At 47.7% G+C, this 273,597-nt stretch overlaps 81 protein-coding genes and 9 non-coding genes across 90 annotated transcripts in view; 36 read left to right on the top strand and 54 right to left on the bottom strand.

Annotated features, from left to right (window-relative positions):
- Positions 1 to 641: 641 nt before the first annotated feature.
- On the bottom strand, positions 642 to 3,772 carry AO090012000704 (sugar porter family MFS transporter; the record flags this gene model as incomplete). The annotated part of the gene is made up of 7 exons (XM_023236594.1): positions 642 to 699; positions 2,034 to 2,100; positions 2,156 to 2,698; positions 2,751 to 2,786; positions 2,846 to 2,970; positions 3,022 to 3,526; positions 3,577 to 3,772. 7 exons carry the CDS (start codon positions 3,770 to 3,772, stop codon positions 642 to 644), a joined length of 1,530 nt encoding a protein of 509 aa, XP_023091504.1.
- Positions 3,773 to 6,406: 2,634 nt separating this feature from the next.
- AO090012000705 (uncharacterized protein) lies at positions 6,407 to 7,229 on the bottom strand (the record flags this gene model as incomplete). Its single annotated transcript, XM_023236595.1, has 2 exons — positions 6,407 to 7,092; positions 7,145 to 7,229. The coding sequence occupies 2 exons, from the start codon at positions 7,227 to 7,229 to the stop codon at positions 6,407 to 6,409; spliced, it is 771 nt and encodes a 256-aa protein (XP_023091505.1).
- A 1,632-nt stretch (positions 7,230 to 8,861) lies between these two features.
- Positions 8,862 to 8,949, bottom strand: AO090012t00021. The gene has a single exon. It is a non-coding gene; the product is annotated as a tRNA-Asp (tRNA).
- Positions 8,950 to 10,150: 1,201 nt separating this feature from the next.
- On the top strand, positions 10,151 to 11,798 carry cp6 (putative carboxypeptidase S1; the record flags this gene model as incomplete). Its single annotated transcript, XM_001727625.3, has 5 exons — positions 10,151 to 10,407; positions 10,464 to 10,794; positions 10,846 to 11,362; positions 11,411 to 11,677; positions 11,734 to 11,798. 5 exons carry the CDS (start codon positions 10,151 to 10,153, stop codon positions 11,796 to 11,798), a joined length of 1,437 nt encoding a protein of 478 aa, XP_001727677.1.
- Positions 11,799 to 12,837: 1,039 nt separating this feature from the next.
- On the top strand, positions 12,838 to 12,938 carry AO090012t00022. Its single transcript has one exon. It is a non-coding gene; the product is annotated as a tRNA-Ser (tRNA).
- A 742-nt stretch (positions 12,939 to 13,680) lies between these two features.
- On the bottom strand, positions 13,681 to 13,781 carry AO090012t00023. The gene has a single exon. It is a non-coding gene; the product is annotated as a tRNA-Ser (tRNA).
- A 2,339-nt stretch (positions 13,782 to 16,120) lies between these two features.
- AO090012t00024 lies at positions 16,121 to 16,224 on the bottom strand. The gene has a single exon. It is a non-coding gene; the product is annotated as a tRNA-Ser (tRNA).
- A 2,341-nt stretch (positions 16,225 to 18,565) lies between these two features.
- AO090012000708 (uncharacterized protein) lies at positions 18,566 to 19,086 on the top strand (the record flags this gene model as incomplete). Its single annotated transcript, XM_001727626.3, has 2 exons — positions 18,566 to 18,635; positions 18,692 to 19,086. The coding sequence occupies 2 exons, from the start codon at positions 18,566 to 18,568 to the stop codon at positions 19,084 to 19,086; spliced, it is 465 nt and encodes a 154-aa protein (XP_001727678.1).
- Positions 19,087 to 24,317: 5,231 nt separating this feature from the next.
- Positions 24,318 to 26,153, bottom strand: AO090012000710 (uncharacterized protein; the record flags this gene model as incomplete). The annotated part of the gene is made up of 1 exon (XM_001727627.3): positions 24,318 to 26,153. The coding sequence occupies one exon, from the start codon at positions 26,151 to 26,153 to the stop codon at positions 24,318 to 24,320; it is 1,836 nt and encodes a 611-aa protein (XP_001727679.1).
- A 1,055-nt stretch (positions 26,154 to 27,208) lies between these two features.
- AO090012000711 (phosphoketolase family protein) lies at positions 27,209 to 29,641 on the bottom strand (the record flags this gene model as incomplete). Its single annotated transcript, XM_001727628.3, has 1 exon — positions 27,209 to 29,641. One exon carries the CDS (start codon positions 29,639 to 29,641, stop codon positions 27,209 to 27,211), a length of 2,433 nt encoding a protein of 810 aa, XP_001727680.1.
- Positions 29,642 to 30,960: 1,319 nt separating this feature from the next.
- AO090012000712 (TatD family hydrolase) lies at positions 30,961 to 31,979 on the top strand (the record flags this gene model as incomplete). The annotated part of the gene is made up of 2 exons (XM_001727629.3): positions 30,961 to 30,993; positions 31,062 to 31,979. 2 exons carry the CDS (start codon positions 30,961 to 30,963, stop codon positions 31,977 to 31,979), a joined length of 951 nt encoding a protein of 316 aa, XP_001727681.3.
- Positions 31,980 to 32,518: 539 nt separating this feature from the next.
- On the bottom strand, positions 32,519 to 33,710 carry AO090012000713 (uncharacterized protein; the record flags this gene model as incomplete). Its single annotated transcript, XM_023236597.1, has 3 exons — positions 32,519 to 32,926; positions 32,981 to 33,616; positions 33,666 to 33,710. 3 exons carry the CDS (start codon positions 33,708 to 33,710, stop codon positions 32,519 to 32,521), a joined length of 1,089 nt encoding a protein of 362 aa, XP_023091506.1.
- Positions 33,711 to 35,058: 1,348 nt separating this feature from the next.
- AO090012000714 (putative zinc metalloproteinase) lies at positions 35,059 to 36,096 on the top strand (the record flags this gene model as incomplete). Its single annotated transcript, XM_001727631.3, has 1 exon — positions 35,059 to 36,096. The coding sequence occupies one exon, from the start codon at positions 35,059 to 35,061 to the stop codon at positions 36,094 to 36,096; it is 1,038 nt and encodes a 345-aa protein (XP_001727683.1).
- A 157-nt stretch (positions 36,097 to 36,253) lies between these two features.
- Positions 36,254 to 37,654, bottom strand: kat1 (putative 3-ketoacyl-CoA ketothiolase (Kat1); the record flags this gene model as incomplete). The annotated part of the gene is made up of 4 exons (XM_001727632.3): positions 36,254 to 36,681; positions 36,732 to 37,305; positions 37,357 to 37,537; positions 37,587 to 37,654. The coding sequence occupies 4 exons, from the start codon at positions 37,652 to 37,654 to the stop codon at positions 36,254 to 36,256; spliced, it is 1,251 nt and encodes a 416-aa protein (XP_001727684.1).
- Positions 37,655 to 38,248: 594 nt separating this feature from the next.
- AO090012000716 (uncharacterized protein) lies at positions 38,249 to 39,362 on the bottom strand (the record flags this gene model as incomplete). The annotated part of the gene is made up of 2 exons (XM_001727633.3): positions 38,249 to 39,198; positions 39,341 to 39,362. The coding sequence occupies 2 exons, from the start codon at positions 39,360 to 39,362 to the stop codon at positions 38,249 to 38,251; spliced, it is 972 nt and encodes a 323-aa protein (XP_001727685.1).
- A 286-nt stretch (positions 39,363 to 39,648) lies between these two features.
- AO090012000717 (DASH complex subunit ASK1) lies at positions 39,649 to 41,025 on the top strand (the record flags this gene model as incomplete). Its single annotated transcript, XM_001727634.3, has 3 exons — positions 39,649 to 39,739; positions 39,794 to 40,837; positions 40,889 to 41,025. The coding sequence occupies 3 exons, from the start codon at positions 39,649 to 39,651 to the stop codon at positions 41,023 to 41,025; spliced, it is 1,272 nt and encodes a 423-aa protein (XP_001727686.1).
- A 563-nt stretch (positions 41,026 to 41,588) lies between these two features.
- On the bottom strand, positions 41,589 to 45,155 carry AO090012000718 (putative Rho GTPase activator Rga; the record flags this gene model as incomplete). Its single annotated transcript, XM_023236598.1, has 5 exons — positions 41,589 to 42,085; positions 42,138 to 42,233; positions 42,285 to 44,345; positions 44,400 to 44,896; positions 45,061 to 45,155. The coding sequence occupies 5 exons, from the start codon at positions 45,153 to 45,155 to the stop codon at positions 41,589 to 41,591; spliced, it is 3,246 nt and encodes a 1,081-aa protein (XP_023091507.1).
- Positions 45,156 to 46,572: 1,417 nt separating this feature from the next.
- Positions 46,573 to 51,582, bottom strand: AO090012000719 (ABC transporter ATP-binding protein; the record flags this gene model as incomplete). The annotated part of the gene is made up of 3 exons (XM_023236599.1): positions 46,573 to 50,607; positions 51,270 to 51,401; positions 51,469 to 51,582. 3 exons carry the CDS (start codon positions 51,580 to 51,582, stop codon positions 46,573 to 46,575), a joined length of 4,281 nt encoding a protein of 1,426 aa, XP_023091508.1.
- A 2,791-nt stretch (positions 51,583 to 54,373) lies between these two features.
- Positions 54,374 to 55,357, top strand: AO090012000721 (palmitoyl-protein thioesterase family protein; the record flags this gene model as incomplete). Its single annotated transcript, XM_001727637.3, has 1 exon — positions 54,374 to 55,357. One exon carries the CDS (start codon positions 54,374 to 54,376, stop codon positions 55,355 to 55,357), a length of 984 nt encoding a protein of 327 aa, XP_001727689.1.
- Positions 55,358 to 56,223: 866 nt separating this feature from the next.
- On the bottom strand, positions 56,224 to 59,773 carry AO090012000722 (uncharacterized protein; the record flags this gene model as incomplete). Its single annotated transcript, XM_023236600.1, has 2 exons — positions 56,224 to 59,452; positions 59,559 to 59,773. The coding sequence occupies 2 exons, from the start codon at positions 59,771 to 59,773 to the stop codon at positions 56,224 to 56,226; spliced, it is 3,444 nt and encodes a 1,147-aa protein (XP_023091509.1).
- A 474-nt stretch (positions 59,774 to 60,247) lies between these two features.
- AO090012000723 (uncharacterized protein) lies at positions 60,248 to 61,609 on the bottom strand (the record flags this gene model as incomplete). The annotated part of the gene is made up of 6 exons (XM_023236601.1): positions 60,248 to 60,261; positions 60,350 to 60,371; positions 60,483 to 60,509; positions 60,569 to 60,599; positions 60,977 to 61,024; positions 61,344 to 61,609. 6 exons carry the CDS (start codon positions 61,607 to 61,609, stop codon positions 60,248 to 60,250), a joined length of 408 nt encoding a protein of 135 aa, XP_023091510.1.
- Positions 61,610 to 63,169: 1,560 nt separating this feature from the next.
- AO090012000725 (alkaline phosphatase) lies at positions 63,170 to 65,273 on the top strand (the record flags this gene model as incomplete). The annotated part of the gene is made up of 3 exons (XM_001727640.3): positions 63,170 to 63,282; positions 63,373 to 63,575; positions 63,631 to 65,273. The coding sequence occupies 3 exons, from the start codon at positions 63,170 to 63,172 to the stop codon at positions 65,271 to 65,273; spliced, it is 1,959 nt and encodes a 652-aa protein (XP_001727692.1).
- Positions 65,274 to 67,931: 2,658 nt separating this feature from the next.
- Positions 67,932 to 69,306, top strand: AO090012000726 (Pal1 family protein; the record flags this gene model as incomplete). Its single annotated transcript, XM_001727641.3, has 3 exons — positions 67,932 to 67,985; positions 68,052 to 68,469; positions 68,531 to 69,306. 3 exons carry the CDS (start codon positions 67,932 to 67,934, stop codon positions 69,304 to 69,306), a joined length of 1,248 nt encoding a protein of 415 aa, XP_001727693.3.
- A 772-nt stretch (positions 69,307 to 70,078) lies between these two features.
- AO090012000727 (MCM DNA helicase complex subunit MCM2) lies at positions 70,079 to 73,044 on the bottom strand (the record flags this gene model as incomplete). The annotated part of the gene is made up of 5 exons (XM_001727642.1): positions 70,079 to 70,178; positions 70,240 to 70,409; positions 70,470 to 72,760; positions 72,814 to 72,929; positions 73,040 to 73,044. The coding sequence occupies 5 exons, from the start codon at positions 73,042 to 73,044 to the stop codon at positions 70,079 to 70,081; spliced, it is 2,682 nt and encodes an 893-aa protein (XP_001727694.1).
- Positions 73,045 to 73,764: 720 nt separating this feature from the next.
- AO090012000728 (putative metaphase-anaphase transition protein (Mlo2)) lies at positions 73,765 to 75,478 on the top strand (the record flags this gene model as incomplete). The annotated part of the gene is made up of 3 exons (XM_001727643.3): positions 73,765 to 73,874; positions 73,968 to 74,022; positions 74,075 to 75,478. The coding sequence occupies 3 exons, from the start codon at positions 73,765 to 73,767 to the stop codon at positions 75,476 to 75,478; spliced, it is 1,569 nt and encodes a 522-aa protein (XP_001727695.3).
- Positions 75,479 to 75,897: 419 nt separating this feature from the next.
- ssn3 (cyclin-dependent serine/threonine protein kinase SSN3) lies at positions 75,898 to 77,193 on the bottom strand (the record flags this gene model as incomplete). Its single annotated transcript, XM_023236602.1, has 1 exon — positions 75,898 to 77,193. One exon carries the CDS (start codon positions 77,191 to 77,193, stop codon positions 75,898 to 75,900), a length of 1,296 nt encoding a protein of 431 aa, XP_023091511.1.
- Positions 77,194 to 78,336: 1,143 nt separating this feature from the next.
- On the bottom strand, positions 78,337 to 79,371 carry AO090012000731 (alpha/beta hydrolase; the record flags this gene model as incomplete). The annotated part of the gene is made up of 3 exons (XM_001727645.3): positions 78,337 to 78,870; positions 78,929 to 79,212; positions 79,269 to 79,371. The coding sequence occupies 3 exons, from the start codon at positions 79,369 to 79,371 to the stop codon at positions 78,337 to 78,339; spliced, it is 921 nt and encodes a 306-aa protein (XP_001727697.1).
- An 881-nt stretch (positions 79,372 to 80,252) lies between these two features.
- Positions 80,253 to 81,784, top strand: AO090012000732 (putative MFS glucose transporter; the record flags this gene model as incomplete). Its single annotated transcript, XM_001727646.3, has 2 exons — positions 80,253 to 80,351; positions 80,417 to 81,784. 2 exons carry the CDS (start codon positions 80,253 to 80,255, stop codon positions 81,782 to 81,784), a joined length of 1,467 nt encoding a protein of 488 aa, XP_001727698.1.
- A 2,192-nt stretch (positions 81,785 to 83,976) lies between these two features.
- AO090012000733 (putative phosphatidylserine decarboxylase Psd2) lies at positions 83,977 to 87,657 on the top strand (the record flags this gene model as incomplete). Its single annotated transcript, XM_023236603.1, has 7 exons — positions 83,977 to 84,120; positions 84,215 to 84,259; positions 84,332 to 84,547; positions 84,589 to 85,027; positions 85,080 to 86,615; positions 86,673 to 87,424; positions 87,496 to 87,657. 7 exons carry the CDS (start codon positions 83,977 to 83,979, stop codon positions 87,655 to 87,657), a joined length of 3,294 nt encoding a protein of 1,097 aa, XP_023091512.1.
- Positions 87,658 to 91,740: 4,083 nt separating this feature from the next.
- AO090012000735 (uncharacterized protein) lies at positions 91,741 to 92,280 on the bottom strand (the record flags this gene model as incomplete). The annotated part of the gene is made up of 2 exons (XM_023236604.1): positions 91,741 to 92,037; positions 92,245 to 92,280. 2 exons carry the CDS (start codon positions 92,278 to 92,280, stop codon positions 91,741 to 91,743), a joined length of 333 nt encoding a protein of 110 aa, XP_023091513.1.
- A 4,334-nt stretch (positions 92,281 to 96,614) lies between these two features.
- AO090012000736 (uncharacterized protein) lies at positions 96,615 to 97,028 on the top strand (the record flags this gene model as incomplete). The annotated part of the gene is made up of 2 exons (XM_023236605.1): positions 96,615 to 96,728; positions 96,789 to 97,028. The coding sequence occupies 2 exons, from the start codon at positions 96,615 to 96,617 to the stop codon at positions 97,026 to 97,028; spliced, it is 354 nt and encodes a 117-aa protein (XP_023091514.1).
- A 370-nt stretch (positions 97,029 to 97,398) lies between these two features.
- AO090012000737 (uncharacterized protein) lies at positions 97,399 to 99,725 on the bottom strand (the record flags this gene model as incomplete). Its single annotated transcript, XM_023236606.1, has 4 exons — positions 97,399 to 97,628; positions 98,983 to 99,156; positions 99,277 to 99,651; positions 99,698 to 99,725. 4 exons carry the CDS (start codon positions 99,723 to 99,725, stop codon positions 97,399 to 97,401), a joined length of 807 nt encoding a protein of 268 aa, XP_023091515.1.
- A 1,240-nt stretch (positions 99,726 to 100,965) lies between these two features.
- AO090012000738 (uncharacterized protein) lies at positions 100,966 to 101,723 on the top strand (the record flags this gene model as incomplete). The annotated part of the gene is made up of 3 exons (XM_023236607.1): positions 100,966 to 101,209; positions 101,281 to 101,593; positions 101,720 to 101,723. 3 exons carry the CDS (start codon positions 100,966 to 100,968, stop codon positions 101,721 to 101,723), a joined length of 561 nt encoding a protein of 186 aa, XP_023091516.1.
- Positions 101,724 to 101,820: 97 nt separating this feature from the next.
- Positions 101,821 to 102,914, top strand: AO090012000739 (uncharacterized protein; the record flags this gene model as incomplete). Its single annotated transcript, XM_023236608.1, has 4 exons — positions 101,821 to 101,922; positions 101,974 to 102,379; positions 102,435 to 102,789; positions 102,851 to 102,914. The coding sequence occupies 4 exons, from the start codon at positions 101,821 to 101,823 to the stop codon at positions 102,912 to 102,914; spliced, it is 927 nt and encodes a 308-aa protein (XP_023091517.1).
- Positions 102,915 to 103,758: 844 nt separating this feature from the next.
- AO090012000741 (uncharacterized protein) lies at positions 103,759 to 104,277 on the bottom strand (the record flags this gene model as incomplete). The annotated part of the gene is made up of 1 exon (XM_001727653.3): positions 103,759 to 104,277. One exon carries the CDS (start codon positions 104,275 to 104,277, stop codon positions 103,759 to 103,761), a length of 519 nt encoding a protein of 172 aa, XP_001727705.3.
- Positions 104,278 to 104,971: 694 nt separating this feature from the next.
- On the bottom strand, positions 104,972 to 105,597 carry AO090012000742 (uncharacterized protein; the record flags this gene model as incomplete). Its single annotated transcript, XM_001727654.3, has 3 exons — positions 104,972 to 105,074; positions 105,123 to 105,385; positions 105,439 to 105,597. The coding sequence occupies 3 exons, from the start codon at positions 105,595 to 105,597 to the stop codon at positions 104,972 to 104,974; spliced, it is 525 nt and encodes a 174-aa protein (XP_001727706.1).
- A 2,649-nt stretch (positions 105,598 to 108,246) lies between these two features.
- Positions 108,247 to 109,047, bottom strand: AO090012000744 (uncharacterized protein; the record flags this gene model as incomplete). The annotated part of the gene is made up of 2 exons (XM_023236609.1): positions 108,247 to 108,292; positions 108,608 to 109,047. The coding sequence occupies 2 exons, from the start codon at positions 109,045 to 109,047 to the stop codon at positions 108,247 to 108,249; spliced, it is 486 nt and encodes a 161-aa protein (XP_023091518.1).
- Positions 109,048 to 110,330: 1,283 nt separating this feature from the next.
- AO090012000745 (beta galactosidase jelly roll domain-containing protein) lies at positions 110,331 to 111,060 on the bottom strand (the record flags this gene model as incomplete). The annotated part of the gene is made up of 2 exons (XM_003190009.2): positions 110,331 to 110,551; positions 110,634 to 111,060. 2 exons carry the CDS (start codon positions 111,058 to 111,060, stop codon positions 110,331 to 110,333), a joined length of 648 nt encoding a protein of 215 aa, XP_003190057.2.
- A 614-nt stretch (positions 111,061 to 111,674) lies between these two features.
- Positions 111,675 to 113,791, bottom strand: AO090012000746 (uncharacterized protein; the record flags this gene model as incomplete). Its single annotated transcript, XM_023236610.1, has 3 exons — positions 111,675 to 111,713; positions 113,186 to 113,572; positions 113,639 to 113,791. 3 exons carry the CDS (start codon positions 113,789 to 113,791, stop codon positions 111,675 to 111,677), a joined length of 579 nt encoding a protein of 192 aa, XP_023091519.1.
- Positions 113,792 to 115,727: 1,936 nt separating this feature from the next.
- AO090012000747 (uncharacterized protein) lies at positions 115,728 to 116,975 on the top strand (the record flags this gene model as incomplete). Its single annotated transcript, XM_023236611.1, has 3 exons — positions 115,728 to 115,771; positions 116,461 to 116,796; positions 116,849 to 116,975. The coding sequence occupies 3 exons, from the start codon at positions 115,728 to 115,730 to the stop codon at positions 116,973 to 116,975; spliced, it is 507 nt and encodes a 168-aa protein (XP_023091520.1).
- A 57-nt stretch (positions 116,976 to 117,032) lies between these two features.
- On the top strand, positions 117,033 to 117,481 carry AO090012000748 (uncharacterized protein; the record flags this gene model as incomplete). Its single annotated transcript, XM_001727659.1, has 2 exons — positions 117,033 to 117,256; positions 117,310 to 117,481. The coding sequence occupies 2 exons, from the start codon at positions 117,033 to 117,035 to the stop codon at positions 117,479 to 117,481; spliced, it is 396 nt and encodes a 131-aa protein (XP_001727711.1).
- A 1,517-nt stretch (positions 117,482 to 118,998) lies between these two features.
- On the top strand, positions 118,999 to 120,368 carry AO090012000749 (uncharacterized protein; the record flags this gene model as incomplete). Its single annotated transcript, XM_001727660.1, has 7 exons — positions 118,999 to 119,115; positions 119,181 to 119,317; positions 119,380 to 119,459; positions 119,519 to 119,665; positions 119,726 to 119,786; positions 119,852 to 120,045; positions 120,109 to 120,368. The coding sequence occupies 7 exons, from the start codon at positions 118,999 to 119,001 to the stop codon at positions 120,366 to 120,368; spliced, it is 996 nt and encodes a 331-aa protein (XP_001727712.1).
- A 2,755-nt stretch (positions 120,369 to 123,123) lies between these two features.
- On the bottom strand, positions 123,124 to 124,302 carry AO090012000751 (uncharacterized protein; the record flags this gene model as incomplete). Its single annotated transcript, XM_023236612.1, has 2 exons — positions 123,124 to 123,173; positions 123,429 to 124,302. The coding sequence occupies 2 exons, from the start codon at positions 124,300 to 124,302 to the stop codon at positions 123,124 to 123,126; spliced, it is 924 nt and encodes a 307-aa protein (XP_023091521.1).
- Positions 124,303 to 125,286: 984 nt separating this feature from the next.
- On the bottom strand, positions 125,287 to 127,066 carry AO090012000752 (alpha-keto acid decarboxylase family protein; the record flags this gene model as incomplete). The annotated part of the gene is made up of 2 exons (XM_001727662.1): positions 125,287 to 126,821; positions 126,868 to 127,066. The coding sequence occupies 2 exons, from the start codon at positions 127,064 to 127,066 to the stop codon at positions 125,287 to 125,289; spliced, it is 1,734 nt and encodes a 577-aa protein (XP_001727714.1).
- Positions 127,067 to 127,474: 408 nt separating this feature from the next.
- Positions 127,475 to 128,687, top strand: AO090012000753 (TauD/TfdA dioxygenase family protein; the record flags this gene model as incomplete). Its single annotated transcript, XM_023236613.1, has 4 exons — positions 127,475 to 127,555; positions 127,635 to 128,303; positions 128,348 to 128,388; positions 128,429 to 128,687. The coding sequence occupies 4 exons, from the start codon at positions 127,475 to 127,477 to the stop codon at positions 128,685 to 128,687; spliced, it is 1,050 nt and encodes a 349-aa protein (XP_023091522.1).
- Positions 128,688 to 128,750: 63 nt separating this feature from the next.
- AO090012000754 (uncharacterized protein) lies at positions 128,751 to 130,769 on the bottom strand (the record flags this gene model as incomplete). Its single annotated transcript, XM_023236614.1, has 2 exons — positions 128,751 to 129,201; positions 129,247 to 130,769. The coding sequence occupies 2 exons, from the start codon at positions 130,767 to 130,769 to the stop codon at positions 128,751 to 128,753; spliced, it is 1,974 nt and encodes a 657-aa protein (XP_023091523.1).
- A 10,773-nt stretch (positions 130,770 to 141,542) lies between these two features.
- On the top strand, positions 141,543 to 142,826 carry AO090012000757 (uncharacterized protein; the record flags this gene model as incomplete). Its single annotated transcript, XM_001727665.3, has 1 exon — positions 141,543 to 142,826. The coding sequence occupies one exon, from the start codon at positions 141,543 to 141,545 to the stop codon at positions 142,824 to 142,826; it is 1,284 nt and encodes a 427-aa protein (XP_001727717.3).
- A 209-nt stretch (positions 142,827 to 143,035) lies between these two features.
- AO090012000758 (MFS transporter) lies at positions 143,036 to 145,309 on the bottom strand (the record flags this gene model as incomplete). The annotated part of the gene is made up of 2 exons (XM_023236615.1): positions 143,036 to 143,237; positions 143,718 to 145,309. The coding sequence occupies 2 exons, from the start codon at positions 145,307 to 145,309 to the stop codon at positions 143,036 to 143,038; spliced, it is 1,794 nt and encodes a 597-aa protein (XP_023091524.1).
- Positions 145,310 to 146,246: 937 nt separating this feature from the next.
- Positions 146,247 to 146,340, bottom strand: AO090012t00025. The gene has a single exon. It is a non-coding gene; the product is annotated as a tRNA-Glu (tRNA).
- An 859-nt stretch (positions 146,341 to 147,199) lies between these two features.
- Positions 147,200 to 147,293, top strand: AO090012t00026. Its single transcript has one exon. It is a non-coding gene; the product is annotated as a tRNA-Glu (tRNA).
- A 372-nt stretch (positions 147,294 to 147,665) lies between these two features.
- AO090012000759 (uncharacterized protein) lies at positions 147,666 to 148,104 on the bottom strand (the record flags this gene model as incomplete). The annotated part of the gene is made up of 3 exons (XM_023236616.1): positions 147,666 to 147,832; positions 147,908 to 148,027; positions 148,080 to 148,104. 3 exons carry the CDS (start codon positions 148,102 to 148,104, stop codon positions 147,666 to 147,668), a joined length of 312 nt encoding a protein of 103 aa, XP_023091525.1.
- Positions 148,105 to 148,401: 297 nt separating this feature from the next.
- AO090012000760 (uncharacterized protein) lies at positions 148,402 to 149,955 on the bottom strand (the record flags this gene model as incomplete). Its single annotated transcript, XM_023236617.1, has 9 exons — positions 148,402 to 148,508; positions 148,572 to 148,625; positions 148,684 to 148,738; positions 148,789 to 148,958; positions 149,016 to 149,053; positions 149,110 to 149,182; positions 149,402 to 149,496; positions 149,564 to 149,657; positions 149,733 to 149,955. The coding sequence occupies 9 exons, from the start codon at positions 149,953 to 149,955 to the stop codon at positions 148,402 to 148,404; spliced, it is 909 nt and encodes a 302-aa protein (XP_023091526.1).
- Positions 149,956 to 151,019: 1,064 nt separating this feature from the next.
- On the bottom strand, positions 151,020 to 152,732 carry AO090012000761 (uncharacterized protein; the record flags this gene model as incomplete). Its single annotated transcript, XM_001727669.1, has 1 exon — positions 151,020 to 152,732. The coding sequence occupies one exon, from the start codon at positions 152,730 to 152,732 to the stop codon at positions 151,020 to 151,022; it is 1,713 nt and encodes a 570-aa protein (XP_001727721.1).
- A 1,003-nt stretch (positions 152,733 to 153,735) lies between these two features.
- AO090012000762 (uncharacterized protein) lies at positions 153,736 to 154,254 on the bottom strand (the record flags this gene model as incomplete). Its single annotated transcript, XM_023236618.1, is given in 3 exon segments — positions 153,736 to 154,005; positions 154,078 to 154,170; positions 154,183 to 154,254. 3 exon segments carry the CDS (start codon positions 154,252 to 154,254, stop codon positions 153,736 to 153,738), a joined length of 435 nt encoding a protein of 144 aa, XP_023091527.1.
- A 1,332-nt stretch (positions 154,255 to 155,586) lies between these two features.
- Positions 155,587 to 157,221, bottom strand: AO090012000763 (putative APSES transcription factor; the record flags this gene model as incomplete). Its single annotated transcript, XM_001727671.3, has 1 exon — positions 155,587 to 157,221. One exon carries the CDS (start codon positions 157,219 to 157,221, stop codon positions 155,587 to 155,589), a length of 1,635 nt encoding a protein of 544 aa, XP_001727723.3.
- Positions 157,222 to 158,274: 1,053 nt separating this feature from the next.
- AO090012000764 (glutamate--cysteine ligase) lies at positions 158,275 to 162,363 on the top strand (the record flags this gene model as incomplete). The annotated part of the gene is made up of 7 exons (XM_023236619.1): positions 158,275 to 158,326; positions 160,091 to 160,155; positions 160,220 to 160,285; positions 160,347 to 160,489; positions 160,546 to 160,671; positions 160,723 to 161,308; positions 161,359 to 162,363. 7 exons carry the CDS (start codon positions 158,275 to 158,277, stop codon positions 162,361 to 162,363), a joined length of 2,043 nt encoding a protein of 680 aa, XP_023091528.1.
- Positions 162,364 to 162,457: 94 nt separating this feature from the next.
- AO090012000765 (uncharacterized protein) lies at positions 162,458 to 163,159 on the bottom strand (the record flags this gene model as incomplete). Its single annotated transcript, XM_023236620.1, has 2 exons — positions 162,458 to 162,470; positions 162,639 to 163,159. 2 exons carry the CDS (start codon positions 163,157 to 163,159, stop codon positions 162,458 to 162,460), a joined length of 534 nt encoding a protein of 177 aa, XP_023091529.1.
- Positions 163,160 to 164,558: 1,399 nt separating this feature from the next.
- Positions 164,559 to 166,417, top strand: AO090012000766 (uncharacterized protein; the record flags this gene model as incomplete). Its single annotated transcript, XM_023236621.1, has 4 exons — positions 164,559 to 164,825; positions 164,892 to 165,078; positions 165,126 to 165,746; positions 165,861 to 166,417. 4 exons carry the CDS (start codon positions 164,559 to 164,561, stop codon positions 166,415 to 166,417), a joined length of 1,632 nt encoding a protein of 543 aa, XP_023091530.1.
- Positions 166,418 to 182,600: 16,183 nt separating this feature from the next.
- On the top strand, positions 182,601 to 184,182 carry nsdD (GATA-type sexual development transcription factor NsdD; the record flags this gene model as incomplete). The annotated part of the gene is made up of 3 exons (XM_001727675.3): positions 182,601 to 183,422; positions 183,503 to 183,832; positions 183,973 to 184,182. The coding sequence occupies 3 exons, from the start codon at positions 182,601 to 182,603 to the stop codon at positions 184,180 to 184,182; spliced, it is 1,362 nt and encodes a 453-aa protein (XP_001727727.3).
- A 9,475-nt stretch (positions 184,183 to 193,657) lies between these two features.
- AO090012000770 (aspartate aminotransferase family protein) lies at positions 193,658 to 194,977 on the bottom strand (the record flags this gene model as incomplete). Its single annotated transcript, XM_001727676.3, has 1 exon — positions 193,658 to 194,977. The coding sequence occupies one exon, from the start codon at positions 194,975 to 194,977 to the stop codon at positions 193,658 to 193,660; it is 1,320 nt and encodes a 439-aa protein (XP_001727728.3).
- A 1,824-nt stretch (positions 194,978 to 196,801) lies between these two features.
- On the top strand, positions 196,802 to 198,941 carry AO090012000771 (phosphatidate cytidylyltransferase; the record flags this gene model as incomplete). Its single annotated transcript, XM_023236622.1, has 2 exons — positions 196,802 to 197,059; positions 197,778 to 198,941. The coding sequence occupies 2 exons, from the start codon at positions 196,802 to 196,804 to the stop codon at positions 198,939 to 198,941; spliced, it is 1,422 nt and encodes a 473-aa protein (XP_023091531.1).
- Positions 198,942 to 200,737: 1,796 nt separating this feature from the next.
- AO090012000772 (putative vacuolar segregation protein (Pep7)) lies at positions 200,738 to 203,048 on the bottom strand (the record flags this gene model as incomplete). Its single annotated transcript, XM_001727678.1, has 6 exons — positions 200,738 to 201,371; positions 201,427 to 201,646; positions 201,696 to 202,070; positions 202,121 to 202,614; positions 202,666 to 202,688; positions 202,773 to 203,048. 6 exons carry the CDS (start codon positions 203,046 to 203,048, stop codon positions 200,738 to 200,740), a joined length of 2,022 nt encoding a protein of 673 aa, XP_001727730.1.
- Positions 203,049 to 203,560: 512 nt separating this feature from the next.
- On the bottom strand, positions 203,561 to 207,612 carry AO090012000773 (ion-transporting P-type ATPase SPF1; the record flags this gene model as incomplete). The annotated part of the gene is made up of 4 exons (XM_023236623.1): positions 203,561 to 204,020; positions 204,072 to 204,208; positions 204,262 to 207,559; positions 207,611 to 207,612. Coding segments are annotated over 4 exons (3,897 nt in total).
- A 458-nt stretch (positions 207,613 to 208,070) lies between these two features.
- Positions 208,071 to 209,440, bottom strand: AO090012000774 (putative integral membrane protein; the record flags this gene model as incomplete). Its single annotated transcript, XM_001727680.3, has 5 exons — positions 208,071 to 208,453; positions 208,516 to 208,580; positions 208,649 to 209,040; positions 209,108 to 209,212; positions 209,288 to 209,440. 5 exons carry the CDS (start codon positions 209,438 to 209,440, stop codon positions 208,071 to 208,073), a joined length of 1,098 nt encoding a protein of 365 aa, XP_001727732.1.
- Positions 209,441 to 213,378: 3,938 nt separating this feature from the next.
- AO090012000776 (GLTP domain-containing protein) lies at positions 213,379 to 214,228 on the bottom strand (the record flags this gene model as incomplete). Its single annotated transcript, XM_001727681.3, has 4 exons — positions 213,379 to 213,697; positions 213,819 to 213,937; positions 213,991 to 214,049; positions 214,105 to 214,228. 4 exons carry the CDS (start codon positions 214,226 to 214,228, stop codon positions 213,379 to 213,381), a joined length of 621 nt encoding a protein of 206 aa, XP_001727733.1.
- A 469-nt stretch (positions 214,229 to 214,697) lies between these two features.
- AO090012000777 (uncharacterized protein) lies at positions 214,698 to 217,938 on the top strand (the record flags this gene model as incomplete). Its single annotated transcript, XM_023236624.1, has 3 exons — positions 214,698 to 214,740; positions 214,841 to 217,326; positions 217,378 to 217,938. The coding sequence occupies 3 exons, from the start codon at positions 214,698 to 214,700 to the stop codon at positions 217,936 to 217,938; spliced, it is 3,090 nt and encodes a 1,029-aa protein (XP_023091533.1).
- Positions 217,939 to 218,140: 202 nt separating this feature from the next.
- On the bottom strand, positions 218,141 to 219,457 carry AO090012000778 (putative mitochondrial inner membrane protease subunit Imp2; the record flags this gene model as incomplete). The annotated part of the gene is made up of 3 exons (XM_023236625.1): positions 218,141 to 218,513; positions 218,589 to 218,826; positions 219,436 to 219,457. The coding sequence occupies 3 exons, from the start codon at positions 219,455 to 219,457 to the stop codon at positions 218,141 to 218,143; spliced, it is 633 nt and encodes a 210-aa protein (XP_023091534.1).
- Positions 219,458 to 221,485: 2,028 nt separating this feature from the next.
- AO090012000779 (F-box protein) lies at positions 221,486 to 222,885 on the top strand (the record flags this gene model as incomplete). The annotated part of the gene is made up of 3 exons (XM_023236626.1): positions 221,486 to 221,631; positions 221,694 to 222,206; positions 222,303 to 222,885. 3 exons carry the CDS (start codon positions 221,486 to 221,488, stop codon positions 222,883 to 222,885), a joined length of 1,242 nt encoding a protein of 413 aa, XP_023091535.1.
- A 5,038-nt stretch (positions 222,886 to 227,923) lies between these two features.
- Positions 227,924 to 230,426, bottom strand: AO090012000782 (SulP family inorganic anion transporter; the record flags this gene model as incomplete). The annotated part of the gene is made up of 4 exons (XM_001727685.3): positions 227,924 to 228,619; positions 228,681 to 229,203; positions 229,255 to 229,884; positions 229,963 to 230,426. 4 exons carry the CDS (start codon positions 230,424 to 230,426, stop codon positions 227,924 to 227,926), a joined length of 2,313 nt encoding a protein of 770 aa, XP_001727737.1.
- Positions 230,427 to 231,159: 733 nt separating this feature from the next.
- On the top strand, positions 231,160 to 232,290 carry AO090012000783 (translation initiation factor eIF2 subunit alpha; the record flags this gene model as incomplete). Its single annotated transcript, XM_023236627.1, has 4 exons — positions 231,160 to 231,237; positions 231,314 to 231,480; positions 231,533 to 231,757; positions 231,813 to 232,290. The coding sequence occupies 4 exons, from the start codon at positions 231,160 to 231,162 to the stop codon at positions 232,288 to 232,290; spliced, it is 948 nt and encodes a 315-aa protein (XP_023091536.1).
- Positions 232,291 to 233,059: 769 nt separating this feature from the next.
- On the top strand, positions 233,060 to 235,205 carry yvc1 (putative potassium ion channel Yvc1; the record flags this gene model as incomplete). Its single annotated transcript, XM_023236628.1, has 5 exons — positions 233,060 to 233,135; positions 233,202 to 233,529; positions 233,591 to 234,576; positions 234,649 to 234,718; positions 234,764 to 235,205. 5 exons carry the CDS (start codon positions 233,060 to 233,062, stop codon positions 235,203 to 235,205), a joined length of 1,902 nt encoding a protein of 633 aa, XP_023091537.1.
- A 254-nt stretch (positions 235,206 to 235,459) lies between these two features.
- AO090012t00027 lies at positions 235,460 to 235,543 on the bottom strand. Its single transcript has one exon. It is a non-coding gene; the product is annotated as a tRNA-Lys (tRNA).
- An 803-nt stretch (positions 235,544 to 236,346) lies between these two features.
- On the top strand, positions 236,347 to 236,430 carry AO090012t00028. The gene has a single exon. It is a non-coding gene; the product is annotated as a tRNA-Lys (tRNA).
- Positions 236,431 to 238,511: 2,081 nt separating this feature from the next.
- AO090012000786 (macro domain-containing protein) lies at positions 238,512 to 239,150 on the bottom strand (the record flags this gene model as incomplete). Its single annotated transcript, XM_001727688.3, has 1 exon — positions 238,512 to 239,150. The coding sequence occupies one exon, from the start codon at positions 239,148 to 239,150 to the stop codon at positions 238,512 to 238,514; it is 639 nt and encodes a 212-aa protein (XP_001727740.3).
- Positions 239,151 to 241,651: 2,501 nt separating this feature from the next.
- Positions 241,652 to 241,722, bottom strand: AO090012t00029. The gene has a single exon. It is a non-coding gene; the product is annotated as a tRNA-Gly (tRNA).
- A 2,435-nt stretch (positions 241,723 to 244,157) lies between these two features.
- AO090012000787 (slipin family protein) lies at positions 244,158 to 245,424 on the top strand (the record flags this gene model as incomplete). Its single annotated transcript, XM_001727689.3, has 4 exons — positions 244,158 to 244,344; positions 244,462 to 244,579; positions 244,639 to 245,131; positions 245,188 to 245,424. The coding sequence occupies 4 exons, from the start codon at positions 244,158 to 244,160 to the stop codon at positions 245,422 to 245,424; spliced, it is 1,035 nt and encodes a 344-aa protein (XP_001727741.1).
- Positions 245,425 to 246,021: 597 nt separating this feature from the next.
- On the top strand, positions 246,022 to 247,053 carry AO090012000788 (uncharacterized protein; the record flags this gene model as incomplete). Its single annotated transcript, XM_001727690.1, has 1 exon — positions 246,022 to 247,053. The coding sequence occupies one exon, from the start codon at positions 246,022 to 246,024 to the stop codon at positions 247,051 to 247,053; it is 1,032 nt and encodes a 343-aa protein (XP_001727742.1).
- A 1,217-nt stretch (positions 247,054 to 248,270) lies between these two features.
- Positions 248,271 to 249,683, top strand: AO090012000789 (glycosyltransferase domain-containing protein; the record flags this gene model as incomplete). The annotated part of the gene is made up of 1 exon (XM_001727691.3): positions 248,271 to 249,683. The coding sequence occupies one exon, from the start codon at positions 248,271 to 248,273 to the stop codon at positions 249,681 to 249,683; it is 1,413 nt and encodes a 470-aa protein (XP_001727743.3).
- A 522-nt stretch (positions 249,684 to 250,205) lies between these two features.
- Positions 250,206 to 250,601, bottom strand: AO090012000790 (uncharacterized protein; the record flags this gene model as incomplete). The annotated part of the gene is made up of 1 exon (XM_023236629.1): positions 250,206 to 250,601. The coding sequence occupies one exon, from the start codon at positions 250,599 to 250,601 to the stop codon at positions 250,206 to 250,208; it is 396 nt and encodes a 131-aa protein (XP_023091538.1).
- A 65-nt stretch (positions 250,602 to 250,666) lies between these two features.
- On the bottom strand, positions 250,667 to 251,169 carry AO090012000791 (uncharacterized protein; the record flags this gene model as incomplete). The annotated part of the gene is made up of 3 exons (XM_023236630.1): positions 250,667 to 250,689; positions 250,810 to 251,104; positions 251,164 to 251,169. 3 exons carry the CDS (start codon positions 251,167 to 251,169, stop codon positions 250,667 to 250,669), a joined length of 324 nt encoding a protein of 107 aa, XP_023091539.1.
- A 1,747-nt stretch (positions 251,170 to 252,916) lies between these two features.
- AO090012000792 (Zn(II)2Cys6 transcription factor) lies at positions 252,917 to 254,095 on the bottom strand (the record flags this gene model as incomplete). The annotated part of the gene is made up of 4 exons (XM_023236631.1): positions 252,917 to 252,928; positions 253,077 to 253,791; positions 253,843 to 253,943; positions 254,024 to 254,095. The coding sequence occupies 4 exons, from the start codon at positions 254,093 to 254,095 to the stop codon at positions 252,917 to 252,919; spliced, it is 900 nt and encodes a 299-aa protein (XP_023091540.1).
- A 458-nt stretch (positions 254,096 to 254,553) lies between these two features.
- Positions 254,554 to 255,594, bottom strand: AO090012000793 (intradiol ring-cleavage dioxygenase; the record flags this gene model as incomplete). The annotated part of the gene is made up of 2 exons (XM_001727695.1): positions 254,554 to 254,897; positions 254,967 to 255,594. 2 exons carry the CDS (start codon positions 255,592 to 255,594, stop codon positions 254,554 to 254,556), a joined length of 972 nt encoding a protein of 323 aa, XP_001727747.1.
- A 1,721-nt stretch (positions 255,595 to 257,315) lies between these two features.
- On the top strand, positions 257,316 to 258,729 carry AO090012000794 (intradiol ring-cleavage dioxygenase; the record flags this gene model as incomplete). The annotated part of the gene is made up of 5 exons (XM_001727696.1): positions 257,316 to 257,565; positions 257,635 to 257,790; positions 257,841 to 257,983; positions 258,057 to 258,222; positions 258,296 to 258,729. 5 exons carry the CDS (start codon positions 257,316 to 257,318, stop codon positions 258,727 to 258,729), a joined length of 1,149 nt encoding a protein of 382 aa, XP_001727748.1.
- A 68-nt stretch (positions 258,730 to 258,797) lies between these two features.
- Positions 258,798 to 259,489, bottom strand: AO090012000795 (uncharacterized protein; the record flags this gene model as incomplete). The annotated part of the gene is made up of 2 exons (XM_023236632.1): positions 258,798 to 258,872; positions 259,055 to 259,489. 2 exons carry the CDS (start codon positions 259,487 to 259,489, stop codon positions 258,798 to 258,800), a joined length of 510 nt encoding a protein of 169 aa, XP_023091541.1.
- Positions 259,490 to 259,858: 369 nt separating this feature from the next.
- nop58 (RNA-processing protein NOP58) lies at positions 259,859 to 261,768 on the bottom strand (the record flags this gene model as incomplete). The annotated part of the gene is made up of 3 exons (XM_001727698.3): positions 259,859 to 261,309; positions 261,371 to 261,531; positions 261,644 to 261,768. The coding sequence occupies 3 exons, from the start codon at positions 261,766 to 261,768 to the stop codon at positions 259,859 to 259,861; spliced, it is 1,737 nt and encodes a 578-aa protein (XP_001727750.1).
- Positions 261,769 to 262,112: 344 nt separating this feature from the next.
- AO090012000797 (H(+)-transporting V0 sector ATPase subunit d) lies at positions 262,113 to 263,373 on the top strand (the record flags this gene model as incomplete). The annotated part of the gene is made up of 4 exons (XM_001727699.3): positions 262,113 to 262,144; positions 262,206 to 262,294; positions 262,359 to 263,233; positions 263,290 to 263,373. The coding sequence occupies 4 exons, from the start codon at positions 262,113 to 262,115 to the stop codon at positions 263,371 to 263,373; spliced, it is 1,080 nt and encodes a 359-aa protein (XP_001727751.1).
- An 87-nt stretch (positions 263,374 to 263,460) lies between these two features.
- On the bottom strand, positions 263,461 to 265,734 carry AO090012000798 (ribose phosphate diphosphokinase subunit PRS5; the record flags this gene model as incomplete). The annotated part of the gene is made up of 5 exons (XM_023236634.1): positions 263,461 to 263,506; positions 264,336 to 264,382; positions 264,432 to 264,755; positions 264,808 to 265,161; positions 265,405 to 265,734. The coding sequence occupies 5 exons, from the start codon at positions 265,732 to 265,734 to the stop codon at positions 263,461 to 263,463; spliced, it is 1,101 nt and encodes a 366-aa protein (XP_023091542.1).
- A 1,038-nt stretch (positions 265,735 to 266,772) lies between these two features.
- Positions 266,773 to 268,836, bottom strand: AO090012000799 (ubiquitin-like protein HUB1; the record flags this gene model as incomplete). Its single annotated transcript, XM_023236635.1, has 4 exons — positions 266,773 to 266,794; positions 266,892 to 267,030; positions 267,087 to 267,653; positions 268,749 to 268,836. 4 exons carry the CDS (start codon positions 268,834 to 268,836, stop codon positions 266,773 to 266,775), a joined length of 816 nt encoding a protein of 271 aa, XP_023091543.1.
- A 2,253-nt stretch (positions 268,837 to 271,089) lies between these two features.
- AO090012000800 (putative Rho-like small GTPase) lies at positions 271,090 to 271,962 on the top strand (the record flags this gene model as incomplete). Its single annotated transcript, XM_023236636.1, has 4 exons — positions 271,090 to 271,178; positions 271,354 to 271,540; positions 271,600 to 271,719; positions 271,801 to 271,962. The coding sequence occupies 4 exons, from the start codon at positions 271,090 to 271,092 to the stop codon at positions 271,960 to 271,962; spliced, it is 558 nt and encodes a 185-aa protein (XP_023091544.1).
- Positions 271,963 to 272,730: 768 nt separating this feature from the next.
- The window catches only part of rps0 (40S ribosomal protein uS2), a gene marked incomplete at both ends in the record, with an annotated part of 968 nt that continues 101 nt past the window's right edge, over positions 272,731 to 273,597 (bottom strand). The window contains 2 exons of the mRNA XM_001727703.3: positions 272,731 to 273,460; positions 273,529 to 273,597. The exon at positions 273,529 to 273,597 is cut by the window's right edge and continues 101 nt beyond it. Of these exons, the coding sequence (XP_001727755.1) occupies positions 272,731 to 273,460; positions 273,529 to 273,597 (799 nt within the window). The remainder of the gene's footprint in view (positions 273,461 to 273,528) is intronic.

Genomic DNA, 273,597 nt, shown 5'->3' on the forward strand with positions numbered 1-273,597 from the left:
AAAAGCAATATACCATGAGATACATATTGACTCAGTACCGCTGTCTTGCTATGCTGCTTCCACAGCTTCTCCTTCCACTAGCTTCCGTCCATATACAACAACCCTACAAGTCAGTTTAGCCCTATCCTCGCATCTTCCTGATTGCAGCTACACGTACATTTCCTGATACGCATGGATCGACGGATCTCTCAGAGTACCTCTCATCCTCTCAAGATACACTTCCACTTCATCACGTATCCACTAACCAATTAGCATACTGACTCAATCGCAAGTAGTCCAGGACTCATATACACCCAAAATTGTCGTAAACAACATCATCGCATAACCCCCAATAGCCTCCTCAGCATAGACACGGTTCAGCTTCCCCAGAAGCTTGAAATGGGGATCTTTCGGCCATGGCCCAATAGGACACTTATATCGACATTCCACGACATCGACAAACCCAGCTTTCTTGATTCGATCCTTTGCTTCGTCTACAATCCGGAAGGTTTTCCCTTATGCATCGCCAGCCTTGAGGAAGTGCTGCGCCCATTCGTTATGCATAGACCCATTCGTAGTTCCGTCGTCAGATTTACCTTGGACGGATTGTTCGAGTTGTTCAATATATTCGCCTGGTTTAATGTGTCTAGTTTCGTTAGCAATTATCCTTCTACGTAAATGACGGCGAATCGCATCGTACTTGTAGGCCTTTCTGTAGAACTCATCCCAGTCAGACACACAGCCACAAAGACCACGTACATGCACGAAGTCGAAAGTATCGTTCTTATATAGCCAAGGGTCACAGCAGTCATCTACCTCAAACTGCACATTTGGTGGGGTAAACGATGGCTGGATGGGCGATAAGTCTGTTCCGATCACTTTGGCTGAAGGGTGCATGTCACCGAATTCGATCGCCCATAGACCTGTTCCCGTCCCAACGTCCAGGACATTCTTTTTCTATCAGCGCCTCCTTTCACTCATGCACATGGGTGGAGGCAGCTCACTTGAGGTTTATCGGCGATAGGAGCAAGGTATAATCTACCGCTTAGAAGCAGGCGGTAAACCTCATGTCTATGAAGATTAGCCCGTGTATGTGTAAGCTGCGAAAAGAATATACCCGATTTGCATGCTCTCCTGGGCTTTATCATCATTTGGACCCCTGGCTATGTCAGCATTCGGTTACAGGATCACAAACCAGTCACTAGTCGTACCAATAAGCACCTGCATGATAGGCGTGGTAACGGCGGCCATTCTCGTAGTAGTAATTGGTGATACTACTGCGGAGCGAGGTGAGTTCACTGATATAATTAGCTTTTACTGTTTTCGCCATTTATTTGGTGGACGCACGACTGGGAATCTTCTAATCCTGATTCGCTGGGGCCCGTGTCCTAAGTGAAATTACCAGTGAGATGTAACTAATAACAGGTATTGCTTCGTAGGGCGCTCACAACAGTGATAAAGTTTTCATCTTCAGTATCGACTTCCAAAGGAACGTGGTGGTTGGCCATGAGGACTTGTGTGCAGGCAATGGTTTAACGACGAAAGTACCAGGTGGGAAGTGAAGGAACCGAAGGGAAAAAGCAGGACAAGATTCTATAACGTTGGAGCACACTGATCGTGGGAAAAACCGTTAGTAGTGGGTTAGAGTTGACCGTGGATACAACGGAGAGTAGCATCCAATGACACATGCTGGAGTTTATCAGTCCACGCAGTAAGGGTTTAGTTTAGCAGTTTTTAGTCGTGATAAGGAACGGTTGATATTGATTCTGGTACCTTTTCCCTCCTTCTCTTTCCTTTCGTGGTGTGAAATACTGATTTATAGACAGGGATCGGAGGGACTTCGATCAACGCGTTCACTAGCAGGTTGACCCACAGCTATAAGCCAAAAGTACGACTTCGTCGTACATGATATTTTATCATTACGAACAAGGGTGCCATTACGACTCATATCACAAGTAGGTAAAAGCTCCATTCGTGTAAGTTATATCAATCACGACCAGCCATATTTCCTCTGCACATACATATCCCAGGCTCTCCATCCAGAACCTACTCACTGTTTATTCTGAACCTGTTCATCTAGTGGTCTCTCTTTATGATATAATCCAACCCTCGAGTTGAACACTGCAGAGCATCGTTAGCAGGGAATCCGAGAGACTGGCGTCAAGGAGACACTGACCTTCTTCCATTTCCTCCAAGGATTTACCTGTTGTTTCTTTGATGAACAGCCAGGCATATACCACGAGGATCCAGTTGAAGATGCAAAACATCAAAAACATGCCCCAACCCATACTATCGAGGGCATGTGGCGTTGCTTGTGAAAACACAAAATTGAACAACCATTGAGTTGCGGTACCGACCGCAATACCGACCTCACGGATCCTAGTAGGGAAGATCTCGCTCATATATAGCCAAGGTACCGGACCCCAGGACATATTATAACACATGGCCTCGAAGTATACCATCAGGATAGATGCAATGCCAGCAGAGCTGATGGTGGTGGCATCTGGGTCTGGGGGAAATAACTTCGCCAGGATCCCCACGATCAGCATCAGTGAGCCCATGAGGAAGGCGCCGATGATAAGTGACCACCGTCGGCCAATGCGCTCGACGAGAAACAAAAGGAAGAACCAGCAGGAGATTACTTTTGCAACTCCGAAGAAACCGCTTATAAATAAACTATTGTCGCCAGCGCCGACCGCCTGGAAAATTTGAGGAGCATCTGTACGTGGTTAGCTAACTATGCAAGCTTCTGGAGTTACAATGGTGCTAACAGTATGCCAGGGAAGTATTTCCCGTTATCTGAACTCCTGTTTATTGTTAGTGTCCGTAGTTGATCGTGTATTAACATGGTGACCAAAATACGTACCTATCTGAATGGTGACCGCAATACACATTCGATGTAGGTTTCCCGGCACTCGCAGTATTTCTTTCCATGTCACGCCCTCTGTCGCCAGGTTTTCAGCTTCTATACCGTCTAAGATTTCTGCCATCCTGCGCGGGATTAGTACCATAATTCTGTTCATCCTTCAAATAATGACTCACTCTGCCCGGACTTCTTCAGTCTCCTCCCCTCCTCGAATCCACACCAATGATCGCATAGCCTCATCGTGCCGTCCCTTCTTGGCCAGCCAACGCACACTTTCCTTCAAAAATAGCATCCCAAGTCCTAGGACCCCACCTGGCACTAACTGCAACCCGATGGGAATCTGCCACTGGCTGTCACTAGTCTCTGGGATATGTTTCTCCACTGCATAGTCAATCCAATACGAGAAGAACACTCCTAGGACAAAGAAACCCTGGAAGAAACTTCCCAGCTTACCACGGATGGACTTAGGAGCCATCTCCGAGGTATACATGGGGACAATGACGGTCGCCATTCCGACACCGATACCACTTATCACGCGTGCGACGTAAAATGCAGCGACTGAATGCGTGGGAATAACTTGAATGATGGCTCCAATACAGAATATGAAAGAGGCAAGAGCGATAGACCATCGACGGCCATATTTGGCTGTGAAGGGCCAGACGAAGAAGCAGGCGAAAAAGGCTTTGTGATCATCAGTTGAGGTTGACATAATCGAAATTGAGCATACTCACCACCGGCCTGTAAAAGACTGTTGGAATTGGAATTGATCGTCGACTTTTGCTTCTCGGTGTACCTAAACGAGTTCTGAAACGATTTAAGGGTGAGGACACCCCCGATAATTCCAGTGTCATAAGCGAAGAGAAACGAGCCAGTACAAGCGAGGGCGACTGTATAGTAGGCCCTTACGAAGCCTAGATTCTTCCCCATATTGACAGAAGCCGTGAACGAGAGCTCCGTATCACTGCGAAGGAGCACAACAACTGATTAAGACAGACAGCTGACCAAGACGCAAGAGGTCTTTATATTTTCTGCGGGGCACATAGAAATGCGCCATAAGCTCCATAGACTCTGAAAGGCCGACCCATGTATAAAGCCTTGCGATGGCGGGTTTGATGATTGCGGTATATCAACTAAAATAACACCATTGAGGGCGGGACGAGATTAAATCTTGATAGGGCCTTACTGGTCATGGGAAGCCTTATCCTTGGGCTCCTGGGTCAATCAAGGCGAGCCATGAAGATGCCAAGCGGCGTTGGTTGCGGAGTCAGGGCTCTATCCGATCTTGTGATTGGGATGTTGGACGCCAATGCGCAAGGGCTGCCGGCTTATTTGCTCGCCTCTCGGCTCCAGCTTATTAGCCTGATTAGCGCTTCTAACCTTAACAGGCGGAGTATTGCTACCTATCAAATATCTCTCTCGCCGACGACTCCGTGAATGTGTCCCACCCATCGCTTCAAAGCTTTGTTCGTTATCTTGCGATCATCTATGATCTCTCCCGTGAAATAACCATGTGGGTGTTAAATATAGCTGCCGTTGCACCTTGAAGAAAAGCCCTTTTCACCGCTGGCTGGACGCCTAAAGTTGAGTGTATCTCCGAAAACGGAACTCAGCGGTGTCGATCGCAATGCCACACATCACAGCAAGCATACCACAGTCTCGGCAGATCAGCAGTGATCTCGGATGTCGGGGTTCGATACGATGTTGACCTTGCTTACACGACCTCACGACCAGAATTTCATTTCTGGCTTCCTATCAAGCCATCAGAACGGATTCTGACCAACAAGAGTACACTATGGCAGTCGACGTGCCATCAACAATGCCTTTTTGTTACTAATTGACTGCTCACACTCTTAAGTTTCGATTCCAACTGAACAGTAAATGCCCGTTTGATCTCATGGTACCGAAGATGCTTTTTACGCCAAAGGCCTGCCAAAACCGTTGCTATCTTCTCACAGCGTTCGGAAAACCCCGGTTCGACAATCTTACATCAAGACCAAATTCGGTGTGAAGATATATGCTCAAAGCACAAAACAACAAACACAAGACCATGGATGCAAAGAAGACCATAGAAGCAACTACTTAATTTGTCAAACTCGTATCCTGAAACCCAGTGACACCCAGACGAGGACCTGCCTGGTTCCCTCTTTAAGCCACATACACACTCCCAGACTTCTGATTTGCCATCGACTCATTTGTATACGACAGTTGATAGGGGTCATATCTATCTCGGCCAAAGACTCGCATTCCACCTTGATACCGGGCCATATCTTAACCTAAGTTCATCGGCATATCTGTTGGTTCACTATATGTTAGCATCCGCAGAGGACGTGGAGAGGATATTACAAACCCCTGTATCTGACACATGAGGATCTATGACGCATTCCAGTCCCGAACAGCAGGTTCCTATAGTGCCTGCGATGGACACACAAAGAGCTCCGCGTTGAAGACAAGAGTCGGAGCTGTTTGAAGATTTTGGGAGAGTCTTTGCACTGGCAATCAAGGCTAATATAGGGAGTATGAGTATTGATCTCATCGTGACGAAATGCTTGGTGGTTGTCTTAAGTGATCGTGGAATAGGTAGTATAGGCAGATGCATCAAATGTAAGAATAATATTTGAAGAATTGAATAGCCCTTGTTCTTTAGGGAAAACAACCAGCTTTTATAGTTTGTTTCAAACACTGCCTCGTTACACTGTTGAATGTGGCATGCCCCCCTTGCATTTGCTTGGGTTCATCGGCAAGGGGATACGAGCGTCCGTCGGAGTCTGAACGGGATCAAGATGCCAATAGGTCATTATAGCATTATCTTACTAGCACAGAAATCAAGTGAAGAACATATGACAACTTCTTAGAATTCCACCTAGGATTCATATCAATATCGTTATGGCCATGTGCACTATGCTAACAATAAATTCCGAAATATCCCCTCGTCCTACCTGTAAGTCTCGCCTAAGTATCTGCACAACTGGGATGACACAATTCCCAATTTAATACTCTATCATCGACCATCCGCAGATCCGATTCAAGGACACCTGTATCCTGTATGACAATCGGGAAACATCAAACGTCAACGAACACACAAGATTGTTCTTCCTCCATCCCAGGTGATACGCTTTCGAATTGCCATTTTAAATCCTTTGTGTGTAGCGTTGATCACAGAGTTATTTTCATCCAGGAGGTAAGCAGAGGGCGCAAAAACCAAAGCCTCCCCTGTTCGCAAACATGCGATCTCACGAAGCCCATCAAGACTTTCTTCGGTGCTGTTGTTGTTGCTCTGGTCACCAATAGTGATGTGCTTCCTAATTGTTCTATACCACTCGGGGCTTGTAAAGCGATGGATAATTGTCATAGAGCAAAGGTCAATCAGCCGTGGCGAGATGGTTGGCTCCTGCGTGGAGATGACGGTTCGGACCCCAAGGTGGCGTTGTTGGCGGATGATGTTAAGGAATGTCTCGGTCAAGTCCTTGGCCGCTGGTGTTTCGCTCATGTACTAGAATCTCATTTTAAGCATATTGACAGGGGCAGTTATGGAGTCTCCTCACTGATCATCAACTGAGCCAATTAGGTATTTCTTACCTTATGAGCCTCGTCTGCCACGATCATCTTACCCCGTGAGGAATGGGCATGTAGGAAGAGTTCAATAGCAATACGAAAGAGAAGACAGGTGGTAGCCTGATCCATGAATGGGCAAGATAAATCCAAGATAGTGATGCCGCCATCAATGAAGTAGTCACCATTGTGCTCCCCCTTGAGGTCCAGATAGGAATCAAGCAGATCCAGTCTCTGATGTAGGAAGGGTGTCTGCATACGATTTAAGTTAAGGTCTTCTAGACGTTTTCTGAAATCGAGATAATCAAAGGTTCCTCCTTTGTTTTCAATTGCCATTTCACGGAGCACTCTGATTACCTGGCTCATGTATAAGGGCATCTGATCACCATTTCCCACACACATGAGAGATAACAGTGTGCTGATATTCAAGTGATGTGGCTTGAGCCTGAATGGCTGAACCTCAACATTTGGTATCTGGGAGTACATTTTCTTGAGATTGTAGAAATTCGAGGGAGGCACCAGAACTCTAACGCGGATGAAGAGTCCTTGTTTCGACCATTCCGGCAAGACCGAAGACAGGAATGCAGCTTCGCACGGCTGGGCGCCAACATTCGAGCTGTACTCATTGAAATTGAGCACCAACGTGGAGAGTGGCTGTTTCAGGGCTCCTAAAGTAGGCAAGGGCAAGGAGCAATTCTCTGGCATACAGGTTAGCCTTGTGAAAAGATGCCCCCCGAAAGTCAATGTTACCGATGATGCAGCTAGTGGTATGAGACTTCCCACTGCCTTGGACCCCACATATGAAGGCCGAGAATGGCACATTTGTGTTTAGCATAACTCTAGGATCCGGGGGTAATGCTGATTGTTGACCCCTTAACCCACCCATAAGAGCAAATTGGGATGGCATAGCTCTTGCAGTAGAGGATATCAAGACTGCATTCTGGGCACTGGTGCAGTCCTGCTGTTCGGGAGTGCAATTACCTTGATCGTTAGGACTCAGAAAGCACATCTGATTTGCCAGAGTAGGCACGGCCGAAGTGGTGAAACTGGAGGGCCTTCCATTTGGACTATTCATCGAAAGGTGATCCTGGAAGTCTGTTCTACTTGTTATAAACATTCAGCGGGAAAGAGCAAGAAATAACGACGACCAGACCTTGTAAGATTGCATGACCATTCTGGTGTTCCTTGTTCATGATGTAGTTGATTCTTCCTTTGTCTGGGTTCACTTTTCTGTCACATTTTGTAACCTGATATCCATTAGAGCCATATTCTTACAGTAAGTTGATTTAGTGAGAATAAAGGGATCATGTTCGGTACTTACATCAGTTGTGTTTTCGTTCTGATTGCAGTCTGTCTTTGACGGCCCAGACTGTGTCTCTACGTCCTTTCCACTACGTTGCTGCAGAGAGAAAGCATAGCTAAATGGGCATGAACGTCAGCGCCCGAATAATGGAGCTGGTGACTTACTCGACCACCACATTGTTTATATGGTTCTCCTGGTCCGGATGCTTGGCTAGAAATCTAGATTTGATCGCTTCGTTGTCGACCTGGCCTGTCTTCGAATACATATCCCTAACAGCTTGACGTATATCAGCTTTTAGGTTCGGGGGAGGCCTGTTGATCCCTGATTTTTTCTTCGACATTTCGGGTTCTCAAGTTCTCAAGTTCTCAAGTTCTCAAGTTCTCAAGTGCGACGGAGTCTCCTGCTACAACGGAACAGAAGAGATAGATGGGAACAAAGCGCGTCGCAAGAATCGCTCCTGCTGTAAGAGAGTGAATGGGGGTCACGTGTGGTAGCCATATACACAGGCTACTTGGACACCAGACAAGGCTGACACGTTTCACTGCCTATAAGGCTAGATATAACCAACATGACTCGCAATATGCAAGTTTACGCAAGGCTTCGTCTTATCACTGCAGAGAAAAATTATTCTGGAGCCCAACTACCAAAGGCCGAGCCTATTATCATGCATCTAGAGATTGGTGGGCTTGATGGACATTCCATTATAATTCGCATAGTGAGAATTGCGACAGCTTGTACCAAAGCGTGGCTCGATAACTGTCTGTCAAGTTGTCTGTAGCTATACATATATCGGTCGCGTCTGAAGATTTGTCAACTAGATATCTTCTCCTAATGCGTTGGTCTGAAAACATACTTTCATGCCACTCCTGAGTCATTACAGCTAGTATATATTTTCCATCTAAGAGATCTTTTTAAAGACTGCTGTTGTGGGCCAATGGTGTGAAGCTATTTATGATACATCTGGTTGAAAGAAAAATATTTAGGAACCCCTCTGCGGGGTTGGCACGGCATTCTCGACTTTAGCATTGCTTTGGCTGGTTATTTACAGTTCATCCAGAAATCCCACACGGTAAATATCAGTCTCTCAGTATTAAAAAAAATAGGGTAGAAGAAGAACCAGAATTGGTGATAGCGCTGCACGCGATAGAACAGAAATCAAAAAATCTCTCCCTCGGGGAATCGAACCCCGGTCTCCCGCGCTTGTTCCTTTTAGGATGACAAGCGGAAATCATGACCACTAGACCAAGGAAGATGAGGTTGATCGAGTTACCGCTCGACCACTTGGCTCAATGGTTATTGAACGTTTTTATGTTTTGATTATTATAGCCTCACTATTCTCTTGCAAAAAAGACCCTCGCGATGACTAACTGTTTCGGCTTGTCATTTTCAGAGAAACAGTCACAAGTTCTACCCTTCGTTCTCATGAACAATAGTATTGGTGTCTTGGAGAATTATACTACTATTAGATAAGTTCCTGCTGCAGGTTTTCTTATTGGGTAACAGCGCCACCGGACATTGCCGTGTAGGCCCGTTTTTACACAATGAAGTGCAAGGATAATAATAAGCCAACTATGGGATTGTCAGATGTTCCTGACAGTTAGGATTCTTTTCACAAGGTATCGCGTGACACTAATGGTATAGGTACAGATTACTGTGTTGCGAGTGATACTCGAGAAGCGTGTCGAAAAACTTGTGAGCATCGCATGACGAAGACTTACAGCACCAGTATCCCACCTGAGTGTTTTCATACCTAATTTAAGTCGGGATATTTGGGGGTGAGCCGCGAAGATACATGCATTTATCGAACAGTAAGGCACTTAAGAATGGTGTTCAGCAGCAATGTTGACCCCAATGCCGCGGGTAAACGAGTAGCACATCAACTGATTTATCTGCGCGCCCTGTCGATATCGTCATACATTAGATGAATTGCAGAAGGCCCCAAATTAAAGAGGAACGATTAAGGTCGGACCCCCGACGGCTTGACTGGAGATCTACAGGGGACTAAGTCAATTAAAGGGGACATGGGTTGTCCATTCGGATGAGGACTTTCAGGAACTCCACCATAATCGGCAGCGAAATTACCCCTTTGGGAAATATCCCCAGGAACAAGCCGCCCGTTGATCGTTAAAGAACAGTTTATGTTGGCTGCTCTAAGGCCACGATGTAACATAATCATGCATCCTTTTCTATCCAACTGGAATGAAGCTTTCCGCCAAGGATTGATCTTCGCCCAGTAGGCAACTCTCAACGGAGCTTTAGCCCGTTGATAGTGATGTCTCATTCCCCTCTTCAGTCGCGAGCGGGCATTGAAGCATCTGAGTGTCGCCTCCCATGTATATAAACCAGACATTCCCAGGCCTAAAATTCTCCTTCCGGTGTGACGAGAGAAACTAACTACCAACCTCCTCGTTGTTTATTAGTTTGCCCCAAGCCCTCTTATCCTGCCTGTGAGGATGTGGTTTTCAAGCACCGCGTGGTTGTTACCATTGGCACTTGCAGGAAGCGTCCAGGCGCTGCCCAAAGGTGCCAAAATAGGAACAACAGCGTCCCACGTTAGGAAAGGCGGAGTGACTTACAACGTCTTTGAACATGCTGCTACTGGTGCTAGGTTGGAATATGTCAACAACTCCGGTATTTGTGAGACTACGAAAGGCGTGAATCAGTACAGTGGCTACTTAAGTGTAGGAGAGAACCAGAACATGTTCTTTTGGTATGGGTCCTCCTTATCCATGTCCCAGTTATGGAAACATCTGACCGGATGGTCAGGTTCTTCGAGAGTCGCAACAACCCGCAACAGGCGCCGCTCTCTGCCTGGTTCAACGGCGGCCCCGGCTGCTCTTCCATGATCGGATTGTTCCAGGAGCATGGACCCTGCCACTTCGTCAACGGCGAGGATACTCCATCCTTGAACGAACATAGCTGGAACAACTTTGCCAATATGCTATACATTGACCAGCCTATCGGTGTAGGCTTTTCGTATGGAGATAACCCTGTTAATAGCACGTGGACTGCTGCTCCATATGTTTGGAAGTTTCTCCAGGCTTTCTATGAGCATTTCCCACAGTACGAAAGCCGCGACTTTGGCATTTTCACCGAGGTGAGAGATTCAATCAAAGCGTGTGGGCACTGGAATTACTGACTGAGCAAGTCATACGGCGGTCACTATGGCCCCGGTTTCGCTTCGTATATCCTGGACCAGAATAATGCTATTGAAGCAGGTAGTCAGAAAGGTGAAAAAGTCAATTTGGTTGCTCTGGGAATCAATAATGGCATGTTCGACTCGACGCTGCAAGAGAAGGCTTACATTACATTCGCATACAACAACACCTACAGACAACTCATCGATGAGTCATTGAAAGACAAGCTTCTGGAGGCTTACGAGTCTGAATGTCTCCCAGCTGTTCAGAAATGCCAGCAGACTCAAACAAATGAGGACTGCCAGAATGCTGGCTCAGTGTGCGGAGAGAGCGTCGAGAATCCAATCATGCAAGCTGGTGGTGACTTTGATGTGTATGATGTGCGAGAGCCATCCAACGACCCCAATCCACCAGAGACATACTCCAAGTACATCGCAAGACCCGACATAATGAAAGCAATCGGTGCGAGGTCGGACTACCAAGAATGCGCGGATGCTCCCGGTCAGAAATTCGGTGCTACCGGAGATGGTCAGTATCTTGATATTCGTTTCCAGCTCACGGATCTAACTTGAGTAGAATATCGTTCAACCCTCCCAGACTTGTCTGAGGTCATCAAGGCAGGAGTCAACGTTCTTGTATGGGCAGGCACAGCAGACTATATCTGCAACGTCGATGGAAGCATTGCTGTGGCCAACGCAGTTGATTTCTCGGGACACGACGAATTTCAGGGCAAGGCCCTCGAGGCCTATAAGGTAAATGGAAAGGAGGTTGGACAGTTCAAGTCTGTCGACAACTTTCATCTCCTGACGGTATACGACGCTGGGCACGAAGTTCCCTATTACCGTAAGTGCATAATGTTTATCTTTTCCGTGGCCCGACATAATTGCTAATTAACACAGAGCCGGAGACCGCCCTTCAGGCCTTTACCCAGATCCTGCAGAAGAAGCCGCTTTCCTCTACTTAAAGCCTGTGAAATGAGGAATTAGCTTTATGGAGAGCATTATGAACCAGTACCAGCAGCGTTGGATGAATTCGGACTTAGTTGGGACCACCAGATAAAAATGTGACGCTATGCGGCAGTTGGTCCTTAGTCTCAAGTGCCCAAGCCGGTCATATACTCATGTTATTCAATTGTAAATAGGGATGCAGGTAACAGATCTTGTTGCCCAAAGACTTGAACATAATTTATATCTTCTATCAATGGTCTATGTTTGTATATGTTGTCGCAGAGCGTGGATGTCTAAGCCTACGCGGTATAATTCACTCATAATTACCTGCGGCACCAGCATAAGCCTTGCTTTATAGAATGACTTTCTACCTTACCAATATGCCGCAGTAATCTACCATTGGATAGCATTTGGTCAGCGCTTGTCCGCAACAGTTTATTATTGTGTTATGCAAAAAGAGAGGATTTTATCTCTTGACACCAAGAGCTTCAAACAATTACCGGGACGCACTTGAGCTGCCCAAGTGCCACTCTGAGTCTTACAATATTTATGCTTGAGTATGCACAACAGATAAAGCTTCCAAGGCGCCTCATAGTCGCTTATGATTCATTAGTTATGGCACTGCAGGTACTATCAGAAACTCATTATATTCAGTGATGATCCGTTCTCCTCAGTCATACCTATCCCCAGCATGATAGAATTTGACATGCTTTTTAGGCACGATACGAGCAGATATTGGATTTGCTATTTGCTGTGAAGATAGACATCATTGCTTGATGAATAGTATACAACATGTCACCCTGCTTCTACTGCTTAAATATACATCTCCGATTCGCACTTACCCAATGCTGTCGGTTGTAGTGGCTATGGCTCCGTCTGCACTACCTGGACAATATCATTCTATCCACGACTATACTTCACGCAGCTGCAACCATTAACAAGTTATAATAGCAAAGTCGACGTAGTCCTGCTTATTCACCCGTCTTCTATAGGTATGATTTTAAATTAGTAACATTCTGTCTATATATCACAAGTTTTGCACACTTATAGTAATATGGCACTTTGGCGGAGTGGTTAACGCGATGGCCTGCTATGCCCTCGGTATATCAGCCCAGCCATTCCCTTCGGGGGCGTGAGTTCGAATCTCACAGGTGTCGAATTTTTCCCTTTTTTCTTTCTATCATTTTTTCCCTTCAGGTTACATGGTTGCTATAGGCAGTACATATCAAGCCTTCTTTTCGCTGACATACATCCTCATGGAGAGTTTTAGTGCCTTATTCTCTCGTTGGGCTTTAAGGACAGATGTGCAGCGGTGTCCGGGATGCAGCCAACACCCCCTTTATGCGCATTTGGGAGGGTGGGGGTAATCTTCCCTCGAAACTGGTCCTTTCTTTCTTCACGATTGGCTTTTTAAACTCTTTACAACAAAAATTAAGCTCGATATCATCGCCATCACGATATTGTTGGAAGAAGCCAACATTAGGTCATGGTGTTGCCAGTATCTTCACAATCCTTGGTTCTATCAGCAGTGTCAATTATGTTCTTGTGGTAGTTCAGCCAGATGGAGATCCTATCACGATACACTTTTGGAACAAGAACATTCATGAACAATGTAACTTTCTCACGGGCAAGTATAAATAAATCTACACGGAGTAGAGATGTGCATGAAATGAGGCTCGGATCATGCATCCTGGGTCTCATTGACCCTTTTGGATATGGACTAACAATTTGTGGACTTTCTGGCTATGCACTGGAAATTCCAAGATGCGCATACCAAGGAGCACACAGTTGACTGGATATTCAAGACAGTCAACAAGCACAATTTGGAATGGGTACGGAAGTAGGGCAGGTAGAAAGTAATAAGATTAGGTAAGGAAGAAATAAAAAATGAGAAAAAACCGACACCTGTGAGATTCGAACTCACGCCCCCGAAGGGAATGGCTGGGCTGATATACCGAGGGCATAGCAGGCCATCGCGTTAACCACTCCGCCAAAGTGCCTCGAGCTGTTCTATTGGCGCTCATCTTTGAAACAGCTCGCCGGTAGAACAGAACAATGAATTTCATATTACTCGACTCCCTACGGAGTACATTCTCTATAAATACAACCCCACTATCCTCTGAAAACGAAAGTCAAGCCCCAAAATTTCCTTTATCAAGAAAAGCAAACCGCGTGTAAAGAGCCCTAGCATTGTCATATAAAAAATAGTAAGAGTCTATACTCGAGCCCAGCTCAAAGCTTGTTAGGTATCACCCCGGATTCACTATCGCGTCCGGCGTCAGTGTGCCAAGGATTGTCTCCGCCTAGAGAGAATATTTACCTAAACAGCTCTGGCCAAGTTGAAACACTCACAGAACAGCAGATGGCTCTCATTGGCAGTATTGGCAATACAAAACAACGGAGCCGTCTCCATGATCGCACATTCAAAGTCTTCCCAAGGGAAGATCGGTTGGATATTATTGAGTTCCACCGGACAGACGTGTATATCGACCACCGGACAGGCGAAGAACACAACATTTTGGTGGCTAGCGCGTCCGAGGCACTTTATATCAGTAAAAGTACACCGGAGAGGGGGATCAAGAATGAAAACAAGATCACATCTATGAATCGTGGAAGCGCCAGAGACGATGGGAACAGAAATTCATCTGCGGCCCCATGTCTGAGCGGTTCACCTCCGGATATTATCTCTTTCTCAGACTAACACTAAAACAACTCTCGAACAAGAAATACATAAAGGAAGAGAATCTTAAAAAGGTATCCTCGAATAGCCCTTAAAGCACCAGTCATATGCTAACATAGCCAGTTACATCCCATTACCCATCCGGTACTGTTCATAGGTCCGAAGGAGGGCGGGCGTAAGTGTCGCCTTCAAAGCTTTGCCGATGCCTATAGATATCTCGGGCATGCGGAGGACATTTTGCATCCCGGACATCCTCGTGAACCTGGCTTAAATTTGGAGATACAGTCGCAACCATCTATTAGCGAAGCAGCTGTTTCGTGTGTCGAAAGTTTGTCAGGGTATACGGTACAAAAGGTCAACTCTCTTTTATACCACCTTGCGCCCGATCATAGCCTCCGATGACCTGGTCTAAGAGGATGTACATCGTGCTACAAAAAACTGGGGGCCTGTGTTAGTGCTATATGCGAGCATTTGGTCACTGCCATGGATAAGGTAGGTTATAGACTAGCCCTTGTATTGGAATAAATTCTCTATCACTTCCTTTCTCTTTAGCTTGAGTCTACCATTCCGGTTCGAATCGGGTTCGACTACGATGAGCCCTTCAAAAGTACGCCTCCACATTGGGCCATAAAACTACTGCTCGAGAAAAAGGGCGATAGCTTTTACCTCTGTCGCTCTGCCTGAGGGGTTCAGTCAAGCATGGATTGGTCCCAGACACACCCTTGCTCCAAGGTTGGACGATGGGTTATGACATGCTAAAGGTGCAGCGAGTCACGAAAACGGAAAAGGAATGATGAAAGACAGTCCGAAATCAGGTACACACGAAATCTCTACCGGAAGTCTAAGCTCATTTTTGAAAAATTTAGGCTGGCCCCGGTGCTATATATCGAAGACGTCGAGGTCCTCTTCACGCAGGATTCAGATACTTCGAGGCCACGTTTCTGGAGACCTCGCCGCTTCTCCCCAATATTGATACTTTATAGTACTATTTTGCATCCCGACTATCATGGAAAAGACGCTATAACTCTGATATATGGGAAATACACAGATATTGGATCAATTATCAATGCGATTATTATAAAGGCACTACAAGTATATTTCTCTGCCTTGGTAGTACAGCCTTTCGAGTTTATTTCGTTTAATAATTCTTCCTTATTTCCTAGATTTCTAAAATTAAAGTGCTTTCTCAATTCTCTGAACAGTTAAAGATTTTATGAGACATCCCCAAATCAGAAATAGAACCTAGAATCTGTCGAGGAAATACTCGATCCTATCTTGGTTATCGTCCCAAGACATGCAGTGTTACTCCAGATCCTGGCAGGGAGTGATGAGTTGGTACAGAACAAAGTCCCTTACAAGGGCCACAGGAATTTCCAGAGAATCAATATCGGGTACCTTTGTAAAAAGCTGTTCCCTGGTCTGACCTCAAAAGCCCTTCAGACGGCACACGAATTTTTGTGAGAAAGTGAGGGGTCTTGCGAAGAATACCATTCATATGACACTGAAGCGATGGCAGAAATAGTGAAGGTTCTTGTGAAATTGGTGTAAGAACAACAGTGTCCCAAAAAGGGAGGCAAATTAAAAAAAGTTTTAGCATTTACCTGCTTATGTCACTCAAAACAGTGTGTAACTTAAGTAAGTGTCAAGCTAAAAAAAGAACGACACCTGTGAGATTCGAACTCACGCCCCCGAAGGGAATGGCTGGACCGATACACCAGAGAGGGTATAGCAGGCCATCGCGTTAACCACTCCGCCAAAGTGCCTTATTACTTAAAATGGATTATTATTGTAGTTAATAAAGGTGCGCAAAGTCTTACACATTTTCGTTGAAACACTTAACTGCCAACTGCTTTTAACCACAATTTGACCGGCTGAGCCTACCAGGACCCATGAGAAGTCGAGGTAAGAAGAGCCATGAGGATGTTGTGGCCAATCTGGTCCGTGGAGCTAAGGAGGGCAGTTTTCGTCATGTTCTCTATACTATATCCTTGTCTTGCACTGTTGCTAAAGTTTAGCTGCTATTTTGGTTTTGAGATGAATCATTTCGACTGAAAAACCAACTGATTCGACTACACTCAAGATGCCTTTGTAGCTGAGGGTCTATTATAGGTCTATTTCTGGTTGACACAACTTTTGCCCATTGATGGATTATTGTGGCCACATTACGGATGTAGCCCTGAGACTCCATTTTTCTCTCGCTCGATCAACATATACAAGCATTGTATGCACTTAAAATTAGTACCCTCATTGACTTAATCCAACGTTTATACTTTTCCATGGAATGCATTGGAGACTTTATCCGCGGCCCTTTCCGCTAGCTCGTCATCTATCTACAACCCATCTTCAACTAAGTAACCGGACTTCCCTTTCTGTATCTTGCAAGAACCATACATTAGAACCTGCTTTAGACTGTTCCTCTATTTCTGCTACAAGATCTGGTGTTTCTTGGACTTGCTACTGCTATCTTGTCAAATTCTTCTTGATAATATAGGACATCTAATATCTGTGAAAATCCGAACTAAGCCTTATTATGAATCTACATTTATTTACTAAGCAGTAATGCCAAGTTTAGCAATACATGAGGGAGAGTTCTCTAGGCGAGCGCGCGCAAGTCCTGGATGGTTTCTCAACTACACGTTGACAGTCAGCCCACATAACATGCGTTTAATGAGTAGAATGTAATAGCAGTCTAGGCTATGGATGCAGGGTCATGGTCTAGTACCAAGAGAGTACAGTTATAGGTATCTTCCTACCATCAAAAAACAAGTTGACTGTGGCAGTTGATTGATAAGCTACACTCGACGGGTAATTCATTCCATATCTCATTGGTGGTTCTGGTGACTGGTTTGGATGGATACTTTCTCAGTTCTCTGTTTCTTCGAGAGAATTAGGTTGGTGGTAGGAATATTTCTGATAGTAGACGCCTATTACATACATCCAACATGCCTCACTATTCAACTAGCAGACAGTACATTATTGCTCTTCCTGCCCTAGAATCGAGATAAAACTGTTTGAACGATTCTCTAAAACAAAAAGAATATTCTGTTTTTCACCGCACCACACTTGCATATTCACTATGTTATTCACCGATCACGTATTCACTGACCCTTCTGGTCCTGTCTCTCGCTTCTGACCCGCAGAGCCTTCCTAAGATGCACTAATTCACTCCGGACTCCCTCGCCCAGCCCATAATAAAGAATGTGGAGCTGAAGTCCGTCTGCCAGCACATCAAAGTAAAACATCACAGAAACTATATGCTAAAGTCACTTGGCAAGACTTATACTCGGCCACCATAATTGCTAGATTTGGCTCGTTCTTCATGCGAAAACCCTGTCCTATGTCAGGAGTTGATGGACACTTTCGAACGGGCCAAGGCTATAACACGAGGTGGCAATGTGGTGGCTATATGCACATGTCCAAACCCGAGTGCGCCCCGATTTCCATTTTGTGTGTCTCGAAGCCTAGTGGTGTGTATTTTGGTAGGCTGACTATTCAAGACTTTATTAGAAATGATTGGAGTTCGGACACAGTTACAATTGACTCAGTTGTTACTGTCCAAAACACGACAAATTATCTCTTCAGCTAACCGACCCTTGGTGGCGCTAATACGACGGCTGCATAAATCACACGATCCATCGCTCTTGTGAGTGTGTTTTCTATGTCCGATCGAGAAGAAGCTATATTTAGACTACTACTTCCGAAAGCTGAGCGACATGGCTTTTACCATGCGAAACGATTATTGAAGGCTCGACTCCTGGGCAGGGCCTACGGAGTATACGAGTGAGACATTTCGATTCCGAGATGCCCGAGGCAGATATATGGGGTAATGATCGACCGTTATTGATGTGCCAAGTCCAGAAAGAATCCACATCGTCTCCTCGTCAATAAATATCCTGAGACATAACCAATTAACCCTTTGCCCCCAACGTCTGATGTCATGAGAGCAGTCCCCAGCTCTACGCGAGGGTTGCCCCCGATTTTGTTGCCTTAATTTGGGGATGCGGCCCCAGAAGTATAAGTACACTTAAACTTCCCTTCTAAAATTGATTAACTCAAACTCTACCACGAAGAGAAGATCCATTGACTCCCAGCCTCCCAGCCAAAATGAAGATCTCTGCTGCTATTTCTACTGCCCTCCTGGCCGTTAGTGCCGCTGCGTTCGACAAGAACCAACGTCAGTGATATCGTTCCATCTCACTTCCCCAACAGGATAACTAAGATAGATTATAGCCTGGGGCAAGCGCGACTACAACTGTGTCAACGTCTTCCAAGGCATCCCCGACAACTCGACCGTCGCTCCCGGCGCTGAGATCAACATCAAGTTCAACCGCAACTCCAAGAACTGCGAGTCTCTGACCCAGTATAAGGGAGCGGGTTATTCTATCTATCTCTACAACAACCCTGTTAGAAACCTTGACACTATCCATTTCGACAAAGAACTTTTCATCAAGAAGGATATCCCTGAGCAGGACGGTGCTGTCACGATCACCATCCCGTCTCAGGAGCAGCTCGGCACCGTTGCGGACGACAGCGTTTGGTATCTCCGTCTCTCTACTAGCTTGAACGATGCTCCCCAGATGCCTACTCTTTTCAATGCTGCTGGACCCTTCGCTATTCGTGCTTAAATGTCCATGGTAGTCGTTTGTTTAATCGCGATGGACTATTGACATGGATGGAAGGCTATCTTGACATATACCCTTGTATCAGCGTATCTCTCACCGTGAACACTTGACCTTCCATATCATCTTTCATTACCTGGAGATGTACATGTTAATATCCTACGTTTTGGGACCAGGCCGTTGAACCTTTATTCTAATATTTGTCCATAGCTTAATTGAGTGTATACTTAATTTAGATGACAGGGCTTCTTTGACCATGTGACGTCTTTGTACTTTCCGTAGATCATAAATATGGATTATTTTCCCGACGGACCCGAGAAAATACCCCCAGAGGATAACACGTACACTGCCAAGTGTGAGGACGAATAAACTTGAACAGGAGAATATCACCCAAGCGCTGCGATTTCTCGATATTCCCAGTACATTCATTGGTATGTCATACTTGTTAGCTCGACCCTCCGACAGTCACACCACTCAAGTCCTCAAGATTTCACAACAAAAAGGTTCCAGGCTATTCTTCCGCCCGCATCTGGATCTTCTGACTTCTTCCCAATATAACTGTACTCAAATCGCCCACTGGTATCGCAATCGGAAAGTCCACTGCCTCCAGCATTTGCGCTATGAAGATATGCCAGACTGGCACGACCAAAGCGAGACTGAATGCACCCGCCGCCTGCGTATACAGTATATTAGATAAAAAATAGCATTATAGATTGGAGAAGGGGGAATGAACACACCATCTGAAGTCGAGCAGCAAGAGCAACTTCCCCCAGCGCTAACTGGAAGTAGGTGGCTGCGAATAAAGCAAAGGTGATAACGAGGAGGAAAAGAGCGGTAAAAAGGCAGATGTTGGTTCGGATGGAACATATTGTGTATACAAATGTGAGAATCGTCAAGGCAATGTAGTAAAACCCTAAGGGTATAACTGGTTAGTGACCGATACTACAGCCTCTATGAAAGTTGCGCGATTGTACATACCAACGGTAGCGTTATAAGATGGAGTTTGCATTCCCTCTAGTGCGTTGCCGGTCGATGAGTAGTGAAGCCCTGTTGCAAATAGGGGCATGAGACCTGTCCCTTGTACTATCCAGAACGTGCCTTGATAATGTTAATTGTGGGCATCCGCATGACTGGAAATCTGCGATACGTACCGTAGGTAAAGAATAAGGCGCATGAAAATGTGTTCCCGATAACCCATTCCCCAATACCGCCGAGAATTTGTATCATCCCCCCAAAGAAAATAAACACGGGTCTGTGCCGCTGTGAGCATCTGAAGGAAGTGGTCTAATAGACTATAATGTACTCACAGTATCGCGGCACCACTCTCGCCACTTCCCCTGATGCCCATCGTTATAAAGGCATTTGGGGTGGCAGATACCAGAAACCCGATAAGCGATATTGGAGTAGGATTACCTACTTGCTTACGCAAGTCACCTTTCACCGAGGGATGCTTGGGGCTCAAGTAAAGCTTTTCAAATACATCACGGGAGACAGGAAGAAAGACACTCTCGGCTGTTCGAATTGGCCGAAGAGTGTCGATGTCATGTTTCTCACTGATATCACCACTGGACATAATTAGGGATGTGAAACGGGCGATGACTTGACCTTGGAAATTGCTGTGGTTTAAGCAATGTTGAGTCCACAGTAAACCTATATATACCTGGCTTATCCCTAAGCTTACCCCATATTTCTTGCTTTAAGCTACATCATCCTAAGACCCCTGTATGGTCAATGCCGACCTGCATGCCGGTCTAGTCAATACGGATCCGCTTTATGCGGGTATCGCGGAGAGAAATGCGGGGATAGCTCAATTTTGAGCTGTATTCGAGGTATTTGAATGGGCGAGAGCTTAATTAGAGTTATCGATAGTTGAGCCTTCCCCACGTTCAGCATATACGCTGCAGCAGGGGTTATAGATCCTGCCATGTGTTCTTGAACCAGGGGGCGACGGATTGCATTTTGCGAAGCCAAGAAGTCTATTTTATCCTTCCATGAATGTATGAGTAATTGCTTGCTGTTAGAATAGAACCAGTTTCTTGTCTTAGCAAACAGCACATTCGAGATCGGCCCCAAGTGGCGAAAGAAAGAGCGGAATCGAATCGGAATATTCAGAAGGATACATTTGATGGTGGCGAGTTCCCTCAGTCTTTCAGGGATCTACTATCAAGTGGAGCACCAATAGTTGCATGTTGATTCTCAATACCCAGAAAGGATTTCCATATGGCCGAGAGCTTAATTGTCGGTAGTTCAAGTGCACGGTTCTCTACCACCTCTTCCCTCATGAGCCTAGATGCTCGATTAAGCCCCTCCGTCCCCGCAACATGCTATGTGAGAAACTCAATTTGAGTCCTCAATCATGTAATTCCCGAATGTCCCACCCGCTCGCATCTCGTAACTCGGGTTCGGTTAATGCGGGACCAAGCCGAGGAAGGACGTCACAACTTAGAATCCTTCAAGATCCCGCCAAACCCTAATCTAAGATACATACTGTCACCTTCGAACGTTTCTACTACACAAACGTTTAAATGTATTCAATACTCACTATTAGGATATTTGCTGCAATGGGGACAAGGAGCCCCGTAGCCATCAGCAGGATTCAGAGCCATCCTATAGCAGGATTCTCAGTGATAATCGGTCTATCCAGCAACAAGCAGTACACAGATCGACAATAAGACAATCTATACAGATTATACTAACCATTAAACATGGTTATTTGATCTGAAGCTTAATCTTGTTCTTATTTGTGCAGGTCCCAAGTCTTATAATCACTTCCGCTCTAGTTTCCGCCGTACCGGGTTCACAGCGGAATGAGAGCGGAATATAACGGGTCTGCGGTTCGATTTGCGGGTCGGATATAAACTTCGACGAGTGAAGTATGTATACCCCGCTAATTGCTAGCCATCTAGTATTACCAGAAAACGACACATCCCCGTCCCTGGTGGTATTGGCCCTATTATAGTTCCAGTATCTCGACAGTACGCCGACTGGTAATGGACTGGAAATTAGTGTGGGGGATGTTTCGCGCGGAGTCGAGGCGAAGATGAATATTGTCGGAGATTAGCAGTCTCTTGGGCGGGTACAAACTCACATCCAGCCCGTAGCCTAGACTCTTTTCCAACCAGGCTGTTGGACATGCGCATGGACATCTGGAGCGTTTGTGCGTCCCAGGTGGGAACATAGGATAATCTGGGGGGCCCGCTTTCCCCGAAGCTCTAAATAATATACCAGACTTGCTGGGCCGCAATTTAACAACCGAGGAGCCGAGGGTATGCAGTATTGCGATCTTTATGCAGAATATGTGCTATTTCCTTCCCATGGGCAAAATATGTCATTCTAACTCACGTCTAGCCTAGTGTCAGCGTCCATAGTCCTAATCTCAGCCTATAACGGATCCGCTTTTAACTGACGATGGCAGAGTATTAGGACTCGGGACATATATGGTAATGGTAATGGACTTTTATCACAAGACTGCTGCCATTATGCCTCTCCCTGCCCCTACCAGGGAGATTCGTGGTCGTACTTGAAGTCTACCAGAAACAAAAGAGATAGACGTTAGAAAGCGACAGTATCGGTTGCATGCTAGAATGACAATTTTGTGACTTAGTCTATGGTGAAGACATCAGTGAGATGGTGAGCATGGCTGTAGACTGTAGTTGCTGGATGAGTATGGGAATGCTGAATGAGTAGGAAGCAAACGAAAGCAAGAAAAAGAGGTCCGACCAAGACTACAACGAAGACAGCAAGGTCATGATTGCACAGTGTGCGAAACATCGCCAAACATCTTTTAGGTTTGTACTTCGTTAAAACATACGCACACTTCAACGATAACGCAATGAAAACAGGATAATGTAGTTCATATTCAAGTGCTGCTTTTTCAACATGGCATATGAGTTTCTACACATACCCTGTCTTTCTACACAACACACCGCTTAATACCGTAGTCCAACTAAGGATATATCATTGTAAGGCAGAGGGTAGCACAATTAACATATAAACAGGGCGAGAGAGTTTAGCATCTTGAAAGCCGGTCGATGACAGAAGTCAAAGATAACTATATATCATGAATCAATGAGATACGCAAGACATGAATAAAGTCTTAAAAAATACCGACCGTAGATATCAATAATATATGGAGAATAGTAGAAATAACACCAGGGGAAGAGGATTCATAAGATATCCATCCGCTCCAGATGACAGGAAGCTAATGTGGAAAGCAAGACTAAGTTTCTAGCTATAAATAAGCTCAATAAGATCAGCAGTAATACAAGCTGTCCAAGACTAACCAAGGGAACTCATCTAACGGTTCAAGATTCATTTACCTCGAATATAGTGCAGCTATTTAAAGCTCTATTGAAGGTTTTGACCATACGTCAGTTCCTCATTATGCTTCGTATAAGCCTAAATTAAGCTTTTCGGACAGATCTTGCCAACGGAAGTTTACGATGATAGTAGTGAATTTCTCCCTATTCATAATCGAAAAAATCCCAGAGAATAACTCTCTACACCACCATCATGCATGGGCACAGCACCCCGAACATACATGCAGGCTAGGATACGGTAGAGATAACCCAAATCGGTAATTCCGACCTCGGGATGCCGAGAAAGGAGAACATACCGCGCGATCATGTTCGGGAATAAACGTGGCGTGTTAGAATCTTCCCAGTGGGTATTGGATCGTATCCGCTTTCTACACGGTTTTGATCTCTGCTTTTTCTCCGCCTTTACTCCGTATGTTGAGTTTGACCACTCGGGTATTTCTGAGGGGGAACGTGAATTCGTGGATTAGCGGTCAGAAATTAACCGTCAGCTGGAGGTTGGTCTGAGAGGGCCGAGATTTTATTAGCCTGTGAAGAATCTTCTCTTAGCTTGGTGCTGGGTTGTTTTTCTTTTTTCTTTGCACCTTTCGGTGGTGTTAATGAAAATCTATGCATATACTAATTTTCGGGTAAGGCAGGAATCCTGAACCCTGTGCCCTATTTTTGAGAGTCTCATCTACGCGGGTGATCGACACATAATTAATGACGATCCATTCAGTTTGAAGAATGTGTGCATGTTTGCTTGGGGAAAGTAATATGCATATCCATTAATGGTGGCAGATCTATTAAGTACTAGTAAATTCAAAGCAACTTGTCATACCTGTCGTGAAGGAAAATCTATAACATGGGGATATATCGTGTACTCTAAATGGAAGAAAAGAAAAACAATTTTATGCGAAGGAAGCTGACCCGTAGCAAGTATCAAGTGACGTGCTCCTTTTCCTCCTCCTTTGGGATTCTCACCCAGACAACAGTTACCAGCGCAGCTAGTAACTGGCATGCCAATGCAAACCACCAAATGGCCCGAAGTCCTGTCAGGCCTACGTCCCCATCTGGACCCTGGTCGACTTTTGCCCCGATCGCGTCGGCAATACTTGTAATGATCGCAGAGGAGAGGTTTTGATTTGTGACCAATAGACTGGCTGCACTTCCTTGATAGGATCGAGGAACATTGCTCGTGATGAAGATGGAGGCAGCGGCGAAAGCCATATCCGGTCCGAACGTTACGAGGGCTATGCCGGGAAAAGACAAGGCCCAGTAGATCGTATTTGGAGTTTGCGGAAGGAAGAATGCCGGTCCGAGGGTGAATGCAAACATGGAGACGATATAGATGTAATGACCGGGAACTAGATGCAGGATGCGACTGACGATGAAAGTCGCGATGATGCCGACAACCGCATTCGGGATGTGGTACAGTGCCACCGCAATAGGTGTCGCATGCTGGATTCTCAACCAAAACTGAATTGCATAGAACTGCCATGCCCCGAAAAATGAACCGAATCCTAGAAAGTAGGCCACCATGAGAGGTGTAAAGCCTTTCGTCCGCCATAGCCGACTGGGAATCAATGGCCGTGCCACGTATCGTTCCGCGACGAACAGACAAATAAGAAAAGCGATGCCTAGCGCCACTAACACGCACGTATATACCGACCATTTGGTAACTGAGCCTTGGGTCAAACCAAATAGGAGACAGACACAGCCCGCAATGGCAAACAGGGCTCCAATATAATCGAACTGACGTAGAGTGGGTGCTTCTGTGCCTTCCACGTCGGCAACTGGACGAAGAGGAGGAATCGAGAAGAAGGCAGCGACAGCGCACAAGCCAGTGATAATGGCATTCACACCGAATATCCAGGGAAGGTTTCCGTGGAGAAGACCACCTTCAATGGCCCCCAAGCTGAATCCTAACGGAGCCGTGGCGCTGATAGCAGCAAAGACGCGATTCTTGCGGATGCCAGGGCTATAGAGGCGCCCAAGAACGCTCATTGAGCCAGAAACCAGAACACCAATAGCAAGTCCCTGCATTGCTCTTACAACGAAAAATAAAACCTCTCGTGACGGATCAAGAGAAAAAGCACCAACAACGTTCCAGATAGTAAGCCATGCAAATGCGCCCACGATGGCTCGACGAGGTGGAGTCAAGTCCAATAGAGAGCCTGACACAACAACAGACACCCCGTTTGAGCAAGCGTAGGCCCCTACGAGCCATGGGAGCGAGGTACTTCCAATTCCCAGAGCTTTCTTCAGCTCCAGTTGAACGACCAACATGTTTCCAAGCAAGAACGAAAAGAGCATTAGACCTGCCGAGCAGACAAGGACGAGTACAATTTCTGCTGTAAAGCTTGGTATTTCGGGAGGACGTCCTTGCGATGGCTTTGGGGGTGGCGATGCCGATTCATCTGCCATATCACGGCCAGGGATGGCGGATGGTCTCCGGTTATGCAACCCATCAATGGCTGCTGCTCGACCTCTCTTCTCGCCCAATTCATACTCATCTCCACTCTCAGCCGCCTGGGTAATCGTCGTTGGTAGCTTTTTCAGCAGATCCTCGTTATTGACAGGCTTGGGTCCCAGGAGAGGATCTGGCGTCTGCGCGCCCGTGGCAGGAGTCGAGGCCGTTCTGTTATGAAATGAGAACGAGGATCTAGTAGACAGCGGAGCGGAATCGAAGCCATCGTTGTGAATGGTGGGGACCGTTGGGACATTTACATCGTCAACCGTGGTCGAGTTAGGTTCTTGATGTTGCCCTGGTTGCATCTTAACAGCTACACCTCCGCGAGGTGGATGTCTAGGGTGACTCGGTTTGCCTTTTATTCTTTTTTCCAAGTAATGTCCGGTAGAAAAGAAATTAACTAGCGATCTAAATAACAAGGACTGAGACAATCAGCTTTCCCTTGTGCAGTATAAGAATTTTCCGACAAGCTACAAAGTATCGCCACTGTAGCTGAGCGATGATGGGCTATATATGTTTTATCGGAAACCAGAATCCAGGGCATATGATAAAGCACCACAAGGTGTCGTGGCAAAGGTATAGGAGGATCCACAACTTGATAAGATTTTGAAGATTTTTGCACGGCGCGGTGGATCATCGGCCCTGATCCACCGCGCCCTTACTGAGGGCTTGCGCGTATAGCATTTGCCCGACTTCGAGGGTAGGTGGGTCGGTCGATCCATTCAAAATCATGGCGTGGATCACGTCAACTGTGAATTCCGAAGACTTGTCCAAACACACCGTTTGGCCTAGACTATGGAATTTGACAACGCAGCTGAGCGGTCAGATACGGAGGATGTTAATAGAGATCTTGACTCGTAGCTGGGTGGGCATTGCCGGAATAGGCAGTAACCCTATCGCTTAGTCGACTTTGATATCATCCGGCGGGGCCTTGGGCACCATCAGCCCTGGCTAAATCGAATTTTGCCATTCAAATTATCCGATGACATTATACTGTTTCTAACTTCCAGAAGACTATTCATCACTGGCCTTTTTGTATAGCCCTCGACCTACTTGTCAAACTTCGAATATGAAACATGATTTGGAATTTGAGTGGTTGGGTTTGCTGCATAACAGACGATCATCGACATCCTACATATGCAACCACTGACGATCATCTGCCCCTTAAATACACACTGCACATGAAAGCAAGTTATCCGACATGGTTTCATTCTTGCTTCATGAACGCGTACGCTGCTCACCAAAACAACGGTTCAGCAGGGTTCAAAAGTACCACTGGCCATCCCCGTCATCCGCTTCTCCTTATTATTTGAATATCCTTGATATTCTAAGGTTTCGCCTCCGCTCTTTCATGTCATTTTCATGCCTTCTTAGGGTATTTCCAGTTTCGGATATATTCCGCATCTAAACCATTGTCATATGCCTCTTGCTTAGCGGCTAGTTGCTGATTGATCAACTTTTCTCGGACATGGGACGCCGTGTTGCCGAGAGATCCTACACGGTCGATGGCATCGATAGCAAGACTGTATCGGTCGGTTTGATTCCTAACGGCTAGCTCGAACGGAGTATCGATATTCCCCTTTTCTCTGTACCCCCTCACATGCAAGTTATGTTGTCCGGGGCGCTTGTAGGTCAGACGGTGGATAAGCCAAGGGTACGAATGGAAGTTGAAGATGATCGGCTTATCGTCGGTAAACACAGCCTTCCATTGTCGGTCGGGCATGCCATGTGGATGGTCTTTCTCGTTGATGAGTCGGAATAAGTCGACGACGTTGACAAATCTGACCTTGAGTTGGGGAAGATGTTCGTTTAACAACGCCGTTGCGGCGAGAGCCTCGTGGGTGGGCACATCACCACATGCAGCCATCACAACATCGGGCTCTTGACCTTGATCATTACTAGCCCAGTCCCATATTCCGAGACCTTTGGTGCAATGTTCAATGGCTTCATCCATACTGAGAAATTGGATGTGTTCTTGCTTGTCAGCAACGACCACGTTGACGTAGTTGACGCTACGGAAACAGTGGTCCATGACTGAGAGGAGCGTGTTCCCGTCAGGTGGCAGATAGATTCGAACCACCTCCGGGCTCTTGTTTGCAACAACATCCAAGAAACCAGGATCCTGATGGGTGAAGCCATTGTGGTCTTGTCTCCAGACGGTCGCGGTCAGAAGAATATTGAGAGAGGCAACCTTTGCACGCCATTCCACTTCTAAGCACTTTTCAATCCACTTGCAGTGCTGATTAACCATCGAATCGATGACGTGGATGAAAGGCTCGTAGCTGTTTAGTATACCATGGCGACCGGAAAGCACGTAGCCTTCCAGCCAGCCTTCGCAGGTATGTTCACTAAGCATCTCCATTACCCGACCTTCAAAGGCTAGGTTTCCTCCATCTTTATCCTCTTCGAAGTAGTCACCCAGCCAAACCTTCTTGCCGGCTTTGTAGATCTCTGCAAGCTTGTTTGACTCTGTTTCGTCCGGACCAAATACACGGAAGGTGGTCATGTTTTCTTTGACCACATCCCTCAAGAACTTCGACATATTTGTCATGCTCCCGCGTACAGAGACGCCGGGGTCAATATCCTTGAGAGCATAGTCCCGGAAGTCCGGCAGCTGGAGAGGCCTGCGAAGAATACCGCCATTGCCGACGGGGTTGGCACTCATACGAGAATTGCCTGAGGGCGCGAGCGCTTTTAACTCTTCAACGAGCTTGCCATTTTTGTCGAAGAGCTCCTCCGGCTTGTAACTCTTCATCCACGTCTCAAGTAGCTTCAGATGGGCAGGGTTCGTCAGGACATCAGTGATCGGGATCTGATGAGAACGCCAAAAGCCCTCGAGCAGCTTTCCGTCAATCTCTCTTGGAGCAGACCAACCTTTAGGACTCCGAAGAACGATCATGGGCCAGCGGGGTCGGAATGGTTTGTTTGACTCCCTTGCCTGCTTTTGAATCTTTTTGATCTCCACAATACAGTGTTCCAATGTAGCTGCCATCGCTTGATGCATGCTTTCTCGATCATTGCCTTCCACGAAATATGGCGTCCACCCATAACCAACGAACAACGCTTTCAGCTCTTCGTGGCTGATGCGAGCAAGGACGGTCGGGTTATTGATCTTGTATCCATTCAGGTGGAGGACAGGGAGAACGGCTCCGTCGGTACAAGGGTTGAGGAATTTAGTGCTATGCCAACTAGTCGCAAGTGGTCCGGTTTCCGACTCTCCATCCCCGACCATCGTCAATGTAATAAGGTTGGGATGGTCAAAGACACTTCCAAATGCATGAGAAATCGAATATCCCAATTCACCACCCTCGTGAATAGATCCCGGCGTCTCCGGGGTCGCATGCGAACCAATGCCTCCTGGAAATGAGAATTGCTTAAAGAACCTCTGCAAGCCCTTCTCATCTTCGGACTTGTCCGGATACACTTCGGAGTAGACGCCCTCTAGATATGACTGCGAGAGAACAGCCGGGGCGCCATGACCAGGACCGGAAACGAAGAGGACATCCAAATCATACTTTTTGATAAGACGGTTCATATGAAGCCAGGTAAAGGACTGACCGGCATCCGAACCCCAGTGGCCGAGTAGGCGAGCTTTGAGGTGTTCGACCTTTAGGGGCTCTTTAAGCAGGACATTGTCTCGCATATAGAGCATACCCAAGCATAGATACATACTTGCTCGGAAGTATGCGTCCATTTTGCGGACCTCATCTGCATCCAGGGGCTGCCCCTTGATGGTGGAGCGAGTAGCTCCATAGGCGCTGATATTGTCATCAGATTCGCTGCTGGGCGCCATTCTCAAGTATGACAAAGTTACTAGACTGGAATGTGCGTTGACGATTGGATTAAATTAGGCAATAGTAATATATCATAAGCTACTAATCGACTTCGAGGGCTGGAGAAGTCAATCCTCCAAAGGTGCTCCTAGTATGAACTCCGAATTAGATCTGGATTGATAGCTCATCTATTTAAATCATGACAGGTAAGAAATTAGCTGATGAGGGTACCCTGACGTAGCCTCCTACCTTTTGTTGCGTGGTTTCGGAAGCTCGAGGATATGGGGCGGAGTCGATGACGTCCAGCTTACCATCCGGAAAGCTTCCAGACCCAATCCAGAACCATGGACAACAAATAAACCTGCTTTTCACATAGAGCCTTAATATAGAGTAGGGCTTTTTTATTTTACTGTCAAGCTCTAAAAGAGCTGATAAAGCATCTGGAGATATACTAATAGATATCCGACAGTCAGCCCGGGTAACTGTACCCGAGATCCATTATCCGCAACAGTCTCAAGCGATCACCGTCTTTAAATATCAATCGATCTCCCCTAGTGAAAACAAGTGTTCGCCTTAAAGATATACATCACCCGAAGATCTAGCCGCCGCCTACCATGCCCTAACCAAAATGTCCGGTCGAAAGAGACAAATGACGTTCTATGCATACTACGCTAGGGGGCTGCCCTTTGCTTCCCGACACGATATACGGCTTCATCTGTGAACGCATCCCATTTCAAATTCGCACCTCAACTGAACTGTCGCTCATATATGTCGGTGCTGGATTCTCATACGAATTTTTAAACGACAGCAACAATTTCACAATTGCCATTTGGCCTGGAAATTGCATTGCTAGAGTCCTGGCTTGAGCGGCGAGTGAATTGGGATGGCGAACACCTCAAACATTATTTGTGCTCATATACTAAAATACTGTTCTGATCAACTACAATTCTACAATCACGCGAGCGGATCTTTAAGAATAATACATGTTTCTACTATGCGTATGATTTCCGCCATTTCTACCTGCATGGGTGGAACTCGGGTACATGTACCCGAGTCAGAAAAAATTATCTCGTCGCTGGAAGGGAAGAGTATATATGGCATGTACAGACCGAATCAGGGCGATAATCATTTATTTCTCTAATATGGCTTCAGACAATTCTCTCAATATCAGCCAACTTATCAATTGATGCGTCACCTGTGGTCGCGCACCATCTATCGTAGTTCAACACCTTGGGCAACAACCTTGGCGTTTTCCCAGCCGAAAGTGCTCAATTGTCAGGCAAGAGCTTTTAATTCAGCGAAGCAGAAAACAGACTCCAGGCCCTCGATCAACGATAAAATGACCCAGTCGACATCATTGCGCTACGCAGATGTGAGTATCTCACTCCTACTCTCAACAAGAATCACCAAAAGCTGAGCTCTTGCTTACCGCCCAAACAGGTCGCCGTGACATACACCGCAGACCAATTCCAGGGCATCTATCGAGGCAAACAGTACCATGAGCCAGACTTCGCAGAAGTTCTTAAACGTGCTAAAGAACATGGCTGCGAAAAGATCATGCTCACTACTATGACTCTCCCAGGAGCTCATGAGAACTTGAAAGTCGTGAAACAGTTTCCGGACATGTGTACCATGACATTAGGAGTGCATCCATATCATGCAGGCGAGATATACGCCGAAAATAATGGAAGCGAGTATCTTCAAAACCTTCGCAAGCTTGGAGAAACCCTTCGGGCCGAGAATCCGTCGCCACTGGTAGCCTTCGGAGAGATCGGACTTGACTATGAGTATCTGGACCGTGCCGACAAAGAGATACAGCAACGTGCGTTCCGCGATCAGCTAGATATGGCTGTTGAAATGCAATTACCTCTTTTTCTGCATGTGCGTGAGTCTTGTGCTGATTTCATTTCGATCATCCGACCTTACTTGTCTAAGTTGCCGCGAGGCGGGTTGGTGCATTCTTTCGCTGGGTCAAAGGAGGAGATGTTGCAGTTAGTTGAGTTAGGCTTTGACATCAGCGTCAATGGTGTTTGTTTCCGTACTGAAGAACAACTGGAGATGGTTCGCCACATTCCCTTGGACAAACTGCAGCTTGAAACCGATGCTCCGTGGTGTGAGATCCAGAGCAATGACGAGAAAATCGCCCCATATCTCACCAATGCAAAGCCTCTACCTCCGTCTCGCAAGCACAACAAGTTCATTCTGGGACAGATGATAAAGACGAGAAATGAGAGCTGTACGATTGAACGTGTTGCCCTGGTTGTGGCAGGCTTGAAAGGCATCTCACTAGAGGAGGTCTCTCGGGCGGCGTGGAATAACAGTGTTAGGATGTTCGGTTTAGGAGTACAGGGTCGGTAATTGAGAGGTCTTTTCTCTTACACATCATTATAGAGTATCGAGTACATAGAGATATACGCCCATAGAAACATGAGATTCACTTTCGAGCAGACGCCGTGCCTTTACATGTTCATTCCGTTCTGAGCAAGAGACGCTATGGAGTCCAAGTAAGTCCTGGAGCAGGCTTGAAGAAGAGTGTGCCCGTCCAGGCTTTCCTCTTGCGGGTGAATTGGCCCGAGGCACCCAGGCTCCCACGAGGATCATATAAACCCCCCCTCTTTCCCCCTCCTTTCGTTCGATCCCTCACACAACCTCCTCTCTATATCTTCCTCTCTGACCTCAAGACAAACACTCCGTATGTCTGATCGCCGACGATTTTGCACCTAACTTCCCATATAGCTTCCACGACAGGCGACACATAGGAAGTTATATTCATCGCTCACGAGTGCAACGAGAAAGGTGGAACTGAACAAGCACCAAGTATTGATACTATATCATCGAGTACGTTTGTATCACCAAAAGGTCTAGATTGCTTCTATATGCAAGCACTCTCCCTGACCTTATTGCAACATCTCCCCAAGAGTCTCGTCGTACTCAATGCTCAACTCTGGTGTCTTCGCCGCAACAACAACGCAATTACCTAACAGCCTCAGGCGGAAGCCTGCCTCGCAGTAGATGAAATAATACAACCATTTCCGACGGAATGCTTCTACATTCTCATCGGATGCATCAGGCTGTGCTGTCCGGAACGCTGTCTCGATAATCTCCCAATTCCGAAGGAAGTTGTCTCTCCAAGCTAAAAGCGTCTTGCCATAATGTGGTCCAATGTTCATAACTGAGGTAACTTCCAACTCACCATTTGATCCATTGTGTATCGCGCCCAGGAGAGCATGGATGGTCGGGAGGTAACCCCCGGGGAAGATGTATCGGTCGATAAAGGTCGGTACACTGGATTTGGACTGGCGCATCTAAGGTGGTGCGTTAGAGCCACGAAGATATGCACTCGGAACAAAGCGACTAACCTTGTGCGTCATGGTAATTCCATCGATGACCATAACACCATGGCCGGGATGAAGTAGAGAGCTGATGACGCGGAAATACTCATCTAGGTATTCTGCACCGACGTGCTCGAACATCCCGATCGAAATTACGCGATCATAGTACCCTCCATTAGTTTCAGGTCCAGTTGCAGATCGGTAATCTTGAAGAAGGATTCGAACACGTTCCTCCAGTCCGGCTTCTTTGACCCTTTTCTCTGCAATTCTCTTCTGGTTATCGGATAAGGTCAGTGCTGTCACTCGACATCCTGTAGTTTGAGCAGCAGTGATGGCTACATCTCCCCATCCGCAACCAATTTCGAGAACGTGTTGGTCGACTGATATCTGAGCTTTCTGTAGTAGGCGCTGGACCTTTCGCTTTTGTGCTGACTCTAAGGCCTCATCGGGATCCCCGCTCCAATGGGCACAGGAATAGTTCATGTCTGGAAAAAGAAAGTTTGCAAACAGCTCGTCAGAATCATCGTAATGGGAGGAAATGTAGCGCCGGGCATTTTGAGGGTCATTCGAGGGCTGCAGGAGCATTGTCACCCGGGGAAGAAGTTGCATGAAGAAGTTGCCGGTGCCCAGTTGAGATTTGTTTTGAATATAGATCTGCTTTATCTTAGTATCCGAACGATGGGGGATAGGAATCTTGAGAGGTATAGCATACATCGAGTAGCCCACTGAGATCATCACAATCTACCTCCTGAAACATATATGCTTCCGCGAATCCCTAGATAACACTCAGCAAAATCCGGCTACATATTGTTTTAGATCACCCACGAGGTCAAAACATGCGCAGATCCTTCTCCACGCATTAGAATTATTCACTACAACAGTAACAGCTGGTTCTTGGCCATCTCCGAATTCATTAATTTGATGTGGATCCTTGTACTTGGATATGAGCCTGAGGTGTCCACTGGAAATGTTCCCAAGTGCGAAGAGAACTAATTGCTGAGCGCAGTCGCCCACAAAATGGGATATTTCGAACATGCCTAGTCACTTGATAGCCAGCGTAGAAAATATTGACCGTGATCACTGTCAAGAGAGGATTGTTACGTACTTATAATTCCTTGCTTTCTCGGCGCTAAATTCTCACCGCATAAGAGCGAGTGGATTTTGTGATATCATATGCATGTGTGCCTCAATGCTACCCTAGGCTCTCCTTGTGCCTTTAGCTACAGTACTTTACTCAAGGGCATTATTGAAAACGGAAATGTAGAGGAAACGACTACCCCGAGAGCATAACTTCAGCCATTCATTTGTACATTTCTTTGCACGCCTGCAAGAGCGCCGGGTCTCGAGTTTTTTACTGGGTAAGCAAAATAACCAAGAAGGCGAGGAGGAAGGGAGGAAGAAATATGCTACAGTAGCAGCTGGATTGGTTTGATATTTCAACATTCACTTATTACTCACTCGAGCAATCTATAAAACAGAGATATTTCATAGAATTTCAATCATAAAGCAGGTAGGGCAAGAAATGCCAGAGTGGTTACCGAACGGCTATAAATAACCGCATTATGAACTAGGATGACAGTCCTAATAAGGGAAGGCTGCGAAACTACGTATGTATTATTGAAGGTCTAAGAGGGCTTTACTCTCATGGAACCTCACGAGGGTTCTGCCGCAGTCTATCTTAAACATAAGACAGTTAGAGAGAAGTCCCGCGTTAGTTTATAGATAGAACCTATGATGTATGAAATTTCTCTTTATTTTTATTCGATTTATGACTATTTTTTGTGGAATTTATTATGATAAGATTCGCTATACAGAAGACACCAGGGCTCAGGGCTGAAATTACCTTTTCCGGTATAGCGGACAAGCTCCTCCGGGATCTGCACTAGTCCCAAACCGGCAGGCTTCGATAAGAATCCGCGGAATTAATAATCCCAGCACTGCTGACTCAGAGCCTGTATAACTCGTATATATACTCACCATTTCCATATAAAGCAATGCGCCGATAAGCCCCAAGCAGTGAGCACAAGAACAACTCCCTCTACACACGCCACGATCAATATCCTACCAACCGAACAGAGGCCATAACAACATCCACACAACCCAAAATGGCAGACACAGACGACCTCACCCTAACAATCCACCACCAAAGCAAACCCCACACCCTCACGCTCCCCTCAACCTCCACACTCGAAGACCTTTCCAACACAATCGCCACAACCCTCCACATCCCCCCCGAAACACAAAAGCTCCTTATATCCCCCAAACCGGGCATGCAAAAGGCCCCATTCCCACCAACCCCGCTAAGGACACTCCTCCCGCTCGACTCCCCGAAATTCAAAATAACCCTCCTCGGCACCCCCACAAAAGCCATCGAGACCTTGCACGCGCAATCTGAAGAAACTGCACGCCGCGCCGCAGCGCGCGCATCGGCCTTCGCAGCAGCCGCGAAGCATAAACCGGCCCGGACGGCTGGTAGTGGTGGCGTACATACGCTCTCTGATTCGAGTAGTTCGTATACGTTCCACCGACTCTTGCCGTTGTCGTATTTGCCGAGGCCCGAACGGTCGTTGGAGTTTCTGAAGCGGTTGCGTGATGATCCGGGGATCAAGGCTGCGATGGCGAAGCATAAGTTCTCTGTGCCGGTGTTGACGGAGATGAATCCTGCGGAGCATACGACGATGGAATCACGGACGCTAGGTCTGAATCGGAATAAGGGGGAGGTGATTGAATTGCGGTTGCGCACGGATGCGTATGATGGGTATCGCGATTATCGGACTATACGGAAGACGTTGTGTCATGAGTTGGCGCATTGTGTGCATAGTGACCATGACCGGGCGTTTTGGGACTTGACGGCGCAGATTGAGAAGGAGGTGGAGAGGGCTGATTGGAAACATGGGGGAAATAGACTGACTGGGCAGGACTTTTATGTGCCGGAGGATTGGGAGGCGGAGAAGGATATGGAGATCGTTGATGAGTGTGGGTGGACGGGGGGCGAGTTTGTACTGGGTGGGTTGAGGGAGGATGAGGTCGGGATGCGGGCTGGGGCGCACGGTGTAGAGGGAAGGAGAGAGATGTTGGCGAGGGCTGCGGAGGAGAGGATGAGGAAGAAGAGAGACGATGAGGGTAGAGAGGGCAATAAATGATGCGGTTTGGCTTGGATCTGTGTATATATTTATTTATAATGTTTTGTTTATGAACTAATGATAATGAAGACATGACTGCATTAGAGCTATTTCCTATATTTGTTTTATATACCTTAGACCAGATACAGGATGGTTAGATCAGAAGTATGTAACTTGTTTACACCTGTTCGTTGACGAACAATCCCGCCATGCCCTGTCCGGTACCAATGCACATACTCGTGACCAGCACCTTCTTCTTCGTCCGTCTTGCCTCGCTCAGAATTGTGCAGATCTGGCGAGCACCCGTGGCGCCCAAGGGATGGCCGAGTGCAATGGCACCGCCGCGGGGGTTGACCTTGGCATGGTCCAAGCCAAGGTTCTGCAAACAGTAGACGGCCATGGAAGCGAAGGCCTCGTTGATCTCGTAGATATCGATGTCATCCTTGTTCAAGTTGAACTTGGAGAGGAGCTTGGGGATGGCAGCGGTAGGGCCGATACCCATGATGCGAGGGGGAACGCCAGCAACGGTGGCACCACAGAACTTAGCCAGGATAGGCTGGTTAAGTTCGATAGCCCTAGAGCGACGCATGAGGAGGACAGCGGCAGCTTCATCATATTAGCATCTAATCATAGCATCGAGCATGAATGGAACTCACCGCCGTCAGTCACCTGGCTGGAGTTGCCACCAGTGCTCCGGTTACCGAACTTGGGGAAAGCCGGTCGGATCTTGCCGAGAGACTCGGCCGTCGTTCCATAACGGATACCTTCATCCTTGGTCAAAGTAACCTGCTTGACCTCGCCGGTCTTGGGGTCCTTCACCTTGGTGGTGATGGGGACGATCTCATCATCGAACCACCCAGCCTTCTGGGCCTCCTCAGCGCGGCGGTACGACTCGGCGGCATACTTGTCCTGAACCTCACGGCTGATGTTGAAGTCCGAGCCGACGTTCTCGGATGTCTGACCCATGGGCTGCAGGCAGTCGGCAGACTCCTGGTTCTTCAGGACTTCCTCGCTGAAAGGTTGGACTGCATCACCGCCGGCCGACATCAACTCAGCACCAAGGGCGATACCGACATCGATCTGACCCAATGTAATCTGGTTGGCGATGTCCTGAACAGCCTTGAGACCGGAGGAACAGAATCGGTTGACGGACGATGCGCCGGATGTGTTGGGGATGCCGGCCGCAAGGGAGGCGGCACGGAGGAGATAGGGGGCCTTGCCGTCGTTGACCTTTATGTTGTCAGTATGAATCCTCTCCTTGGCCGAGATAGGAAAACGTACATTACCCAAGCAGACATCCTCGACCAAAGCAGGGTCAATCTTAGACTTGTCGATAACCTCCTTCAACAAGGAGTATACGATGTAATCCAACTGTGTGTCCTTGAATCCACCCTTAACGGCCTTGGCCAGAGGAGTACGCAGAGCGAGCGTAATGACTACATCGTCTGGGTTCTTCTGGGTGCTGCGCATGTCAGTATACTTCTCCCATGTGATGCGGACGGCAACCCTACATGGCGGCAAGGCCAGTGTTTCCTCCCTTGAGGTGGCTGAGAATAGAGTTCAAACGATCTGTGGCCATGGTGTATTCTGTATGTCTATTCAGACCGCGTTAGCCAGTCCACAGTTTGAGATTCGATGCAGAAACAGTAATAGAAGCAACACGCGACAGCTATATCATTATGTAGCAGCGGTATGTACCTATGCGGGGAAGGGCAGTGGTCTAAACCGCTACTTGTGAGAGGGTATTGGAATAACACATCATCACTTACCAAGTTATTATTAACTCTGGTGAGAGAAAGTAGAGGAATGGCAGAGGGACAAGAGAGTTGTAATATAGAAGAAAGGAGGAGAGCGAGGGTGACCTTTTCCAGCAGCAACCGAGAAAGAGCCTCGGCTCATTCTGCTTTCCCCATATTAACCAAACTAGGATCGATCCGACCATTAAATCATTAATAATCGCCAAGCATCTTGGATTGGTTTTAAACTGCAGCTAAACTAAAGCGCTGTATAGAAGCTTGGACTAAATTTAAATTCTACAAACCCATGTGAAATCGTAACATAATCAGCAAAAAATCCAACGAACTCCGAGACACCTGTCCCGTCCATAACGCGCGCCATCCTCCAAGCAAACCCGTTCAATACCTAAATTATTCTATACAGATGCCCCACATGCTTACAAGCGATTTTGCAAATCCTCATTGCTGACTACGCTGCCGATCTCCGACCAACTGGCTGGGGTGGCGACACCTTGCGTCGACCGTCCATGATCACTCAGCGTGTCATCTGACCATTCATCCGCAGCAGACTCATAAATCTGACTGAAGCTACCAGCCGTTGACGGTGTTGACGGCCGTTCGTGGTGTTCGGCGCCAGTAGAATCTAAGTCCGACAGGTCGGAAAAGGGTGATCTCAAATCGCGACCAGTATCGTTCGTCGAAGAACCCGGATGGGCAAAAAGTACTTCAGAATAACCCTCGGTATGGCTCGACGACCGTGAAAGCGGCCGCTCGACCTCCTCGGTACGATTCAGTGTAGACGTTGAGAAGTCCATACCTGATGTCTCGGAAGTAGGAGTGTAGTCAATAAGCGTCGCAGAAGCTGCAGCCGCACCTGCAGCAGCTGGTATCGCCACTTGCAGGTTCTGCTTCGTAAGAGCAGCGCCAGTGGTCTGCGTCTCGGCCACAGGGGTCTGAGAACCAGTATTTTTACCGCGTTGAATAGCCTGTGATGGTGTCACTTCCACCGCGGAAGAGTTACCCAGCCCTCCAGACGGTTCTGGACTCAAGGTCCGAAGCAAACGGCCATCGTCATCAACAAGCGCATCGAACGATCCTGCGGGGGCACTTTCCCTTCTTTTCCGGTGTTCTTCAAGCACGGAACGTCGTCGTTGAAGCTCTTCCCTTGCTATCCGCCTACGCTCTTCGGCTTCTGGGCCCAGCTCTTCAGTCATAGATGTGTCTTGCCTCGTAGGTGAGGCGGAGGTTCGAGGGTGGATCTCATCGCCGAGATTATGCAATGCGACGGCAATCTTTCGCCGCGAGGTGTTGACCCATTGTCGAAACTGGGGTGATTCATAGACTGCAATACCCGCAGCGACGAGGGCTGAAACAGTGATAATAATTCCTACCAACATGAGGGAGCGTTAGCTACTCAGCTCCTACCAAGGAGACCCATATCAACCATCTACTGATAAGCACACCGCCCGGCTGAGCGGGCCAACGAGCTCGTAGAACATAGAGAAAGAGAGAAAGAGATGTAGACTTACCTTTCGCAACCGGTGTTGGCATCTTGACCTCCCGTGCGCAATTTGTGTCGTTCTCCTCCTCTAACCGACCATGTCAGGCAGCCAAGTAAAAGGAAGGGGATGTGAGCGTCATCAAATGCACGGCGCCCCGCGGGCCGCCACGTGACGTCAACACAGCCCTTATCCGTAAGCCCTACCGTCCGCTTTGGGCATTCCGTTGTTTTTCCCTTCCGCGTCGGACATCCAACATTGTTCTTGGTCTGGATGGAGTATCTGTTTACCACCGCCATTGCTGTTGCTATACATGTAAACCATTATCTACAGTGAACATGTCTCGGCCATCATCTATGTCCCAGCGTCCCTTGACGCTCACCGAGGAACTGGAAAAGCTCGAACAATCTATCACCCTGACCCTGCAAGGTAAACAACGATAAGACCCAGTTCAACGAAGATCATTCACCAATACTTTTCCAGAAATCGACCACAATTTCAGTCAGGCCCATCGAATCGTTACAACCAGCATTCTACCCCTCGTCGAGAAATACGCAGAACATTCCCACGATGTCTGGGAAGGCGCCAAATTCTGGAAACAATTCTTCGAGGCAAGCGCAAATGTCTCTCTATCGGGCTACGAGGAACGACCCAACGAAGACACATTGCAAGAACAGAGTGTAACAGAAGACGACTCAACCGCCGACATCACACCAAGCAACCTTACCGACACTGGCACATACGAAACACCCTCGTCCGAACATCTAGATATCAACCACCGCCCGGACGACCTGGAATTGACGTCGCTGAGCCTGTCCTCGCATAGTACGCCCCGGCCGCCCGTCTTTGATCGACCGGATGACAACGATACGACTGTAACGTCGTCTATCGCCCGGCCATCGCCGTACGAGGCTCTGAAGAGAGAAATCGAGGAGAATGACGCGCCCTTTGAAGGCGAGGATGACGATCTTCCCACTACCCCCGGGAGACCTTTCCGCCCGCAGGGATATTCATTTAACCCACGCGACGAGCTAATGTCTTCATCGCCATTTGTTCCTCCGGTGTCTCATGAAAAGTTTTCTACGTCGGGCAAGAGCCCTGCCGATCCGGTCTTGCATCGTCTCCAGGATAAGACGTATCGAGTCCAAGCCACCCCGCTCGGAAAGGATTATGGAGCAGGCCGCTCCAAATTCACTATTACACCGAAACTCTCCACATCCAAACATGGTTATGATGACTCTCCAATCTCCAGTCCTGAACCCGAAGCACCTCAGCTCCATGCGGAGATTTTCTCTTCACCTCTCAAAACCCCCGGTACCAACCGGAAGCGACGTACAAGTAGCCATCTGCGTGCCACACCAAAGCCCGGGATTAGTGTGCTGACACCGGTAAAGAGTGGTGGCACAGGCCGACCGGTGTGGGACAGTGATGATGACTTTGACAATGACGAGGACGAGGGTCTGGGGCCAAGCCCGCCAAAAACAATGCAGTTCCATATTCCCCAGAGCAGGTTAATGAAGACTCCAGGTTAGTCCGCTTAGCCCGGTATAATTGCACAGGTTGACTGATGATCTACAGCAAAAGAAGCATCCAGACGGATCGTCGAGGATTTGTTATTTACCGCCGGGGCAAATGACACAACAGACGATATTGCGGCCGAGCAGAGTCCCAGCATCATCCAAAGGGTCCAGCGCATAGAGGATGAAACGTTTTGAATTGGTGAGGATGGGCGGTCTATAGTTTTAGCAGTTATGTAAAACACATACGCATGATCAAACATCTACGCGGTATCAGTTGGAAAGTGCCGGGATAACAATACATCCCATTGCTAGGCGCTAGATTAATACATCACACACACAAGGTAGAAGCCGCATTACACAAAAGTCTGACGTCGACACAGGCACTGCAAAAGCCGGGCATTCCAGACATCCACACATAAAACATCTCCGACAGCAACTAAGGACTAGCTTCGAACCTGCGGAATGAACGGGATAAAAGGGAAATAGAGAATTACATAGGCATGCTGCAAACACATGAAGGGTATTGAGCGTGAGGCGCTGATCATGAGGGGTTCGGGAAGGGATGACATGTCAGGAGTGGTGACAGAAATCGCCATATATGTACATAGGTCGAGCTGGTGAGTGTTGGGGTATTCTAATGGCAGAAGAGAAATCGAGAAACATTGTCCAAAAATGAAGAAAGGAAATAAAAACGAAAAGCCTCGAAGCCTGATGCCAGACCAAGCTTTGAACGGACTTGCAAGAAGAGGGATATTCTATCATTGCAGACCCATGAACACCTCTTGACAATTATCCACCAAAAACTTCAACACATCATTCTTCTTTTGCACATCCGTCATCTCACGGGCCAAACTCTGCGGTCTCATGATGGTTGGAGCAAAGACAACTGCGATATTCTGGCTCGTCATCAAATTCTCCTTCTCACGCTCAACTACACGCTTCAAGTGAAACATGAGGAATTCGAGCACATCGCGGTGGACTCTGGGCAGTTCCAAAAGACACTTCTGCAGGGTTTCGATCCGCTCAGTAGGGGAAGCGATTTCGCCGGTTTCAATAATCATTTCGTACACATCAAATGTAATCAAAGGATTCGGTAGCTTTCGGAAGTATTGCTTTAAGGCCGATGTCACCGCATGAATATCAAGGTCAGGATCCGAGATGTCATAATCCTGCGGTTGTCGCTCAAACCCGTCTCGGATAGCCTGGATCGCCGAGCTGGCACCTGACTTGCGGTAAATCCCTTCCATGTCCATGCCTAAAGTGACGGTTAGCTTACCCGATGACAAAAGCCAGTGATAAGAACCTACCTCGTAATTCAACCTCTTGAATGCAACGAGTGATAATAGCGGGAATGATGCTCTTTTCGTGCTCCATCCGCTGCTCCAAGTCGGTACCAAAGAGGCCTAAAATTCCTTAGTTAACGCGCATCAGGCAAAATAATCAATGAAACATACCTGTTGGGGCAACTTCGGCCAAAGCTGGAACACTGTCAGTCGTTGGCATCCTTGTACCAGCCTGCTTATTCCGCTGGTTTCCAAAGAACCCAAATCCTTGGCGGCTGGGGTCCTGCGTCTGGGACCGTGGCAGACCAGGAACGCCTTCTGTGGCGCTCTCACTTGTACCAAATGCGCGATTGAGGCCCTTGGTGACACCCTTGGCGACGTTCTGACCTCCCTTCTTCCAGTTGAACTTGCGAGGCTGTCCCTTCCGAATGCTGACAACTTGGGGCCCGGGAACAATGGTGGCTGGCTCGGCCTCTTCGGACATGTTGGCCGTCGACATCGACGGGGCCAAGTCATTACTGCCAGCCTTCAGCGCGTCGATAGAAGACAGCGACTTCTCTTTTCCATGTGAATAAATGCCGAGACCATTCGCACCTCGGTTGCCCTCTGACGAATTAGCTTTGTAGAGCTCCTGGATTTGGTGCACTAGCTGGTTGTTCAATTCAGCCAACTGGGCATTCTTCGAGGACAGCTGCTCGAACTCCTGGAAGCTCTTGTCCTTCATACGGTTGAAGTTTGCAAGTTCTTCGGCAGTCTCGTTGCGTTTCTGAACCAGTTCCTCGATCTGAGGTGTGAAGGAGTCCTTCAATTTCTGGATAGACTCGACAAACTCCCGCAATACCTGATTCGTGAGCTTACCAAGGTCCAAAGTGCCGCCTCCGCCGCGCTTCTCAGCTTCGAGATGATCGGTCAGCACCGAAAGCTCTCGCATGACAATCTCCTTCCGAGCGTCCAGCACAACCATGGTAGAGCGCTTCTCATTAAGCTCCGTGTTGGCTTGCTTCACATCGGCAGTGGCGTTCAGCATAGCCTCCATTTCAACAATCTTTTGGTCCCGCTCAAGGACCCGCTGGCGCTCTTTGCGCAGCTCACTCCGCAACCATGCCACTTCTTCAGGTCCGCCACTCTCTGGGGATACGGCGGTGGGGCTTCCAAGGTCCTGGTACGGAGCACTCCCATTGACCGGCGACTTGGGCCATTTGGCATCCTTGGACAAGCGAGAACCTTTATCACTGAAGCTGCGACCATGACGCACCGAGTTTGAGACACGACGCAAGAACGATTCGCTGTTCTGTGCCGAGAGAGGGTCGTCAGATGACATCAGTCGGGCCATATCCTCATCCATAGAAAAGTCGCCCCCACCACTGTACCGTAAGACAGATGGAGACCCCGCTTGGTCTACCTGGCGCTGTAAGTCAGGCTGATGGAAGGTGTTGATTGAGTTCGGGCGCGGTGGCTTCGAATGCTCCAAGCTGGTATCATTGCGTGAAGTCCGCGGGGATTCACCTAGTTTGGGCGAGCCCCTAGTTCGGTCAAGCCACGGTTCACCTGGGGCAATTGATTGTGGGCGAGGGGACACGCCGGGCTCCTTTCTGGTAAGATGTAGCTTGCTTTCCAATGAATCCCCGCGTTTGGGAGGATGTTGCATGCTACCAGAGGATAGGAACGACCGCGCAGAGTCCAAGGACCCGCTATTCTCGTGCAGGCGACGAAGCTCATGCGATGGCCGAATGGGTGGGGCTACAGAATTATCTGCCGTTGATATATTCCGGTGAGGAGTAACTAACGACCTCGTACTCTCAGGGCTTGAGTTGGAAAACGTGCTGGTCTCCTTATGACCAGAGGGCAAGTCGGACCGGGAACTCTGAATAGAGCCTGACCTTGCACGTCTCGGCAGTTCTGGCGGCGCTCTGGAATCATCACTGGTTGTTGGACGAGAGTAGGCGCTTGTATCATCTTGCCGCCAGCGGGCGGAGTCAACGTCAACACGCTCGCGGCCCTTCTCTTGATACGCGATATGCGGTGATGAGCTACCCGAGGGCACCGACTCCGTTCCCTCTCTAGGGGACCGATGCAGAGAACCGGGAGATTTAGAATGCTGAGGCGACCGCTGTTCTTCAGAAGGATCAAATGCGAGGGGAATAAGGAATTCTCCGCCATCGTTTTCGGGCTCGCGTGGCACCATCGAGTGGCGGTTACTACGATAAGTGCTCGAAGGAAGAATCAAGTTGTCTAATGCAGATTCCAGTTAATAAGTGTCTCGCAGCTTTGTAAAGGGAATGTTACCTTGATCGGCAGCCGCACGGGTTCTAGAGGAGCCCGGCAGCCTTCCCGCGTCCAGCGCAGGCGCTGCACCTCGCGATGACCCCTCTGTGACTGGTTCTGCATAAGTATCCGGTAGTAAGTCATCTGCGAGTCGTGCGTGATCGGCTTCCTCTGGGGGTAGCGAAGGCAGCGATTTGTCGAGTTTCACACCGGGCGCTGGCTTCTTCGTAGGCGCAGCTGCACGGTTTCTCTTTCTGCGGCGTTGCATCAAAGACTCATGACAGTCCATGCAGAAGATACCCTGTGATGTCCGTGCATAGCGCAGATTTTCGATCTTCCGTTTACAATTTCGACATCGGAAACACTGCGCGCAAAATGCTTGTTCTCCGGTCAAGATGGCCAGGTCTTCAATTTTGTTCCCGCAAGAACTGCAGCTGTACGTGCAATTACTACATATTAGCGAGCCGTCACCGAGTAGGAGGAGGTGAGCGTCTGAGTCGAGGAGTGTGCCACAGGTGCTGCAGCAAAAACATTCAATATGCCATCGATTGCCCGCTGCTAACTGTCAGTTTCTGATCCGATACGGCCACCCGAGTGCGAACTTACCCAGCTCGAATGCCTTTCCCTCTTCCAAAATCTAGTGGAAGCACCCAAGTTAGTATACATCACATTATCTCAATACCGACTGGCCTCGCATACCTCTCCACAGCCCTTACAAGGAAATGGCGTGTCATCCTGTTCCATAGGAGACTCTGGGTACACTGCAGGAGACTCCATCCTCTTCCGCTATGTGATGCTCGATTAAGGGGGAGAGAAGTATATTATGGACCGCGAAAGGTTCACCAAGGTACCAAAATTGTCAATGACGACGACGCTCGGGGTGCGCCCGCGGTGTTGCTATCAAATGCTTTGGCGACACAGGGGTGAGGTAGTAAGACCAGGTTTTGCATCCGACAGCAAAAAGAACCACAATCCCAAGCGAAAGTAAAACTGTCACGTAGCGACGTACGATAGGAAAATGCTGGAACTCGAAGGAGGGGAGGGCGGTAGGTAGCAGTTTGTCGGTGGGAGGAAATAAGACACGACGGGTTGTTGGGTGGACGGCAATTTCCACTAGAGAAAGTAATAAAAAGCTCTCGAGCCTATGGTAAGCAAAGGAGACGACGTCAGTATCAGGACAAGATCGACAAGGTCCATCGCGGACGAAACTGAGGGGTGGGTGGTCAAAAGGTGGTGCTGAGGACGAAGTACCCCAGATCGCAGGACCAGGGGTAGGGGAGAAGAGGGGGGTAATTGGACAGGGCTGGACTACCCATGCAGGAGAAGGACGCTGTAGATCTCAACGACAGAAAACCTGAGCTATCCCAATGGGACAAGAAGCAAGATATACACCAACCCGGTCCAGAACTCAGACAAGGAAACAACAGGGGGGAAAGAAACGAAAGAAATAAACTGTGGTGATTGCGAAACCAAGAAAAGTGAGAGAGAGGAAAATGAAACACACTTAACGGTGAACGACTGTTTCAGATAAACTTCGGCGACAGAACGCGGAAAAACGAACCCCTCGGGAGCCAACTCAGCTGTTGGCGCAACACTCAGGAACAGGGGGAAGGCCACTTGCAATGTGCCAATTAGGTCATTAGATATTAATGGTGAAGGATAAAACAGAGGAAGAAAGGAAATGAAAGGGAAAACAGGCAATCCCAATGGGGAAGAAGCGTGGAAATGAACAGGGAAGAGGGAACGGGAAGTGAGAGAGGAAAGACGGTCTGGATTCTGTCGCGTTCGAGCCCCAAAAGAAGTCACGCCCCTTCCCCATACCCTACAAGCTTTCTCTCTCTTGCGCGTGCTTTCACCTACTTCGATGAATGAACCATGACAAAGAGACCAATTGACCAAATGCAATTCTCTCAGACAATTATAATGCTGATTTCTATGGCGGTATATACCCTATTCTATTGATCCTTAACGCCGAGACCCGCAATGGTATTATTAAAATACTAGACAAATGGCCGTTCCAAGGATCCAACCCAGAATGCATTGTACGAATGCGAAGAAAGATATGAAAATTTTGCCCACCTTCTATGGTGCGAATACCTTCGTTCCCTCAACTGCAATTGTATTCCAAAAATAGTAATTTTGATGTATTCTTTTTTTTTTTTTTTTTTTTCGACTCTCAAATTTGAGGGCAACCTCACGTCTCCAATGACTGGTGGATCACACTCGTTCGGTATGTCTCACTCCGCTGGATCAACTCCTGATGCGTGCCCTGCTCCACACACCGACCCTCTTCAATCAAGAAGATCTGGTCAGCCCGATGAATCGTGTTGAGCCGGTGAGCAATTGCGACGATCGTGGTCCGTCCAGCCAGTGTAGCCAGCGCCTCCTGAATCCGCTTCTCAGACTCAACATCCAGTGCACTTGTGGACTCATCCAACAATAGCATGCGCGGCTTCCGCACCAATGCTCGTGCAATAGAAAGTCGTTGACGCTGACCGCCGGAAAATTGTTTCCCGTCCTGGCTGCACATAGTCTGATATCCTTCGGGCAGCCCCATAATCACATCATGAATGTTGGCCATGCGGCAGGCGTCCTCGATCTCCTCCTGGGTTGGTTCATGGCCGGGGCAAGCCCCGAGCCCGATGTTGAAGGCCACCGTACCTTCAAAAAGCACGTTCTCTTGAGGCACCAGAGCAATGTCGTCACGGAATTCCGTCCCCAACTGGCGCGTGACATCCACGCCGTCAATGATGACTGAACCAGATGAAGGCCGGTAGAATCGCTCCAACATGGAGAAAGTCGTGGACTTTCCAGATCCACTGGGACCGACCAATGCGCAAAACTGTCCTGGTTTGATATCAATATCGAGCCCCCTCAAGATGGGCCGTTCTGGCCGATTCGGATAGGTGAAATGAACCCCCCGAAGTTGAGCCCCGATGGCAGTGTCAGATGTCCGCTTGCGTTGACTACGGGGAGAGTCCACGGCTTCAACATCCTGCATTGCCGTCTTCTCTTCGAGGAGACTACTAGAGGGTTTGAAGCTATCAGATGATCCGGGGGTGAGTTCCTCCTCTGCAGAGCGAGTATTGAGTAGCTCGACAATGTTGGATGATGCAACTCGAGCCTTGGAAATGTCCGGTGCTAAGGCAAACATTTGGCCACAAGACTGGGTGCTAAAGAGCAACGCCGGTAGAACGATGAAGAACTGAGTTTGGGAATAGAGGCCGGCGGCGATCTGCTTCGAACCCCACCAGTACGCGAGCGCATATACCAGGTTACTAATACTGAATGCTAATGCCAGCCAAACATTACCATGAACGATTGCTTTCATAGTGCTCCGGTAAGGCTGTATTAATGCCCGGCCAAACACTTCATACGACTGCTTTTCCAGGGAGAATGCAGACACCGCACGGATATTATCAATGGCTTCCACAGTGATTGCCGTGGCTTTAGCAAAAGCCTTTTGGTGCCGTTCAGCGAACTTGGCCTGGACCCGGAGCTTCATCATACCGGCAACTAAAAGCACGGGAATAGTTGGGAACAAGACGATCGTGATTTTCCAAGCGATAGCAAAGGAGATCACCAGACCAGCCACCAGGTTCACAGCGGTGGCCAAAAGAAGACCGATTGTCGAGCCGGTGATTCCACTGAGAGCAGAAGCGTCACCAGTGATATATGTGATCAGTGTTCCCGGTGTGCGATCATCCATGCCATGCCATTGCATCGTCTGGCCTAGGAGAGACCGCAGTGAAAGTACACGGATGCGATATAGAATCTTATCAGCCGCCCAGCCGAAAACAGCGCCACCAACCACATTAGCGGTTAGTTCAACAAGGGCAAGGATGAAGAAAAGCAGACCGTAAAGGTTACCGCTATGGCTAATGGCGTCCGCACCATTGCAAGGGTTCAAACTTCCTACAGTATGACCGAAAACGATTGCTTCCGCGGAGTAGGAACCACCGATAATGGTAGACATGACTAGTCCAATTAAGATGAAGGGCAAGCTCGGTCGCATGAGAGAGAAGGTGAACTTGGTAGTAAACCATCCTGATCGCTTCTTTTTCTTGTCTTTCTCGGTGCCATCTTTGGACCCAGGCGGCGTCTCAGCTACGACTGTTTCCTCCGTAACGTCCGATCCGCCGGTACCGACAAGGCCACCTCCCTTCTCGTCAATGGCCTGAACGCTTCCTGAAGTGGAGTAATTTCCGCGGGGGGCATCGCTGATTGCATCTTCCGAAATCACAACATCTTCAGCACTCAGCTTCCCGAGGTTCTGAAGACGCACCATCTCCGCATAGACGCCACCATGTGCGACAAGTTCCGAGTGGGAACCTTCTTCGGTAACCCGGCCACTCTGAACCACCACAATCTTATGAGCATCCTTGGCAGTGGCTAGCCGGTGAGCGATGGACACAGTGGTAACATGTTGGGATACTTTAGCCAACGCCGCCTGGATCAGTTGCTCACTGGTAGAATCAAGCGCGGCCGTCGCTTCGTCCAGAATTAGCAGAGACGGCTCTCGCACTAAAGCGCGAGCCAGTGCAATCCGTTGTTTCTGACCTCCACTCAGCTGATTCCCCGCCGTCCCGACACTGGTCGAGAGTCCATGAGGCAGGCCTTCAATAAAGTTCAACGCGTTGGATGTAGCAGCAGCCTTTTTCACTAAATCAACGATCTCGGCTACGCGACTGTCGCAAGCAGACAGGGCATCTTTCTCGGTCACTCCGCCTCTAACTTTCTCCGCGAGTTCCGGTAGGCTCGCATCCATAATGAAAGGCGCCAGTTCTTGGTGTCTAGCATGTGCCGAAGAGACAAGGCCGTACGCAATGTTTTCGAGGATCGAGCGGTCCAGTAAAGACGGCTCTTGTTGAACGAAACCGATATTTCCACGCAAATAGCGGACATTAATATCTTGGAATTTCGTCCCACCAATGGCCACATACCCGGATTTCGGATCATAAAATCTCTCCAAAAGAGAGACAACCGTTGACTTTCCACCACCAGAGGGTCCAACGATAGCTGTATGCTTTTTGGGTGGGATAATAAAGTTCATGCCCTGCAGTACAGGAACGTCCGGACGAGATGGGTACGTGAAGTGGACATCGTGAAACTCGATATTCTCCTCGCCGAAAGCCGCCGACTTATCACCCTCGTCCGATGTTCCATCAATAGCAGACTTCCGGTTGATGACTGCCTGGAGTCTTTGCGAAGCACCAGCTGCGGAAGCAAACACATGGATAAAGGGGGCAACCTGACTCAGAATAAAAGAAGCATCGATCAGGACAAAAATTACTGTATACACAGCACCCACAGATACGCCTGAGTTTTCATTGGCCACGGAATGGGAGATCATCTGGGCACCTTCCCAAAAAGCCAGGGCGTTGGCGGAGTAAGCAACGAAGTAAAGGAAACCAAGCTGCGCAGCATGCGTGCAGGCCTTCTTCAAGGCATCCATGTGAGTCGCTGACAGATACGAGGCGAATCGCGACTCCAGGCGATCGTTAGCATTGAATGCATGGACTAACGTCAAGTGTGACAAGCTGGATGAAGCGATGGATGTCGCTGAGCCAATGTTTTCGGTTATACGGCCGGCAAACTTCTTGATATAGTGGCCTCCAACCAATGACATGACCATGAAGCAAGGAACCACTGAAATCAGCATTCCCGCGATTTTTGGCACTTTGATGAACGCCACGATATAGGCGGCCACAAAGTATGAAATGGTCGTGATAACCAAACCTACCTTCTCCGAGGTCCCCGACTGGATGACCTCAACATCGCTGACCAGGCGAGAGATGATGTCACCGGAGGGGAGAGTCTCAATGAAGTTTGCCTCCTGCTTGACTATACTCTCGAAATACCTCCTACGATAACGGCGCGCGAGCCGTTCGCTTACTGTGCACCAGCATGACGTGTGAATGTAGATGAAACAAAAATTCGCGATAGTGATGTATATCACATACAACACCTTCTGGGTCACACTATCCGAAAGCTCGGTCGTGGCGTCCGTTGAGGCCGAGCAAGTGACAGTATTGAGGTCGTTGATCAAATCACCAAAGACAATACCGAGCAATGGGAAAGGAACCCCACCAGCAATGGCAAATATCGTACCGCAGATTATAAGGAACACATCTGTTATGGTGTAGTCGAGCGAAAAGAGCAGCTGGATGTATGCAAAGGACTTCCCAAGATCCTCCTTGGTCGGTGTATGTCTTTTCACAGCTTGCATCTGGTACAGAAGCTATATCAGCATACGCCGGGTTTCCCAGAAGGCCACCCTGCAGGAGATAGCCAAAATAACCGGGGACAGCAACATACGAAGCCATTGTTGGTACCATTCAGACTCTTCTGTCCACTATCGACATTCTCAGTCTGTGACATGGTGATATGCGTTTAGGTAGTCCCCGCAAGTGGGAAATATAGGAATGTGACGGCGGCAGTCTTTGCTGCGGGGTATCAAGATATGCAAGGTCCTATCAATCCCTCTCGTGCCCAGCGCAAATTCAATGAGATGGGCACCAGCTTGACTCGTTATTTTTCCGAGAAATGTCGACAGAGTCGTCCTAGAATTTTGTGGCCGAGAAGCACTCAAAAACCCAAACGACAAATCAAGTGAAAGACTCAATGTAAAGTGCGCTTCGTCTCTCGAGCTAGAACTCGAAACTTCCCACAATTGATCAACCAGTAATGGCGGGAGAGTGAACTGGCTCACTCAGACAAACACCCCCAATAAGCATCCCTCCGGGGAAAGACGATGCTCAAGAACAGTGGTCAGGCACCGCGTACAAGCAACACCAGGGAGCGAACAGGAAGGGTCAAAGAAGTAACAGAGGAGGAGAAACCAAGAAGGGGGGAGAAAAAAGAATTTAGCTAGGACACCATGACACATACCCATGCCCACAATGGACACACTAGAGGCGAGGGGAAATTTAGCATTACAATGGCTCCGGTTGCGGCGCCCAGGTTCAAAACTGGGCTAACCATGGATTGACGCCATGGACAACAGCGGGAGACCAAGAGGTTCTGCTCTTCAGAAAGCGGAGTAGCCAAAGAGCGAAACGGATGGGAGAGCCAGAGGTTACGAACTTACGAGAGGCATGATCTCCACTTGGCAGGGGAGCGAAGAGGGGCGGCCTCTTGGGTTAGTCTCTCTCAGTGGATATCCGATAGATTGATAAATTTTTTCTTCTTTTTTTTCTGCCATTTTGTTTTTTCCCGCCCAGCAAATGTGGGAAATGATCGACCACTCCAAGTGGGTTTTCAGGCAGTGTGAATTTTCTGATGCAGAAGCACGGCACGAACCGACTATTGGGCGTCTGTCCAGACCAGTGGGGCGAGTCCATTAGTTCCTGAAGCTGCGTAGCCGAGGGTATCGTCCTCGAGGAGGCATTCTTCTGGTTAGAGAAGGAGAGGCAGAATGGTACGGAGTACAGAAAAAAAGAATTTCTATGCAAATAAAGATAAAAAATCGGTTGTGGGGGTCCGAATCAAGTAAGCGCATCATTATAACAAAAGGTTTGATACTTGGTGTTAGCAGTGGGGATCCATTACAGTTCAACATAATACCCATTATGCAATGGAATCGGACAGATGCAGAAAGGCCTGTCGTGGGGTTTTAATTACTGAATAAACTGATATGTTTGTTGCCAATCAGAAAGATGGGGGTCTGGGCGTGGGAGATTTTTCGGTTCGGAAATTCTCATCTGATAACTCTGTCGAAGAATCACCTGCAGTCTCTTCACCAATCACGGCCCGCGGTCGTCGCCCTTACTAGAGCCGAGGAAAAAGGACCCGGTCGCAGGTTCAAGTCGTCGCGTTCTTCGCCTTCCACTATCTTCTCTCTTTTTCGCCAAGTTTGTCCACTTTCAAACCCATTCCTTATGCGCCAATAGTCGACTATTCGAACTAATTTGCGTTTCACAGCCTCTTAGAATCAATAACGTAGCCCCAGTAGCCAAACAAGATAATTGCGTTATTGCTTGATCGACTAGCCCCATTCAAGACCCAATTCTGGCCTAAAAGTGACGAATTCGAGACTCAAGGAGTTTTCAAGTTTGCTCATGATGTGTTTTTTTTTTTTTTTTTTTTTTCGCCCATCAGCACCCACCTTTTGGTTTCGGGAGATTGGGATATACTCCCGGGACTCGTCACACAAGGAGCTTTTTTATTGATTTTATCTAATCTGATCGATCGATAACAAAACCTGCCGCCCCCTAAGAGTTTCAGATGAGTTCCTTGGCATTCCTCGACGTAGGACGTGGAAGTTCCCCCCTTCACTAACCCCCCAAAAAAATCAAATTAAGAGGACAAATTAAGTTAGCATATATACATAGATCTACACAATACGACTTCCAGCCTAACATACCCAGATACTCACGAGGTAGCAACTAATTACTAGAATACAAGGGAAAAAAAGAATATAAGAGGAGACAATGATTCCAACAAAGGAAGAGAAGTTAAATACTCGAATACCAAGGTCAATAGAAGTGTCGCCATGCTAACCAACTTTTGTTCTCCTATTCCCGTGGTAGACACCATTGGCTTACGTTAACCAAACGTCTTCAAACACCAAAAAGGGGCATCCCAAAGGCTGGATCTAATCTGATCGGCATCTAATCAGATTCGCGGAATTTACTTCATTGGATACCGCCGATGATCGGCCTTGTCCGACTCTTCCGGCGTCACCTGTCGCTCTATGATATACATCTTCCATCATTATAGATGGATGACCCAATTATCTGGAATGTTTCGGATGTGGCAATTTTTTTAGAGAAATAGCCTCATCCATGGCCGAGTTGCCTAACCATATTAAGAGCATGCTGTAGCAGATGGTAGTTTTGGTCGGCTTCTGATAGCTTGTTCGTTTAACCTGTAAAGATAACTCCAATATGATTACTTTTGATTATACCAGTTTACAAGCAAACTTGGGCCAAGACCTATCCCTTCACTATATAACATAGCCTGAGGTTCCTGGTGGCGTCCTACAGGTGGATGCTTCTTCAATGGCGCTTACACCGTGTAACTGGACCCAGACTTGTGTCATTTTCAGCGAGTCCCCTTTTTGTTTGGATTCGTTTGACAAGGGCTCTCACAGAAAGGGTTTGAAGGGGATGAGGTTGAGAGTTGATCTGAATAGTGTCCTTTTTAGGAAAGTAAATGTGGATAGCGAGAAAAGCTTGCAAGTATGCTTAACTGATAGGAGATCAGGGGTGATATCGAGGTTAACGGATACAACGCATTTTGCATGATTAAGGACTCAATGAGTTATGGTAGAAGCTTTTACTGATTGAGTGACTAATTCTAAGTTTGAGTTAGGCACAATGATGTCCTTGGAGAGGAGAGGCATCACCAGTAAGTTAGCTTAAGTATACGTTACAATGGAACATGCTGCTTCAAAACCTATTGGGTATGAAGCCATGCGTTAGCTGATTTGATATAGCTAATCTATAGATCACCCTAGTATGAATGCTGCCAGGAGCACTCACTGATATTATATCACTGTATGTTCATGGTACGCTGAGAGAATCTGCTGATTTCAAACTGCCAAACCCCATTTTGTTAAATACACTTAAAGGCGGTATACTAGCTATTACCTTTTATATAATTAAAGTCTTACTGACTTGGATAGTCAACATAATGGGAAGACTGAGGCCACGGGGTTACCGGAGTTTATAGACTGTTGATGATAGTTATATTTTGCTCTACCACCAGGCTTATCAGTAGTAGCTCTGCCCTAATACTCATAGAGGAAATTGGTTTAGATTTCTCAATAAAAACCCCATATTATATTGTACTGAGAATAGATTAGTGTTATCTGAACTTGCAGTTCTAGTGATGGTGTCGATCTATAGCATACATTGCATTGCATGATCACATGTTCGGGGCTCGTGACCCCGGCTTAAACGTACAAACAACTGCAGCCTGTTTATCTATACCAACTCTCCCTCAACCTCACACCTCAGCAAACCACATCCATCAAGAATAAAACCACAACAATGCGCACCCTCGCGCTTCTAGCTATCCCTTTCCTTTCAAGTGCCATCCCCCTCCACCAGCCTAAAACCACCGAATCCGCACCCCTTCCACTGGTTATCTGGCATGGCCTCGGCGACGACTTCCAACGCGAAGGCCTCCTCTCCGTCGCCTCCCTCGCCGAGAAAACCAACCCAGGAACCTATGTTCACCTTATCCATCTCTCAGACACTGCCTCCGGTGATCGTCAAGCCACCTTCCTCGGCAACGTCAGTGAGCAAATCGACACCGTCTGCGCCCAACTCGCCTCCGACCGCATCCTCAGCACAGCCCCAGCAATCAACGCCCTCGGATTCTCCCAAGGCGGCCAGTTCCTCCGTGGCTACATCGAACGCTGCAACGTGCCGCCCGTCCACAACCTTGTTACCTTCGGCAGCCAGCATAACGGCATTGCCGAATTCCAAGAATGCGGCTGGGGCGACTGGATCTGCCGCGGTGCCGAGGCGCTCCTCCGGGCAGGACGTTGGTCGCCCTTCGTGCAGGGCCGGTTCGTTCCTGCACAGTATTTCCGCGATCCGACCGAACTGGACGAGTACCTGGCCAGTAGCAATTTTCTTGCCGATGTGAATAATGAGCGTGAAGAGAAGAATGAGACATACCGGGAGAATCTGGGGTGCTTGAATAAGTTTGCGATGTATATGTTTGAAGAGGATCAGATGGTGCATCCGAAGGAAAGTGCGTGGTTTGGGGAGCTGGATGGGGAGACAGGGGATGTTATCGGCGTGAGGGAGAGGGATATCTATAGGGAGGATTGGATTGGGTTAAAGAAGTTGGATGAGGAGGGGAGACTGGTTTTCAGGTCTGTTCCGGGGAAACATATGCAGTTGAGTGAAGAGGTTCTGGTTAATGTCTTTGGGGAGTTTTTTGGTCCGGTGGAGGTTGATGTTGATGTTGAGGGTGAGGGTGAGGTGCGGGGAAAGGCTTTGGTTAAGCAAATTGGGTATTGATATGTTTCTGGTTGTTTTTGATTTGGGCTTTTCAGTGGTTTCTTATATACCCCTTTGTATAATTGGAATTGGGTCCGTTGGATTAGGGTTGTTGGAAGAGTATTTTTAGGATATAGCGCATTCGTAAACTTTGGATAATACTAGTAGATGCAGAACTGTTGATGGAACTGGAGCCAATAAGATCATTGTATTGCCAATAAAGAACTACTAGTGTACTTACATTGCAAGCAATGCGAGGTTAGCAGCAGCCTATCTGTGTATATATCAAGTTAGCGCTGTAATGTATATAACCAAAACTCCCCGTTAGCAGTACTCCATAGTGACCAGGCCAGTCTACACGTATCAAGGATACTCATTGGTGTCTTCCATCTATATACACAATTTTTCTTATCTAAGTAGCGTATCTTTTGGTTCCGAGGATATCTGGTAAGCTATTGCGGCTACTATATACAAATATCACAATGTCATGGAACGATAAACCGCATATATTCACAGAAGCTAACTCAAACCACAGAAAGCACGCGAAACCTTTTGATGCAGACAAAAAAAGCATAGCTCGAGTGGGTAACCATAGGAAAGTCTATCAGATCATACGCCATTATCGAGGGAGATAAGTGAGATGGCAAAAGAAGGACAAGATTCGGACAAAAGGAAACCGAAAATGTAATGCAGAACAGAAAAGAAGATGTAATGACGGGGGAAAAAAATTATAAGACAAAACTGAATATGTGCAGGTCAACAGAATGGTAGATAAGCAGCTGCTTTGCAACCATAACAAATGAAAGGTTAAATGAATGAAAGGTAAGAAGCGGGCATTCGAAAAGTGAAGTACACTAATATGACCGACATCTATAGGTGTATTACCATCAGTAGGGAGGGCGCCCAAGTCCTCCACTCACGCCTCGTCGCCCTGTATTGCTTCGGGCCTTCCGTCTGCTGCCCCTTGTCTCCGCGTCCGCTGGCGACAGGAACCCGTCCAGTAGCTTTTGCACGTCAAGGCGAGCACTATCAATTTTCTCTGCATTCGGCTCAACACCGTCAGTGGCAGCCGCTGCCAGACCCGTGCTCGAACGACTTTTATCCCTACTGAGAGATCGACCAGGCGACGTACTAGGTGTCCCTGCCTTTCCGTTCGTGACAGAAGGTCGGCGAGGTCCGGGAGCAGTTGAAGGACGACTAGCCGAAACGGATCGCTGCCGACCATCCGTAAGACCTCCTTGAATAGATATAGACGGAGGGATAGGCGGTACAGGCGGAATATCATTAGTATCTGCCATGAAAGAGAGAGCCGAGGCCTTGGGGGTTTCTTCCCCATCGAGGGAGATCCGTCCACCTCTGGTAGACTGGGGCTTGACCGAGGCACCATCGTCAAATTCGGACAGCGAATAGCCACTGACCATACTGTCACTACTGGAAGAGATAACACTTCGATTCGAGCCGTCAAGTCGACCCCTGAGCGGGCTCATTCGCCGGGCCTTGCCTTCTTCATTGACAGAGAGGACCCGTCTCAATTCATTCACGTGGACCGGAGATTCTCTACTAGTGCTGATGAGTTGTGAGCCTGATGAGTTGGGCACGCTCGTTCTTTGGGCATTCTGCAGACCAGCTGCAGATGCGTAAGCACTTTGTGGCACGGATGCGTTTGAACTTGCTGACGGAGAACTAGTACCGTTCTGATGGACATGATTGCGCATGACTAAGGTTCCGGTCCGCGATCTGCTCAGGGATTTGGCCTCGGCTCTTTCATTTTCAGCAGCTGCCAAGCAGGCTTCTCTTGACCATGGAGAAAGCATCTGCTCCCTGACCGCAGGAGGAAGAACGTTAGCCTTCGGTGTAGCTGCGGACGCCGACACGTGCGGCAGTACAGGAGCTGTGATGCTTCGCGGGGGAGATCCGACAGACCCCGGTGAGCTCGGAGGGCTGTGAGTAAGTAAAGTAATGAAAGAACCATAGGATGCTTCGATTCGTTGGATGAGTTCTTCACCGCCGTCAAACGGAATCAGGAGGCTTACGTCCTGAGCACCGCGGCCACTGGCCTGGACATTGCTGTTGTGGATAATCTTGTCGAGATTGACGGGTGGCAAGCGGATAGTCTCAAGCCAAACGCCGAGCTGTTGTCTTTTCTGAACTTCACTCTGGATTCCGTTGCCAATTCTAGAGGTGTCCAAGTCGAACTTTTCAGATAATGCCCACAGGTAGCCATAGACCAAACTTCCAATATTCACCAGCGCAGGGAAAGACTGGCCATCACCGGTGGTCATATTGTCCTGAAGTTTCAGCACCATAGGGAGTCCGAATCTCACAGCGTTCACTCCAAGATGCTTCACCAGGCTGACTAGGAGTAGATGAAGCAGCGTAATCTCGGAAACAGACGTCGGATGATCAGTCGCAAGGTCAAAGATAGTTAGATGGAGTAAGCGAAGGAAATTGGACTGCGCAATCAGAATCACCTTTTCCCTCTGGTTTCCGCTCATGCTGGCAGTGCGCTTTCCAGGCCTTTCCGTGGGGTCTGACAAGTCATTCTTGGCCGGTTGACTGGCCGGCCTGCCGGTTCTCTCCTTAACCTTAAGATCATCGGTAGATGTTTCCAGGTTCAGCCAAGTCAAAAAGGCATCGACATATGCATAACGAACATCCCTGTCAGGTTCACTCAAAAGCCACTGCGTACCTTCCCATACATATAGGCCCACCTGATGTCTGGATTCTGTGGTTACTGTGAATCCTGGCCGCTTCGTGTTAGCAACGAGGAGAATGTTCTTGATGGCCCTGAGAGCTGTGATCTTTGCGTTAGGCAGGGAGAATGCTATTAGGCCATCCTCCCCAGAAGATATCATAGCACTGGCGCCTCCCAGAACATCAGACTGTGTTGGAGACGAGGTTATTGCCTGCTCGTTGCCTCTTGAAGGTCTGAAGCGAGTCAAGATCGTCCTGACCATGTCAACAACCTGCTCGCCATAGTAAATGTGCGTTGTGAGATTGCCAATACAATCCTGCAGGAGTGAGAGCACCTCTGTCCTTTTCACTGAAAGCTCTAAGGCGTTCGAATGCCCGTTTTGCTTCTCGTCTGGTGTCGATTTTCCAGCCCTCGAGGGTGATATCAAGAACGACATATGACGTAATAGGCCCAGTAAGACATCAATAACGCTAAGTCCAATCATATTCACAGGGGATTTTAACAGCCGATCAATCAGATAGGTGATAGCGAACGATTCGTCCAGAGACTCTTCTGTGGGTGGAATGTCGTGCAGAATATCCATAGCGGCCACCAAAATAATGAAGCGAACTTGAACAGGACACCATTTGGCGATCAATTCAATCAACGACGTGGCCCAGCTGTCCTTGTGGTTATGACCTAGGCCGTTACCAGTTACCCGACTTTTGCGCAAGATGAAGTCCAGCACAACCTGAGTCGTGACACGAATCTGGCCGCGGCTGCTCCCGTTGACGACAATCTGTTCCAAGCACCGCAAAGCGAGCAATCTCATATCCATCTCCGCTTTTCGGTCCATATCAGCGGTGTTTTGAGCCGCCAATGACGCATCTCCCTCCACCGCGTCGACCGTTTCCACGGTGGCCGTGCTAACCCGGCGTCGGTGCGCGGTCTCTGATTCGTTCTTGTCCGCTTCGAGGAGCTTCAGTTCGAGAGAACCAACTAGATTATCTTCCGGGCTGTAGAGGTTTTCCAGAATGACCGGGAGGATGACGCGTATTGAATCTCCGCCATCCGCAGCCAAACCCGCTTCGGAACTGACCACACCTTTGATCGCCCTCAATCCCGCCGTCTTCCATCGAACCGTAAGCGGAGGACCCGCGGCGAGCTTCGATTGCGTAGAAGGGTCGCCCTCCGCAAAACCCGCATACGACCGTACCACTTCCCGGTACTGTGTAGCAAAATCCTGCTCGGCAGATAGTGCCGCCATATCTTGATGTCGGCAGAAGGTCTCGAAGGTCTCAATGGAATCCTCGACCATGGAGATATCCTGCGAGCGTACGACCGTTTCGAGGACTGTCATGACCGACCGTGCGTAGATCGGCAAGTCGCGGGGCACTTTCTCGATGAGCGCGCTCAAGATCTGAAGCGTAACCTGCACATTCCTACAGCGCAACGACAATGTCAGCCGGTCTTCCACCGCAAATTCCCCAAGACTATGTGCCAATCTCATCCATGACCTCTCGCTTGTCGTCCCCGTTGTAAACTCACCCTATCTTGCGGCGCCACACATCCCGAGCGGCTCTTTTCTCCAGAAAGGCGCCGACCTTTGTCAGCTTGCTGCGGCGGGTGCTCACATAGTAGAGCAGATAAGAGAGTTCACTCGAGTTCGGCTTGACCACCTGCACACCTTTCTGGTACTGTGGATAGCATTTCAATACCAGAACCTGATGTTTCGGTCTGCATTTCTGGCGTACACCCTCCATCGGCTAGGGTGCCCGGGGGAGGCTATTCAATGTCCGTGTTTGGGGTTTCAGCGGTAGAGGACGTCAGGCGCGATTCCGGAAAGCGCCAGGGGTAGTGGCTGGGAGATACAGAATCTAGTGGGTCAAAAAAAGAGTCTGGAACCGGACATGGAGTCGAGGTAATTGAATGGTTTAGTGTACGCGTCACAGCCACAGTGACGGTAGAAAACGAAGTCCAGGGCAAGATAGTCAAGTCACCAAGGGGTGGGGTCTGTCCATCGGATATATTAGGTAGTAGTCGCCAGCTATGTCGGGGCGGGTCGTCTGTACCAGGAACGAATGGTAAGTAAGGAGTGATACTGCGGTATTACGGCAGTTCAAGCGTACTCATGGAATACGCAGCAGATGGATTACACAGAAGGGTATGTGCGTGTGGAAAGGGAAGAAAGAAAGGACGAAAAGAAGAAAGAAGGATGGGAGTTTGTAATGACGGAGTTAAGAAAAGGAATCTGTCGGGAAAATCAGTCTGTTTCTCTCTGGCCCCGTGAGACTTGGCGATCGTCGTCCATTTAAGGAGTTTATTATTACCAGACCTACTGATGGATGGTATTTCTGGCATCTATTTGATTTTCTTTCTCTTTCTTTATTTTCTAAGAATTTTTATATTCAATCATAATACTTGTCTTTCTTTTAATGAGGAAAGAAACAAAAAAATGAAGTAATGACCAACGTCATAACTAAATGAGCTCGTATTTACCTAGAACCAGACAAGTGTACACAACAACATTCAATACTGAATTTCTGAGAACATCTTACATCCCAAGGATAATCCCCTCCCAAATCCATACTACCGCCATGGGTCACAAGGCGCACTCCTTTTATGCATGCATTCCCATGGTAGATAGATACGTACATGCACAACAATCACCCGTCGAATATTCGAAGATGCTCCCCGCACCTAGGGAAGATACCGACCGAGAATCAAGCTACATTCCGAGCCATGCAGCTTAGGCATGGCGAGAACCCAAAAAGAACGCAATGCCACCTCGCAGGGCACAAATAGCCGACATTGACGAACTATTCAAGGAAAAGCGGGCGTACCTCGGTCACACATGACGCGCCGCGCCATCACGAAGCCAGCGGCATCAGTGCGTCCGGACCTCGATCGAAGCAACTTCGCGGGGAAGAAGCAAAAAGGGTTTGAGAAAACCCAATTCTTTTTACCCTCCGATGTAGATCCCCTGAGACTTCTCCGCCGCCCGCAACGATTTCCTTTTTAGGTTGTAGCCGAGCAGACCTATCGTAGAGTATCGAGAGAAGATGCCCGCGGCTCTTCTTCACAATCGTGTCTTAAAACCGAGCTCAGGTCTTTGATTTATTACTATTCCCCGCTTCTTCCTGTTTCTCTTGTTCTTCCTTATCTTGTTCCCCCTCCTGTTCGGTGGTTGCGCCGCCTTCTTCGTTGCTAATGCCGGTCCCCGCCAGCCCTTCGATAACTTGGGGGCGAATGATATCGCGGCGGAATGTGTCTTCTTGGAGGAGTCGTAGCGCGCGGAGGGTGGCACCAGGATGGGTTAGGAATTGAGCGTACTCGGGAGTTTTCCAGTAGGAGTAGAGGTATGCAAGGTACGCGGCGAAGGCCTGCGCGTCAGGATCCGCAGTGTCCTTGGTCGCGTCGCCTTCATCGCCAGCGTTGGAGATTCCCAGCAGATGGGGGTATGTGACTGCGAGGTGCGAGAGATAGTATGGGTTGGCCAGCGAGGAGACGAACTCGAGCTCGAGAGTAAAACGTGGGTTTGTGAGAGTCGGCGGTGGGGGTTGTTCAGGATGACCGGTAGGTGGTTGTGGCTGGTCCATGGCGTGGGATCAATGAGTTTATCGGAACGCTGAGCGGAGGTAATTATAAAGGCAGTTGCAACGACTGTGAGCGATGGATTTGTTTATCGTAGAGAAATAGTGAAGGGTAACGGGAAAGGTATGGTCGGTAAGGTCGAAATAGTTTGTTGCTGTAGGAGAGTTGGAGATCAGACGTGATGACAGTGCTGTAGGCTAAGCTGTGAAGGGAAATGGCCGCGGTGCGACAAATAAATATTGTTTCATCTTCACTCCATCTATTCAACAGAGGCCCACTACTTTCTCCCCACTGTCCAGATTTGTGTGAAACCTAAGCTCGGATAGCAGAGTACAATACAATAATTATATTATTATAAGACATGACTAAATACTCTTAGATGGAGAGTATCAATATTCTCCACATAAGTTTATAATATAACTACAACCTAATACCTGTTACAGATTCCGATCGGATCTCTCTTCCTGTAGATGTAAATGTACTCCGTATTCTTTATTTCATCACCTCTACTAATCGCGAAAATAATGTGGAAAGAAACCAACGTACATTATATGCCCACCTCTATCTAAATCTAGTGACTTTAAGTTATAGATGCCCCTGCACGTGGGCACGTGAGAGTGAGTGTGGTCTATGAATATATATCAGGGAATATATGCAACGAGTCAACGAACGAGGACCGAGTTTATAAGTTGGTGCCTGTCATTCGACCCCTAGACAAGGACAGTCGCTGTCTACTATCTCTAGACTAAACATTGTGAGATGTATGAGCGCCAGAATCAAGCCTGCCCTCGTCGAGGAACATGCCATATAGGTAAACCTTACTCCGGTGCCTGAGTCAAGCCTTGGCCATGCCCCTCTGATTCTTAACGCAGCCCTAGGGCAACCAATACAATTTCTTTACTAAATCCATTTAGAGAGTGAAGCTCGTATCTCTGCAATGGTTTCTCGCTTCGATGGAGTCCTGATATTAGATATTTAGTAATCCAATCCACTCGTTGTCCAACTACCTCTTCCAACCATGGTCCACGGAAGCGTGAACGATGAATGACACCATTCTATGGCCCCCTCATCCGACCATAATCAAAGGAAACCATTCCATTATTTTCCCCAGAAACAGCCCACGTGCCCAGCCAGAACCTTGGCATGGTACACCTTGCCAAGCCACTCTTGGCTTGGCGGAAGACAAGGGCCGTCGTCCAAGCTTCCCATTGAACGCCCAGCTTCTGCACGTGTAGAAGATGGTGGATTCCGATTTGTCTACAGGACCCTAGCCAACGGTTCCTTGGTAGAATTCGCCAAGCACAAGGTACAAGGATTAGCAGTTTTCGAATGAGATTATCTCCCACGTAGTTTTAGCCCGCATCATTCCACCCAGTCAGAGATGCATGAAATGTACACAGGAGATGAGATAGCCATGCGAGGGTGGTATCTGGCCGTCGCATTCCCTTGGCATTCCACCTTTTAAAAAGGCGCGTTTCGCCCGCCTGGGAATTGATATTCCCTTGTCCTTCAACTGCAGGCCTCATTTTCTACTGCTGCCTTGAGGTCACATCATCTGCATCACGATGAGGTTCCTCTCAATTGCAGGTGCGGCGCTCTTCGCTTCCAGCGCTGTTGCCCAAACTTACCAGCGCTTGGGTGGCTGTCCAACCTTGGGCTGCGTGTTCCCTCCTGACCAGTATGTCATTGGTTTTCTGATTGTCGTGACTTCAAGTTGGTGTGGTCAGCGGTTGTAGAACACTGGAGCTAATTGTTGTACTCCTGCTAGGGCGGATTTCCTCCCCGGACAGTACTTCGATATCCGCCTAGAAGTCCACTCGCCCGTCAACGGCTCTGAAGCTCGCCAGGGCCAGCCTGATCCGGACTTCAAGTTCACTATCGCGAAGAAAGGTGAAGAGGGCGTTGCCGCGGCAGAATATTTTGAGATCGATGAGCCGCAACTCGAGAGATGGAACTTTACCTGGTATGAAGGTATGTTCGGAACCGCCCCGATGGATAATAATATGGCATCGGCTAAGTGGTGTAGACCTGTTCGCGAAGGATGCCCAGAAACCCTCTCTCGTCAATGTCACTGCCAAGGCATACAGAAGGGTCGCTCTCCACGAGCCTGGTGAGTACGAGGCGACGTTGACCTATTACGGTCAAGAAAAGACGGTTGCCAACTGGCTGGTGCGCGACCTCCCGGAGAAGCGACGGGCGAAGAATGTCGTTCTCTTCATCGGAGACGGCATGACAACTAATATGATCACGGCGGCTCGTTTAATCGCTCATCGTAGCATTAATGGCAAGTACTTGACCAAATTGCAATTGGACAAGTTCCCGGTCTTGGGCCATCAAATGACCCACTCGATGGACTCCTTCATCACGGACTCCGCCAACTCCGCCACGGCACTCTATACGGGCCACAAGACCACAGTGAACGCTTTGAACGTCTATGTGGACTCGTCGAAAGATCCTTTCGATGACCCCAAATTCGAGACCATCTCCGAGATATTCCGCCGCCGGTACCCCGATGCCGGTATTGGAATCGTCTCGACCGCTTTCCTGGCTGACGCCACCCCTGCTGCCTTGGCTGCCCATACTCGGGACCGTGGCGAGTATGACCACGTTATTAGCGCCTACTATGAAGGGTTGACCAAGTATGAGTGGACGGACTGGGACGGTCCGGACGTCCTCCTCGGTGCCGGTGCGGAGAACTTCGTTACCAGCGAAGACGCGCCTCGGGATTACTACAAACTGTTCTCCGAGAAGGAATACAGTATTAGCTGGAACAAGACCGCTCTGCAAGCTGCCCCGAATGACACCAAGGCCCTAGGAGTTTTCTCCACGTCCAACCTGGCCACTTGGCTCGATCGCAACGTCTACCAGGAGAACCTTCGCAACCAGAGCAACTATCCGGATGGCTCAAAGCGCGACGCAGAGGACCTTCCGGGACTGAAGGAGATGACCCTTAAGGCGATCGACGTATTGAACGCCCGGCACGAGGATGATGGCTGGTTCCTCATGTCGGAGGCCGCCAGCATCGACAAGCAGATGCACACCTTGGATTACGACCGGTCTCTGGGCGAACTGCTAGAGCTGGACGATACCGTGCGCGCCACGATCGAGAAGCTCAAAGCCCTTGGACAGCTGGAAGACACCCTTATCATTGTTACCGCTGACCACGGCCACGGATTCGACGTCACCGGCTCGGTTGACACCGAATACTTGAACGCACAGGAAGATGGTCGCGACAAGCGACGGGCTATCGGAACCTATCAGAATTCGGGACTCTCGCAGTACACCGTGCGCGGCCCTAACGCCTTGCGGTACTCGGAAGGGGTCCATTTCCCGGCCCGCTGGGATCCGCGCTACACTCTGCATGCCGGCGTGGTGGCGTTCCCCGACCACCAAGAGAATTATGAAGTGCACAAAGAGGGACCGCGGAAGCCCGCGGTGAAGCGCAGTGGATCCGACGGCTACTTTGCCAACTACAAGGACGCAGTGACTGGGTTCCTGATCAACGGCACTCTGCCCGTCGATGCGGACCAGGGCGTGCACTCGTTGACGGATGTACCGGTGTTTGCGCAGGGCCCTTGCCAGGAGCTGTTTGGTGGCGTGTACAGCTCGGTAGACATCTTCTTTAACATGGCCGAGTGTCTCGGGTTAGCCGACCATGGAAAGAATTAAGCCCCGGCCATCATTTATTTTTCTTTGCTGTTTCCGGAGGGTGGTGTTAATTGATTGTTGACTGTAGGACAGCGGATCATGTACAGTAAAACTCTAATGAGAGATCTCAGATGAATGAAATAAACCTTGAACTTCTTTAAGCCCCTACGAAGAATGTTGACGTATGTCCCAGGTTTTTCCCCGACGTCATCCTTTTCGACGCGGCGTGCCGGGGATGCTGTACTCCGTACTCCCTGCAGAGTGCAGTCGGAGGCTGGGCCGTTCTACTGGACTTTGGTTCAGAAAACCAACGAAGAGGAAAAAGAAAGGCAAGTCGCAAGATTCCGTCATCAAGCATCCAACGAGCAGCATTCCAGCGTTATCTTGTCTGTCTGCCAGGGCGTTCCGATGTAAGGGTCCCAGTGGATAATTGCCAAGAAAAAGGATAACGTAGGACACTGACTAACAGCGTCGATCATTGAGGGACGAAAAGCCAAATTGACCGCCGATCTGTTGCAGAGTGAAGGTGTTTGTGTGTTCTGAGGTGTCACTGATGCACAGTACCAGATCGGGACGGAATAGTATAGAGAAGAACCGATTGCATTGAATTGAAAATGGATTCTTTCCTTGTTGTCCACATTCTTTGCGGGAATGTTATTTTGAGTATGCGTGTGTGGAAGGGTTAAAGTTGGTGGTGGTTATGGTGGTGGCGTATTTTCTCAAAATAGAATGAGCTTCAACGTCCCGTGATATCGCTCTCAATACGAAGTACGGAATTGGTTGGTTTGTTCTGTATCTTAAATCAAGGAAATAAAATGATCAATAGGAGAATTCCCTTGACTATGTTTTTATTTTTCCCCCCTCCCTTACCAGAAATGCAGAATCCTCATGTACAGTACCTGCACCTGTACTTGTTCCTGTGCCTAATGCCTAAGATAGTCTAGATGATTTCTGGGGTAGCCTGGCAGCAAGTCATTTCCGCCTTTAGAGCCCGGTATTGAACATGGCGGGTAAAGATTCAGGGGTACCGAACGGAACCGATACATTGAATGAGTGGTGATGGGGACCAGTCCGTCAATCAGGAAGCGAGGTTTCTGTCTACCGATGGTAAATTACAAGGGAACCTCGGGAAGAAGAGGACGGTCCGTCCAGGCTACAGTAGTAGGGACCTCTACTAAAGTAGTGTACTGTTGTGACTCAAGCTAGCCATGCATCCCCACGGGATTGACCCGATTATCTTGTTCATATGACTGATTTTTTGGGTGCTTTGGGAGAAAGGATAATCAAAATCTATATATTAGTACCCATGTACATAGTAACCCCAATTCGGCAGTTGGAGTGGATATCGATCTGTATTTTATTATTATAATAGTACCAGTGGTGGTGTTGATGTCCTACTGTTTGTTGGTGTTGATTTATCAGTAGAATGTTTGATAGCCAGATGGTTATCTCTAAGGAAGTGCATACTAATCTTTCTGAATGACAATAGGAATCCAAATTAAAAGTCAAAATTAAAATACAAAAAAAGACTTGCAGCGACCGTGAGAAATCTATTGTCACTTTCTTTCTCTGTACTCTCTTCTCCAATGATGGAGAATAAATCTCCATGAATCCACCTCGTTCTTTCCCTCCCACCCCCCCTTTTTTTATTAATTCCCTCCGACGATCCCTTCCAACTGGACAGGTCCCAAGGGGCGCGCCGCCGCTTCGTTTCCCGTCAGTCAACCATCACTTTTACTTTACTCTACACAACTCTCTTTCCACTCCTTCCTTTCTACTACTAACTAGGTACTAGTCAGTTCCCGTTTCTCTCTTTCTTCCCCTTCGCACGTTTCCTTTCCTTTCCTTCTTTCTTTCCCGCCACACACGCACACAAACGCCTCCTTAGTTTGGAAAAAGACAAATGAAAAGAGACAAGGGGATTTCGCCATCCACGCAAGCTAAAATACTAGCCCCAACGGTCTAATCTGTCCCCATAACTGCATCTCCGAAATCTCCTGCAATAAAAATCCCCCTCCAATCGTCACCGGCCCCCTGACCGACTTCCGAGGCATCGCTGTTTCACAAACCACCAGCTGGGATTTTTTATTATTTTCTTGTTTGCTAGCTCGGCGCTTGCGATCGATTATCGCATTGTTAGAGCTCTCATTTATTTCCCGTGATCGTGTTTTATTGCTTCCCCTGTCATCCCCAATCGTCGCTTTTCACTCGCCCATCCTCGTGGACGCATTGCGTGTTCCGCCAACATGAATGCCTCTCAGCAACCTCCCACGCTCTCGTATGCTTATCCACCCGCCATGGCGCTGGGTCCGCAAGGTTCGTCATCTTCCTTTGTCTGGCTGGGCTCAATCGCAGAACGTTTCACATCGTTGCGGGGCCTGACTCCCTTATCAGTGTTGCTTCATTCCGTCGTCATTTTAGACCGTGTCTGGCCTGCGAGAGCTCAAGATGAACTAACATGGATTTTCTATTTCTTATACAGTCTCCCCGGTCCGTCAGCCGTCACCACAAGTTCCAGGGGTGAATTTGGGCTCCAACAACCCCTTTAGAAACCGTGCTCTCTCACCCTCCAACTCCATTGCCTCAGGTAGTCGCCCAGAACGACCAACCTCGACGAATCCTTTTCTCGACGATTACGGACCCCTGTCGCCACAGTCGGCGCCCACTGGCACTGGAAGCATGGTGTCCCCCATCGATCGGTCCGATATGACGAACAATACGCGCGATCTCTTTGTACGTCTTCTAATGACGGATGTCACCTTACTCGATCTGATCTAACTGTATGTCTCTCTGTCATAGGAAAACCTCTCGCTCAACTCCAACCCAGCTCCTCAACCCACGGGCTACCGACCCGCTCCGTCTCGCCCCGATCGGCCTTTCCAGAATGGTGGTATTTCGAGCAGTCACCGCCCAACTACGTCGAGGGAACGTCCGGAGCGCCGGGAGAAAGATTCGCTAGACATCTTCGCTGACCCGCCGAGTGCAGGCCTGCCGAGGCCCCGGGATCGCGACCGCCGCCCTCGTCGGAACTCGGAGTCGTCCATTATGGAGCGTCCCAAGCTGCTCGACCCGGAAGACGAGCGGCGCCGGCGGGAGAGGAGGCGGCGGGAACGGGAAGCTCGTCATCGGGACGGCAAGCCTCGTTCTTCGAAAAAGAACAACTACCAACTCGACATTATTGACAAGCTCGATGTGACTAGTATCTACGGCACAGGAAGTGAGTGGTCCCACCTGACATCGTATTTGATTTCTCAAACATCCGACTAATTCGTGGACAGTGTTCCATCACGATGGACCGTTTGATGCGTGCAACCCCAACCGTAACCGCAAGGGCCAACGCACAGCCCCCATGCAAGCCTTCCCTGCGGATTCTGCCAACATGGCCTTGGGAGGCTCTGGTCCCGTCAATCAGGACATTAATCTGGACCTGTTCCACGGAAGGTCAGAGCAAGGCTATAACGATTATGGCGTAATCGAGACTCGTAAAACGGAAGGGGTGAACTTCGATCCTACATCGCGGATCGAGCCAGTGCATGGCGAACAGAGTATGGGATTAGGAACCAGCACCTTCTTGGATGGGGCTCCTGCCAGCAAAGCCGCCATCCAACGCCGTGAGAGCGAGAATGATCAACAGATCAGACAAGGGGCGGGGGGTCTGCAACGGAAAAAGAGTTTGGCGCAGCGACTCCGCGGGGTGGGTAGCCGCCCGTCCAACGGCCGTGTGGTATCACCTGAAGCATCCTATATGGCACCCGCGGGCTCCAGCCATATCGGGACGATCAAGGCCAACGAGAAGAATCCATTTTTCCAGGATTACGATGATGCTTGGGAGAAGAAAGGTGCTCGGATCGCCGAGGAATCACAAGGACTGGGACGAGCTCGTTCTACGAGTAGTCCGAAGCAAAGTTCCGGTCTGGAAAGGAGACACACAGAGGACCGATCATATGGATATGACGAGGGCCGTAATGCCAACGGGGGTGGTGGTGGCGGCTTTCTCAATCGGATGAAGAGCTTGCGCAAGCCCCGTCCCGAGAGACGAATCAGTGACGACTGAAGATCTTGACATGTCCTTATATCATCTTTATTCTGTACTCCTTGCATTGGGACCACACGATTGGTCGTTGAAGAAGATACAGATGGAAGAACACTGAACCGCATAACTTCACGGCCCACCAGGTCAGTTTCCAAAGGCAGATAGCAATGTGGCTTGGTCTAGTACCTTAGGAAACCTTTCGTCGCTTGACAGCTGGGTATCATGACTAGAAGATGCCCTGTGGATCTGGTGGGAAACTCATTCCCGCAGGAGGGGTGGCAGGGACATGCGAAAATAGGATAGCCTGGGGCTGTCTATGGTGGGTGGTACATGGATTCTCTTATTTATTCACTTGGCAGCGTGGACGAAAATGGACGGCGTTGGTTGATGGTTACTCTGGGGCTGGGAACGGATGCCTTGGGTCTGGTTTTCTGTAGTTTCTATGTGGTTTCTTCCTTTTTTATTCAGCAGTTTCTCAAATCACATACTGTATGCTTGGACTCGGTATCAACAATAGTCACTTCGCAAATCCACGAAACACAACACTGTAAGAGCCAGAACTCCACGTCCCGGATATAAAATATTTCAACATAAGATCCATAAGAAAAGATTCATCCAAAAGAAATTCACCCGTATTAGATTCAGATCAAATCAATCCATAATCCACACACATTAATGCACCTCTTTCATATCTCTATTGAAAAGAAACGAACAAAAAAAATGATATCATAGCAACCCGAATAAACCCCGTTAATTAACGTAAACCCCGCACAATCCATAAATCACATGAGATCTAGTAAGCCCGAGGCGCAGTGGCCTTAGGAACATACGGATTCGGCGCAGCAATACCCGCTTTCCGTCTTGACTGAGGCTTAGGTCTAGATAATATGTACCTGTTTTACAATTGTCAATACCGAGTTACTTGCAACGGGGGAAAAAGGGAAAAGAACGTACTTGGCAAAAGCGCGAGAGAGGGCCTTCTTGCAGGAAACCTTCTGACTGCCGATGAAGGAATCGACTGTCACTGCTATTGCGCGGTCGATGTCTTGACTGGAACAGTATTCTGAGAGACGCATTTTGCAGAAGGATTCTGCGATACGCATGATCGCTTCCAAGTGACGGACCTGTGGATGTTTTTATTAGTTGTTTTGTTTGATGGGTGTGAATTACTTGTGGGAGCTTACGGTAATGGGGTATGCGCCTGTTGCGAGGGATTCACGACGCATGTCTGCGAAAAGACGGGCGATCTTGTCTTGGTCGATTTGGTAGAGTTTCGGGTGGCAGCGTTCACGGGCATAGAGGATGTATTTGCGAAGGAGTTCCTGGGGGATTTCGCCCTCCTTTTCTTCTTCGATTTTGCGGTTGGCAGCTTCGCGGGCGGCGATTTCTTCCGGAGTGAATGGGAGGCGGTTACCCTCCCTGTCCAGGCGATAGCCTTCTTCGTCGATGCGGTTGCCGTCGCTATCGATCAGGTTACCTTCTTCGTCTCGCAGGGGGCGGGCTGGGTTGGCGCGATGGTGGGATTCGACGACGAAGTTGGCGAGGCGTTCATCTTCAGCAGGATCCACGAGGTCGCGGACAACGCAGAGGATGTCGAAACGGGAGAGAATGGGTTCGGTGAGCTCGACGTTGGCGTTAAAAGGTGCAGTGCTGTTATAGCGGCCCCCAATGGGGTTGGCTGCTGCAACAACGGCGCAGCGCGCTTGCAGTGTGGTGACGATACCGGCTTTGGAGATGGAGATGGTTTGTTGTTCCATGGCTTCGTGGATGGAGGTACGGTCTTGGTCGTTCATCTTGTCGAACTCATCAATCAGACATGTACCACGGTCTGCGAGTACGAGGGCACCACCTTCCAGAGTCCATTCGCTGGTCAGCGGGTCGCGGCGCACGCTGGCTGTCAAACCGACGGCACTGGCACCTTGACCCGTTGCAAAAACGGCACGGTGGGCGGTCTTCTCGACATATTTGAGGACTTGGGATTTGGCAGTACCTGGGTCACCAAGAAGTAAGACGTTGATGTCTCCACGGATCGACATCTTGCCCTGGGCTTGCTTGCTGACACCGCCAAAGAGGGAGAGGGCAATGGCTGTCTTCACGTCTTGATGACCGTAGATACTGGGAGCAATGGAACGGATAATCTTGTCCACGATTTCTGGGTCTCGCGAGAGCGCGCGGATCTCACGCTCATCTTCTTCAGTCAAGTGGAAACCAGCCAGCTGGTCGTGAGACTTGATAACATGGTTTGCTTCGATAATAGTGGCGAACACAGGGAATCCGTTCTTGTTATTGAGCTGGGCATCATAGCTGTTGCGGTAGATACCGGTCACTTCGACTTCGTCACCAGGCTTGGCGGAATCAATGAGATCTGCAAGAAGGATGACTTCACGCTGGCGTGGAAGTCGTCCGGCAGGGACGGAGCCAGGCGATTCTTGAAGAGTCATTTTCTGGTAATTGCGGTAGACGGTCTTCTCTGAGTTGACGGTGAACGGTCCCTTGGATTGGCAGTTCTGGCAGTATGAAATCTTCACTTCCTGACTGGCTTCCTGCTGGAACGGGCCCAAGGTGATATTACATTTGCCGCAAACGAACATGATATACTTCAATTGCGGGAATACACCACTGCGGCGCGTGACGACACCAGTGACACGCACTAGGGAGTTGAGATGAGACTGGCGCAGCTGACGTAGAGTGCTAACGGTAGGAAGATCGATGATGCGAACATGAATCTCATTATGGATGTCGTGGTATTGAGGGTAATGGAACAATGTCACATCAAGAGCGACCTGGTCGAAAACTTTAAGAACCTCGGTGGGCTCATTGGCCACGAAGTATGCCAATACAGCCCTGGTGCTGGACAAGTGGTCATAGGAGACTTCGAGAGAGGCCGAGTTAACCTCACCAAGAGTCTTGATCTTGTTTCCGTACACCGAAGCACCGGAGTCGTCAGTGAACTCGGTCAAGAACGCCTTGAATTCTCGGTAGATGGAGCGCAGGACTTGAGGCTGTAACACCCAGTCTGTGACATTGGGTGCCTTGATATCCATCATCTCTTCCAATGAGAGCTCTTCCATATCACCTTCACCCATGTCGATATCTTCTCGGTCCTCGTCGTAGTGATGTCTCCGCCGGCGAGGCTGGCGGGTAAGATCTATGTTTTGGTCATCATCGTCTTGCAGAAAAGCTCGAGGCATGCGACTGCGCCGTGCCAATTCCCGATCTCTCCTGTTCAAGCGAGCTTCCAGTTGGCGACGTGTGCCTATGTCTAGCTCTTCTTGTTCTTCGTCATCGATGTCGGCTCCTTGATAACGATCGTTTTCCCTGCTCGTGTAGTCATTTTCGAAGCTATCACCGAACAGGTCAATACCCTCTCCCTCCTCTGCCATTTCGTCAAGGTCATCGATATCTTCCAGAAGCTCTGCTTCTTCATCGCGTTCGTCATCTTCATAAGGAAGCATAGGAGGAGAAGAGGGGGGGGCTACAAAGTCAGTGAGGACATGGAACACATTCTTTCTTCATGCTTTGACTTACGACTAGAGGGGGGAGCGATTGAAGATGTTTCATCATCAGGCTCTCTGTCTCTCTTGCGACGGTTCAAATTTCCTAGTCCGCGATTTGCGGCGGTGTAACTGGGGCGAAGTGGTGAACTGTACAGATTTTAGCCTTGTTCAAAAAGCTGAACAGAAGGGAGAAAAAGAGAAAAAAAAATTCGGCATGGACAATATGCGCCACATGCAGGATATGACTTGGTACATACCTCATTGTGTGTGTATATTAGTGTGAGGGATGGTAATCTGAAAGAATGACAAAAGTGAACCAAACCCACAAATGTTCCTGAGTGAGGGTCTTTTTCGTCTGAGGAGCACAGGGAGGGATTCAATCAATCGGTTGCTGGGGCGGTGATGCGTGCGGATATCGAGAGACGCGTCAAAGCGCGACCTGACGCGTATCAATTAAACCCGTTTTAGGAAAGTTTATGACTTGGTGCCTGATTATACCCCAGAAGCCCAGGCATGGTGTGGTGGCGCTAGTATACAAGCTCTAGAGGCTGGAGCAAGTCTCTACTCCGGAGTATGCACTATCCCCTTATTAGGGTCTCGCTCAGTGCTTGAGAGCTTAGACATTTATCTTTCATCGTCCGATGTGGTTATCGCGGTGGTGGAGACAGCTATGGAATAGACATATGACCCCGCGATGCGCTCAGCAACCAATGTTTCTATGTTTCAAAAGTAGTGACCTCAATGTATACTCTCATCATTACTCTAAAAGAATAAACATTTAATATGTCGTTATGACATAAAATGTGAAGCAGATGAATCATGTTTGGTTCCTAACTAACTGCAAACAAAACAAACACTTAAAGTAATCTCGCGCCGCGCGGTGTCTTAGCGCAAACGAGAGCTAGGCGCAGAACAGCTTTCAACCTACCATCACCGTTTGATTAGTATACTTATAACTAAATCAGCGGCTTCCTTAATCAATATGGATAACTCTGAGACCGTACCATCTAACGCCGACCAGGCGAAGAACGCACACAATGTCAACAACCGGCGCGAGAGCTTCAGCTCACAGAACTCGCAGACTGCGAAAGAGTAAGTACCCGGTCTATCTCAAAGTTGACGTGGAGGCGCACACCCATGCGATGAGTGATCCAAAATAAAACAGTATCTAACGGTACGCTCTAGGTTCATTGAAAGTCAGATGCAACTCGAAGCCGATGCACGCGAAATCCTACCTTATGTGAGCATAGATTCCCTGCGATAGACAACGACATAAGAAACTGACCTTCTAGTCATTCGACTCCTGCACGAAAGCCTTAGGGCCACTGCGGCAGACTTTATACGCTTGTTTAACCTGCAATCCTCCTCCCAAGACCGCCGATGAGCCGCACGCCGCGGCAGGAGTATGCTATTCCTGTTCCATCGCCTGCCATGGCGAACACACGCTCGTTGAACTATTTAACAAAAGAAACTTTGTCTGTGATTGTGGTACAACTCGTGTGCCATCGTCCGCTCCATGCACGCTACGCAATGACCCCAAGACCGGTACGAAGGGCGTCCATTCTGAAGAACCGCATCCCGAGAACAAGTACAACCAAAATTTCCAGAACAAGTTTTGCGGCTGTAGTGAAGACTATAACGCGGAGGAAGAGAAGGGAACAATGTTTCAGTGTCTTGGACTGGGAACTGCTGAATCGGGCGGGTGTGGAGAAGATTGGTGGCATCCAGAGTGTCTCATCGGGCTGCCGCGGGATTGGTATAAGGACTTCAAGAAAGAGGCGGGTGGGAATGGTCAAATTGAGGATGATGAAGAGACGCCACTTCCTCCGGGATTCCCTGGGGAAGACGATTTCGAGACGTTTCTCTGTTACAAGTGCGTTGACTCGAATCCTTGGTTGAAACGGTATGCGGGAACGGTGGGTTTCCTTCCCCCTGTATACAAGGAAGGTGGATTGCCCAAGACGACCAAAACTGCACCTGAGACTACAGCTACAGATGTCAAAGAAGAAGAACCCACTAACCCCAAGAAACGGAAAATGGAGGATGAGGAAGAGGGCGAGCCCACTGCGAAGCGGATCAAGGAAGATTCTGAGAATACCCCTTCGGACTCGAAGCCAGAGCCTAACTCAGCACCAAAGGAGGAACCTACACAGCCCCCGCCACTGAAGAACAAGCATGACTCCCTCACCGACCCTGTTCCTTCCGGCGCATTCTCCTTATTCTTGAAAGAAGACTTCCGCGACCACTTTTGCCGCTGTCGCGACTGTTACCCCAATCTCGCTCCGCACATCCAGTTGCGTGAAGAAGAAGAAACCTACGAGCCCCCGCTCTCTGAGGATGGGGAAGCCAACGGCGGTGGCAGTACTGGTACCGGTAGCCTCCTTGACCGCGGTGAAGCTGCGTTGAGCAATATCGACCGTGTGCGAGCCATCGAAGGCGCAATGGTATACAATCACCTGCGCGACAAAGTTAAGGAGTTTCTGAAGCCATTTGCGGAGACGGGTAAGGCTGTGGGCGCGGAGGATATTAAATCTTACTTTGAGAAATTGCGTGGCGATGAACAGCACATCCGAGATGCTGCTGGCCAGGCGTCTGCACTCTCTGGTAAGGATGATAGTAATGATAATGAAGGGGGTGGCGGACGGAGAGAACAGAACGGTACGTGTAAAAGACACTTTCTTGGGAATGATCGCTAACTATGGATCAGGCTACTAAGTCATTCGTTTGGCGTAATTACTTCTGATCTGAAAACCTTTCGATTCCTTCTCATCTTTGTTTGACATATGACACTAGGTTTGGAGCGGGTGGGTAACAGGGATTTCTGGCGCAAATGTGGGAATGCATTTTGATTGTTTATTTTACTACATCATACGTAAATCCTCGGTATATCCGTTTATAATTGAGATGACGCTAAACGGCTAGTATCTTACCAAATGCTCCATATTTACCTTCTTATATACTGTAGATATGCTAAATTTACCATGCCATCTCTGCATCACAGCCAAACCAACGCCAATGCAAAATGTCAGAAATGAAGTATATGCAAACCCATAAGCCCCCAACTACTCCCGCTCCAAATTATAGATAGGCTCTCAAAGTATCGACAAGGATCAGGTTATTCTTTGAGCCGTTTCGAGGCGCGTCCCATTAAACTATCATCCGGTAATCCGCTCCGCTTAGTACCAGGTAGACTTCCAGACCGGATATCATTATCATCCTGGGTGACACGACGGTGCGGATATTTCCCCTCAAAGCCCTCGAAGCAGTTGGCGGAGATAGGACCCCCATTCTTAAAATATGGATGCTCCAGTGCCTCCTGCGCAGTTATCCTCTTGGTGGGATCATACTCGAGCAGTCTCGATAAGAGATCGTATCCGTCGGCACCAGGGGTCCCGGCACCGGACGAGGTGGCATATCCGCCATTTTTCAAACAGCTTTGATACCAGCCTTCCAAGTTCGAAGACCGGGGGAAATGGCCTGGAGCACGTGACATGGCTAGGGATTGGAGTTGGGAGTATTCGGGCATCGACACTATACCCGGCCAGATGTCTTTGGTGGGGAGACCCATAATTTCGATGATTTTCATCATCTGATTACGCTGAAAGGGCACTGTTTTCTTACTGTCCATCTTGGCTTCCTCTCCTTTGAAAATGGGGCGAAGGGATAAAAGTTCCGCAAAAATGCATCCGACGGCCCAGAGATCGACGGCCGGGGTGTAGTGACGACTACCCATCAGTAATTCCGGAGCACGGTACCAAATCGTGACGACGACTTTATCGCCCGAGAAGAGAGAGTTGAGGGGTTTATAGAAGAGACGAGCCAGACCCAAATCCCCAATACGGATGGCGCCACTCGACGTAACTAGGATGTTGGCTGGCTTCAGATCTCGATGCAATACCCAACTGGTATGGAGATAGAGTAGGCCGTTGAGAAGTTGAAACAAAATCGACCTGACCATTGGGGCCGGAATAGCATGTCTGTGTGGTTGCGTATGATGATGGATGATCTGAAGTAGATCATGTTCTGTATATTCGAAGACCATGAAAATGGCCTTGTCTTCGAGAATAATCTCTTCTAGCTGTACGACATTGGCATGATCCAGTTCGGAACACAGGGCCATCTCCCGGATGGCAGACTGTGAGAGGCCGGTGTATTGGATGATCTCTCCCTCTTTATCCGGTTTAAACCTGCGACTGGTCAGCGATCCGAGACTAACGAAATAACGGACGGATCCTGCCCACTTTTTGATTGCGAATTCACCCTTCTGACCATTTTTGCCAAGGGCTTTGTAGACTCGTCCGTAAGTGCCGCTGCTAATGAATCCCACGATGTGGTATTTGTCGCGGACACGGACCTTGCTGGTATATCCAGTTCCAGACGGCTTCCTTGGATCTAGGTGCTCTTTTAACATTATAATAGCGTTAGCTTCCAACAGTCATTTCTCGCAATGTTTAAATCAACAGTCCAAATACTATAACATAGTACCGATAATAATTTCCAGGGAAAACAAAGAGTCGTCAAGAGGGGAAACGGGATTTGGAACTCTTTCAATCCAATGCCAGTCAGGGAAAGCCATTACCACGTGGATAAAACCCGCCGATAGAGTTGAAAAACGGGAAGTTCCTTCCAAACATGATGAAAGAAAAATGCAAAGAAGATCTTGGTAGACAACTGATCGCCTTCTTTGTGAAGGTGTTATATAGAAGAGGTACTATAGGTGTTCATACGATTGCAAACAGGAATATCCTTCACTCAATCAGGGCACATCGCGACATGGCAACCCTAAAAAGAAAATCGATTGAACAAAGAGAATGAAAAGGTATCAAGTTATAAAATAATGAGGATTATAATAGAAGATAATAATAACTGGTATTACCATCAACAGCGGCCTGCAGGTTCTTTTTCAGAGACAGACTCTGGCTGACGGTGGCCGCAGTGGGCCTGGACGAAGCAGTTAACGGGCCGGATGATGAGGGTGGGTTTGTCAGACTCATGGAGAGAGAGAGGCAAGAGGCGAATGTGGAGATGGCCGAGGGTTAGCTTCAATGAATCAGGAGACAGACCCATGGAACCCAGTGAGTGGTGTGGTGCGAACAGTGCACGAAGATAAAAAGGAGGTACGGGGGGTCAGCTCCACCGCTAGACCATTGAGACCTGCAGGATGCAGTAATAATGGCGATAGGGAGAAAAATGGTATGGAGATCTGAGAAGCTGAAGACGATCGCTGATTTGTATTTGTTTGCATCTGGATTTATGCTCTAAATGATGAGTCAGCGATAATAATAAATTGACCAATCATATGGTTCTTCCCTTACCATAACCCTACTAACTCTGTATATACACCTATCAAAATAATTCAAGTGATAACGCGTGATAAGGGCAATGTATCTTGGCTCTACATACGCACAGTCTCATAGGCTATTTGTTCATTCAATCCATTCAATCATGCAATGTATCTTGGCTCTACATACGCACAGTCTCATAGGCTATTTGTTCATTCAATCCATTCAATCATGCAATGTATCAGTCACTTACAGCTCTATATCTTCACTATTTACAGCAATCCTACTGCCCGGGCAAGGAACTTCAACCCTGGTAAGACATACTGAACAAACTTCAGATCGTCTTCCTCCAAGGTCAAGTCAAACACATGATCCTCACCATCTGCTAGCAATAGATCTGTAACGACCCCCAACCTCTTCAGTTCTTCATGAGCCCGTTCACTAAAACGATGGTGCGTCACTTTATCAGCTGTTCCATGAATAAACATGGTTTGTGGAAACAAGGTCGAGAACCGAACAGTACCGTCAATAGTACTCTTGTCTTCATTCTTGACTAGTTCGTCCAACAAGGTTCCCTGTTTCATATGAGTAGCAAACCAGGCATCCCTCGGAGGAAGAGTACCATCCCCCAAGAAGCGCGGCGATGCGGAAACTTGGTGCCCCTCATAAATCTTGTCAATGTACTCCTGTGACCAAGAGGGTGATTGTTCAAATTCGGGAATAGGTAGTCGCCACGTCGGATCAGAAAAGTATTTGAGGCCATAGAAGTCAAGAACCGCTTTGACTGGGACTTCCGGTGCAGACCCCTATTACTCGGTTAGACAGTGTTGCCCTGCCTCTGCATGTCTCATAGATCGGACGCACCATCAATAGAGCTAATGTCCCGCCTGCAGAGTGTCCCATAGCAACAATTCGATTCCGGTCTACTTCCACTGACTCATTTTGCAACAACCCGGGCAGCTCGTTGGCTGCCCATACCAAACAGTCTCTAGAATCCGCGATCGGCCCATTGAAGACAGAGATTTGTGGACATAGTCTGTAGTTTGGTACTAATACCACAAACCCTAGATCTGTTAGAGTAGAGATCTCTGATTTCGGAACGACGTCTTTGGACCATTTGACAAAACCACCCGCATGGTAGATAATTGCTGTATAACCAAAGTCAATGAAGAATATCTCATCACCTACGGAGGGATATACCAACCAATAGGACTGCTACGCTTGGAGGATATTTCTGACCAGTACACATCGGTAAGAATATCTTCGCCTTCATCTCCTTTCTTGTATATATATTCGCCAGCTTTCATAGTGTTAGTCGATACGATAGAAGGATAACTAGTAACGCTGATGTCTAAAAGCACTGGAAGATAGCATGGTTAGTTTTGTCTTACTTATAGGATACTAGAGAGAAGGAATTCGAATGATGCTGCCTGGTATTATCTTCTTTAGTCCCAGAACGGTAAAGTAGGGATCGTATTTCGGTCTTTTGTGGCGTCACGTTGTAGTCTCGTATACATCCTCAGATCCACTACGCCCGACTGCAGGTTCCTATTGCGTAAATTAGCAAGTTATTAGTCGAGGCGCATTCGTATAACATATCCCTTACGGGATTTGGTAATTAATTCGGAGCAGGTGCTCTGGACTGTTCCAAGGATGGCTAAAACACGGCCTGGACAATGAGACAACTCTCTAAAGAGTTCAGATTTAGTATATATACTAGCCAGGACCGACTTTCCAAATATTATGTAAATTAAAGTGTCGCTGTGAAGTGCTACCTATAATGCTTAGTATGTGTATGTCTGGATGCAACGGGCTAATATTACACATCAAGAAGTCCACTCAATAAGCCACTGGTGCAAATTAACTGAATACACATGTATCTATATCCGGAGCAATAAAAACTAACGATAATAATGGCAAGGGTCACTTATAACAAACTCATACTGGACAAAAAGTATGGAGAAACAATAGATTAAAAAGGTCCCGTTCTATATTTAATCCTCCCGCGACGGAGTTTCCTTATCCCGATAGATACGATAAGGATCCAGGTAACGTCATTCCATCCCGTGAGATAAAGAGGACTCCACCTCAACAACTAATCATCAAATCTCCAATCAATATCAATGAACCCATAACAACTTAAAAAGCTCTCGGAAAAGTAAAAAGAGCTTCTATCAGCATATACACCATGGTCCTCGGTGGATCAAGCGGGTCAAAGGTCACTCCGTACCTGATCTACCTTGTGTTTATCACAACTTTGGGGCCACTTCAATTCGGATATCATTTGGTATTACACGGAGCTTGGTCTATGCTGGAGGCTTCAATACATCGGCTGACAATATATTATGATAGGCTGAGCTCAATGCCCCCCAGGCCGTGATAACTTGCGAGCGGAAAAGCATCCATTCGACAACAACACGGGGTCTCCCGCAATGCATACCTATGAACCCATCCCAATTCGGCCTGGTCTCCTCTATATACACCCTTGGGGGCTTGCTAGGGGCTCTCCTGGCAGGTCCAGTTTCCACCAAGCATGGCCGCTTGTTCACACTGCGAGCGACCACCATCTTCTTCATCCTAGGCCCTATAGCAGAAACATTTGCGCCCAGTATACCCGTATTGAGTATGGGTAGGCTTTTATCTGGTGTTGGTGCGGGCGCTTCTATCGTCGTGGGTCCGATATATATCTCTGAGATTGCTCCTCCTAGTGCTAAGGGTCTTTTCGGCGCTTTTACGCAAATCATGACTAATGTCGGTATTCTGTTGACACAGTCCCTTGGTTACTTCTTGAGTAAAGGAAGTATGTGGAGAGTTATACTTGCAATTGCTGGCGCGATCGGATGCCTTGAGCTTCTGGGCCTCTTCTTAGTCCCAGAAAGCCCCATCTGGCTTGCAGATCACCAGAAAGGGAATGTGGCTAGACAGGTGCTACAACGTATACGGGGCAGGGATGCAGACATCGAGCCAGAGGTTGAAGGCTGGAGAACATCTGCAGCGCCTGAACACAGCTCTGGGGAAGAGCAGTCCCTACTATCACCCCCATCTGGAAATATGCCACCCAAGCAACCTCCGGTTACCATGATGCGAGCTATTACTGATTCTTTTTACCGCCCTGCCATCATTGCAGTGGTCGGAGTCATGGTTTCCCAGCAGTTCACTGGTGTCAACAGCATCATCATGTACAGCGTTTCCCTCTTACAGACCATCCTTCCCACCACTGCAGCCCTGTTGTCGGTGATCATCTCGGCTATCAATCTTGTAATCACTCTGGCCTGCTCACCACTACCTGATAAGATTGGTAGACGCTCCTGCCTGCTTCTAAGTATCAGCGGCATGGGTCTTAATTCCGTCCTACTGGCGCTAGCCATCTACTTCAACCTGAAAGCCTTATCCGCCATAGCAGTTCTACTTTTCGTTGCTTCTTTCGCCGCCGGTCTAGGCCCAGTCCCCTTCATTTTAGCCTCTGAACTCGTTGGCCCGGAGGCTGTCGGCGCCGCACAGAGCTGGGCGCTGGGAGCGAACTGGATTGCCACGTTCATCGTGGCACAATTTTTTCCGATGTTAAACGATTTGTTGGGCGGACGAGGCAAGATCTACTGGATCTTTGCAGCGATGGCCTGTCTCCTCGGAAGTTTCATCTACTGGTGGGTGCCGGAGACCAAGGGGAAGGCTAACGCCGACGAAGTTTGGGGAAGGACCAACCAGCGCAGACAGGACTAATTTTTCTGGCCTCTTTGATTTTTTTTTTTCTGGGCCTTACTCTGCTGCCAACATTCAGATTATCAATTAGTAGTCAATCTGTGACTATCCTCTCCGAGGGATAGCTTGCAAAGGTGTGACCTCCACAGAGGAATCTATCGTGTGACAGTATCAAAGACAATAGAATAGCAATAATTGGTGCTCTCTACCTAGGAGCATTCGGTGAGAGTGAAAGAGTCATACTTGCCTCGGCTTGTTCATCCCAGTCGATCAGTCAGGTTTAGCTCGGCAGTAAAAGCAATACCGGTCTACTTCCATCTTCAAACTGTACCGCGGAAACAAAGAGTAAAGGAGGGGTCATGATACCTCTAAATAATGTATAAGTCGTTGACAATGCTCTTTATCACCACCCGTTGAAGACGTCCTTTGATGTCTTGATCATCACAAGCAGGTTGATCATCTGCGATCGACGTCACTTCGCACCGCACACTGCATGACAAGTGCGGGGCAGAGGGGCCAACAGGCCCAAAAATTTAGTGATTTTGAAGCAATGTTGTTACACCCTTTTACCCCTCAATCCATGATAAGGGAAAAAGAGATGCTGAGAGAGGGTCACTGCCACGCTAGACTGGATTGGTCCGTATATGCAGGTTTATGCACGCACAGGGGGGCTTCGTTCTTCTTGGCTATGCACTATGGATTAGTAGGGTGTATTCAACCACGTAGATAGATTGGCGTGTCCGGTGCAGGATATGTAGAAGACAATGAGGTTCGGGCTTTCGGAAATGAGGAAAGAATGTTGGACAGATGAAAAACGGTACTGCTGTTGCAAGGGGGCGCTGTTTGAGATATTTTAAGTGCCTGTCATGTAATTTTGCAACGGTGAGACATTTATCTAGGGTAAAATCCAAGAGGAACCTAGGGAAGAGTAAAGCCACAACGAAGATTACGTGAGAGGAAGAGTTAATTTAATCTCCCGCGGTATTTGTTGGGAATCAAACCTAAAGTATAGTTGACCAACTCTACTGATGGGAAAATGTGTCCAGGGAGGTAAGGGGTGTATGCCCATGGGTCCTTGGGATAGATTTCTTTTATTGTGATATTCATTGTTTCTCCATTGGACACTCCCGTATTGTGATCCATTTTCTTTTTTAAGAAACTCAAGACCGGATGCACATTACCTCAGCTTTTGGCCTGTCAAAGATTGGATGAATGTTACGGAGTATACATCAGGTTAGCTGTACCGAATGCAGTAAGAGTACGGTAACGCTTTAGCCACATTAGGCAGCCACATTTATTTGTACTCAAGTAGAACATCAAACTCATTCAATTCAACCGAGTGGAGACAATGAAAAGGGGTGGATCACAGTTGAGAACCAGTAAGTGACGTCGTTGGGGATGGCTAGTGCCAAGTCTGCTAACCGAAGGTTCCGTAGGAATCCATCTGATTGATTACTGCTTAGATTTATTTAGAAGCTCTGTGGTTTGGTTGGAGACTTACAGGACCCCCAGAATTATGCAGTGATGATGAACTTGCTTTGGTGGTTATTTACTAGTAGTAGATATGCACACCATATAAATGTTGGACAGTATCCCTAGATCATGAAATAAATAAGCTTACAGCAACTCAAAATACCGAAGAGAGGGAAAAAAAAAAAAAAGAAAAAAAATTAATCTAGGTCGCAGACCCAGTAATTTAAATCCCTCCCCTCAAAAAACCCAAACGCGAAAACTCCTGGTTTATTGGAATTATCACAGACCTCATAGTGAGCTGTGGACGACGGACTGCCCTTTAGCTCGCCCACTTCTCTCGCCCATCTACCCACTCCCTCGCTCTTTTCCCCCCGTAACACTGTCTCGAAACAAGCAATTGTTCTTTGTGCCTTTGATTCTCCGGTTCTCAAACTGTGGTACTCCTGTCTTGGTCTTATTGATTGTTTTCTTGGTTCGTCCCGGCTAGATCTTCGATCGACCCAGAAACTTGACACTACCCGCGACGTCTCCGGACTTGGAGCGACGTCTGCCTACTACTTTGCCTACTGATCAACCATATACAACTCATACCCTCTCAAAATATTCTCAATTATATTACTTAATTGATTGGCTTCGTATATCCTGTCCTTGTTTCCGTTTAACTCGTCAGCTTCTGCTGTTGACGCGACGTGTCCCGTCTCCATCTCCGTCTCACTACTTTCCCCCACTCGACGGCCATCATGGTGCGGTTACCGTTGCCACAACGGCTCAGTACTCATTTAACTTCACGGAGTAATACTCCTACTCCCGGACAAAGCAGAAGTACCAGTCCCATGAGGATACCAGACGCCAAGCCGCTGGTCCTGAAGGTGGTTGTGTTACGGGTGAGTGCGACCTACCCCTGGATACCGGCAGGGTTATACTATCTTCGTGCATTTCGGTTTGCGAGGACTAGCATGCTGAGCGTTCGATAAATAGGGGAGATGTCTTGCAGCCAAAGATCGAAACGGGACGAGCGATCCGGTAAGTGGTTCCCTGGCATTTCAATCGTTCAAAACCCCCCGGAATTGTAACTAACCATGGCTCGATTACTAGTACTTAGTTGTCACACTTGGAGATGCGCGACAATCGACACCAATGGTCCCGAAGACCCTGAACCCAGAATGGAACGTGACCTTTGAAATGCCGATCGTCGGTGTGCCATTACTCGAGTGTATCTGTTGGGATCACGATCGGTTCGGGAAAGATTATATGGGCGAGTTCGACATTCCTCTGGAAGAAATATTCGCCGAGGGCCAGATACATCAGCAGGTGAGTGTTGGCTAGACCGACCGGAGTCCTCGGACGTTCAGGCTGATGAGGCGCACAAGCCTAAATGGTATACCCTTACGTCGAAACGCAAATCGGGAAAGAAGAAGGACAACGACATCTCAGGGGAGATTCTACTTCAATTTTCAGTTGTCGATACTGCAAATCCAACAGCCCCTCCGAGCGAGACCTACCAGAAGTTCAAGACGCTGATCGGCTGTGGGGAGGAAGACGATGATTATCCGCAGATCCCGGCGACCATATCGGACGAAGCCGAAAGAGATGAAGACATATCTGATGAGGTTGATGACTTGGGAAGACCCGATGTTAACGAGAAGCGCCGGAGAAGGTTACGTCTCGCGCGACTCCGGCGGAAGTCGCTGGCAGCGAGGGCGTATCAGTTCTCTGGTGCGGGCAATGGGGTACAAGGCATCGTGTTCATGGAGATTGTCAAGGTGACCGATCTCCCACCGGAACGCAATGGTATGATAACATCGGTCTTTAGATAAAGTATCCCGGCTAACCTATTCTACAGTGACGCGAACTTCCTTTGATATGGACCCGTTCGTTGTGACCTCACTAGGAAGAAAGACACTTCGGACTCCGGTTGTGCGCCATAATCTCAATCCAATATATCACGAGAAAATGGTCTTCCAAGTTATGAAGCATGAGCAGTCTTATACCATCAGTTTTACAGTCATGGACCGAGACAAGTTCTCCGGGAACGACTTCGTTGCCTCGGCTAGCTTCCCACTTCAAACATTGATCCAGTCTGCTCCCGAGTCAGACCCGGAGACCGGGCTCTATAAGTTCTTGGACCCCATGCTTGATCCTACAGGGTCTACCGAGTCTCTCTCCAACAATAAGGCCGGGATCAAGATCGGGGTTAGCCCATCCCCATCGACTAGCAGCCTATCAAAATTGTCAAGACCAGGCTTGGTGCGGTCGAGAAGCTCTACAGCTTCCTTGTCGAACCAAGCCGCGCAGGAGCAGTCGACACTACCCCCACCATCAGCCCCGAAATCGATCCCGACATCAGTTCCTTCATCACTCCCAGAGGAGGGTAGCAGTAGCTATTTGTCAACAACGCCGACATCAGTTCAGAACGAGGGCAGCGTGATTGCTCCTCTTGAAGGAGAGGGTCTGGAAACATATCGGATCCCGCTGCTGATGAAGCACAAAGAAAGATGGGAGGACAAGCATTCTCCAGAGCTATTCATCAAGGCCAAATACATGCCCTACCGTGCACTCCGGCAGCAGTTTTGGAGACTAATGCTCAAGCAATATGACGCTGACGACAGCGGCCGCATTGACAAAGTCGAGCTAACTACGATGCTTGATACCCTTGGTTCCACATTGAAGGAATCAACCATTGACAGCTTCTTCGAGCGATTCAGTGCGGAGAATGAGGCCAGCGAGACGATGGATTTGACTTTCGATCAAGCTGTAATCTGCTTGGAAGATACCCTGCAGGCACTGCAGAAAGATTCTAGGACAGCCGGCAGGAGACTCACTCCAACACCATCCACAGGCAGTCAAGACAGCGAGGAGCCATCCAGCGACGACAATGATCTCACCCTCGAATCAAGCACAGGCATGCCCGTCAACGCTGACCCTCAGAGAACAGCCATACCTACACTATCCAGTGAAGAGCAGTCAATCACGAATGAGGAAGACCTTCAGCCTGATGACTTGGGTGATGAACGTGGCGAAGAGCATGTCATTGAACTTCGCGAATGTCCCCTTTGTCATCAACCACGGCTCGCAAAACGCTCAGATGCCGATATCATCACACACATCGCTACTTGTGCTAGTCGAGACTGGAGACAAGTCGACAACCTCGTGATGGGTGGCTTCGTGACCTCAAGTCAAGCGCAGCGCAAATGGTACTCTAAAGTGATTACGAAAATCTCATATGGAGGCTACAAGCTAGGTGCCAACTCCGCGAATATTCTTGTTCAAGATCGAATTACGGGACAAATCAATGAGGAGCGGATGAGCGTCTATGTTCGTCTTGGTATCCGGTTGCTGTATAAGGGGCTGAAGAGCCGAGAGATGGAGAAAAAGAGAAGTATGCTCACTCCAATTCACTATCGGGAGTTTTGGATTAAGCTAACCATTCTTGCAGTTCGCAAAATTCTCAAGTCGCTAAGTATCAAACAAGGCAAGAAATATGATGACCCCGCTTCCGCAAGTCAAATTCAAGACTTCATCAGCTTCCACCAACTCGACTTGTCCGAGGTTCTTCTTCCCCTAGAGAAGTTTAAGACTTTTAATGAGTTTTTCTATCGCGAACTGAAGCCAGGCGCTCGACCTTGCTCGGCTCCGGACGAACCACGGATTGTTGTGTCCCCAGCTGATTGCCGATCAGTTGTTTTCGACCGTCTTGACGAAGCAACCAGCGTCTGGGTCAAGGGAAGGGAGTTCAGCATTGAGAGACTTCTGGGTGATGCTTACCCAGAGGACGTTCACCGCTACAAGAACGGGGGCTTAGGAGTGTTCCGTCTTGCACCCCAGGATTATCACCGTTTCCATATTCCTGTGGATGGCGTCATGGGAACGCCCAAAACCATCGAAGGTGAATACTACACAGTGAACCCGATGGCTATCCGCTCCGCACTAGATGTCTATGGAGAGAATGTTAGAGTCCTTGTCCCCATCGATTCGGTTGCGCATGGCCGTGTCATGGTGGTCTGTGTTGGAGCAATGATGGTCGGAAGTACAGTAATAACCCGTCAGGCTGGGGAGAAAGTCACTCGTGGTGAAGAACTGGGATACTTCAAATTCGGTGGAAGTACCCTTCTACTTCTCTTCGAGGACGGAATGGTGAACTTTGACAGCGACCTGGTAGACAACTCGAAGGGCCCTCTCGAGACTCTGGTAAGAGTTCCTTCATTTACCCCTTACTGGTTCTGGACCGTCTTTGCTAATATCACCCGCCTCTGCTTTAGATTCGAGTGGGAATGTCTGTGGGTCACCATCCTGATGTTCCTCAATATGAGCCTGACCTGCCGAAGAAGGCAGAAAACGTCACTGTAGAGGAGATGCAGGCTGCCAAGCGCCGAATCGAAGGAAGCTTGGCTCCACCAACCGATGCGTCTGAGTTTGCATGAGTCTTGTCCATTAAGTGAGAAGCGTTCATTTAAGGCGTTCCGGTGTGGCTTCAAGGGTCTGGTATAATTCGTTCTGAGCAACTATCTAGCACAGTTGTCTGCATTGCCACTAACAAGTATTGATGGATTATGAGGGTCGGTTATCGATAGGTGTGTACATGTTAGATATTTCTGAATATATATATTTCCATGTCAAATTATTTTCATTTTCGGGTCAATGTTCCATCTATTTGGTCTTTTGCTGGAAAGTAATTTAATGCCAGAGACTTGTAGATCAAGAGTTAGTCTGAAATATACTAGTAATAGACTCAACGATGTCAATCCCAAAAAGGCTTAGCGCGAGTCCCCCACGCGCCACGACCAAAACAACCGCGTGCTTGCGGCGGACTTTGGAAGAGCCAAACCCCCCGTCAAGAGCTTAAGCACCGCCGCGCAAGGAGCGCTTTGCGAAACTCACCAACCTAGGAATCTTATAGCTCCGTCCTTGGATGCCTCGACTGGTCGCTGTCAATTGCTACTTCAAGTTTACGGTGTGCTAGAAGGGCGCCTCCGACGTCGACCGACACACGTCCCTCACCCCCGTTTTTGTTAAATGTGCCGCCGGCTCGGTTTCCTGCGACCGCGCAACCATTCTACCTCGGATCATCCATGAGCAATACAGAAGGAGAGACAGTCAGCACGACTTTGTCAATCGCTTGAGTGCAAGTCTGTGTTACGCATTGAAGGGGGTCCAGAACGAAGCGATATCCGACACCGGCGACCGATTAATTCACAAGAGAGTGAACTTATCTCTAATTTCAACACAACAATCATTTCTCTCTCCTTGAAGCAAGCAAGGTCGCGCTACAGCCACCAAACACTCATTGTCTTCATTCTGTATCTACGCCGCCACCCGCTTCCCCGCCTTTCCTTGGTCCTGACATGACCGTCACGGTTCTGGAAACTCCTAGGATTAAGACGAAGCGTCGCGCACCTCTGAAGTCTATTGATATGGCAACGTCCCAGGCGCAGGCGCGTCCTGCGTCTTCTGCCGCGCCTGGCAGAAAGGGGACAAGGTCGAGTGCGCGATTGAGTTTGAGCAGCGTGGAGAAGAGTGAGGAGAAAACAGCGTCTAGCAAGAGAAAGCGTGAGTGCTCTTATTCGCCTTGAAGATTTATGCTATAAATGGTTTATGGGAGTATGCGGTTGTGTGCGTTGCATAGCTTATGTGCTAATGTCGTTCTGTCACTGTAGAAGACGTTTTCGATGAAGAAGATGAGGGGTTCCAATTTACTCGCATTAAGACTAAGAAATCAAAACCGACGGTGGAGTCTATCCCGGAGATCCCTCAACCAGAGGCGCCCGCCCCTAATCCGTCACCGAGGAGGGGCCGGCCGCCCAAGAAGCGCCCGGTTGAGAAGTCGGAGAGTGCGGTAGCGTCGAAGAAGTCATCGGAGAGTTCGACCAGGCAGACGAGGGCGACTGCGAAACCTACTTTACCTGAGCCAGAAACACAACCGGCGAGCGCCCCGCGCACAACGCGCACAACACGCAGACAGGATAATGGTGAAACAGCGCCGGTGGAAAAGAAGCGGAGGAAAGGCAGACCGAGTAAATCCCATGATGACCAACGGAATGGATTCGTTTCACCGGAACCGCAACAGGCTGGAACATCGAAGATTACATTACCTATGGCGGACACACCGGTCATACAGCGGAACAAGGAATTGAGGGGTGCAGCGAAGTCAGGGAAAGGAAACAGACGGAGTAGCTTGGGGATGCGGGGACGAAGGGCCAGCTCGCTAATTGACTCCGGGGCGTCTAATGGTGGGTAACCTATTCTGCGAGGGCTCGGGATGGTGCTGACGGCTTTAACAGCGTTGCCTCATGATCAAGTTGACACTGCAGAATTCTACAAACACATTGCAAGTGACTTACCGGAACCGAGGAGGATGAGGCAGCTCTTGATCTGGTGCGCGACTCGAGCTATGAGCGATAAACGAGGGCGCTCGGAGGATGCGAGTGCTCGTCTAGCGGGTGCGTCACGCCGAATTAGAAGTTTGGTCCTAAGCTAACGATACTGTAGCGCGTGTAATCCAGGAGGAATTGCTCAAGGACTTCTCTACCAATTCCCAGCTCTCGAATTGGTTCGAGCGAGAAGATGTGAATCCACCGGCTGTCGTGGTTAAGAAGCCGAATCCGAAGAATATTCAAAACGCAGATAAGATTAAGGAATTGGAGGAGCAAATACAAAGGTAAATAATCCTGAGGCATAGCGTCTCGAGGCGTGCTGACATTGCAAAGGCTACAACGAGAGAGGCATGCTCTCAACGCACTTCTTCGACCACCTTCCATTCCGCAGATCAAACTATCGAAACAGCAGGATACCGCACCGGAGGGCCAACAAGAACCCCCGCAATCCGACTCCGAACAGAAATCTCGGACAGAGTCTGAACCGATTGACTTATCTCTATTAGACCCTTCACAGCAGAGGATCTATGAATCGATAGACCCCGACTCCGCAAAACAGAAATCAGATACCGAGACTCAGGCGGCGTCATCATCAGAACTCGGCTTACCACCAATAACACCATCGGCTATATCCGCAAGGCTTTCCCGGCTAACCCATAGTCTAGCACCGACCCTCGACTCATTGGCGGCCGGCATCCACGATATCGAACTATACCGAACCATGTCAGACACCGTATCGTCGCGAGTACTGCGCATCTGCGCCGAGCGACTGGAAGAGCGGGATGCAGGAAACGCAATGCGTCGACTTGCAGCAGAGGAGGGCGAGGGCGAGAGCAAGGACCTCACCCTGCGGCCACGACCGAGAGAAGACCTTGGTCTGATTCTCGGAGCATTAAGCCGGCTAGAGAGGTGATGGGGACATATGGATGTTCAATGGGGTTGTGTGAACGTCTCCTTTCTTTGTTATCTATTTCATTTGTATCCGGCCCGGGTTACAGTGGCCGGAGTTGTTGGGTTCATTCATTGGCGGCATACAAGCAATGGAGTTGGGGTGTTCTGGACGATGCTTGACGTGGGTATGGTGGCTATGGCTATGGCTATGATCGGACAGCAATTCACTTTGACACATTACAAGGGACTAGAATTCATTTTCCTTTGAGGATCTCTCATCTACTCAGGATGCCACTGTAAACATGCTTAACATCAAGCCCATTCGGTGTCCTTCGTATAATTGTAGATGAGCTGCCTTGTAGTATACTATTAACGCCAGGACAACAAGACTCATCCAGACACCGGTATTCTCATCTGCTAGCCCGGCATGGCATCAACGCCCACCTCCCGAGCTCCAACATCAAACAATGCCCCCTCAGATCATGGAGTGACCTCGCCCGTACTCGGATTCTAGAGATGGACTTCTTAGGCATCGCTGCTCCTATATCCGGCAAGTCGGCTATGTGCAGATATATTGGTACAGGCTTACCAAGAGCCAGGGTACTTAGCTAGACCCATACCCGGTGCTACAGGTATGTATATATATTCCTTTGACCACAGGCTCAGAAATGCTGCAGACCCCAACTACAGGATATTTCCTATATACCCACCCGAAACCACTAGATAATATATTCTACTCGGTTACATATATCCATGAATATAATTAAAGCAAAGTCCCCCAAACTATCTAACAATCATATAGTGATGATAATAGTTAGTCAATGTTTATCAGTAGCGGGCTGTATGATACTAAAATAAAGACGAATGTAACAACCAAGGCGAGATGGCCGAGCGGTCTAAGGCGGTTAGTACCACTACTATAATTCTCGTCATCACGAACGTATCACTAATAATCTCTCAGCTGGAGTAAGGTTCCAGTCTCGAAAGGGGCGTGGGTTCAAATCCCACTCTCGTCAACATCTTTTTGCTTTTTTGATTATTTTGACTCTTCCCACGGAAGTGGTAGGGGTACCCGGGTCGTTGTGGGGAAAGAGCCAAAGATCGATCTCGCATAGCTTATTCGGGTATTAATTAAGGTCTCAATCGCGCGCCGGATAACAATCACATTATACCCAGCCCCTTTGCGTAACAACAAATGTATAGTCCGTTTTATCATGTCCCAATCCCCGCACAGCTTGTTGCTTAACCCGGAAGTTCTCTCGCCGCTTCCCCGTATAATTCCTGGGGCTGCGCGTTACGGGGCATATCTTTCGTATCACTGGTTTGTACGGGATACTCGGCGACTAGGGGAGTATTCGACTCTGCCTTCTTCCTTCGAAGGAGGAAGAACCATCCCAGCAATGCTATGAGCATAACACCGGCCGCAGACCCAACCCCAATGCCCGCGGCCGCACCTGCACTTATGCTACTCGACGAGCTGGGCTCCGAGGTACCGGAGGGTGACGGTGTTGCGTCTGAGTCCGCTGGGTCGGTCGCGGTCTATAACGCATTGTATACGCATGTTAGCTAGCACGGCCCCAACGCAGGGATTGGGAATCACACCGCATACCGGACTAGTATGGCTGATACCCATGGCAAACAGATGGAGATTAGTCGCCTGATTAACATCCGTAAAGTCGATAGTATTGGCCGCGAAATCGGTCACGGTGACCCTTCGTTTCGTCGAAGTATCATACTGCGACATACAAGGAAACCAAGGACCGTGGGGGTTTTTGCTCGCATTGTCAACGCAGCTAAATGCATAGACTCTAAATGAGGGAGTCAGGAGTCATCAGCGGGATAATTCTTCGCGCACGGATCGAACTCCAATGGCATGAAAAGATCAACCGTACGTGGGACAGCAAACCGTCGTTATTGGCATCGCCGACCCGGTCGACAGACAAGCAGAGGTGTAACCCGTCGGGCATTGCGTCCCTGCATACGCTTGCGAGGGATCCCAGGTTGAGGGGAGGCAATTGGTGGTCTGGGATGGGCCTCCTAGTACCGTGCGCTGATCATTCTCGGCGTGGAAGTTCCAGCTCCAGAAGTCGCCTTTTCTGTTGCAGCCGTATACTGATGGTGTCCATGCTGGGTCGAGGGTGGGGCGGGGAGTTATTGTGGATGTTGACATTGTGAATTAGCTCTGACGGGTGAGGACATGTTTGTCAAGGGGGAGAATGGGTCGATGCAAGCCTTATGTGGTGGTTCCTCCCCCCGATTCCTATCCCTAGCTCGTGTGTACTGTCTTGGCTGCATGCCATGTCACGGGGATAAACTTATCCGACCAGTTGTCTTTTCCTGTGATGTAAATCTTTGAGAAGCGAGGCTTCATAGGTGAACTTGGTAGTTTAGGCTCTTTGTTTGGCCTTTTAAAATGTTATAGTCAGTGTGGCGAGTCATTAAGGCCAGACTGGAATAAAGCTGATATGTTTGATACATTCTTGTGCGCGGGTGTGTTGAGGAGGTGCCGAGCCGCTAGTATTTAATGACATTAGTATTTAATGACATTAGTATTTAATGACATTATAGCAGCCAGTCATGCCATGAGCGTCCCCCATGAGCTACTACTAGTGTCCCGCTCTGAAGAGTTCGTTCCCTTAAGGTTCCTTAGAGCCAATCCCCCATCCCGAAGGCACGGATCCATTCTGCCGACTTTGCTTATCTACATTGTTCCATCAATTAGAGGCTATTCACTTTCATAGCATAGACAGCAACTTATAATGAGCCCTTGGTAACGCTTCCAAATTTTAATCGAAACAGTCCCCCTCTTGAGCATATAAGAAGACTAGAGCCCCATATTCAACAAGCAATCGACATGTGCATACTTCCACCCCTCCAGTCTAATCTCATTTCCTAAGTGCAAGCTCTCTAACAACCTCCGCCATCGCACTCGCCTGTTGAACCCCAGCATCACCACCTATAACATCCAGCTGACTCGCAATCCACACCCGCTGAGCAGCATCCACCCCCTCCACAATACCCGCTACATATAACGGCCACGTAACCTGAGAAGCAGACATCAACCTCGCATATTTCCCCTGAGGATACGCCTCAATCGGATATAGTCTTTCAGCAGACCCCATGCACTTATACCCCAGATGGTACAGCATAGATGCGCATATATCATTGGCAAGATTGCGGATCTTCACGTGTGTCGTGGATATATCCCCAGCTAGACTGTCCAGAGATATGCATGCCGTATTGGCTTGATTGGTGGTGGTAAGGAGATGGTAGAAGCGGAGACGAAGGTGACATGTGCATATTTGTAAAGTGCGATAGCGGGCCCAGTCATTCGCGGCCCAGAATGATGAGTAGGTGTGTGCTATTGGGGTCCATTGGTTCCAGTCGGATGGGACTACCATAGTTTTGTATATCCAGTCTTTGGGGAGGGAATTTGGCCATTGGGAAAGATGGTGGGTGGTTGTGTTTATTGAATTGAGGATATTGGTGATGGTTGTTGGGGAGGTATGTCCTGAGTTCAGGTTGATGGTGAATTCTGAGATATGCGAGTGCAGAATTGCTAGCTTGCAGAGGTGAACCTGCAGTTGGGACCTTGGAGAGACGAATGGGGTCTGAAGTAGTGCGTCGTGTAGGGTGAGAAGTTCTGGTATCGTGAAGGGGACTTCTTGGACAGGGTGGGTTATGTCGGTGATAAGGCAGGTGGACATCTTTGAATATATTAGACCTAGCGGGTTACAGGGTAAGCAGGCCTTACGTATCGGGTGAGAAGTGCTATATATAAGCCTTTGCTTGTTTCGTCCTGGAACGAGACAAGGTCTTGGGACTTCACAAAGGCAATAGCGCCTCCGAGATGTGGATTGAATATGGATTGGTTGGGGCAAGGGTTAGTCAAATCCTTGGTATGGTTAGCGATCTTTGCATGGGGGAAGGTTGCTCTTCTCCAACAGTTAAAAGGATAGGCTTCCAATGCAATAGACACTGTACCTCGTACATACTAAGCACCAGCATGGTGAGAATGACTTCATTTCGCCTACTTGTGTTGTTACGATCGATTATCTGACGGGTAAGCTGGAGAGCCCTGTGGTAACTGTTTATGGCGTGCTCTTGTGCATGTCGACTGTTATCCTTCCGCACGATGAACGAAAGTATGAGAGCTGATAGAGCCGGCAGAAGTGGCGAGGAAGGCATGAGTGATGGACTGAGTTGGGGAATATAAGTTAAGCAACCACCGTACACGCTGGCGGCCTGTGGGAGTCGGATAAGGTCCACATAAAGACGATGTAAATGGGTTCGATCAAGTGCCACACTCGGAGAGTGTAACAGGGTAGTAAATTGTGCCGTCATCCAAATGCTTCCCCAGAATTCATCATTTAAGGCAGTATTTTGGCTATTGCGTTTAGCCACGAGCGTGTCTACGTTAGATCCTGACGTTGCACCCTGTTTCTCACGCATGTTGTTGGCATCCGAGTCACGATAACCCTCACAATGACGTTTGGCTTTTGTGCATCGCAGACAAATTGGTTTTGTCTCATCGCACTGAACAGCGATTAGCCAGTTTGAAGGTCATGTCAAGATGAAAATAACCTCCATACTTTGACTTTGCGAGAGCGACAGGTATAACACCCACGACTTGGGTGTCCTGGGTAAACCATGGTTCTTCTCTCGCAAGACGCTTACTTCTGTAAGTACCTCCGCCGTGGGACCTTGCTTCCAGGAGCAATAAGGAAAAGTAAAACAGCTTTTCGATATATGATTATCTTCCCGATGTTTACCCCCTCATATTTGGATATTCACCAAGTTGAATGGAGCTCGAAGGACACTAATTCGACATGTCGATCATCCTGTCGGTATAGGGCATCGGCACGCACTGCCCCGCTTGGCAGTTGACCCCCGCCTTGGAATTCGATCTCATATGGTGCTATTGGGCGGTTTGATCTGATGACGGCTTGGCAACCGGATATTTTGCCTATAATCGAAGAGCATTGATTGTTCAGAAGAGAACATCATTTCCGCCACTGGAGTGAAGAACTGGCCAAGGATAGGTGTAATCGTCAGCCACGCATCTTTCGAGAACCATTAGTAATGCATCAAGCGGGGCCACAGATTCCTCAACCGCTCCAGAAGAAGTAGTATTGCCATTTGGCATGAATTGTTCATTTCATATGGATCGGCCTGTGTGTGGTTAAGACCAGTTGTTGTCAACAGACAGGATACCACTCACAGTCATATTATACAAGTCATGCTCGTTCTATTTCACTAGGCAGAAAAATAAAGATATGAAGGCCTGAGGACTTTCGCATTATAGACAAAGTTGTGAAATGGGAAGGCTCGGCATTAAATAATCGAAACCACTGGTATATATGCATGAGACTAAGTCATTGATCAGCCAAATTGCTACCCAGATAGGTATCTCTTTTGTCTCCGGGATGACCGACACAATAAAAGAGACGATGGCGCATATGTTGGCTTGGCCGGACAGCTGGCACTGGCAAGACTCGTAATCCTTAGAGCCCGGCTGTGCTAAGTTGTGAGTAAACACGAGTAGTATCGGCCTGAGCCTTTATTGAAAACGATGATGGGTCATCGCTACGCCCAGGCTTGGACTTGATGCCAGCATGAGCGACACAATTGGAAGCCTCGTGATAGAGACATTGGCAAAAGTGGCTCTTAGAGAGTCAACGCTCGAAAGCAGGCTTTCGAATCATGTAAGAATGTCCAAACAAAGCTCATTAAAGTTGAGCTCACCTCTCGCAAGCTTCGCTTAGAAAATAAACATTTGGAGAACAGCTTAAGCTAGTATGATGGTGGCCTTTAAACCTTACCCCGGATTATCCAATGGCAGTCAATACGAATGCTCGCAAGATCCCTGTCAGTTTTCAAGGGGACTATTGGAGGAAATAAAGCTCGCAGTGGGTCTTGGGCTGAGGAGTTGAAGCCAAGCTGCAGATCTGCCTGTCAACACCCGTTATTGGCCAGCTTAGACACCTAGATTGATCTTTAAAGATTGGAGACAAAGTAGAACGATGTATACTCTATGGGATATATGATATATATAGCGCGTGAAAACCTCAAAAAACCCATAGAATCAGACACTCCAACATTCAAAACTAGACACAATGATTGTAAGGCCTTCAGCAATCCATTTACTTCTGGTGTCCACCATTTCTATGGTGGCATGCCTTGAGCATATCAATCCGAGTCCAGACGAGGCAACTGTATTCTCCTTGATTGTATGTCTTCCTATATTCCTTTGAAGCATGGGGCGAAAGCGAAGACTGACAACTACCCAGTATGGATATCCACTGGTTTCATATGCCACATTTGCCCTCCGAACGTTGGCCAGGCTGAATTCAACCAGTAGCTTCTATCATTTGCGAGAGCTGACGACGCCTGAAACCACAGCCGAGGTGCGACCCAATGTTGACACGCTGTATTCGGCCTCTGTCATTGATCTGTCACATCACGATGTTATTGTGGATGTTCCAGTTGTTGATGAGCGGTTCTGGGTATTTCCTTTCTACGACGTGTGAGTTGAAGTCTTCAACAAGCACCTTCTGGAGCTAACTTCCCACGAGGTATGGCAACAACTATGCAAACCTTGGGAACGTCTTCAATAGTTCTGCCGGCAAGTACCTATTGCGTTATTCGCCGAGTAGTAACGAGACAGTTGGGGTACAGCTTTGCGACGAGACGCAATCTGAGGAGTACGAGGACTGTAGAGGTCTAAGAGGATGGATTAATGCACCTACTCCCTATGGTGCTATCCTTGCACGACTTGTCGTCAAGAACAACGGAACAGACCTCGACAAGATACATGCTATTCAAGACCAGATCCACATTTATACTGTACCGAGAAAGCGTACTCAGAAAATCCCGCCATTAACGGTCCCTATGCTGAATTCATCTCTTTCCTCGGACCCGGCCACCAGAATCATGCAGATGACAGCACGTTTCGCACCGCACAACCCGCCACGAAACATTTCCGACTTTGCTCGAGTGAACAGTAACCTCAAAGCGGCCGGAATCCATGACGGCACTTACAGACCCCAAGTTCGAAACCTCACCGCAGCCGCCGTCACCGCAGCCGCTACTGTTTCGAAAGCCTTTGCTCTTCCTGCTAACCATATTGACTTCGACAACGGTTGGCAATCTGTCTCTGATACTGCACAGGGCGACTTCAACACAAACTATGAAATGCGGGCATTTGTGACTAACTGGGCATACCTTATCGTGGATAACATCGTGGCTTTGTATCCAATGTATGACCCCACGGCAAATAGTTCGGTTCACGACTTGGGCGCCAACGAGGCATACGTCTTCACCTTCAACAGGAAGCCTGCACTCGCGGAAAATGGCTTCTGGAGTCTGACATTATACAACGCGGACAAGTTTCTCATTAAAAACTCACTGAATCGGTCCTCTCTTGGTGATCGATCGAACCTTACCTACGCCGATGGCATTCCTGTGTATGGGGACGATCACCGGGACGGGCCTTTCCAGCTTCTCATCCAGCCAGCCGATATCGAACCCCCTGCCAATTGGACATCCAAGTGAGTTAGCTGATAAGTCCATTTCACTGTATAGTAACTGACGCTTTATAGTTGGTTACCGGGACCATCTGGTGGTGGGCAAATTGACATAAACCGTAAGTCCCGCATTCTTTCAGCTTTGCAACCTTGATATTAATGTAGCCGATAGTTCGCTTCTACGGACCGGGCGAAGGACTGCAGGACGATTCCTGGGAATACCCAGTAGTGGAGAAGCAGCAGGCAATCTCCGGTACCGGTGCTTAGAAATAGTACTAGGGCTATCGTCCTTGCATTTGGAGATTTTTCTCTCGATATGAATGTTGATACGAGAACTGGAAGTTATGAGATATTGAGGAAAATTCAGGATCCGTTTGGAAGAATGCGAGTATATCATACAAACTGCTGCTTAGTTTGGTACTGCTAGCTATAAGAATGAACCATTTATGGACATCATAGTGCTGAGCTCGTCGTAGAGTCATCGTTTCACGGGATGTTCGGTTTATTCCATCTACCCTGAGTTGACGCTCAAACTACGGAAGAATGCCCATGGTGAAGAACTACAGACGAGAGTCATGGCTCATTCGCTAATATTGTGCTGAATACCATTCGAAACTTATTGATATCGATGTTGCTACGAGTCTTCAGCCGACTTTGTCTCTATGCATATCCTAAATTCCAAAAATTCTCAATATTCTTCTCCGTATCCTCATCCACATAGGCTGGAGGCTCCGCAAACGTGACATTCTCACCATGTAATTCCGCAATCTTGCCCGTCAACGACTCATCGGCTACGAGTTGTGCCACTGCATTTGTTGCAGTAGACATCGGCGTTAAAATCATTGACTTAAATAAATCATTACTTGGTGCAATATTCGTTGCTATTATCCATTAGTTAGACCAATCATCTATTCCTCTGGCGTGTAGAGGACGCGCAGAGTATTCCAAATCAACTTACCAATCACAGCAGGAGCCAATGCATTGATCCGGATCTTTTCAGCTACCAACGGGCGAGCCAGAGATCGTACGAGGTTGACCACACCAGCTTTCGTGGTTGCATACATCGGCGCCATGGGGAATGGATAGAGGCCTGCATTTGAGGCAGTACAGACGATCAATCCGTTTGAAGAAGCTGCTGGATCTTTTGTCGCATTTTTGTACATGTAGTGGATGGCAAGATGGACAGCTGTTGAGATGGGCAAATTACCATTACTGTTCCACCCACAGTTCTCAATTGAGGAAGAAAACTTACTGTATATGGCTCCCACCAAGTTCACACTCAAGGTAGCGAGGTTTGGCTTGGGTGGTCCTTCGTTGCCATCATGCTTTGCGGGCAATAAGCTTCCCTTCTCTGTAATCCCCGCATTGGCGAAGACAATATCGATTCTGCCTTGCTCTGCATATATTTTCTCGAATACAGCAGCTTGGCTTTCCCAAGAAGACACGTCGCATTCCTCGAATGAGATGCTAGCTGATGGATGCTCGGCTTGAAGTTCTTGAAGAGTCTCAGAACCGGTTTTTGGGTTGATATCGAGGATGGTGATGTGAGTCTCAGGCTGTGAGATAAAGTGCCGGGTAATGCCCAGTCCAATACCTGAGGCCCCTCCTGATCGAAGAATTAATGATGCTATTCCTCTGATTGTTTCTTGAGAGGGGTCGTCCGAGGATCTTACCGGTGATAACAATGCTTCTCGGTGACATGTTGTGATGGGTAGAGTTCAGTGAATGAGGCTAATCTTGGATTCGGTGGCTATATCCTCTGGCATCTCTCATATTTCACATCGGCGACAATCTCTGGTACTGATTCCAAACCCCTCCTTGACAGTTCTCCACATCGCTGCTGGGGTATTCCCGAGATCGGCGGTCTCGATGCTTTCGAGATCACGGGGATGAGTGTGCCCCGGATCCTGCATGCAGGACGAGCCGATGGCGCGGAATTAATGGCATCATGGAGTGTGAAATGTGGAAACTGGCACGTAAGGTGGCATGAATCTCTGTAGAGCCACCATCCTTGTGTTGAAGATATTCTAGACAGTTGTTCCGTAAGGCATTTCTGTGCCACCCTGGGGATGATCTGACACTGTCCTTCCTTAGATAGAAGAACTTGCAAGCAAAGAACGGGCTTTCTCCGATATTTTCAATTGGGTTTAAAGGATTGTCGGTTAAATGGCTGAAGGCGTACCGGGAAAGTCTGTACTTTTCCGGACCCATGGTAGCCCCTCGGTAGTTGGGATTTGAAGGTCAAGTGCCGGGGGTAACTAATGCTAGACGATCTTTGCTCCACAGTTTCTCGCCACGTTGGGGTTTTTGCTCTTCAGGTTTGATTGTGCACGTTGTTTGAATCGCCGAGTATTCAGCCCCATCTGACGATATGTGGAGAACCTGCTCTCTGAGTAGTCACTGTCGAGTTGATAATCCATTGGATGTAGTTTTGCCTGGTCCATATCATGAGTCAAGCTTGTAAATAGACTTCACTGGTATATTGGACACGAAGACACCCACCTGATCGAGTCGGTGAACCCCCGTGGGGAACCCCAGATTGAAGCTCGGGAATTCCCCATGACGGGGCTGTCAAACCCCATATTACCGACAAGCAGCACTGACTCTGGCAAATAAAAGCTGCTCAATTGTACATTCAGCGAGACTGGGGGAGAAGAGGATGGGAGGGCGCCGCATGTGTGTTAATGAGGGGTGCGTAGAGGTTATAAACAGGGGGTCAACCTCCTAGCAAGGATCATCGACACCGTGCCCCAGCTGATCAGTAATCTATTCAGATTGGTGACTAGGCTTAGTATCTCGACTAGTACTATTTCATCCTCTCGCATGAAACCAATAATTAATTCTGCTGCTACTGCTTTCTTCTCACCATTTTGTTCTCAGTGCGAGGCATCCAGTTTACCGCGCACAATTCAAGTATTTAAGGCTGTCTGAAGCTCTCAAGATGCCGCTTGGTATACTAGATGATGATAAACTGGAACATATCCCAGGAACAGCACCGTTACATGGCCTTCATGAGACCGATACTTACTCCGGCATCAATCCCAGTCTTCTGAAACACGATTCCACAGGGCAGATCGTGCTTGTTCCTCAACCGTCCGACTCGCCCAATGACCCTTACAATTGGCCCCGGGTCAAGAAAGAGCTTTTTACAATCGCCTATGGATGGGGCTGTGGCTGCGTTGGGGGTAAGACGCGACGAGATGCGTTCCTCGTCCTGGTGATAGACAAAGCTAATTCTTCATCTTCTACACAATAGCTGTCGGTCCACTCCTCGGTGGCGCATTCGTCCCACTCGCTGCAGAATTTGGGGTCTCGTTATCGACGTTTGTTTCCGCCGTCCAGGGCGGCCTGATTTCGGCTATCGCTGTTGGAAGCTTGATATTCAATTCCTTGGCTGTGAAATACGGGAAGCGTCCGGTCTATCTTGGAACAACTGTTGGCCTGATGGTGTCATGTTTTTGGGCGGCCGAAGCCAAAAGCTTTGAATCATTTGTCGCCTCAAGAGTCCTTTGTGGGCTCTGCATGGCGCCTATGGAGGCTTTGGTTCCGGCCTCCATTGCGGATATCTGGTAAGCCCAGCAGTTTTGATCACTTATCTTTTAACTAACCGATCAGGTTCGTGCATGAACGCGGATTTCGTACGGCTATTTTCAACCTCGGCGTCCTCGGTGGAATTAACTTGGCGGTCCCGATAGGTAAGTTTGCTTTGAGAATTTTTGATCAATACATTTGTTGATCTTCCTAAATAGCGGCTGCAATCATTGAGTATGGATCATATAGAATTGCATTACATGCGATGGGTGGCGCATTTGCTCTGACATTGATAATGGTCTTCTTCTGGATGCCGGAGTCCGCGTATGCGAGAGAAGCACTGAACATCGATAGTGGAGAAACAAAGGTGCGTGATCGTTTGACGGCCTTTCTATATCCTCGTGCTAAAGTTTGACAGGCTGCCGGTGATGAAAAAACAGACCTGGAGCAGCTCGAAACCGCTCCAAGCACTGGAATCACAGCAGCTGAGGCGCGTCACTCCTGGGCCAAAGAGCTGCTGCCGTACAGCGGTTATGTTAACGATGTCTCAATCTGGAATACTATCATCCGGCCATTCTATCTTTTGGCTTCACCACCGGTTCTTTGGGCTGTGCTTCTTTTCACCAACTGTATAGCATGGCTCGTGGGCATTTCCCTCACCCTATCCCAGATTTTCTCCGCGCCACCGTACAACTTCTCCGTGATGGGTGTTGGAGCAACGAACTTGTCGTCCTTTGTCGCATCTGTCCTTGGGACTTTTAGTGCAGGACCCCTGATTGACGGCCTGGTGACCCGAATGTCCAAAATGAACGGGGGCATATTCGGTATGATCTTATCTACCACTCTCTTCATAATCCTTCCTTACTAATATCTACGCAGAACCCGAGTTCCGCCTACCGATCATGGTTACGTACCTTTTGTTCACCTCAACGGGTTTCTTTGCCTGGGGCCAATCTTCCTATGCACAGGACCCGTGGCCTGTGCCGGTGATTGTGTGTCTGGGAATGATTAATTTTGGTGTTCAGCTCGGCACCACCGGTGTTGTCACCTACATTGTCGACTGTCACCGTGAGAAGGCCGGTGAGGCCTTTGCGACGATGAACTTTCTCAAGAATCTCTTCGCATTTGGACTGTCGTTCTACCTCAATGGGTGGATTGATAGCCAGGGTGTTCGTAACTGCTTCTTCACTATTGGAGGAATCACAATGGCTGCAGGACTAACTACTATCCCAATGTAAGTGCCGCCTTGCGCTGATAATAAGTTGATGATATTTACTAATATGTATTTGCGTTAGGTATATCTTTGGAAAGCGAGCTCGGAGCTGGGTACATCGACATGGAATTGCTGATCGACTGTAAGGACCAGGCTGCCTTTGGCTGTGAAGGTGTCTTAAGTTATTGTAGATCTTATGCATGAGTCATTCATTGTCTGCTATAGGGTGCTGTGATACTTGAATAGATTCCTCTCAAGAATCTCATCCTTTATCTTTTCCAATTCCTTTCATATCTCAGTTGCTGTAGAATAATGGACAACTCAGCCACTCCTACCGCTGCTTCTCAAGCCGGACAACAATATCTCCAGGTAGTACCGCATTCATTGTCAGCCAGGCTGATGTGTAAATACCGAGGGAAAGCTTAGATCAACAAAGACAGTAGTAGACTTGGCTAGTCACTTTACTGAATGCATTATTCCCGGGTCATCTTCATATGTCAACCTGTAGCATAGGGCTCTCAGGCTACACCATCCCACCACCAAGACCCTACTTCCTGATGGAGATTATGACACTTCGACCGAATCCATATCCCCAAGATTACCATACATTGTCCTATCACACACCCACTCACCAAAGTGCGTCATCTAACAGAATACAATCTCTCAAAGAATAAGGCTACCTTCACTCAAGATATGTGCTATAGAAACCAACCAAATAAAAGTCAAACCACCTTTAGTCAACATGAACAGCATCCATCAACATACAGAACCCATGCTTCTGCCCCGTGGCACCATACTTGGCCAAATCAAGATCTAGATTCTCGCCGACATCCCGGAACCCACACTTCTTGTAGAGTGTATACCCAGCCCGCGAAGCCTCCAACCAAGCCGGTAGCTGGAGACTCTTTGCCTCTTGCACCCCAGCCATTAGTAGCTTGGTTCCGATCCCACAGCCCTGATACTCTGGATGGACCACTAAGATCTGTAGAACTATATTATATCTGTCAGACATACCCACCCACTCCTCCCACAAGACAACAACAACGCCACCAAACCCCAAAAAGCCAAAAGAAGAAAGGAAAGAAATAGAAACTCACTAGCGACCCCCCTCCCCCCAATCCACCTCTCCCTCTTCTCCACCACCAACTGCCGATACTCCAAGCACGCCCTTGGACAAATCGACCTCGGCGGCGGCGTAGCACGCTTCTTAACCGCCTCCTGCTCCGCCTTTACATGGGCCTCTGCATCGCGATAGATAATCCACCACGACCACCCGACAACCCGGCCCGACTCGTCATCAACGGCCTTCGTAAATCGGGCGTTGGGGTTTTCCCGGATAGCTTTCTCTAGGTCCTGAGCTAGGCCTACGGTGTTTTCTTCACGGGGGCCGTACATGACCTCCAGGAGGAGGTCGTTGGGGAAGGCTTTGCTGTGGATTTCGTCGAGGGTGGGGGCGTCGGTGGGGAGGGCGGGGTGGAGGGATACTGATATGCTCTTGGTTGGGGGCATGGTGTTTATGGGTTCTTTTCGGATACGAGGTATGATGGTTGGATTGGGTTTACGAATATTGCGAGGGGTTATTTTGAGGGAATATTCTGTTTGAATGCTTGAATCTGCTTGAGTCTATCAACATGGTTGAATGTTGGGAGGAGGAATCGGTTAGAGATGGGACAGCGCTATGCCTATTTAGGCAGGATTAATATCAGTAGTTTATAGTATGAACTTATTCAAGGGTTGTTGGAAGTTGATGTCTTTGACTTGCTAAATTGCAGTGTTGGATCGTGACGTTGATAGGCTGCAAACTGGAAAGTAAGCATGTTCTCGAGATCCACTCTGTTGCATCATTTAAAACGGTGTTGCCTTGTGCAGACGTCAATAACAGGCTCGAAATCATCTCAAATGACTGAGTTGACTGGTCTGTTCCCGTAGCGTGAAAGTGATAGCTGAAGTAAGTTCCATAAAGCCCTTTCAGATGTATAGTCCAAAGTCAAAGGAAACAATGCACGGAGTCTCATTACATATAAATTAGTTATTAGACATTAGAGAAGGCCAACATCGTATATAGATAGGAAAATCATCATAACGCTGCCACCTTCGTACAAAGTATCCCAGCTCCTCGAAAGCGAGACTGAGCCGTCAATATCATACCGTACTCATACCGCCATAATCTAGTGAAAATGTCCGTGAGCCACTTCAAATAACCTCACACAGTCCGGTCGAGGTCTATATCCTGACCCTTGGAGTCGCTTTTCCGCGCCTTATGGGTTGCACGACACGCCCATGCAAAAAACCCAACATGGATGATGCTAGTCCACCAGTTAGTGAGAGAATCGAAAACTGGCGAGTTAACCTACAGAGCAAGAAAAGCCATGGCCGTGCCGAAATGCTCGACATTAGCCACGAGCTTTCCATCACAATCAGGTCTACCATTGATGCCACAGCCGTAGCCGTCTCCGGTATAATATGGCTCGTGGAGTGTCAAATATATTATCAGAGTGCTAACCAGTGCAGCCCAAGCGCAAAGGTCAAAAGTAAGGTAGATGGCTGGATGGATCGGGACGGGAAGGGATAATTCAATAGATGCTATTATCAGCGACCAAACAAAGGTGTATTCGGTCTGTAGAAAAGCATTAGCAACCTGTTTGCATGAAATAATTGTCAGGTACTGACCGCCCCGGTGACTGGACTGACCACCTCATGGCCCAAGTCAGCCACCATCACCGTGTCGCTTCCAAACATTGACTGGGACCATCCGAACGCTATCAGCGCAGCGAGGGAGCTGATGGCCGCAACGAATCGCAGGCAAATCGAAGTGCGTGGTGTGTGCATCTTGTATGAGGAGGTTATGGTTGCTATTCAAGGGCTAGTTTTGTCAACAAGCAGGGTCATCGTAAGCAATATGTTATTGCAGGGTATTGTTTTATGGTCACTTACCCTGCTTAAATAGACTCGATATTTAGTTTGGTGTTCATTAGGCGCCCAAGCCCTTACGGATAGCATCAGCCAAGACTAAGATACGAGGCGGAGCCAGTCGTTCATGGTACAGATCATGCAGATCACCACACATGTGGGGAATACCAACGTATGCACAGCCTCTAACCTACTATATGTTGGCTTAGGAGAGCACAGCAAAATAACCGATTGGGTAAATGTTGCATCTTGGCCTTTGGAACTGCGCCTCCGTTTAATATCTCACATGTGCTTGATAACGTATATTGCGTACCTGAATCAATACGCATGCATGGCTTGGTGCATAAAGAAGCTAAAATCAGCCTGTGCAAAGCTCTACTATGATCTTAAGATACCAGGCTACTACTCATGTTAATAAGACCGTAGCAGAAGTTAGTATCACACTTTTTATCTGCTGTGCGTTTTTAAATATTCTGCGCTACTCAATACTATTACATCATTTTAGCCCATACGATCATAGGGTAAGGAAAATAGGGTTCCTATATGCTTAGTTATACACGAGCTACATTGACGAATTTAGTGTATAGGTAACCGTTAATAGATTGTTACTCTATATTTCGATACTCATCAATTCATTTTTCTAATGTATTAGGTTCAGAGTTCCTCATTTTTGTATTTATATTCAAACCTCCATCCTTCTATGCGCTGGAAGACGAGTAGCTGTCTCAAAACACATCTAATCCTCCCAGGCAATTGTGGCCCCAAGTTGATTCCTGAGGTGTCGATACAATTTGGGTAGTAGTAGTTGTGACTGACTTTGGCTTTATCACTAGAGGTGCACAATAGGTGAAGAGAAACATACGCGTTCTAGACCGGTTCATGTGTTGACTTGGGTATAACGATCTATATATGGATTTACCTGAGCTCATAATCGTAGCAAAACTATTACGTATATCTACGGGAATCTCCGTCGTAGTACCAATTTAGTCATCCAAGTAACAAACATTGATATATAGGTAGAGACCGCTAGTCACCAAAGTCGTTGTAGAGTGCATTGCACTCTTTATTTAGTCCCGAAGACGACTTTCAGCTCCTGAATAATCTGCACCTATTCTACTAGTAAAGCAAAAGAGATCCAACGCACCAAAAATAACATCAATTGGTTATGAAATGGCAGAGCACAAAATAACAATAAATTATTCATCTCTTCCAGTTGTTGCCACTTTCTTTGACTCAACTAGCTCATATCTCCTTAACTTCAACTTCACTTGGAACCGTACAGTAACAGCAGTTATGTCTCAGACACGTAAACACACAGATAGCCATCACAAACAATGTAAGCAGATAACAGAAGATCAAAAAAAATCATCATTTCAGCAGCATTCAAATCCCAGCATCCGTATCCCGTTTGAGTCAACGACATCCCTGGGCTTTTCCAAAACACCACTTGGGGATGCGGCGTGGAAGAATATCATCTCCCGCTTCAACTGGAACATCAGTGGTGGTAGGCATAGGAATAGCCTGCACAGTAGTGGCGGCAAGGACAGCAAGGAGGACGGAAATGAGCTTCATTTTGAATCGTAGAATATGGGTTTTGACAAGATATGGCGGTGGCTGGATAAGGAGGAGCTTCCTGGCCTGGGCTGTTGGAGGCAGCGAAGCAAGACGATTTTGTAGGAGGGCTTAGGGCTTGCTTGGTGGAAGAGATGTTGAACCTGAATAATGTTGTAACTTTGACAAATTTTTGAGCTTTTTTCTGGAGTGGAGAGAAGTAGATAGAAAGTTTGCAGAACTATTTCCAGAGCAGAGAAGAACATCGTCCAGGGAAAGGACATGGCGCTTAATATATGCGTATCCTATCCATTCTTACCTCAGCTACCCAATCTTGAATCCGGAAAGTTCCCTCATGATCTCTTAGGAAATTCACTAAGATTCCCTAACGGTTGGCTGTATGTCTCCCAGTATCCCCAAAGAAGTAGAGCGAACAGTGAATGACAATATGTGCTATGCTCTTATTGCTCGCTATGAGAGGAGCTAGTTGCCACCTGCCGAAGCCTCCTCTTTGTAAATGTCATGTGCATTCTAAATCGTGTCTGCCTGCCTCTGCTTGTGGAAGATGGGCTTGAGGCTTGATCCTATCAAAGAAAACGAAATCGTGCTGCGTAAGTATTTCAGAAAGCTATAGCTGGTAGTGTCGGGGGGCCACCAGGGGGTTGCCCAGGTATCTCCGCAAGTACATGAAGAGGCGACTCAGATCACGCCCGTCAATTTGTTTTGTTAGTGAGCTATTACCGTAGCAATATTTGACGTATACTACTGGCTACCATTCCATTACTTTTTCATAGAGAAGAAACCTATGATAGTACGTGTTCATGGCTAATATAGTTGACAAGCTTCGATATAAGCTCCGAACCTGCATGTACCAGACATGAACCCAGCAACCCCATACAAAACAATATTTCGATCCATCAACAGCATCCAAGGCGATACCAAATAAACATTTCGATAACCGTCCAAAGGATAAATGCATATGTTCAATCAATGTCCGGATGCATTCTGTCCTTGTATCTATGACAACTGATCACACCACTGCTCTCGACTTTCACCTTTCCAACTATAGCCTTTCAGTTAAAAATCAATCTCAACCAGGGTATGGAGAATACTCACGCAACTCGAATTTCGCATCAGCTTGACCTGTCTCTCCTTTCTTCTTGTCACATTTACACGTGAGTGTAAACGACACCCCTTTATCTGGGGCCTTCCCCTTGTCTGCTGTTTTCCCTTCCACTGGCTCCCCTCTCTTTATGAGTCCCCCCTCCACTACTTTGCAATCCGAGCAATGGCCCTTCTCAATGCCATTGCCACTAGGTCCATTAGCTGTCCGTCATGACACAAGAAACGACAATACAACATCGAATGATATACGTACTTCTTCGTCCAAGTAAACAGTCCATTCTGCTCGTCCCAACCGAGACACTTGTCTATGGGAAGTCTTGAAACCCCAACGCCCGGGTTTTCATTAGGGTTGGGAGCGTCCTGCTGCTGAGTTTCGCCGGGTTTGTGTTTGTGAAGTTTGCCAACATCTCGTTGTGGACACTGGGCCACAATGTGCCATCTGGTGCGATCCCATTGCTTTAGAGTGGTTGCCTCGACTTTGGAACACACATGAAGCTCCCTTCTTGGGTGTATGACTGAGTTCCCGATTTTTGATGATATACGGCGTAGGCCACCTTTGAAGCCATCGCCTCCTGTGGAGCTCTCGCCTCCGGGATCAGCAATAGCAAACACCGAGAGGATTAAAGAGATGATAATCCAAGCGCGATACATTTTGTTGGAGGAGCTGAGAATACTAGTAGAAAAGATGGGCATATAGAGGAAAGGTAGGAAGAAAGACGGTGGCAAGCAGAATCCGAGAAAAGTTGCTTTAGGAAAGACCTCTCTTGGGCTCCAGATAGGGGGTTTATATAGAACGAGGGATCCGTAAGTAATTTAGTCTCTGGTAGTGTTGACTCGGCTTTGAATCAAGTAGAGAGTTAAAACTAGTCCCTGAGTCATTCAACATAGATATCCTGCCGGAAAAGAGGTTCTTGTTTCCTTTGTCGAAGCGGCTTGGGGCGCAGGGCGACTGTTTCGGGAGAACTATTAAGCTTTTGTGCGTCTGTATAAAGTTACTACAATTATTCAGGGGGTAGTTGAAGAGATGAAGAATTATCTGAAAGCGCGAATCTCTTTTCACTTTGGATTAGTTTACCTAAAGAAGATATATCTTGATAATGGTACTACACGAGGCCTGAAGGCGTGTCACACACGCACTTAGTGATGATTGCCCGACTAACGTAAGCCCTTTGAACGCAACGTCCGACCTCAGTAATATAATCATTCATATCAAAAGTTAGAGTCTAGAACTCCTGGTCATACCTAAGAGTGGAGACAAACCTTTTGCGATGATGGAGATCCAGGATATGATTTGTGTAGTGACTATAGGGTTGTATCGCTGATCTTAAGACGATCGGCTGGTAATATTGCACTTTTTGACAAAGTTCCTACGAAGCTTATTTATCCCCTCATTTCTCAATACTCAACTGGATACCTTGGATTTGGCCCAAAGATTAGACAACTGTATATTGTCTACTCCGTTTCTATGAAGGGTCAGATTGTGCTAGAATTAACCGCATCCGAAGCCGGTTTAATGAGTGGGGTGACTTAAATCTCGTGCCAGGGATCGAATTATCAGCTGTATTGGAGACTAAAGCCTTCTGTTCACTTTGGAGTAGTCACAGGGAGACTGCTCCTACCTAGCATGATTCATTGCTAGCAATGAAAGTATATGCTGTTCACTGCAAATCTCCTGTCAAAAGGGGGAGGGGGAGGGGGGAGGAAAAGCAGTAGCTAGATTCTAGCCCTTCACCAACAACTATGAATTATACAAAATTTTTCTAGTATATTGCTACACCAGACAAGTCGCTTTGTTGGTTTCAAAGTGAGAACTTGGCTCTCTGACACAATATGCGGGCCCAGATTCCGGAGAAACAATTTTGTCTTCACTGGGCCGAACATTAGGGTCAAGTTTATATGAGCCGAGAAGGCTTTGACAACAAAAGCTTCAGCGCTATGACACTCTTGAGAAAGCAACACACACCGACCCAACCCGTTCAGTATGCCCCCCTTCTCTTCACATATCCTGGCCACTCCACCGCGGTTGGTTTCCGATACCCTGACCAAATAGGCCGCGACGCCACAAGTTGTAAGCCCTCTGGCCCAAGCACCGCTCCACCGTCCAGGCCCCACAGTGTAACTGCTATATGGTTGTTCCCGTTGTAGTTGAGAATTCCCTCGGGCACAGGGAAATCTGTTTGCGGGCCGAGATTATTGACTGAGTGAGATTAGCAAGTACAACATAGGTATACGTATACTATAGGACATAACAGAGGAGTAGAAAATATTGTGCCACGTACCAAACTTCCCAAATTGAAAGCCATTAACATAGAGCTGGCAGCGATAATTGCGCGTATGTACGACGTTCGTTGAGCCATTAAATGCGAATACAAACCGTAATGGAATGTCGTACCCTTTAGGCAGATTCAGGGGAAAGGATGTAGTGAAGAACCCGACCCCTGACTTCTCAATCCCTTTCGTAAACGGACTTCGTGTTTCCCATGTATCGCTCGGAGGTTGGGGTAGATGATAGCCCTGTCGTTCGGCGAACATAGCTCCTTCGTTGAGAGGACCACGGATGAGATCGTGATACTGCTCGCCACCAAGGTTTCCCGTCATCTTCCAGCGGAGGTCGGATTGATGCTCATGGCCAGAAAGGGAGTAGTCCAAGATGCCGCGAGGGAACTTAATAGCGTCTGTGCCTGGGGCCTCCTCGTCGTACCCCATGTGGTCAATCAAAATACTGATGGTGTAAGGCTTTCCCATAGAGAGGCCCGCGTTGTTAGTAGTGGGAACAAGTGAGATGTTCTGCGCATAAAATGAACTATCGCTGCTCCCTGCCCAAGAATCGAGATAGTTATCATTCAACCAGATGGAATACCCGAAGCCCGCCCCGCCCGAGATATTTAGGAAAAGGGAGCTCTCCTATCCGTTAGCAATAAAGTGCCCTCGGTAAAGGAGAGACCCAGTGTGGTAGCCGTAGTCAAGTGCATAAAGTGAGGTTGGAGTAGTGAGGTTCCGAGGGTTGTTGCTCCAGGATTGATTGAGAACTGTCCATGCCTTGTCATCGTACAAGGGATCTATCTCCGGAAGGGAATCGAGATATCTCCATTCGAGGTCGTATAGAGACGGAACGGAAATTGTGGGTGGATGATACGGAACGCTCCCTTGAAGCTTTCCTCTGGATGAAAGTATAGTGCTGAGTGATTGATTATTGAACACTATACCGTGTACTTCTTGTGGTGTGGATATGACTTCAACAGTGGTTGTCGCGTTAACGTCTCCACTCAAAACTAGGTGGTTGTTCTGAATTGATGCACTCCGAACGAGGTACCCTGCTTTCACAATGATGAGATCCTTTGATGGTGAACTATAGTTGCCTATAGGTTCCGCAGCTGGTACTTCCATTACCCAGTAATCGTAGGCATCATTACGCCATAGAAGGTGAAGCTCGAGATCTCCAATTTGGATCACCCTAGGCGTAGCGGTTACTCTCCATTGAATGACCCATGCAGCCTGTTGTTGTTCGATTATGATACCAGAAGTTGGACCGTCGAGAATGACTGGTTCGGATAAGGCCCGCGAGAAGGCAACTTCATGCACTTCATTCTCTCCCCCATATAGAACGAGTACCCGGGTTGAGCCAAGAGCGCGTGCCCAAGTCAATACTTCTGCAGAGGAATAGATCATGTTGATGCCACCAACATCATAATCTGTCACATGTAACTTGGAATCACGTCCGTTTAATGACAATGTTGTATTATGTAGCTGTGGGAGAGTGACGTTGCCGATACTGGTCGACACGATCATTCTGTATCTTGCATTGCCCGTGAACGTGAAATCCGCATGTCTAACGACGTAGAAGTTCGTTTTGGTGCCATTTCCAACCAGTGGAGTGACAGCGATTCGCGGGTTGTCTGTGTACGACCCATTCTGGCCAGTCCCCAGAGTCGCCGTTAGATAGGCCGGCGATACTTTGAAGAAGTTGGCTTGCAGTTTCTGTTCGCTGTACTTTTCGCGTGTGAGAGTTCGGTCCTCGGCGATGGAGGCACCGTAGTCATACGAGGTATAACCGCCGTGGTATCCTAGATTTCCCCAATTGGTACCACCATACGTCTGGTGAGAATCAGTATGACTTCGTTAGAAATACAGGGTTGCGAAATCTCACCATGTAGATGTTGAAGATCTTGACACCAAAGCTGTAGTTGTTCTTGTATACCACGCGAGAGGCTTCTTGATTGACCAGCATTGCACACCCTTCCTCCGTGACTCCTCCCCTGATTACAGTTAGATCAGTGATTCTACCGAGAACCATGTTTTAGGGGTACATAAGTATGTACGCTGTAGGACTTACCACCCCCCACCTGACCCTCCTTGAAACTCCATAATTGTAAACGGTGTCGTGGGACTCTGATCTTCATGCAGGATGTTCCAGTCGTAAGGAAATCTGTACGTTGGCCAAACATCGGGATGTGCACCTTAATGTAATTAGCTTCTCACTTGTTCCAAGAAGTCAACCTAGCAGGAGCATGCACATACAATCATACCGCATTGGGTAAGCATCGATTCCATAGATATCCACCTCACCCAGTCCAGTTCCTGGTGCAAAGTATCCTTCTACTTCATTGTCGTTCATTGCCATGGGTACTTCCACCCCGGCAGCACGCAACTCCTCCGCCATCAACGCCATAACTTCTCGATTCATCTGCGATGGAAATTCCTCCTCTGTCAGTCCTGGCCAGGTAGTATACTCATTCTCCGGCTGGACCATGATAACCGGGCCCCCTCTCGTGATCTGTGCATCGGCAATGATTTTTCCAACTGTCGACATATAGTTCTTGATAGCACCCACATAATCTGGACTCATTGATCGAATGGCCCCTTTGATACGTAGGACCCATCCAGGAATGCCCCCAGCAGAAGTTTCAGCATTGATATATGGACCGGGTCGCGCGATGAGATAGATCCCAGCTTCAGATGCAGCAACAAAGAACTCATCAAGATTCCAGATATCGGTGTCATTGTTAATACCGTTGTCGCCGACCATAACATTTCCAGGGTTGCCTTCCAAAAGGCCCCAGTCGGTGTAGAAGGAGACGCCATTGAAACCCATGCTTTTGATCTTTTGGAAGACATCGAGCCATAATCCGGGAACAGGAAGGCGGAAAGGGTGGAATTCGCCCGAAAAGATCATGATGCGTTCATCGTTAATCATGAGAGAGTGTTGATCCCAGGTAGCCTGTCAGCAGTCATTAGATGCTGTACCTGAATCGTCTAGTGTGGTTTATTGCTCAAGTCTCCGTACCCTAGTTTGAGGGGGCTCCGACCTCTCATTATGGTTAGAATTAACTGCATTTAACTCCCCCTTTAGGGATCCGTCGGCAAATCCACATATCACTACTAGATTAATGAGCAAGAGTAGTGAGCAGGAACGCAGGAAGCGCAACTGTAACCACATTTCTGTTTCTAAGGCGTGAGTAAGAACATCTAAAGTATAAAGTGATGACACATAAGGTTCTAATGATGAATGAGATCGCCCAGTCCTCAGAAGAATGGATAGTAAACCGGCGCAAAGATATTAAGACACCAGGAAGAGGATTGTAGTTTGTCTTTCAGACGCGCAAAATTCACTGATAACACCATTATAAAGAGTTTCTAGCCCTTATGGTACATGCGGCTAAATGAAGGATGAGGGACAAATTACACGGGCCCTGCTTGCCTTGCTTCAAACAATAAACAAGCATAATTGGGGTTCCCGCTCGAAGTCGCTTGGAGACTGGTGGAGAAACTTGTACCAGCGCATGATATATCTTGGTTCTAGACTTTACTAACTATGCATTATGATCTAAAGAGACACTAATTCAGGCTGAATCCTGGTACATGCGGGGTTAAGTATCCCACTGACGATCTCGGAGAAATCTCCGAGATCGTGGGGTAGGCCTGGAATCTCTCTTATTTTGACTCAGCCTGAGCTCGAGAGTTCTTGAGGACAGGGACAGTATTACTAGTATACTCGTCCTATTTCAAGTTCAAGTTACCATGAACCCCCATAGAAAGATCACTAGGGTTGTGGCAAGAAGCGATTTATGAAGACTAAGACAAGAGAGCTAGAACATGAAAAATGTGATGGAGCTGTGACCATGAGCAACTAAGTCGCAGGATTATATCTGAGCCCATATACCCGGCAGTTTTCGAGAACGGTCTCGAGAGTATTGCGCTAGGTGGAGATGCGGAAGACTTCGAAGGCATTTATATCACATGAACGTGCCTAAACCGTTACCCAAGATCGCGGCTACAGGGCCTCGAATGGTTCCTCTAACTAAAGACTGCCAGGTGGGCGAGAAATTACTTCAGATCAGGGTTGCGCTTCAGTCAGGAGCTTATAGCAGTTGTTATAGAGACAATGACCTGGTTCTTTGGGTCTTTCACAGCACCGTAACAATCCACACGGGCAAGACTAACTATATATAGCTTTCTTACTCCGGTGATGGGCTAAAAGGACTGTGAAACAGAACTTAACAAAAAGTTGGGTTGCTTCCAAGATGCTGGAACGACCTTTCTCGACAGCAACAGTAATAGCTAGTCAACGAGTAGGGCACAACGTTGTTTTCCGAGTACTTTTCCCATTGAGAGGTCCACCGAGCTTGTACACCTAAGACTGGGATTGTGCAAGTACTGCGGTGAGATTGAATAACTATAGCATCAATAGTTGGGGCTACTGGTTAGAGTAGAGGAAATGTTCCGTGGGCAGAATGATATTTCCGTGGATATTGTTGTACCCGTCAGGTGACACACTCTCATTACCTTTCCATGTCTTCGGTTCTTTTGTACAGCTATCGCCATAGCACAGCACTTTACACTCGGAACGGCATAGTATGGTCAATGTGGTATACGTGAGGTACCCTCGAAATTCTATGTTTACCCCTTAGCCTCTTTGCGATGAAAGAAGACGAATATACCTCAATTAATTGTGGAGAATCAAATTAATTGGAGTTTAATCCCATATATTGCTTGAATGTGCTACCATAATGCATCTTGTGATATTGTGATAGGTGCGAAGTTAATTCATAGGATAAATGAACACCGCATGCATGTCGATTACTAACCGATAGACCAGGTATACCATAGAAGTTATTAACCAACGAAAAAGGTCGAATGTAAGCTGGCCTGTCTTTTCAAATAAGGTTATGCAGTCATATGCTAGCGATACGAGAATTCATGTAATATGTATAGAACTGCAACTCATGTTACTGAAAACTCCATTTAAGCTCATGCCACAGTTCTGGACCACTCACCCTCCACCGGGGACCTCGTTTTCATATTCTCGTCTTGGCGACCCCCGAGTCTAGTTCTAGTTGTCCTCTTGTTTATGATGTACCTTGTTCGTATTCCGGATGGTTCAATATACGCCATGCTGGCGGCCACGTCCTTTTTTCATGTAAGACGATGTTGTCTTCTGATCTTTTGTCCTGATACTAGCATTCTTGACGAACCTCCCCATGAGCTGTAACTATAGTGGACCTTTCTAGACCACGAAGAAGCATAGATACAGATAGGCTGAGTATGCTAATCGGCCATCATGCGCAGTCTACAGACATCCATTGATTAACGGTTCGGTTTCATGTTTGGTCTGCACAGTATCAGCAGTGTTTCTCGCTGTTTATATATCTCGTGTCTCTCACGAATAAACAATTCGTTTTACCCAAGCAAACTCAGCTTTTATTTTAAGGTAACCCGAGCTTTTCCTTCCATCTCCATTCTAGTAGTTGTAATTGAACAACAAGAACCACCGCTATCATGGGTGGGACACCTCAAATTCCAGTCGGAGACACTCTTATCTGGCGAGCCTATGGTCAATTCATCAAATGATTGTTGCTCAGTCCCAGCGATCCCAAAGAAGGCTTGGACTATGTTTATGTGTGTCCTCCCACCGAGCATGGGCTCCGTGCGGGACGTCCCATTCCGGACGCAGTGACCAACTCGAACGTTTATTCCGTTGCCGACTCCTTACAGAGGGTTGATTCTCCTCTGTTTACGATTCACACGGACCTAAGTTACTTCGAGTCCCTTGATAAGTATGCAATGGTAGCCACCTAAGCTTAAAGAGTGACATACTGAACATAACAGTTATCTGAAGGCCGTGACAGTCAAGACTATCACCCAGGAACAGAAGGCTGAGATCAGACAAGCGATCAAAGAGCAGATAGAAGCCGAGGAACAGAGAAATATCGCAAAGGCTTCCGCTCTAGTAGCCTGGAAGAATGATCCCGACGCTCAGGCCAACCATAGAACTTTTCAAGATTGGGCTATTGACAATGCTGATTCTTACTTGGAGCTGGAAGAGCAGGTTATCCTGACTTCAGGCCAAGTAGATCTTCAGAGTAAGTACTATGGAGCATTGGCAGGAACGCTCCGGGAGAAGCTGGAAAACTTGGCAGCGGATACGAAGTACAGTAACCCAGGGTAGGCCACATACATGCATTTTTTGTTATTCCATAGACTAACCCGCTTTCAGGTATAATATGCCATGCTTCATTCGCGACTACGCCATTGACGAGGCGGCCATCGATGCAGATCGCAGGGTGGAAGACATAGATGGGCGGTATCTTGTTTATCAGCCCCTTTACACCATTGACGGATAGGAATCGTCCTGCGACTCTTGGATCAAAGGAACTGTTGGAGACGGTACGATTGTCAAAATGGACCTTACCTCAACCAGATACGATGGCTGGAAAGAGCTTGGACATTCCAAAAACATCTCTAGGCGGGCAAACAAGTTCTTTTTCTTCTTCAGCAAGTCAAGCAGTACTAGTACCGCTGAAACACACCTTAACTTTAACGGGAGTGAGTGGAAACAGCAGACAAAGATCACGTCGTATATGGTTGGGCCTGCACAGGTGTTCAACATCACACCTGGCTTATGGTAAGCTATTCTGTTCGGTCTATTCATTATAGCCCAAATATGACTTTTCCTAGGGATGACAGTGGTGTCCGGAGGACATTTCCTAACCTACTTAAGGGTGAAAATGACACTTCACTTGGTCTAGTCCGCGTCTCCAAGATTCTCGTCGGTTACGAAGTGTCGCTGAAGATTCGTTTCGCTGAATCTCTTAAGACTCAGGTAAGAAACATGGTGAGCCAGGCCTAATCGGAATCAAATGGCGGACTTCGGATTTTTGGATTCCAATTTGGCCCTGACCAAGCGTCTGGTACATCTTTTACGAGAGATGTGAACTCCGTCAAATACAACGAAACTACTAATGAGATTTCACTTCCTGCAAGCCCTCGAGGTTGCCCGGTGATTCTGGGAATTCTCGGTCGGAAATTGGGGTTTGAACTACAACAGTCTTTAGGTATGTGTACATGAACCTCGAGCTCTGTGTGTCGGTCTATCTCTGAATCTGCTGATCTCATTTTCTTTCCACGTTTAATTTAGTGCGTGGACAGGATGCCTTGTCGGGTGGATGTACTGGATGGGTTTGTTGCACTTTGTATCTCTGGAATCGCTGCAGAATTCAACCTCTGCAGCAGACCTTAATTTTCTCGAGTATGTTAGCCGATGTCCAACAAGCCTAGTTGTGTTTTTGGGTCCCAGTTAACAAATATCCGAGGTAACGCAGAATGTCATGTGGATGTAGCCTTTTTTCTCTCTCTCGCCTGACGTATATCGCCAATCTTTTCTGTCGAGTCGTACTCAGTCTTCAAATATATCATTTCCCGAGGGTTGAACGTAGAGACAATTTGTATATCTTGCTTGAATTGCATGATCCACAACAGATTTTGCTGAGGTCCACTTGTCGATCCTCTCCTTAACTGTCAAGTAACCCAAAAGATTACAAGATAAGCTAGATATCTTAGAATAATTATAAATCGCATGACGCGAGCTCCAAGGGAAGATTGGCCTGCCGACAATAGGGGTAGGGTTGGGAAGTAGCGCGTTTTGTAAGCGCCGTGTGGACGGACCGAGAACTGAAGCTCATCTTCACGGTAAGTGTTAAACTTTTCCTAAGATTCAACGACGAATGCTTGATTTGTCGGGGTGGATGTCATGCGGCGAATTTATTCATGCTTGGGTTTGAAATTTCCACCAATCTGATTTCACGAACGGTGTTGAAGGGGAAATTTAGGGACGGAGTTTGGTCGGCAAGAAGGAATGAAGTTGTCCCCACAAGGCTCAAACATCTCCGGAGTTCTGGAAAGCCCCTGTCTCGGAGCTTTCAGGAGCTGAGAATATCCGTCGCTTCCTTTGGATTTGCCAAGCTGAGAAGGAATCTCCTGCTTTGGTATTTCCTGAAATTGCGATAAACCTCATGTTTAGTAGGTCTGGACCTGCTCTCTTCCGAATTTATTGTGTTAATACTGGCGCTAATTAAGAGGAAGTGGTTGAGGAGAAATTGGAGAGGGAGTTGGGCCCACTAGCCCTAAAGAAGCTTCTTTAACAGCCGGACAAATTACTTAAACGTCCTTAGCCATTTCACATATAGTTATCTAGGTTCTGAGGAAACCCCACCGGTGTCTCCACTAGGAGGTCCTGATCGATATCAATCGTTAGCCATGATGGAACATGCACGAGACATGCTTACCTATAAAGATGGGTATCGTCGCGCTCCCTAGCTCCTCTATCAACAGCAAACCTAAATTTGCCGATCTTTTCACGTAACAACCATGGTGAAATCACTTTTGGTGTCTGGTCTCTTTGCCGCAACGGCTCTGGCCGCGAGCCGCATGACAGCTCCTGCTGGTGCGATCGTCGTTGCCAAGTCTGGGGGTGACTATGATACGGTAAGCATGTTGGAAAGTCAGATCAAACATCTTCAGACATGTTCTAACGAAACGTCATTGGACAGTTTAGCGCCGCCGTTAATGCCCTGAGCACTACCGAGACCGCGACGCAGACTATCTTCATTGAGGAAGGTACCTACGACGAACAGGTGTACATCCCGTCGTTGGCTGGAAAGCTGATCATCTACGGTCAGACAGAGGAGTATGCTCTATAATTCTGTACTGAACAGCATAGGACCTTGTCAACTAACAATGTGTTTCTAGTGACACCACCTACACGGGCAACCTCGTCAACATCACCCATAACATTAAGTTGGCTGACGTCGCCAATGATGACGAGACTGGTGAGACTCGCCCTACACTCTAGCCTATATTCTTCCCGTTGTACTCACAGTAAGAATAGCAACCGTTCGTAACCACTCCCCCAACTCGTCCATCTACAACCTCAACATCATCAACACCTGCGGCCAAGTCTGCCACCAGGCCTTGGCCGTGAGCGCCTACGGCAATGGCCAGGGATACTACGGATGCCAGTTCACCGGGTACCAGGGTAAGCAACAGAACAGATAGAGAAATACGAGCTCTACAGTACTGACCAGCTATCAAATAGATACTCTTCTTGCCCAAAGCGGAAACCAGGTCTACGCCCACAATCTCATCGAGGGTGCCGTGTATGTCTCCCTGTATTCTTTCGTACCATCGCAAGGAGATAATTAACACCCAATTTTCAATCCAGTGACTTCATCTTCGGCCAGCACGCCCGTGCCTGGTTCCAAGATTGCGACATCCGTGTCCTGAAGGGCCCCAGCTCCGGCTACATCACCGCCAACGGTCGCTCCTCTGAAACCGACACGTCCTACTACGTAATTCACAAATCCTCCGTCGCAGCCGCCGATGGCAATGATGTCCCGTCTGGTACCTACTATCTCGGTACGTCGTACTCTTATCGGAGCTGTACTCACCTGTCATGTTTAATAACAATCTGTGTTACAGGTCGCCCATGGTCCCAGTACGCCCGCGTCCTCTTCCAGGAGACCTCCATGACTGATGTAATTAACTCTGCTGGCTGGTCTGTATGGTCGACTACCCAGGCTAACACTGAGAATGTTACCTTTGCCGAATATGGCAACACTGGTGCTGGAGCAGAGGGTACGCGTGCTAGTTTCTCTGAGAAGCTGAGTGAGCCCGTTGCTATCTCGACCATTTTGGGCTCGGATTGGGCACAGTGGGTTGATACTAGCTATATCAACTAAGTATCTTGGTACTTATGGAGGAGGATATGATATCAGGATAATTTTGGCTATGCTTACTATGGCCGATCTTATATAGTAAGTAGTGTTTGATTTTGATATGTAGATAATAATTTTCGATCAAATGGCTTGCTGTGACCTTTTTCCTGAAATCAGGCGCGTCAACCAGCTGATCCATGTCACTAGTAAAGGGGCATGAAATATTGATACTGTTATAGCTCTAGTTTTTCTTTCAATTAATTTAATAGAGTTAGACTTGACTTGGACTATGGATGTGAGAAGGTTCTCCACAAAGCTTACAGACAAATAAGCCCTGAGTCGTACTTGCCTTTCTAATCTCGGAGCGCCACAATTCCTGGATGGAGTGATTTGACTTCTGTACAGAGATTTTCTATGATTGTGGTCGTATATATGCCAAGTTTGTAGCTTCACGTATATTGATTTGCTTTGAATGGACATATATCTGGGTCTCAGCGAAATCAGCTGGGTAGATCAAACACACTGTCCACCTTTGGAAGTGTAAAGCGAAGTATTTACGTGAACAAGAACCGCTAAAAAAAATCGCAGGTATCACCATGGCTTACAGAAGAGCTATTGAATACATAGATCAGCCGTACAACGACTGTACTCTAACAGTATGCCTCAGGCACTAATAATCAACATACCTGTCCCTGCCCCAGCCCCGCTGATATACGTGTCTCGCCCCAAACGTTACTTCAGCCAGAGTCTAGACATTCCTCACTCCAATGTCTTCAGCTGAGAAGAGTGGGCCCATGCGGTACTTACGGGGTAAGATTTGGCAGAAAACAACGCTAGATGAGTCCAGACAGCAGCCCTAGTACTAATGTGGCATGTTGGATTCCGGCAGCTTCGATGGCTTACGATTATAAAATGATTATGAATACTTTGCTGTTAGAGCATTTTCCCGAAATGGAAGCTTTAAGCTACTCGTAATTTTGTAGAAATGCAAGGAGTCAGCTTTGGCTTGCTCTCGACGATGTAACGCCAGGATAGGCGGATTTGTCAATGGCGGTGTTCGTATACTCAAACTAATACCCATACAACAATGGTTAGGACATGGTTGATTCGGTTCCTGTACCTAAATTAAGAGATGATACATATGGACTATGAATAAATTTGTAAGTTGGGAATGAGTAAATCCAAAATGAGTAGAAAGAAACGAGATTCCATTCATGGCACTACGTACAAGTGAATCTTCAGCTCCGTGAGATTTTAGCTCCATTTCGGTTAACTCCGCTATTCTTCAGCAAGTCTACTGTACTAGATGCCCCACACGACTCAGCAGTATCCAAGGTATAAAAGCGACACTAACCTCCATAACAGAAACAAATTTACTCGTCCTGTTAGAAAACCACACTTGTATACCAAAATGAAGTCTACCCTATTCAAGGTAAATCCCACCTCATAATCCCTTCCATGCCTGAACTTACCAGATCATCAACAGTCCTTGGCCGTCCTCCCCGTCCTCTCCATAGGAGCAATAGCGAGTCCGCTTGTCTCCTATGCCGGCTATGTTTATGAGAGTTGCACCGGCCCCAGCATCACAGCTACCAATATCGCGGCAACCTATTGCGCAAATGTGGAAGATATTCCGATCAAGTCTTTCACTGCGTATGTGTTTTCTGGGGTCTGCGATGATGCCAAGTCTCCTGTGTTGAATGTCTACACTGGGTCGAATTGCGAGTCTGGGTTGTTTGATACTGTGAGCGTGAATAGTGAGAAGCAGTGTTTTGAGGCGGATACTACGATTGTAAGCTTGGGGGTTGAGTGTGTTTGATAGAGATATGAATGGAGTTCTACTTGTGATGTTGGTGGTAAGGGTACTGGGGTTTGCCTACTTGAGTATGGATTCCTATTGGAAATCAACGTGGACCGCCAGAGGAATGGTATGAGTTATTCATCGTCAGTTGTACAGGAGGACACAATAACAGTAGGACATGTTATGTATGTAAAACAACACATATAAAGTACATCGAACCAATAAGTTCAACCAGCGGTATCTCAAACTCTCTTCCCATTCATCATCAATCTGATATAAAGTCGCAAAATATATGAAACCGAAGTGCCCATTCACATCGCACCATCTCCGATTAAAGCTTCCATGCAGAACAATAAAACTATTTAGCTCTTCCACTGTCCAGCATTCTCCACGCCTTTCGCAACCCTATTCGCTCCGTCTTCAACTCCTGTTCCAATACTCCCCAGTCCATCACCCAACGGCTTCCCGGCACTTCCTGTAGCGCCCGTGATAGTATCGCCGATTCCACGAGTAGCGGCACCTGTGACGCCGCCAACGGTGCGAGAGACGCCTCCGACTGTGTTACCGAGAGTCGAGGTTACGAATTTGGCGGCGCCTGTGACGCCGCTGTCTTGAGAGGAGGAGAAAGTGTTGTTTGGCATTATGCAGGTGTTTCTTGATTTGAGGTTTTTTCTTTGGTCTAGGTGTGGTGTGGTGTTTAAGGCTCGAATAAGTAAGAGGTTGTAATATAGATATGGATATGAGTATGAGTGTTTGTTTGTTTGAATATGGCTCTGGAGACATGGATTCGGGCGCGATTGATCCTTCTTATCTTATCTTGGATCTCGGATGATGTCATCGCCATGGGCCCTGACGTTGGTGGCGGGCTTTCTATTATTCATGTGCAACATGAGTAAACGTCTAAGGAGACGAGTTACGAAGGACATCCACTTAACCATATGCAGTCTGTGAACCCAGATTGGAGATCCGGATTAAGTATCAGGATAGTGGGGTGCCCATGTCCCTGTCTTGCCAGCGGTACCAACCCACTGATTACTTCCATACTTCAAATGAACTTCAAAGAGGAACTTATATGAGTACAATAAACCCAATAGTACCTCGTATCTACCATTAACTCCAATTCACAACACATAACCCAACAACCCACATCAACATATACCACCACCGATCCGGCAGAACCCGGACACCGTCATTCGGCACCCATGCAAGAGTCTGGTTGCCCGACTGAATATTCAACACCTTGGTGGAATTGATGCTATCAAGTTGTCCCGAAAAGGTCACACTGAATTCAATGTGCAATTCATCCTCAGTACCTCTATAATTCTTATAATCAGACGATGTGTTACCCGAACCCACAAATCGAAGATCCAGGGTAGTGTTCGTCACAGATCCATTCAAACTCGTGGTAGAGGGCCAGCCCATGCTTATCCCGTATGATGAACAAGTACGCCCAGGAAGACGAATCAACCCCTCGCCCCCATCAATCGCCGGTTCCGGGTTAGAAGCAGTAGTAGCATTGAAACTCACGGCGGTTGACTTCGCTGAATCCATAGAAACATTCATGATCATCACATCCGAGGCACCAGACGTATGAGCCGTCAAGTCAATCCAACCTCTAGTCGTAGCGATGCGAACGAGATCCGGCTCCATAGGACAAACACTATCCTCTGTCCATTTAATCGGATTATAAGACGTGTGGATCTCATTAACCGGCTTGTCGGATTCCCACGCCTTGAACCCAACGATAAAGGGGTTCAAGGGCCCGGTAGGATAGGGCGGTTGTGGTCCAACCCAGGCGTATCCTAGGATCCGAAGCTCCCCGTTTGCGTCACGACATCGTGATCCGCCGGTGATGTTGTAGGATATATATCCTTCGCCCTGGAAATAACTGCCGTCGTATATTGTTGGGCTGGCGTCGGCGGATCTACTGCCTTGGGATGTCCAGTTCCAGGCGTTGTTGGGGACAATGTATGTTGTTGTTAGGAGGTTGTTTGTGGTTCCGCATCCGGATGAACCTGAACTGCTGCCGCTTCCATCACTGCTGTCGCTGTCGTTGTTGCTGTCATTATCGCCTCCTCCGCCTCGTCTGGCTAGGGACCCGCTCCCGAAGATAGAGAAGAGAAGCAGGAGCTGGGTGAGAAGGGGTTTTGACACCATTAAGACGGGGTTATGCGAGATATACTGCAGGGTAGACTAGACATTACGAAGCGAAAGGAAAAGGAAAAGGTCCATCGCGAGAGGGATGGATCGAAGCGTAGATCGCTAATTTATAAAAGACAAGTGTATAGACTGCCAAGTGCCCGACCTCGTATTGCTTGGGTCATGCTCTACAAGACCACATTATCCATTGGCGGATGGTTTTCCTGCAAGAAATGAGGGTTTGGACTAAGCATATTAAGCGACCTTGGCAGACCAGAGCTGGCTGAGAGAGGTGATGATAAGCCACTTTTCACACGGGATAAGTGGATAAGTTAGGACGTCTTAAAATAGCCTCATGGGCTTCGGTCTTGTGACATAAACTTTGATTTCAGCTCATTTATCTTGTCTTGTATCTTTGATCTACACATATTCAGCCTCACCTTTCCGATGGTTTGTGGTAGTGAGCACCAGTTGAAGACTTCTTAAACGGTTTGTTTAGCTTTAAACTCATGAGTTCAAACAGGGCTATCTATCTTCGATTGTACTGTACATAGGTGCGGTAGGTCACTGTAGTGTCGTGTCTAAGGGAAGTATACCATTCAATCGCTCTAGGCAAACGATTTCAGCTTACCGAATGAGGAATTCAAGAGCAAACTATATAACAGAAAAGATGCAGGAGACGTTGTCATTCTAAGCCTACAGATGTAGCAAAATAACACTGGGTTTCGGCCTCATCGCTTGGATTGTGCTTTCAACAGCACTTTCTGCATATACGCCGACTTATGAAATAGGGCAGTTATTACGCTAATAACATTATATCTCCCTTCACTGTGTTAGAGCTGCTGATCTAAAGTATACTAGCTTTATCCGCATTTTAGACGTTAAGATGAGGATGAGGAGGACCACCCAATATAGAACGCCCTATCGCCAACAAAACCCTCACAAGACCAAAACAAGAACCACAAATGCAACAATTCATCTATAAATATATTAGCCCTAAAATCAAAGCCTACTCTGCGCATTCTCCCTCAAAACCTGATTATTTAACAAACCCATCAATACATCCGGCGCATCAAGCCTCTCCATAAAAACTTCCACCATCCGCAACCCCTTCCCATTAGCCAGCTGTGAATCATTCAATACGCGATCCAAATCCGCCCAGGTCCGGACTTCCCATGTCAATGCCTTATACTCGCCCTCCTGGTCTGCGCCGAAGAACTCTGCGGCTTTGAGGTACCGCCATGGAGCAATATCATTATATGCCTGGCTGCGGCCGTGGATACACCTTTCGATGGTGTATCCGTCGTTGTTGATTAGAAAGATTATGACATTGAGCTTTTGATGGATGATGGTACCAAGCTCTTGGACGGTCATTTGGAAGCTGCCGTCGCCGATGAATAGGATCGTGCGAGGGTTAGATACACTGTGGTATTTGTTGGAGATGACTAGATCGCGCTGTGCGTGGCTTGCTCCTAGTGCGGCTGGAAGCATGTATCCGATTGATAGCCAGGTGGCTGGTTTGAAGAGACGGGTTTGTGGGGGTAGTATGAAGTCGTTGACGCCGTAGCCTGGTGTTCCGGTCTCACCGAGGATAATGTCTCCAGTTCGCAAAAAGGGTGAGAATCGCTTCCAGAAGCCCCCGGTCTGTGTGACTAGATCGGTAGGGGACACTTCGGGGAGTGTCCTGAGTGATGGGTGGACAAGGTCATGTTTATGTGTCGGTATTTTGGATATATCGAGTTGTTGGGTGAGCTGCTCAATGAAATATCCGACTGGAAGGTCGCGAAAGACATCTTTGTTAACCTGGATCGAGTTGGGACTAAGCAGAACAGATTTCTCGTCCGCTGGTTTTAACAAGTAATTGTAGGAGTTGGTGTTGCTGAAGTGTGGTCCGAAAACCAGAACTAAATCGCAGGAGTCGACGAAAGCTTTGTAGGCAAGCGTACAAACTCCGTAGACGTTGGGTAATGTTTCATCGACTAGGCCCTTGCCAAACCCAGATGTAAATGTTGGCCAGCTTATCGTCCTGACTAGGTGATTTACTCTGCCGTGCATGCCGAACGATCTTGTCTCTCCGTCGACCAGAATCATCGGCTTCTTGCTGCTGTAGATTCGTTTGAGGACAGCACTAAGGGCTGCTTCCTCCACCTGTGGCTGGCGCACGGCGGGCGGAATTTGGATCTTCGACGACAAGCCCGCTACAGGAACAAGCACGGGCACCATGTCAACAGGAATAGCGATACGAACAGGTCGACTGTGCAACAGACATTGCAGCAGAATCCTATCAATCTCGGAAGGTGCCGTGCGATGATCGTTCAGGCTGACCTGCGCTACAGTGACATGTTCCTGTATAGCGTCAAATCGCTGATAATCACCATCATTGAATGTGTGATGGATCAATGCGCGCGACTCTTGCGAGGCGCGCATGGGTGTTCCAACAATATGCACAACTGGGGCTCTCTCTGCGTAGGCTCCTGCAATAGCATTAATGGCTGACAGCTCGCCAACGCCAAACGTGGTCACCACCGCGCCAATTTCTAAGCAGTCAGCCTCTGTCTACGCAGGAAGAGACTAGGGAGGTACCTTTGATCCGAGAGTAGCCATCCGCAGCATAGCCTGCATTTAGCTCGTTGCAGTTTCCCACCCATTTGAGTCCGGATGGCACGATATGATCTAGAAGTGTCAAGTTGTAGTCACCGGGTACGCCGAAGATAGAGTCTACACCCAATTGGCGCAGACGCTTGAACAGATATTGGGCGAGGGGTAGAGTTTCCCCTTCCATGGTTTATTTGTCAGAGTGAACTAGACTGTTACGTTACTTGCGTTGCTCTCTTCAGTACTGTACACATCTTCTCTTTTATATATGACAGAAGGAATTTCAATGGTCCTATACATCGATCGTAATCTAAGATTAGATACACCTTGCCGATATCCGAAAAGATGCATTTCGGCATTCGGCGATAGGAAAGGGGATGCCCGCAACCTCATGTCGACGGGGTGCCTAACGCCGAAAGCCGATGCTTCGGAGGCCTTGTCGGATGGCATGGCATCATTTGATGTACTTGAGATAGAAGTGTAGACATTGTTGATGAGAGTCATATGTTGATCTCCAGTACATAAATAAGAAAGCAAGTACGATGAAGAGGAACAATCCAAACAGCAACAAGCACTGTGAACATACACCTGCAACATGACTGTCCAAACGACCACCATGCAGCCAACAAAGCGCCAGCACAGCTCAGGCTCTCTTGACAGCTTTCATCCAATCATGGTAACTCCTGTGATTGGTAACGAGTTTGCCAAAGGAACCTGCAATATTGTTGACGATATCCTACACGCCCCCAATGCAGAGCAGCGTGTTCGTGACTTGGCCATTATGGGTGGGTATCACCAAGAATCTATCACTCAAGACCATGCTGACACTAGCAGTCGCCGAACGCGGTGTTGTTTTCTTCCGTGCCCAAGATAATCTTACAAACGATTTACAAAAAGAGCTGATCCTACGCATGGGCGAGTTGACCGGTCGCCCGTCCACTCATGGCCTGCACATTCATCCCGTCACCAATGATGCACGCGAATTCGGTGACCCAGATCCTCAAATCAGCACTATCAACTCCGAAGGCCGTAAAACCCTCTATAAGGGATCCGACTACACCAAGATGGCGGCAGTCTGGCACAGCGACATCTCGTTTGAGAAAGCTCCCGCGGATTTTTCGAGTCTCCGACTGGTGCAGTTGCCCAAAACTGGGGGTGACACGCTTTGGGCCTCTGGTTATGAGATCTATGATCGCATCAGTAAGCCATACCGGGCGTTCCTGGAGACTTTGTCAGCCACACATGCAGGTGTCGGCTTTATGAGGTTGGCTCAGACGGGCAAGTTCCATTTGTATGAAAAGGAACGTGGAGCCCCCGTCAATGTTGGTGGGGACCTAACGGCTGTTCATCCGGTCGTAAGGACAAACCCGATTACAGGATGGAAATCGATTTTCCCTATCGGTAAGGCACAATCTCCGTGTTGTGTATGCGGATGCTGATAGAGTACCTAGGCTCTTTTCCTACGCAGATCGATGGGTTGACTCGCAGAGAGAGCGCCAGCATGCTGCAGTGGTTTCATGATATGATTACTCACGGACATGACCTTCAGGTCCGTTTCAAATGGAACAGCCCTAATGACATTGGTAGGTGTCTATGTACCCTATATTTTACACTGTGAACTGACTGGTCTAGCGATCTGGGACAATCGCAGCGTCTTTCATACCGCGACGGGCGACCATGAAGGATTCGGCCCACGAAGTGGTAACCGGGCTGTGGGAGTGGGCGAGGTTCCGTACTTTGATCCCAGTAGCAAATCGCGCAGAGAGGATTTGGGAATTGAAGGTGACCTTGCTCCCTGTCATTGGTAGCCTTCAAGGTGTTCTTGTTTTCTGAGCTGTTCATGTTATTTATTATATCCAAATTCGCTATTGCTACGAACCTAAGCTATCCCAACCAAAGCCAAACACATCCAATGTAGGAAAATTAAGATTCTCGCCAGTCCAGAAGTCTTCTAAGGACATATCTGCGAATGGATTTTGTGCATTAAAAGAATCCTCTTGCTCTTGAGCCTCTAAAATGGCTGCACTTTGTAGACCGAGTGTACTCGCCATGGGATCCTTGGAATTTTCAAGGTTGGCGAAATGAGATCCCGATGATCCTTCTACGCCTGCTGCTGGCTGGTTAGATATACACAAGTTATGGGACGATGCGTCATCGACAAAGGCCATAGCTCGGTTGATCATATTCTCCAAGTCGTCGCGGTATTTCCTAAAGCTGGATTTCCGCTCAGCCATGGCAAATATGGCGGATGAGCACGCACGGAGATCATTTGCCACACTCATCCTCCATAGTTGTGGAGATCGGAACAAGCAAAAGCTACAGCTATGATTAACTTAATAAAAATTGGATAGAGAAGACATTACGCACCACATTGTGAGTCCGGCAATATAAACCGAATTTGCTAAGAGGAAAGAGTACCCCGATAGGCCGTTTTGTTGCGAACGCTTGAACAATTGGCACATTTGCCCCGATGCGTGCAGGCAAGTTCTGATGAGGTCATCTTCTGGGTCGAGAATACTCAGAAATGGCTGCAGCAGCGCGCGAACACAATTATACCAATGCATTTGGATAAAGTCATTGTCTTCTGGCTGTAAGGCAGGCAAGCCTCTCTTGTACTCCTCCAGCGAGGCCAACAATGGGGATATTTCCGGAATTAAATCAGGCATGTTTCTGTCCACGCGGTAAATTTTGGTATGAAGGCGGGACATGATCCGTTGCAAGTGCACTGTCGCAATAAACCGTCTGATGGTCGGTATATTTGTCCCATGCGCAATATCCGAAGATAAGTCACCCATGGCGTGCTCTACCCCAAAATACCTGCTAGTCGGGTCATCAATATCAACGGGGATCTGTACATCGATTTCGTCCTCTGCTATACTGAATGGCCGTCCGAGGGACCATGATACATGTCGCTCGATCACGTATACACTCCAAAATAGCCTTCGGCGCAACTGCGCCTCCAATGGTTCCAGTGTCCTGTAGTGCGATTCGCGGTGCATACCCAGGTCGATGCATATCCGCATCGCCATACCGATGTTGTACCACACGCTTGAGCTAGAGCTCGATCGTAGCTCATATATGACCATCAACACCCGCCCTTCGATACCCATAATAGACAGCGAGTCTCGCAGCGTACTATCAAATTGCATTGCAGTAGCAAAATATGCGCTCGCCGTCGTCGACTCGTACTGTTCAGTGAGCTGCTGTAGCATCGCTGCTCCAATAGCATACACCATAAATAGTTTGAACATTCCGTATTGTTCTAGCTGACCGGTGCCGGGCGCATCGTATCGTCTAGAGTGTAGCTGAAGAATCTCCGCACAGTTGATAAATGGTTGTCGCGTGTGCATGTTAATGAAGTATGCATCAAGGAGCTGCCTCCCGAGCGTATCGTCAGGTGCCGCAGCCTTGCCCTGCTCAGCCGTGGGAGCCGGCGATAGTGGTTCATGATGTTCGGTACCATGAATCGGAATCGATCTATCGGTCCAGGCGCCATCCTTAACAATAGTACTCAAGCTCTCCGTAAGAGTCACGCCAGATGAAGGCCCAAAGTATGCAGTCGCCCTGCTCTTCTCTCTAGGTTCTCTCTCGGTCTGTTCTCCAAGTGCAGACGGCGTACGCTCTGGCGATTCAATAGGCTGCTCCCTGATGTTGGATGGTAAACCTTCAGTTATGGCAGAAAGATGCGCTTCCAAAGCTTCAATTCGCTGCGCCAATGCGCCCTTGGACATCGCATGATGCCAAGATGGAGACGTCTCCAAGCGTATACAAGGTTCATTTGCCGCGTTGCAGTTGGCGCAGGTGGGGAATCCTACACAGCGTTGTTTTCGTCGATGGCAGCGACGACAGGATTTTGGAACTCTTTTCCGGATTCTCGTCGTCTGTTCCATTTGGTATGGCTAGTCGACAGGTGTGAACTTTAGGAGAAGGGAATGTCGAGATGACTTATTTTCCCCGCATTTTGAGGTTAAGTGACGCTAATTTAGTGTTCCTCGTCGCGGTGCCGACCGATCGATTTCTATGCAAGAGCAAACTTCTTGATGATACTTTATATAATAGTTTTGTCCATGAACGATCCCATGTTGGTTGTTCATCCCAGAGGCTCTCAAAGTTCGTTTCACTGCTATTTGATTGTACTCAGACTAGAGAGTTTCGTTCTGGGAAACTGTAACAAAAGAAACTCGTGATATATCATCAGCAACGTGACAAATGGCGTGATCAATGGAATGAACTTCACCGCCTGTACCGCTTTCTAGTTCGATAATGATATGAGGGTATTCAACATTCTATTCTGTGTATATCACCTTGGAAGATATTTCTTCAAATTTCCATGCCGTCAAGTTATATTGACGAAGGTATTGAGATAAAGCCGATAAACAAGTATCGTGCTATGTAATATCGGTAGATCCCAAGGCAATGGCGATTACAAATCTAGTCATCTTGTTTAGTTAAGCTATCTCGGTTGTTGTCCGTGATCTACGTGGTATACTTGACCAAGTATGTACTGCCAGTGTACTTCCTCTTCGAGTCGCTTATAAATATCACTAGTTAGGGCTTTAGTAGATCATAAAGCAATCTACTGGTAAGCTACTTAAAAGCTGCGCAACTTGACTTTTCCATAGCATAGTATCGCTCAGAATTCCTTCCATAATTCCCTATACTTTCCTGGGTAAGAAGAATATATCGTCAAACCAAATGCTAATCAGCCTTTCTGACAGTCGCTTAGCTGGACCCAGACGGATCTCGGAAAATCGGGGAGCTGAAATTCGGCGTTGAGAAGGCGACTTTAACTATTGAGGAGAGTGCTCGAGGGGTCCTGGGTGTGGTTGATGCTTCGACTCGAGAGACACACAGTGGGAAACTGGTGATTCAATGTGGGTTTTGTACATTAAGCTTTAATGAAGCGGTGGTGTAATGGGGTATCGTAGGGCTCTAGACATTGGACTTTCTCGAGCCCAGATTACACACAAAGGCTTGAGTCTATTTAGATACATCATTGAAGTACCTTGTACCTCACCCAGTACTGACCCAACTGAAACCATATTTATTATTGATCTTCGTGAAAGAAGATTCCGAGGGGAATATGGAGCCGATGATAGGATCTTATTCATTTACCCTTCGACCAGGGCGGAAATTAGTCACTTTAACTAAGTTCCGCGTGGGTTATGTCAACGCCCTTGTGTACATCTACTGTCAATATCCTTGTAAACAGGAAATTAAGTACTGACTGATTGATACATTATCTCTTAAATTAGAACCGTCAAACATCGCATAAGAAAAGTCTTTAGAGGGGCCGCCCATGATTGAGTGTAGATTTCATTCATCCAATGATCATCTTGAGACGGCGGATAGAGAAGGGCAAAAACTGAACGCATTTATTGCTTTTTTCTTTGCAATATTTGAAAGAATATCATGAAACCCGTAGCATTGTTCTATGGGATGGTATCAGTTAATATAACCACCTTGGCAAACCTTACATACTATAGTCTAGAGCAAGCAGGGACCTCGGGGTAGAGCCCGATAAACCATTGCCCGGCGCCCCAGCCCGTCTAGACAAAGAAAGCAGCCACACTTGTATCACGCTGTTTAAGGCTGAAGCAAATCAGGGGAAATGACTAGAGACGGTTAGTAGTGGGACAAGTAAAACTTCTTGGGGATATAAACAGCATAGCCCGGGGGGAGATTATTGCCAGTTAAATCGCGGCGATCTTCATCTTTCTAATTTGCTACCAGGTTTTCTACTTAGTTCAGTGAATATGGCCCGACTTCTGGTTATCGTCCTGTTCTATTTAGCAGCTCTAGTTGCTGGTCAACACATACACACACATGAGAAAAGAGGCAGGCCCATGTTCTGGTCCAAGGAAGAATTGCACAGCCTGTGCCAGAACGTGGCAGTATCAGAGCAACGGCCACGACAGGGAAAACTACAGACCTTTCTAAGGGCAAGCTGCAAGACCAAGAAACAAGCTTCTGCATCGGAGCCCTTGGTAACCTCGATCATTAACCTAGACCAATGTCTTGGCTGGGACGAGCGGCAGTAGAACTTTACCTCAAAAGCAGGGTATGTATATAACTAGGCTATGGCTTGTTATGCTTTTCTTTGGATATGAGTAATAACTATATGAAAATAGTGGAATGGGGATTGAGAAAGGCGAATGCCATAGCTGTCGCTACTACGACTACAGGCAGCTCTTTGACCCTATTACGCGCAGCTTCCAGTGCTGGTGCGCGAACGTGGGAGGGGGTCAGGGAGTGGGGGCAATGCTGGAATCTCCGGACAATCTTACACCTTCTGTTCTTGCAAATTTTGACATGGGTAAATATATCTCCGTGGCAGATATGAGACTACTTTCTAATTAGAACATGGCAGATGGTGTGTTAGGAGCTGTCAATGGTATATTGAAATGCCATGATAGACAAGGCCAGATTGTTAGTTAGCTGGCTTTCCTAGCAGTTATCTATCTGTATAAATAGGGCTTGCTTTAGTAAAAGTTTTTGATGAGACTTTGTCGAATTTGGATCTATTGTATCAACTGCTCGTGATACCAGTTAATACAGAATCCATCATATGCACCAATGTGCCACTCGTCTAATACCTTACCCAATCCAATACCACCTGGGCTAGGGAAGGTCACCCAAGGCTGTATCCGAGGGTGACTTCTTACTCCAAGACTACATTAAGCTAACCATACGAACGATAGCTCAGGGGCTTCTTAGTCAAACATCCCAGGGTGCAGAAACCCCTAATAATCCATGATTCTCAAGCTTTGCCCTCAGCGTTCTAGAATCGAACACATCTCGTAAGTCTCACTTTTTGACTCAGTTCAAGGCCTAATGACTTGGAATGTTCCACGACACGTGTCTGTCTCAGACAGTAAGGTTCTATTTCGGTTACCAAAGACCGCTGTTTAAGATGCTGACTGAGGTCGCGAAGAAGGCTCGAATTTGTTTCAAGCCACAGCGCCATGCTTTTGCCGCTTCATTTCCTCGTGCAACTTGTTATGTTATATGGTTTATTGCTTGACACAACTCAGGGGTAGAGTTCCTCCCAAAGCATCCCCCAATGTAGTCCAGACTCCTTATCTACACCAGTAATATCAAACTCAATATTTATCTCCGTTGCGGAGCTACGCATAGGTATTACTTGTTGTATAGATTTATGTATGATATCATTATGCATAAAGCCCAAGCCAATCCCGACCCGAGATATTTTATTACGGGCGAAAATGTATGCAAAAACCGAAAAGAACCGAGAGGAGGGGCGTTCGCATGCTTGAAAGCTATCATTAGCGAAAGGTGATAGAGGCAGATAACGCGACTTTTGTGGAAAACCCTGAGTGAAAAGAGATAGAAGACCTATACATATTATTTAGATATCTCTGGCTTGGAGGAAGGTAGATTACACGTCGCCGATTGGTGGATAGTTGATTCATGATATCACGTTATGTCGGCGGGGTTCTTTGGAACACTCAAGAAAAGAAAAGCGAAAAGAAAAAAATTATTTGTTCATTTACTATCATGGGTATCAAGGGTATCAAGCGGTGTGCTAGGTTGCTGGTATGAACAGGCAGCTATTGCTTCATCGTATGCTGGGTACCTTGAAGACAAGTAGTATACGGAGCCACGGATGCTATAGCATCTATCTGCAGGTAGATATCGGCACACCGCTCAAGAGATAAACATTAAGGAATGACTACGACTCCTGTGTTATAGACACATCATGTGGCAAATGTTGTGATAACCACAGGTACTGCGTAACATGCAATAAGGCCGCCATCATTAGCCTCCGCCATTGTATAGTTGGAAAATCTTTGTGGATTTGCTCCATGAAATGATGAAAGAATTGCATTTCTAGGTAATATAGTTCGGCAACTAGCCAGTTCATACGTCGATTAGCACAGTCATTCATGGATATGACCTTCTCGGCGCAGCCCTAGTGAGTGCCGGAGTCCACCAGAGCATTGACCATTGACCAGATGACGCATATTCACAAGGCTCAAACATCTACCGATTTACACCTATCTCGGGCCGTAATCAAAAGTCTTCGGCCTCTGGAGGCTTAGAACCCGAAAAAATCGGCGTGATAAATCTGCATCATGCACGGCGTGATTCCGTGATTCTGCAGGGAAATTAGCAGACGCTAGATCGCAAGCACTGACCATGTACGTGAGAGAATTAAGGGGAAGTAATTAACCGTTGGGCAGCAATACATTATCAAGTTTTTACTGAAACAATAAGCTGGTGAATGGGTCTAGTGCTTGATTTCTCGATTTAACGCGTAGTGCTATATATCCACAGAGGCAAACTACCCCCCAAGTTTGAGGATGTATGACGCTTGTCTCCTAGGTAATGACTGTTTCAGTATACTGCACAGACCAGACTAGTTGGCTCTGTTCTTTTCCACGTGGGACACGGACAGGCTGTTGCTCTAGCTAGTACTGTACTCTGTCGGGAGTTGGTAATCTAGCTTCCAACTATAGATCATAGCGCGTCGGATTTTTCAAGGATATTTTTCCTGGCGCTAGTGATCGCCAACAGGGAATAAAAGCAGAGTCCCGATAAATTGATGGAGTCTGTGCACCAATTTTAATATTTTTCGTAACCATCGGGGATTTTATGTAAATGCAAGTGGTTGGGGATGTAACATGTCACTAGCGCTTTAGTGTGATTGAGATCGTGATAGTGACTCTAACGCATTGGTCGGTCTGGAGCAGTCTATTGAATTTTTATTATGTTTTCATCTTAGAATTATGTACATAGAAACTTCGTCAGGTACAGCGGAAAACGCACTGGTTGATAATGCGGCGGATGGAGTAAAGTAGGGTTAGCTTATCGGGGGTGCCGGGAAAAAAAATTTCGTCCAGTCCTCCCTCAGATTCTTCCCATGTGAATTATTCTATGGCGACGCATCGACCGGCCAGCCGGTGATCTGTGCTTCTTTTCCGATGCTTTCTTTTTCCAGCACAGGTAATTTGTCAATTTATTCCCAGCTTGTTTTTTCTAGAGCCGAGATATCTTTGCAGACCACCTGACCCAAAGCTACTGGGGCGGGAAAAGATCTAGAAGGTCGACGGGAGTATAAAACTTTGGAATTGTCGGTGCGTGGGCGGATGAGTGGATCTAGGGACCGTTAGTTACTAGGCTAGCTCTAGTCTGGCTCGCTTACCGCAAGGTGGCCACCGTCCTGGAGGGTTAGATATCAGTTACCTACTACTAAACGGTAACTGGGTTTCCTGGTTCTAGTCCCTGCTTACCCAGGTCGGTGGTACCACTACCAGGGCTGTGAGTAATTATCTAGGAGGTAGTGCTTATTATCCGATTAGTCGCTGGTGGCGATCAGTAACAATGTGGGTTTGGAGTTGTTGAGTCATAGATAGATATTTTTGACTCGGTTTGGGACTGTCACTTGTGGGATGGTCTAATCATTCAATCATATTTCGCGAAGAATGCTTATTACTATTATTATGAGAATGGAATTGTCAGGAGTGCTCCAGGCTATTATAACCGGTTAATTTTTTCATGGTGAGCCGATGGACCGGTTACATCGACAACATCATACACTACACATAAAAGCATATGAAGATGAGTGTGGATGTAAACGTCGACTTTAATGTGGAAAACCATAGACATCATTCCATGATAGCCGACAATAGCATAGCATAAAAAGATCACCAGCTCGACGAAAGTGAAATAAGCTCGGCTCCACTCGTTCCAGAAATAGCATCCCAGCCGCCCGATTACTAAGTGTCTATTCATGGAGTGTTTATTTTGGCGGTAGTAAAAGTAGTAGTAATGATTTTCCTCAAGATATCGCTTGACATTTACCAATCCTATTATCTGCTCATCCCCACAGTACCCCATGATGGGAAGAAATATTCCCGTAGGATATCCAAGCTCACATACATGCCGTCCCGGCTCGGTATCACCTCCCCCGCCAATAACGGGATTTCAGTGTTACGATTCAATCCCCTAGTTCAGGCCAGATTGAGTAACGGTCCCTGCATTGATATGGAATGCACAGTCACCCCGGCATCTGGGCTTGAGTCGGACTACTAGTGAAGAATGTGCCAGGTTACACTGCATCGACCGAGATGCTGCTTTAGCAAGGATAAGAACGACAAGAATATCAATGGAGAAAACAGGGAATAGGATAGGTAGATCGACGTCTGTGTTATGCGGGACTTGACAGTGATTAGCAGGGTGGTGAGAATAAAAGAAACAAATCAAGGTAGACTGCATGCATGCCTGCCGTGGCTTAGATACCTAGAACACCCAACACAGATGTCCAATGCAAATTCTCCGTCGGAAGACGTTATCTAACACCTTTCCACGTAATATGCTATCTCAGGTGAGTCTTTGACATCATGAGAGAGCTATGATAGATCCACAGCTGTATGAGAATGTTGTGCTACAGAAGTAGTGGTGAGCTTGGGATTGGCAGTGCAATGTCCGGGGCGTCTAGTACGATATTTCCGGTCATTGTACATAGCGTATAGCTTTACTAGGCTATGATCATGGTACTGCGATATGAGGAGTGAGCTGGTGTTATTGGCCCGCTAATATTAACAACAAATAACTATGGAATATGGTGGGTCTCGCTTCTGTCAATCATGAAAATCATACGGATGTATGAAACGAATCAATCGAAGCATGGCTGTGCGATGATGAAGCCGAGTGGGCCATGATAGCTCAAACACCATGTAAGGAGATGTTGCCTGAAACCGTGAGCTCCATGCTGACAGGAAAAAACTTGATGCCCATTCAGACTTCGTTTTTTATCGCAGGATCCAGAATAGTAGAGGCCGAGGCTGAAACGGTTTCAGTCATCATGTCAGACAGAACCCGCCACGTGAATAGGAAAAAGATAATTTTTCCATTAGACGACCACTAAGTCAATATTTTTAACATCTGTAATACTCCGTATATCATAGAACAGTAAATGGTTGGGCAGAAATCAACGGTGGAAGCCTCCGGAAGACCCAATCCGGCGCGCCGCTGAGCATCACAGACCTAACGGTGCCCCGTGCATATCCAAAGAGCTGATCAGCGGCAAATCCATTAGTCCCGGTTTAGAAGCTGATCAACAGGGACAGCGCCATCTGCACAGGGGTGGCCAGCCATCGCTGATAGGGGGAGAGAAGGATTCGTAACCGGCTTTCGGCCATTAACTTGCATCTTGCATTTGATATCCAATCAATTCAATCCTAACCTCACCTCTAGAATTCTCCCCCACTCTGCCCCTCCTCTACCTTTTTGTCCCTTATCTCTCACTGTTACCTATCATTCTCCCGGTCTTACTATTTTGCTACTCTAAAAGAGAATAAAAATCCCTACCGCCACGTGACGATGACGATGGAGCCTTAGGGAGCTTCGTAAGACCGAACTGCCACCTGGACTATCACCTCTCTGTCCCCACCACCTTAACTTGAAAATCTCCTATTGATGATCGCGATGGTGTGATAGGAGAAAAAAAAGAGAGAAAAGAAATTCAATCATGCTGTGCATATCAAGCTAAACAAGCTTCGTCATCGGCGCACACGCGGTCGGCGTTCTCAGGAGGTATCGGCTTCGAAATCCAACATCGGGTAGCCGAACAGAAAAAAAAAAAAAAAAAAAAAAAAACACGAGATACCAGTGTCTCTTCTTATTCGCACAGCCTTATTGCCTTCCGAACAAGAACTCCGTGTCCAGACCGACCGAACCTTCCGTGGGTCACTTTTCCTTATCCTTGGGTTTCTCGTTAGCGGTCCGGTTCGGGCGCTAAAAGAGCCACTGCTAAAGTCTTGCTATCTCTTGATAAACTTGTTCCTGCGGATCCACTTCCGGTTTTTGCCTCTTCAGATAGACCAGAAGAAAAAAAAAAATAGTGAGAGAAAAGGAGGGTCTGACTAGCATGGTGTTCAGTCCTCTTCTTCCACTAACAATAATGGATCCAGTGATCTTCTCTGCTCTAAAGGTTCCAGAAGGATGATCGAGACTGTTCGACCGGTGGGGACAATTTTCTAAATATTTTCAACCGCACAAGAACAACCCCAAAAATATAGGACAAAGCATGAGAAAAGGGTGGGAAAAGGGGACAAAAAAGGAACAGAAACAAGAAGAAATCCAGAACAATGAAAGAGTGTCAATTGTATTCTCCTATAAAACTGACAGTCTCCATCTAAGACCAAATGTGACTCCCCTTTGGCCACTTGTGGTACCGTCGTGGACCCCGTGGAACCAGTGCTGTCGACCGTGGTCACAGCCAAGATAGTCGCAAAAAAAAGCTACTCTAACTATGCCTAAGCGTTGTTCTAGTCCATCGAAGTTGGGTGTCACACTTAGTCTTGTTTCTCTGTTGGTAATTTTTATTTACTCATGGTTTATTCTGTTACTCTAACGAAATCCCCTGAGGGTTGACGCCATTAAAAGAGGGGCTAGACAATTGGATCCTTTTAAACTCCGGGATATGAGCTTTTCTTTTGTTTTTGATTTTCCTATCTGGCAACTCTAATCGGTGATTCATTTATTGGATATCAAATCTTCCCCCAGCCGGTGATTTATCATCGTGGCGAAGATACTGCAGCGATTTGATACAAAACTCCACTTCCCTCCAGCATCCCTCTCACATCCCCTAACGTCAGGACCCCAGGTATCAAGAATCTACTACAAATTTTTAATACTTTTAATATTCTTTCCTTGAAAGGCTTTGCAACACAGAGTCAACGACGGATCGCTCACTATCCAATATCTTCAACGCTCCGTCATTGTGAATATTGTCAATCGACATTCCCTGTTTCGACTCTCAGCCACTGCTCTATATCTAAAGATCTCCTATTCGTGTCTTTGGATCAGTGTGGCAAAAGAAGGAGACCGGATATATCTCCTTCTTCCTCCTTATACCTTCCAAGTGGTTTACTGTTCATAGCCCTACCTAGAATTGGAGTCATGTCCCCGTGACGTACTATCATTCCTTGTGGCGGGACCTCTACCCCTTCTTTCCTATCGATCCGACTGTTCCCTCCCGATAGTCGTGTCCAAAGTACCGCTACGTACAGGTGATCCTGTCCGTGCTTAAGAGCTTTTGCTCTCACAAAATTCCACAAAGGTAGGCTCTTGGCAAAGGCTTCTTGTTAGCCATCCAGTACTGATCTAACTCTTTCGGTAGGCTACACCCTCCTCTCACTCAACCAAAACTCTAGTCGCTGGCTCGACAGAGAACAAGAGACAAGGAAAGCAAAGATTTAATAATTCACGAGGCGATTTCGAACAATCAAGAATAGAACGCCGAGAGAGCGAAGGTAACACGAAGACCCAAAGAATTTGCTTTGACCCTGTTTGGCGAGTCACGTAAAGAACCCAAAATGGCCGGTGGTTATTTCGATTTACCCGTCGCCTCCTCGAGGCGTTCGAGCGTCACTGAAGTACCTGAGGGGCCAGGTAGATCCTCTGCAGGGCCGCGTGTATCCTCCCTCCCCTCGCCCAATAATGAAGCGCCTCAGGACCGATCAATGGACTTGCGCGGAGCTCAGGGCAGGCATCGGAATGCCGGCATTCTCAAGAACACCAATCGCGTCAAGTTCACTGTTAGCGAGTATGGCCTGGGCGAGGTCCCCTCCGGATCGACGTCAGAGAGCCTGTTTGATGGAAGGGGCTCATCATTGCCGCAAAAGCCCTTACCCACCGCCAGCATTCCATCGACGGAGAAAGCATCCGCCGAGCCCCAATCGTTTCCCTTGGTTGATATCAATGATAGCTCACCAACGGGTGTCACCGGCCGAACGATCCACTCTCGGGCTAGCTCCCCAGGATTCATTGGGGACAATGAGGTCAGCTATGAGAAGGGGAGGGCCATCTACTCCGCACAAGAGAGAGCTCAGAGGCTCGCATCCCTCCTTGGTCGCTCCTCAAAGTCTCCGAAGCCAAGTCCTCGTTCAAGTCTGCCGTCATCAATAGCGTCCACACCTACAGAAGTGGCGCTACCCTCCGAGGATGGTGACGAGATACCTATGATCAGTCTTCCCGAGAAGCAATACGACTTCTTCTCCGACGATGAAGACAACCTCATAGATAAGCGACAATCTACACGCACTGCAGAAGCTCATCAGCTAGTGCGACAAATGACTCGAAAGGACTTTAACTTTTTCTCGCGCATTCGCGCTCCCTCTCCCGGCCTCCGCTCTGGTCAGATCACTCCTCTTGAGGAGAGGGATCCTGACGCCTATGTCGAACGGCCATCTCACTATCGTGGCGGTATTCTCTCCACCCTTCTGAAGCTCTATGATCAACCTTCTCAGCAAAACTATTCTCGAGGCCGGTATGGTCACTCACGTCAAAGCAGTTCGTCAGGCCTTAGCGGGCGAGGCTTGTCCCCGGACCCTGGTTGGAAGCCCCAGCGGCCAAGGAAGTGGTACGAGAAATCTCCGAACCAATCCAGCATATCTCTGTCTGGGTCGACTGCCAAGAACTCCTCTAGCTCTCCCATTGCCATGCTCAAGCGGTCCCGGAGCATTGGTGCTATACCCGGCATGCCTAAGAGGATGGGGAAGCCACAACTGGAGGATGAGATCCGCGTCACCGTTCATATCGCCGAGCTCCTCTCCCGCCAACGTTATCTACTCCTGCTTTGCCGTGCATTGATGAAATACGGTGCACCTACACACAGGCTGGAAGAGTATATGAGGATGTCTGCGCGCGTTCTGGAGATCGACGGTCAATTCTTGTATATGCCGGGCTGTATGATTATTTCCTTTGACGATGCGTCTACCCACACTACCGAAGTCAAGCTGGTCCGCTCTCACCAGGGTGTTGACCTGAGTCGACTGTCCGACGTACATCAAATCTACAAGGAGGTGATTCACGACGTCATAGGCGTCGAGGAAGCTACGCAGCGGCTCGAGGAGATCATGAAGAGACCGGACAAGTACCCGGTTTGGCTCCTGATTTTGATTCACGGTTTCGCCAGCGCCAGCGTCGGGCCCTTTGCCTTTAATGCCCGCCCCATTGACATGCCCATCGCTTTCGTGTTGGGATGTCTCCTGGGTATTCTACAACTGGTCCTGTCTCCTCGGTCCTATCTCTACTCAAATGTTTTCGAGATCTCGGCAGCGGTCTTGACGTCATTCCTAGCCAGGGCTTTCGGAAGCATTCGCTACAACGGTGAACGTCTCTTCTGCTTCTCAGCTTTGGCGCAATCGTCGATTGCCCTCATCCTGCCCGGATACATGGTACTGTGCGCTAGCCTGGAGCTACAATCACGCAGTATCGTCGCGGGCTCCGTCCGCATGGTTTACGCCATCATCTACTCCCTGTTCCTTGGATTCGGTATCACAATTGGCACCGCTGTATATGGCCTCTTGGATAGCGACGCATCCTCCGATTACACATGCCCCGCCAGTCCGATCACCAACGAATACCTCCAACATTTCCCCTTCGTCATTCCTTTCACCATCTGCCTTGCCCTTGTCAACCACGCCAAGTTGAAGCAAATCCCGGTGATGATCGTCATTGCTTTCGCGGGGTATGTCACCAACTATTTCGGCTCCAAGCGATTCTATTCAAGCACACAAGTGTCCAATGCGTTGGGCGCCTTCGTGATCGGCGTCATGGGAAACCTCTACAGCCGACTGCGCCACGGATTCGCAGCGGCCGCAATGCTACCTGCTATCTTTGTTCTAGTCCCATCCGGTCTTGCAGCCAGCGGATCCCTGATCTCCGGGATCGCATCGGCAGAGCAAATCACCAGCAAAATCACACCCTACTCTGTCGTTGCCAACGGCACACAGGGATTCGTGGATGCAGCAAAGAACATGACCACAACAACAAGCAACGATCAATTCCACGGAGTCGTCTTCGACATCGGATACGGCATGGTCCAGGTCGCAATCGGCTTCACCGTCGGTCTTTTCCTCGCTGCATTGGTCGTGTATCCGCTTGGAAAGAAACGCAGCGGACTGTTCAGCTTTTAAAACACCATGCACACATAACATACATACATACATACATAAATACCCATTCGCTCACATTTCCTTCTGTCGTTTGTCTATTTTGAACCTCTCACCAATCGATATGGATTGCATCATCGTCACGCAGCAAGCGAGTTAGTCCTGTTATTAAGCGTGTGTCCTGTATCTCTTCTCTATTCCTTTTGTTCTTCTGCTTTGTTCATATATCGGCGTCACATACTATCTCTTGCATTTCCTTCTCTGGTCAGTTTTACTTCACATTGAGCCTTCTCTTGCATCTGGGATGTCACGATATGATTTGAATTGGACGGATTTAGCGAGCAATGCACCGGATATTCAGCAACTGGGATTGTTTCTTTTCTTTGTATGTCTTTTGGTCGATTATATCTGGTTTTGGGTTTTGTTTTTGGGGGGCTATGGTAAATATAAAAAAGGGTCGGCGTGGATGACTTGGAATGACTTTGGCTTTTTTCTGGGATATGTTTATGTTTATAGTAGTGATATCATTTGAGAATATAGTTATGGATTTCTGGGGCTTGAGGGTCGCAGATTCTTTTCGGATTTTATGGAGTTTTTTCTCATCATATCGTAGATTACATTTCTGGATTTTCACCTGGGTACTGAATTGAAGGTTGCCTTATCATATTAGCATTAACGTATCTAGCTGTATTAAAATATCAATTAAGAACTGGTCCTACTTGAACCATACTTCAACTACCACAAGGACACACTGTACCCAGCAGTAGCCACTTAGTTCCTTTTTTATTCAGAAATCCACGGAATACCGTAGCTATCTGATACAGCAAGAATAGTATAACGCAATAAGGTATCTATATAACCTATTCCAATCCCAATCCCTAAAACTTAACCAAAACTACAAATCACCTCCCTAACCTCTCCTCCCTCCACCTCGGCCCAAACCTCACAACAACCCCCAAAAGCGGCGCCGTGGCCAACATCACAAACGCAATGAACGTAAAACACCATCCCCTCCCCATAGCATTCAACATAGGATCAATGAGCGCCGTAGCACCCGCGCCCAGCAAACAGCGGACGAAATTATTCGACGCTGTCGCGGCGCTCGCATTCCCGGGGTACAGATCCACAAGCAACGTACTTACTGTATTGAATGCGCCGGTCAAGCCTAGTCCCATTACGAATAGGATGGTGGTGGGAGCCGCTAGATGGACACCGAAGTGGAGGACCCATCCGAAGGCGATTACAGTTAGACTGCCGATTGCTAGTAATGGGAAGGCGAGTTGGAGACGGGCTTTTTCGATGGGGAAGTCTTTTAGGTCCCTGGAGGTGGAGTTGTGGAGGGGGATGTTGAGTTGTTTTGCGAGGCGGCGGTAGTTGGAGTCGAGGATTTTGCCGGAGATGATGGAGGCGAGTGTGGCGCCGAGGCCGAAGGGGATGTAGCAGAGGCCGATTTGGAGGTCGTTGAGGTTGTATAGGTCCTGGTAGATTGAGGGGATGGAGGCGCTGACGTCGTAGAAGCCGGCGAAGAGGATGGCGTTGGAGAGCAGGATTAGGCTTGTGTCTTTTTGGAAGACGATCGAGAGGGTTCTTAGTGGGTTTGGGAATGTGATTTTATTTCTTTCTTCTGTGGTGTTGGTTGCTTCCTCTTGTTCTTCTTCTGTTCTTCTGGATCTGGTTTGATACCAGTTGATTAATGATAGGTTCCAGGTTGGAGGCGGGAGAGACCCGTTGCCGACTACTTTCCGGGCCGTTTCAGGGAAGAAGAGTAAGAACTGGATGGTGAAGGTGCCGGCGAATATAGTCAGAAACCAGAATATAGCTCGCCATCCTAGATACTGCGCCAGGAGGCCTCCGATGACCGGACCCACGGACGGGCCCAGTAGCGTGCCGGCAGTTACGAAGCCCATATATGAGCCCCGCTCCGCGGCAGTTGCGATATCCGACACCACCCCCGAACCGAGCGCAATGGTAGTGCTGATTCCGGCGCTTTGTAGACAGCGGAGAACGAACAGTGCGGCGTAGTTGTTTTGTAGTGCAAGTCCAATGTTGGCTGCTATGTACAGGATGAAACATCCGATGTAGGCTGGCCGTCGGCCTGCTTTGTCTGCAAAGTCACCCACGAACATGGGCGATAGCCCTTGGAAAATCTTCTTATCGTAAGTTTTCTTATTCATGGACAGACGGGGAAATGGTACTCGTACCATGTAGCTCATGAGAGTCAGATTTATCAAGCCACCTGAGACATGTAGATCATTGGCTAGGGTGTTTAAGGCCGGATAGTAAATCTGTGAAGACACCGGGGAAAAGAAACCAGCCCAGGATGTACAAAAGACGATATATCTCTTCTGCGCTTTCGAAAATGCAGAGTACACGACATCGCTGGCCCTGGTCGATGTGTGGGCTAGGACGGCATTGCCCGAGCTCTTACCCTGGGCTTTTTCCTCAAAGCTACCCGGGTTAGATATTGTTTCTTGGAGGCCTTCTGCATCGTGACAAGCCGAGGCCATTTTCCAAGTATGAAGGCATTCAGAACAACCGAAAACAATACAACTCGCGGGGCCTAGGGCAGAAATGCATGTGGTCTGTGCTCTTGTTGGTCACCTGACTATATCGAATGATTGAGCTCATGCATAATTTGGTCTTTCTTTTGGTAGAATGCCTTGGTCGATGCAAGTATTGACGATAGAGGCCATTTGTAGGTATGTCAATTTCTTATCAATTGGATGTGGTCCCCCGTCAGACAGGGTTCGCCCTTAGCAAAGTCTTTGCTGTGCAGCCCTATTTACGGACATGCGTAGCCCTATAAGAAACTGATGAAGAGCAAGTCAAGAAGTCAGTCCTCCGATATTGTTTAGAAAAGCTGAATAACATTTGGCAGCTGATCACGAGCGAAAGCAATATTCGAGAGGGGTGACCCTGCTTCAATCTTTGTGTCAACACGAAGGCAGGAAATAGCCCTAGAAGGGCTCGGGCACTGACATAGGGAATAGGATGGCACATAAGTATAACCATGATCCAAACGATCGATTGGGAGGATCAGGTTCCTTGCCTATGATCTATTTATCCTCGGATGGACAATATGGCCTCGCATCATTCTATTGAAGATTGAATGTATCGCCACTGTATACCAAAAGTCGATATGTTGAGTGAACCAACTAAACATCCGGCCACATAAATTATGCAGATCTTATCAGACCAAAAAATAAAAGAAAGAAAGAAAGAGGAAAAAGGGAAAAAAAAAAAAAAAAAAAGCTTATGCATCCCTAATAAATGTCAAGGCGGCTGCAATAAAGGTGGCCTTCAGTCCCTCACAGTCTGACGGCCTCGAATGGCGACGAGATGAGGAGAAGACCTCGAAATAATATTAGATTGATGAGTGCCAAAAGATAAAGAGTTACATTGCGTATGTCAGAAGTTCACGACAAAGAGCCAAAAAGAAACTGACTCCGATACGGGGAATCGAACCCCGAGCTGCCGCGGAACTTGCTTTCATGTTTAAGCTGAAAGGCGGCGATGTTAGCCGTTACACCATATCGGATTTGATGAAAATATTTATATGTTTTTGCATATACAAGCTTGTGGGCATTTAATATGTTAATCCTTGAGCCCTATTCATTGGCATCCGCGACTGGGTGTTGCATTTTTCTTGCAATTTCTTTGGGCATAATCGCGGCGATGCAATGCTTCTGTTAGACAAAGGTCATTGGGCCTGATAGTGGGGGAAACACCTAGGACTTGAAGGGTGTGTTGTGCTACGGAGCTATTAGTTTCGTGGCTATATAAATATCTGCGCAGCAGTACTGAGAGGGACACCACTGGGGTTATAATCCAACACACCCACAATACCTTGACAGTTAGGTGACGCCACCTGATTATCATACCCACAAGCCATCACCGAAAAGGGTTATGTCTAGGACAGCAGGTTGTCATAGCAGGGATACTAGTCATCATAGCTGTAACCCGCAGCCCGAAGTTATGTACAAGCGGGTGGGAGCATATCTAGGGAAGTCAAACGTTACAACTAGATTTGAACATGACATTTATACGTCGTAGCTCCATATAGCTGAGAGTCAGACCCGAAATATGTTTCTTATATCCTAAATTGCACGATAAAGTGTATAAGTTATTCCGACACCTTGGGGATGAGTATGTGGTAGGCATAGGGTTTACCGAATCCCTATAGCAGACCGAAGCTCGCTCACCGCTGTGACATGAGTTGACTATATTGGATAACATGTGGAATCTTACTGCCTGCGAAATTCTTTCGATTAAGTTCCAAGGTATCCCATGATGACCATTCTATCACCATTTTTAAGCGTTATAGAGTGCATGGTTACTACGGACCATTAGTATAGTTTGGTTATAATGTAAAAATTCAGGCCTTATTGTCAATAACATCCGATATGGTGTAACGGCTAACATCGCCGCCTTTCAGCTTAAACATGAAAGCAAGTTCCGCGGCAGCTCGGGGTTCGATTCCCCGTATCGGAGTCAAATTTCTTTTTTGTGCTTTGGTTCGATTTCCCTGGAGTTCTTTTTCACGTCCTCAGATTGGGAATTCCTATCTAATGCTTGGGGGTTTGAGTTTAGGATAATATAGTTCGTAGTGTAGGGGATTGAAGAATATTGCTGGCCATTATGGTGATAATGATGATGATGATTAATTTTTTTCCGGAGAGTGCTTTTGTATCTCCTATCAGCTATTTAGTTCTTCTATTTCCAGTCTCATTTGGGCTTCATGAGTTGCATCGTCATCACTTTCATTCTTTTATTATCGTAATGCTTAAGAAAGATATAACTAGCGTTTCCCATACTCGAGATCATGGTTGATTAATGGGTATCGTCCCGTATTAAGTCAGGCCATCATTTCGCTTGAACTGTTTCCCTCACTACATTCTTATCTCCAAAGTCCGTACCAACAACATGTTGTGCGGATCCCTGTTCTTCATCTTGGCCGATAGTGGCGTCCTTATCATGCTCGATAGGAGCATAACGCCTAACAACCAACCAGGTCGGGAATACCGCGAGACCTATATTAGTGTTCGGGTTAGTCTTTCCTATCCCTAGATACAAAGAACAAGGCAAGAAAATGGGAAGCAACATACCAAGCAAAATAGTATTTACAGCAAGGGGAACTCGCCCGCCATACCAATTCCTCGTGTTGATGCCGTATGAAACGGCCTGAGCGAAACTTTCCTGCCCACGGAGGATGCCAGAGTACCGGGCTGGGTGGTATTATTAGTGGTCGGTTTTATGTTGGTATTGGTGTTCACGTACCCAGTTCTGAGATGTTGTCGGTCATTGTGGAGACCAAGTAGTAGAGCCAGTTCTGGAGTGCTTGCTGGGAGAATTCTAATGTTAAAGGGGTTAGCGAGATTTCCGGCAGAAGACAAATCTATTATGAAGGGGATACCAACCCCAGAGAAGGATAACGAAGAGTCCCTCGGTGAAGCCCTTGTCGGACCAGTCGAGGGAGGGTGGGTTCGTAGTGTACTTCTCCTGTATTACCCAGGCGTAGACCCAGGTGGCGATGTGTACGAGGACGACGTAGAAGAAGCTGGAGCCCTAGTTAGTATACCCCGTGCTGCTGAATGATGCTTTATGGTGGACCGTCATACCTGTATGTGACCCGCTTCTTGATTGAGATCCCTCTATAGTCAAGGAACCGACTTATCATTCCCGAGGATAACAGTCTTGCGAAGTTGCCTGGCCGATGTTAGACACAGATTGAACTTGAAACATCTAATACCCAGATTGTGAAAGACATACTGACAAAGCCGATCAAAGCACGGGCTCTGACGCCGAAGTAATAGGTTGTGAAGTCTATGCAAAAACTGTTAGTGTTTCCACGTGTAGATATGGATGACATGCAAAACCATACTTCCACTGTACTGGTTAAAGTATGCCGCCCAGAAGATCGGCAACAGCAGAAGAACCTGAATCTGCGTTAGCCAAACCATCGACGAAAGTGAGGACAGCGACTGACTTCTCTCCGACAAGAAAGCTTCCAAAGCTCCCGCATCTCCGCACGCCATGAGTCCTGCAGAACAATCCTCACTTTGCTCCCATCGCTACGCTGGACCTTCTCAGGTGGCGAGAGAAACCACGCCAGGGGAACGGCGAGGCACTGTAATGCGACGAAGATGAGATAGGTCTCTGTATAAGCCATTAGCAATCATCACCGCAGGGAAAGATAGATTCGGCTAGACTTACGCGAGCCAACTTTTCCTTTGCTCTTCGCTTCAGCAGAACTGTAACTGAGTGAGCAGAATATCTCAACAAAATCTTTATCTTCCAAGACACTTACTGGTTGAGCCCGAGGACAATTGCGCCGCCCAGCAAAGGTCCACCAGTACGAAACCAAAGCCAGATACTTTCCGCTGTCAACGATATTGCCCACTGAGTAAGACTAACACACCTAGATTGACTCACTTCATATATCTGCCCCGCTTTGTTGGCTCTGGATATCCCAGTGCCACCGCACCCTCAGAAGCCCAGAAAAGACCCGCCCTGGTTTTTGCGTAAGAGAATGGATAGCTGTCGACCGGACATCTCATACTTACGATAAACCACATGCTACCGATCCCAGAAGCACAAACCAAACGTTGCCCTAGACTCGTAATTAGCGCTCCGCCACGAACACACTAGAGTCTGGAACGTTTGTACATAGCGGTTATTTGTATATAATGCGGCCCTGTACCATTTCTCGTTTAGTTCAAATCTAACAATTATCCAAGCAAAACATATGAGCTTATACATACGAGTAAATCGGATACCCAACTGCACCCAAAAGTAGGGTCCAATTCAATCCAATGCGGTTCGCAATCGGACCGCCGAAGAGACACAGAAAACCCACTAGAAGACCCCGCAGAGATCAGCACCGCCAACCAATACAACACCCGATTATAACGCATCAAAGGGTTAGCATACTCAGACCAAAAACCAACGCATTGGCAGCGTTTATCAAAAATGGCGACTGTGCGCCACCGGCACCCAAGGAATTCATTGCATTCCACAAGCCGGGCGCGAAAAAGCCCACGCCACCGATAATAAAGGCATTGAAAAGCGTTGAATGATACCATGTTCGCTTCTCTTTATTTTCCACCGTCATATCGGTGGATGAACCCGAATGCGATGATGGTTGTTCGGCCATGGCGTTGGATAGTCTCGTTAATTGCCCGTCCAACTGAAGAGAAGGACGTTCGGCGCCATGATAGATATAGCATGCTTTATGCTTCCCCCCTCTCCATTCAAATTTCTCGTTCAGGAAATCCTCATATTGAAAGAAAATTGCGTGCTCTTGTAAATATCACGATAGCGTGCCATTAACATGTTACTATGACACTTGGTGTACAGACCCAAGACTGCAACGTACGGCAGAGGGGCCAATCAATGACTGGTTGTGGAGAAGAGCTTGGATGCCAATCGGCCTGGGCCGCCGCTTAAAACATTGCTGGCTCATGCAAGTCATGCAGACCCATGCAGCCTTAAAAGGACGGTGTCTGTTTGAATCCTCTCCTTTTACTATACAACTCAATGCGTGCCATTGACATCCATGACATACTGGCCTGTCAGCCGCTGTCACTAAAATACACGAGACGCTACAATTTCTACGGGAGCTGGACCGGTCTTTTCTCCATAAGCTGTACTGATACCGCTCAGCATTGAGAACCAATAAAATTAACGCTTGTACATACATGGCCAGATGATGTACACTGAAGGAATGAAACATGGAATCGCCCTGGGCTCAAGATGATCGACTCAGTCCGACCAAGAGAAATCTGTTGCAGTAACAGGAGCAGCCAGGTCACGAAATCCACTACATAACGTAGAACTGATTCCCCATTTTCATCAGCGCATTCGGCAGTTGTAAAGAGTGGACAAGAACGTAAACAGAGGTCGGAGAGTAAAGAAACTTAAGAAAGGAAGAAGGTAAATAAAAAAAGAACCTCATCATCCAAGGCTGATGCTGCGGAAGGCCGCCTATGTGTGTCCAAACACATAGGAAAAGCAACATTAGAGACAATTTCGACTATCACATGAGAGTATCCATTTTGAACAGGAGAGAAGCTCTGGGCCGCTGTTCAAGTACAACAAAAGAGTAAAGTAGGGTGTTAAAAAAGAAAGCCAAGAAAAAAAAAAAAAAATAGCGCAAAAAGTAATCATCCAAGTGTGCACATCCGTTACGTCTCAGTCACATTATGTACGATGTTCGCGTTACATGATCGGGGTCTTGCGCTTTTCGGCGCTAGATAGCACAAGCATCGGGGTCTTGCGCCTTTCTGGACCCTGCGCTGCTGTCTTCTGGCCAGCGACGACAGCAGCCACCGAAGGTGTTCCCGCGGGCGAAGAAACCGGATCCGTGCGAACATCTGCCAATTTTCCGCCGAAGAAGCCACCATCCTCGCTGATCGGAGTGGTCGTGTACGGGCTATCCTGCGACCGCCGTTCCCGAGAAGATCTCTCCTTCCTCTCAGATCCAATGGCGCCATTGGCTGCGGCACGAAGGCTTCCCAGACTGGGTTTGCTCGAGAGACTGCCACTGCGAACGGTAGCATCGTCACCGTCGGAGAATGTGAATTCCTTCTCACTCGCCGGGGTGTTGGTGCCACCGCTACTATGGCATCCGAAGCTGCGGCTATCTCCGCGTCGTTCGAGGCCTGCACGCACAAGGTTGTGAACGGCGCGACGGCGCTGACGGGTTGCGAAGTTCTTGCTTCCTTCATGGTTTGATGTAGGCTTGGCGACAAGTTCCTCCAACGAGGGTGGGCCCCGGGGTTGCCGGATCGGGTGCTCTCCGGCGCGATTCTGGCCAGGCCCAAAAGTTCCAGTTGCCGGTGTCTGAGAAAGGGCAGCGGTTTTGGGAGCGGCAGGAGCTATGTTTGAGTTTGCCTTGGCCGTGTCAATGGAAAATCTAGCAGGGTTGAAGGACGAGCTCTTCTTGTGACCTCTGCGAAATGCATTGGCGGAGGGGGGAGGCAAAGGAGCAGTTTCCTGTGGAGGAGAAGGGCTGGCACTTGGAGGAGAGGCCGGCTGGGATAATTGTTTCGTCTCTGGGGGAGGAGAAACTTCAGCTCGGAACGCTGGCACCTGCATGGCAGGAGATTGCGTCTCCTCTTCCTGGTAAGGCGAAGAACTTTCTTGCTGGCAGGAATTGTCGTAAATGTAATTCTGTTGACCAGTGAGGGGGTTGTAGACGGAGAACAGCCCTGGTTGACCCGGCACTGGCTGCACAACTGGCTGCACACCTTGCTGGAGCTGTTGCTGATAGAGGCCCATGCCTGGAACAGCGAGAGAAGGATACTCCTGCTGCTGGTTCATCGGCATTCCTAGGCTAAGACCCTGGAACTGCTGGGCCGCTGCGGTGACGCTAATCAGTTGTTGCTGTAGGCGCTGTTGTTGGGCCGCCAGGAAAAGATTTGTGGACATCAATTCCGCGTACAGACTCTCGTCGATTGGCATATCGCCGGCGATGTCGATAGCCGGAGGTGCGAGCACCTGCTCCGGCAGAGTGTACACGGGGCGACCGGTGTTCATGTCCAGGCCCTGATTGAGGGCCATTGAGTGTCGAGGGAAGCCAGTTCCCATGGCAGTTTGTGGAACACGTTCAGCAGTGCGGTTTGAAAGATTTCCATATCGATCACCCTCCACGCCCAGGTGCTGTTGACGGGCGGAAGCCGAGGGGACAGTGGCGGATTTTGGAGCCGTCCTCAAACCTGCCAGAAGATGCGAACGGCTAGTGCGCGGAGTGGGAATGGGGGCCGATGGCTGCGATTCATCGATGGTAGAGATGTGTGGAGGTGGCACACTCAATCGCTTCACATTAGGGCCCTTTCTCCGAGACCCGAAACCGGAACTCGGGGCCCCAAGCGAGCTTCCGTTATTGAAAGACGGATTGTAAGTCATCTGAGCAAGACCGCCAGTGTCCATACTCGTAACTAGTATAAAGGAAGAAAGTCACAAGGGTAGTATGTGCAACGAGTAAGAATCAAAGAGCCGTAGTGAACCGACAGCACTAGGTAGTCGATCAAACGGAAGCCTGCGTATTAAATTATTACAAGGAGGCGATGGTAAGAATGAAACCCTCGAGGATCGTTCTGACACCAGAAATCGTGTCTATTATGCAAAGCGTTGAGACTGCGGTCGCGAATCCTAGACTTGGCCGGTGTCAGCAAGATCGTGAAGGCGACCGAGATAAGATCGACATACCTGAGAAATGTGCGATGGGAATAAATGGAGTTGCAAAAAAGAGAGCTCGAAAAAGACAAAGAATGATTAATAACCAGGTGTACAAGGAACGATCGACCTGGAGGTCAGGGCAGAGTTGCAGCTGCCAAAAGGAGATCCGATGGTGGAAGTGATGGACGACAGACGCGACCGGACGTCAGGAACCGAGGCAAGAAAGTCGAGAGAGACAAGGGAAATGAAGGTCTCTGTAATTAAAGACGATGATAAAAATGGGTGGGAGATGCTCTGCAGCTCCCAACTGAAAGGATGCTTGAACACGAAAAATGGAAGAGGAGAGACTCTCGACGATTGACCGTTGAAGAGAACAAACAACGGAAAACGAGAACAGAGCCGCTCAAGTGATGAAGTAAGGGATCGTCGAATGAACTTTTAATTTATTCTCTCTCTTTCTTGCTCTCAGACTCTCTTTTTATTTTCTATTTTTCTTTGGCGTTTTTTGCCTTTTTCTTTTTTTCTGTTCCTCCAAAGTATCCCGTAAATCGTGGAGAGGGAAAGAAGAGAGAAAGGAAGAGAACCGGCGATGATAGGGTAGTGTACTGATGAATTGGTCCGTTCGGCTGTTGGCGCGCGTTGGGTCGGTTTTTTTCCTTTTTTTTTCTTCGCGCTTTTTCCTTCGTCTACCCGCTTTGGCCGTCAATAGTCAAGCCAAAGAGCCCCAAGCAAATTCCAATTCACTTTCCGCGGATTAAATAAAACTTTTCCGAATTGACAGGCGAAGAAGTCTGAAATGAAAAGGAAAAGGACTGCAGGTGGAAAAGAAGACAACGAGGACAGGATAAATTAGGTTGGTTAAGGCAACACGAAAAGGGGGAAGAGAAGAAGTGAAGATGGGACTGGAGAGGATAGAAGAAAGCCGATTGAGAGAAGGAACAGGAGGGGGAGGAAAAGACAGAGTGGGTGAGTAAGAGAAAAGGAAGAAGAGAAGAAGCGAGGAAAAGAGAGGGAAACTATCCTCCTATTGTTTTTGCTACTAATACTTTCTAATACTGTAAGACGCAGAAGAATTAAGGTGCTAATAATACAAGACCTGTAAAATCAGCATCATGATCGGAGGCGCTGAGACACTGACTGGTTGGCCACCTTTGACACTTGCATTCTGACTGGTTCGCTTGAAGAACGACTAGTCCTGAACAGGGTTAGCCATGGGGAAGTGGTGATTCTCAGAGTGGATGATTTCTTGATAGCCATTGTTGGGTGATCTCATTTGGGGTTAGTCGTTCTGAGGTGGTGCCTGAAATAGTAGCCAATAGATCGGGGGAAATTGTGATGGTCCTCAGGTTCTCCATCCAGCCCCATGGTGGCTTTCCTTATTTAGAAGCCGGGATCTTAATGAAGGTGCCAGGTGAGATATAACGTAGTAGCGGTTGAATTCAAAACCATTTCTCCTTCAAGGTAGCATTGAATTACAATGCAAAGTCTGGAACGGTAGATACAAGTGAAGTAGATCAAAACTGATCAAAGATTCACCAAGACATTTCACACCTATTCGAGTGCCCTAGTGCAGTCCCTGGTTTAATTAATCCCATTGCCCGTCAATCCACTATCATGGAACACAGACAGCGCATCAGCCGCTATGACCAGCCAATCCGCCCCCAGAATCGCCTCTGCAGCCTGACAGTGACGCCAATATGCACCCCGTACCCCAACCCCCATTGGTTCGTCCCCGAGCTCCTTACCCACTCATCCCTGGGATCATCCCGGCTTAGTGCCATCCAACGTGGCCTCCTCGCCGCCAGCCAACCGCTTCCATCGCAGACTGATTCCCCTCTTCTCCTTCCCCTGACTGGCCTGATGTTCCCCCTACCACCAGTTTGGTTCGGTATTGCGCTATGGACCAATTTACACATCGAACCAATGGATTTGGGAGAATGGGAAGGGAGGTAGCACGGGAGTATCTGTGCTCATGCACCTAGGCCTGCATGGAAGAAATGCCATGCTCATCAGCATGTCTTTGACCTACGTACTTGGTTACCTTGCTATTGATGGTTAATTTGGTTCCAGTCAGCAGACAATTCTAGAAGCGGGGTTATGCTAGTCCAATGCATATCCCATACTCCACTATCGCTTGCACATAATGATACCATGATATTGGATTTTGATCTATGACTGTATGTACATCATCTACCCATGCTGTAATCCCACCCGCCTTACCATCGGCTAGATTCTTCCTGTCTTATTCTTTTGGCCTGTCACCGTGCCATCCAGAACAATAAGCACACACTGATAGTCCCGACAAACTCAAGAAACACATCGGATGCCTCCAAAGAAAATAACAATTGGGTATCTGCTGGCAGGACAAACTTTCCCAGTCCCCACCAGAAGCTAATTATGATAAACAAAAATAACGAAATCGTAAGGAACGGCATGTCCATGTAGGTAAAACTAACACATCGCAGAGTTATTGGAGAAACGTAATTCTCTGCAGAATTAGAAAATGCGTGAAACTTCATATCTAGCCCTTGGTAGATCCCGTAAAGCCGAAATCGATACACTCACAACCAAGTCGGGATAAATGCTGAGAACCAGAAATTACATTCTAAGCATCGACAGACACGGGAGGTCCAGGGAGAGAAAAAGTCGCTGACCCCTGGGGTTCTGGCTCGGGGGACTCGCCCCCTGCACCTTTTCCGTTCATTCGGTCAAACTCCAAGGTCTCTACTAGTTCGGCAGCCATGGGATCTAGTTCTTCTTCTTTCAGCCCTGTAGCGAGTGACACGAGCTTCCGATGAACATCAAACTTAGTGCTAACACCCGCATCTGCCGTTTGTTGGGCGAGATCTTTGACGGCGGCACGTCGTGCTTTTTGCGCCGAACACAGTCGTCGGGCTAACTGATAGACGGTAAGCAATTTGTTCTGATCAGTCGATGTTGAGTTCGCGTCCTCGTTTGTGGGTAATGTCGACGAGGCAATCCGCTCCCTTAAGCGGGCGTGCTGAATCTGTTCCAGTAGCGATTCGTAGCGACTCCTCAGCTGTTCGTAACGCTCGAACTGTGCATCGACGTGCTCTTCTTTGCTTTCCTTCGCCGCCAAGTCGGCTGTTTGTTGTTGAATTTTCTGCCGATCCAGCTCCAGCTGTTCGTATAGCGCCTCTGGATTGGCAACGTCGTCTGGATCCGGCTGATTGGCCTTGGAGCTCCCGTACCCAACGGCAAGTTTCTTGTTCGCCTCGGCCATGATTACCCCAATCTTAGTGAGGAGTGCAGAGGTGGAAGGGGAGGGGTCTTGCGCTGGCGCAACGGATTGGTGATCGGCGTTAATTGGGCCAGCAGCTTCCCCATCAATGTGGTCATTACCCATCGTGATAGAAGAAGGCGGCGGTGGGATATGTCGGTCAGACTGATTCGCTCGTTGAGTGATACTGGCAGCCGTTTCGCCCTTCTTATTTACTAAATCTCCAGCCCGCGAGCAATGTGTGAGGAGCAAGTGAACCAGGCGAAATGCACCATTTCGAGCAGCAACCAAAGCTGCCGTGTCTCCATTGGAGTCTTGGCAGGATAGCAGAACATCGATTTCCTCTGGCGTACAAGTAACTCGTAATTTGTCGAGCAGTACTTCACAATAGTACCGAGAGCTCTTCCATTTGCCTTTGCTTCGAGTGGTCTCTGCTATGTGATGGAATATGGTAGCGCCGAACCAGTCTCGGAATGATACTGTGTCCAGGAGTAAATCCAGGAGCGGCGGAAATGTCCTCTTTTCATAGTTGTTTGTAAATAGAACTGCACGCACAAGTGGCGTTTCTTCATGTACTGAGAGTGTCTTCACATCTGCCCCCCTCCGTAGCAGATCTTTTACTATCTCCAGATCACCCATCGCACAAGCCCAATGGAGAGCAGTGTTCCCTGAATCATCTATTGAACGGTCCACCTGGAAGTTGGCCGGCGGCTCCGGTGGAGGAATTCGTGTCGCTTCTGGAGCATCCCCTACTGTCATGAAGTAGTCCAAGAGCTGGTCGCCATACAGTATATGTTCCTGTTCGCTTATTGACATCGCGGTTACCTCATTCATGCCTCGTTTGCGTTTTCGCGGATAGTTGCCATTTTGTGTGATATGCATCATCTCCTCATCTGCGACCATGGACGAAGATTCGAGGGTTGCTTGTTCAATCGATTCGTCTTCATCGAACCCGGGGTTCATCTCATATTGCTCATGAGTGAAACTGGGTGGCCCCATGCTGCGATGCGGCTTAACCGCACTGAAAACCTCCTCATGTACAACCCTCCGGTTAGCGGCTGCATTTTTCTGAGCTCTCGGTTTCGACGCGGCCGATGTATGTTTTGGAGCAGGTGGCGGACTGCGATCCCCAGCTACGTAGTCGAAAATTGGTCTTAGCTTATCAATGATATTATTGCGCTCAGCGAGCATCCGGCCTTCGGGAAGTGGAATCCATGTCCCTATTACGAGCTTTAGCACGGCGACCATCATGAGCTTTTTGTCAAAGTGGACTTTCACTACCTTGATATTTACCATAACCACCCTGTACTTTCTCATGTACCCCTTTCTGCACCTCACGTTCGAGTATACGTGTTCGCGCTGGCTTGTCAAATCCAGCTACTTTGAGAATATGTGTTGCATTGATCCAATCATCACCCCGTCTTCGCATAACGCTCTCGCCATCGAGTTTGAACTCGTAGACTGGAACCTGCTCAGAAATATTAGACACACCATCTAAGCGGTCAAGGGTTCCAAAGTGAATTGACGTAAAGAGTGAAGGCATAGGAAAAAGGGGAAACTCACGCTGCTATACGTAGCAGAGTAAATTTTTGAAAAATCCACCCCCGCCATGATGTATGTCTCCGAAAGCCCGACTTGATCTAGGTGATTCCCGGACAATTGAAGGAAGATGCGACGCGGTCACTTTTCACAGGGAATTCAATAATCCGAATTCACCTTCTCTTGGGCGTAAAGTTTAATTCACAAGGCTTTAATGCGCGGCATCACATATAGCATATATTGAAGTTACAAAGATACCGTATCAGCCACTGGTGGCTCGTCCTAGGCACAGTAACATCCCAAAAACGCGATGGATTGCTCAACAAGACGCGCTCCGGTCGGCAGAACCGCGTAAAGTGGAATTGCGTCCACTATTCCCATTGCGGTATAAAGTACACGTGATATCACCTGACCATATCCGGAAGGAACAGCACTTCGGGATAGCTGCAAACCTCGCTGCTCCGTCGCCTATCTTTAGAAGGACCCCATTCTACGCCGCTTTCTCATACCAAAATGACCGTTGCCGAGTCGGTTAAGAGTGCCGTTGGACTGGCGGATACTCCCGGTACGTTTTCAATGCCATTGGCTCCCGCGCTCAAGAGCAAGATCAATATCATGTTATTATTGACTGAGCCGAGTATTGATGTTTCATTTTAGCCACCCGCCAGGAGATGTCCGATGCTCGTCTGCCTATTCAGTACCGCGACTCTTGTGGCCACCTTCTCATCCCATTGAACCGATGCCGGCAGCAGGAGTACTACCTTCCTTGGAAGTGCGAGGTATGTCATTGTATTCCTTCTCCGCATAACGCTCTTGCGTATATATCCATGATTTAATATTTGAAGAATATAACTAATATCCAATTTCTACTCCAGGATGAGAGACACAGCTACGAGAAGTGCCAATATGAAGAATTTAAGAAGCGCGTTGCCAAGATGGACGAGCTGCGAGCTGCTAAGAACGGTGCCCGGAGCAATTGATACCAAACACATCGGCTTATGCATTTGATATGGACGAAGCAGCAGGTTATGTACATAAAGTTCTGAGATTGATTGATCATGCACCGACTTTGGCGTTCGGATTGAGAATAAGCTTGCCGATACTATCCCTTTGTACCTCCGACTCAGAAGGCAAGCATGTTGCCTGTAATTCATGAAATGGTCATCTCTCGGTGTGATGCGGACCCGGTGCTTCCATCCCTCCGAACGATTTCTATGCATGAGATTGCTTAGGAATGCGCAAGCGAAATACTTGAATTCATCCGTGGTCCAGCCTTACACTATCTGGTGTCGTATTTGCCTATGTAGTAGTCACCGCTGGTTAAATCATTCGAGTCCTCATGGTTTACCAGGGTCGAAATATTTTCACGATCTTCAGCTACTAGCCGTAAATGGCAGTGGCATCTGAAGTACGAAGTATGAACAAGGGTAATTCAATAGAATGGTGATTTCAGTCAGGATAACCGTGTGACACTGATCTCCTTGATATATCGATATCCGGCACTTGTAGCTTACGGCATATGAAGTATAAGGCTACCAACCTATTATCAAGTACATTACTTAGACCTTGGTGATTTACGGATTGTGAGGTGGGTAACGACTTACCTCAACCATTAGTCAGCTGTGGGAGATGCTTTATAGTGTCAGTTGCCTTAAAAGTTTGTGAACATTGGTTGCCTTGCACTTGTATGTTTATAGATGTCACGAGTGATCTCAGTTCACTCCTCAGCGATGTGATCACATGACTACCAGTTGAGGAAACTGCTTAGAAATCATTGCATCGGTTTCTCGTGAATTCCGCAGCGTTAACGGCGTTATCAGCGATAATGGCACTCGATGCCCCGCTTAGAGACCAAAAGATGCCCCCCACTATTGGCAAAAGTTCATTGCTTTACCCAATCACCGATAACAATCGCCGTCTCCGAGACGCCGCCGGGAAAATCAGCATAAAAGCGACAATACCAATCCGACTATAACTTTCTTCCCTTTCCTTCCATCGTCTGTCTCTACAGTTTTTCATGCTGTGCGTATAGTACTCTGAGGTGTCAGTTTTACCTGGCATTGTATTATTTTATTCGGCCGGTTGCTTCCAGCGTGCGCACTCTGGCGCATCCTCTGCCGCCAAAACCTCCCCCTCATCCCCGCGGGGCTTGCAGATCGTGTGATTCGGAGTTTCGTCTTAATACGGAAGACTCTCTTATAATTCAATTCTGACACCGGTTCTTCGGAAGGGGCTGTGAAATCATGGGTTTGCTGTACGTCGCGACTCTTACGAGACATATTGTGCGGCCCACCTGGACCTAACGTCAAACGTCCCTCTAGAGCACTAGGAACCGCTCTCGATTGGCCCGAGGCGAAGAAGCGAGCGGATCAGGTGCGAAAATGGGGTATCGAGGTACGCATCTGCCTTATGTTTCTGCTATTTAGTGATCCATGAACGTTCACCTAACGCGCACCAGCAATTGCTCGCCAATTGGCGCCGAGCGAAAGGGAAAGAGCGCGACGCTCTTCTTTGGGGTGATGAGGTAAGATTCCTATGTCGACATGACCACAAAGCTCACAACTGACTAATCCACTCATACTCAGGTCGAGTACCTTGTCGTTGCCGTTGATGACGAGGCGAAAAAGGCCCGGTTATCTCTCGCTCAGGCCGAGATTCTCAAGTCCCTGGCTGAGGATGAAGCCAACTGGAAGTCTGGAGGGTCAAACAGTATACAGAACAAGGAGCAGTAAGGCAAACTGGTTTGCGATATCAATTCGAGGGAATATTTCTGATGACGCCTAGTGATGGAGAGGATCCACCCCATTTTCATCCGGAATTTGGTCGCTTCATGCTGGAGGCTACTCCGGGGCGGCCATGGGGGATTGGTTTCAAGGATCTATTGAAGGTTGAGTCAAACATGAAATGGAGGTAGGTTTTTTCGTCCAAAAATCACTGTCTGAGCCTAACCTGGTCCCTTAGGCGGGAGGTTGCCAAGTCTCACATGGCATCAAATGAATACCCTATTACTCTTACCACATTCCCCCGCTTGGGCACGAAAGACGACTACATTCAACCATACTATCCCCCATCTGGAGCTGCACTCCGATCTCAGTTTGTTCCTGACGAGATCGCGAATCCCCATATCAGGTTTCCAACGCTGGCTGGTAATATAAGATCGAGACGGGGCCGAAAGGTCGAGCTGAATGTGCCGGTCTTCAAAGACACAAACACCCCCGAACCTTTCAATGACCCAACGGTGAACTATGACCTCCACAACTGGCCTGAAGATGATGATGTCAGAAATGGAGCGGCTAAGGAAGGGCATGTCTATATGGACGCCATGGCATTTGGCATGGGCAGTTGTTGCCTTCAGATCACCTTTCAGGCAAAGAATATGACGGAGGGGAGAAAGCTATACGACCAATTGAGTCCTCTGGGACCCATTCTTCTTGCACTCACGGCTGCAACCCCCATATATAAGGGCTTCCTTGTCGACACTGATGTTCGGTGGAACCAGATCGGTAACGCTGTAGATGACCGGACACGTGAGGAACTTGGTGAAGCTGTGAGTTGTCCCTCTGTCGATGGCCGGTCCAGAGCTAACGTGCCAAATAGCCCTTGAAGAACGATCGGTGGAGAATTCCCAAGTCTAGATACGCCTCAAACTCGACTTATCTTTCCCAGGATCCTAGGCTGCGGAAGGAGTACTTGGATCCTGATCTGATCGTGGATGAAGAGATCAAGAAGCGCCTGATTGATGGTGGTATGGATGAACTTTTGGCCACACATTTCGCGCATCTCTTCATACGCGACCCACTGGTCATCTTCTCGGAAGACCTGGAAGAGCTGGACCTAAACAAGGCAGACCACTTCGAGAACCTGCAATCGACTAATTGGCAACACATGCGCTTCAAGCCACCCCCGCCGGAAAAAGACGACATTGGCTGGCGAGTCGAGTTCCGCTCGATGGAAATTCAAATGACCGATTTCGAAAATGCAGCATTTAGCATATTTATCGTGCTTGTCACCCGCGCGATTCTCAGTTTTGACTTGAACTTCTATATCCCTATCCAACGCACGACCGAAAATATGGAAACGGCCCATGCGCGAAATGCAGTCTTGGACCGAAAGTTCTACTTCCGCAAGGATCCATTCTCTCCTCGTGCACGTAGACCGCACCCGCAGTCTTCTACTAATGGTGAAGTGTCGTCTGCCACATCATCCGCCGTTAATACACCACCCCCGTCGCCTCCACTTAAACCAGTAGAGTCGGAATATGAGCTCATGACTATCTCAGATATCATCAACGGTTCTGCTGACGGATCGTTCCCCGGATTGATCCCGCTTGTCGAATCATACTTGAACAGTGTCAATGTGGACGTTGAAACGCGCTGCTTCCTGGCAACCTACCTCGACCTCATTTGGAAACGGGCAAACGGAACCCTCTGGACTGGGGCGCGGTGGATCCGTGAATATGTTGCTTCGCATCCTGCATATAAGCATGATAGTGTCGTCTCCGAAGAAATATGCTACGATCTTGTGAAGGCAGTTGAGGAGATGTCTGTAAAAGAAGGAAAGCACGGGAGTGTTGGATGGGAGCTTCTTAGAGGCAAGAAGTAAGACGGCGAAAAGTTCGGCTCTATATAGACATGGTATTTTAGTTCGGGTAGTAGATAGGATTGTTTCTCTGATATCCTTCATCATGGCTAAGAGTTCAATTTTGTTTACTGTGTCCACGTTGCATCTAGCCCTGTTATTATCAATTCATCTTGCTTTCCACAACCCTTATCCGAGGCTCCAATGCATAACCACGGGCAGGACAGGATAACAAGTGTATTGCTTATAGCAACGAATTCTTTTCCTCCTCAGTTGGCCATCGACATGAATCAGCTAACCCAGTCACTTTCCATTCTCCGTTGAGTTTATGAAGCACGAAAAGTTCGACACCCACATGGTTCACAACGCCATTGATCTTCGATCTGAACGGCGCCCACACTGCAGCCATATTACCCAATTCGTATACCTTCACCTCAGGATCCCAGATCCGCTCGTCGATTTCATCCTGCACGTTTGCAATCTGCTCCACAAAGACGCCAATCGTACAGAAACGGGGTACCATAGGCGGCGGTGGCCAAAGTGACATTCCTCCTGCTCGGATGCAGTACTTCTCGAAGTCGGCCGACGACTTCGCATTTAATGCCGCAAGGAAGCCGTGTATGACAGTGATGATGGCTTCTTCCTCAGGTGATGGTGGTGAACATATTGGCGTCATGGGGAGAGGCTCAGGTGATAATATTGTCCACCACACTCTGCAGATACGGCTAAACAACGGATATATGACGCGAGGGTAGATACACGAGAATCGTATCCCCCTGCTGTCTCTGTTCTTGAGGCTTTGAAAAGTCGACAATCTCATAGTAGATCTGTGATTTTCAGGGTAATGGCGTTGAGCTGCTTCGACTAGATGTGTGTCGCTTGACGACCGCGATCTGCAGGCGGTGCGATGAAAGGAGTTCAGATCACTGAAGACTTTTATACTGTGCTAAAAAGCATGGGGCAGTGGAGAACAACACCTTACTCCACCCTTATGTGAAATCAGGTTTTCAAGCAAACAATTAAGTCAGATCGTCCAGGTGTGCTACAACGCTAAGATTAGTACGACTCTTCTTCACCGGGGCAGCTCTCACAGCCGATGCATGTCGGGGCTACATGAGGTTCCCGTGTTGATCCAAGGAGGCTAGCTAGCCGGTTGTGCCACACGCATGCCCAGAAAATGAGGATCTATAGTAGAAGCCGAACATGATGCTCTATGAAACCTCTGCTTTTGAACCCTTTGTAGAATGGGCGGCTCCTGCTATTGAATCTTGTACGACAAAGCAATTCTGGTCAGGGGTTCTCCATGTGACGGACTATTTAACAAATGTCATTTTGTCTCGGGTGTAGAAACATGGCCAGATAGTTCATATCTTGCCCATTATAGGATACGAACTGTCTCAGTACGGCATATCAATAAGTGTTCTGGAATATGCTGCCTCAGGAAAGCCATCAAGATTATGTGCTAACCCTAAGGAGGTGCCCTCCACGTGCAGGGAACTTCTACTTACAATCCAATCAACTTCGTTCAGTTCCCCACATACAACTTACAACCGGCCATCTTCTTCGCAGGTGACAGCATACCCAAGCGAATCCACTATGGGCTATGATAATATTCTCCGGTTCAATCTTCCAAGTAAGTGATGGAAGATCGGAACCCCACATAGTCAAGCACGCAATTAATCAAGTCGGCTATCTTACAGGAAGCAAAAGAAAGACGGACAATTAGCCCCCTAGCCCTTCAAGTCACATCCAACAAGAAGAGATCTTTGGAATCGCCGGCAAATCTTCGGGACATTCATCAATCAAACTTCAACCGCGTCCACTATGAACAATCCCACCCCGGAAGCCCCACGAGTCATACCTCCACAACCAACTCGGGGGCCGACAATCTTCTCTATAAGGGGAAACTCTCTTTAGCCGGTTGGCCATTCATTGAATGTCAAACTTCACCCCCGCAATTCCATGACCCCGATTACTCCGGATCCCACTGCGTCACAAACTCCACCCCCACAATATGCCATTGTATGATGAATTCGGGCCCCGACTCTATTATCCTTGTTGCTCAAGTCCCGACTTAAGTCCCGAGAGCATAGGGAAAGTTCCATATGGGGCTATGTACCCCGCAACTGATGGCATTTCACATAAAGAGGGCAGGGTGGGTGTTGCAGGATGCGGGAGTTGGTACAGTCGTGTAGGTTCTTTTTCAAAGGGCACGCAAGATGCTCACGACAATTATCTGTCTCTCTGCGCTGTGGGTAGCTGGTAATGCTGCTCCAAGCAGTATACCAGGCCCAACAGCCCAAGTCCGCAATGGGACATATGTCGGGGTAAAGAACGACCACTACCAGCAGGACTTTTTCCTGGGTATGCCATATGCGCAGCAGCCGATCGGTGACCTACGGTTCACGGTACCCCAATCATTGAATGAAAGCTGGGATGGAGTGCACGATGCGAAAGAGTACTCTAACATCTGTGTGGGATATGGTGTAAGTGATGATTTGACTCGATATGTCTGCTTCCGACCTCATGATTGGCAAGCTAACTAGGAATAGACGGATTCAATCTGGTATCCGATGTCCGAAGCTTGTCTTACCTTGAACGTGGTCCGAGGTTCATCCGCGAGTGAGGGCTCCAATCTCCCCGTGGGTGTTTGGATCCACGGTGGTGGATTCTATATGGGCTCAGGGTCAGATGAGCGGTATAACATGTCTGCTATTGTAGCAAACTCGTATAGGATCGGTGAGTTGTTTTCCGCTGAGTCGTCGAGGAGATACTGAACCATGCAGGCAAACCGTTCATTGCCGTGACCTTGAACTATCGCCTCTCCGCGTGGGGCTTCTTGAGCTCCAGTGAGGTCGCCAGTAGCGGAAACACCAACCTCGGTCTCCGGGACCAGAGACTGGCGTTACAGTGGATCAAAGAGAATATCCAGGCCTTCGGTGGCGATCCAGAGAAGGTCACAATCTGGGGAGAGTCCGCCGGGGGAATGTCCGTTGGCACTCATCTTATCGCATACGGTGGTAGAGATGACGGTCTCTTCCGCGGAGCGATTATGGAATCTGGCGGATCCATAACAGCCAGTCCAATGAATGACACCGGCTACCAGGCGATGTACGATGAAGTGGTGGCGAAAGTTGGTTGCTCTAATGCCGCCAATACGCTGCAATGTCTGCGCGAGGTTCCATTCGAGGAATTGAATACCGTTTTCAACGGCACTGACGGCAATCCAGCGTACTCCTTCTCTCCCATTGCTGACCAGGATCTCGTGAGGGGCCGGGGAAGCGTCCAGCTGGACCAACATGAATTCGTCAAAGTGCCCATCCTCGCAGGCACCAATACAGACGAAGGAGCTAGTTTCGGTCCCACAGGGATCAATACCACGGAGCAGTTCTACGCATACCTCACCGGTTAGTATTATGAATTACATCTCCTCTCCCTTTCCCTCGGTCACATGTGTATGTACTAAACAATGTTCACACCACCAGACGGATCATCTGGCTTCAAACTCCCGTCATCTACAGCAAATGAGATCCTCGATCTCTACCCGGACGACCCATCACAGGGAATCCCGGCGTTCCTTGGCGACCAGCGAGTACCCTCAGAGGGCTACCAGTGGCGCCGCACATCGGCCTACGCAGGGGACTACTCGATGCACGCGAACCGACGACGACAATGCGAAGCCTGGACAGAGACCTCAACCCCGGCTTACTGTTACCGATTCAATATGCGAGGGGCGGACGTTCCGTATCTGTCTGGCGCTGCACACTTTGAGGAAGTCGCTTTTGTGTTCAACAACATTGAGGGGCTTGGGTATCACTACGGGAAGCCGTTCGCAGGGATGCCAGAGTCGTACAGCCAGCTGAGCACGCTGATGGCAAGTATGTGGGCATCGTTTATCCACGACTTGGATCCAAATTCGGGCATCAAGGATGGGGAGGTTCGCTGGCAGGCGTATGGGGCGGACCAGCCGGTCGATCTGGTGTTCGATGCGAATGTCACGAGCTATATGGAGCCGGACACGTGGCGGAAGGAGGGGATCGATTATATCAACTCGATGGCAGAGACATATTGGCGGTAGTATAGCTGAATAGGTAGTCCTGACTTGTTAACTACCAGATCGCACACTGCCCAATCCAAGTGAACATGAAGTCATGACGAGATCTCTAAGTTCCCAGAACAACTCGCCAAATCGGGTAAGGCTAGTCCTCCTAACAGCCACAAACACAATCAGAACTAAACCCCCTACAAACATAACCTTCTTCATGAAATTTCCAGAAATAACCAAGGCAACAAGACTAAAACCAACTCTAAAAATACGAATAAAATTACATTAGTTTATAGCAAAGCAAACTACTTAATCTCCAAGAAAAGACGAAGAAGAAAAAAAGAACCCTAAAAAGAACCAAGCCAAATACCGAACCGCACAATTCCCGAACGCACCCTCCAAAAATAGCACACTTTAAATTAAGCAATTTAAACCAAGTGCGCGTGATTATAAATGCTTACAAGCACACAGCAAGGCAGGCCAACAACCCCATACGGACTACGGGATAACGGACCACCCCCCATTCCTGTCAAAGTACTTCTCCAAAGCCCCAGTCCCCTAATTCAATAGTCTGCAACGCTCAAGTGGGCGACTGGAGTCGCCTGTCATGGCATGTCCCGAGGGCCAGTTGGAGAGCAGGTAATTAGGCAGAATTTCCTCGGTAGCGAATTGGACCTGTGATTGGGGATTGCGGCAGGATCTTCAGTCTACTTCTCTACAGTATTAGGGAGGGGATGAAGAAAATCAAGGAAAGAGAAAACAAACGTGTGTAATTTTACCTGAAATTTTGCATAAAAAGTAAGCCACCAAATGTATTACAGAGTAGACACAATACAAGCCACGCGTAGCTTCAGACCCAAACCCCCGGTATTCCCATGCAGAAGCTGAAGAAGAAACCCCATTATCCAAGAACAACCCCCTCAACCATGGTACGAGCCACAGATAAAGCCTTTCTAGAACGTCACAAAACCCTTTCTCGGAAATGACAAGCGAGTGATCCAATGTCTTGATTTCCTTGGTTAAAGCAACGAAATTAGCCGGGTTGACATTCAGTAAATCAGAATGCAGTGGCGGTGCACATCTGTGGTTAGTTTGATTATCTGCTGTCGATCGGTGATTGCAGATTGTGCTTATGTGGGCAATCAATTGGCTATCGGGGACCTCGTGAGGGGGCTTTATTCTCCTGCTTCTTTCTGTCTAGTTCCCCTTTTCTTTTTCTTTTTTTTTTTATTATTACTTTTTTTTTTTTTTTTTTCATTTGTGTCTTGGAGACCATTTTCTTGATTCGATGACAATAGGATTGTTGGGTGCGGATCGTCTATTGTTTCTGGTTCACACGTGTCGTGGGGTTTGGGGATTGCGCATTCTAGAATGTCAGGGTTCCATGGGTCAGGGTTGTGTATTGGGTTTCTTGTATTTATGTTTCTCCTTTTTACCCGGTACTCTCTTTATATGTCTATTGATACGTTTGTTACGTGTAAGTGTGCTTTTGCAGTTTGAAATGGGGTAGATAGTTTACACTTATGTCTGGCTTGAGGTTTCTGGTTGTTTGCCTTATGATTCAGGCAATGTAACCCTATATTCGAGACCTTACTCGATATGAAGGGAACTCGGGAATATTGAGCATAAAAGAAAAGTTCATGATTGAATGAATAGCCTGAAAAGGAGGAGAAAAGTATACAACAGTAAAGGGAATCAATATGCCCGGTCATTCTATCAACCGAGGCATATTCAATGCAGCAGAACAATTCCCTGCAACTACTACATACTCCGTCCATAGATATGCCTTCAAGACCTATATCAACAATCACCAAACAGAGTAGATTATTCCACAGATAAAACCATATTCCAAAGAGACATTGCATTCAGCAAAGCCTCAACCAACCATACACCCTCCTACCCCGCGTACAAATATATATACACCCCTTCTATGCAAACCAACACCCAAAAACCTGAAATGAAGAATAACTTAATCAACCAAAACTCAAACACAATCACAAATACAACCTGCACCACACCAAATCCAGCCCCCCAACCCAGCCCCTCACCCGAAATTTTTCTCCATCGGGCAAGCTGCAGCTGCAGAATTCCCACCCGGGCGATGCAATCCAGACCAATCGGCCACGGACAACACGGGGAGGAGATTAAACCGACTAATAGTCAGTCAAGAGATCTGTGTCAGCAGTCGCCCAAGAATCTGGGAAAGTCCCCTGCATAGTCACTGCATGAGCTTTGTGCTTATTGCAGCTGGACTATAGTACTGGGAGGTGTGGTTATAGTTATGGGTGTTATAGGTGTGCAATGTGGTTTACGGCGATAACTCGGGGATTCGATAGAATAGATTAATATGTATTTGTAGGGTTTGTTTGGATTGGATTGTGGATTGTACTTGTTTGTGTATGTATCTATTTACATTCACTATGTATGTACATAGTATGGTTCTGGTACATGTATGTGTAGGTGTACGCACATAGTCATACAATAAACAACCTCAGCTAATACCTACGTATATCCCATATCAATCAAACAATAAACCGACACATTCCCCGAGATATACGAGGCCCCCCGTAACCAGAAACAATAGAACCAAACCCCATATAAGAATAGAACAAAACCGAAAAATCAATAGACAATCACGGGTGAGGCAAAAAGAGTGGACCATGAAAATCAACCCCAACAACTAAGACACTTCCAGTTATCATCTCCGGAGCCTTCTATGGTTTTTGTCTCCGACTGGACATTCTACCGCAGTTGTGGCTATACTCCGGAGAACAGGCAATATAATTTGGGGGGACGGCACGAGTCATGGGTAGTAATCAGGGTTAATTTATTCCGCACTCCTTCTAGAAACCGAATCGGGGGCGGGCTGGCTATCCACTTTGTTTTGTACCCACTTACGGCATGGGCATTCGGGCCCGTATCCGAGGCTGTTGGGTGGTTCACTGGGAAATTTATTAATATATTAATATATTAATTAGGCGGAAGCGAAAAGATACGTAGGTGGAATGAAGTATTGTTGGAATGAAATACCATGGAGAGTGTAGAGGGAGGTTGTAGCGCTGTCTATCTCTCCTAAAAGTAAGTTTGATATTAGTAGAGGCAGATAAACTTCGGGTGACAGGTTCCCCCTACATTAGTAGGCAGGGACTACTGTAGATACTAGATACATACTTTCTATCTAATCTACCATTGACCTGCCCAAATAGGCACAACGGACAACACCGCCACTTCGTCAACAATAATCGAGAAAGGAAAGGGTACCTACCGACAGTGGATCAACAATAACTTAAGCAGCTCAACCGAGTCGGTCTGTATGCAGCCGACATGATCCCTTAGTCGAGTCCACTCGAGTTAAGGTAGGCAGTTAACCAGATAGACAGACAGATGGCCAGTGGAGATCCCAATATCCGCATTTTCAACGGTCCTCGGACCTCAGTAGGGACTCGGGAAAAAAAAAAAAAATCAAATATATTAATAAAGAAGACTAAACTATCTCGTGCTAAAAACCGGATGAGAAACAGTAGACTGAGCGACTAAGCCAGACTAAGCCCCATCGCGGACGTTGGACGGTTCCCAAAACGGCAGTTTTTAATTTAAACCTGGGATCAATTTAATCAATCGATGTTTCTATCGTTAGATGGCACTAAGTACCATCTGTAGTTCTTGTACACCGCGATCTCATGAGATCATTCCATTTGAGTCCGGATTTACCCCTGCCGTCTCCGAGGAGGAGTTATTCGGATCAACACCTTGATTCTTTCTCCCTGGATAAATTACTTTCTTCTTCGTCGACGAGCTAGAAACGGGTGGTGTGTGGGCCTCCCCCGTAGTAGCAAGTCGGCTAGCTGGTTGTCGTTTTTTCCCAGCCCACCGTTGAGGTCGAGTCAGTTTAGCCGATTAGTGATATTGGCTAGTGGATAGATTTACACCGACTTAAAGGAGATCTGTCGATTACGCGGGATCCGGATGTTGTAATTCATGACTGTATCCATCCATCCAACCCCCCGGAGATAGCCAGCTCCGGGAGCTTGACAAAATCCGTGTAAAAGAAAGTCGTACTGTATGATATGCTACGCTACAGCAGTGGTGGTGGGATACTTGGCAAGGCACGGTGTCACTGTCTTCAACTGTAAATTAAATTATCTCATTTGCTAAAACTTCCCCTCCTATAAAAGCTTATATTATCATTCTTATACGGGAGATCAGAGCTCAATACGGTATGTACATTTAAACTCTCAAGATAAGAAAGAGTACTACGTAACCACCCCTGCCCGGCCATACTTAAGAGACTCCGTTAAGTTCCTGTAAGTATCCAGCGACTCGGTAGATTCGGAAATATAAGACGCCATGACTCGACTTGAGAGTTATTCTCCGAGGCTAAGTTGGAATCTTGGTACGCCAAAAGCGGGAAGGATGGGAACTGAAAGGGGTGGCGGAAGTAATTTCGAATCAAATGTCAGGAAACAAAGAATGAAAGGAGGTTAAGGGACAAAGGGAGGTTGGATTGGACAATTTACTTCACGTGTTTTTATTAGTTTATTAGTTTATTTAGGTTTTGTTCTTTTTCCTTTTCCTATTTTCTTACAAACTCCCAGGGGGGTGGAAACTGGGAAAGAGCAAAGGAAAAGAAAGAAAGAAAAAAAAAAAAGAAAAAGAAAAAGAAAAAGAAAAGGCGGGAGGTGGGCCGCTAGTCTCCTTTTCGGGAGGGCACATCCCTGCTAGTATCCCGTCATGATACCCGTACGGAGGACGGTGGGATTCCCTACTATCTGGCAACGGTAGGGAACTATGATCCATCCGGCCGAAAGGATATCTGGGAGTTCACTAAAGAAACAGCAAATCATTTGGAACATGTGATTGGGAAGGTACGTAAAAGATATATCAAAATGATCAATTTTGCAACAGGAAGGGACTGTGTACTTTAGCTGGATTTGTGGCTGAGGGACCGGTCGATATGGCTTGCACACTTCCAGTGCGGCGTATTTCGCTGGTACAAGTATGTCAATCGTGGATATTACCATATAGTACTCCGTAACGTCCAATAGGTACTTCTCCTGTACGTAAAAACAGAGGGGAAACAACAAAAAAAAGCAGGACGTTACTGGATTATTTCGACTAATGCTTAACCTAGTTGATATTTTATCCAGTCATCAAAGCGTTTTGATTAGCTAACCGAAGTCAATTCCCAATCGGTCGGGCTGCAGCACGCGAGAGGTTAGTGCCGCCAGACTAAACTGTTTTCTGACAAAACCCCAGCTGTCAACATCTTTTTCAGGTCAAGACATCGGAGAGTTTATCGGGATAAGGTTCCACCGATCCTGTGCTTCTTCTGATGATGCTGCTTCATTCTGTTCCCCGTTGGTGGGTTTCCCTCCCTCTACCTGCACAGCGTCCATTCGTTCCCAGATTGGGCTTGGTATTGGTCATGGCTGGTGATAAGTTTCCTGCAGGATGCCCGATTTTGTTCCCGTTAACTAACCAACTACCACCGTACTAAACCCCTTCGACAACAAGGTAGTATCTATTGCGGACCCAAATCCTTGCCGTCCAATAGTTCCCAACTGCCATGTGTCAGTCTGTCATATAGATCGTTCTACACGGTACGTTTCCCTGCAGAGACGCGCCCCTGGGAAGAGAACGCGTGCGGGTGGATAGGATCACACCCCCTTCGGATCGCAATCTAAATTTTGAGGCCGATCAGTTGGCGTCAGCCAGAACTACGGAATCTAGCCCACCCTGGCCAGTCTCAATGGGGAAAAATTGTGGACTATCCGTGATAATAGTTCAACTCGCTGGATGTTGAGTGACTTGTTGGAAAATTGCGATCGCGTTTTGCGCCCTTCCCATCTTAGTCGACTCGCCGTCGCTCCTTTCTCTGATTGGTCTTGGTACCTCGCTGATCGTCATGGGGCGATTAGAGGAAAATTGAGAAAAAGTGGCAGTCCCACAACGTGTCTGGGTAAAAAACGGCACCTGTCCGATCGTCTGCTAGAACTACTAGTAAGGAATCATAATAATAAAAAAAAAAGGAGGGGTGTAGATTTTTCTTAGGGCGATTTTAGCGAGAGCGCTCTCAACGGTTTTTGGCCCATCAGTCTATCCAGTCTGGCGCTGTCGATCTCATCCGCCCGGTCCACTGCCTGTCAGCTCCATGATCTATCGCTTGTTGTCCACCTGTCGCTTGCAAGGTCGATGGAAAAGCTTTCGAGGGGACTTTCCTGGGGAATGTACATACGATTGGTGGGTAAAAACCTAGTCTGATGCCCCCAATCTTGGACTGGATATGATCTGCCATCCTAGTGATTTAGTCCGTCATGTCGGCAGTTGGAAATTAGGCTCCCATCAACATTTTGTTTTGTTGCGTGGTTAAAGGATCAACAAGGAGTAAGAGGGACATCTCCATTTCCTCGTAAAGATCCGTAAGATCGGATAGGTGGCTGGAGGTGTTGTTCCGCCACATGCCGTACACACTACTCCTCTCCGTGCAAGTCAGTGACGTGTGGTGAACGGCTGGAGTTGTCTATCCAGAGTAGATCCATCTCAACGGCCGGCGCAAATACTCCACCCTTAGAGGCAGCGTCGTAGCACAAACTGTAATGATGCATCCTGCTATGGATCTCCCCCAATTCGTGACGGTTGTGGTCCGCTGAGTAGCTAGTATCGTGTTAGAGAGGAACTAGAAGAGATTATGTCGGTGTACTCCGTATGCGATGGGAGATGTGTCTCCACGTCGTAACGGGCCTTGACTCGTCCTGGTGGTTTGATTTATGCTTATGAGCAGGTTTTCTTGACTAACAACCAAGGGCGAGGCCAATCCACTATGAATGGCGTCCAGAAACATTGTCTAATGGTATTAGAGAGGGCTGTGTCAGGGATACATAGCAATTGTTGGTAGAGTGTTATATCCTGTTCAAGTTTGTTTATATGGTATGGTGCTCAGAGTCTTCCTTTTTGAAAGATACTGATGATCTTCAGAGAGTGGAGCATCGTCGAGGAGCAGCTGACACGGAGTCCTCTGGTGGAATTTTGACCTGTTCGCGAACGAGACCACTTGTATTGTATACCAATCGGTGATCCAAGCGAGAGGAAGTACCATTCTATAAGCTGTACGTACTCGGTACGTACATACGTTCCGACGTGCCGTTCCCATAGTAGTCGACGATTTAGCGTCCATGGCTGGAGACAACGATGTCGGTTGGAACCGGCGTGCAGTAAGTTTCCCATCCTGGATAAGCTGCTATCTGGTCAATGCGCGGCGCGGTTCGTTGTCGACCATCGGGAACTCGACTCTCCAACGCGACGTCTCGGGATTTGCTTTCCTTAGTTCGATCCAACAATATTTGCACTAGTCAGCAGGGATTTTAAGCGGAACCCACTATCCTGTCCCACACCACAAAACCTAAGATTGGACCAGGATTCCTACGCTCTCAGAAAGGAAAAAGAGGGGGGGAAGAAAGAAAGAAAGAAAACAAAAAGTCTAGGAGAAATGAAACAAGGGAAACTGTGTCCGAGCAATTTAGTTGATATCTCCTGGATGACGTGAAGATTCATTGCTCGTAGAGGCAGGTATAAGTGAAAATAAAGTAATGAACAAACGGTCGCAAGAACGAGGGAAAGTGACTTTCGAGTAATTATGGGCGTTATCCGTCAGCATTAGGACAGGCAACGTTCCCCAACTTGTTACGGGTCTAATTGGATGAGTCGAGTTTCGCGCGACCGTTAGATCCATCACCGGATGCCTCCTGTAGTCTGTGCATCCATCTGCAAGAGTAAGATCAAAGCTGATGCAGAGAGTCCTGTCTCCTTGGAAACGAAAGACTCCTTCGCCATGGTAGAACGTACAATGGAAGGACAGGAAAAGGAACAATGTAGGGAAAAAGGACAAAAAACAAAAAACAAAAAATAAAAAGTTCTCCAGCTGTAAAAGGCAAGTCACGGTACCTACATTCCACCATCGTCACATGTTCGCAATCATTTCGATCTCCTCGTGTAACGTTCAATCTCCAACCGATCAAATAGAGAGGTATATTATTCTTCATTGGGGAGAAAAAGAAAAAAGATAGTAGAAGATCGGATCGGGGATCGCGGCGTCATCTGCAGCATGGAAGGCTGAACTCCAGTAAATCAAGTCCACTTGGGAACCGAGGAAGAGAAACGCTTCGACCGGAATCTAGGATGCTGCAGTCCGTAGTGTAAGATCTTGCAGCTCCAACGGGCGTGATGTGACACCTCTCTCCGCATGGATACCGTACGTATGCACCTAGCTACTGGGTACTTTGAATGTATGTAAATGTAAGGTGTATGTATGATTGTATGTGGCTGGGAGCGGAGTACATACATACCCAACAAGCCACAAGATGTAGTATCATTACGGTGGTATTTCAGGAAGCCTGCAGATTGAGTTAAATCTCGGTGGGTGGGCGTGTTCGGCGCATGAGCCCCTGCCGACGCCTCACAGGGTCAAAGTCCTCACCTCGGATGATTGTGATCCCACGATTTGTCTTATATTAAGAATTATTTGTCTGGTATTTCCTACTGTACTGCGTACAATAGAGTATATTATTCCAATCCATGCAGTGACAAAAAGGCATCAGACTACCCTTCCAACGGAGGATAGGTATATTATACGTATATAAAATATGCCTGATACCTGGCGCATCCAATCCCGGACTAACACAGTACAGGATATGAGTTCATCGCCGATAATGATGATCGGCGCGTATGTCAGCTATGAGGTCATTGCTTCCTCTGCCACATTCAACTCAGCCGTAAAAGAAGAAAATGGAAAAATTTACTTCATGATCTACTCGGGATTCCACGATCAATGTATGCCCGTGCTACCTTACGTACGAGTCGTAGTACAGGTGGATGCGGACTTGCCGGTCGGAAGCTGCGCATGCAGCCAGAAGAGGCAACGGTCAAATGTCGGTTGGTATAATGGAACAAACACACACTGACCGATGTGGAATGCCACTAATCAGTTTCAGTATTAGTCAAGGCCGTCTGCATTGAAGGGATCACGCTGAAAAACAAGGAACTGAAGTTGCGGTTCTCGGGGAATAGACCCCAAAAAAAGCATGCCGCCGACGGGAATACAAAAATAAGAAAAATAAAAATCTAAGAAACGAGAAGGAATCCAGGGCAGGGAAAAATATCCTTCAGTCCTTGACTGTTACGTCAATGAATGGGAGCGAAGTTAATCGGCAGTGACAAAAAATAAGGAATGAACTCGCCCGTTAGATGTCCCCCAATCATGTGGTCCGGATCTCGGTTCAGAATTAGATCGAGCTTCCATAAATCCACAACGTGCATGATAGTTCAGATTCATTTAATTTATTTACTTAATTAAATTAATCAATGAAGCAATCAATCGAGGGGGGACGAGATGAAGAGGATGACGATAAATCATGAATGTCGTTGGTATGGTGGAGCGTGGGAACTCTAGTGCATGGGTCTAAACTTAGTAATACTATTCTCTTTTTGGCTGGACCAGAGTTTCTACAACCACCAAACGAAGAGACAATTGTTCGGGTCCCGTTGGACTATTGAAGTTGGGTGTTTAAAAATGACATAAACTAGCGGGGAGAGAGAGGGAGAAGGGGGATGTGATGATGCGACAACCCATGCGACACCATCTCTGCTTTGGGGAAATCATCCGACCCCAGGACATGCTGATAAACGCCTATGATTCATGGAAGAGATAAGTAGTGGTGTGATATTGATTGAATCCACTCCCCCCGAAGAAGCAACGCACACTAGATAACTCTAGGGTTAAAAACTCAATCGATCGAAGGGTGGATGCCATTCAAGGACTCACGGAGCCTGGTATCCAGTCAGTATATTAATTAATACCGTAGTTGGATAGAAGGAAACCATGCGGGACCCAAACGCTATACCCCCTCGGTCCGACGGCATCCCTTTAGGTGCATTTTTGGAACATACTATACTCAATAGTGTGCTCCATTAATATCGATTTGAATCGTCAGTCCTGCCGCCAACAACGAAAAAAACAATAAGAATCTCTCAGTCCGAGGAGATCGTGAATGACGACAATGGTGCCACCCACCCACGGCTATGCCCGAGATCTTGAGCAAGGGAGGGCGGGGGTGAGCGTGGTACGGTACCATGGAACAATTCTCTCAGGTACAAGGGGGCGGTGGATTTCGACGTAATAGTGAAGGTCTGGAATTTTTCTAGTATTCTTCTATTTCGGTAATTATTTTTATTTTTATTTTTCCCCTTTCAAGAATTTCCATAGTACACCTCAGTTTTATTAGTTAGAAATAGTTCATCTGTGGAAAACCCAGAACAAAGAGTGTGTGGGTTTTCACGTTTTTGCAGGAGGGGATCTGACCATGGCTGCAGTCAAGTTTTAACTGTTGCTGCCGTGTTGACAAATGGGCGGTCGGATCGCTTCCAAGTGTGATCCAAACAATCCAGTGTCCTTGTTTTTTCTCTTTCTCTTTCTCTTTTACTTTGCTTCTATTTGTTTTATTAATTTTTTTTTATTATTATTTCTTAAACTTTTTATTCTCCTCTAGTAGGATTACTGTGAGAGAGCATGTTCAGTAGTAGTTTATGTGTCCTGTCGATGTGCGATCCAGCTTCCCCACTTCAATCGTTTCCAGATCTGGGCCAAGCAGAGACATCACTGCGGTAACTTTTCAGCTCATACATGAATGGACACTTATTTTCCATGTCTTCCTTCGGTCTTTTACCCTTCTTCCATAGTTGGCAGCATTCTTCCTTTCAAGTCTCGAGTTCTCCGTGCTTTTTTATATTAAATATATAGAAGAACGAGGATAGCATGGTATGCACATGCACAATGTTGGTAAGCATTGCATTTACAAGGTAACAAGAAAAAAAAAAAAATAAAAAATATTAAAAAAGGGAAAGATGGCAGTCACTGTTGCGAGACTCCTATTAGGTAACAATGTATCTGTACGAGATCTCAATCTTATCATTGATCACTTTTGCATTGTTGCCTTAAATCGGTTGCCTAGATCGCAAATAAAAAGCATGTAATATTGCGATACGCTTTGTGTACTACTGCATCTGTCCCACCTAACCACCGAGTATTCCTCAGGCAGGCACAAGCGGACATCATGGTGTATGTATAATACAACAACATTACTATGATTCGACTACTAACCATGCTTCCAATCAAAGCCACAAAACTATAATCTTTGGAGATAAGAACTGGACAACCCAAGTTGTCTTCGCTATACTATATAATCAGTTGAACTTGTTGCTTCGATTCACATCTGGGTTTCCATACCAAGTGAGCTGGCCGTGAAGGACATATTACCGGTGTTAGGTAGCTTGTTAGTGATGTGTTTGAGGATGGAAGTTGAGTCCAGCAAGCAGCCTGCCGAATGAATCTATATGTTGTGTATTTTTTTTCTGTTTTACTTTCTACTTTCTTTCTCCTTCTTCAGTATAGTTTGCCTTTCTAATATAAGAGGATAGAAGGGGGAAAAATATGGTACTTATAACATAATAACACCTTCTCTTATTCCCTCCATCGCCCGTGGACTTAGATTTGGGAACGTTAGTCATTCCCGTCTTGTTAGTCCCTTCCTTCTTCTGTCATCTTTTCTTTAATTAAAGTCGGTCGGCCGTTCCCCTAATTTGTGTAGCGTGCGATCTATGGATCTCGATGCTTCCTTTGCCCCATCGCCATCAGTGATAGGGACCACTCATCATACTATTTCGCTCCAACCCCTCTCAATTACCTGAGTGGTTGACCACCCCTCTTTCCTTTTCGTGCCAGACACTAAAAGCGTACATCGTACTACGACGGAACACACTTCGTAAATCTGTACATTAATGGCTAGTGGTAATATCCAATTTAGTTTTATTAACCATTCCCGAGTATCCCCATGTGGCTTTATGATGAACACTAATAAATCCGTTAAGTGGTAATCTGCCAAGTTGGACTTTACCACTACATATCTAATCCTGTCGTGCATAGTACTCTAACGTAATCCACGGGCGAGCGGCCATCCCGGGCGAGCGGCCACGTCAACCAATTTCAACCACGCTTGAAGAATCTATATATTTCAACCACCAACTATGCCACCAAAAGCAGCCAGAAAGCTAAAAGATTCTATTGAACAAGAAGGTAGAATTCTACTAGCAATTTCAGCTATTAAAAAACAAGAAATTCGCACTATAGCTGAAGCAGCACGTATCTATAATATTCCACGTACTACCCTTCGGAGACGCCTGAATGGCCATACTTTTCGAGCCGAAACGCGCGCCAATGGCCATAAATTAACTCAAAATGAGGAGAATTCGCTGGTACACTGGATTCTATCGCTAGATCAGCGTGGAGCACCTCCTCGACCTGCTCATGTACGAGAAATGGCCAATATCTTACTTTTAAAGCGTGGTTTTAGTGATACTCCTACTACTGTTGGTGAAAACTGGGTATATACTTTTATTAAACGCCGTGAGGAGTTAAAAACTCAATTTTCTCGCCGCTATAACTATCAGCGCGCTAAATACGAGGATCCTAAGCTTTTACATAAGTGGTTTGAGCGCGTACAAATCACTATAATGCAGTATAGCATTCAACCGGACGATATCTACAACTTTGATGAAACTGGCTTTGCAATGGGCTTGATATCTACTACTAAAGTAGTTACTCGAGCTGAGTTAGCTGATAGACCTTTTCTTCTACAGCCAGGGAACCGGGAATGGGTCACTTCTATTAAGTATATTAGCTCTAGGGGGCCTCTTCCACCTTGCCTTATCTTCAAAGGCAAAGTCCATATTGAGGGCTGGTACGAGATGGGTCTACCATCAGACTGGCGTATAGAAACGAGTGCAAATGGCTGGACTACCGATGAGATAGGTCTACGTTGGCTGCAGCAGCTATTTATACCTTTTACTGCTGGCCGTACGGTTGGTCGATATCGGCTTTTAATACTCGATGGTCACGGTAGTCATTTAACACCTCAGTTCGACGATATATGCAGTCAAAACAATATTATACCACTCTGTATACCTGCGCACTCATCTCACCTACTTCAGCCGCTTGATATAGGCTGCTTTGGCCCCCTAAAACGCGCGTACGGACAGCTGGTTGAGAATAAGATGAGATTAGACTTCAACCACATCAATAAACTTGACTTTCTTGAAGCCTTTCCTCAGGCGAGAGCTCAGATATATACTACTAGTAATATCTGCAGCGGTTTCTCAGCTACTGGTCTTATTCCTTTCAATCCTAAGCGTGTATTATCTCAGCTAAATATTCAGCTAGAAGCAACACCTCCAGGTAGTAGACCTAGTAGTAGGTCTACTAATTCAGTGCCTAAAACGCCTCATAATCTAAAGCAACTACAAAAACAGGAAACTACACTGAAGAAGCTGCTTAGAGCTCGTACAAAGAGCCCTGATTCGCCTACTAAGATTGTGATAAAGCAGCTTTTCAAAGGCTATGAACGAGCTTTAAATAAAGCTACTATTACAAAGCAGGAAGCCAGAGAACTACGCGCCGCGCATGAAAGAATACTTAAAAAGAAAAAGCGCTCTACTAGACAGCTGCCTATAGAATCAGGCGCTTCAGTTCAGGAAGCTCAGGAGCTTATACAAGGCAGAAATTCTACTATAGAGCCTATAACTACTGCCTCAGTAGATATAGGCGCTCCGGTAGAAAGCCAGCGTATACGTGCTCCACCAAGGTGTTCTGGCTGTAATATACTAGAACATAAAATTACTCAGTATCCTAATCGTCAGACTATTTAAATTTTTTATAGAAATGCACATTTTTCGGTGTTTTGAATAGCTTCATTTCTAGGAGGTGCGTAGAGTTCTGGTGTGGTGGCCGCTCGCCCGGGATGGCCGCTCGCCCGTGGATTACGTTAATGAACTGGTGTTACTAATAAGGACATTATGACTTTTAGATCTGTTTAGCGCAGTGGTTTCACGAATGCGACAAAGTCCATAGGGAGAACCTAATTCTTGATTTTATGTCAGAGCTTTTTTTTTCTCTTGATTCCTCATTAATATTATCACCAGATAAAGAAAATCAAGCAGAAAAGAAAAGGTAAAATTAAAAATAAAATAAAAAATTAGGGAATTATTGGAGTACCAGAGGTACATACATACTGTACAATGGATTGTATTGTCATATTGGCGTATTGTTGTTAATTACGTACTGTATGGAATACAGAGGGAGGGGGGAAGAAAAATGAAAAATAAAAAAAGTGGAAAAGTAAACTACTGCTAATTACTTTGTTCTCTTGTTTTTATTATTTGAATTTATTAATTATTATTATAATTTTTGAATTTTTGGTCAGGGACGACCGCCCCCCCTGGTAAGGCTCCATCGCACCCCACCCAGATATTCGCACATCGCCAATATGATCCCAACTCACTCCACACTTTGTCGAAGATCCGCAGTTCGCAGCGTAAAGCTTCTGTAATTCGCCGTAACTTTAAACTGGTCACGACGGCGAGTGTGATTCGACGATCTCGTAGTCCCATTTTGGCTTTTCTGGCTGTCTCTCTTTTTCTTTTTCCTTTTTTCTTTTTTGATTTAATTGCTGAGGTACTAGTACTAGTATTATAATTATTCTATTTTTTTTCTTTGGGGATTTATTTATTTTTTCGATTTGATTTACTAGTCTATGATCAATTCTTCTCCATCGATTATAACTTATACTTTTTCTTCTGCTTCTTCATCTTCCTCTCACTCTTTCCCTTACCGCGAAGCTACCTCTCTCCCTCTTCCTCTCACCCTCTCAGCTCTCATCTTCTCACATTTCCCAAGGAAAAAGAAGAGGACGATTCTTCCTCTTTTCCTCCCTCGAGGCAGTTGTCTCCTAGTCTTTAATTCTTACCCACTAATAAATCCCACCCCTCCTGTGGTCTTCCTCTATCATCTATCTCTACACACATTCCCTATAATAGGCTTTATCTTCTGCCACCCCTTCAAGTTTTCTTTTTTGTCGGGAACGAGAAAGAGAGGCGAGAAGACAACAGGTTTAATTAGAGAGTCCTGTCTCCCTTCCACGCGACGCACTCATATCTCTTGTCATCCCTTGCGTTTACTGGGCCTCCGCCGCTCGACACCCGCTCACCAAACTCAAACCACAAATCGAGTCTATCTGAGGATTCGAAATCTGACTGTTAAATTTCGCTGTGCGAATTTGGCTTTGGACAGATGATTCTTCCAGACGCAGGAAGGGCCGTTCCGATCTGATCTGTTCCCTGCGCACTACGGGTGCGTGCCGTACTTTTGCTATCGAATTAATTGCATTTGAATTGCGGGTATTCTAATCGCGATCGCATCGCCTGCAGACTGCCTGATCTTCCTCCTCCCCCCCCCCCCCCCCCCCCCCCCCCAAAAAGGCACTTTTTTTTTTCTCACTTCTGGGGCTTCTCCCCAATCATCGAGTCGCCGCTCTCTACTTTAACTATTCCCCTCTGGGCCAACCTCACGGAACCGACGGGCCTTTGCCTTCTTGGCTTCCTCTTACGTCCGCATCTCGCCCGACTTGATCTCTTTCTCTTCATTTTCCCTTCCCCACAGCCGCCACCCAACCCCCAGACATCTCTGGTTCAAGGGAAGAAAGGTGGCCTGATAATTTCTATCTTTTCTATCTTTTCATTAATCGGAAAGACGAAAAGAAGAAAGAAGAAGAACCTTCGAAATCGGTTTACTCGAGTGGTGACGCGCACTTGAAGGACGGCAATCGTTTATCGGAAAACCGTTGGAATTTGTTTTTACTTTTCATCCCTTCGCCTCTAAAGCTCACTGTTCTCGGCCGGTCGCTTTCGCCGTTCAAACCCGCCCACACTTCTATTGTCTTATTCCATTTTTTTTTCTATTTCTAAAAATTGACGATTTGGTACCCTCTCCCACGGTACACTATTAGATCATAGCCGAGGCGACTGATGGTGCATGAGGTCAAGGACGACATCGCAAGGATATAACCGGAAGCATTGGCATGATGGGGTCATTGGAAGCTGGTCATAGGCATAGGTTCGTACTTTATTAAACCGATCGCCTTCTCGTCGTCGTCGTTGCAAGCGTCCGAGTTTATTTCAGATCACATGTACTGATTTCAACCTTCTTGGAACACATAGGGACCATCTGCCAGCTCTTGGTTTTCTAGGAAAAGACGGATCGGGATATCCCCCCAAACACCCTTCCGTTGCATCGGCCCCTGTCACATCCCCAGGAGCTCTTCTCAGCCCAACAAGCATGTATGCCGGCCAGCCATTACCGTGCTCATACCCAACGTCGTCCGCCAGCGTACCCTCTGTGCAGCCTGGTTATATCTCGCCTACGGATTCGCGGCGCGCGCTTGAGGAGGAGAAGGAGAAGCAACAGTCACAACCACAAAGGCAATCACTCCCGTCCATCCACGAGGCGTTAGGAAACGACAACCCCCTTCCGTATCCTGCGCCCACATCGGCGGCTCCTCAGCAGCCTCATCATGCACCGCATTCACATCTCCTGTCCTCAAATGTTATAGGACGGCCGACTGGCGAAGCACCGTCGGGGCCACCAAATCCGTTTTCAAATGTGGTATCCTCAGGGCCTTACGTAGTGCGGGACTCAGCGTACCCTCAATCCCAACTACAAGCAGAAGCATCTCGGGCGAGTTTGGCATCAGTCACGACTCAAGATTCGCGAAACCACTCGATTCAATCTTTGAGTTCGGGCAAGTCACCTACGCAGAGTCAAAAAACGGGGATCACTTCCATCGCTGGCTCGCAGACGGGATCCGCCTATGAATACAGTGCTCCTACTTCTGCGGGCAGCATCGCCTCCCCCAACGGCTATGGTACATTTCCGCAGAACTTCTCCTTTCAGTCGCAGCCACCGCCAAATGCGCCAACATATCCGGTTGCGTATGACGCCCGACCCTACGGTACTACATGGAAGTCGGGTGTGCCCGAAACTGCGCGTGTTGAGGAAATGAGGAATGGACTTGCGGGTCGTGCTATTGCGGGACAGATCCCGGGTGATTCTGTCAAACGGCATTTGGACGTGTATGATGTGGAGACATCGCTCAATGAGGTATGTGATCTTCTCCCCTGAGAAAATGTTGTTTTAGTGTGGACACTCGATCCTATTTTCAGTTGGCTAATTTGGAATAGATTGCCGAGATGAGCACACGCACATTGGACTTTTCACGGCACTATGCCACAAGAGCGCACCAGACCCAGCGTTCTGGGCCCGTTATAGGGTCCCTGCCCTCTTTACAGGAAGTGGAGGAGATGCTTAGTGTCCAGCGCCGGAACCAGGATGCCTTACTACGTATACGAGCCGCGGTTGTGAGCCAAGAGCACGCATTGGCGGAGCAAATGGCCCAAAGAAAAGCTTTCAAGGCCGGTGGGGTCCGTGAGGATGACCACATGGCAATGTACCAAGACGAATACAAGGGCAGTGGCGGCTTTGCCGGACCAGATTCGAAGAAGCGACGAGGCGTAAGTTCACCTTTTTTTCTTTTTTTTTTTTTTTTCTTGTTCCTTGCTTTCTGTGGGTGACTGGGTCCTAGGTCCCAGTACCCTGTATCCATCCGGTTTATCCCCGTTTCCCCATTCGTTGTTACTAACACAAACTATAGAAAGCAGCCCCTCCTGGTCGTTGCCACAGTTGTAACCGAGCTGAGACACCCGAATGGCGCCGCGGTCCAGACGGTGCTCGGACTCTATGCAACGCATGTGGATTGCACTATGCCAAGTTGACGCGCAAGATGGGTGCCAAACAGGCATCGTCCTTGGGTTCCAACCTTAAACCCAAAACGGTCGACTCCGCATCTCCAACTGGCCGTTAACACGTCAGGCGTCTTTTTATGTGATGTTGAAAAACAGAAAGAAAAAAAGAAAGAAAAAAACAAAAACGAAGAAAGGCTTTGGGATTAGAAGTGTCCGGCGTTTTGTGCCTCTATTTCCTCGTTGATCATAAACCTCTTTTATGTTGGTGTCATTCCTGATAATTCACCTTGGACATGATACAGTTCGATTTGTTTTGGGCTCCGGGTTTCCTTCTCAGGTGTGGTCATGAAATGTTCCGAGCATGTTGGACTTTTTCTGTTCTTGTCCGATTGGTCGTTGGAGTTTACTTTTTTAATACCCCTCGCACGTTGTGGGAAAAAGGCATCTGGATAGACTTTCGTTCTGGTTATTGTGTCGTTTCTGTGGGACCAGCTTGTACATAGTTTCTTTCTCCTTGCCTTTTGATATTTTCTTTTGTTTGTTCGCCGGTTTTCCCTTACTGTTTTGCGATCTGTTACAATTATACCCCAGTTACCCACTTCCCCTACTTAAACCTTACTTGGATTGCCTTACACTCCCAGTGCCATATGATGTTTCTTATGCACTCACGTTCTCCATGGGAGGTTTCCGAGGCGCTTGACTCGATGCAGTGATTAATGTAACCTTATTTGTCTGAATTGCCTCTGTTCGAAAAATTGACTAGTCACGGACAATATTACTATACATATCTGAAGTAAGCCAAGATCCCTTATTCCTTTGTCTTTCGTGTAAGGTACCAAGCTGTAGTGGCGAACATCATGGGCTTGGCTTGAGGTGGTCTGATGAAGATGGCCATCTCCTACCCGACCCTTGGATCGAGATGCAAGCGATGGAACAACGGATTATTGTGCATCGATCGGTGTTTCCGTGACGCTGTAGATCCGCCACCGCCGTCATCGTGGTGACCTCCCCGGGGTGTTCGGCGATGTTCAGATGATTCGCCTCCTAGTATGATTGTCCATTTTTGGTGAATGGATCCCATTTTTCACTAGTTGCATAGCCATCGGGGTTCCCTTGGCTACCAGTGGTTCTAACTAGATACTGAATGGTCTGATACCATATGAATCTCGACACATCTTATGATGCCATACGTCATTCCCAAGAATTGAGGCTCTACATTTTTTTTTTTGAGGGTCAAATTAAATCATTTGAACATCGTAAAGAAAAGAATCTCACATAAGCATGCACGCCCGATGCGCGAAAAAGTCAAGTTTGCCATCGGTATAGCCGCAATTTCTCAACTTACCCGATTTAGTATAGAATATACAATTTACATAATCAGAATCAATTGCCCAACTGCCGTCCCTTGATTGGCTGGCAGTCCATCGCGACTACGCCAAGCGGCCCTAGAACAGACTAGAACCAGCTCACGGGACCGAGTTTCGATCGGCTCGATCTTTTCTTTTTTCGCTTCCCCCGCGGAGAAAGTGAGACGTGCCTGACTGATGTTGTTGAGGGTGTTTTTAAGGTTCATCAAATTTTTTTTTCTGTTTTAAAATTTACTCTAGCAGGACGATATTAATCTTAAAGAGTTTAGTTGGGACTGGTTGGGGCCAAGGGCTGATTCAAGGGGCGCGCCAATGCGACTATCGATATCGATCGGGATCTGATCTCATCGCATCTCATCTCATCTTGCATGATAATCCGCTTCAACCGATCATGGCTGATATTTCCAACGCCACCAGATGGCATTTGTCTCACCGCTCAATAACAAGCGACGCCTTCTAGAAACACGTATGTGCGGAGATGGAGATGGAGCTGTCTCTGATCTGTTCTCCGTTCGGACCATCTGCGGGTTTCGGTCGGTGTAACATCTGCGTTGGCTCTCTGACATTTTAGATTTCGAAGGTTTTCCTGTTTATTCTGGACTATGCAGACAAAAGCAAAAGTTTATTGAGATTAGAAAGGTCCTTGAGTTTGGTGTTGCCTTTGTCTCCTCATAATGAGGCTTCAAAGAGGCCTACACTAATTGGCATATGCCACGACATACCTAATTCGGTGGCATTTTAACTTGGTCCCTAACCTCGGGCCCCTACCTAAATTAAATACAGACATATACCCTATTACCCACCGATACCGACTTACATACGTGTACACTTGATTACTTCCATTACAAGTCCGCAAATACTATACATACCGCTACTTGCCTTCGACTGCCCCATCAGTTCAATGACTTGACGTCGAATATTTGGAATTCGCCTGCCGTGTGCATCCGTGCTTCACTTTTGCACCTCAATGATTTCAAATCACTTCGATCATGCCACCCTCTAACCTAGACGGTACTAGGCTCCGTTTGCCATGCAAATCCTTCTCGCCGAGGGTTTGCCCCATTAGGAAGTTCATGGCCTGATGATATTCCATGGTTGGAACCGTCCGTCGCTTTAGGTTGGCTGGTTCCATTGATCCAAACAAGATGGAGCTTCTCCGAGACCCGGCCGGTCGGGTCCGTATCGACGTCATTTGGGAGGTAATTTGGGGCGTTGGTTGACTTTGAATTACGACTGGCTAATTAAGGTATTTTTCTCCGTATATTAATTATGTTCTCTTTAAGGCCTGTCATGTTTTCGGGGCTCATTGCCTACTACTACTTGGCATCCTGAGATACATACCAAGTACTCCAAACCACCCCGAATAATGACCCCAACGATCATCCCTTACCACTGAGTCAGACGCAGTCCCATTATTTGACCCCTCGAGCGGTCAACCACCGAGAGATCATCCATCCTGCACAGGACACGTAGTCCTTACTTGAAGGTACGAGTAAAAATAACCCAACCCAAATCAAATAATAGTGACAACCACAATAAAAAAAAAAAAGACACTAATTTCGAGGCCATTCTCAAGCCCTACCCCTTCAGGCCAGATGGATCTGCATCTCGATACTCTGATAACCCCATTCAGGAAGCGATTCAAGTTCTGACTGGCAGACGAAGAAAAAATGTGGGGTATATGCAGAGACGTCGCTTACCTGACCGTCCTCAGCTGAACTCATCGTGGCTGTGTACATGCAACACGTACATGATGATGCATGCGTACGTGCATGGCGTTTACCGCACTCCGTATACCCGCCCGGTACTTTCTCGCAATTACTTCAGGTCATCATACAGCATCTCGAATCCTCAGGTGGTTCTCCGATTCCAAAGATCTCTGGTGTCTGATTGCTTGGATACGTATACCGGCTGGGCCCACGGTAGAAGCAACGGGAACGTCCCGATCACGGTTCTTGGTGCGTGTCTTCTCCACCGGATCTCAGATACGCGGATACGGCTGTTGAAAATTCAGCTTCGCTTTACACTTTTAGTGTTTTCCATCCCTTGCGCCGGGGAAGATCTTGAATCGGGCTCTCGGGGAGGGGGAGAAACCCGTGCTCGGGGAGTTGTAGATCATCTTTGGTTTTGGATCTGATTCTGGCTCGCATGTTTTAGTTTGGCTCTAATTTGCGAGGTTGTTGGGGTAATGATCAGCTTCTGCAGTCTAGATGAACACCTGTCGATGTATACGTACACTTACATACATATACAAACCGTACAGATCTTCCTCCCAGCTCCCATCGCGAATAAAAATCTAGCCGAGTCCATGTACTACACACAACCGACTAATTGGGTCCGTTCCTCGAAACTATCGTCCCGTGTACAACGTTACGTTTTAAACCCGTCTGTAGCTACTAGTGCCGTACATATGTTGTGGAACACGAGACGGAGAGCCACGGGAGCTGAAAAAAAAAGATAATGGGATAGTTTATTCAAGCCCTGCGTATCAGATTGGCAGGGATAATTGTTACACGGGCCCTGACTGGACCACATACTCCTAATTAGGGTTATCTGAATTGATCTCATGCTTCTGTTGCATGCGCCTTTAACCTAGTTCGTACATCGATGCATATTTTTGACGGTACTTGGGAATACAAATTAGCTCGTACTCCGTCAGGTATGTATGTATGATGCCCGTATGAAAATTTTAAATCAAAGTAAAATTGTCAACAATGAATTCAACGGTTCCAGAAATGAACCAATCCCAGACTATTGAAGTTGATCTCGAATTTAGACTTCCCATAGTTTCGGGATGATCGGAAGCTCCAGCAAATAATCCCTGCGATTATCAGAACTATAATATTAATTATGGGACACGGACTTGGTCACGGACTCACCCCTGAGAAACAAAAAACGGGGTCCTCCGTAATGAGACATGGAATGCGGCACGAACACGAGGGGATTAGAATTAAAAACCAACCCAACATTTTTTTTCATCTTTATTTTTTTTCTATTTTCTATTTTTTATTTTGAAATGGTTCGATTGGGTCTGCCTACATAAACTGTCTCCCTAGTGCAGAGTCACATGTATGATTAAACGTAGTGTGCCAAATTTAATAGGACAAACCAAATTTTAGACTTCGACATACCCTAAAACTATTGCAGACGGTTCCGTATTTGGTAAACAATCAACTCCATAATAGATACTATATCTTCTTGTTTTAACTCATTAACTTCCCATGTTATTAATATCAGCAAGGCCTTTATTCGGAATTATAATCATACCACCTCCTTCTCTCTCTCCCATCGGCCGAGTTCCAGCGAAGTAACACCGAGACAAGGACATAAATTATGTAGAATGCAGAAATATATGCAAAATGCACGTACGGGATTTGAACGACGGCCCCTGATTCACTCCTTCAACTCCACCGGCAAATCCCGTTGTCGCAGGCACGCCTAAAATGGAGAACCGCTTTTTTGGGAATTATTTTAGACTAATAATGGTGCGCGCGACCATTGTTGAACTAACAGTTGATCTAAGCCCGTTTCCAAAAGGCGACAGCATTTGGATCGGTGCCAAGTGGGGAAGCCCTAGGCAGCTGCTTATCGTTCTTTGGGTGGAATTCTTAGCCGCGATCGCCGGGTGAGAGATTATCGGAATCGAATCGATTATGGGTCCTGGAGTGGGCCGTTTTTCTTGTTGGGTTTTTGCTTTTTCTTTTTCTTTTGCTTTTTTTTTTTTTTTTTTGTGGAGAAGGTGATACGTAGAAGTTTTTTTCTTAAGAGTTCTGTATTCTTTGATGTTTTGATTTTTCCTTTGTTTCAGTTTTTTCGTCTTTTTGTTTGTTTCTTTTGCAAATTAGAATTTGGAATTGTAATAAAGGATCCGAGTCTGCATGGTGGTTCGGGATCCACTTCATTGGAGATCGTTGGGTGTCTTAGTGAGAAACCCAGATCACTAGCTTGAGATCTTTCATCTCTTCCTCTTTTCTCATTTGTTTCTTTTTTGTGTCGAACGCTAGGGCTCGGTAGCCGATTCGCTCCTTTTTGCCGAGCCGCCAATTCTCTGCTGGTCTCCTGACGAGAAGAGCAGATCCTACTTTAGTTCAAATCATAGTCGCCGAGACCCTCGGTAGTCGGGAGCAGGATCTCACCTCGATTTGGAATCCCCATGTCGGTGAAGATCGTGAATCCTTCGCTTTGGATCGCCGTACGCAAGGGATGCGTTGACAGCTGTCATTGATAAGAGCTATCAATTTTTTCCAATTCCCAGGCAGCCAAAAAGGCAACGGCGTTACCGGCCTGTATTATAATTTACTAGCCGTCAAATCGGACATTTACCCGGAGGCTTGATTGAGATCTTGACCGTCTTCCCCTTCCCTTTAGGTCATGGCAAGGGTTACCGTCCAGATACCCTCCAGCAAGACAGGTAATCATCTGTATCACAAATCGGCACCAATTTAGTTTAATTTAAATGTCAACTGGGGACTATGCTGCAAACTCAAGCATCTATGCGTAGAAGATATCCTGGAGCCTATTTGTCAGGCTTCTATTCGCCATCATTGACATCTGGCCCTTGCATTAGCTTGCCCGGAATGGCTGTTGCTCTCGGTTACTTCCATGGCTTGAGATGTGTGAGGTTATGCAATATGTTTGTTCCGATATAAATAATGAGGCTGGTTGCTGTGACAGATATACACCGGACATACGTAGTATACGTATACGTATCATGATTGACGATCGCACTGCTCGGTATTTGTTTGTTGAGACGTACGTAGCTGTCATTGCTGCATTGTGGAGTTCCCATGTCTCGACTCTCGCTACTATATTAGTTGCTTTTGTCATACAATTGCTCAACGTGATATCACATCGCTTGCTTTATAGATTGATCTCATCTGCGCACGGACTGCAAGGAGCCCTGTGCCGTCTCGAGTTCATTCCGTTGGCGCCAATAAACAGGGAATTTATTAGAAACTAGATCAGTGATGTATCTTGATCTGGAAATATGTTTGCGGATGTGATTCCGGACGAATCGGGTGGTTTCTTGCGAGATTGGTGGGATGCGTTCCATCGATTGGCTGATCTTTGGTGGCGTCTTTCTACTGGGGGCGCAGACTGATTTTCTTTAGAGGAGCTGACCACTGGGTTTCCGGTAGTCGGATTGGGAACCATGAACTGGAGGGATTTACTACTGATAGACATGGCCAAGGGGGTGGATACTTGACACAAATGCCGAGACATGACCCTCTGTGGTGAAATGGGATTTACATACCAGTTTTAAACTCATAACTCAGTAGACACATACTTTCGGGAGAACATGGCCTCAAGGTTACCACCAAAGCTGTCGATGTCTATTCTTTATAGCTCACTCTATTGATGCTTGACTTTCTTGGAATTCGAAGCTATGAAGAATATATTCGATGTGTACCACCGCTCTGGACATGGTGTATCTGATCTTTCTGTCCCGTTCGCTAGTGAAGTATTATCAACGTACCCAATATTACGGTTGACACTGTGCTCAGGACTCAGGTACACAGTTAGAAATTATGGACACATCTGTATGTTTTCCATAGTGTCTCGGGTATGATGTATTGTTTGCGAATAATCATTGACAAATTCCTTGTAGAAACATGCATTTGTATATCTTCTAGGCAGCAAAGCAACTAAGTTTCCTTGGTGATGCTACCTACAGGTTATTTAGTAGTTAGATGTTTTCTATTTGTCTCGCTTTTTTCCCTCATATCCCAGGCCGCTTTATCATTCATCCATGATCGTAGAATGTAGAAGCGGTGGTATTGATATAGAAACCCACCAGATAATATGGGCACGTCCATTCAAACTAAAACCAAAGTATATAAGCAGAACTGTCACCGTGAAATAGAGTATATACCGCATAAAGCCTTCCACACATTGCTAAGAATCTACCTATCTAACAGCCGGCTGCCAGTAGGCATGGCTGCTTATATTCTCCCATCCTCGACCTTCCATGCCATGATAGCAACCCAGAGACCATTTTTACTAGATAATGAAGCATCTCAAGCCCTAAAGCACAGACCTAGAGGAATTCTGTATACCCTACTACGCTACTCTACCCGTTTCAACTCCTCCGAGACCTAGAAATAGCTCTAGATTTGAGCGGTATTTTCACGTGACCTCCAATTAAACGAATTATAAACTAAAATAATCACAGCCGGGCTCATAACCCGGAGGTACGATTATCCTTCATCATAACCAATCACAATCCGATTCCTAACGAACAATAGGTCCCTGGATCGAAACCAGGACATGCTAGGTTTCACTTTTTGCTGCCCTAGATAGGACTGTAGGGCTTTTAGGGAAGCTTATTTTTGATATCTATGTTACCTGTGACCGGTACTATGTCTACAAGGCAAATTTGGCTAGGTTACAGGTGGAGTTGTTGGTTATTCTGGTTTTTGATAAAGATGGTTGCTGCATGAGGTTGATTGAAGTTAAGGGCAGAACATGGTCACATGACCATCAGCAAAACTACAGGAAGATCAGACGGTTTGAACCTCATTTATCATTGGTTTATTGCCGTGATTATCATCATGATGGTTATCACTATCAATTAGATTTATATAATTCCATTACACAGTTCATCTCTGAGTATGTGACTGGAGGGTGACACTAGTACACAAGAACATTATTGTTTCTCTTGAGAGCCACGAAGTCTTGAATGTACACCCGGGTGTAGGGATATCTTTGCCCAGTCTGTGATAACAGAAATCGGAAATACTGCGAGTCAAGGCTTTATAAGTCACAGGCTCTATCTAGAAATGATACTGGATACCGTTGATATGATCAATAGCTTTGTTAAACTCATGATTGATACTATAGGGATTTACTATGTATAGTATGCATGCGGCCCTTACTCGGTAAGCTACTACATAGACACTATCTATGACTAAATAAATTTGTATGGGTAACCTATATAGGAACCATTATACTGAAGAATCTACTCCCGAATGGAATTGTCATATCACAGCTAAGCTCATACCAGGAGGCACGATTTGATTTGTCTTTCTCCAGCTAGTCAGAGTCAAAATTCTAACAAACAATAGGTCCCTGGATCGAAACCAGAACATACTATCTTTTTTCCCCTACTATGTTCGCGTGCTTAGACATTTCCATCACAAGAAACCAGCCTCATTGAACGCCAACGTCGTTGGAAATTTTGGCTCTCATCCAAGAAATATCCCTCCAGCACATGAACTAGAGAATTCATTTGAATACATTTCGAGCCCATAGTCCAAGCAACTGTGAGATTGTAAATCTGAAGGAACCGCACACTATTTCATGTATTTCACCCTCGTGGGACGCCTTTACTGTTGTATTTGTTGGTTCAAAGTATCTTATGATATTCATCGACTGTCCTTTTTTCTGCCGCGCTTGCTGGCCCGGGACTCGACGCTTGAAGAGAAGGTTTTGATAATACTGTCTTAGTATAGCGTTGGCAGAGTTTTTTATATCATCAAACGTGTCTTTTGCACATTCTGCCCATACGAATTGTTAAATCGTCTGAAAACATTTCGAAATGAGTTGCTTCAGGATGGGTGCACGATTGACTGGCCCAATATTCTGGAGCTGGAGTGGCCCCCCAACTACGCTCGCGGTAAAGTTGTTTCTGGCCCTTGCAGGCCCTTCATTATGAGTTCGAATTCGCTCACAGAGGTCTACTGCCTGTCCAATGTATAAAAAAAACCTTGTAGGTTGCGCTTTTGCCAGAGGATATGGGGATGGGGAGGGTGGGTTGAAGGAAGATGGTTGATTCAACTATCTGGTAGACAAAGAAGGCCTTCACCTTTATATAGCTGTGTCGGGCGGCTAAGAGAGCTGATCAGCTGACAGGAGGAGTGGCAGCGATGGCTTTAATATTCACTTTACCAAGTTCTAACTTAGCTTTTATTTACCCTTCACTTATCCTTTACTTACCACGTATTTAAGAGAGTCACTCACAATCCAAATCTGGACCAAGGCTTGCCCCCAGCTTTAAGGCATTCATTATTGCATGAATCATATAATATATCATGATCTCAACTTTATGGCCTTACAGCCATCAACTGAAGAGAAAAACAAATTGTTTATAGGGCAAATTAAATGAGAGAATGTGATAAATGACACCGCAGAATCATATATACCTTGGTACCACAATTTCTAAACATTAGACAAAACCGCCATAAAATGACAAACCCCAACCTAAATGTTGACGACTCAAATTCCAAACCTAATTCCTCTTCTCGTTCAAAACATAACCAAACGCCTCATCTAGAATCCTAAGACCCTCTTCAATCTCCTCTGCGGTAACGGTAACAGGCGGAGCCAAACGAAACACGCCCCCCATACCTGGGAGATTTACAACATTGCACGAGAGACCACACGCCATAGCCCGATCAGAAACTAACTGTCCGAGGTCTGGCCCAGGGGCCTTGGTTTCAGCATCAGAGATAATCTCGATACCCTGCAAGAGACCCCGACCACGGACATCACCAATACACCAATACTTCTCTTGCAGCTTAAGGAGACCGTCGCGCAACTGCGCGCCACGCTCCGCAGCTCGCTGGCAGATGTTATCCCTCTCGACGATCTCAAGGACCTTACTGCCCACTGCAGCGGTAAGTGGGTCGTTAAGATGGGTGGTGAGCCATAGGAAGCCGGCTTCGGTGCACCCACGTTCGATTTCAGCGGTTGTACTGACCGATGCAAGAGGCAAACCACATCCAAGCGTTTTCGACAACGCAAGGATATCGGGTACAATTCCGTCTTGCTCAAAAGCGAACATCTGACCAGTTCGACCTACACCGGTTTGAGCTTCATCCATAATGATCAGCATACCGCGCTTCTTGCATTCCAAGCTCATGCGTTGCAGATATCCCTGGGGAAGCTCGAGAATACCGCCTGTGGAGAGAATAGGCTCCATGATAAACGCAGCTAGGGAGCCAACACTCTGACGGTCAATCATTGACCAGCCAAAGTCCATCTCTGCCTCCCAGTCGTACGATCCATCGGGCTTACGGAAAGGCGAGCGATAAGTATATGGCGCAGGAAAGGCAAGCTGGCCCGGCATGCAGGGGCCTCCGCTTTTACGACCGGCTGAGTAGGTCGCGGAGCCCGACCCCTGAGTCAATCCGTGGTAGCTTGCGGCGAAAGCGACGATTTCAAATTTGCCAGTATAGCATTTGGCGATCTTGATGGCTGCTTCTATGGACTCAGACCCCGTGTTTAGAAAGAAGGACTTCTCTAGGGGCGCTGGAAGGAAACGGGCTAGGCGTTCAGCGAGCTCGACGACAGGGTAGGTAATCATGTTGCTCAAGAGGTGGTCAAGCTCTGCGACATACTTCTGGACTACCTCGACGATCTCCGGATGAGAATGTCCCAGGAGAGAGCTCATTTGGCCGGAGGTGAAGTCCAGGATCTGTCTGTTGTTGACATCGTAAAGTCTGGTGCCTTGGGCCTTTTGCATAATAGCCGGGGAGTAGGGGACACCCGTTCTCATTAGGTATTTGTCTGCCCTGGAAAAGAATGCGGTTGTATCTGTGGAGGCCATGGTGTATGCTGATACGATTCTGACTTAGGGCCTAGAGGAAGGAGGACTAACGAAAGCAAAGTATTGGAAGTTGTTTGAGATAAGCAACAGGGGAAACTTGATATGAATATTAATGTTCCATTTTCACAGTTATATACCAACTGTGAGCACCACAGCCGGGTGCTCTACAGTATACTCTGGAGTTGGCCGCGGATGGTGTGAGTATACCTTATCACCAATAGTGGTGGAGTTGGCCGCGGGGTTTGCCGCGGAACCACAGATATCTTTCTCCCCACTTGTATTGTTATGCCTTCCATCTTCGCCTCCCGGTGCCAAAAGGAAAAGAAGTACGTACTCAATCGAGATGGAGAGAGATTCCGGTGTTTGCCATGATGGAGACAGCGCTGAAGCCAGGCCATATCGGTCTCACCTGTATCCTGCCTGCCTACCTTGCAAAAAGCGCAAGTCCCGCTGCAGGACAACAGACTCGTCGGGAAAATGTATCATGTGCCGGGCTCATGGTACAGATTGTACCTATCCTCGGCCAGGAAATAAGTCCCAACGAGGGTCCGTAGCTTCGCCGCGGAAGTTGACGCCCAAGTCACGACAGGCACCGAGAACGGCAGCACAACCGAAGAAGAGCCAACAGGCATTTACTCATCCGGTAGACGCAGTTAGCCCCTCAAGAGATTTTGCCCCGCGAACAATCAGCAGGCCCGCAGCGATCCTAGAGACACAATCGTGCCCTCCCTCTCATGAACATTTTACCCGAGAGGCGTTTCCTAATCTGGTGGGCATTGTTACCGAGGTCGGCGACAATAGCTCGCATATAGTCAGTCCTGTAGTTGCTGAAGATAACGATGTCCTTGAGAGCTACCTCTCTACCGTTCCGGATGCTCGGCGGAGGTCGATAATTCGGACAGATCCGAACTCGAGACGGCCTGTGAGACCAGTGCTGTTCAACACCGTACCCAGGCGGCCATTAGGAGTTTCTGCGACTCAGTCACTTCCCGCTACCAAGTGCGAGTTCATCGAGAAATACCTAGAGCCAGAGGTCGATGTCATTGTGGACCTGTGAGTAGTCAACTTGACTCCCAATTGTTCAGGACCGGCTGATTGCTTCAATGTAATATATAGGTTCTTTCACCATGCCAACATATGCTTTCCTATATTCGATGAAATGTCCTTTCGACATGTCTATTCCACACATAAAGAGAATATTTCGCCGGCTCTCCTATGCAATCTATATGCCAACGCTCTGATCTACTGGGACAATTCCCCTAGTTTGCGGTCCGGTCGCTATCCTGATATCCGCTTTATTTGGAACCAAGCGAACGAAGCTCTCCATTCAGAGCTATTCCTGTCCCCTGGGATATCGACGGTCATGGCGATCATTCTGAATGTTTGCGGAAGGCCAAGTACCTCCATATTCGGCAACGGGGGGATGGTTGGGACTGCAGTCGCCCTGTCCAATGCTCTAGGCTTAAACCGTGACCCTTCCAATTGGAATATTCGTCCAATGGTGAAAAGTTTTCGGATTCGCATCTGGTGGCTGGTTATCATACATGACCGTTGGTACTAAGCATTTGTATCTATACACTCGTCTTGCACGCGCTGATACATCCACTCAGGTGCAGCTTGGCTTACGGGACCCCCCTCCAGATCCACCGTGCGCAATACGACGTGCCCTATCCGGCCATGGAAGACCTTTGTTCCCCCAATGCTTCTCACTCCCAAATAGCAGCTGCCCTGGTCTTCCTCTCTTTGATCACACTGACTGATGTGTTGAGTACTTATCTTCAACACGTATACAAGGTCTCCGAGAGCACCGCGTATCCGCCAGAAATGTCTTCTGTAGACCTCGAGCGGCTTCTCACAGATTGGGAAGAATCTTTGAGCGGCGATGTCCGTCGCATCGCCCTCCGAGGGACTCATTTAAATGCCCCAGGGGCGGCAAATTTCCGACTAGCCTATCTAGCGGTCAAGCTTTTGCTCAGACGCATCCAGCTCGACCTCGACGTGGACAACATAAAAGCTGATGATGACACCACCTCTCCATTTTATACACAAGCACAAAGAGCGGCGGAGGAAATCGTTCATCTGGTAAGGGAGCTGGATGAGCCACATCTTCGTGGTTTCTGGATCCCTGTACATGCCTTCTCTTTGACCTCCGCGACCACCTTTTTGCTTCGAAGTGGTCTTCGCAGAAGGAATGCACACTCCAATGCTCCCCTCAAACTTGCTGAAGACATGATCAGTACACTCCGAACACATCGCGACCGCTTTTCTTGGGATCTTGCAGATAACTGTTTGACAACATGCAGCGATCTGGTCGAGAAATTGAGTTCTGCCGAAGCTGGGAACGATTCCTTGTCTGCTGATCCGGCTTTTCAAGACATTGATTTTTATAACTCTTCTTTCCTGGATGAACTGCTTATGGGATTCCCAGGACTTGCAGATACGATTGAGACGCCTGCATAGCTAAACGTTTCAATAGTTAGGTTCTATCAGGTTAATGTATTTTGATTGATGGCTGATGAACTTCGGCGTTATCCTGTATAGATTTCCTTGGTCTTCCTGCCATATTATTTGTGCACTGTGTGCACTGTTCATGGTCATACACGGCTTATTCGGCATGCCGAAATAACGAGAGTAATGTAGTTTATAGAAAACCTACTTAGTATGGTTAGTATTGAGTACTACGTAGCTAGATATAGTGTCACCTGATTTAGCATAGTCCAAATTATCAAAAGCACTTTTGCCTGTTTCTTCCTACGAGTAACAAAACCTTCAACTAACCCTAAAAACATACCCAATCCAGGACCGTCAGATAAACAAAACTTGCCAGCGCCAAAACCCAAGATCGCCCCAAATGCCACCCAAGCCTGAATTCAAACATGCCCTACAACAAATAACCCAACAATTCCGCGCCCCAATCAGCTACAGCATCGCCTACGGCTCCGGCGTCTTCCCCCAAACCACTAACAAGACCAGCTCCAATCCCCAACTCCACCCAAGCCCACCCCCAGCAATATCACAGGCCCAAAAAGCCCACCCCAAAATGATCGACTTCATCTTCGGGATCTCACACGCCCATACCTGGCACACCATTAACCTCCAACAACACCCTCACCACTACCCACCCCTCCTCCGCTCACTAGGCCCGCGCGCCATATCCAAATGCCAGGAGAACTTCGGCGCAGGAGTCTACTTCCACCCCTTCATCACCGTCAATGGAATATTAATCAAGTACGGTGTCGTGAACCTGGAGACGCTACGCCGGGATCTCGTAGGCTGGAACACGCTTTATCTTGCGGGCCGGATGCAGAAACCCGTTATGGTTCTGCAAGATAATGCGGCTATTCGGGATGCAGGACGTGCGAATCTGGTTTCTGCGTTGAGGACGGCACTCTTGTTGCTTCCTGGGAGGTTTACTGAGTGGGAGCTTTATGCGACGTTAGCGGGGTTGTCGTATATGGGGGATCCGAGGATGGTGGTTGGGGGCGATGATCCTGGGAAGGTTGAGAGCATTGTTGGGGGTCAGCTTGGAGCGTTTCGGGAGTTGTATGGGGGCTTGATTGGGGGGCTAGAGAATGTGAGCTTGAATCTTGGTTGTGTTGGTGGGATAGAGCAGGATATGGATCCTGTTGTGCGCGGCGATATGGTGAGGTTGTTGCCTGAGTCTTTGCGGACTAGGCTTTATTGGAGATATGAAGCGAAATTGAGCGTTTCTCCGGGGCGGTTTGATCGGATTTGGGGGGAGATGGGTGAATGTGTTCGCCATTCTGAGGATGGTTTGTTTGAGCGGAGGATTGCTGGAGATGGTGGTCTGGGGAGTGAGATTAGGAAAACGATCGAAGAGACAGTTCGATGGCCAAGTTTCACTCAAAGTGTAAAAAGTGCTGTCACCGCTGGGGTCTCGCGGAGTTGGAGGTATGCGATGGAGAAGAGACGGAAGGCTGCGCTGGGGAGGAGCAGAGATTAAAGATTAAGTTATAGATGGTGTAAGTTATTTGTATGTATAAGTCGATATCTAGCATATCTCGACTCCGTGTAAGTCAATCTTGCTTGGATAAGCGCCAAATGAAGCTAGTAATGTTTTTAAGAACTCAATTTGGTTTTGGTGAATGGAGCCTCTATCTTGACCAGAAGATATCCCAGACTGAGCTGTAAGCCCAACCATGTAACCGGAAGTAGAACTAGATGGTAGATCACTAAGGCCCTAAATCAATAATCATATACATGGTAAAGCCAAGAAAAATATAAGATTGTACTTATTCCCATGACATTGTGCCGTTATCTTCACTGTGTGTTGTCGTCAGCAACACTGTTATATTGCATGGACTAGACTACAGTCCACAACAGATAGTAAGCCAATTAACACTATTCACCAATCAATGAGTATTAATAAGGGCTGTTCTCTCTTTTTACCCTTTACAGGCATGATTGTTTTCTGTTCTAGAAGCCACTATGGCATAAGGAACATTTCCCAACCTTATATAGTAGCGCTCTAAGGATACCTAGTACAGACCCTCCCCTTTCCTCATAGAATACATGCAACTGTTTAGTGAATCCATATTGCCACTAGTGAGGGAGCCTATTTCAACTTACACAGCCTAAGTATATATCAAATATACCAAAAGAGCATCTTTCAGATAACCCGAGTCATTATAAATTCCTAAGAGCTCAGCATTTATACTTAATATAAGAGCATTCCAGGCCCTCCAGCTAAGAGACAATAGTAGTCTCAAAGTCAGTTCACATGTCAGGGAGCATTACAGCTACATTATATAAAAATTGTCTACAAGACATGCTACGCAAACTAGTCCCATATACATGATTCAGTAGCAACCATTGCAACGTTCCCGGGCCAGCCCTACCTCTCGGCTACCACGGAAACTAGACTAGCAAGCCCGGACACTAAAAAGAAAGCCGCCTAGGGCCCGGAAATGAGGTTATAACAGAGATACAAGGGGCAAAAAGGAAACCTAGCATGTCCATCCAAGGTCCTCCGGGTTATGAGCCCGGCTGTTATATGTTAGTTTATACACTCTATATCTGATAGATCACGTGGTTTCGTACCGCTCATCTTCTGAGCTAACATGCTCTGATTAGTGGGAATTGGCTCTTAATATCATATCTAAAGGAGGTTGTTGTAGATCTGTATAGGGCTTGAAGTGAGCACGGGATCCCGGGACGATGAATTTATGTCCGTTAATTGATTTTGCCTCTTCTGTCCGCCGGAGTACGGTTCACTTTTGGCATTGAACTGATTCTAAAATGACCACCGGACAAAGGGCTGCTCGTTACACGTAGACTTGAAAAAGACCGTGCTACTTGCATAACTCAGTCACCAAAAAGACATCGATGCACAAGGATCAAATTGATTTCTCGACAGAGAATGCCATTATAAGGGCACGTTCTGTGCTGAGCAGTTCCGGTTCTGTATTTCAAGGCTACGATAGAGGTGCAGGTTGGCGAATAGCAATGTGTAGACTTCATGTGGTATTTGATATATTTATCATATGTAACACATAGAACAGTTGACAGACCAAGCCAAGTGGGCTATGGTCACATACTTGAAGCAACGGCAAACAAACCTATCGTAAAGGCCACTAAGGGGAAGTCCGAGACACAAAACGCCCAATGCTATGCAAAATTATCGATGCCAAAACGCCGCTTCAACCACAATGCGACCAAAACTCATTAGGTTTTATTGCTACGCAGACAAGAAGAGGATGTAAGCCGTAACCAACGTAAGTCGATTTCTGTAAACCGCTATCAGTCCGTTGACGGATTGCTGGTATAGACACTCTCAAAGTCTAGCCTCTCCAGCATCCCATTCACACGGTCAATTTCACGGGAGAGATCCTCCACGTTCATTGCTAGACTGCTGACCTCGTCGAACTTGCGACGTCGGTTCGCATCGGCAATCATTTCAGAGACGAAGAATTTCTGTTCCTCAAGAACAATAAGCCGCTCACGTAGCGACTTTTCTTCTGCTTCTAGTGCGGAAATAGCGCTGCTTGTGTCGCTGGCCAGGCTGCTGTTACTAACACTTGCAGCCACGCTATTATACTTAAGATTTGACAAGGCAGAGCCTTGTCGTCGATGACCACTCGTCGAACCATTGCTAGGGCTGGGCGAGCTGGTAGGAGAGCTTGGTAGTCGACCGTTGGGTGTCGAATGTTTGAGAACTTTGGGCAGCGATTTCAGAGGAAGCATATGAAGATGAAGGAAGTTGCTGGCCTGCTGATATATAGCTTTCTGGAGACGTTGCTGCGCTGAAGATTCTGCAGGCAAGTCGCGTATGCGTCGAGCGGCGACATCATACTGGGCGAAGGAATCAATAAGTCGCTTGCGGATTTTGGAAGCTTCGGCTATTTGAGCGGACGACGGGGGTCGCCTGGGGTCTCTAGTGTACGTGATTAGGAGACAAACAGCATATCTATGGGTAGCATATCACATACTGTAAAGCCGTTAATAGCTTTTGAAATTTAGGCTGAAGGATTCGAATGCCCCTCTCAAACTGTACCAGATTCTCATAAGCCCTTAAGTCTGGGGGTTTCCGCATGAGGTCGGCTTCGAAGTCTCGACGATCAAATAATGTTGCTCTGCACTCTTTACAGAGCCTGACATCAATGTTCATTATGTCCATATTACTGGACTTTTCTGTAGATGCCTTCGATACTACACGTTATCAGTGGAGGCGGTTTTAGCCAGTAAGTGAGAGACTTACAAGGGGTGATGCTCAGAGGTACTTCCGTAGAACACCCGGTTGTTGGGTCACCGCAGACAACTCGCCCGCAAGTTCTGCAATGATGTCTTCGAAAAGTATAGCTGGTAAAGTCCTGCTGGCAAAATGGGCATCTCAAGACACTTGAGTCGTCCTGCCAGCTGACGACTGTTTGCTCAAGGGCCTTTCGTTGGTCATTCTGCCAGGCTATGGACCAGATCTTACTGGTGTTCGATTGGATCTGCTCCACGGGCAAGCTAGCCAATAGCTGGGTGAGTCTTGTCAAACGCTTCTCTAGCCGGGATACCTCTAAGAAAGCCTTGTCGACTGTCTGCATTCTCGCGGATTTGAAATCATCCGTCAGGTCCCTTACTAGGCCTGTAATTATTAGCAATTATGGTGCGACGCACACGTGGGATCCGGTTTACCATTGTGATCATTATACCCCTCCCTAGACTTATAACACGTTTCGCAAACCCTACACCATAAACCTCTTACCGGTTCATGTTGCGCCGACCTCGATAACTTCATCTGGTACATGGTGTGTTCTTCGCAAAATAGCTTCCCGCATTTCCGACAGTTGACACATCCATTGGTGGCATTGAGTCGCTTCCCGCACGACGGTTCCAGACAAACATCGTATAGGCCTCGCGCTTGCCAATGATCCTTTGTTATGATATCGTCAGGATCAAGTGGTTTCGGTTGTTCAGGGGCAGGCGCTTGCATGAGTCCAGAAGGACGACTGGGGCCGGCGAAGGTTTGCAGATTGTCATTCGACTCGAAAACATCTAACCCCTTTAATTTCTGATTCAAGACGGCAAGAGGTTGGAACCGTCTCGCTTTCTCCATCTGCGTTTTGAACCAATCCTTGACTTCATCCTGCCGTTCATCTTCCAAGTTCTGATGTACGTCATCGAGATGTCTGCGACTGTATCAATGGGGAGCGGGATAGAATTCGTGGAGGGATTAATACCTATTCAATTGTAACAATGTTACCTGTACGGTCGTCAGTAAGTCGCCTCGCGCTGGGAATAGATGTGAAGACGATGGACAAAGGGGTCCAGGGGCAAGTAAACATACCATCTCCTCACTGCAGATTGGACAAGCCAGTTGAGCTCCGGCAGCTGCCGGAGCGGCAGGAATCGAGGTACCGACATTATCGAGAGAGATGCGAGAGGTAAGATCTTGTGTTTCGGAGGAGAATTGGGAGGCCGAGGCCTGAGAGCTGAGGGAAACGCTGCTGGCGGTCGGTGATAAGAGCCTCGGTTTGGGTTGCGGAGACGGGGTTGAAGCCGATGGGGAAAGAGCGTTCGCGCTGCCTAGGATACGACCTCCACCCAGCGTCCTCCGGGACATATTGGCTCAGATTAGTAGAGCATGGGAGGAAAATTCCGCGGAAAGCGGCAGATAAGGCGATCCGGGCGGGAAGGTAGAAGAAGGGAAGAGTAAAGGGAATAGTGGGACAACCAGCCGTGCATGCAGCGCAGCTGTGATGTTTCAGTTCTGGATCGAGGCGGAGCTTTGGGGATGCGAGTAAAGTAGCACGTAAGGCAGCTGATCCTGGCTGATGAGGGGCGCGGATCCCCTATGATGCCTGAGGCAGAAACATCCATGGCACTTGAACTTGTACTGTACTGTACCAAGACTTGGACTTGGCCTGAATTATCAACAGTACACCATTTGCACAGTAGAATGTGATCTCGAACCTTAATTGACTATACTTATCTAACACTTGTATTGTATAGAACAACTTTACGGCATGATACTCTCTCATACACGCCAAAAGCATAGACTTCTATCCGCTCACAGCAACAGTAGTATATCTAAACACCATACCCCCTAAAAAGATCTAGAGAAGATTAATTAATTTAAACTTTCCTCTGCGCTTCTTGCGCAGACAGCTTCTCCAGCTCCTCCTTGGCTTTACGAGCGGTTTCCCGCTTGAGCTGGTCCGGACGGCGCACGGCGATGTCCTTCGGGCGGAAATCACTGAACAGCGTCTTCAGTACATTCTCAATAATCCAGCAACCGGCGTAGTCGAAGATCATCAGGACAGTCAACGTGACCTTGAACTCTGTGCTGAACGGGACGAGGCGCAGCTTTTCGTTGAGCTCGGGAATGAACTCAGTAGCGCAAGAGAAGGCCATAGCCGATGCTCCCACCAAACCCCAGTACATGGCCTTGTTCTCGCGGATAGACTCTCTGAAAGGACGGCCTTGGTAGTTGATAGAGAAGGTAGAGATCTGTTGGATGAGTTGAAGCAGGTAAATGGCGCTGTTGAGTAGGGATGGCTCGAACTCTCCCTCCAAGTCGATGTCGGATTTCCTCCTAGGGAATGTCAGTAAAATACCCTGGCATAGTTTAAACAAAGAGACGTACGGTTCAATTGAATAGACGTAGTTCGACAGATAGATCAGAGTCACAATGTGGATCGCAAACTGCCCAAGCACCGAGCCAATGATATATACATTGAAAATGTTAGGCTGAGGGCGTTCTTTGGACAAACCTTCCACGGACTAGAATATCAAGTTAGCATCGTATTGAACATGCCACTTACGTGATGTCTTACCTTTGCGCGTGAAATTGAAAGGAAGCAGACACTCATCACCATGCCGCTGATGGTCACCTGACCGTCACCGAACTTAATTCCATCGAGGTAGATAACGCTCAGACTGTAGGCACTGATCAAGCAATTCAGAGCAAGGATTTTGTACATCTGGATTGTTGCAACGAGTGTACAACGGCCTTGACGAATGATATTGGGAATGGCGATAACATTGGCCAACTTGCTAGTGAAAGGCGCAGCAACCGATGCGTCTCCCAATTTGATGGTGGGAGGTTCGTTTTCATCCAATTCCTGTTCCATCATGGAGCTGGTAAGCTTGTCTGCCAATCCAGCCGCCGCGGCAGAAGCCTGCTGCTGGCGCTGCTGCTGAGGAGTCAAATTAGCATTGGACTGTTGGAGTGCCTGCGCACCAGGCGATGTAATAGTGGGAATGCCGTCTCCTTGGTTTGGCGCGTTTGCTACAGCAGCCGATCCTCTCTTCGCCGCTTCCCTTTCCATGGCTTTCTGATAGTGCGGGTTGCCGGGACCAGGAGGATACAGGTGGGCAATTTGCAAAGGTACAGGCGGCGATGGCTGGTTGAAACGCTGCATCATGGCGACCTGTTTCTCGTAAATTTCCTTCATCTTTGTTGTCCGGTAGTGCTCAGCAATCTTGGTAAGATCTTCAGGGGATCCATTCAGAAGCGCAACGCCAACATGTGCTTGCTTCAGAGCTCCAACATCATTGGTGCCGTCACCACACATCAGAGTAGTATAACCAGCATCCTTAAGGCCGAGAAGAATGTCCTCCTTCTGCTTCGGTGAAACGCGAGCATATACCCATGTGTGACGCAGGAGCTCCGAGAAGGCTTTCTGACCTTTGAACTTTGCCAAAGCGTAGCCGGTGATACAGATGTCTTTTGTCTTCAAAATCTCAGGATCCAAGTTCTCAGTAGGATCCACATCACGGTTGAACTTGTCATCGATACTCCGCCAGACCAATCTTGTTCCCGAGTTGTCGTGTTCGGGGGCGTCGAGAATCAGGACTTCACGATCTACGATCTCAACTTGACGCGCAACGTGAACAGCGGTCAATGGATTATCGCCAGTAATCATAACCACGCGGTGGCTGCTCTCGTTCAACATGCGCACGGCATTGATGGCATCTTCCTTCAAAGGGCATTGCAAGACAAGGAAACCGGCGAAGATCAGTTCGGATTCTACTTCCTCACGAGTATAGTTGTTGATGCGTCCCTGGGACAATTCGGCCTCATGAGAAAGATACTTGTAGGCGAGAGCAAGAACACGGGCACCATTACGAGTGAAGTACTTGAATGTCTCTTCATAGTTGGGGGGGGTATTCACAAGCATGGAACTGATAGTTTCCGGAGCACCTTTGACGGCCACGAGGGTTGATTTGGTCTTCTTGGATGATTTTCGATCATTAGTGATAACCGTTGCGATTGTACTCTGACGCTTCAGAGCCGAGGAGAACTGGAATCGCCTCTTGACCTGAACTGACTCGGGGGAACGGGAAGGATCGGCTGCCGATGCATTCTTGGGGGTCAAAGTATCGTTCCTGCCCAAGGTCCAACCGAGCCACTGTAAAGTAGCTTTTTCCATTGGATCACCAACGACTTCGCCTTCATCCAGTTTGACGAGAGCGTGAGCGCTCGCAAGGACAAGAGTTGTGTCAACTGCGATGTTGCCGCCCTTGGCAAGCCCGGTATGAGCGCCATCCTTTTCGACCTTCGCGCCTTCATGACCCAAAGTAAGACCCGCAATACCATCGACGACGAGATCTTCTCCGGTCAATGTACCAGTTTTATCGAAGCAAGCGACATCAACACGTCCCGCGAAGGGAATCCGGAAAGGCTCGGTGCAGAAGATAGCAAACTTGCTCAGAGCAGCAAGACTTGTATTGACAGCAAGGCTGAGTTCCATGGGAAGCTCAGGAGGAACGACGCTTGTGACGATAAGGACGCAATCAAGAAGCAACTTCGATCTCTTGCGGTCCTTTGCGACACCTTCTTGCCATACATACCATGAAGCGGCGATGGCAAAAATGAGAAGGAACAGAATGAAAAGCAAAGCTTCCACATTGTTGGCCGAGACGCGCTCTGTCGAGTAGATCATAGTACGTACGAGGCTACCTTGACTTGTTTCAAAGCCAGTCTTCACCACGATACCGATGGCACCATTGTCAGGGGGAGAAGGAACCTTCGATGTGCTCTTCTCCGATTCCTCCAAGTTAGAGTTCGGATGAGTGATCTGCAGAACCTTAGTACCACCATGAACAAAGGCATTCTTGTCTAGACCATCTGGTTCGATCAAATCGTCTCCAGGTCTAAGTTGGATAGACTCCTTCAGAAGTGGAGTACTCTCTCCAGAGAGCATAGCCTCGTTGACGATAGCACTGCCTTCGACCAGAAGAATATCACAGGCCACTCCGCTATCTTCCTTAGTCCGACTCACTGACATCAGATCGCCGGGCAGAAGCTTGTCACTAGTGATCTCCTGCCACTTCTTCTCACGGTACACCCACACATCGTAGGGTTTGATATTCATTCCTCGAAATTCACTAAGAGTCCTTTGGCGCTGCCACACCACGGTGCTCTCGAATGCAACAAGCATGAAGAGTGTGAACAGGGAGTAGTACCAATATTCATCCAGCATCCACAATCCGACGCAGAAGATCTGGAAGACGAAGAAAGGTGCTACAGCATGCTCCTGGAAAAGCTCAATGAACCCTGGAACAGGAATGTCAAACTTGTTGTCCCCATAGTGGTGCTGGATGCGCTCTACTTCGGCCTTGGACGTTAATCCCTGATTCTCTTGGAAAACCTTGATGGCGGGCTTGGGTTCGGCATCAAGGACGTATGATAGGGGTCCAAAGCACCGGCGTTCCGGATAATACAAGAACCGACGCTTCTGGAACAAAAACGAGAGTGTAATCTTTCCACCCATGGAATCGCGTATCAAAGGACATATTTCGGCGGATCCGGCGTTGGCCTCGGGGATCACTTTGATGAGCTGTGCCGAATCGATCGACTTGGTACTGGTTGCCGTGAACAACGTTTGGATATTGATATTCCATTTCGTCATCAACCAAAGGAGCGATTGAGCCGTGATAATCGATGCAAGCCAGACAAAGGTCCATTCTTGGCCCTGAATATATGTATCATAGCGCTCAGGAGAGAGGTAGACGGAGAAGAACGCAGGCCAGACGATTAGAAACGGCCAGACATAAGTGTGAAGCTGGACAGGAAGTGGGTTATGGAACGACGCATATTTGATCTGCGGATCATCTACGAGTTTTGCCCTATACGCAGGTCAGTCCTGTAATTGCACGCGACAAGAGAACGTAACTAACATGGTGAGTACTCGAATGACCACGACCCGGGTCAAACGACGCGAGGCTAGAAGATGAGACGGAAAATTCAGTAAACCATAGGAAAAAGAGAAGAAAGGCTACTGATCCCTGCTGTTGGATTCGAAAGTAAAAGGCCGTCAAGAAACGCCGCAAAGAAGCCACCTCGACACTATAATTTTCCTTCCGGAGGTTTCGCCGCTTAACTCTCGAGGTCCGTCGTGGCGCGTCTTCGATTGGCTGACGCCACGTGCCACGTACGGAACTGACATTTTCCAATCCGATGCAAGTAGCAAATCACTTTGAACTGATCCATTGCAGCAACAGTCTCCTTGATATACTAACTTTTCTATTCCTAATTTTGATAAATTTTTCAAGCAAGTTGAAGTTTTGATTTCTTTTTTGATTTCATTTTTTTGGTCTCAACTCTAGTAAATTCGTGTCGTGAATTATAATTAATAATTTACATCTCATCGGATGATACATAGAATGATTTGTGCACATTGACACCGTTCATAGGATGCTGCTTAGGATTCAGGTCCTCCTGGCTGCTGTTCCCACTGTGTTGTGTCTGGACTGTGGTGACAATCGCATGAGAGTCTTCGGGATCGAGATCAGGTCTCCAGTACCTTGTCGCTGCCGCACGATCATTCTTAGATTGCCCCGTCCCGTTGCCGTTCATGCTTGACAGAGGGACGCTACCGGTCGTTCTTTTTACACTATGGGTGGCACCATAGCTAGTTCCCCGGAACCATCGGAAGAGTGGGCGTAGAGTGACGAGACTTCCTGCAGTTATACCAAGGCCAGCTTCAACATTTGACCAGATTGAAATGTCGGTTGTTGCATCTAAGTATGTGTTAGCCAGGAGAGTCTACCGGTTCAGCGCAAGGATGCCAGCGAGGACTCACAGAGGAATTCTGTGTCCTTATAGTGGTGAAGATAAGGAATACGGACTATAACGGCAGCACTCGCACTAAACACCAGACAATTAGCAATCGAACCAAAGGCAAACGGATGCACATGTGGAAATCTTAGACTTACATGCAACCCAAGCTCAAAATACCAGCCAAAGCAGCCTTTGTCTTCGTGTTCATTTGCAGGTTCCACACCAGGGCGATGGGCAACAGACCCAGGATAAAGTCGCAGACCGTGGCGAAGACGCTGTAAACGTAGGCGATATCAATAAGGTGGTCCACATTCATACAAGTTCCAGAAGCCCCCGGCCTCATCCGCTGCCAGAAATACTGCACCGGTTGGCATTGCAATGTCAACATGAACCAAAACACAAGGCCCACGACAGTCGAGACGCCAATAACGACCCAGAGGAGTATCGTATGGAGTTTAGCGACCGTGAGGCGAAGAAGTGCCAGTGCGATAGAAATCTTAGCAATCACACATGTGAAGACATAACTTGTCTGGCCGAGCCACCACCACTATATCGAGAGCGTAAGTCAAAGAATGCGCAGGATTTCAATCTGGGATCGCTCAGGGTCCACGCACAAACAACGCGGCTTCAATATGTTGAGGCTCAAGGTCTATCAACTTTCGACCTATACCATAAACCGCCCCTGTTATACCGCATAATGCGAACAATATATTCAATGCCTGCGATTGAATCATAACATGATTAGTTTACTTGCAACAATGCCTAGTACGGCTACCGGTAAGCCAACCACATACCATTGCGAACACCATGAAAATATCATCCCACCCGAAGGCTTTTACCAACCTCAGCCGGACAAAACATCGTAGACAGACGGAGATGAAGGAAATTCCCAGAAAAACGATGGTGACGACAAAGATTTGTTCGCTGCGGCCCTTAAATTCTACCATCGTGAAGCAAAAGCTTGATTAGATCAAGCAGGATGCATAATCTAGAAAGCCAAGGACATCTCCAAGGAGGAGCGGAAAAAGATAACCACAAAATGAGAGGTAATTCAAGACATCATCTATCCAACTGCGGGATATCCAAGCATTATAGGGGGGGGGGGGCACAAAACTGGGACTCTGCGCTAAAAAAGTACGCTTGACAATTACACTTTTACAGTCGCAGTGGCAAGCATGCGACTCCAGGGAGTTAGTTGCATCGAAAGTGCCGACTGGAACCAACTCCAGGTGCCACTTCGTTGGGTGTGTGGGGATAGTGCCATTGCCATTTTCGTTTTATGTGGCTCGAACAGCAGCATGCCGTAGAGTAGAACTTTAAACGTGCCTTATAGCCGGACTTTACAGGACGCTATTGGGAAGCGAGCTTCCTAAACAAGGGCATGTGCGCAATTGCAAGGATGACCTCGGCTGGTCTATTGTCTACTAGTTCTTATTTTTGTTGCCCCAAGGCGCAGGGGTCACGATGCATGGTGTAGTATGTATGTATAACCTTGTACAATGTCAAGACTTCAAGTGAGGAGAAGAAGCTACTCCGTAGAGTTCTTCTGTCTCGGACAAGATTTATGGGCGTCGACCACGGTACTAGAGTGGATTTCTGCCTGTGACGGTTCATGGTTCCGACGAAGGGATCAAGTGGAGAGGCGAGGACACGGACGGGTTGGAATTACCTAACATCGAAGGTGAAGCGGTTCATCAGTGGAGGCAAACACGGACTTGTGCGGAGCCATAGCCATCATAATGTCCGCTCCGGCCCGATAATGTAACATGTTCGCCGGCAATCTCAAGGACCTCGTTCTACCTTGATCGAAATATTAATGCTCATCAAATCTCAATTCTGAATGGAATATCAAGAGGCTTTGGCATCAGACAATGTACGCGCCTGCAAAAAATCCCTAGAAAATATGAACGGACCGTGCTATAACAATCACATGGGTTACCATTGGCCATGAAGAAATCTAAGTTATTGGCAGAAATTACCTAAGTAGCCCATCTGCCAAGCGAGGCTAATTCGTAGAGCCACCAAATTCTTTTCCCTTTTAACTCTTTTCCTTTTCTTTTTTCGCCTGGATAGATAAGCTATGCACATTCCAGACCGTGCTACAGGGCAGAGTGGGTGAGCAATCCATGGTTCACGATCCTAGCCCGCTTGCTATAATTGTAATGATATTCAATTAATATACCGCCTAACGAGTCATAGGTTTGGTCGAAAACGTCAGGAACATTTAACTTATGGAGCAGTTAAGTTAAATACCCTTTTACATTCTGAAGGATCATCATCACATGTGTATGCCCAGTCGTCTCTTTCTGGAGATCGAATACGAGAATGAAACTCTGCTGTGCGTGGTACCCTAGCATCAAGTGCTGATCGAAGATCCGGATGAAAAAACAGGCTCCGTACGGAGTAATTGATCCCATCTTAAGATCGACATGTTAGAATTCACGACTCGAAGTACTATGTTGGTCGAAGCGATGGCTACTAAGGTTCTTCCATCATTTGGATCAGCACACCGAAGACCAACTATGAACCGCTAACTACCCCTTTTCAGCCTCCAGCGTGTCTATCACCATCGCTAAGTAGTGCGTGAGGATCGCTAGTTTCTAGACTATTCTCTAATCCTTGTTTTTCTCTCCAGGATATCCGGTCTGATTTTCCATGAATATAGAGCTAACTGTCTCACTCAATACCTTGTATGCACATACACTTGCATTGTGCTACCCACAACAGCCTGGCGACTCACATGTTGACTAATCCCTAAAAAGCTACAACCGCGGCGATATGTTACATTCAAAGTAACCTCGTAGTGGGAGTTCAACCAAATTGGGCGTTAGCGGCTTAGCCCTAAGTTAGTAGGGTCTGGATCCCACCCCACAGTAGTGGCATCCGGGAATCCACAGTAATTTATCTGCTTTGCCGATGGAATATGTTTAGCACGTTCTTCACCTGTGTCATTGTCACATTGCCCTTTGCTGTGCATAACAAGATTAAATCAGGGCAGAAGCGTGATGCTGCAAGTTCATTGACCCTCTTTCATTCTACCACTTGCGCATACACATATATATACTATATGCGGAGATATACATACCTACTTTAATAATAAGCAGGGCCTCCACTGAGTGCAGACACAAGCTATGATAATTCTCCTCCCCGAAGACATCCTCTGGAGAAGCACGATCTAGATACTAGTGCCATGCCAAGCAAGACTACTATTCGCTCCATTGGCGAGCGGCCTCTTAGTGGCCCGTTTCGAAACTGCAGCGATTTGTCTCATTAAGCAAGTACCTTCGTCAGGCGTGCACTGCATATCAATTTTGCTATTTTGGGAATTGTTAGTGCAAATCCACTACCGGAAGCGGCTTCTGCCTTCCCCTTTTTCCTTAGCTTCTCCCACCGTTTCCACGCCGTTCAACTGCCGCAGCGGGGAATGTTGATTTAGGTACATTTTTCCGCAGTAAATGTGCCCCTTAACGAGTAGAACAGCATTGCTTGTTGACGGCTGCTATGTTGATCGAATCCTGGTATGGTGATCTAAACCCGATCCGTAGCTAATACCGTCATTTAGATTCGACTATCGCGAGAGTCTAACCTTACATTGAAGAGAAGAGCCGTCTTTCGGTATTCAATTCGGCAACAAGTCCGGAGTACATGCGCTTGAACCTTGAAGGCGAGCTTAGCTTCTCTTTGACAGTCCACCTTGGCTGTGAATGTTTCAGGCTACCTCACTCTGACGCAGGCATTGTGTCACGATCTTGTTTGACATGCATAAGGCTGGAGTCCTCTCTGTGGATATTCTCATTTGAAGGTGCACGGGTGTCACCTCTGTGGGATATTTTTAGTTCTAAGTAACAAAGCCATTGTTTATATGAAACCGACCTCCAGTGACTGCTATCGCACCTACTGTAAACTTTATCTCAAAGAGATAAGAATTTCTTATCCAACTTTCTTCCAGCTGAACCTTCTCAGCTATATAACTCTTCAAATCATACCCTCGAGAGCAGTCATCTGTCAAAGCATAGCTGAGGCCATTATATATTGCATCTTTTTTCAGCGTGTTGGCTGTCACTGCCTTGGCGGTCAGTGCTCGACAACGCATGGCCGTCAGCATCGCCGAGAACGGGGTTGTCAACTCCATATATCTAGATTCTACTGGATCCTCTTTGGAAGACCCACAATATTGCACCACTATCAACTTTTGCCCCTCTTCTAAACGCTTAACTTTGGTCAATGACTGTCACTATCCTGCTGAACTACTAGTAGACACATGATAAAGCTCGTTATTCCCGTGACTACTATGGTGTTCCACATAACGACTGTCGGCCATGCTCCAAGAACTAATTGGAATGCGGGGACTAGACACGAGATCGAGCTATTTAGCTGTATAAAGCTACCCCATGGATGATGTAGAAGGTAAGCAGTGAGAGGTGGTGGGGGGACTTGAATACTATTATTAACGAAGTTCCTATTTGCTAGTTACGAATGTCATTGATCAAAGATAACGCCAGTATCCAGGTACTCCTTGCAAATTTAAAGTGCGTACATATCGTCGTACCTTAAACGGACCTGCAGCGCATATTCTAGGACTAATGCATGACATAATCGTAAGACACAAGCCGTCTGACTAGATCTGCCAAGTCACAATGGTGACCAAGAAAGTCAAAGGTAGGCCAGCACAGCAACATAATATGTAGTATTCTATAATAACTTAAGATGATAGGATGAGCCCTTTCGTAAAGCAACTGTGTCCTGAATAGAGGTCCTGCTCGCTTCTGAAATCAGGTATGCATAGTCACCTATATACATGTTTGGAGCATCATGCGATTGAAATTTATGCACTAGAAATGGGTTGTAGATGAACGGAAAACAGTGTCTGTGGCCATCTTTAGATTTACCACTTGGCATCGGGCTGCTCCTGGAACTTCTGAAGAATGGAAACGATTTTCTCCAGAGCCTTCACCTCGCGGGTCAACTGCTCTTGGATCTTCGCTTCGGTCTCGGCGGAGACATCGTCGGTACTAGAGGCGAGGGACTTGTAGAAGTTCTTGTTATTAGGAGCAGCACCTACGGCCACACTGAAGACCTTTTTCACAATGAAATTGTGGTGCTTGCTGAGGGTAACACCGTAGGCTTCACGGAAGGAGCTGGCAAGCTCCTCACCGGTCTTGTCGACGTGGCGGCGGAGGGCTTGGGCAGTGAAGTCAAGGCCCCTGTTTAAATTCAAGTGGTTAGCCAATTATACAATTACAACCACACCATATACTCGAAACACCCATAAGTGGAGACGTTTCGACCCCTGACAAAGGGGTGAGGGCAACAATTAGTTCATACCTAACAAGCCAGAGTAGACCTTCAGAGGCGGTGTGCTTCTTGGTCTTCAGTTCGTTCACTGAAAGAGACTGAACAGTCTCAGACTCAGCAGGGGCAGCCAGCTGCCGGTCTCTGAGTTTCTATACCGAAATTAGATATTCATGCAGTTGAACGTGGGGTAAAATTTCCGGACCTTGACATTTCCAAGTAGGTCGTTCTTGACGGGAGTGAAAGCCACGGAGCCGAGCACATCTAAGTATTGTCAGGACTGAACGGATTCAATGGTCAAGTCAGCTCAATCTCGTACCGAACAAAGTAGTGAGGGATTCGGAGGCTTCGAGGAACTCGGTGGTAGAAATGGAGTTGTCTGCGCCAACGGGAACATCGGCGAAGGACCTCTTAAGGCCATCAAACCAGGTCTTGGAAGCCATTTTGAATTGTAATGTACGAGGATAGGAATGGGAGAAAAGAGCAAAGAAACAACTAAGTAGAGTAGAGAGAAAGGAGACAGTTGAGCAGTTGAGGGGCAGACCAGCTGTTATGTTTAACTGTCACACCGCCGTTAGCGGGACAATGCCACGCAAGCGGCCAGGCCAATCAGCGGGTCCAGACCACGGCCCCTGATTTACATCTGCAAACGAATCAAACAGCACAAACAAAGCAACGGTGTGACCAGAGCTGAAGAACAACGACGTCATCGCCTGAAGTCCATCGAGACCCGGGGCTGATCGATCGGTTCCTGATTGCACATCCCCTCTGTGGATCTTGATAGGTCTGGGGGCTAATCGAGCTAATTTTTCTAATGCTATATAAGATCTCTCTCCTTATATTCTCATCTAATGGTTGTAGAAACGTGCAATGAGCACTCATTACCCCCTAGCTCAGCATGCTGGCGACACAATGGAGACCGACCTACACACCGCATTTGATGACCACCACCATGGTCTGGAACCGGAGTTCTACACAGCTGAGAAGCTGGTAAGGGTATCATCATTCTATACACTATCAGGAAAACTAATCTCTGCTAAAGCGTTATGCTTCAGCCAACCATGTCCATGTAACGAGCAGACGGTTCTTCATCGGCCCAATCCCCAAAGGCTGGCTGCAAAACCACCGCAAATCATGGTACAAAACGCGACTTAAATTCAAGAATTACTCCTCCAAAACCGTTACTTTTCGGGCGGAGACCGATGTTGCGCAGTACACGCAGGACCCGGAGCGAATCGAGCTATCTCCAGAACAGACAAAGAACGATGAGCCAGAGGATACTACAGAGGGCGAACAGGCAGAGGACTCTAGTGAGCAGGAGGCTGGTGGTAATAGGGCCCTTAGGACTTTAAGTGAACCACTAGGGGAAACCACTGAAGCGCCCTCCCCCCATACCTCTGACACACCAGGCCCCTCAATGTTGGTCCCAGAGAGGCACAACCGGACTCCAGCTAGTACAGCGACAGATGCGCAATCTTACATGACAGCAAGGGAGATTGCCCCCAGCACAGATAGTGTGGGGCAGACTTCGGGTGACCACAGCAGTGTGGAGACCATAAGACCACTGAGCAAACCAACATCGAGGACCATGAGTCAGTATGAGGCCAGTCAGTCAAGCCCCACGGCATCGCAAAGTGAACTTGGATCTACGACCCCGTTGCTAAGATCTAGGTCACCGCTGAAAGGTAAAGGACGAGTTACTAGAGCACTCTCAACACCGGACCCTGAAACTCAGGAAGTTGAAAGTACCGAAGACCTTGGCGATGAACGGCTTCGTTTCCACAAGCGGGCTATTAAATATAACGATAATCTCTTAGATAGACAACAACGACTCAAATCTCGGATTTCAAGGACACATAATATGGTCTCAGGAACTTTGTCACGTCGACGCAAGGTAAAAGCAGGCGAGATTATCAAGGCTGAAAGGATGCTTGTTCGAATCGAGGAGACGGAGCATGAACTTCCCGAAGACTATGGTGAAAATGACAGTTGGAGCATGGAAACTAGGGTTGCCGATAACTGGAGGGAATTCTTAGTGGTTTTCCGAGCGACGTCCGATGAGGATGCGCCGTTTACTCTGCAAATGTACAAGACGCGTGTTATCCCAGAGATACAGAGATACAACACTAGAGCCAAACCTTACCATGAGATTCCGTTGGGTCGCAAGAAGGCAAAGTTGAACCTGTACTCTTCTCTGGATAAGACTATTGTGATCTGGGGTCCCTCCAAGCATGGCACAAAAATTTACATCATACGGCCTAAATCTACGGCGCACGCTGTTGAATGGTACACCTCTCTAGGTTATGCGTTAGGAAGACGCCGGGCGTCTTCACTCTCAATTGACGTACCAGACCTTGGGGTGTCGCTTACATTCAAAAACCCTTTCGAGCAGTTGGAAGCGCGTCTCGAAGAGAATGAGAGAAGTGGAATACTTGCTCATTCTGCCCCGCAGAAGGCAGCAGCAGCAGCAGAGATCATTATACGTGGTTGTTTTGAAGTGTTGGATAAACACCCTGAATGGACCGATGTATTGCATAAGTGGTCTAAAACTGAGAGGATGGGCCTTGCTTGGAAGCGATACGACCGTTTGGAATGGGTCCACGGCATTAATGAGGAAAGAATGTACGGAACCCTAGCGATGCAAAGGACTCACCAGCTCCAGCTACGACCACGACAACACTATCGTACACATGTGCATAATGACGACAAGAGGGACGAAGAGCCAGAGCCAGTGGAAGGCTTCCTGATTCGCCTTACATCACAAAGAGGTGTGCACCAACGTATGAACAAAATGTTCTTCAAGCGCCTATACTGTTTCACCCAAGACCATTACTTGTTCTTCTGTAGACCCGCGAAGTCTCTGCCGCCAGCTCCTCCAAGACTCCGTGCAGATGATTCGAATATCCCATCAACGCAAGACATTCTGAATGAAATGCCACTTTCATACGACATTGATCCGTTTCCAATACAGGACGGAGAGATAACTTGGCTCTCAAGTGGCAATAAGGAGCACATAAAGAGACACGACGAGGAAGCATTTGCGCAGCTTCGCAGGAACCTTCACAATCTGACCAATGCTGATGGCTACATTGATATCTGCCAAGTGCATGAAGTGCGTGATGTGCACCGTGACAGTTGCCCTGCCGACCGAAATATCCGGGAAGGGCCAGATGTTGAGTTCAATCCTGAAGCAAGAGACACTCGGCGAGATGACGGCGCAACCCAGAAGTTCGACGACGATAAAACATTTGAGATGCTTCTTGATAATGACCTTGTTGTCCGGTTTCAGGCGTACGATGAGCGGACTAAGAATGAGTGGATGAAGAGGCTTGATGCCCTTGTGAAATACTGGAAAGCACGGTGTGCGGCTGATGCGGCGGAGCTCAAGATCTTGCGGCAACGCAACCTGGAAATACTGGACATCGACGAAGAGATGGAGTCTGTGGTGGGGCAATTCGCCCAAAAGTGGGAGGTCAGGAGGGCAGAAGCATCACCTTTGTTACACAATATGTGTGCTTTGACTGGATGTCGCGCGATCAATGTAGGTCACCTATGCCCTTTTTGGATAATCACCGATGCTGATATCTCCCAGATGTCTGGCCAACTCTTCCGAAAACCACGGCGGCACTCAACATTCAAGCGATGTAACGTTATTCTTACTGACGGGAAACTGTTGATTTACCGGAACTCGTTGAGGAAGCGCAATGGTGTTCAGATCCCTCATGTTCATTCTAGCCTTGAAGCAACTATAGATTTAAGCGACTGCTACGTTTACTCGGGACTGTTGACAGAATCTGATCTGCTCTACACCAATCAAACGTTCGATAGCAATCGCCCAAGCCATCGCACCCTGCCCCGGGCTTATCTCTCTACAGACGCCTATACGAGCAGTGACGAAGACACGGCCATTACCTTCGTGGTTTGGCAGCCTCTGCGCAAGAACCTCTTTCGAGCACGTGAGCGAGGGGTGAAAGGCGAAACAAAGCAGACGCTGAAGCAAGTTTCCAAGCTGGGTGTTCATGGGCGAACTGCGGTGTTTAAAGCACGGAGTCGGGTAGACAAAGATCGCTGGGTCATGAGCATTGCATCCGAGATTGATCGGCTGCAAGAAAGCAAGCCGGAAGATGTTCGAGTGATTGCAACAAACAGTTAGCCAAGTCAAATACTTTGGTTCACTGGGTGAATCACGGCTTCTAGTCAGAAATATTAGTGTCTCAACTCTTTACGTGCGTCTTACGCTCATTGCCCTATATGTTTCCTGCATCTTCTACGTATTCATACATGCGTCTTGATAATAATACAGAAGCTCTATGTACAGTACAGCATATACCCATAATGGCAAGAAGTAGAAGCCTTTATGATAGAACAGGTCGCTCTAATTTGACCGCTTCCTTCGACACACGATCCCTTACCTCGTGACGATAATTATCCCCTAACTTGCGCTCAACATCACCCTCGACAAGCCCCTGCTCCCAGTCCGTCCATTTAAGCATCCTAAACCGCGGATACATCACAGCCATCACCCGACCCGTGATCAGACTAATACTTACAGGCCCATAAGTATTACTATCAAGCGACCTCTTCGGGTCCGCCGCATCACCCTCCAACCAAACATGATTAAACGGCACAATCTGCGAGGGCTTCATACAGGGATCGCGAGTTGTGATCCGATCCCCCGGAAGTCCAACCACACGTTTAATAGCAATATGGCCCGGGTTAGCCGGCGACCTAGCAAAAATATAACAGTCAATAAAACCACCGTATCCATAAAAGAAACCCATATAGATCCGAGCAGAATCATACCGAAACGTGACAACCATCCCCCTCTCCAACCTCCTCGTCCGCTCCCAAGGCCACCCGGCCCCGCCCCACGGCCACATATTCACAAGTACCATATCGCGCTTCGTATGCATCTGCTCGTAGTCCTCGTTGAGGTAGGGCGTCATTGACGGCCCGCTAACCCACATGACCCCCAGGACATGTTCGGAGAAGAAGAGCCCAATCGGGACAATAGGCGCCAATATGCGAAGAACACGGAGTCCTGTGCGGACAGGAACGGGCAGCGTCGCATAGCGACTTCGGAAGTGGGAGAAGAGGGAGAATGGCTTGCGAGGTGGTTCCGGGGCGGGCTGAGCGAGGGGTGGTGCGGTGGAGGATGGAGGTGGAGGGGGTGACGGTGATGATCCGAATTGTGATCGCAGTTTTGCGGCTTCTGGTGTGAGGACTTGGTATTTGGGGCCCGGGGGCTTTTGCGATGAGCTTGGGTTTGTCGGCATGAGGGCGGGTCTTTCTTTTTTTGGTGTTACGTGTTGGGACTATGGGGTCATGGACGGCGTAGTGAGGGATTGTTGGTAGGATTCTACTGGTGGAGTAATTGTGCTTGCGTAGGTATTTTATAACTTGTTTAATGGCTGTTTACCGTAGAGTTGTGGTGCAATTATGAGATGAATCTGGAATTAACTGTGCTATCATTGAATGCGGTGATATCGGAGGTGAGCTTCTGTTTGCAGTGTTTGCAGTGGATATCACTCTTGCATTCCCTTCGGAATATTTTTGAACTTTACATGCGAGACGGAATCAGCTTATGCAGTTTATTCTCTTAGCTCCATATATCTAGGGATTGGGCTATTCAGTCACTGCGATTCTTTACGCTCATACATGACACAGCCCATGACTGAGGATAGCCCTTGTGTGACCCTGCATATTGCTGTTTATTGCTTGTATCATAGAGTAGCTTTGATAATTTCCCATTGTAGCTTCGTGTGGCCTCATTAGCAGGCTGTATGTAGTAGAAAAGCTAGAAAAAGGATGATCACTGGCATTGCGCCACTCGTAAGGTCAGGTTCTATCATCTACGTGGAGAAAATTAACAAGAATGAAGCATTGCAGGCCACAGTTTCCATATTCTATTCGAAAATGGGTGGGATTTGATGCTGAAGAGGCCATCAATATGTGAAACATCAACTATCAAGTCACTTGACAGAATAGCCCGGTCATTTGAACATATAATTGCGCAGTGCTAAGACTGTTCAGTAAAACCTGAATTGGTCGCTAGAAATTTGAACGGTACGAGAATCAACTTTCAATGATTAAGTTAGTATTCAACCACCTATCGAACACGGTCATTCTTCCCAACCGATTCAGCATATCAGATAATCTGTTCGGAATCATCGGAAATAGCAGCAAGCCCACCTTGCTCCCTTTCAATGAAGTCATATAATTGGATATCTATTGCACAGCCAGGATTGTCTTGGTCAAGATATGAAACTACAGGCCATCTCAAGACAGTAGCTCGCAAAGGATCCCTAGTATATTAAAGGAACCCCTCCTTCACTGCAACCCCACGATGTATCCAAAAGCAAAAGCTGCACTTACGATGCAGATGAAGCCCACTTGCCTAGTAAAACAGACCCGTGTCATAAGCACTAGTACACCGACTATTTCAAATTTTACCGGCACAGATAGTCTCGAGGAACTTGCCCTAATATATCCCGCGTTAACAACCATAATTGCAAGCTTAATTCCCTCAGACAAGCCCGCAACTTACGGACCCCACGTTATCCTACGCAGTATTCATGCAGTTGGCTTATACATAGCGGGGGTCGAAATTAGAAAGCGGGGTCTATACGATAAGCCAGGAAGACGAAGTGGCGAAGCAACCCGGGGATGAGACTAGGCACTAGCACCATGAAGGACCCTGTGAAGGATTCACTGGGTTAGTGAGGCGCAGTGAAATGTGAATCCCTCGTTTACCAGAATTTGGAAACTGGGAGTGATCCTTAATTAGGTCGCCGATTGGTGGTGAGCTCGCTAATGCAAGTTGAGTGCCACGGACGACCATTTCCCCATTTTGGAGGGTTTCAAATGTGGAGATTTTTGGGACAGCCCGCATAGTCTAGTGTCTGCTGCTAGTAAACTAGCTTCATTGACGTCTTTTGCCGAGTTGGGACCCTCGACCAAGATGTCTTGGTCAATGTATCTAATATTTACCGAGATAATGGAGTCGGAGCCGGTGGTTAGCAAGATGAAGACGAGATATTCGTAACTTAACGGTACAAGGATAGTAGAAGGGTATAAACAGGAAAGACCTAATATAAAAGCTCATATTCGTGCGATAATAGAATCTTAGTAGCTCTCTCAGTCCCCTCTCCAGATGTTCATACACATATCCGGTACAAGATGTATGGCGCATGTGGTGGGAAACAAAGGATTAGCCGAGTGAGTACGCTGATTGGGTGAAGATTAATCAAGCCGTCGAAGTGGGTCCGAATTGTTTGGGTGGATAAGATCTCCTCCCGAGTCATGTCGCAGAGAAGGTATTTTTAATAATAATACTCTGTATGCACTAAGCTGTTTGTGCATGGATGGTTCTGTTGAAAATGTGCATGGATCAGCAGGCATTCTTTTGACATATGAAACAAACATGCCAGTAAAATCAACCCTCATCGCCACGCTGCTTTAAATAGCATTAGGGATCTGGCACTAGACCGAATGGAGGCTGGATTAATTAACCCCATCCAGGCTATCCATGGCTTAGTCAGGCCCCCTCTTTCCCCAAACTGGGAAAGGCGGCGAAACACCTGCTTTGGTGACATCGATTAAATCACAAGCATCAGCACCTTCGCATCCATGGTTACAAGCTTCTCATTAAGCTAGCCCTGAGCTGGAGCTGGTCTCCCCATGTCTTTAGAAACCCGACAATGAGCCCAATCGTTCAGTTGGTCCTCCATGTGAAAAAAGCCCGCGCTGCCATCAACAGCATCAACAGGGGGAGGAAATCAGATAACAAGAAAAATAACCCGTTTAAGCACAATCCCTTCTCATCGTCGGTCTCTTCGACATCGGTGTGCGTGCTTTAAGATACTTTGTTAGAAACTTGCCCGTGCCTCCTTGCTAACACTCCTCTAGTGTCAATAAACTTAATCCGGTGCCGACGTCTTCGCTGTGGGACATCCTCCCTGTTGAGATTCAAGTAAAGGTATTCGCCCACTGCGGTATCACGGACCTCTTACCATTGAAACTCGTCTGCAAAGCCTTCTATGAGCTTCTCACCACGCATGAGCATGCCATCACTCGGCAGTATCTCCGCCAGCGCCGTCATGGGACCCTTCCTTCTCCAATAGATGGTGAAAAGACATATACACGTCACCCAGAGGATGACGTAGTGCTACTGTCGGATCTTTTTCCGCCCACAAAGAGCGCGAAGGGTGGCCATATATATACTTTTAGATATGTGTACAGTTTACGGCGGCGGCAGAAACTCTGCTCCAAGCTATGCTATTACATCGCAGACCGCGTTATGGATCGGTTCACTTGCAGTGAACCGGCATTCATGAAGTCTATGTTCCCCTCCAGAAACGAGCGCAATGATTTCGTGAAACGAGCGACTGCGAGGATATGGTTCTATCTTACACCGCTTATGTAGGTGCTACTCTTAAATAGCACTCTTGGCCGGCTCTCTAATGACTTTGCCAGGTATTATACTTTATACTTCCTTGAGTCCTATACTCTCGCTAGACGGGAACATACCAACGTTCTTCTGCGCGATTTCGAAGCTGGACGACTGCCCGTTCCCATTCCTCCTGATGTCCGCAAGTCTATGTATCGAAGCTTGCAAGTCAAGATACTACGGTCTCCCCCTTTCACAAATACCGCCACTCTCATCGCTACACATCACTGCATGCAACTCCTTGTTTCATACCTTCAATATACAGTACCTCCAGATGAGCCTGGTACATCAGATGACAGTTGGATTAGCTCGTTGCTTACGGTCTCGCCGTTTATCCGTCTTGTGGAGTATTTCTCTGCTGAGATCGGTGACGGCGGGAACCAACGAATGCAGCGGAAAGATTTCATGCACAACTTCCACAATGATATTACGTCGAACGAAAAGGACGATATGAATTCATTGGTTTTCGAAAGGGCACCGAATAATCATATGCATAGCTCTGTACAGGACGTCTGGTTTGAGGTTGCTCGTCAGGAGCTGGCGTCAAGGAGGGCCATGCAGCATCGTGCAGAGCATATCTTGATCCGGGATAATCTACCAGTACTACTTGGCTGTCAGGATTGTCGAGATTCAATGGGATACCGTGCATGAATCGCTTGATTTGCAGTATAGCAAGCATTGTATTAGTCGGGGTAAGGCGTTTTTAGGGATCATTGGGTTTGCACAGCGGGAAATATACAGATCGGTCAGTTTGGTGTAGATAATTACTTTGCATATAACAAGGCCTTGCCACAATTTAGATATGACCTTCGGATTTTGTATTGCTGAATAAATCCCAACAACCTCCTGACCCTTTCTTCATTACACCCTGGAGCTCATTGCTTTTGGAGTTTTTATCATATTGTTGATATCAATATCGAACGACAACCTTATGGTGACAGCAGTCTATGCCCCCACGTATTTCAGCAAACCATAAGCGCAACTTCCCCGGTATGTAGGCTCACAGAAACCGCATAAATCCTCTTCTTTGAAATACCTGCAATTCAGTGCGTTCGTCCAACCTCCAACACCAACTGCCACCCAAAACGAAAACAAAAATAAACAATAGTAGAGCTTGCCACAGTATCCCATCGTGTTGATATATTTTCCTCATGCGTCCATGGCTGAAAGAAGTCCAACGCGACTGGGTTTGTAGGAATACCGTCCCGGTTCGATAATTAACGCAGAGCGGTGGCTATATCATCAATGCCACCACCATTGACGATATCGTCAGTATCTTATTCAACATGTCGGCCTCACATCGGACAATGGCATTCCTCTATACCTACAGGCCTGGGACAACTGGTGGTTATTCAAGTATACCATGGTATGAGAGACACAGGTACTAGTCCCCAAGCTTTCAAGTTAACGACTGACAGAGGCTAGGTCCAGTACCTTTGACCACACACAGACATCTCGCCGGAGTGTATCCGCCCTATGAGATAGATAAATCACGCTACTGGAATACAAATAGCCGGCCTGCTATCGTCCGGGTAAGCATGCCAGTGTCATATTCTACCTCACCTGAGCGCTGTTAACGTGGCTGATAGTACTTTCGATAATTTGAAAGTGTCGATACCATACAACTCTAATCGAATGCTTCCTCCAATACCTCCTTCTCGGTATTGCTATTATTGGGTCTACTGCAAATTATCAATTCGGGAAAGCTATAATGGGCATTGTGCAGAGAGTTAACATATGGCGAAACGTGCTTAATGACTATATTACGATAAGATCAAAAGGGAGTTATATTTATCTATTACAAAAAAATCTAGATAAATAGATGCCACTGGTTCTTCTCTTGTTATTCTGAAATACACCGCCAACCTTCGGTGGCTCTGTTGTAGATATATGTAAGCCTGGGTGGGAAGGGATCCCCTGCGGTTAGATCGACAAGTATAGCAGTTATGTTATGGTGCATTGTCCTCGCGTTTCCCTAAACTATGGCTATATCAGGACCTCCTATAATCGTACCATCTAATCAGAGCCTAGGGTGTCTGTGAGTTTCGAGGATCATATAAAGCCAGAAGAGTATCGATGTAGTGGGTTAACCGGAAACGCTCTAGAGAGCGAGATGAATACACTACACCGGATACCGACGTACAGTAGCAATAGATTAGTCATAATATTTGAAGCTAGTATACAACGACTGATGAATACCTTTGGTGTCATTATTTTTGAATAATGTAGAAGTTTCATATAATGATGTCTTCTTTACCGGTCTAGCTTGGCCGCGTATGTTTACTCCAGCTGATAGCTAGCAATTAGAAGTATAACTTGCAGTGGTAGTTCAGGTGATCCGTTGACGGCGACTATGTCGTAGCATAAATTAAGGGACTAGTAGGCCCGTCTGTGAGCAGTTTTCGATGTAGATGAAAAAGACTCAGTAGACACTTTGTGACAAGTTTGTGACGTTTCCATTTCGGTGCGACCTGCATATTTTTCGATAGTACTCATAGGAGTATATATCATGCTTGATCGATCATCTTCTCAGGTGGACGCTGTGTAAATTAATTCTCAAGTCCTCAGGCAACAACAGATAGATTAACTAAACCAAATTAGTATGTACCAGCTACATAGCAAGCATTACTGTGTAGAACTTCTTAAGACATACTTTCATTCAATTCTTTAAACTACTATCATCAATGGGTTGATCGCGTCGTGCTCTGGTTCCTCTCCTCCTTCTCTCCCTCCTTTTCCTCTTCTTCTTCCTTCTCCTCCTCTTCCTTCTTTTCCTCCTCCTTCTTATACCAGGCGGTTGGCGCGGCTGCGCCGGTGGGCCTTCGCTCTCTTGTTCATAGAGCGCGAAGGCCCACCGGCACTGGGAGCATTGGGGGCGGCGGCGGCAGCAGCATCCTTCTGATACTTTACAAGATTAGTAAGTATATTAGATAGCGATAGGTTGAACTTGCCTTGGTCTTCTTCTTGGCTCTCTTCTTATCCTTCTTCTTCCTCTTGAAAGCCTATTATTATATTATTTATATCAATAATAGATAGGAATCTTACCTTGCTGGAGAAGGCGTTGGCAAAACGATAGAGGAGGGGGCCAAGTTCCCCCAGTTTATCAGCCACTTGGTTCTCGGTTTCGGCCTTGTCCTATCATAGCCTTGATCAGCATGAATATATCATTATATCAATGATAAATAGAAGTCTTACGGCAGTAGCTAAAGAGGGGCATATCTTGCCCACAAAGTGGGTGATTTTATCCGCAAAAGCGTACTTATCCTGTTAATCTTGATTAGTATACATATGTTGAAGGTATCAGTAATATATAGGCATCTTACCGCATCAGCAAACCCTCTGGCATAGACCTGCAAGAAGGCCCAGCTCCCCCAGCTGGGAAACGACACCATCTGTCTCATTGGTTTTGGTCTTTTCCACTTGGTCAGTATATATTAATAGGCATTAAAGCTTATAAGTAGAAAGAATCTGCTCTGGTGTAGCGAGAAGTTCAACGAAGCTTAAAATACAGCTATCGCAGAACTCTGTGTCAAACCAACAGGCGATCTAAAGGTTTCAAAAGAAGGGAGATACATCTACTTACGGTCATAGATGGTAAGAGTACTATAAGCAAGTACTATATACAGAAGTCGAAGATAGCTCCAACATATTGGATCTATTATTCGTATACTCACTTAATAAAGGTTAAGGAAAAGATAAAAATGGCCTCCGTTAGAGTATAGAGATATACCCTGGAAAGCGTCGATCTTACTGACATTGAACCGATCCATGTCTGATTGAGGAAGATATTTTTCGGAGGATGAAGAGCTCTAAGCGATCTGTACGTTTTTATTATAGCTATATTGGTGGATCTTTGTCATCATGGGCATTCATCATCATAGATATTCATCATTATAGACATTCATTCCGGGAGGCATTATATCGATAGGGAATTGCAAGACTGTACGCTAATCAATTCTCTATAGATTTTCTACACAGAAAACTTCACAATTCAGATCACCGTTATCCCACTGTCACTGTAATATGAAATAATGATGAACCCAGTCATAGTACCTGAACTGAGCTCTGAGTTGTTATAATTCCTAATGAATGACAGTCAAGCCCTAAGCCCTAAGGTGATCCATTCTTGGCATTGCTTTTGTTTGTCACGTTTGCGCGCCGGTAAGTCGCGTCCATAGGATAAAGCGCTATGGGCGAGGTACTGTAGTCCAACATCTATAGGGAACTGTTTGTAAAGGATCTCATACTCGACATGTGAACTTGACAAACATACAAGTCACATTGTACAACCCCAGTACTAAGACTCCAAAATGGCACCCTCAATACCGGGTCAGATGCTAAATACATCATGGACGTTACACCGTCTATCACCTCTACACCATGAAAAAGAATTCCAATCTCTCCTGGACAACCCAGAAGCTCTAAAAACCTATGCAAACCGCTTACGCAACCAACTCACCGGGAACGTACTATCTGGATTCCAAGTTGGCACAAGCGCACCCTCCACAGAGGAAGACACGCTCTCCAGAACTGGCGCTCTCAAAACTTGCACCTGGGAAGCTATATCAAGCCTCTCATTAGAAGATCCCAATGCCCTCCCTCCCGAGAACCCATGCGGAATCCTCGTGGTACTGGAGTACGAAAACATCACCTATAAAGCAGCATTACTTGCACCACCAGAGGGATCCCATTTCCGTAAAACTTCCACATATCTGCCGCTACTATTAACGCGGTTACCGGGTCCACTACGACAAACATTCATTTCTTTTCTCTCCGCGAATTTTGACACTTACTGTTCTGTTTTCCGCCTGCCTTCGCAGTTCTTGTGTGCCGGGCTTGCGTCTTACGTGGACACTTTAACGCAAGGCCGCGATAGAGAATCGGCGACTTCACGGGCTATTCTGGAGGATGTCGTGAAGGAGATACAGATTACAGTGTCTTTCTCTACTAATGTGGCTCCTGCTCTGAGGTCCCTCAATATTAATATCCCGCGGGGCTCTATCGAGAGCTTTTTGCCTGCTGCTGGGGATTCGGATCAACCGAGTGGTTCTATTCTCTCGGGACTCTCTTCTTACATTGAGAAGCATCTGGCGATGGATCTGGATCTAGCTGGGTCGTCAGCTAGAGATAGTCCGGCAAGGAAACATGTGCGTATCAGTAAGATCGCATGTAACGGGTTCGTTCTAGGCGCCGAAGGAAAGATGAAACTTGTTGCGCAGCCTATCCGAACTGGCTCGGCTGGTGATGATTCGGCTGAAAACGATGATGACGCTCGGAATGAGAAGAAGCGTCTTGCTCTGCGAGCGAGTGAGGTGCTACTTTTCTCTGTCATTCACAGGAGCCTTGTTGGGGAGAATCAGGAAAGTTGATCAGTGCGACTTCTAGGGAGAGCCTATGCTCCTTACTCCGATGCCGCTGTATGAGCTTGGTGGTGCACAATGTGGATGGCTTATTCTTTACATTAATTGGGAGGCAGGCAGTATTGCAGAGATAACTATTATATCAGTCGTTTGATTTATGGTGTTAGATGACCAGACTTCATGCATGAGGGTATGATACAAGAGTGGTGCTTAACCTGAGAACGAACCGGCCAATATGCATGCAATGTCATCAAACATCATCTATATCGTGAGGAGTTATATAAGCATGGAACTATGTAACCAACGCGGCATCTATAACATGTTACAGTTCAGATTTCAATCTCGTCTTCCGATTCGGCAAGGCGGAGGGCTTCGTCGACACCATGAACGAAGTGCGTTATCCCACCGCATCGTTCCACAATTCCACTTCGTTCAAACATGCGGAAAACATTGCGAGTTGCGACGCGGCAGAAGAAGACGCTGACCCCCTGGTCTGCATATCCGTCCACAATCTCATATAAGACTTGCGTACCGGAACCATCGATGCTAGTAACACCATGAACATCAAATATAATATTCTTGTTATGTTCGGGGGTGCGCGTGGGGGGAAGAGAAGGGTGCGCTCGGCTACTGCCATATAATTCCAACCGCCGAAGACGATTCTTGAGCTCACCAGTATTGGCAAAGGTGAGCGGTTCCGGGATCTTAACAATAAGCGCGCCTTCGATTAACTCAACGCTCTCGGGGTGGAGTTCAGCGTTATCGAAACGGTCGGTAGTGCCTGCTATCTTACCCAGAATTTGGATCCGAGGCTGCGTAGAATGGCGAATAAGGATCAAGATAGAAAGGCCAATACCAAGGGCAATTCCCAGCTCTAGAGAATAGAAAATAGTCGAGACAAAGATGAGAAGCATTAGGGCTAGCTCCGTCCATCCGCGCAGTCGGATAAAGAAAGCCACGTCGTGAGGACATTCTTCAATGAGACTGAATGCGACGACAGATATCATAGAAGAAAGAACGGCTTTCTGAATTATTGCAACATATTTTCTCAGCCTTCGCTCGGAAGTATTTGGGGTCGAGACTCACCGGAAGATAGTATAAGTACGGCAAAAGCACCATGATACAAACAAAGGTAATAATGCTCAGGAAAATGCTGCTCATCGGAGACCGAGCTCCAGTTGAAGCGTTGACTTTGCTTCTTGCATAGCCACCAAACGCAGGAAGCGCCATGAAACAGCCCCCCACAGTATTAGCAAGACCCAGCGCCACCATCTCTCTGTTAGCACTGACAGGCATTCCCTGGACACCTTCTTGTCTGGCCTCGCCACTAAGTCCCTTGGCGGCAACAGAAGACTCGAAAAAGCCAAGTAACGCGATGACGAAAGAAGTACTCATTGCAGCGCGTACATGCTTCATCTGGCTAAACTGGAAAGGCCATTTGAACGCAAAAAGGCCATTGGCATTTTGTTTCAAGGGCCCAAGAATCTCCAACCCTTTGTCATCCCAACCAAGATGCCATGTCAGGACGGCTGAAAGAATAACTACGAGAATTCGGTCCGGAAGATAAATCACCTGAGGATACCGCGGCTGGAGCATTTTCTTGAGAGTCCTGTAATGGTAATCAGTCTAAGCACCAGGCTTCCGAGTCACCAACACTAACCGAAATACCATTATAATAGCAAAGCTCCCAAAAGCCACCGCGGTTGTAAGCGCATGGCAACCTCCTATGTTTCTTATAAGGAACATGAGCTTGTCAACTGTAGTCCCATGGGTAACACCAGCTTCCTTTGCTAGCTCGGTCAATCCGACTTCGGGGATGAGTTGATCCACAAAAATCACAAAACCGATCGCTGTAATGAAACCCCTAAGAAAGGGCCGGCTCAGCACATTGTCCAGAAATCCCAGCCGTGTAAGCCCAGCGATCAGTATCATGGCGCCCGCCATTGCAGTGGCTATGCCGACCACGATGGCATTCGCTACTTCGTCGTCCTCACCAGATGGGCCTGGTCTGACACTAGTTTTGACAATCGTGCCAGTAAGCAAGGAGCCTGCTGCTTCTGGGCCCACTATTAACAGCGGGCTGCTCCCGAAGATCGCATAGATGAAAGGGTTGATCACAAAAGAGTAGAGGCCATTGATAGGAGGTGCGTGGGCGAGATTTGAGGATAAGGACAAAGCCATAGGGATATAGATGGACGCAATGGTTGTCGCAGCAACCAAATCACCTCGAATGTACGACCACCGGTATTGAGTAATCCAATTGAAAAATGGGATGTAGTAAGATATATACCTTGATGAACGTTAGTTGTCTCCACGATGGAGATAACAATTGTGTTAGAAAGCAGGGCGAACGTGATTATAAACCTACAGAGATTTATGATTCTTCATGTGCAATGCTGTGAAAGAGGAGTCTAGCGATGGTATATTCTCTGGTCCCTGTGGGTATCCTGAGACGTCGCCGGGAGACCCAATATGGCCGTCTGCTCCTCCTGGGGACTGAGATCTTTCTTCGTTACCAGCATTCTGCAAAGAGCTTGCATCCCATTTTTGGATTTCTTCCTGTTCAGGTCGTGAAGAAAAAGTCCCATGAACGCCGGAGTTCCTCAGACCACGTTTCCCGCGATCGTACGATTCGAGAAGACGAGTCCTTGCATCAGGCTCCCGTGGCGGATAGATTAACGCCGACCCTTCGTTTTGCGCTGCGCTCTCAGCGGTTACGAGTCTTGCCGGAAGACCCGGGGCATCATTTGAGGAAGAGGTACGAAAGAGGTTAAAAATGCGATCCCGCAAAGAGCGCTGTTGAGTCGGCTCCTGTACAGCGCTGGATTCCATATTTACCCGGAGATCGCGTTGGGTCAGTATCGCTATGATGTGCAGAGTAACTCAGCACTCGCCATGAGTGCTACGGTTCGGTATGAGAGAAGAGACGAAGGAGAAAGAAAGAAAACAGGGAAAGCCCGGCTGAATTTAAGGCAGCGAAAAAAATAGGCGAGTCAAAAGTAGCAGATCCCGTAGTGCAACAGGCGGTGGCTACGATTGGTAGTTAGCGGGGATGGGAAGCATGAAGACGGAAGAAGTAAGTAAATATCATTATTCAAGAGTAAAGAATCACTTTGATCTGCTTCACAAGAAATGTCACCTGGGCCTAAAGGACACGATATTAACCAACTGAGTTTGCCTGTTTTTTTTTCCCCTTCGCTCCGTCCAAGAGTGGCGTAATAACTCCTTGCAAAACCAGGGAAGTATGCACTTGAAGTATGATAAGGTCACGACGATACCGAATCATTATCTGTTTCTGCCGGGCGGTGGGGGATACCACCGATGCACGTGATGACTCACCACCAGCCCAAAGTGGGTTTTGAGCCGCCACAAAGTGATTTGAAGTGTGCTCTGATTCTCATCAGTGGTCTGCCGTTAATCTCTTTTTCCAGTTGAACCAACCTCCTCGACTTCTTCCGGAAGTTTGTACAGAGGACAGTTCCTTACGGGGCTTTTGACTTGAATCTCTTTTTCTTCGAAAAGTTCGCCGTTTAGCTTTGCCTTTCAAAGGCGCAACCCCGCCAAAATGTCGTTAACGAACTGCCGTTTTTACGAGGAGAAGTACCCGGAGGTCGACAGCTATGTCATGGTCAATGTCAAGCAGGTATGCGCTTTTATCACTGTATCCGAGAGCGTGGGTATTGAATTTTTCTTCTAACGGTCACTTTTCAATGCCACAGATCGCCGAAATGGGCGCATATGTGAAGCTTCTCGAATACGATAACATCGACGGAATGATCCTGCTTTCCGAACTTTCGCGCAGACGTATTCGTAGTATTCAGAAGCTTATCCGTATCGGTCGCAATGAAGTCGTCATCGTGCTCCGTGTTGACAAGGAGAAGGGCAAGTGAATTTCTCCAGAGAAATTGGGCATTACTAGTGGACTTCAACTAACATAGTATCTTGCTACTTGTAGGATATATTGATCTTTCCAAGCGACGAGTCTCCCCAGAAGATGTTATCAAATGTGAGGAGAGATATAACAAGAGCAAGGCGGTGCACTCAATCATGCGTCATGTCGCAGAGGCCACTCAGACTCCCCTCGAGACTCTATACCAGAACATTGCATGGCCTCTGAACCGGAAATACGGCCACTCTCATGATGCTTTTAAGATCTCCATCACGTAAGATGCCGGTGATTCTCATCCAGTCTTGCTGATGTAACTGACGTTTTTTCAGGAACACCGACGTGTGGAACGACGTTGAGTTCCCCAGCGAGGCCGTGAAGAAGGAGTTGACGCAGTATATCAGCAAGAGGCTTACGCCCCACCCCACCAAGGTTCGCGCCGATATTGAGGTTACTTGCTTCGGTTATGAGGGAATCGATGCGGTTAAGGCTGCTCTGCGTACTGCTGAGGAGGCCAACACCCCCGATAGCCAGGTCAAGGTCAAGCTGGTTGCTCCTCCTCTGTATGTCTTGACTAGCCAGTGCTTGGACAAGGCTATTGGTATCAAGCAGCTTGAGGAGGCTATTCAGAGGATCGAGGCTAAAATCAAGGAGGCCGGAGGTGGCTGCAGCGTCAAGATGGCACCCAAGGCCGTCACCGAGCACGATGATGCCGCACTCCAGGAGCTCATGGAGAAGCGTGAGCGTGAGAACATGGAGGTCAGCGGTGACGAGAGCCAGTCTGAGAGCGACGATGGTGTTCCCGAGTAAGCAGCGCACAAGACGCCTACAGCGCCAATTTAGGCCTATGAACCCGATTCGAAAGAGGAGAATGTCAGAAAATTCCGATGTGTAGTTGAACAACACTGAATACGAAGGCTGGTTATGAGTACTGGTTGCAAGGATGGGAAAAAGTTTAATAGAAGAGTTTCAAATGTGACACGAATTATGAGACGGGAGATGGTTCAATATGCTCATGGGCAGAATCGAGATCAGCAGTGGTGTTCAGAGGCTATGGGGATGCGAGTCCAGCAGTCAACATTGGGGTTGCTTTAGCCCGTCCAAGGCTGTGGTTGTCTCGTCGTTTCTCGTCTAGGGGTTGTTGGTCAATCATCTGTCCCTGTTGATGACTGAGCTCCAGTTCGCTGGGGAACTCGATTCCGCATTCTCATGTACATAAGTTTCTTTGACCTGCGGGTCAAGATCGGTGGTACCTTGTTAGACACCTACTATCAAAACTTTCTTCTTTTTTTGGTCACAATCTAACATTATTGGCATTAGCGACTTGAAGACTGGGTCCAATTTTGTTTGGACCTTATATCCTTCCTCTCTATTCTAGTCATGCGTACACAAACGAAGAGGTCCGTTCCAGATTGATATTGATTCGTACACAAACTCTCAAAGCACCAATTGCGGGTGGCTGAGAGTGGGGCACGCGGGATAAGCTATTATCCAAGAGCTTAACCAACGAACCTCTGTTCCCCCTCGTTCTTCTACGCGTCAATCTTTTTGTTATAAAGATTCGGGATTATTGCTCAGTATGGCACTTTGGCGCGATATCTTAAAGGCCGACACAGGACGTGCTCGACGTCATCTACAACTAGAGCGTCGCCGATGTACGCATCCCCAATTTTCACATAGCTACGCCCTCCCCTGCACGTCAGTGTTAACGTGATGAACAGTACTTCCTGCTTACGATTCGGATCCGTTTTCTACCACTGGTCCAGCCAAGGAAGTAACTAAGGTGGCTCTTAGACTCAAGTACCAGATTGAACAAGTCATTCCCTGCGAGATTGAAGAAAACATCATCACTAGTCCCACTAGTCGCGTCATTACAGGCAACGTTGTTCAAACTGCCAAAGAGGCCGGCGGCGAAGACCTTCGTGGCTGTGTTGTATTTTGCTTGCTTGTATGCTTACGTTGGTTCAAAATTCAAGCTATAGAGGAGCTTTGGGACTCTGATCTCCACGCGGGTCGAGCCCTCGCATGTGAGGTTATAGCCAAGCGCATGTAATGAACCCGCGATATCCCCACAGCAGCTACTTATTTTGACTATTAACCCTTCGTACAGAATTGAAACCGAAGAGGACCAAGATTTTCTACTACTCCATACCCTTCTCAAGCGGTATTCGATCTTCATCGACGGAGAGGAGACTGTACCGGCTAACGTCATCGAGCGTGCTGTAGACCTTCACGCTTTGAGGGTCATCGGATCTTCTGGGTATCAGAAGTGCATCAAATACCTCTGGAACGGCTGGTTTTGCCAACAGGATGGCAACCCAACCAACTTCGTTCCCTACCATGAAAAGGATAATACGAACTTTGCAGTACATTTCCACCCCGATAGGATGAGGACACCTCTGTATCAGAACACATGCCAGATTGCTGTCTCTCTAGTGTACCTTGCACTTTACACTCAAGTCATCAATACTGTCAATAGAACCGGAGATCTCGATGTCGGGGAAGGCATCCTCTATGTGATGACTCTTGCATTCATTTGCGACGAGTTAACCAAAGTATGGAAAATCGGACGGCATTACTTTGATTTCTGGAATGCCTTCAATTCCACGCTATACGCCATTCTTGCTGTTTCCTTCTTCGTTCGTGTCGCTGCTCTGACACACTCACCTTCGGCTGATGATCAGAAGAGACAAATGCTCAATGAACTAAGCTATAACTTTTTAGCATTTGCGGGGCCGATGTTCTGGATGCGTATGATGCTATATCTGGACTCATTCCGGTTCTTCGGAGCCATGTTTGTCGTTCTGAGGGTCATGATGAAGGAGAGCTTGATATTTTTTGCTCTCCTCTTCGTTGTCCTAGCCGGCTTCTTCCAGGGCTTTTATGGCATGGCTCAGGTCGAATCCGATATCCCTGTTGTAAGAAATATTGTGCAGGGCATGGCAAACAGTGTAATGCAAAGCCCAGAGTTTGGCACCTTCGAGGATTTCGCGTACCCGTTCGGCATTATCCTTTACTATTTATTCAATTTTATCATCATGACAGGTTCGGTCCAGTTCTCTACTCTGCAATTCATGGCTTTACTGACGCCAGGAAGTTCTACTTAATATCCTTATCGCTCTATACAACAGCGCATATGAAGATATCTCAGGAAACGCGATCGACGAGTATATGGCTGTCTTCGCGCAGAAAACGATGTCCTACGTCCGGGCGCCGGACGAGAATGTCTTCATCCCTCGTAAGTCATCCCTTATACTAGCTGACAGCCTTGCCATATTGACAGCACTATAGCGTTCAACCTGATCGAGATCACACTCCTAATCGCGCCCTTCGAATGGTGGCTCCCACGCAAACTCTACGCAAAGCTCAATGATGTTATCATGGGTATCATCTACTCACCAATTCTTCTCGTGACAGCGTCCCTTGAAGTTCGCGAAGCCCGTCGGATAAGATGGAATCGTCGTCGTGGAGAGGAAGATGACGATGACGTGCAGGAATGGGAGCATGCCGCCGAGGAAGTAGATTTTGCAATCGACGATAGCTGGAAGCAGACTGTCCAGGACACGACACCCAATGTGACCATGGACAGTTGCACTTTGGAGGTCGTTCAGCTGAAAGAACAGATACGTGAATTAACGGAGATGGTGAGACTATTGACTGAAGACAAGGCAACCAAGGGAACACTGTACGGCGGGTCCAGCTCGACCATACTTGAGCGCGAATAGCTGCCAGTTGGGCAGAGATCGAGCGGATCTATAGAAGCCTTATTGATTTAGGAACGTTGCAAGTTAGTTGTTTGATTTTGTCTAATTAATGTAACTTCTATGCCTCGTCAAATCCATGGCGGCAGCTAATGTACCTATCCGGTCCTCTAGCTTCTTGTTGTCAGACCACGGTGCCATGCCATGCCCATTTCATCGATGGTGGCAAACACATATCGCCTTCAAAAATACAAGTTATCTTGAGGAGCAAAAAGTGAAGCCGAACGCGGGGGTCGAACCCGCAACCTTGAGATACCGTGACGACTAAGAGTCTCACGCTCTACCGATTGAGCTAGCCCGGCTACTTGTTGAAAAGCGCTTCCTTTCTTGACTACATAATCCTATGCTAGTTTGATAAAAGTACTAATATCCTCTTATGTTAGAGGGCGAGTGTCTGGAAGATACTAGTGCGGCGGACTATATACCCCGTCGGTCAGTCTTGAAGGTATAGCCAGCAGTAGACAATAGCAGGCTTTTGCCATGCTGTCCCACTGCCATAATTTTCGACTCTTTATAGTGGCAGGAAGCTATATATGTGCAACTCAGGGCAATCTGAATCTATATTAAGATTTATGTGATCTTTTGGTCCTGTGGAATATATGGCCTTGGATATATATCTTACACACTTGCTGGCTTCTCCTCATGAATCAGATCTGTTCACGTATTGTGCTCTTATAACTCATTCCTTATACTTCGTGATCGCTTCGCTCATAAATACCTTTTTTTCTCTCCACATAACATGGCTCAAACCGGTATACTTTGCAGGCTATAGGTTGTGTTGCTTAAGGATATACGGAGACTAGTAGCTGCTAATGATCATACTGAGTGCGATCGAGTAATGTAGAATGATGTGCATACTATAGAACTAGACGGTTTGCTCTGATACCTGGTAAAGTTCCAAAGTGAGCTGAACATAAGACCGAGTATTTGATTGTAGTTTTCATTCATAGGCGCGGTACTATCTGAAGATGCCTAGTATGTAGTACTTTTTGTGGGATCTGTGCCCCGCATTAGTAAACTGCCCAATCCTCAAGAGCATAAAGTTTGTAGATTTTGAAAAGTTTGACTATTATAACATTAAACAAAAAGCGATCTTCAACAAGTAGCCGGGCTAGCTCAATCGGTAGAGCGTGAGACTCTTAGTCGTCACGGTATCTCAAGGTTGCGGGTTCGACCCCCGCGTTCGGCTTCACTTTTTGTTTTTTTTTCTCCCTCATCCTAAGGTTCACCTCTTTTTTTTCCCCCTCTTTATCCTGTTGTGTAAATGTATCTTATAACTGAGATATATATATACTGCTTCGTTCGTCTTTAAAAAATGCAATCTAAGATTTATATACTGGGATTTGCCTTTGCATTCGTGAATGCTTAATCTCTAGATATATTTTGCCATGTTGGATATATTTGAAGCCGGTTCCGTAGATGACCCATCTACCTGGGCGTCATATGTCACTCCCAAGGGAGCCCGATAATATCTAGGTACACGGCTATGTACATTCCACTAGGCTTGTCCCATGTCGTAGACTAATCGAGGCGTAGGGGTGCTTACATATAGTATTGGGATTAATCGTTGAAGCCAATGATGACTTCATCTGATGATTGTTCTTCAGGATCGGGATAGGGATTGCAGATTGACGGTTTATACGCAGGCCACCGCTGTCAGAAATTGGAAACGCAAACACTGTGGGTCAACATGCAGGACCAGTACACAAATTCACAACTGTATTTAGTGGTTATGTAGCAATATATATGTATCTCCGTATTTTTATGTCCCTCTAAATGGATTTCTACTCTCAGCCCATCTACCAAGGTCTGTCCTTTTGTACTGATGACACCATGCGCTCTGACGATGTCAATAGGCGTTACGTGCGTCAGAGCCAATTCCTGGAGTCATGGAGTGTCATGCTTGTGGCTGCAAAAACGTATAATCAGCATAGGTGTTGTATTCAAACTGGTTGATAGTGTATACTTAGGCTGACGTCTTCCCTTTGCCTTTCAATTCGCATATAACGCCTAAATCTGCAATCCCTATCCCGATCCTGAAGAACAATCATCAGATGAAGTCATCATTGGCTTCAACGATTAATCCCAATACTATATGTAAGCACCCCTACACCTCGATTGGTCTACGGCAAATGGGGCTTGTAGAGGCGAGGGCGAAAACCGAAGTTATACGAATGTACAGTAGAGGCTTTCAGGTGCATCGTCATCTCGACCCCACCAATAGACTTAGTTCCCAGCGGGGAGTCTAGTATCATAACCTGACTTCGTAAATGTGTATTTATTGGTTGGGTGTTGGACGTAAATATGGATGTCAATGCTAAAAGTATTGGCTGCATAATGCTACATAGAAGTGAAAGTTAACTCCATATAATGCACCACGGTCAGTTTTCACAGCCTTGAAGATATGGTGTTATGTAGGGCGAATCAAGCAATACACTGACCTTGATGCAAGGAAGACCCATGGTTTAGAACCGAGAAGAGCTCTGATAATGTTATTATATTGTTGTTATATTCATACTACAGAGCAGGGGTTGCAGTAGGGGGGATTAAAAGCAAGAAGCTAAACTGCAGAGACATGATAAGTAGACCGTGGGAAATTCATTGATTCAATCTCACAGAGTCAAGAAAAAAATAAATGTGCAGAAGAACCCCAGAGAGGCAAGTCTCAATATATTGAATAGAGGAGAAATAAGAAGAGCAACGCCGTCCATGTAAGACTGAGTCCGTTCGCATCCAACGCCGATTCGTTAAAAGCATTCATTCATAAACCTTCGGAGGGCATGTTCACCAATCTATTCATCGACAAATTACCAATCCTTTCCCAACAAGCTCCCAGTTGACTGGGAATCGGTCATATCGATGATGCCACTGGATTGAACGCTCTGAACATCCGTCACAGAAGGTGGTCGATCGACTTCAATCGGTTCATCATCCAGTCTTTCAGTTCGACCATCTTCGGACTTATCGACTTCCTCCCAGTCATCCTCGCTCTTATCCTCCGTGTAAACCCTACTGCTCTGTCCGTCGGTCGCGTTAACCTTTTGTTTTTTGCTTCCCGGTTGGCCGTCCAAGGTAGGGTCCACCGTCGGGGGGTCAGGTAGCTTGGCTGCGAGTAGGTCTAGCGACGGCGAAGACTCACCATCAGCGATTGGTTGAGATTCGGCTTTCGAGGCACTGCCACTTGGAAGGTCCTGCTCCACCGGTGGAAAAATCAAACTATTACCGGTCAGCGATGCCATGAAGCCAAGTGAAGAGAGATGCAAGAAACACTTACGGGATCGTCTCCTCGTAGGCAACCTTATCCTTGCGTTCAAAGTTACAAAATATAACCCTTTCCAGCTTTCCAATGTTGTTCGGGTTTTCTAGAAACCTTCGAGTCTCATCGAGAGCAGCCCGAGCTGCTTCGTCACTGGGGTATCCGTAAACACCGGTGCTGATCGCCGAAAACGCGATGCTCTTCATATCATTTTCCACGGCGAGCTCGAGACTCCGTCGGTAGCAGCTCCGCAGCAGTGCCTCTGGTCGGTCATCTCCCCCTCGTAGTTCGTAACGGTAAATAGGTCCGACGGTGTGGATGACTCTCTTGCATGGAAGTTCGTAGGCTGATGTTATCTTGGCATCGCCGGTATCACATCCATCCAAGACTCGACATTCCTGCAGCAGGTTGGGTCCGGCAGCGCGATGAATCGCACCGTCCACACCTCCACCGCCCAGGAGGGATCTGTTTGCTGCATTGACTATGCAATCTACGCCTTGCAGTTTGGTTATATCATTGCGAATGAGAGAGATAGTGTCATTCAATGGCTTTGAGGGTTGTAAGAGGGGGGATGAAACCGGAACCAGACGACCAAGTTTATACAGCAGGGAGACCGTCGGGATCTCTGTGATAGGCACGTATGGGGCCGCCATGTTGCAGATCGAATCCAACCTCTCCAACACCAAGTCGAGTAAGACCTCGGTTGAGGACTAGAGTTATTTCACGTGTCGGCTGGGTAATCGTGTAAAAATAATCAGATCTCGTCGGTATTCTATCAGTTACAGTGACAGCCAACTCTGACTCTATAATCAAAAGCATACAAGTACGACAACGGTAATGCTAATCTTTGGGAGCTGTCATCGCTCGTGGTGGGGAGCTCCCCCGCACGTGAGAGCACATGATCATTGCTATCGATAAGGCACCGGATCTAATCTTATCGACATCCGTAATGCAGCCCTAGCTACCTGGCAATACAACCTCACAATAACTCCAGATTGACGACAGGTATTGCGACAGTGATGCTAGCCAAACTCGTAGTCTAGCGGGGCTGGAAACATAGTGTATATTGCTCTTTGCTTAATCTTGTAGTGCATTATAAGCAAGACTTCTTACAACATACACCGAAGCATTGTAACATAATGGATGCCTAAGAAAACAGAAAACTCTTTGTGAGTGGTTGAAAGGTTGCCTCTCGAGGTCAAAGTAGCTACATGTCATTGGTGGCTAGCCGAGCGAGATGGCGTACGGAGTGCCGGCAGAACTACTATCAGCCTTCGAGTCATGTCCGAACCACGGCAGACCTTTTCTCGGCAAAGGGAAATCATAAAACAGGCTCACCGGCACAATTTTAAACCATTTCCTAGTATTTAAGAGTAGGTTAGATAGATAATAGGTGCATAGAACTTCTTTCGCAGGTAGGAAGAAATAACAACCAAATATCAGGGGGAAAAAACCACTGACACTCTCACTCGGTTAATATCATCTCTTTTCGTTGGATCAAAAAAGTTATCAACTGCTTAGCATGTCCTGGTTTATCCAGGGACCTCCGAGTTATGGGCCCAGCGCTCTCTCCTGAGCTAACATGCTTTTGTTGTTGAAATAACTTATTAGAAAGCAAAGATATGAAGTTTTAAAAGGTGCAAACCAAAATACACACTTTGATATTGAATGCTATCGACATGGCCCAATCGGGACTAGCGTGACTATATCAGGCTTTACATATAGTATACTAGTATTCATCTATCAAATTGCAAGCCTAAATACCTAAAAAATATCAGATATCAGGAATATTTGTGTTAAGGGGGAGATTCTGCGTAGCCAATGTGCGGACATATAACGTGCAAACAAGGGGCACTGCGGGCCGATGGATGTTAATGCGGGCTAGATAATCAAGAAAATCTAAGCAAATTCAATGCCTAGTATATTAAATTATGTATTGAGGTGACGTGTGAGGCCTATAGGGGATCGACAAGTCCGGGGACACCGTATCCTGCACACCGCCCCACGAGGACTTCACGAGTCCTTGGAGATATATATCCTCGGATAGGATTCTATTCTACAAAGAGATCGTACCGCAAACAACATTAGAATCCCTACTTTGCTCTCGCTAGAAATGTCACAATGATATGTAGTTCTATGATCCTGGAAGTTGGCTGGATTTGGGGTCAGGAGATCAGGTGAGCACTACCTCCCTCAGCAGTCGTGAGTTTTGCATCCCAAATGTCCACAACATTTTCCACGTGGTGTTATCCATGCTCTGGGCAAGATGGTAATGGTATGATGTCCTCTTATGGGTCTGTGCCACCACCCACGCAAACAATGCACGATGTCTCGCTCTGGGAACATCGGCGTACGCTCGTTAGATACGGCTCTATCCTACGGCCCTACTAGGTATCATCTTCCATCACTTCTTTTGTACGAGGAGCAGCTGATTCTGCCGCGTACTTTTGCCATTGTCCTGCTCCTAGACCTCTTTAACTGTCACACATCGAGATATGTCCCAAACGACTGCCACTTCCATCTCAAAGGCAATGGCAGTCGGCAATATTACCACGGTGCGCACCGGATTTGACGACACTGCCCCAGAGACTATTAGGCCGATGCATACCATCGGCTGGTTTTTCTGGTTATGCTGACGGCATCGAACTAGCTGTGCCTCACCACAGCCATTCCGCCGGCAAACAGATGGCAAAGGGGCTCCACGTACAGAATCTGTGATACACATACAATTGGCACAATCCTCACAGTCCTGAATTGGGATTGTTATGACGGTACATGGTCCCCAACAATTTATCCTCTTTGGGTAATAATGATTCACTACGAACCAGACCCGAGGGAATGTTGGAGATTTTGTTCTAGGGTCTCTTCCGAGGTAAGGTTGCTTCAAGCTTCGCCAACAGGGAGCGGATTCAATCGTTTGGTACCTTTTTTTCTTCTTCTCCCCTTCACCGTGCTCCTTCAGTCTGAACTGATCGGGGAATCGTCTCCGGAACAGTGTCCATATAAGGCGGGAGGGTCACGATAGATGTAAGTTGACTCCTAGTATCTTAATGATCTAGACTAAAAAGAAGATGGCGTCGATGTGGCTGAAAGGGATGAGAAGTAGATGAATGAGAAAATGAACCAGGAAAAGTACAAAATCGAAAAAAAGAAGTGCATCATCCGTGAATCGAACACGGGCCTCATCGATGGCAACGATGAATTCTACCACTAGACCAATGATGCTTCTCATTGAAAGACGTTCAATCTTTTGACATTATACTCCTAAACCTTTTACCACTATATTAGTGTATCCTCGCGAGGGTCCTGCAGCGAAAAACGTCTTCCATCACTTCCACCCCACCTTCTTGAAAAACAAGACCAATCCGCTGGAGTTACGATGTGCTGCGGGAAACTGCATCATTGCTCCGTATCATACTCCATACCCACCTGAATTGCGGCGCATCGGTTAAATCATGGGTGTAGTGTGCGATATTAATATTGTTAGGCGACGATCATCCTGGATCACCTGTGTTGCCAGCATCCATGGCGCCTAATGTAGACGCAATGTCAGCCAGGCGGGCCAAGGAGCCACTGATAGAATATCTTAAGGCCATCGTCTCAAGGAGACAAACTAGACGAGGCAATGCAAAGACCCACGCACCCCTGTGCATGATTCCGTGCCCTCAGAAGACCCAGGGGTGAAACACGTGCGTGCCCTTGCAGCATATCCTAAAGTAGCTGATCAATGTCTTGCCTGCACCTGCGTAGCAAAGGTTGTGGTATGTCAAAATCCATGAACGGTGCGCAGTCAATGACTACAACGGTGACTTGAATTTAACCGATAATGCTATAACTGGATTCGGCACGTTTCTCAGAGGATCACGCCAAAGATGCCTCTTTCAGGGCACACACCCGGTGATAAAGTCGCTCGTTTGCTTGATATCAACAATGACTGGATATGATTCGCTATGCATGCTTAATCGACTAGTTTGGTAAGATGAAGCGAACATCGCTACCAAGCGCGCAGTCTATATCCAAGCACACATGCCAGACACTGCCCCAAGCCTAGTGCCAACAAGGTGTGACTATATCACTGGCGATTATTTTCGGATAAATGGCATTGCCACGCTTCGGTAGATCGAGGCAGAGCTTGTATAGTAAAAGCATATCACATCAGAAGGCTCCGCTACGCGGCTCTGCATTTTCCAAATAAGTGTTAGTTCTCCTAGACTACTGATAGAGGACCCCAAATAAACAATTGAGCACAAGGTTTACACAAATATGCGGCCGACCCACTATAATTCCAAGCAAAAAGGGCCCCCAAAGCTCGGCCAAGATTGTCTGAGATGGGAAGATTCAGCTGTTTACCAAGTTCACCATTCCATCCATTTGAAGTTTCACTGTACTATGCAACCCAAAGCAACATTGAGAGGTAGCAATCAAGCGGCTGTTCTTTGGAAGGGAAGGGTACGGAACGGCTATGGAGTAACAATGCCATTTGGACATGCTGAAGATCGGCACACCGCTTGGCACTTTGGGATTGGTGACCCGTCAGTCTACCAGGGGCAGTGATTGGTAACACGCGAAGAATGGTGCATAGCCCCGTTGCGCCCAACAGTAGGGCAAAGAACGGGAGACTTGGCTTGGCACTTATTTGCCCACCGAGCAATTCCCGTAGAAGTATTGATACGGCGTATGGATGTGCATAATCATATGTATGAATTTTGGATCATATTCTCCGAAGGAAGTTTGACCAGGGTCTGTCTTATGTACGGAGCATATAACGGCGTGCATGTTGTAGCGGCAGGAGACCTTGCAGCATGACAGTACTACCGCAGATGTTTAAGTTAAGAACTTAAGGGGATATGTTTGTAGTTGTAAATCGGAGTTCGAGCAAGGGCAGTGCAGGGTCCAAACTATTGTTTAGCATGACGTAAAGTGTGAAGTCCATGGCGGCCACTAGAAGACATCTGGAAGCATTGCTGAATAGACCAAGAATGTTCACGTGGAGTAAGGGGCGGCGGTGCTGTCTCAAAAATGATGTAATTATTTCAGGGATCACATAAAATCTCCTAAGCGTCATATTCATTTGTCCTACCTAAAAGGGTAACTCGTATTCACTAATGTAGAGTTCAATTCGAGTCTTTTAGATCACTTTCCGGACCAACCTATGATACGGTGGCAGCGAAAGCACCTGATCACCCAGCAACCAAAGTCGAACCAACGGGGCCAAGAAAGTGACTCAGCCTTGGGAGAAACCTTAGGCCATCCTTCTTTATGGGTCTTTCCAACAATTCGACCTGTGCCGCAGCCAACGAATGCGCCCAGCTAGATAAAGCTAGGCTGAAAACGGAGTGATGGGCCCACCACAGCCCGGAAACCCACCCGGACCCATTCAGAAGCGGAGAAGCTGCCTTAGGTCAACCGCCAGCAACACTTAACTAGCTCATGCATGGTGAGAAGTAACATCCCAAATCAATTTGTTATTTAATCCGTTCATCTGCCCCTTCATTTCCGGCACTGCTACGGTATACATTCCAGCTCCTTTCTCTGTAACCTTGTATTATCGACCACTCTTGTTGGAACTTGTTTACGCCCGAATATTTGAAAGAAATCTACTCTTCACTGACCCGCAACCTTCTCCTGTTCTTTTCTCCACTCTCTGAACTATATCCAACATGTCTGCCGAAGACTCAGTAGTAAACGGCAAGGCGCCCGCTCAGCCGGGCAGCCACCATGACCGTGGACACTCCGGTCTTGTCAGTGTCCAACCCGCGCGCTTGGCCGATCTGCAGCCGAAGTATGCGCAGAAGCTCGAGCACGATGCTGAGAACCCGGAGGCTCATGGGTGGTATGCAGGCCTCAGTAAGTTTCCAGTCTTTATCTTCTTATCCACCATTTCTACTATTTCCACCATAATCTACATCATTTGAAGTGGTTTCCAGGTAATTTTGAACTTGCGATGGCTGACCTCTAATGTAGTCCACAGTCTTGGAGAATGCATTGGATTCCTCGGTGCTATCCCCTGCTGCGTTTGCTGCCCGAACCCCTATAAGCCTGTAGCCCAAGGTGAAGTTGGTCTCGTGTCGAAGTTTGGACGGTTCGTGAGCCCGTAAACGGAAGCGTGAAGAAAGATGATTGTACTAATTTAGTCTTCAGCTTCGAACGTGCAGTCGACCCTGGCCTTGTTAAAGTGAACCCCCTGAGTGAGCACTTAACCGCAGTCGATGTGAAGATCCAGATCGTCGAGGTGCCTCGTCAGGTCTGTATGACCAAGGACAATGTCACTTTGAACCTGACATCTGTCATCTATTATCAAATCGTCTCGCCCCACAAAGCCGCCTTCGGTATCAGCAATGTACGACAAGCGCTTGTGGAGCGCACTCAGACCACTTTGCGCCATGTCATCGGAGCGAGAGTCCTGCAGGATGTCATTGAACGCCGCGAGGAAATCGCCCAGTCGACCTCGGAGATCATCGAAGACGTAGCCGCCGGATGGGGTGTGCAGGTCGAATCCATGCTCATCAAGGATATCATTTTCAGCGATGATTTGCAGGATTCGCTTTCGATGGCGGCTCAGTCTAAGCGAATTGGTGAGAGTAAGGTCATTGCCGCTCGCGCCGAAGTCGAATCGGCCAAGTTGATGCGTCAGGTATGTCTTCTTTGTATATTATATATTGGTAAGTAAGAGCTAACCTTCACCTCTAGGCCGCTGATATTCTTTCCTCTGCTCCTGCTATGCAAATCCGGTACCTCGAGGCGATGCAGGCGATGGCCAAGACAGCAAACAGCAAAGTCATATTCTTGCCCGCCATGAATCAAACCGTGCAGCAACAACTTGCAGCGGCCGACAATGCCGGCGAGGGACCAAGCCGCTATGGAACTGGCAATGTCGACGACGGTTTTCAGCGCGCTATGAACGCACGGGTGGTCGAGAATATCTGAAGAACGAATCCTCCCAAACCCTGAAATATACGAGATGACTGATTTTGAACGACATACGGTAATTCTGACTGAATACTTTAAACTGCGTGTTTTATATTTATGAGGCCTTTCGCAGACAGTTTCGCGGCTTTCTATACCTCCTAATCTTGGTTTTTTTTTGTTGTTTGAATGGACTGACGATACCCATCCTCTTCCCTGTCTCTGCTTGGGTGAAGATTGAGCTTGCTTGTGTGATAATCAGATATAGTGTGCTATTCATTGTCAATAATTGAAATATCTCTCTTTGAGCCTGGTCATCGTCTAGTCCTTAGGTAATTCAAGAAATAATATATTGATTTCTGGCCTCATGTTTCCACACAAAATGTAAGCAATGGGACGACGAAGGTCCAAGGCGGTGAATCCATTTCGTGGGCGCAGGACGTCGCATTGCCGAAGGTCTGGCCAACAGGCTACCGCTCCCCACTGTCTTATACTATAGCTACAAACCGTCATTATCCAAATTGAAGACCGATAACCTTGAATTAGCTCATGCTATAGAACTCTACAGGGCAATCCTGCCCCTCAATGCCTCCGCAAAGGCGCTCCTTACGCAAATAAATGGCCCCATCACAGAATCCCGGACCAGCTCGCGCAGCTGCCCGAACACCCATCTCACGACCTTCGTTCGACATTACGCCCGACTTCACCGACCCATCCTTTGACCCCGCCGAATTCCTAAATGATGTTCTCCCTCCGCTGACGCTGGCGTCGCCGCAATCCTATACCCCCCGGGGCTCGACGGCCGTTTCCCTTGCCGAGTTATCGACCCAAGTGCAGTCGATCCTTACGCAGATAAACGCCCAGAACGTTCGACTCTCCAATAATCTGACTCAGCTGACCGATGAAATCTTACGGAGTGGCAATCGCCTCGCCTACGAAGTTGAAGTGCTGCGCGGCGAAGCAATCGGGTTGTCCGAGACCCTGACGGAAACCTTACGAGATGATATTGCTAGGTTCGTTCCGGATACGGTAGAATCGAACCGGGAGGGCAATCTGGAATCAGAAGACGACGGAGAAGAGACGCAGGCAGCGGACAATCGAGAGGAGACTGTCCAGGATCCCGATTTTATCAGGAAGCTACGGACCTTGAACCAAGTACGAGCTCGCCTGGAAGAAGTTGTTCAGACTTTTGGAGATTCTATGGAATGGCCGTTGCCGCCCTCTGAGACTTCCCTGACGTCGTCGTTTATCTCCGTTTCTGCTCCAGAACCAGGCTCAGAAGCTCAGAGTCAAGAGGAGAAGGGCCAGGAGGTTGCGAAGAAGCTGCGCACCGAAGTGACAGGGCTTCTCGATAGCAATGGTGGAGGGGAAGAAGGATTGGAGGCTGCTACGAGGCGGGTTGAGGCTCTACGAGTGCTGGCGACCGTATGGAAAGGAACCGCAGAAGAGAAGGCGCGGACGAGATTTGTGGACGGATTGGCGAAGATGATCGATGACCGGCGGCGGGCGCTGGAGAACCAGGGTAAAATCAACTCATCTCAGCAACAGGGGAAGCCGCCAGTTGGCCATCGGCGCCAGGAAAGTGAAGGACCGGGAGGTGGTATCTTCAAAAACCTGCAGCGACTACGGGAGGAGATCTACCTTGAATGATACGTTGCATATCTGGGATGTGTATATAGTAATAGACTAGAAACGTTTCATGTCTGTGCCCGAGATATCTGTAATGATGCGTACATACATGAAACGGGCCAAGACCGGGGATGAGATATATTGATGACGCGGCCGATTGTGAGTTAAGATCGGGCGTAAGGCTTCATTATCAGTTGTCATTCTTGGCAAATCGACCATTGCAAGTCCCGTGGGAATTTCTGTCCAGGTTTCGGTATCCTGTTCAGGTGGATAAATATTGCGGGCTAGACTTCAGTCAAGAGCCGTGGGGGAGATAAACTCCTGTCGCACGCGGAAAATGCGAATGGGTCCCCACTGCCTACGTAAATCACCCCCCAAACTCGTCGCAATCCATCGCTTGTTGCAACGTACGCTTCTTTAAACTTCAGGGCATACAACTCCAATCCACTTCCTCTTCTTCAGTTGACAGTCTGCCACCCAGAGTTTAGCGGCTGTAACGCCCGATATAATTCTCTGGTTCTTTCACCATCTTGTCGTCATTATCCCCGACTGCATACTTTTAATGCGCCGACACGATATGGCATCTGGTTGTTGTCATTGAGTTCCCATCACTCTGATTAGATGTCTTACTGCAGGAATGCTTATCTTCCGGTGATCCCAACCACGTTCGCTGAACGCTGAACTCAGTCTCGTACGATCAGCAGGACTGACGTCTCCTGGACTGCCTGTCCTAACTCAAGGACTTTGTCTCAATCGAAGGCTCAACACATACTTCGGCGCCCTTAGAATGGCTACTCTGGGGGTTCCCAATGGCCCCTGGGCCGACCGGTATCATTTGGCGCGATCTACGATAACGACGCACCTACAGCAGCTTTACCATTTTAGACCGAGGGCTCGACCGACGAGAACTCTGTTCCTCACAGTCGCAGCATTCCTGCTCTTCATTGTCCTTCTGTCGCATTCTCCCACTGAGGTGAGCTATGGCGGAATGAGTACCTTAGCATACAGACTAACCAATGTTCCTTCTGTAGCCAGCCGTCAATTACTGGTTAAAATATCCATCGTATCGTTCATCTCGAGATCGCCCCGAAGACCTACAAATCGTTCAAACGGGGAGACCTACCCTCACCAGAAATGATACGCTTCCAGGCAGTCTCCAGAAAAATAACCCCTCATTCCACCTTGTCATTCCCGCAAAGAGCAAATCCCCCGCTCTTTGTCGCATGTTGACATCCGCCATGATCCTGAACTATCCGCCACCAACGCTGATTAATTATGGCAAAAAACTTCCCGAAGGAGCTAAAGAATATGATGTTATGAAGGACCGGATCACTGGCATATATGAATTCCTCGATAAGACACGCCACGTTCAAGACAATGACTTCGTCCTTATCGCCGACGGTACAGACTTCTTCTTCCAATTGCCCCCAGATGTGTTGATCCAACGATTCCAAAAGCTTCTGAAGGAGAACAACGCGAAGCTGCAACAAAAGTATGGTCTGGTGATGGTGGAAAAGGCCTTTGAACAGACTCCTCCGGAGACAGTGCAAAAGTATACACAGAGAGTTCTATTTAGCGCCAGCAAAGAATGTTGCCCTGGCCTCTCTCATGATGCAGGATGTGTTGCAGCACCGGAGTCCAGCCTCCCCCCTGACATTTATGGGTGGAAGACCGACCGCTACCCGGACGGCACCCTTACTCGACCGCGGTGGATCAAGCCAGGCGCAGTGATCGGCCAAGTCGCAGATCTGAAGGCAATTTATGCTGAGATACTGCGCTTCGTTGAACACAACCACAATGCGCAAGGGGACTATGTCGCCCTGACCCAATTATTCGGACGACAAGAGTACGTCCGGGAACTGGAAAGGCGCAGAACTTCTAACCCATTCATGGAATGGATGTATACACAGATCGGCATTTCCGAAGCCTCGAATCTTACAGGGCTGAATCCGCGCTTGGAGACCGGACGCCGGTACGAGTACGGTATTGGCGTTGACTATGAATCCCAGCTTTTCTTTAACATGTGGAATTCCAAGAACGACGTGGAATGGTTACAGTACAACAATGTCTCCAAGACATCCTCCGTCCAGATGCAGCATGGCGTCCCACGGGAGAGGCGCCTTTTGCTTCCCGAGGATCTCAATCCCGAGCAAGTCAGCAATCCATTTATCCAGCCCAAGGTTGGCAAAGATGAGCCTCTCACCCCCCCTTACAATGCTACGCTGGACGCCCTCCCAAACCCCCAGCACCGTTCATGGCACAATCTCCCCCTGCTGACCAATGTCCACTCGGCCACGGTCCCTGCCCTGGTTCGCCTGGACGGAGACCCAAAGCTGCGAGATACGTGGTGGTCCAAGATGTGGTATTACCCCTGGGCACGAGCTCTTCTCCGCAAGTATGTGCGCTCCCCAAGTGGGTTCGAAGCCGCGCAGTCGGCCTTACTAGGAGGCCAAGAGTGGTGGGATCTGCGAGGCGGTAAGGGTGGTATTTGGACCGAGAAAGGCGAGTGGATCGATTACAGCGAAGTCTGCGTGGGCTATGAACGGGATCTGTTCAATGATGGTTTCGGAAAATGGAGGAGAGAGGACGGAGACTCCGACGAGCCGGTTTATAACCAGTTTGGCCAGTTGATCAAGGGCAAAGAAGACTGATTGCACTTCATTGTTTTCTTGAATAATACCCGCCGCGCTACAATCGCCAGGTGCTTGCCTGCAACCAAATTTGAGAATGAACGACCACACACCACCTCGTTGTTTCATCGAATGCTGCATCCCCATTTCCATTTTCCTGCACATATTTTCTAATCTGGCTGCCAATGCGACGCGAGCCATCGACCATGTTCTATGGCATCAATATACATACGATAATCGATTCCGGAATATTCCTAACCGTGCGTTATCAACGCGATGGATCTCGTTGCCTCTAGAATGGATCTATTGACATTCTTGTACGATATTTATTCCCTACAAGTATCCAAGAGATACCCGAAGATACCTACGACATTATCCTATCATTCACATAAAACTAACACCAAAAACCAATGGATATCATTTTCATAAACCAAAAAGATAAAAAAAATAGAAAATGTCCAAGTAGATGAACCTACACCCAGCCCCAATCTAACCCATCAAAGAAGAAAAATAAACAGCAGAAATAAGAAGAAAAAAACCAACCTAACCCGCCCCATTCATCGCCTGCCCCCTCCCCAACGTCCCCCGAATAATACCCAAAATAGCCACCACATCCTCATCACTAAACCGCTCCTCCCTCTCCTCAATAACAGTATCCAACAGCGCAAGCGCCCCATAATCCTCCTCCCCAAGTTCTCCCTCCCCTTCAGCACCCCCCTTCCCATTCACATCAACATCCATCCCATCTCCATTCCCATTAACAACCTCCCCCTCTCCCTCCCCAGCTTCCCCTTCGCCTTCCTCTTCTTGCCCATCCTCACCCGCTCCCGCGGGCGCATCCTGCATCCCCACACCCAGATTAACAATCATCAATACCTCGCCCTTCGTTAACCCGTAAGGCTGTAATTGGGTAATCAGGTCGCGAAGCGCGATGTCCATGGGTGTCGGTGCGTTGGATTGGATGAGTGGGAGGGCCGGGGTATCGGTTTGGGATTGTGATTGGGCTAGTTGTTGGAGTTGTTCGGGGCTTTGGTGGGTGTATTTTGGGTATTTGTAGAGGTGGGGTGAGAGGCGGGAGGCATAATTGTGGATCTGGTTGGTAGAGTTGGTTAGCTTTCCGTCTCTCTCCTTAAATATATATATATACATATATGTATCTCTCTCTGTCTGTCTCTTGGGGACATTGAGTTGGTGGATTGGTGTGGTGTGAGAGAGATTGTTTCGTGGTTCTTTTGTAGGTAGGAGATGGTGTGTGTTCCAGTGAAGATGGACTTGAGAAGGGTATGTACCTCTTTAACAACGGTATTGTGGTCTCGTAGGTCTGGGCTTGGGACCCAGTGTCGGAGGTTTGGGGGTGGGTTTGGTGGTCGGCGTGGTGGGTTTGCTGTTAGGTAGGCTAGGACCTCGATGTTGGTGAGGACTGCCGATTGGGGGTCGATTACCTGCAGTTTTATTGTTAGGTTTGCTGTGATAATTTCGGGGCTAGGGATTGGAAGCGTACCCTCATTGTTTATGTGCGTTCGGTGCGTTTGGGGTTTCTTTTATGCAATGTGTATTGCAGTGAAAATGTGAGGGGAATGGGAAAATTGAAGAGATATTGACGGCAGAATTGGGCGGTGTGGTTATGCTATGTATGATTCCGCCTTTCGGGCGTCTGCTTAGGGATATTCGGTATGTAGATCAGAAATACTAAACAGCATTTTGGAAATGTAATATTTGATTCATTGTATGCTACATGTCTACTGGGCGGGATAGGATAGCATAAAGAGACAGAAAACCCGGCCAGTAAAGTCAACAGCTGGATGCGATATGCATGGTTTAATGCAGGCAGAGGCGCTACGGCCCTTGATAAGCTCCAATTCCACAATCTGGAGATAGAGACTGTCTTATGCTCGGCACCGTGGATGAGTTTCTATCGGCCCATTGTAGTGCACAGCAAATTGCTGTTATGTCAGAGAGACGAGAGTCAACTTTCATCTTGACCATCTGTCGATGAATTCCTGGTCTCTTCTCCTATCTGTTTGTGGACAAGTTCACATTGCCATCATACGTTTTGAACTGGCCCACTGCTGTTAAAGATGTGTGAATAGGGCATTCCAAGGGTTCATACAGGACTCAATAGGAAAATATTGCAATACATACCGCACAGACGGATTATGAACTACACCGGGCAAGAGCATTCGAGGCTTCCTAATACTCGTTTGTTCATATCATGTGAGACTCGATAGCTTAGATTTGACTGTCACTCAGAAGCGATCGTCAAACTATCATAGTGTCATGTGCATATTTTGCGCATTGAAACGCGCTAGCACGATGTATGATCACTGGTTTGCAGCCCTGTATAGCGACTGTCTTGCCAAGAAGACCAATCTTTGGATGAAAGGCTCAGTGAGATAGAACGGAGGAAAGCAACTCGCCTCTTGGTTATCTCGATTACGTTCAGTGAATATACCTGCGGTCTCCTCTATGATCTGCAGGTCTTCTTCGGAAGTTGGCGCGGGAGGAACGGTGGTAATCAGTTGCCAAAAGAGAGAGATTACTGCAGTAAGCAGAAATTGAGCATAAATCCTGTCACAAAGAGGGCATCCAAAGTCAGTCGAACATACACGTCCAATTAAAAAGGTCATACCAACCAAAAGGTTTCAGGCATAATAAGGTGGCGCACTCGACTGAGGTAGAGTAAAGTGGACCGTGCTGACTGGTGGCATATCTCCATACTGGATGGTAGTAAGGACCAGCTCTGGGGTGATGGTCTACCCCCGTTATTGCTTGCCCCATGAATCTTTGCTAAACAGTAGTAGTACTCTAGATGTATGTTCACGCCCCGTAAACTTAGATCGTGAAGTAAAGAGTCAGGCACGCTCCGGTCTAAGACGTCTTCCGGTTGACACGTAACTGGAAAGTTCGATTTGATGTCGCTCAGCTCCTGATCCAGTTCACGGATGTATTGAATCCGCCTTGCTTCAGGCTGGGCTATACCATGGTCAGAGTACAGCAAATGTTGTATTTTGGATTTTATGAGGGCAAGGCGGAGGTCTGATGGGAAGAGAAGCTCCTTCGTTGATAAAGGTTCTGGAAAAAACGACCGATCAGAGGAAGTCGATACATAAGCGGCAGGCAGATATAGGTCACAGTCGGCATCGTTGATCAAAGGAGTCTTGCATTCTCGAAGCGACATTTCTTTGTCGATGCCGTAGCACAGCCAAAACAGAGCTCGCACGTGTTGGCGGTGCTGACTCTGTTCTAGTGTCTCTTCAGGGGGTGCCCTGTTTCGGTTGGCTCCCATATTATACAGCATTCGTGTAGCCATGGCAAGTAGGATTCCTGCCGGCCGCGGTTGACCAAGGGGAGCAATGTATAGGGCCTGCGATGTTAGAGATATGTCTAGATCCCAGGGCCGCCAGAGCCACTTACTAACAAAATAAGAGCTTCAAGGCTTCGTAGATTGGCATTGTCTATCATTAATTCAGGTAACAAAGTCAGCACTGCTTGCACGTATGCATCAGGGTCGGCATCAGCAAAAGCCATGTCATCCCCGCGGATTCGGGTGACCAGAGCCGTTAATGCAACCAGACAGGCGTAGTTAGCAGGACTTGTTGTGATGTCGGGATTGCCAAGGGCTTTTGGATCGAGATGGAGGGGTGTATTTTCAATATCGACAGCTGGGAAGATGGAATAGAGTCTGTTTTTCGAAAAGTACTCAATTGAACGCTGGATTAGAGACCGCGGTGGCCATTTTGGAACAATGGTCCTCGTTGAATGTGTTGGATACTGCAGTTTGAACGATTGGGCTAGTTGATTTAAGAAATCTTCAATGTTGAGAACGAACCCCGTCCGTTCGTAAACGGTAGAGGAGAAGCTTGGGGTCAGAGCAAAAGGAGCGGCGCGGGGACCGCAGAACCCTAGATGCCACCGAAAGTTTGAGAGCGCTGCATCGAAGCTGTATGATTCAAGCAGGTAGGTGGTGGCTGACCACGAACTGAGGAACTGGTGGGGGATCTCAAGAGGACTGCTTCCGCTTGAAAGAGCTTTGGGAGGCGTATATTGGTCCGAATTCAGACGGTTCTCTCGCTCTGCCTTCAGTGCTTCTTCCAGATGTCGTACTCTAGCTTTCGCATCGGCCAGCTCTCTATGACATGGTTAGTTGAGTTAATTGAGAGGGTAGCTGCTTGTAACCTACTCGCGGACGCTTTTCCGTTGTTGCGCTGTCGGGGTGAAAGTGCAAGGCACCCCTGCCAGGGTACATGTTTCGCAGGCTGGTTTCGCTCTGTCACAGCCAATCTGTTAGGCATAATGGAAAAAAGGTCAATGATTAGTGATTCTAGTTTTATTACCCCACAACTTAGTTGCCGGTTACCTACCCTCCGATGTCGACATAGATCGCAGGCCGTCCGCACTCGTCCACCACGTGAAGCGACGGCAGATCCGCTCATGAAGTTGGCTACTAGATGGGTCTCCTGGTATAATTGAGCAACCTGACAGTTCTGAAATAATGCAGGAACACGAAGAATATAATTGACTTTTGCCCACAGCAGTGGACTGGACAATGAATGGCCTAATAGAGATGGTGGATTTCCCCCGGGTTCTCACCGCAGTGCTGGTCACGAAACCTCCACATGATAAATTTGGGTTTTAAGCATGACCCACTCCTGTCCACTCCCGTCTTAAATAGTAATAGTAACGACTCACGAGCCGTACCAATTCTAATTCTATACTAAGTCTATTTGGATGAATTAGCCAAGAGAAGCTTACGTAGGAATCACCTTAGATAATTTTTTCTTTTCACAAGCTGGTGTTCCTAAGAGAACCTTTCCTCTCATCAAGCTTCCTACAAGCCTAACTAACTCTTGCACATAACATAAAACCTTGAAGATCCGTTATAGTGTAGACCTTATTTCTCAAACGTCTCAATCGCGGCTGTGTCTACGCCGATAGTGATGTATCCAATCATTCCCTTACTGATGTCCTCACCATCCGCTGGGACGACGGATACAACGGGATTGAATCCTCCATCAGTGCCCTCCGGGAATATAGTGTCTTGCGCGTTGGTGGTGCGATTGATTTGAGTGTGTGAGGCGTAAGGCTCCAAGCTCATAACCTTTTGCGAAAGCGCTTCATCGAAATAGAGCTGTCCCGTGCTTACAGTATTGCCGGAAACAATTGTGCCGTTTCCTCGAACACTCCAGTCAGTGTGCGCTTGAACATGTATATGAATAGCACGCTCGACGTAGAATCCTATAGTGCATAGATGTATCAGTATTTGATGGCCGAATATCTATTGCCTCACACTTTGCTAGGTCTCACCTGGGAATATGGTCTTAATCTCCATGACCCCATTCTCGTCAGTAGGCCACATTCCCCGCAAGAAGGTAGTATCATCCGTATGGAGATCGGTAACACCAATCTCAAAATCAGTGATGTTCAGTTCAGCCAGAAGCTTTTCAAACGGAGTATTGGGCGAAAGGTGAGTGAACGAGGAGTAGGATCCAGTTGCATTACAATGCCAGAAGTCGAGGAGGACATTCGGTAAGGGCTCGCAGGTCGCCATGTCGAGGACCCCCACATCAAGCCACAAAGGCACACCTGCTTGATCCTCCGCCATATCCTGACGCAGAGTCTGAGAGCGCGGCCAGATGTAGGGGCCCTGGGTTACCTCGGGATTAAGGACACAAGTGTCGTTCTGTATGGTGTCGTAGTAAGGGGCTTCTGTGGTAATCTCGAAAGTCGTGTTGTGACCCGACCCTTCCCAGCGTTTCTGCATTGCTCTCTTCGCTATGCGGCGTCGATTGAAATCCGCAGCGTGGTTGGCACACTGCTTGGCTAGCCCATCGCGCCGCTGAATCTCTGCACGAGGCACGGCATGGTCAGGGCCGGGGTGAGCAATTGCAGTTGTCGCTGCTAGAGCAGCAAAAATGAGCTTTGAAACGAACATGCTTGATTTCCAATGACAGTGGATGAATAGCCAAGGGCATGCATAGCTTGAGGAAAGTAAAAGCCCGTGGGGCCTTTATAGCCCTCGAGGAGATACACTCCGCTCCGGCCCAGACATCGCATCTGCCATCCTCAGCCGAATTTCTCTATCACCAAGAAGCCGTGAATCAGGATGTCCATGGAAGCGGAGCATGTCTTGCACCGACGGCCTCCGGCTCCTTGCCAAGACCGCCATTTTCCAGATCCCCGGAGGTAGGTCGGATGTGATCCTTGTTGTCATGGTTGTAGAACTCCACCTTCTCTCTCCCCACCCCTACTGTGTAGATAACAAGATATCTCACACCGAACATGATTTCACGTGCTGCTATGAAACAACTGTGTTCAGAAAAAGTAGTCTTTACCTAACTTTAGTTCACACAGCCATGAGTTAGACCACTAGGTTGCGCGTCCATTAAAATCAAGTCTCAAAGTCAATTGCTATCACAAACGAACGTGGGGCTTTACTGAGCCGTGAAGAAACCCCATCTCATTTCTTCATTTGGTTCACCGCGTAATCATTTCTTGGCTTCTGTGGATGGGCACATTTCCAGGAGCATTCAGGATTTATACCCTGGCCTAGGGAATCACGAAGTGGGCGAAGCTGAAGAATATCTCGGAGATGATTGGAAATGCTCCAGTGATCAGCGTGGATCGTCGATCACGGAGAAAAGGGTTCCCGCTGACTCAGCGCGTAGGTCCCCGCAAAATAGTCTGGGTGGCTTCATCAAGCTGGTAAAGCCCTAACTGCGGTCTACGCATGCTGGCCCAAAGAGCAATGTAATTGTCTCTGATTGGAGCGTCTTGGAGTTCCGGTATTCAATAATGCAACGGCACAGTTTGAACGGTGTACTTGAAACCTCATCAACCGGCTAGACGATCATATGTACTTCCCGAGCTACAAAGGCTGGGCACGATATTAGCTGCGGTACACCATAGATTAGCGTCTACTAGCATTTTCAGTGAATGGTATTCTCTTCAACATTCTGTGTACGACACTAAGCTTATCTTACTTTAGGTGGTATCTGCATAGCCTGTGGATATCTAGTCCAGACCAATATATGCTCTTGTGGATTTGACAAATGAAAAGCCCAGGGGCACACCGCAGTAAGTTGATTCTCACCCACTTGTCAATAGCAGTACAGACCGAAATAGTGTTGCCTGTAATAGCGGACGGCGTTAATATAGATATAGATTTACTCCGAGTGGTAAACCAGAATGCTGCAGCGAGTGAAACCGTCCATGATGTAGCTCAGGAGTGCAATCTAGAACAGTTCGGCTATGTACAGAGTTAGTTGCGTCAAGACTCAAGATTGCAAAAAGCTTCGTCATCTAGGTGGACCTCATTCTATAAGTACTCTCATTACTCGTCAACAACAACTTCCTCGAAATGTAGGCGCCTAAAAAGTGTTCCACAAACACTTGTGGAGTACAATCCAGGTACCAGCAGTGAAACAGGAACCGTGCTAAGATCTGCAACACCATTGGCAGATGCAAAATAGAATAGACATCAGTCGTGGGTGTCTTAACTAGAGCCAAATTGTGCTGCTAGTTTATGGATCTAACGTCTTTACTCATGTTGTAGAGGCGTCACATATAAAGCTCACATCCTCGTCCTCAGTTGCTGTTCTTCCAACTCACAAGAACTATCTTTAGTCTTATTTCCCCTCCTCAGATCAAGTCACCATGGTCCAGCTTGCCTCTACCCTTACTCTCGGCCTTGCTAGTATAGCAAGCATTGTGTCCGCTCATCCAGGGCACAATGTCGAAGCGGAAGCTGCTGAACGTGCCAACTTCCTGAAAAAAGCTCCAATTCGGTCACGCAGTCTCGCTCACTGTGCCACAAGCTTGAAGGCACGTGGTGTCGAGGACCTCAACGTTGCTCGCCGTGAGAATGCTGTGCAGCTGCTACGCAGGGACAGGGGCTTGGATACCGGTATGCCCGTGGATTTCTAATCGAACATGCAAGCTTTATGCCACAGAATACATACTGATCTATCTTCAGGGGCTCGCTACCTCAAAGCACGGGACCTGGACTCTGTGCTGGCGACGGATCACCACTCCAAATTGACTCATGTTGATCCTTCCACCGACCCTCGCGTCCTGTTTGGCTCGGAGGGTACATGTATTGTACAACCTGAGGTGACACAGGGACCCTACTGTACGTTCATTGGAACAGCTGTTGCGTATCACTTAGCTGACTATGGGCAGACATCGCCGGTGAACTGATCCGCAAGAATGTCGCCGAAGACCAGCAGGGCGTGCCGCTGTTCATGGACATCCAGCTCATCGATACCAACACCTGCGAACCCCTCCCTGAGATCTACACGGATATCTGGCACTGCAATGCCACGGTGCGTCTACCAAGCACATTCCCAGCTACCGGAGGCCATTGAACATCAGAAAACTGACTTTAACATGCTCCAGGGTGTTTACTCTGGTGTTGTCGCTAGCGGTAACGGTAATTCGAACGATGACAGCAACCTCAATACCACGTTCCTTCGCGGTGTTCAACCTAGCGGCCACGACGGTGTTGTCCGCTTTGAGTCCATCTTCCCTGGCCACTACACTGGCCGGGCTATTCATATTCACGGTATGGTCCTATTGAAGGCGTACTTACTGCCTAAACGAATAAGCTTGTTGCTAACGACTCATGTGACACATAGTGGTTACCCATCCTGCTAATGAGACCAAGATCTTGCCCAACGGTACCATTGCTGGCATGTACGACGGTCACTCCTCGCATGTTGGTCAGATCTTCTTTGACCAGGACCTCATCAGTGAAGTCGAGAAGAACATCCCATACTCGACCAACACGCAGGAGTTGACTGAGAACGCTGATGATAGCATCCTTTCAACGGAGGCTGACACCACCGACCCATTTATGGAGTGTGTTCTGCTTGGTGACGATGTCTCGGATGGTATCTTCGCCTGGATTTCAATCGGCATTGACGCTAAGAGAGATGATTCTCTCTCCCCTGAGGGTTACTGGACCGAGACTGGAGGTGAGGTCAACGATAACTTCAGCATGAACATGGCCGGTATGGGTGACCTGCCGACGGGCGCTGTCAGCAGCGCTGCTCCTAGCGCTTCTGCATAAGCGAACGGCAATGGTTGTCTCAGGAAGTAAATAAAATGATGCATTTGGATAACGTGTTAGACGTTTCCTTACTTCTTTAGGCATGAGGGCGGGATGTTATTGCAGTATAGATTGTTTTGGAGAAGGAGCTGACTGTAATTTACCTGTAAAAAGAAGGATACTTCAACATCTCTTTCACGCTTAGCTGAGCTTGTTAATTATTCCTTTCAGCAGCATGTATAGAAATCGGAGAAATATTCTCGCACTCACCCATAGAATTTAACTCCTAAATAGCAAACCCACAGACCTTTGACACCCCAACAGGCCTAGGCTGCACATTCCTTACAGCATCCCCCGCCTCCGCATTCCCCCAATCCATCACCTCCCTCTCCAGAACCCCCATTTCCAAGACCTTACCCCCACACAGCAAACCCCTCTTCCTCAGCAACTCTAGCACCTTCAACAACCACGTCCGACACGTAACCCCCATATCATTGACCCGGTCATCGTAGCTGCGTATCAGCTGGTCTACTTCGTTCAAGACAGACTGAGAAGAAGAAGGAAAATCTGCGATGCGGATAAGGCCGACCAAGAGGAAGGAGTTTAAGATGGCTGATTCCGGAGCATGCGCGGCGATCCAGCCGGTGCTTTCGTTTGTGATATGGTATTTTGTTCCTGTCTCGTGATGGTGAAGGTAAAGGGCCCAGTGGAAGTTGTCTGGGATTGGTGGGTCAGTGCGGATGTAGAGAGCGATATAGAAGGAGTTTGGGGTTAGAGACATTGTCTTTTGTTTTGCTATATAGGTGGTGTGGAGATATCTATAATTAATAGGCGCGAGTAGATGCAGTAGTATAAGAGATGGGTGTGGTACAAGAAACAGACATTGAGAGCAGGTCCAAATAGTCCGGAGATACTTACTGTAATCAGCTACCGTACTACAGCCACGAACATGGATGGATAATATCAAGATTAGACCTAACTGCCTTTACCAACAAGCACCGCTGCGCCATGGATAGATGAACCAATCCATCCTATAAATGCCACCCAGAAAATAGAAAGTCTTCAAGCAAATGACAAGAAAATTGAACCCACAAAGTGTGATATCATACAATAATGTAGCGATCCATCAGTTTTAACTTTTTGACATGATTTACTCGTCCTTCTTCTTCTTCTTCTTCTGTTTCTTCTCGTTGTCCTCATTGTCGTCGGACCGCTTGCGCTTCTTCTCCTCGCCCTTGTCAGCCTTTTTGGCCTCCTTCTTGGCCTTCTTCAGATCCTTCTTGCTGATTGAGCTAGGGTTGCCTTCGGCATCGAACTCGATCTCTCCGCGCTCAAGCTTGCGCTTGTACCGCTTGAGGCTCAATCCGGCCTTCTCGGCCATCTTCTCAAGGTCAGCGTCCTTGCTCTTCTTGGACTTCTTCTTGCTCGATTCCTCTTCCGACTCATCAGATGAGTCAGCCTCTGCATCCGAATCAGCATCGGCCATCTCGGTATCCTGGACCTCTTCAACAAGCTTCTTCTGCTTCTTGGCAGAAGAAGGCTCATCAACAGCATCGGCATCAGCGTTGTATTTCCTGGCCTCGTTGAGTTCAAATTTCTTGGCCTGTGCAGGTGTACCGTTGGGAGCAATGGTCACACCGCGGGGCTTAAGGGGCTTGCCTTCCATTCCAGCCAGCTTCCTCTCAAGGTTGAAACGAGCCTCTATACCCAGGGCAGCCTTATCCTCCTCGGTAGCATCCTCATCCCACTCAGCAAGGGCATCCACACGGATACCAAGAGAGGCCTTGGCAGCGAGAACTCTGGCCATCTTACCCTTGTTCTTGCCAGTAGCCTGGCCGATGAGGGAGGCGTGGTAGATGAGACCATACTTAGGGGTGTCGTGCTTGGTCTTCAGGGCACGGAAAAGGGCCTTCTCGGCTCCAAGAATCTGGAGGGTACTGGCGGGGCTCTTGGAGAGATTGGTCAAGCTACCGGCGTGAGCGATGAGACGGGCGCCAACCAATTCGCCAACAAGAGCAGTCAAGTTAGGCGCAATGGCGTTCATACGGGCGGTCAAATAACCGGCAAGTTGCTGACGGTACTCCGTGAAGCCAACAACCTGCTCAGCCAAAGCCTGAATGTTCTCCAGATCCTCCTCGCTGATCTCAGTACCCATGGAGCGGTCCGCGGCAGCCTTGACAGAGCCCTCAAGCTCCTCGGGTAGGATCTCGGCGAGATCAGAGGACTCCCAGTTAGTGCGCATGCCCATCTTCAGAACGAGTTTCGCATAGGCCAGGTTGTCGTTGAGAATCTTAGCCAGCTCAGGGAAGTGCCAGCCGTACCATTCCTTCACACGCATAGCATAGTTGTTGAGCTCCTTATCCAAATCATCCAGCAGACCAATGGCTTGTACAATCATAGTATCAATCTTATCGGGAGAGAACTTCAGCTTATGTCTGGCAAGGGAGTGGGAAAGACCCAGAGACATGGTGGACATGTCCTGAGGGGCGAGGCCTGGGATTAATGTGGGGAGATGTTCACGGATAGCACGGTAGATATCAGTGGTGGTCGAGTCGGCGATAAGTTGGATATCGAGACCGGGAAGTTTGCCAATGGCATTTCCTTTACGATTTTTAGTCAATAACTGAACCGGATCTACTGCGCAGAAACTCGATCGACATACCAAGCTTCGGGTCCGCAACGGCCAAAGAGACCTTCTTCTCATCCTTGACCTCGTCAAGAAGGCTGGCAAGACGAGGGGTGACCTTGCCCTCAACAAGAGAAGCAACTTCCTCCAGGGCTGTAGCAGCGCTGTCGAACTTCTGGAAACTCTTCAATTTCACACTATACGAAAGAGTTAGATGGACCGTTCACACCGGAAAATTTTTTGCTTCAAGAGCGCGTGCGGCGAGATTGGAACAACACCGACGAGAATGCAGCGAAAGCAATAACTTACAGGTTCGAAACACCCTCTGCCGTCGCAGCCTCCGTAGCCAGATCATCTCTCTTCAAAAGCTTCTTGTCTTTGGCCTTGAGCAGGGCATAACCCGCGCTGGTTTCGGTGAGGATAAACAGCGTCATGGTGGACGGCCTCAATTCCCAGCTGGTTTAAAAAATATTTAATCTAACAGCTAGAAAGGTAATAAATATGGTGGATAGGCCGGAGAGTGAGGGCGACCGTGGACGAAACCACCGAAAGCGTGCTTGGGGAAGTCGGTTTGTCGCTGCTGGCGGGAATTTTTTACCTCGAGTCTAAAGTAAAAAAATGAAAAAAGCGAGAGCGATCCGAGTGGCTGAGTGGCTGGTGGGTGCGGCGGTGCGTCTTACGTAACGCGGGAAGCGACTGACGGACATGGAGAGATACATACAACAGCTGTCTTGCGGAGTAGTTTTGGAATCCTCCCGAGCTGCATCGTCATTACACAATGGAGGGTCTGTTCTTTAACGTCAACAGCGGGTATGTGTGGCTCAGAATTATCTTTGGGATCTTGCGACAGCGTCGGACTAATGCTCTATAGCTATGTTGAGGGCATTGTCCGAGGATATCGGAACAGCCTCCTCACGGGCCAGCACTACAACAACCTGACCCAATGCGAAACAATAGATGGTCCGTTCGCTCACAGCTGTATCGCTACTCATATACTATATACTTATCCAAGTACTGGCTGCAGATGTCAAACTCCAGCTCGCCCCCGCATACGGAGACTTCCTCGCCGCGCTTCCTCCCAACCCCTCTACCTCAGCCCTTGCCGGCAAGATGACGGATAAGCTGGTCGCTGAATTCCGCTATGTGCTCACCCAGGCCACAGGGTCGACGGCCAGATTCCTCGAGTACCTGACTTACGGCTATATGATCGATAACATTGCTCTTCTTATCACCGGTACTTTACATGAGCGTGATACTCGTGAGCTTCTGGAGCGATGCCACCCCTTGGGCTGGTTTGAGACTTTGCCCGTACTGTGTGTGGCCACGAACATCGAGGAACTTTATAACTCGGTCTTGATTGAAACACCATTGGCTGGCTACTTCAAGGGCAGCCTCAGCCACCAGGATCTGGACGAATTGAACATCGAGATCGTGCGCAACACCCTCTACAAGAACTATCTCGAGGACTTCTACCAGTTTGTGAACACACACCCAGACTTTAAGGGCACTCCTACACAAGAGGTTATGTCTGAACTTCTGGAGTTCGAGGCAGACCGCCGTGCAATCAACATCACCCTGAACTCGTTCGGGACAGAGCTTTCGAAGCAGGAACGGAGAAAGCTGTACCCGGAGTTTGGTAAACTCTATCCCGAAGGCTCATTGATGCTTTCACGGGCTGACGACCTGGAGTCTGTGTCTCTTGCGGTCAGCATATCAGCTGACTACAAGGCCTTCTTTGACGCCGTGGGCCTTACTCAGGGTGCAGGTTTCGGTGGTGGTGCGGATGGAAAAAGTCTCGAGGACATGTTCTACCAAAAGGAAATGGAAATGTCAAAGGTTGTCTTCACCCGGCAGTTTACCCCGGCGGTAGTCTACGCATGGATGAGGTTGAAGGAGCAGGTCAGTCCAAAACTGTTCCTGACGAGAGGCATAAGAACTAACCACCCATTACACAGGAAATTCGAAACGTTACATGGATCGCGGAGTGCATTGCGCAGCACCAGAAAGAGCGGATTGGCAACTTCATCTCTGTCTTCTAAGCGTCCCGTCTCGGCACCACCTAATCTTCGATTCGTGCGATCCGTTCACATGCACAAAACTTCCTTATTACCCCGAACTATGTGATTCTATGTATCTTTTCCCTCTTCCATTTCCCATATCCTTATCTTGTGACTAGCTTTCAGTTATCCACTTATGTGTTGAGCGCATCAAATCGCCCGGCATACGTTGCCAGTTTCTGATCTCTTCTACTTGCCTAGGGCGTTGGGGAATCTCGTTTGTGCGGTATAGTATAGATGAACTGATCATTTACTTATACCTTGAATGTAAACTTTATTGCTTAATGTAGGGATTTGCATATTTGAGGTAAGCGATACTACTACCGAGTTTGTCAAGTATAATATCTAGTTCTTAAGTTATCACGTTTGAATTTCTAATCGTCGCAACTTTTACATTTGTTAATTTCAGGCTGCACGGCCCACTACTGAGAGTCTAAGTTAGTCATGCTTGTATGTAAGTTAGTACAAGTGTATCCGTGCAGATACATGCTCAGGGCCAAAGCTCCTTATAGTACACGGTTCTGTGTTATGCCAAGAAAAAATTGCAGTTGTAGAGCAAGAGAGATGCAGTGAAAATGTCACGAAGTAGCCTGAACAATCGCAACAATCGCAAGGAGCGGCAAATGGGAAGGTGGGGGGACAAGGATTGAAACAGAGTCCGGTCGATTGGCCTAGAAGCCTATCTACTGGTTTCATAAATCGGTCGACACATTCAACGCAGTTACGTGATATGCGATGATGGGATTGTATAGTCATAAAAAAAGATCCAATATAGCAGTGGGGGCGTCAGTGTGTTGGGGGTTGCCCAACAAAAATCAAACATTTCAGCATATGAGTTTTTTCATCACTCCTTTTTTTGGTTTTCAGGATTCATGCTAAAGCTCCTTCGGAGAGGAAGGATAATAAAAAGACATGTTAAAAGTTGGATAGATCGTTAGTCGTACTGGAAAAGGACACTGATACTCTCGCCATGGTGGACACGACGGATAGCCTACGACGTATTAGCAACAAAACTCCGTTAAGTAGGATAGCCAACATACCTCGGCAAAGACATGGCCAACTTCCAAAACCTCCAGCTTAGGGCACTGGCGGAGGTGTTCTGTCTGATCAACGCTGTTCGTGACCACCACCTTGTCAAGGGCACTGGCGTTGATGCGATCAATAGCATCCCCACTTAGGATACCGTGAGTCACCAAGGCGTAAACTTGAGCGGCACCTTCCTTCTTCAAGAGCTTTGCAGCTCTAGTGATGGTGTTGGAAGTATCCGCCAGGTCATCAATCAGGATAGCGGTACGGCCTTTCACATCACCAACTAACATCATAGTGGCATTTTGACGGTCCGTGATGCGTGTGGGACGCCGTTCCTATTAACTATTAGGAAACACAAAAAATGTTGAACTAGTAAGCAGAACAAACCTTGTGAATCAATGCGAACTCTATGCCCATGGAATCCGCAATTGCCGTGGCACGCTTAGCACCGCCAGCATCGGGGCTGACAATAACAGCCCGCTTGTAATTGGGGATGTTCCGCTGAATGTAACTCTTGAGCAGCGGTCTGCCATACAAGTTATCTACGGGGATATCGAAGAATCCCTGATACTGAGGATCGTGTAGGTCCATCGTGATGATGTGGTCGGCACCAGCACAGGCAAGCAAATCAGCTACCAATGTGCCTGCCTGAGCAACCCACTGCTTGTAGCCTGGGCGTGGTTGGAAATTGTTGATTTTGTTCACGCTGTCCTCACCGAAAGCACCATTGGAAACAGCGGCCTTGCTGCTCTCTGGTTGCGAATCCAGAGTATCACTGCGAGAGAGGCCGCTAGTCGGGCGCTTCTTCACAGGACTGCCATTGCTGATATCCTCTATTTGAGCCTTTGCAAGGCTCTTCTGTAGGTTATCAACACCGTTCAGAAGACTTCCACTCTCAGGCTTCCCAGGATATGGGGTTGTAGGGGTGCTCTCGAAAGTATAGCCATTTGCAGGTTCCGACTTTCCAGGAACAGATGACTTTACAAGAGGCGCGCCAGTCTTATTGTAAGGAATATCACTCTGGCGAGAGTACGGGAAAAGAGGGAGAACAGCGGTGACCCTCTTGGCGGAGGCGGTCTTGCATGCAGAGATGGTAATGAGTAGCTCCAGTAGGTGGTCGTTCACTTTCCCACCACCAGATTGAATAATGTACACATCTTTCCCACGAACAGACTCTTTGATTTCAACTCTGGTTTCGCCCACAGAGAATTTGGAAAGTAGAACATCTGCTGGCGGGATACCCAGGACGCCGCAGATGTTCTGAGTCAGTTGTGGGTGGGAAGTGCCCCCAATTACCACGATATTGCGGACCATGGTGGTAGGATCTTCAGGTTGATGAAGTTTTGAAAAAGCGGTAGGATAGATAAACAAAAGAGAGAATGTCTGCGTCGAGAGTGGAGAGAAACCAGGGATATCCGATGAGAGAGGTCTGGAGGGTCGATTATTGATCGGTGAGATTAGCACAAGGTTGAAGGAAGCTTTGATCAATGAATGGACAAAGTTGTGGCGAATACGGACAGGCAACTACCTCATGGCGGGGATTCAAGAACGGTGTCCGATTGATGGAGTGGAGAGAACATTGAATAAAGGACTGAGGTAGAGGGTCGTGTGAGTCCCGCGATAGAAAAAAAAATGCCTCTTCCGCCGGTGGAACCAAACGTGCTCCAAGCCTCGGATTTCTGCCGTAATAGCCCCAGGCTGCTACATGCCGCCTGCCGCATCCGGCTAGCTGCACACAAATTAAACAAAAATGACTGGAAAAGACGATGCGCCCCGCGTGAGAGGTAAATGACGGGAGATGTGGGAGGATGAGAGAAGAAAAAAATAGCTCCGACTCCGGATTTCAGAAATACCCGTAGTTCCAAGACGACAACAACAACAACAGCAATTCATGAGCCATTCACCTCGCTAACCAAGCAAAGAACAGTAGGCACCATCTGTCATGAAAATGCTAGCTGTTGCATTACAAGAAGAGCAATGTCTCCATTGGGCCAATAGGTACATGGAAACTTTGAAAAATAACGCGTCGGAGAGCATCATCGGTCTGGTGGGAGGCAAAATAAAAGAAAGAGAAAAAAGTAATTTTCATGACAATTCCCAATACCACAATCAATTCCCAAAGTGTTGTTGCAATAGCAGGTAAAGCACAATAGAGATGAAACCCAGGTCATATAAAGGTACAGTAATACAATTCGAATCGCCTGTGAGGAATATCCTACAAAACAGAGTAGAGTTAGCATTCACCCCCAAAGACATACCAGACGCATCATGACAGACCTCACAAACCATAGGGAAGAAATCGAAAAGGAAGTTGCTCACAGGTACCTAAAGTTGTATAGTCTACGCAATGATTTATTCACCAGTGCCGACCTCCCTGTAGAACAGTCAGCATCGAATCTCCCGAACCGAGAAAGTTCCGAAGCGCAACAAATAGCAGGCTACAAGGGAGGGCCTTGAAGAGGATCACTTACAGATCAAGCTGGCTTCCTGAAGAAATGCTGTAGTCGGCCAGTGTTAAGAAATCTTTAAAAGGTCGCTCCCCTTGGCGCTTGAGGAGGATTTCATGTGGTTCACGTCCGATACGTGCAGCAACCTGTGCCTTAAAAAGCTCTATGACACAAATTAGATGCCAAACTGCAGTCCTCGATCATAAAAGGGTAACGAACTGATTGGATCCGATGCAAGACATGGAATTGAAGCTTTCGAGCCGAGACGATCATTCACATGCACAATAATCATCGGTTCTGAGGACTGAGGAACGGCGTTTTTCTTTTCTTTCTTCTCTTTCTTCTTCTTGTCCCGTCCGTCTCTCTCATCACCCTCAGGACGCTTTCGGTCACGATCGCTATCCTTGTTCCTATCCTCAGGTCGATACGTATCTCTGTCGCGTCGCGGAGATCTTGCCCGTTCTTCCCTATCTCTGTATCCTCGATTTAGTCTCCGTTCATCTGTATCGTGTCTGCTGTCGCCATCGCGCCGTTTGTCCTTCCATCGAAAACCTCCTCCTCCTCCTCCTCCTCCTCCATTTTTTCTAGGCCTCTCTCTGTCAGACCTTTCTCTGTCAAGCCTTCTCCCTGGCGACCTGCTCCTTGAACGCTCGCCCATGATCATCGACGTAGGGTAATGTAGTTTAGCGATCAGGTTGACGCTCTCAGCAATGGAATACGACCCGCGCGACACGTGATGATGTATTGCGGCCCGGCCTTCTGGTCGCAAGATGCCTACACTAAACTCTAAATGGAATAGTACGATAAATGTTAAGCACTGACCTCCGTGCTTAACCCCATGCTTATTGCGATTGAACTTATATCAATAGCCTCAAATCCGGCTTAGAGCATCGCAGATTTCTAAATCAGTGATAAATGCCTGGTCGCCTGATACTACGACGTCCATCTCCGACGACCGTCTCATTCACTGTGTCCAATGCCTCCAGACACACGAGCACCCCAGCGAAGATCCTCTACTATCTTCAAGTCCTTTTGCGCGCATTAGTCTTCATCTGCGTGGTTTTCTTCAACGTCGCAAGACTCCGCCACTCTTTCTTTAACCAAGATGGATCTTTATTACGCTGGAATGCCATATGGTCGAGCCCATTAGGGTCACATGTAACCCGAACCGTAGATTCATACAGTTCCTGGGCTGTCGTTCTGGTGAGCGCGATTGTAATCTATGGTGTCTTTAGGAAGGGCTATACGGGTATGCTGGAGTGTTCCTGTTGCGGTAAATGATTTCAATGCTAACTTTTGGTGCTATACAGAGGAATCACTGCTAGTCATACGTGGTTTGGGAATTCAAACTTCTACTTCGTCCCTGACCTATCTCTCCAAAGCCTCGACGCGATTTATTCCCACCACTCAGATCCAGGACATTGTGATTCACGAGGCTTTCAAAGGGTTTGAAGTCCGCTTTTACCTAGCAATTATTGTAGATGGGGAGCCCGAGGTTGTCGTAGTGTTCCCTGTAAGTATTCTCATCCAAATAAGTGATTTGTCCTAACCCTTATATGCCCAGAAACTTTTGCCGAGTCGGGCAATACTGGAAGAGGTTTGGAGGGGCTCGCGGCACTGTCTCTATGATTCAAAATCTTAACATGAAGGAGTTTGGAAGTAATTATCTTGCCTTTGAAACGGGCATTCCCATGTCTAATTGGAGTACACCTAACGGAAACCTATTCTATAAAGGTATGACATGCAACCAGCTTTCCTTTCTACATCTCCATGCGACTGGGCTCTGCACCCTTTTCAGTCTTTCGCTGTTTGGCTGCAAGCCATCTCGCGTTTTGGACCTCCACGGGATCCGTCTTTCTCTTCTGCATGACTGGTATATACTGTCCTCCCATTCTCGGTTCATTCGCGCCATAGAAGACTTTTTGGCTCCGCTTTCGTTGTTCATCCTTGACACCCTTGGCTTCGCCATTGACAACCCCTTGGTCCCCTTGGCTGACGGCAAGATCCAGTAATGTGCCAGCCAGTATTTCGTCAATCTTACGTTGCCTCCAAACGGACCAAAGACTGTCTACTACCCCTCCCAGACCGTATTTGCCATCTCCTCTGCCCACTTGGGATTTTATCTGTCTGCTGTCCCCGGCGTAAACCCAATCTAATGCATCTTCACGGCTGCCGCTATTCTCATCGGGGAAGACACAGTTCCAAAGGACAAGGGGAGCGTCGGAAGCCATCTCATAGGTCGGCTTACGCGGGTTCTTGGTTATGTCTAACAGGTCCGGCACAATAGTCGGTGGCTCGAGCCCCTGGCCCACTAGGAACAAAATACCCACCATGTGCCGCACCTGATGCCATAGAAAAGCGGATCCTCTCAAGTTAAATACATATACTTGAGAAGGGGTTGGCGAAGGAGACTCTGGCGACCCGGGAGTTTGTTGCGCAGCAGGGTCTTCTAGAGCTTGGAATCCCGGTTGACTGACGTAGCCCAGTGGGCTGCTTCGCGGGTCAAGGAGCTCAATGTCAGAATGGTAGATGACTCTCTCGAAATTTTCGATTTGTTTGCTGGTGTCCAGTTTGCAGAAGTTACGGAAGTCATGGACTCCCTCAAAGTACTTAGCAGCTTCGCGCATAGCCTCAATGTCTAACCAACCCTCTCTGTATTTTGCGCGGCTATCTCCCGCCTTATTGTTTGCACGCGAGGTAAATCCAAGAGGTCCTGGCGTTGGGGAGAAGGCGGGTTGGGTAAAGAAATATTTGTAATGGCGTTCCCGGCAAGAGAAACGGGCGTCGAAGCCTTCCGGGGGGTGTGGACACCATGCCAGGACCCGGATATCCTCTGGAAGCACTCTGTTCAGAATACTTACGTATGGTAATTCATCAGCGATATCATCCCAATTATCTTGAGCGGTATCGTCTAAAGCAGAAGCTTCTTCTCCGGTCTGCATAGTAGTATCCGAGCTAGGGTCCGCCTGCGCAACATCATCACGCTTAGGTCGTGCGCTTCGTACCCTAAGGCCGATGACTTGTCCAAAGGCACTGACACCCCGGTCAGTCCGGCCAGCCTTAGAATACTGATATCCTTCCCAATTGATCAAATAAGGTTTCAATTCCCTCGGGCCCCTGGTATCTTCAAACCCATCCGCCTCTCCATTCTCCGGGAAAATCAGACGAGTCTTCCGCAAAGCCTTCCACATCTCTTCTTCAATCGTAGGGAGTGGTGTGACATTTCCATTGGCATGTTCAAGACCGTTGTACCGTTGCCCCAGATATGCGAACTTCAGAGCTATGAACCGGGTATTGTATCTGGAAGGATCAATCACTCGGGGCTGCTTCGGGGGACGATTCGGCGCGCGAGTATGTGTGATATCGTCCTCTGGGGGAGGCTGGTATTTGCGCGCTCCCTTCTTTGAGGAAAACTTCGCTGTCTCGGCGGGGGTATCGAGCGCTGGGTTCGAAGGTACAAATTCGTTTGCGACTTTCGATGAAGTAGCGAACTCCGCATTACGTGAGTGCAGCTGGCGCTCCAACTCTGTAATTCTGGAGATCAGATTCTCCGGGGTCCAGGTCGAGTAGTCGGTTTGACCCTGAGGTGGAAGTGATTCCCCGGCGCCGGACATGGCTTGAGACTCAACTTGCGCGTGGGGATGATTGAGAAACAGAAAGGTTCGTTTGGTCAAATGACGTTGTGTAATGCGACTCGGATTGGAACAGAGTCTGCTTTGAACTCTCCACATTCCCCTGGAGCTGGCGAAAATGGTTTGTTGTACCCACTAAACTTTGAAAGTAGTTGGCGGGGGACAGATGTTGGAAATTTTTAAAGTCATTTTTGTTAAGTAATTTAATATCCGTGTATGGTAATTTTACGGAGATCTGCTAGATCTACTTTAGATGAGAAACAGTGGCTTTGGATTTTACATGCATCGTCTTGGGAGTTCTTATCATAGGATCTGCTTAATAAATCGAGTTTGTAATAATCTAACCCAGAGAAACGTACTTATCAATGCCGCTTTACTTTGTCATGGATGCATTCCAAGTAGATATGACATCTGCTTTATATCTCTCCGTTCGATTAACCTTCACAGTACCCAATCTCAACTACTCAAACACACGATAACTTCAGCCAAGTTCAGGAAAGCTCTGCTACACAATCACTTTTTTATTCTAATCACACACACTGACAGGCCTTCGAATATACTGCAATACAGCACCTCGTGAATTCGACCTAATGACGAAGCAAGAAAGTCCGGACCAGGAGAACACAGTCACCATCCTCCTACTAGGAGACCCAGGATGCGGTAAAACGACATTCTTATCGTAAGTCTATACCGGAAAGCAGCTGAGAATCCAAGACCCTTATCGGATCTTCCAAGACGTCCCTTACTGCCGGAACTTTCTATGCCTGCATTCTATCTTTTAGCGGAATACTGATCTATCGACCCAGAGCATTGAAACAAGGGCGCAGTAGGCTTAATGGAAATGACTCGCATAGTCAAGCTGAGCCTTTACGGGACAGTGACCAGCCCTTCCTTTATGATATCCGTTTCTCAAAGAAGTCATTTAGCCTCGAGTTATATGATACTGCATGTCCTAATCAGCACTGGTCCACATTGAAGCCGGACGTGGTTCTTCTGGCTTTTGATATATCCAACAGAGATACTTTGACCAATCTCAAAACAGTGAGTTTACATATTTATCGAATCTTCTCTATGTCAATCATAATTACTGATCTTCTTAGTGGCGACACGATATTATCCGGTACTTCCAACATGGTCAGGGGGAACGGATCCCCGTTATGATGGTAGGCTTGAAAAGAGATTTGAGGGTAGAAGGCGAAGGTATCATCTACCCGCAAGAAGTAAGTACATCAACCTGAAAAACCTCCTTATGAGCCATGTTTGCCGTGCCTTAGTGTATATGCGAAAACTAACCCGAGCAGACATATCGAATCGCACAAGAGCTCCGGTGTGACCGTTACGCAGAGTGTTCTGCTGTTACGGGAGAACTTTTGGCAGAAACGTTCGAAGATTTAGCGAGGCTTGCAGGCATGACAACCACGGATCGTGGGGGGCAGACGCAGGGTGGCTGTGTAGTCAGTTGACAGGGGAGCGAATATATGTAGAGTGTTGCGATACCCTTTTTACGATAATATATATCTATTCTAGTTGATCTACCAAAAGTAGGAAGTTAATTTACTTTATTATGCAAACATGGAGACGAAAAAGGAAATTTATGATATGTGCCTGATGCCTATCCATGCCTCCTAATACGAGTCTACGTGTCGATCTACGTTCAGTGCCTTATCCGGGGTTACTCGGAATACTGCTGATACACGATAGAACATGCATATGGTAGCTAGTATCACGTTTCATTTACGACTAAAATCAACATGCAGGGAGAAACCAAGGTAACGGCTAAGTCCACCTTGTGGAAATTGACAGCACAGGGCTTTCCCCCAGAAGCTCACCGAGATAATAGAACAACTGGATATCTTTCCCTCGTAAGCGCCAGTCAATTTTTGACAATGCTATTCCTCCCCGATGCACCATGGACAAGACGTGATAACGGACTGTAAAAAACGAGACTTCGCTGTAGCATACCAAGGGAAGTAGAAAAGTTGTAGGGTTCCCGATCAGAAACTTCGATCACTTTTTCTCCTTTTTTTCTTCTTGCTTTTGAAATAGGAGTTTTCAAACAGAGACTAGGATAGACATGTCAAGAGAAGTTTTCTTTGCGGGAGATGCTGTCGGTTACTCGTCAGATCATGGGTGAAGAGAAAATATAAAACGTCAGTCCTCCTCAGCGCCAATTTTCGCAGAAAAAACTCATGCCCCTCGTAACAGCTGTCCATTGTCGCTATTCATTTTATTTACCACTTGCCCTCAGCAGGCTGGGTCTCAGCCCAGCTCTCACCAGCAGCGGCAGGAGCGGAGCTGGCGGCCCAGTCGGCACCATCAGCCTCCCAGCTGGTAGGACCAGCAGCGCTAGCAGCAGCGAAAGCAGTGCCAGGAACACCAGCACCAGCACCCTGGGTGTCCCAGTTCTCACCAGCGAAGCCAGACTCAATGGCACCGGCACCGACCTCCTCGGCAGTAGCAACCTTGGACTCATCGGCGATCTCCTTGTTCTCCTCGGCCTCAGGGTCGCGGTAGAAGTAGAGGTCAGGAACGACATCCCACTCGGTCTCGCGGGTAGCGAGGGTACCGCGGAGACGGAGGACCTCACGGGCAAGCATCCACCAAACCAGACCGATGGAGTGACGACCCTTGTTGTTGGTGGGGATAGCAACGTCAACGAAGTCGGTGGGGGAGTCAGTGTCGCAAAGAGCGAGGACGGGGATGTTGACGTAGCTAGCCTCCTTGATGGCCTGAGAGTCGGTGCGAGGGTCGGTAACGATGATGAGACGGGGCTCCTTGAAAGAGCGGGTGATGTAGTTGGTGAAGTTACCGGGGGTGAAACGGCCGGCGATGGCGGTGGCACCGGTGTGGGCAGCGAACTTCAGGACAGCACGCTGACCATAAGGACGAGCGGAGATCACACAGATATCGGCGGGATTCTCGACAGCCGCAATGATACGGGCAGCCAAAAGGATCTTCTCCCTGTAATTTGCGCGCATGTTAGTTTTTCCACGTAGCGAAACCCGCAAATTTTCCGCTGAGTCGCATACCAGGTCTTGCCAATGTTGATGACATTGACACCGTCAGGGCGAGTCTTCCAGAGGTAAGGCTCCATGTGC

Source organism: Aspergillus oryzae, chromosome 4, assembly GCF_000184455.2.
Source record: "Aspergillus oryzae RIB40 DNA, chromosome 4".
Taxonomy (NCBI): Eukaryota; Fungi; Ascomycota; class Eurotiomycetes; order Eurotiales; family Aspergillaceae; genus Aspergillus; species Aspergillus oryzae.